Below are 273,505 nucleotides of genomic sequence, written 5' to 3' on the forward strand. Positions count from 1 at the left end.
GGTTATTTGAGAAGATATCTGGGAAAAGACTATATATTGTTGTGCAATGTACAGCTTGAGAAATGTGCAGCCCCTCAGGGGTTTTCCTGAGTCTGTCTTTATTGCTCCCTATGACTTAAACAGGGAAAATGTCCCATAGCCCATAAAGAATCCACCCGATTAGTTCGGCAGTTTCTATAATAGAGGGAATACCAGTTCATCAAAAGTGTATGATCTCATAGAACTTATCATATTCTAATTTGTTATAGATAGATAGGCAGACAGACAAATAGATATGCATATCTATATAGATATATAAATATATTTGTGTGTGACTCTCGTTCCCTAATAAGTCTTTTGAAGAAATGGACTATTTGTTATTTATTTTCATATATTCTCCAATTCCTACTTCAGGCCATTATACATAATAAGTGTTTAAAATGTGTTTATTGAATACATCAGAAGAACATAGATTTTAAGCATCTTTACTAATAGAGCTTAATATTCTTTCAGCGGTTCAAGAATAGCAGAGAAGCAGCTTCTTCTTTCTTTCTTTTTTTTTTTTGTGAGGCAATTGGGGTTAAGTAATTTGCCCAGGGTCACACAGCTAGTATGTGTCAAGTGTCTGAGGCCAGATTTGAACTCAGGTTCCCCTGAATCCAGGACCGGTGCTTTATCCACTGCACCACCTAGCTGCCCCGAAGCAGCTTCTTCTAAGAGAGCTTCAGAAGGATTCAGAAGAGGAGTGGGTAACATTGTATAAATTGTATAAGAGAGATCAGAAACAACTGTTCCAGAGACATGAGTTACCCTGGGTCTATGAATTGCCCTACTCATGTGCCCTTCTAGATAGGTTTTCCTAAGTATCTACCTGCTATCTCCACAGGAACACTATGTATATTGTTGGACAAATGTGACCCAGGTTTATGGATGACCTTTTATATTTTGCTTATGTCTGCTTTTGCCTTCTATTTAGTAAATATTATAACTTTATATATAATATACAATTTAATACAGTAACATAATATATACTATAATTTAGTAAATATTATAGTTATTTGCTTTCTCATTAAGTCAGCGTTTTATGTTTAAGGTGGGGCAGCTAGGTGGTGCAGTGGATAGAGTGCCAGCCCTGGAGTCAGGAGGGCCTGAGTTCAAATCCAGCCTCAGATACTTGACACTTACTAGATGTGTGACCCTGGGCAAATCACTTAACCCCAATTTCCTCACACACACACAAAAAGATAAAGAGTAAATGGTGCTATTGTGACTGATTTTGCATGTAGAAGAAGCACAGTGATAAGTATTAGGACTCTATCCTTACATACCAGGGTTACCCCTAGGAATCTAAGAGAGAGGGTAGTAGTAGCCATATCACCATCCCTCTATGAATACAACCACAACCCTTCAGCACAGGTGCAGGTGCAGGGTGACCAAGTCAACCGAAGCTCATAAATAGGGAAATATAGGAGAGTTAGGGTTGGTGTGCTACCTGAACTACACTATGAAGTTTGTACCATGACTAGAGTTAGCATTGCATCAGTCAGAGAAGACAGGGAGCTTGTTAAAGTGAAAGGTTCCACGTAAGCATAGTTTGTATTGAATGAGCATAAAGTAGGATGAAGAACTATGTTTCAGTGCTGTTTTAATAACAGCTTTAGAATAGGCATATGAGCAGTCAGATACACCTTGGCTGTAATGGAAGATTACCTGTAGCCCTAGTTTTAAAAACAAAAGTCATTCATACCAAACGACTAGACTATGACAACAACCAGGATGAAATTTAATAAGAACAAAGATAAGGTAGTATGCTTGGTGGCCCATATGACCAGTGTTCGGTACTATGCACTCCTTTCTGGGGGTGGAAGTTGGGCATAAATCCATCTGGTATGATTCAGATAAACTGTGCTAGACTGGGGTCAGACCTTAGCCTGCATCATCACTTACTTTTTCAGTTCTGCTGTATGCTATTTGTGGGATCTGGAGCAATACAAGCTGCAGCTCTGGAATACTGTACACACCTGTGACCAGCTATGGGCTGTGGGTGGGGATGGAGAAGTGGAGACCCAGGTCTGAACAGCACGAATGTCACAGCAGCCTGATGCCTTTAAGCCTCAACCAGTCTTTTTAAAAACTACAGTGGCTCTTCTTGAGCCAGCCACTCTAGCCTAGCTGTTCTTTGAGTATGATACTCCAGCTCCTGTCTCCCCATCTCTGGGCCTTTGCACTGTTAGCCCCCTGGCCCCCATGCCTAGAATACTTGCTCTTATTCCTCTTAGAATTCCTGGTTTCCTTCAAGATTCAGCTCAAATGCCATTTGCTGCTAGAGATCTTTCCTGCTACCTCCAGATGCTAGTCCCTACCTCTCTCAGGCTACCTTCCATCTATTCTATATGTGTCTTGCTTATATCTACTTATTAACATATTTTTCTCCCTCATTAGAATGTGAACTTTTCAGGGACATGGACTATTTTTGTCTTTTGCTGTAACATCTAGTGCTTAGCACGGTGTCTACCATATAGTAAACATATCTTATTGCTATATCTGATGGACTGGTCAGAAGTAATAGCCACTTGAGTCCAAAATACACCAGCCCTCCTTCCCTTATCTGCTTCCCATGAATATCTCCCTGACAGTACTAGTGCAATCAGCTGCCACTTGCTTCAGTTGTCTTTTGTTGCTCTGGCACAGTAGGAAGCATCCAAGAAAAGTCTCCTGGGTATATTGTGAAATGCTCTGTATGTTCTTTGTGGCCTCTCTGCACTCCCAATGGCCTTTTCTCCCTGACGTCTGAGAAAGAAAAACAGATACATAAATAAGAGATGAAAAAAAGACTAGCTCTAGCCCTGCTTGGAGTGGTCACTACTGGTAGTGAACTGGCCAGTAAGGTATGAGGCAGAGGGCATTGTCCAGATAGACAATGTGATTTCACTAATACCTCTCATTTCTTCTCCTAAAGAGGGATGTGGAGATCCTGAGGATGGGGGAACAAATCATGATTAAAGATTCAAATGGGGTGAAAATAAGATGAATCTAAAATTTAAAATTAAATTAATATAACTTATGAATCTGAACTTCACTTTAAGAAATAATAATCATTCTGGAATAAAGTTTGCCTTCAGCATATGATCAAAAGTTTTGCTCAACAGTGCATTTGCAAGAGGCAAGTTGAACCCATATTTAGAAAAAAAATTGATACAAATAACCCATTAGCCTAATTTAAAATAAGTCTTATCTGTTTATTTTGGTGGATCTTCAAGGACCTCAACTTGCTGATATTTTCTTAGCTTAGTGTCCTTGCAACTAACAAAAGTACACTTCTTTAAAAGAAAAATCAGATTCAGGCTTTTCGTTAATTCTGGGAGACTGTTCAATTCAATTTAATAAATGTTTATTAAATGCCTAACATGTGTAAGGAGTTGGGGAAGCAGAGATATAGATACTCATCTCAAGGAGTTTATAATCTAATGGGGTGGGGGAAAAGGAGCAACTATGATATGAGAGCCAGTGGGACAGGCACTAAAGAATGGTCCAGGTGAAGTTGTATGATAAAAGAAAGGGAGAGATTGCTTTTGAATGAAGATGAGAGGCAGGGAGTAATTCAAGGAAGACGGGGTCAGTGTGGAGAGGGGGGTGGGAAGTTGTTATCACCTGACTTGAGCCCTGGAGGGAGGCATCAATTAATTATATATTTTTTAAAGTGAGCATTTTTATTTAAAGTTCTGTGTCCCAAATTCTATTTCTACCTCCCTGAGGAGGTAAGCAATCAGTTATAGGTTATACACGTTCAATTATGTATAACATTACCATATTAGCCATTTTGTATAAGAAAACTTGAATAAAAGAAAAAAAACAGGAAACAGTGAAAAACAGCATGCTTCAGTCTGTGTTCAATCAATATCAGTTATTTCTTTGGAGGTGGATAGTATGATTCATCATTAGTCCTTTGGGATTGTCTTGGATCATTGTATTGTTGAGAATAGTTAAGTCATTCACAGTTCTTCATCAAACAATGTTGCTATTACTGTACACAATGTTCTCCTGGTTCTGCTCATTTCATTATATGTCAATTCATATGTCTTTCCAGGTTTTTCTGAAATCATCCTGTTTGTCATTTCTTATAGGACATTATAATCATATATGACAGATTGTTTAGTCATTCATCAATTGGTGAGCATTCCTTTGATTTCCAGTTCTTAGCCACAAAAAAAAGAGCTACTATAAATATTTTTGTATAAATAGGTCTTTTTTTCTCTTTTTTGTGGATGTCTTTGGGACATAAACCTAGCAGTGATATTGCTGGATCAAAGGGTGTGTACAGTATGCCCTTTGGGCATAGTTCCAAATTGCTCTCCAGAATGGTTGGATCAGTGTACAACTCCACCAAGTGGATTAGGGTGGAGTGAGGTATTTAAATAAAATGGTGGTAAGACAGCCATACCATGTTGGGGGATGGCATGAGAATGGGCCAAGGGAAGGAAAGGCTGATAAAAATGGAGGAGAGAACCCAATTTAATGGCTGAAAGGTAACATCCATAAGGGATACCAGAAAAGGCTGGAGAAATAGGCTGGAGGCAAATTGCAAAAGGCCTTGAAAGCTGGAATCAAGAATTTCTACTTTTTTCAGGAGATCATAAGCAGCCATTGGATTTTCTGAGTAAAGCAGGGTCATGATCAATGACCTGCATTATTAAGATTAGATGGAGGAGACTGCATGGTGGGAGCAAGTGATCATGAGACCTAAAGTCTAATTTTGTCTTGGTCATTAAGCTAGCTATGGGACCTTCAACAAGTGTTTTGTGTTGTTTTTTTTTTTTGGTGAGGCAATTGGGGTTAAGTGACTTGCCCAGGGTCACACAGCTATTAAGTGTTAAGTGTCTGAGGCCGGATTTGAACTCAGGTACTCCTGAATCCAGGGCCAGTGCTCTATCTACTGCGCTACCTAGCTGCCCCACCTTCAACAAGTCTTAATGACACAGTGTCTCAGTTTTCTCATCTGTAAAACAGGATAATAATGGCTCATTCTGCTTGCCAGACAGGGCTGTTGTAAGGATGAAATGAAATACTATATAAGAAAGTGCTTTGGAAAAGCTAAAGCTCTATACAAATGTAAAGTATTGTTATCCACAATTATAATAATTTCTACCAGCCTTCCCCATAATTAGTGCAATTTGACTGTATGATGGCTACCAATCCACGCTATGAAAATGAACTACTAGTGAAAAAGGGAGGGTTCCCTGCATGTTAGCCAGGAGAAAGCATTTATCTAGACTTTCTTTCAGAAAAAAATGATACATGTTTTGAAAGAGATGCCAATTTGTCTTTGTGTTTCCTGAATGTATGCCATGTAATTAACTTTCTGTGGTTTCAGCTTGAAGTTGGCATCATTCTTTTTAATTTTCTTTTTTTGGGGGTAGTCTTTTACTTACTCTTTCTTTCTCTTCTCCCATCCTAAATAAAACCCTTCAAACCTTACCCCACCCAAACTCCCACCCACAATTCATAATAATAAAGCCTACAAGAAGTATTATCATATACTGAGAAACCCTGAGGATAAAGCAGCATGGCACTGAGGAAAGACTGAAATCTACCTTCTATCCCCAGTGAGTCTGAGAATGCTGTACTATCTCTATCTATCTATCTATCTATCTATCTATCTATCTATCTATCTATCTATCTATCTATCTATCTATCTATCTATCTAAATATCTATCTATCCATCTATCTATCATCTCTCTATATCTATATCTATCATCTATATCTATCTATCCAGCTATCCTCTATCTATCTATCTAAATATCTATCCATCTCTCTATCATCTCTCTATCATCTATCTATATCTATATCTATTCATCTATCATCTATATCTATCCAGCTATCCTCTATCTCTATCTATCTATCTATCTATCTATCTATCTATCTATCTATCTATCTATCTATCTATCTATCTATCTATCTATCACCCATTGGTAAACACTTAGCTGAGGAATCTACTTTGTCTGAAAGGTATTCTCCTAGGAAATTCCACTTTTTTCTTTTCATCTTTGTATTCCCAAATACCTAGCATAAAGTACCTGGCATATGGCAGGCACTCAATAAATGCTTGTTGATGATTGTATAAAATAACTAATTTATAGACCAGCTCTTTTATGATACTGTGAGAGAACATTTGGTATAGCACACCATGTTATGTATGTCAGCTCTACTGTATATAGTTGTCCCATGTAGTGGAGGAAAAGGTTGATTAAGGTATAATTTCACCCCAGAGAACATCCCAAACGGTGTTATTATGAGGCTTATTATAATCATGATAAAAATTCAAATATTCATAGTATTTTTCAATTACAAATCATGAGACAATGGGAAGAAATCTGGATTCACAGGAGAACCTGGGTTTAAGTCCTATCGATGTGACCTTGTCATAAAAACCTCTCCTGGACTCAGTTTCCTCAAATGTAAAATGGAGGGATTATGCTTAGTGACTTTGATGGTCTCTTCTAACTCTCAATCTTTGGTCATATTATCATCACAAGAGATCTGTGGGATAGGTGGTACTGCTATCTCTATTTTACAGAGGAAGAAACCGAGATATCAGGGGGTTAAATGATTCACCTGAATTCACAGAGCTAACAACTATGAGCTTTTATTGCCATTAGAAATTGTGCTGGGCAGCTAGGTGGCACAGGAGAACCTGAGTTCATAGTCCAGCCTCAAACGCTTGACACTTACTAGCTGTGTGACCCTGGGCAAACCATTTAACCCCAACTGCCTAACCAAAAAAAAAAAAAAAGGAAAGAAAGAAAGAAATTGTGCTGCCCAAATACCAGTGAATGAGCTAAGCTGTCATCCCTTCATCAGGAAACATAATTTTCTAAGTGCAGAGGAAATGAAACTCTTCTCCCACCCTCCTCCTCCTCCTCCTCCTCCTTCTTCTTCATCATCATCCTCATCATAATAGATACAAGTGAATCTGTCTCCCCCAAGCTTGTTCCCAACAGATCAGGAGCTATCTCCACTCTGTTCTGTGATCCATTTAGGGGAAAAATACAAACAAAACCCAGACAAACCCATGGAGTGCCACCCTCAAAGATCCATTGCTGAAGCATAAGAAGACCCCCTTGAGCCCCTGACACATAAGCTGATTCAGGGCAGCCCATCTCTCGAAAGGCCGCCTCTCTTAAGGTTTATACCTGAAGGTTATTTAGATTGTCTACAATAGAAAGAGCCCTAGCTTTGGTGGACCTTGAGTTTGAACCCTCGCTTTGCTTCTTACTGCCCCTCTGACCTTGGGCAAATCACTTCCTCTTTCTAAACCTCAGTACAAAAGCAGGGAGTTGGACACAAAAGTTCCTTCCAGCTGAAAATCCCCTGGGACTGATAAATAACCCTTGGGCCAGAGAAGTTGGCTCATTATCAGGTCTCTGGATGATTATAAAACTATCTTTCTCACATGCTTAAAGACAACTTATTTATATATTTACTTCCTGGGTTTAGAAAACACTTTTGCTCCCTTATCTCTGGACTAGAGTTATTATTTGATGTTTTTACTTTGGAATCATGCCCTCCCTCCCTCTAATTTGCACTTCTCAGCAGATTGTTCATGTGAAGAGAACACCTATAATTAGAAATGTGACAGTGAACTGCTTCGTCAGTTTGGTGGCCCAGCTCCTTGGGAGAACAATTTTTCCTGATTCAAGAAGGAAATAACAAAGGCAGAGATAAAAAGATGTTCTTTTTAAAAATTCAGGTGTCTCTGGTCCCAGGGTTGTTTTTCATCTCCAAGGGTCAGCTAGAATTTAGAAATTCCAAAGCTGTTGTTTTTAGGGAAATCATTGTTTCCCTTTTCATTTTGAAGGTTGGTCATTTGAGTTATGCTTGTTAAATGGCAAACAGGTTTAAGAAAATGATATGAATGTGTTTTTTAAAACTGAAAAACCTAGTTGTTATTATAATACGGATGAATACTGGCCCTCAAGCCTGCCCTTTGTGAACATTGGCTCACCTCCTAGAGGGAAATGAAATTAAGACCTCCTGGAAGATTTCATGGTACATCTATGGTCAGGCCTCAGAGTAAGCTTTAGGGTGTACATCTGGTTCAGCATTAAGCTTGGGAGAAGGGGCTTTGTGCAGAGAAAACTGTACACTGGCTCATCAAGGTCATTTAGTAGAGCCATCTTATAAATGAAGCCCTTGGGGTTTATTAGGGGCTAAACCCCCTTGGATAGTTTAAGACAGACCTGTTTTTTTATTGAACTGTGCCTTCTAGAAAAGTGCCAGCTGGAAATTGAGGGGATGCCCATGAATTGGGGAATGGCTAAACAAGTTACAGTATATGATTGTTAAGGGGTATTACCATACTATAAGAAATGATGAGGGGATAGCTAGGTGGTGTAGTAGATAGAGCACCAGCCCTGGATTCAGGAGGACCTGAGTTCAAATCCGGCCTCAGACACTTAACACTTACTAGCTGTGTGACCCTGGGCAAGTCACTTAACCCCAATTGCCTCACAAAAAAAAAAAAAAAAGAATGATGAGCAGGTTGATTTTAGAAAAATATGGCAAGACTTTCATGAAATAACGAAGAATGAAATGAACAGAGCCAAGAGAATGTTGTTTGTAGTAATGGCAATATTGTTCAAAGAGTAACTGTGAATGACTAAGTTATTCTGAATATTATAAATATTCAAATCAACTACAAGGGACCTATGAAGGAAGATGCTATTCATTTCTAGAGAAAGAACTAATAAATAGAAGCATGCATGATGTGGTTTTATATATATATATATATATATATATATATATATATATATATATATATATATATATATACACACACACACACGTGTGTGTTATATGTTATATATTCAATGTGTATATTATATATCATATATCATATTATTTATATATATACACACATACATGTATGTGTTTTTGTGTTAAATGGTGGCCTTCTCTAGTATAGAGTGGGGAGGGAAGGAGGGAGACTGTTTAGAAGTTAAAATGTAGCAAAAATAAATTAATTTAATTTTAAAAAGAAAAGAAAATAGTGTCAGAGCAAGTACTTGATGCAGTACAGTAGCCCATAATAATGCTTTCTGAAGGCTGACGAATTAAAATCTTCTCTTTTTTGCCCCCAAATAGCTTTAATTTTCATTTTACTTCAGTACCATGGCTGGTATCTGCCAATCATAATGAACTTTTGTGCATCCTGATTTTTCAGTGAACTCCCCATTTCACCAGCTTCCTTTCCCTGTGACTTATCAGGGCTATGAGTTCCAGGGCATTTGGCTCCATCCTTCTTCTGCCCCTTGTTATCTTCTGGAAAGCAGAATTCAACCCATATGTGGGCCATTGATGCCTCAACATTTCAGACTCTTCCAGAGGAGTGTGGATTCTTCCTCTTCTCCCAGAGATCTGTTCACCAGCAGCAGGCCTCACTCACTACCAAGCTTAGTGCAGGAGATACAAGTGAGCAAACTCAACAGGTTGACTCTCCAACCTTTGCAGGAAAACACAAAATCCAGTGACATTAAGTATGGGCCAACACATTTCCTTATGCCCAAAGCCTACTTAACAGACTCAATAAGTTCTGTGAGGATCACAAAATCAGTAAGGAAAATGTACAATCTTTAGAGATTCCTGCCAAATTGCCACCAGTGACAAATAATCAGTTACTTAAGACTCATACTAAGAAAGAGTTTAAAAATAATTTGCATTTTTTTTTCCATTAAGTTTTTAATCTAGTTATATCAACAAACTGAGTCTGCTTTAAGAGGGATGGTCTGAGGCAGCTAGGTGGTGCAGTGGATAAAGTACCGACCCTGGATTCAGGAGGACCTGAGTTCAAATCCAGCCTCAGACACTTATACTTACTAGCTGTGTGACCTGGGCAAGTCATTTAACCCTCATTGCCCCGCAAAAGGAAAAAAGAAAAAAAAAGAGGGATGGTCTGGCTAAGCAGGCTCATCAACAGTAGGCAGGTCATTTGGTAATGAATTATCTGGGGACTAGGAGCACCTAAAACCAAAACCCAACAAAGTAAAAACCAAAACCAAAACCTTTAGTCCTGTGTAAACCACTGTCACTTCTTCAGTGACAGAGAAGAGTAGCAGTGATGGAGGTAGAGGGTGCTAAGAACTATATAGTTTTTAGACCATTTAATTTAACTCTTGGGTACCCTGACTATGAGAGCCCTTTCAAGTGACCAATGAGTGGAAACACTGGAGAAACTAAACTGTTTCAATCTTAATCAATAAAGTCTCAAAATAAATGATAACATATGAAAGAAGCAAATTGTCTCTAAAGGTTCTAGGGTTCACCTTGAGGAGGCAAACAAAGGAATTTAGCAGAATTGGGTTTATTGTGTGCTCAAAGGCAACATGAAACATCATTTCATGGGATATCTTGTCTTGTCAAATTGTAGTGCTCCTGACAAGCATTTGGAGGAAAGAAAAAAAAGGACCTCCATGAAGATAATTACAGCTTGAGCACTAATAGCTGTTGCACAGGATTAAGAAGTAGAGAAACTCGATGACCTCAATAAAATCATTCAAATTAAATCAACAAATATTTTGATACTTGGTGTCAGCAATGCAAAGGTATACATAGGTGAGAATGTCAAAAGTGAGAAAATATGGATCAGGAATAGGTTATTAGAAAGGCCAAGGACTTATAGAAGACACAGAAGCCTCATGCCTCCAAATTGTGAACACTTTCTTCTCTGAAGAAAGAACTAGTGAGTACTGAATAACATCATACACCAAAAAAGAAGTTGATTCTATTTTAACAGATAGGGAACAGATTGTTACTGATATGGGGTTATTCCTGAACCAGCTATCTGCATACCACCAACTTGTTAGAGCAAGAATCAAAATTAGCACAATGACCCATTCTTGCAGGCTGACTCAGTGGCAACAATAGGAAAAAAGCACCCCATAGTTCTTTATCCTACCCTCATCTCAGGCACTGACAAAAAACTTCATTCCTTGAAGATATCATTTAGTGAAAGGGAAAAATCTGACAGCTAACTAGTTCCCCTTCTTTTAGGGGGAAATCTTCCCTCATAGAATCATAGACTCAGAATGTCAACCAGATGTCATTTAATCTAAATCCTAATCTATTGAAATTATTAATCATCCTTCTAGCTTCTGATTGAAGACTTCCAATGATGAGGAACTGACTGTCACCTGAGCCATCCCTTCAACTTTTGTAGAACTCTAAATTATAAGGAAGTTTTCCCTTACATTCAACCCAAATCTACCACCCTGGAACTTTTACCTATTGGTTCTAGTTCTGTCCTCTAGGACCAAAAAGTGTAAGTCTGATCTCTGTTCCACAACACAATTCTTTAAATAGTTAAAGACTTTTCTCAAGGCTTCTCTTCATTTTTTTCATAGGCTAAACTTCCTCAAATCTTTAAGCCCATCCTCACATTGCATAGTTTTGAGTCCCATCACCCCCTGGTGACCCTCATCTGTTTATAAAATATAGTGTCTAAAACTGGATGGCATATTCCCAATGAGGTTTGACTGGGGTGGAGTAACAACAAAATTCCAATTCTTTTTAAAAATTAGAACTGAAAACAAATACAGGGAATAGAATTGATTTATTCTTTTTTTCCTAGGGGCTCAAATTCTGCCTTCAAAGAGGAAATTTGAGGTGCTTAAACAGCACAATGATAGTGGCCCACTTTCTAATCTTGACATAGAGTCCCTTCATGTCACAGCTTTATGTGGACTGTTTGCTACCATTCCTATTTTGATGAACTTGGGAAAGTTCCCTCCAAGACCAGGAAGATACTGCTGTTTTGAATATTCCTCTTTCCCTAAGGAACTAATTTCATCTTTAGAGTAGAAACATAGAGCCAGTGTGACCCAAAGGTTAACAAAGAAATGCTTTTTCTAATCTTGGAGTAGGGTTGAAGTTACAGACCAGTCAGTATTGTGAGAATGACACCTTACTGTCAAGGGTCTGTGCTAAGCTGTAAACATCTGTTTCCCCAAAAACATAGTCTGCAAGATAACCTCTAATAAACATTGTATATAGTACATCTCTGAAAAAAATCAAAGGATGATTGTTCATGTTTATATGATACAAGCAAAGAAAGAAATCTTACTCTGCTGCTGTCTTTTTGGGTATATCTTGAACTCTTTATAATCCACTGATCTCTTCGGATTTTCAAGAACATCACAAAAGTACATGGAAGGAACTTTTGAGCTGGTCACATATTTTAAAGAAATTAACAGACTTGCAGAGAGGATTGAGGGAAATGCAAGAGTGCAAGGTGCCATGTTACATATTTGGTGTTAGCATCTGATATTGAGTAGGAAGACCTGGGTTCAAAGCCTGCTCTCTGAGTGAACCTGAGCAATTCACTTAACTCCTCAAGGCTCACGGCCATTCTCTGAGAGAGTAGATTGCAGAGAAGGGCCTGGCTTACATTGGTAGACAAAATTCTTCATCAGGAACACTATGTACCAATGAAATCACACAGCCAGTTCCTACCCCTATCTCTAGATGTCACTTGGTGACAGTCTGACACAGTAGGTGGTAATTTAAATTCCCAAGAAAAGGATTTTTTCTCATCAGAAAACCAAGGTAAAATCTTTGTTAAGGTAAGAATAGAATTAGGAAATCTATAGGTCATTTCCATAGCATCCGTCCCCCTATGGTAATCTGAACTCCTATTTTGACTGTATAGCTGGAATCATATAGTTTTTAACTCTTTCTTACAAGGATGTCACCATTTACTTGGCTCCCCCATTCTGCTCACTGCTATTAGCACTAGAGGTGGAGTCTATGAGCACTCTGCTCCAACAAGAGTCTGTGAGCCAAGGCTCATCACAGACTAGTGACATGCCAGTGGACCACACAAGAACATCTCTCCTCCAGGACCACCCACCCCTGAGAGCAGACGGTGGAAACCCAATCTCTGGGGAATGTGGACAAAACAACCTTGTCCAGAGCCAGAGGTTACTGTCCCCTGGCCTTGGGCAGGGCAGACAAAACTCAACCCTGGTTAACTCCCAATTTTACACTTTTTCTTCACTGGAATCATATCATAAATCAAGAGGTATAATAAATATAAGAGATATTGATAGAGCACCAACCATAGTATGTCCAGGATACTGTTAATAGTTCTGTCTATTTAACTGAATTCAATAAATAATATTAAGTATCAATGATACTCAAGGTACTGTGCTAGGAACTAGACATAAAATGACAAAAAATAAACAAAAAACCCAGTCTTCAATGCGGGGGAGGGGTCAGAAAAGATGAGACTGTCGAGGAGCCAAAAGCTTATTTGGGATAGAAAACAAATTTTCTGATGCAAGATTGTATATGCTTTATGACAGATGAGTGATGTATAAAGTTAAGTGTCACCAGGGTTCAGAGGAGGACACTATGGATACAGTGATCCTAGAGAATGTTTTATGGAGGAATTGGGACTTGAACTGGGGATAATTATTCAGATTCCAATTGCTGTTATGAGGTTAGCCAAACAAACACATGGCAACAACCAGCACTGTGTGTGTTTACTTTTCATTATCCACATCTGATCTGCATTCATGAGTTTCCAATCCAAATCTACACCTGCAGGCTACATACATTTATATTTTCATACTCACATCCATAATGTTGAGAGCAGAAAACACAGTGGAGACAAAAGGGCTGCCACCACCCTGTGAGAGAGAGAGAGAGAGAGAGAGAGAGAGAGAGAGAGAGAGAGAGAGAGAGAGAGAGAGAGAGAGAGAGAGAGAGAGAGAGAGAGAGAGATGGGGTGAGGGAGGGCAGCAGGGTCACGTATTGGGAAATGGGAAGTTTTAGGAACCAAAGAAAGTGTGGGGAAGACTTAAGGCTAGGACAGGGATAGATTGGATATTTAAGCAGGTTTCACATGTGGACACAGGATTTCAGTAGTAGGTGGAGAAAAAGAACTTGTTCCTGCCCAATCCATATATGAAGGTGATTTTATCCCCAATTTGTGGTCTACCACTGTTTTTAAAAAAACACAAAATTTTATTGATATGTTTTGTTTTATATCACCTATATTTTCCATCACATTTCCCCATATTCCCTCCCAAATAATTATTCTTTATAATAAAGTATGAAGAAGGGAGCAGAGAGAAGGTGTGAGAAAATAAACCAAGAAACAAAAAAGTCCAAGGGTAGTATCCCCAAACTGATGCTTCCCTGCTTCTATAAAGGAAGGAGGAAGGGGTTGTTTTCTCATATATGTTCTTCTTTTAAATTACCAAGGCTTCAAAATGTGTGCTAAACTAATGTTACCCATAAGTATGCAGGTTACAGAGAAGGAGGAGTCAAAACTCATGTTTCTTTGATCCAATGAGATGGGTGGCCTACTGGAAACAGCTCTGGGCTGGAAGATAGGACACCTGGATCCTAAACCCAATTCTTCCGTGAGTTCTGACCCCAGGCAAGCCATTTAACTACTCTCAACTTTTGTGTTCATTGCAAGGATGAAATATAACAGCACGTATGTATAGAAAATAGCCTTGTGTTGTTTTTTTCCAAAGGGAAAAGTTTAATGTAAACTGTATTGCCTAAACCAAGGCAAGCCCCATTCTGTTTTCTCATGTCTCCACTTCTCAGTGAAGGAGGGTAATGGTACAGATTTTCTATGATGTACAGAGGGGAAATTTCAGGCATTGTGGAGAGGCAAGAAAATGGAATTGTTATGGGGGAAATGGTGTGGGGGTGGGGATGGGGGGTAGGGGTCCTTAGGAATTCCTCTTTAAAGAATTACACCCTCTTACGCACAAATCCAATTAGAATAAAATAATATTTTATTAGGGTGCTAGAGAAAGGAAACCAAGAGAGAAGTCCTTGGACTCCTTCTCATGGGGAGAAGGCATGACACAGAGACGAGGTGCTCTGAGATACCTATCTCCTTGAGTAAGAGAAAGGCAGATACTTTTATAGAGGACTGATGGTAGAGGGACTGGATGGAGTGATCATCTAACTGTGGAAAGTTCCCTTATTGGGGGTGATTACCCGAGGTTGGACCATCCCCCACTGGTGGTGGCTGAGGGAAGTTGGGCAAAAGGGGGCTCCAATCTCTCGAGCAATCTCTGTCCCCCTGACCCCACTCAGGCAGCAGCCTAATGGACTTATCTCTCTTGCTTCGAGGTGTGTCTCAAGAAGACCCCTGTCAGCTGGCTAGGTTAAACTTTAATAGTCCTAACCCTGTAACAGAATTAATGAATCCATTTTGACTCAAAGCTCAAACTATTAGGTTGAGAAGGTGTCCCAATAGATATAGCACTGGACATGGAGTCAGGAAGAACCAAGTTCACATCTGGGCAAGTCCCTTACCCCTATTTGCCTCAGTTTCCTCATCTGTAAAATGAGATGGAAAAGGAAATGGCAAATCACTCCAGTATCTTTGTTACGAAGAGTTGGACATGACTGAAAATGGACTTAACAACAAAAATTAGGCTAAGTGCAGATCTTCATATTTTAAGTATTAAGACTATTATTGAGCTACCTGGAGCCTAATGGGATAAAGAAGCAAAAATTTATGCAGATTAAGAGGATTAAGAAGTTTAATAAGAACTTTCATTTTTAAAAAAATTCCTACAACTATAGTATCTCTTCCATTCACTCCTTTCTCTCCAATCACCTTAGTTCAAGGCATCATTCATCTCACCTGAGAGAAGTATAACAGCTTCCTCATTGGTCATCCTGCCTCCAATTTCTTCACACTAAATCCTTTACCTAATTTCTAGGGTAATATTTTTTGGGGGGGTTTTGTTTGTTTGTTTGTTTTTTGTGGGGCAATGAGGATTAAGTGACTTGCCCAAAGTCACACAGCTAGTAAGTGTCAAGTGTCTGAGGTAGGATTTGAACTCAGGTGCTCCTGAATCCAGGGTCCCTGCTTTATCCACTGCACCACCTAGCTGCCCCTAGGGTAATATTTTTTATTTATTATTATTATTTTTTTTTTGCGGGGCAATGAGGGTTAAGTGACTTGCCCAGGGTCACACAGCTAGTTAAGTGTCAAGTGTCTGAGGTAGGATTTGAACTCAGGTCCTCCTGAATCCAGGGCCAGTGCTCTATCCACTGAGCCACCTAGCTGCCCCCCCTAGGGTAATATTTTTAATGCACACATTCCCACCCCTCAGAACCTTTAGTTGTTCTCATTACCTGCCAAATAATGTATAAACTCTTTATCTTGGAATCCTAAACCATCTGCTTTGTAAGCCCCATGTCATTCATCTCTTTTGAGCTCCATGCATCTAACTGAGGAGACTCTAGTTTTGTTGGGTTTTTTTGGCCAGGCAATGAGGTTTAAGTGACTTGCCCAAGGTCACACAGCTAGTAAGTGTCAAGTGTCTGAGGCTGGATTTGAACTCAGGTCCTCCTGAATCCAGGGCCGGTGCCATGCCACCTAGCTGCCCCCATTGAGGAGACTCAATGTTTGTTGAAATGAATTTCCATTATTTAGAAAGATTGTTTTGGAAGACCTGGGCTGTCTTGGGAGGCAATAGGTTGTCTCTCTTCGGAGGTCATCCAGAAAAAGTTGAGTGATGACTTTGGAGGTGTATTGTAGCAAGATCTTAGCACCCTAGGGTTATAGTTTTAGAGTTGTCAGGGACCCCAGAGGTATCTAATCCTTTATGTTACAGTTGAGGATGAATGAGATTCTTATTGAGGCATAGAATGATTTGGTTAAATGGTGTCTAGGGTCTCTTTGCCGGGAATTCTTAAATTCTGATTCTTACAGGGTTTTTTCTCTTTTTTATGTAGGAGCAATCTTTCAAATCAAACCAGAGAGGGAAATCCTGGTGACCCTCTTCTACTCCACTTTTCACTTCAAATTTCAAATCTCCTTAAAGTACAGGTGCTTGGGCTCCTCAGGCTAAGGAGTCTACATTCAGCTGTAGCTGTTCTCTCTCATGTTACCAAAGGCATCATTCCTTATTATCTGCTGTGTCCCTATAATCAGCATATCGGGGCTATTGCAAATTCTGTCGATGTGTTAAGCCAACTTTGGGAGCAATTGTCCTTTGATATGGAAAGGAGATTGTCATTTCATCCTGGAACGAACTTTGCTGTATTTTTATTTTCCCCCAACCCCACTGTAAAACGAGAGATGAAGAACCTTTGGCTCCCTGAGGGGCAGTGAGAATAGCTTTGTCTGGTAGTTGAGCGGGAAGCTCTCTGTTCTGTGCTGATGGAGGAAGTTACATCAGCCTGCATAATTAAGCAGCTTGAGAGCCTTTAGCTCGTGAGCCTCAGGAGGTGGGAGCTTCGTTTTCTCACGGTCTAACAAGTGGGCAGCCTGGGACTCTCCCCTCAGAAATGTAGCGCGAGACAGACCGCAGACTAAAGCGGACAGCTATGAGGGCAGCAGGGAAGTGTCAGATGAAATTTTTCAGGGGACCGGGGACTTCTGCACAGTGTGGGCTCTCTTGACAAAGTGGATTTTATGGAAACAGTTTTTACATTGAGATTGGAACAAAGGCAGTGCCAACATGAATCCCAGAGCCCCGGCTCCCAAGACCCGAGGGGATAACTATTTGAGCATAAAGGTATGTTGGGATTACAGAAAGTACCACAGTCGTGGGGAAGTTTCCCATCCAGATTGAGAGACAACTCTAGTTACCTTCTTCCTCTGTTAGTTCGTGGGAGGAGGAAGCGTTGACATTTTGATAACTTTTGGGGTCTGATTCTTTGACATCAAACCGGTTTAGAAAATTCAAGCCCGGCAGCTCATAAATATTTAAGAGAAAAGGAACTCAAAGCTTTGCCTTTCATGGGAGATTCAGACCCTCTGGATCTGAGTGGGATACGGGGGACAAAAGGAGCATTTAGGAACATTTTCCCTGTACTGTATTTCAGGCTTCCCAAGCCTGGGATGGTGGTGAGCCCTAGTAAGTCTTCAGCCCAAAGCATGTAAAATGAACCCCCGGGAACTGCTTCGGGCTGGAGAAGAAAAAGAATTTGTCGCCTTAAAAATACCGGCGTTGGCTTTGATGTAGGAATGTCTGTTGGCTTAAATAATGGGCATTGCTTAGTAAAACGAGGCGATCTTTCCAGCTTTGGATAAACGTGACAGAAGCTGTTTTATATTTCTTCATGTGAATTGCAAAAAATGAGTTGGACTGGTCTTTGCTTTTTTTTTCCTGTGAAAGCTAAATTAAAGACTGCTTTTCCGGTAGTTAATTACACTTCTGTTGCTCAAAAGCAGGTTAACGCACATTTAGTCGGTCGCTTCAGGTGCCTAATTAAGAATTAAAGTGTATAATTAAAAAATTAAATGAAGCATGGGTGAAACTTTGTGCATGATTTTGGGGGGGTTTGAAACATTTGCATTAAATGAGGAGAGTGTGAAAAAAGTTGTTTATAATAAATGATGACCCTGCTGGGGGGGGGGATAAGTATCCCCTACTTTAAGTAAGATTTTAGGGCATATACGAGGGAGTTGAGGTTTTGGATTGCAGTGAAATTTGCTTTAATGTAAGATACAATCATCGAATGTTGGGGCTGTTAAGGACCTTGGAGATCACCTAGTTCAATGCCATCATTTTACTCGAGGAAACAGCCCTCCCCCCCAAAAAAATAAGTGAGGGAATACAGTAGTGACTGAGCTGGAAGTAGAACCCCAAAGCTCCTCAGTCCTGATCTAGGGCTCTTTCCAAGAAACTATTTTGCCTCTCTAGGAAAACATTTTCTTCAGTGACACACTCAAAATTTTATAAGGCATTGAATAGTAAAAGATTTCCATCTATAGTGGGATTTTCCCTGCATTGGCAGCATGCTAGTCTCTTACTAAATGGTGATTAGTTTAAAAGGAACCACCAGGGTTACTAACTTCTTTTGTCTACTTAGAAAACACCAACATATAAGTTGTAGGGTAAAGTCCCAAACCCCTAAAACAGGCATTTGCTTTATATCAGGGCTTCTTAAACTTTTTCCACTTGAGACCCACCCCCATCAAGAAACTTTTCAGAGTCCTGGGGTATATAGGTATATAAAATAGGTATGCATTACTTTTTACTGTTGCCAACTTTTTCTCAACCCCCACATTCAGTTACATGACCCACAGTTTAAGAAGCTTTGCTGGGGGCAGCTAGGTGGCAAAGTGGATAAAGCATCAGCCCTGGAGTCGGGAGGACCTGAGTTCAAATCCGGCCTCAGACACTTGACACTTACTAGCTGTGTGACCCTGGGCAAGTCATTTAACCCTCACTGCTCAGGAAGGAAGAGGAGGAGGAGGAGAAAGAAGGAGAAGCTTTGTATCAGCAAATGATGGTTAGGACCTCAGCATCCTTTATGAAGTGAGAAACAGTAGAGAACAGTGACTTTAGCCTCTATCAAGGTTCTCCTGGGTAGGGTGGCATTTAGTTAGCTTAATATGCCTACCTCTACATCATTTAGCACCCCCTTTGAAAGTCATAGATAATAGATTGAGAGTGTACCTCAGAGACCATCCAGTCCTCCCTCTCAGTCTCCTTTTCCCTTCTCTTCGTCCCCCCTCCACAAAACTGAAGCCAGTAAAGTTAAGTGACTTGTCCAAGGTCACACACACACACACACACACACACACAGAGTAAATATGAAAGGTAGAATTTAAACTAGGACCTCCAACTCCAGAGCCCAAGCTCTTTCCCTTGTACAATCAAATGTTTGTAAAGTTTTTAGTACATTACCGGGCACATAGTAGGTGCTTATTAAATATTTGTTCCCTTCCCTTGTTCCCTCACAGTGGGTGGAGGAATAACTTTTGATGCTGCAGTGGTTTAAGCTCAATGTTGTTTTATGCCAAATATATTAAACTCCTAAATTTGGGACCAGCAGATTGAGTTAATACCCATTTTCTGGTATTCTCAAATGAATACTTGGTTGCTTGAATGATATCCAAAAAGTAAGACTGAGGAAATTAATTTTTCAGTCCTGAATGTAACTCCAAGCTTAATTAGGAAATGACCATAGGACAAAATAATTAAATCAAGTGTAATAATAGTTTTGAATGCTTATCTAGCCCTAAATTCATAGACCTTAGAGCATAATATGTTCATTTTCTTAGTAACCCACACATGTGTATATAAAGACAAAGTATTGTTATCCTCATTTAAGAAAAAAAGAGAATGGAGGCAGCTAGGTGGCACAGTGGATAAAGCACCAACCCTGGATTCAGGAGGACCTGAGTTCAAATCTGGCCTCAGACACTTGACATTTACTAGCTGTGTGACCCTGGGCAAGTCACTTAACCCTCACTGCCCTGCACCAAAAAAAAAAAAAAAAAAGAAAAGAAAGAAAAAAAGAAAGGAAAAGAAAAGAAAAAAGAAAATGAGCATAGAGATATGGGATGTTTCATTAAAATCATGGCAAATTATTGGTGGCACTAATTAGTGACTATGATATTGGCCCGCAAAAGATTTTGTTGCCATTTGCTAGTGTTATCAGTGATGATGTTGAGGATGACAAGGAATGATAGATCATTCAAGACTTCCATTCTTGTGCTCAGCTCCCTCAATCTACAGCCATTGCTGAAGAAAGAATAGCTCTTACCTTGGAAATAGTAGCATTTCCCCTGCCTCAGTTAGGTGCAGAGAGGAGCCACATGAAAGAAGATGAAGAGCTTACTGTGTCATGCAGGGCAGAAGATAGGCTGGCAAATAACAGTTAGAAAAAGAACATTTAGAAATATTATAATAGGGCAGCTAGGTAGTGCAGTGGATAAAGCACTGGCCCTGGATTCAGGAGGACCTGAGTTCAAATTCAGCCTCAGACACTTGACACTTACTAGCTGTGTGACCCTGGGCAAGTCACTTAACCCTCATTGCTCTGCAAAGAAAGAAAGATAGGAAGGAAGGAAGGAAGGAAGGAAGGAAGGAAGGAAGAAATACTATATAATAAAGGCTTAAATCAAGGGTCAGGAGCTTCAGGGGAGAGAGAGAAGGAAGGGTGCTTAAACACTAAGCAGAAGGGATCACAGAAGGCTCATGAAAAAGGATGATATTTGAACTTGGACTTGAAGGATGAGTAAGATTTTAACAGGTAGAAGTATAAGAAGAGGGCATCTCAAGTGTAATAGTATAAACAAAGATGTGGTGTTTTGTTGTTTTTGCAATAAAGTTTGACATAAAATATATGTAGGGACAATAGTGTAAATCATATAATACTTTTAATGATTCCAGGTTGATCTCTGAAAACCCAATCCTTTTAATACCAGTATTTTAGCTGTTGTTGTTCAGTCATTTTCAGCTGTGTCCAATTCTTTGTGACCCCATTTGGGGTTTTCTTGGCAAAGATACTGGAATAGTTTGCCATTTCCTTTCTCTAGCTTACTTTGTAGATGAGGAAACTGAGGCAAACAAGGTTAAGCGACTTGTCCAGGGTCATGGAATTAATAAGTGCCTGAGGCTAGATTTGAGCTCAGGTCTTCCTGACTCTTGGCCTGGTGTGCTATCCACTGTACCACATAGCTGCTCTAATATCCTTTCCGTACCACTATAATTTATGGGACAACAAAATCTCCAGAGTCAAAATTACAAGTGACTAAGCAAGAACAGAGATATATAGTAGCTGTAAAAATAGGCAACAGCATGTGACCAATAATGACTTTCACCTAAGAAGTAGCATAAAATACATTTTCTGAGAGATGTGTGATGAGAAAAAAGACAGGAACAGGTCATATGACAAACTCAAGGGATATTAAATGGATGGTTCAAGTATTGCAGGCATCCAGGGAATGTTAAGAGAAAAAAGTAAGACCTCCATCATATTGGGTGGTCCCCATATGGAGGATTTATAAGGTACCATGCACAAGAGTCACACAGGATGAAAAGGCGTGGATGAATTGCAACCTGGAATCTTAGAGGGAGTACCCATATGGATGACACCACATATGCAATGAAAAGTCAACTTAATGTTTGCAAAAGTTTAAAATAAGGCTAGAAAAGTAAAACAGAGATATTTGCAGAGTATTGGATTCCAGGTTGAGGAGTCTGGGATTAATGTAATAGAAAATTGGGCTCTTAAGTAGAATGACATGACTACAGCTATATTACAGGAAGATTATCCAGCAGTTGTATGAAGGATACACCAGAGAAGGGAGTGACTGACTTAGACTAGGACACTCTATTAAGGTTCCCAACTAGATAATGAAGGCTGGATGGGGGGAGGGGGAGTTCTGGGAAGACTGCTAATGCATACGCTTGAGATCCCAATGCAATGCAAGAAATGTCAGAATCTCCAGATTGGGTCTGAGTGAGATTACTGGAAAAGAAAGGCGGCATATGCACAAGGAAAAAGAGTGTAACTTGCTCACTTCCCTTAACACCCCATCCCTCACTCCATTCTTCTTAATAACCAAGACTCAAGACATTCAGATTGACCTGTATTATGAGAGGGAGGGAGGGAGGGGGAGAGAGAGAGAGAGAGAGGGAGAGGGAGAGGGAGAGAGAGAGAGAGAGAGAGAGAGAGAGAGAGAGAGAGAGAGAGAGAGAGAGAGAGAGGGAGGGGGAGGGGGAGGGAGAGAAGGAAGGAAGAAAGGAAAGAAGGAAGGAAGGAAGAAAGAAACTGGAAAATACACCCTTCCTTAGGAGGGGATAAAGGATATGGTACACAGTAATGTATAGGGAACATGAAAATATGCTATGTAAGTAGCCTCAATGGGAATTTTTCTAGTTATCTTGAGGCTGGCTGAAATGAGCATGTAGATAACTTGTGCTTAGAAAGAAAAGTATTATTTCGATGTCTTCCTGTTCTGTGAATGTGCTCATGAAACAACTGGAAGGAGGAGTTTTGTTAGATTTGTGAGCAGGAGACCTAGGCTTTATTTACTCAATTTCTGGGAGTATAGTTTGCTTTTCAAGCCTGTCTCATGCACACAGTATTGAAGAGTATCAGCTGGCATTGACAACTGAGGCCCTAGTGTTTGGGAGGACAAGAGGTCCAAACCCTAATCAGTCCATATTGATTATGGCATAATGATTATGCTTATGAAATGGAGAGAGAAACTAGCTGTAACATCTGAAGTAGGCTGTGGCTTTGCAACAATAAAGACAATTGTAAACTATTTTCTCTTAGATCTTTAGTTTGAGGTAGCTAGATGGTGCAGTGGATAGAGCACCCTGGATTCAGAAGGACCTGAGTTCAAATCTGGCCTCAGACACTTGACACTTACTAGCTGTGTGACCCTGGGCAAGTCACTTAACCCTCATTGCCCTGAAGGAAAAAAAAAAAGAAGTTGAGTTTTTTAAAAAATCTGTCATAGATCTTTAGTTTGGAGCCTAATGCTACATTAGCATCACCTGACATGTCCCAGTCTCCCAAAGGACACACTGGTCCTTTTGAATCCATTTTCCACCCCTTTTCAACTAGGATATCATTGAACAAAATTCTACCCATGTAGTAAAATTGAATGGCAATATTTAGCTTGTTATTATTCTGATATTGACTACCACCATAGAATGTGGATTGGCAATGTCAGCCCTCCAAGGGCTTCTTATTGCCTCTTTGGTGTCTTGCTTTCAATTAGATGCCTTGCCATCAGGGGAATGGGGGTGTCTCGACCTCATATTCCACAGAGCCAGACTTCTTGTTGCTCTGTTCATTTTCTTCACGTGGTTTTATCTGGCACTGAAGTTCTTTGGGTTTCAGCTGTTCTATCTAGGGACAACCTGTGCTCCTCCAGTAGATACTTGTCCTTCTCCCTTGCTCTCATCTTAAACTCCCTCATCAGGTCTGTCTCAGCAGCAGATAATGGCTTCTATGATTTGGACTCTAGATTTTCTCGTGATACTGAACATGCTCTTTCAACACTTTGGAGTTAAAAAATTAGACCAAAGAGTTGATTGGAGGAAACAAGCTCAAAGGAGGAGAGTTGAAACTCAATTAGCAAGGGTTTAAATGCTAACACAAAAATCTGGGAGTGCAAACAGCAAATGAACTGTGGGGACATAAAAATGAAGCAACTGGAAGGCTAGCTGTCCAGATCACAAGGCCATAGCTGAGGCTCCAGTGGTCATACTTGAGCTAATTGCATTTTCTTTTTTTAGTGAGGCAATTGGGGTTAAGTGACTTGCTCAGGGTCACACAGCTAGTAAGTATTAAGTGTCTGAGGTCACATTTGAACTCAGGTCCTCCTGACTCCAGGGCTGGTGCTCTATCCACTGCACCACCTAGCTGCCCCTGAGCTAATTGCATTTAAAAGTCTTGGAAGGAAATGGACTATCTTTTGAAGGCTGTCCTTGAAAAGCTAAACTTCTGAGGTGAAAGTAATGGCCAAACCATCCTGATGCTTGTCACCCTAACTGTCAAAAATCAATTTCAGCTTTTGATAGCAGGTAAAGTTTTCTCTTAAAGAGAGGTGGTATAATAGATAGAATGCTATGCCTGGGGTCAGGAGCACTCATCTTCCTGAGTTCAAAACTGTCTTCAGACACTTACTAGAGGTGTGTCATGCTGGGAAAGTCACTTAATCCTCTTTGCCTCAGTTTCCTGATTTGTAAAATGAGCTGGAGAAGGAAATGACAGGCCACTCCAGCATCTGTACCAAGAAAACCCCAAATGAGGCCATGAAGAGTTGGACACAATTGAAAATGACAACAACAACAACTAGCACATAACTTCACCTGGCATTGAGATCAGAGGATTCTAGATTTAGGTCTGGAAGGCACCTCAGAGGTTATAAATGAGGAAACTGAGGCCCCAGAGAGGTGAAATGACTCCTCCAAGGTCATACATGTAAACTTCATACATGCTTCATTTGTGCTCATTGTGTCTAGAGGTCCATAGTGATAGGTGTGGTTCAGAATCTCAATAATCATATGGAATATATGACTCCAAATTACTCCAAATGCTCCTGGACTTTTGATGATCTTCATCACCTACTGAGACTAGAAATTTCCCAGATGACCAGAGTTCAACTCTGAAACCAGCTTCCAATTCCCTAACAATGTCATCAGTCACATTTTAAGTGAAATAAAACCAAACCTGTTCTCATGCTGCTTTGCTCCATTGGTGATGATGGATGAGTCAGATAGAAGGGTAGCAGTTCTGAGGTGACTAACCAATCACACTCACTCTGATTCTCTGAACCATTGATTCATACAATGCCTAGAACATAAGTGTTTAATAAATGTTTCTTGACTGACTACTTTGTGTGGCTCTTTTCTTCGCTATTTTCCAAACTAAACATAGGCTGTTGCTGGCAGACAGGGGGCCAGCCTGGCTCACATGAGCTACAGAACCTAAGAAGAGGCTATTAAATCCTTGCTCTCAGGGCTATCTCCTTTGGGCTGAGAAGTGGTGCTTACAGCTGAGGTCCTGCTAAGCCTGGGGGGAGCCAGATTAATTTGTATGGACTGATACAGGAGCGCCTGACCAGGGAATTCAAGAGAAGCAAAGTATGAGAGATAGTGGCCAGGTAAACCAGAGTGAATTACCAAAGTTTGAGTCAATGCGATGAATGCCAAGGAGGGAAGGAGAAGGGGGTAAGAGTGAGCAGGACAGATGAGGAAGAAAACTGGGAGCTACTAGAGAATGCCTCTCTGCCAAGACAAGCTGTTGACTCCCAGAATTGAATGAATTTGGGGTTCCTTTTGATTGGAGGTGTGGTGGTGAGCAGAGCTGCTCTATAAACATTGTGGTTGCAGAATAGTTTCAGTTGTATCTGACTCTTCATGACCCCATTTGGCTTTTCTTGACACAGATACTGAAATGGTTTGCTATTCTCCTCTCCAGCCTCCTTTACAGATGAGGAACTCAAGTGATTTGCACAGGGTCACACAGATAGTGTCTGAGGCCGGATTTGAACTCATGAAGATGAGTCTTCCTTGTTTTAAGTCCAGTGCTCCACCTACCTGCCCCTCTATAACCACTACAATATATTAAAGGACCCAAAACACTTTGCACCTGTAAGTTGACACCTAACACTATGTTTAAAGTATTTAGTCTATTGTAAAACTAAGAAAAGACCACTTTCCTTTGGTTAGTTCATCCACAGGTCATCAATATGAGAAAGGGGGCAGAGATGACAAGCCTGGTCTGATAAATGTATGATTTTTAATGCTCTTATGAAGGAGGGAATTGCTTCCACCACTAAACTCTAAACTGAAGAATATGCCTATCATTTGACTTCTACAAATGAGTTTGAGAGAAAAGGCACCCAGAAATGTAACCTGGTGGGAAGGCTGAGAGAAGTGCCAAGTTAGAAGCCAGGAAAAGCGAGTGAATCATGAGCTCTGGAGGAAAGAGCCACCCTGTGCAAGGGGAAGCTCATGGAATTTGTATGATTGGAGCTATGAAAGACCACACTGATGGAACCCAGGATGTCCTTGATGCCAATTTCAACACAAAGTACAGAAACTGAGTTTCATTTCAAGTAAGGGAAGAAGCTGCCTCGAATGTGGCGATTGTAGGTGCTTCTCGTCACCATGGAACAAGTTCTTAGTTGTAGAGATACTCCTGACCTTGGAATTAGAAATGGGTTTGAGGGTTAGCTAGGTGGTGCAGTGGATAGAGCACCAACCCTGGATTCAGGAGTACCTGAGTTCAAATTCAGCCTCAGACACTTGACACTTACTAGCTGTGTGACCCTGGGCAAGTCACTTAACCCCCATTGCCTCACCAAACAAAAGAAAGAAAAAAGAAAGAAAGAAAGGAAGAAAGAAAGAAAGAAAGGAAGAAAGAAAGAAAGAAAGAAAGAAAGAAAGAAAGAAAGAAAGAAAGAAAGGAAGGAAGGAAGGAAGGAAGGAAGGAAGGAAGGAAGGAAGGAAGGAAGGAAGGAAGAAAGAAAGAAAGAAAGAAAGAAAGAAAGAAAGAAAGAAAGAAAGAAAGAAAGAAAGAAAGAAAGAAAGAAAGAAAGAAAGAAAGAAAGAGAAAGAAAGAAAGAAAAAGAAATGAATGGGTTTGGAGATCTAGAGAGTCACATACATTTAAGCTAAAGATGTGAAATCAGGAGACTATGTCATCTCAGAGGTCTCTGTCATCCCAAAATATATGATCCTGTTGTCCCTATATGTTTGTAAAACTAATGATTATGTGCTTTTGTACCTATTTGGCTCTATTTTCACTCTAAGAAAAGCTTTTTACCACAATTTTCTCTTGGTTGAATTTAGAGAAGGAAAGTTCTACAACTACAAGATTCAGGGGGCAAGCCATGTTTCAGCAGAGGTCAGGCAGTAGCTGCTAGCAATAGGCACGAAGGAAGAAACGCCCCTGGGAAAGAACTTTGGGGTTCTAGCAGAAGCTATTTCATACATCCTGGGGCCATTTAATCACAGTATCATACAACTATGCCAAGATTTTAAGATTGCAGTGAACTTCTTGGGAAGCCAAACATGTTTAGCAGTCATCAAAGCTGAGGTTTTCTACTAATCTCTCTCCTCCTTTCCCTCTCCCTCTCCCTCTTCCCCTCCCCCTCTCGCTCCCCTCTCTCTCCCTCTCCCTCTCCCTCCCCTCCATCCCTCCTCCCTCTTTCTCTCTTTCTCACTGTATCCTTGTCTCTCTGTCTCTCTGTCTCTATTTCTCTCTCTGTGTCTCTTGCTGTTTCGGTCTCTCTCTGCCTCTCTCTGTCTCTGCCTCTGTCTCGATTTCTTTTTGGTCAGCTCTCAGAACACAGTCTACCTAATATGTTCCTTCATTTCTCTTGTATCTGCCAAAGAGCAAAGATTCTCTTTCTTTTATCTCCTTTCAGCACTTTGCAGAGAACCTGGCATTTGGTGAGTGTTTAATAAATGTTTATTAGCTGACTGACCGCTTTAAAGTCCCATCACAATTCACTGAGCATGCTAATCACAATATATTTTTTGTTGGCTAATCCCACAGGCAGATCAAGGCAGCAGATCAAGAGTTAGTCTCAAAACTGGGAGGGCCTGGGTTCAAGTCCGTTCTTTCTCTCATACTGGCTGGGTTACCCTTGGCAAGGCACTTCAACTCCCAGTGTCAGTCTCTAAGAACCCAAAGTTGCACAGGAGGTGGCAATATGCTTCATAGGGCAAGTTTCCTTACCCAGGAGTTACCTATACTAATAAAATCACAATCCCTACCAGTCTTGCCTTTCATCCCAAAGGAATATGGCAAGGATCCTGCTAGCAATAAAAATTATAATTATAATTATAATGAGCATTTATACAGCATTTACTATATGCTTGGCACTTTACAATTTTATTTTATTTGATCTTCACAACAACCCTGGGACATAGGTGCTATTATTATCTCCATTTTACAGATGAGAAAGCTGAGGCAGAGAAAGGAAAAGTGACTTTCCTAGGGTTATACAGCTGGTAAATATCTAAGGCCTGATTTGAACTCAAGTCTTTCTGACTCAAGGCCCAGTACTCAAATGCACTGAACCACCTAGCTGCTTAATGGAGAGTAGGAAGATACCATGGTTTTCCTGTAGTCAGAAATCAGGAGATCAGGAAATCTAGCCCAATAATTTTACAGATGAGGAAACTGAGGCCCAGGCAGGTTAAGAAACTTGCCTAAGGTTCCACTGGTCCTAAGCATCAGAAGCAGGATATGAATTCAGGGCCCCTGACTTCAAAACCAATGTTCATCCTAACAGCAATGATGGTGGTAGCATCTTTGAATTCCTGTGGAATTTTCCAGGTTGGGTTTTGTGTTTCTACATATATCAGCATGTATTTTACAGGGTCCAGAAGCTTTACTGATTGCTATTCTAACTACAGTGGTGACTTTTAAATGAATGTCTTTTCTTCACATCTCAGCAACTTCTTTATTTTTCAATCAACAATGGATACTTATTGTTTATTGAATATATTAAATATGTTTAATAATGTGTATTGAATATAGCACTTTAGTAAAGACTTAAAAGGCTTTATGGCCAGTGGTAGAAAATTTACCATGTATAACATTTTTTTCTCTAAGATTCCTTCCACATCCGTGATGAGGGTAGAAATATCTTTTCTTTGGAACAATAATGAAATTATCTATGGGTCTATGTAGGTCCTTCAGAATGTTATAAGAAGATTAAATTTTGTAGTTTTCTCCCCAAAATTTCTCTGAGATATTGGGAATACCTTTGGAATGAAGGAAGGCATAAGGGATCTATGATGTATCTCCAAAGTGATCTTTTCTAGGTTCAGGATAATTATAAATCTCTTTAGATTTGGGGGTCACCTAAAGACCCGGCACTGTTCCATTGTGACTAGAGCGTCATTGAGAAGCAGCTGTAGAGTCTGTATCCCCCAGGTTGACAAAAAGGTCAACCCAGACTCCATCATTCCATTCTGTTTCTATAGCAAAACAGAAAACAAGATTAAATTGTTTGTATTGGCCAAAAGAGACTTCCTTCTGAAAGCATGGCCTTTAAGTCATTATTTTATGTGCCCTTTTATTTTTAACAAAATAATTTTACTGTTGAAAAAAATGATGCTATTGCTTAAGGGTTCTGATTAATTCTGATTTGTTTGTTCTCCTTAAGTGACTGCCTACAGTTTTGGAACATCTTGTAGGATTTGTATGGCATCTGCTTTGTCCTGTGCCTTTTCACAAATACCCACAACACAGAGGACTGCAATTGTCAGTGCTGGGTGAAAAGTCTGCCATTTGATAAATCACAACTTATTAATTGTTTGGTAGAATTGGGGGAATGATTTATTTCCACCCTCCCTAGATCTGCTCAGTCTCCCAGGTATTCTGAAATACTTCATGAAACTAACAGGTAGTTCTGAGAACATGTTTGTTACCAATGGGATCTTAGAATTTACATTTGTCAAATTCTGTGAATTATAACGAGCATCTTTGCTATCAAAAATGGGATAAAGGGGGCAGCTAGGTGGCGCAGTGGATAAAGTACTGGCCCAGGATTCAGGAGGACCTGAGTTCAAATCTAGCCTCAGACTCTTGACACTTACTAGTTGTGTGACCCTGGGCAAGTCACTTAACCCTCATTGCCCCACAAAAAAAAAAGAAAGAAAGAAAGAAAGAAAGAAAAAAAATGGGATAAAACTGAGATGTTTAGTGTGAGTCCAGATTACTATGGGTGGCCAGACATGAAGAAAAGTGCCTTGTGAGGTTTCGAATATGGATAATTGGGAAACTACTGGAAACAGATAGGGAGAGGGACTTGACTTGTGCTTTCACTGATAAAGGGAGCTACCTCCTGAGTGAGAAACATTCCTTTGCTAGTACAAATCTGTACCTTCTCTGTAACTTAGACTTTTGGAGTTGCATGGAGTCCTGAGAAATTCATTGACTTTCCCAGGGTCACACAGCCAGTATCTGTCAGAGGTGGGACATGAAGAAGTAAAGAGGAGGAGTAAATTTTAGGGATTAAGGGGAGAAAGGTTTGGACCAGATTGGTTTTGGATGTATGTTTAACACCTAGATTTCCTGATTAGATTATGAATTTCCAAGAGGAAACATCATCTTCATGGACTCTATCTTTCTTAAGGTTTTGCTATTCCCCTCTTGGGGCACAATGGATAGTGTGTCTGTCCTTGAGTCAGGAAGACTCATGAGTTCAAATTTGGCCTCAGATACTTCCCAGCTGTGTGACTCTGGACAAGTCACTTAACTGTATTTGCCTTACTTTCCTCATCTGTAAAATGAACTGAAGAAGGAAGTGGCAAACCACTCCATTGTCTTTGCCAAGAAAACCTCAAATGGGCATGAAGACTCAGACATGACTGAAAGACAACTGAACAACAACATTCTCACCACAGAGGAAGAAGCAGCATCCAAATTCCCAGAGGAGCCACTAAATAGGTATAGAAAGAAGCACCCTTTAGTACTGCAAAAGTTCCTTCATGACTTGCTCAGGTTTCTGATAGAGGTCAGGGCTGTGAGCTTCCAACCCCAAGCAACCAAAGCAGCCATACTCCTTCTGAAACCACCTACAGGCTGAGACCTGGAATACCCATCAGTGCTTCGAAGCCTTGTCAATGAGTAAAAGCAAGAGTTCATAGCAGAGTTCAAGTTTAACTAAGTCTAAGGGAAGGACACCCACAAAACCAAGAATGTGTTGACCTTTTATATATGTCTACTGGAAAAAAACCTGCTGTTGCTTTAATACAGGGGTTTTTATCCTGGGGTTCATATACCTTTAAAAATATATTTTCATAACTATTTCAACATGATTGGTTTCCTTTATAATTCCAAGTATTTCATTTTATGCAGCTAGAAATGGTATTCTGAAACCATAGGTTTCACCAGACTGCCGAAGGGGTCCTTGGCTAAGAACCCTTGCTGTAATGTAACAAAGTAATTTCCGTTCCAGTATTTCTCTCCATTTTCATCATCCCAGTTTGAATTGTTATCTGTTGTTTTATCTTAGAATAAAGGGATGAGGAGTTTGCCACAATTTATTTCCAAACTATCAAGCACCATTATTTATCAGGAATATGAGATTTCTGTTATTACCATACTGGCTTTTTAAAAAAGGTATTTGCAGGGGCAGCTAGATGGCACAGTGGATAGAGCACTGGCCCTGGATTCAGGAGGACCTGAGTTCAAATCCAGCCTCAGACACTTAACACTAGCTGTGTGACCCTGGGCAAGTCACTTAACCCCAATTGCCACACACACACACACACACACACACACGTATTTGCAGATTGACAGGGAGCAGGGAAGGTTTAGAAAGATGACAGTGGGCCACTAAAAACAACCTCTCCTGTTAAATATTTAAATTCTGCAGTGGGAAATGAGGACAGGGGAAATATATACATATATATGGATGTATATGTGTATATATGCATATATATACACATATACATATATATATATATACAGACATGTATATACATGTATGTGTAATTTACCTCATTATGGTCAACCTTTGTATTATTCATCTCACAGACTGAAGCAGTGCCTAGCATAACCAAGTGTTTCCTTTAAAACTAAAATCTGGATGAACTGATTCTTATCCTTGGCACCTGATTCTCATATTTCCTTCTTTGCCTTTATTCCCGGGATGACATGTTTTTTATACTTCCCTACAATTGTACACAGTTGTTTTGTGATTTGGTCTCAAACTATATCATTAAAACAAGGACAGATGAGTAGATAAAAGGAGATTCTGGTAAACCTCAAAGGAACTGGGATTTTAGCTTAGTTAATCAGAGACTATGGGGATTTACTGAAACTTGATTTCTCTTCCCCAAACTTTTCTGTGCCCTTTAGCAATGTTTTCACTTCAATCCAATTTGTTCATGTATATATCTAGAGCCCTGTATCCGCCTCTTACTACCCATGACCACATCATTTAACAGGGTGGTACATGAGAGCCAGTGTGGTGTCACACTGAGGCATTGTTGGCCTTGAAGTCAGATTCAAATCCTGCCTTAAACACTTAATGGTCATGCAACTCTGGACTAGTCATTTAATCTCACTGAGCCTCAGTTTCCTCACCTCTAAAACGAATGACCTCTAATGTCTCTCCCAGCTCTAATTGTTATCCTGTGACCCTTTGGTGTCAGAATCTTTGAAGAGGGCATATTCTTAGAACATTATGATACTATATTAGGCCTGAAGAAAAAACCTAGGGCCAATTTTGTGCCCCCAGCAATCACTTGGAGCAGAAACTGAGGCTAGTAAACTGAAACTGAGAAAGAGGGGAAAAACTGAGAAAGCTTTGAGATCCAACCCCTAAGGAAACTACTGTATAGGTAAGGGAGTCAATAAGAGAAAATTAGGGGAGGAAGACTCAAATTATCCAAGATGTTAAGAAGGAAAAGAACTCAAAGATTTTTGACCATAAGTAGATAAACCAACATGGAAGATACTAATAAACAAAAGGGAATATAGCTTCCAGATCAGGTAAAAGAGTTCAGGAATTTGTGTTCTGCTTTTTTCTTTTATAAACAAATTTAAATCTTTTTTTAAAGTGAGGCAATTGGGGTTAAGTGACTTGTCCAGGGTCACACAGCTAGTAAGTGTTAAGTGTCTGAGGCCAGATTTGAACTCAGGTACTCCTGACTCCAGGGCTGGTGCTCTATCCACTGTGCCACCTAGCTGCCCCTTTAAATCGTTTTTAAGACATAGGTCATACCCAACACCATTATTTGGTTTTGTGAAAACACTGTGTGAGAAGAAACAATCTTACAGGAGGTAGCAACGATATCATAATAATGCTTTAAATGATTGGTTAAAAAGTGTCTTACAATAGGGCGCTGGGATTTGTTTATAATGTCTACATGAACGTATTGGGGAATGGTGATGGTCAGTACAACCTTATCAGTGAAGTGTCCCAATGATGTTTGGAAATAAGGTTTGCTTTGTTTCCAAATAATTCTATGGTTCCAATATTGCCTTAGTTTATTGTACTTAACTATTTTAAAAGGGATTTAGATTTTTGTTTAAAAGAATAAAAGGGGGAGGGAGGAAAACATACTCATCTCACTTTTAAATGAAAACATATGCTTTGTCCAGTATGGCCTTCCAAACTACCACCTGGGGGACCCTGGGCTTCTAATTGGTGAGCATTCACCACATGTAGCCTGGGTCAAGATCCACCTTATTACTCCCCAAGCATCTTCATGCTGTGTCAGTAAGCATGCATACCCTCCCATCTTACCTTCACTTTCCTACTGTATTTTAACTGAGAACAGAAATCTACTGCAACAACCTTACCTGGTTAGCACTTTGCTGTATGTGTTGTCTTCCCCTATTAGCATGTAAACTTCTTGAAGGCAGATACCATCTTGCTTGCTGCCATTTGTGTTTGTAGAGCTTAGCACCATGCCTGTAGTAAGAACAATATTAACACCGGGCCATGGACCACATAATTGCTGCACCCTCACCTGCATCCCCTTGTGCCAGGTTACCCTAATTGCAGGCTAAGTACTCAAGACAAGCTGATCACCTCAAGAGTGATGGATGTCATAACTGAAATATTATAAAGTAACATCACAGTCCTTTCCTTAAAGATCTTCCAGAAAAGAAGTTTTATAGTGAGTATCACTCTATCAACAAGTTTTTGTTAAGTGCCTACTTTGAGTGAGACAATTCTAAAAACCTTTGAATCTTAGGCTCTCCGGGTTGGAATGGGGACTTGGGAACCATCTAGTCTAACCCATATCATTTTTCAAAACTCTTGTGTGAAATAAATGTTGGAGACTTAAAAGTTGAACAGTCCCAACAAGTATCTTATACTGACCCACCCTTACCACACCCTCCCCATCAAAACAAACTCATTTACCATAGGAAATTTTTTCCCTTTTGCCTCATATCTCACCTATTCATACAGTAGATAAAGAATGAAAAAGGAGAGGCCCCACTGCTCAGGATTTATAATGCAGCATTATCAGGTTACAGAAAGAAGGCAGAAAACCACAATTTCTCTTGGATTTCCGTCTTCGTCAGTGAGGACATTGATCTTCCCAATGGAACAGCTAAACAACCTAAAGGGGGACTTGCTACCCAGGATAGGTAGGTAAATAAATATTAGGAAAGCCCACGCCTGCTTTAAGTAATTTCAAATCTCCAGGCCAAAATGAGTTACACCTCAGGGCATTGAAGAGCATTGCCAACAATCTTTGAATCATGAGAAAAGAATTTCCTGCTTTCAAAAAATTAGAAGAGAGAACCAGAAATGAAAGCATGATATGCATAACAATGATCATAAAATTATAGAACAGATTGGTAAGTAGTTTTTGAGAACCATCTGCTTCTAAAGAATAAGGGTATTCTTATTAATAGAAGCCAACATAGATTCATTAAGAATATCATATCAGGGGGCAGCTAGGTGGCACAGTGGATAAAGCATTGTCTCTGGATTCAGGAGGATGTGAGTTCAAATCCAGCCTCAGACACTTGACACTTACTAGCTGTGTGACCCTGGGCAAGTCACTTAACCCTCATTGCCCCGCAAAAAAAAAAAAAAAAAGAATATCAGGTCAAACTAATAAGTTCCTTTTTTGTTATGAGGTAGCTAGACTGGCAGAAGATTGCATCAAGATTTTCCAGATTATTTGACAATCTGATATAATATGTGTATACATGTTTTGTGTGTCATCAGTGGGGAAATATTCTTGCTTCACCGTCTCATCTCATAGTATTTTTGTTCTTGACCTTTCATAAATTCTTCATTAAGAATTAAACTAATGTGTTAGGGGCCTTTCTATGGTTCTTTTAGTGTAACAAACTAACACCTGGTCTACTCAGATACTGTCTCTCATCCTTGCTACATGACCAGGCCACCTGCTTTTATGGAGATAAATGTCCTTGTTGATCTCTTATTCTATGTTTCATGCAAAACCCCATTGTTTGTAAGCTTACAGCCTATATACACCCACCATGATTATTTCCATTGCCTTTTGGGGATCTCTGAGGTCACTTTGTTCCATATTTCATAGTCATATAGCATCAATGTGAGTGTGTAGGTATCGGAGAGATGAATGTTTCCAGTGATAAGTAGCTTAGGATCATAAAAAAGCACTGTCCAGTTCCCCAAATGCAATATAGTCTGATCTTCTCTCCTAGTCAACATTTGATCATCATTCTACTTGAGTGCCTATCTAAATTCATTTTGTTTTTGTTCAATAATTCACTTGTATCCAATTCTTCATGAATCTGTGAATCATTGCTCCCCAATTGCAGTCCATGGAGTTTTCTTGGCAAATATACTGGAGTGGTTTACAATTTCCTTCTCCATTGTATTCAGACAAAAGAGGTTAAGTGACTTGCCCAGGATTATGGAACTATCAAGTGCCTGAAGCTATATTTGAACTCAGGTCTTTCTGACTCCAGGCCCAGTGCTCTATCCATTGAGCCAACTAGATGTTTCCAATCTAAATACATGCACATATACCTACACACACACACACACACACACACACACACACACACCCCAAATCGTAGAAATAAAAGTATCTTATATTCTCTAACCTCTCATTTGAATGACTGTGAGTTTATGCTATGCTATTGAAAGTCATTTACAAAAATACCTGCCTAATTTTTAAAATTATTTTTTTATTAAGAATACACTTGTCTGGGGGCAGCTAAATGGCTTGGTGGATAAAGCACCGGCCCTGGATTCAGGAGGACCTGAGTTCAAATCTGGCCTCAGACACTTGATACTAGCCGTGTGACCCTGGGCAAGTCACTCAACCCCCATTGCCCCACCAAAAAAAAAAAAAAGAATACACTTGTCTAAGCATAGACCATTATAAAGATTTGATGGGGGGCAGCTAGGTGGCGCAGTGGTGAAGCACTGGCCCTGGACTCAGGAGTACCTGAGTTCAAATCCACCCTCAGACACTTGACACTTACTAGCTGTGTGACCCTGGGCAAGTCACTTAACCCCCATTGCCCCCCCACACACACAAAAAAAAGATTTGATGGTAGGGGTTCTTAACCTTTTTTGTGTCATAGACCCTTTTGGCAGTCTAGTTGACCCTATGCATGGCTTCTCAGAATAATTCTTTTAAATTCAAAAAATAAAGTATTTATGATTATAAAGAAAACCAATTGTATTGAAACAGTTACCAAAGTATCAAATGTATCCACATACTTCAAGCTAAGAACCTCTGCTTTATAGACATGAGATACTAGATATAACTTGATATTTGTAGATTCTTCTCACCTTTATTTTTTTTATAATAACACCATCTATGACCTTTTCTATTCTTTTGAAATCTTTTTGAGATTTTGAAAACCAATCTCTGAGCACCTTTAAAACATCTTGCCCCAAATATGGATTTTTTTTCTATATTTATTTGTTTATAGCTAGGCATTCTTCCCAAAATCATCTTAAGTACCACCCCTCATTATCTCTCTGGAACCTGAATCACTAACTACCTGCTGGACAGCTCCACTGGCATATCCCATAGTCATCTCAGACTCAACAGTCTAAAACTGAACCTAACAGCTATTTCTCTAAACCCATCCGTCTTCCAAATTCCCTATTTTTATCTGGTATATTAACATTATTCCAATTTTCTAGGTTCTTAACCTAAGAGTCATTATTATAATGTTTTCTCACTCTCCCTCACCTCTGTGTTAATTCTGCCTCCACATCTCTCACAGTCATCTTCTTTCTACAAAGTCACCACCTTCATTCAGTCTCTCCTCCTAATTTGTTTCCATGCCTGTAGCTTCTTTCTTCTTCCATTTGTCCTCCACACAGAGGATGAAATGTTCTTTTAACCCAAGTTTGACCATATTATTCCCCACTCAAGAAATGTCGAGAGGTCATCGCTGTCTTTTAGATAAAATGCAAACTTGTTTATTATTATAAGATTTTCATAACCTGGCCCCCTCTTGTCTTTCCCGACTGATTACATTACTCCCCTACATGTGATATTTCATCTCCTGCTGTTAACCTTTGTACAGGCTGTCCCCATACCTAGAATGCTCTCCCTCCTCACCCCTACATCTTGGAATCAATTCAAGGTTTAGCTCAGGTAACCCACAACAAAATGCCTTTCTTGACCCTCTCAGTTATTAGAAGTTACTCCACCCACTTCTCTAAAAAATTTCATTGTACTTATTTATCTGTATGCATACTGTATCTCCCCAGTAAAATATGAACATTTTGAGAGCAGGAACTATTTCATTGTTTGTCTTTATATCTCTAGCATCTAATCTAGTACTATTATATGTGATTAATCAATGCTAGTTCAATTAAAGTGAATTGCCACTTTCTCACACAGTGCCTTGGATTTGATGATGGTAGAAGTCAGTGTGATAATTTTACTATAGTCATTGAGGAGAAGAGATCACCTTAAAAATGAAAAGGCTGTTATGCTTTTGCATCTATTTGTTATCTTGTCAATACTTTTTTTCAGGATGATATGACTTAGCTAGATCTTATATCAAAATCTCTGCAAGCTCATTTTCTTTGCAACTGTTTTGTTTTCTTATAGGACAGTAGTGTTTTTATCTTTCATCCCCCTCTATAATTTTTTGAAGAACTATTACTCTGAAAGTGTTAATTTTTTTGGATAATAACCATTTTTTAAAAAGTTTTGAGTTCCAAATTCTATCCCCTTTCCCCTCCCTCCTCCCTGATGCAGTATGGAATCAGCTATAGGTTATACATGTACAATTATGTAAAACATTACCATATTAGTAATTTTGTACAAGAAAACTAGAATAGAAGGAAAAGTGAAAGAAATAAAGTGAAAATAGCAGGCTTCAGTCTGTGTTCCAGCAATATCAGTTCTTTCTTTGGAGGTGGATAGTATGTTTCATCATTAGTCCTTTGAGATTGTCTTGGATCATTGCGTTGCTGAGAATAGGTAAGTCATTCACAGTTCTTCATCGAACAATATTGCTGTCACTGTGCACAATGTAAAACAATGTCATCTTACTCTGCCATGATTATCTGTTGAATGAGGAGACTAAGTCTTAGCTAGTAAGATTTCTGGACTCTTTCATTGTGATCACTGTTTTTCGTGAGTGAAATTTTTGTAACAAATAGGATTTAGAGTCATAAGGGGTACCAGATATCTAGTCCAACTGTTTCTTTTTTAAATGAGGGGACTGAGACCCAGAGAGGTTGCATGACTTTTCCAAAATCATGCAAGACCAGAGTCATACTTTGAACCCAGGTATTCTGATCCCAAATCCAATACTCCTTGTATTACTCCAGCGGTTATCATTTTTTTCATCCATTTTGCATTTTTCAGTCAATAGCATATTTAAACACATAACATTGGAGCTTTTGTGCTCACATGCAGTGATCCCAATTCTAAGTTGTTATTTACTTGTACCTTTGCCCTGGCATATACAGATCTGATGATATCTGATGTCATCGTCCTAATCATCACCACCAACATTTATAGCTCAGGTAACCCACAACAAAATGCCTTTCTTGACCCTCTCAGTTATTAGAAGTTACCCCACCCACTTCTCTAAAAAATTTCATTGTACTTATTTATCTGTATGCACACTGTATCTCCCCAGTAAAATATGTGCCAAGCACTTTGCTAAGCACTTTACAGTTATTATCTCATTTGATCCTCACAAAACACCCTGGAAAGTAAGGTGCTATTCTTATACCCATTTTTACAGATGAGGAAACTGAGGTAAACAGACTTTAAGCAATTTGCTCACTATCACAAAGCTATTAAGTGTCTGGGGTCAGATTTGATCTCAGATCTCACTGAATCCAGACCCAGTGATATTGCCATTCCAAAGACAAACTGATTTTCAAGCAACAGCAGTCTCTACATGTGTAACAAATAATTTTATTTCTATAAAAACAGTTAATATTTTGCGTACTATCCTCAGGTGTTCACCCTGGCAAGAAATTTCTGACTTTCTTCTTGAAAATAGGGTATCGACAGGCATGAGATTTCTGAGTAATCTATAAGGCTTCTACATCTTTCATTTCTTGATCCTAAACCTTAATTACCAACACAATTTTCTCCATCTTTTCCTGGGCCACCTGGCATTGAAGTCACCAAATGAATCAAGGTGTAATGTTAACTTCATTTGAAGGATCTTGTTAAGCTCTTCATATAGCTCCTCTCCTCCTTGATTCTTTGGAACAAATATTGGATTACAATAAACTGCAATTGTCTTCATAGTTTTCTATTTGCTTTTGCTTATCAAGAGTACTGAAAAGTGAAATTACCAAGTTCTATGATATGGTTTTTCTTGTTGTCTTTGGGACCACAATGAAACTTATTCTTCCATTCCCCTTTCTGAGGTAAGGCTATGAGTCACTCTTCTACTTGGTTACAATTTTTTTGCTTTCTAGTTTTATTTATAGTGAGAACAAAAACATGGATATGATAGAGTCACTCAATTTAACAAGCATTTATTTGGCTCCTACCAGTGTAGCTCTGCTAGGCTCTGGGGGGTACAAAGGCAAAAAATGGAATAGTTCCTGCCTTTAGGGTTCTTCTGTAATCCTGAGAGGATATAACATATACAGTGATAAAGACATACAGAGTATATACATAACAAGTAAAAGGCAATTTCAAGGATAGAGGTAAAACATAAATAACCGGTGGAAATGAAACCAATACTTACTTATAAGTGGTCTAAAATGGTTCTTAGTTAGCATGGGAATATGTTTTGCACGACTGCACATGTACAACCTATATAAAATTGATTGTCTTCTCAATGGGGGGAGAAGGGAAGGGAGGGAGGGAGAGAATTTGGAACTCAAAAGTTTTTTTAATTGTTTGAAATGTTTTTTATATGTAATAGGGGAAATGGAATAGAAAGTTTTAAAAAATGTTTGAAATGGTTTTTTATAACAAAAAAATTATTCTTACTATTGAAGACTATTTTATTGTCTATTTTATGGGACAAATGGATTGGCCAAAAAATGAATCAGCTGGTAACTATAACTGTAGTTCCAAACCTCTGCATTTAGCAAGGCTGTTCTTAAGGCAGCAGGCAATCTGCAGCTAAACCTCTACAAGAAGGTTTTCTGGATTTGTCAGATCTCTAAGAGTTTGTACCCTTCTAATCAATCTAGCCTTCACAAACTTCCAGATCGTTTTCATACTTAAATGAGGCTTCAGAGTATAACTTTGTACAGGAAGATGAAATTTAAAAGAATTCAATATAAAGCCTTAGATTTAAGTCTAAAGAATAAATTGCATTAGTTCAATTTAAGAAAACATGATTTGTCAGCAGTTTATAAAAATGATCTGGTGGTTTTAGTGGACTACAAGTTTTATAAGCCAACACTGAGCTACTAAAAAATAAAAACCAATGCCATCATATACTGTATTAAGACTATAAAATTTCATTCATAGGAAATTATATTTCCAGTGTTTATCCTATGTGTTTTTCTGATCACTTTTGAAAAATTGCATTCAATTTTTAGGCGTGATATTTTTAAGTATATAGATAAACTAAAATCTGTCTAGAAGAAGGTGTTAAGGTTAGTAGCATACTCCACATGAACATCATATGAAGTGTTCTTTCAATACCAGTTAAAGGAACTTCGTGATTTTACCTAGAAGATAGAAGGCTTAGGGGAGCTATAATAGATGTCTTCAAGTATTTGAAGAATTGTTAAGGAAGTCAGAGATTAATTTGTTTGATACTACTCCAGAGAAAGCAGGATGAAGAATGGTCGGAATTTATAGGGAGATTGATTCCAACTCAATATAAGGAAGAACTGCAATAGTTATATAGTTGTCTTACTGTGGAACAGGCTTCATTATTGAGGTATGAGCTCCCTCTCATTAGTAGATTTTAGAGAGACATTGGATGAAAATCTGTCTGGCATATTGTAGAAATGATTTCTATATTGGGTGGTAGATTGTTTAGTAAAACTTTTTGTTTGTTTGTTTGTTTTTTAGTGAGGCAATTGGGGTTAAGTGACTTGCCCAGGGTCACACAGCTAGTAAGTATTAAGTGTCTGAGGTCTACTTTGAACTCAGGTACTCCTGACTCCAGGGCCGGTACTCTATCCACTGCACCACCTAGCTGCCCCAGTAAAACTTTTAAGGTTCTTCCCAACTCTAAGATTTTGTTATTCCAGACATTCAAATACATACAGACATACCATATATGTAGCATTGTGGAATGGGAAGAGGTGCAGATTGCTACAACTTCCCATTGCCCCCATCTTCTCATCCCACCTACCTAAACACCATCCCATCTCCTCATTTTAAACCATTCATAACCTGCAGTGCTACCACCCACTATGGTCTTCCGGGATTTCTCCTTGCACTCCACAGTAGGGAGCATTATTTCTCCCTAAAATTCTGATCTCTTGATAAAGGTAAGGGTCTATCATAAGGTTACCTTCTAAAGTAGTCTATTCCAATTTTGCATATTTTCTTTGTGTTAAGCCCAAGTTTTCATCTTTGTGACTCATTCATTGGTCCTACTTCTGACCTCTGGTCAAGGTAGTATAAATCTGATCCTTCTTCCACATGGCAGTGAGAAAATTACTTAAAGAAAGCTAAAATGGCTCCTAGATCTTATCTAAGTGAAAGATCCTCAGTTCCTTCCATCTGTTTTCATTGTTCAATAGTATAGAAATTCTATGCGTAATACCATTTATCCCTCTGCATATAAAAAGATGATCATCGTCTACCTTCTCAGGCATAGAATGAAGAAGAGCTTCCCTTGACCTGCAACATATGATTTATAGACTCCAGTGCCATTGAGCCTATTCCTTCATGCATCCAAATTACATGAGCCAACTTCTGGTCAACCTGGGTGTGTAAGACGCAAAATGGAACCAGAAATATAGACCAGAGGGAATCTGAGAAAATGAACATTTTTTTCTTAAAGTTTTATCTGCTTTAATGTTTTCTTGAGTTTAGCTGTTTTCACAAAGTTATTTTTATCTACAAAAGGTGGGAACTAGAAATCCTGTGAAAACAAACGTTGAAAACTATCCTTGCATGTAACTGGAAAATAATAAAATACTTTAATTAAAAAAAAAAGGTGGGGACATTGATGGTTATACATTGGTGGGGGCTTGAGTGAAGACTCACTATCTCTAGTCTCAAGGAAGATACAGTTTGTATTTAAAACCATGAGACTGACTGTTCATTCATCAGTGCTCAATAGCAGCCCTTCAAAATTTAAGGTGTAGTTTTTTGAAAAGTCAAAACATTCTTTGAGGCAAAAACTGGGCGGGGGGGGGGGGGCGGGGAATGAGTTATGAGGAGACAGCTTTGACAGAGAGCTTAAAAGTTGAATAGAGGTATTAGGAAGTCCCACCCCAGAGAAGTCTCTCTCCCTGTGAGTGTTTCTCTACTGAATGCGACTAAGATAGAAAGGCAACTTTCCCTCTGAGTCAAGGTTCTAAAAAACAGATAAACCAGGGCAGCTAGGTGGCACAGTGGATAAAGCACTGGCTCTGGATTCAGGATTCAAATCCGGCCTTGGACACTTGACACTAACTAGCTGTGTGACCCTGGGCAAATCACTTAAACCCAATTGCCTTACAAAAAAAATTAGATAAACCAATAAGCAACATAATAACTTGTACTAGCCAGTTTATCTTTACATGTGTTTGTTCACAAAGCAACCATATCAATTTTGATTGGGTATGAACTTAATAAAACATAATTTACATCTGCATGGTCAGCCTAAAGCTCTATCCAGCCAAATATTAACTATAAGGAATGTACTACAAGCAAACTTTCAAGAGATTATCTAAATCCTCTTTTTCAACCTGTTTATCCCTTGACTCTGCAGTTTCTTTTGGAGTGATGAGTTTCATGAATTAGTACTTGTCTTATAAAGCAATAATTTGTTTATTTGTAATAAATTTACCTCATTAGTAAGTTGAGGGTTATGTATTAGCTTTTGATTTACAGGATTTGCTGGGGGGAAAACACCTGTATTTATTCTACTCCTATTCTTATATTTTTAGAGACTTCAGTTATCTCCTCTTATACTGAAGGTTTCTAACTCTTTTGGTATTACTTAGAGCATCTTTCTGCTTCCCTCTCCCATTATTCTGTCCCTTTCATCCTTTGATAATTGTAGTTGCTCTTATTTAAAGTTTCTTGAAGTACAGAACTGTAGCTGCAGATACATCATGGTTTAAAACAAGTATAATGTTTTATCTTCAGTTTTATCTTCAATCTTATACATCTGGTTTGGATTTCTCCTTCCCTAAATATAGCAACACTTCACCACATTGAAACTTCTCTGCCCTTTTTCTGCCCACATATCTAACCTCAAGAGCTTTTCCTATAATTTATACTTGTCAGTTTGGCTGGTGTATCATAATTTGGAAGAGTTTTAGCATCATCTTTAAGCTTGGAGACTTCATTATATCCTCCCCCTTCCAAAACATTTTCTAAAAATCTTAAATAAGACTAATCCCATTATTCATCCCTAGGTGACCTCATTGTATATACCTTTTTATCCAATGAGAAGTACTCAATTATCCCTACCCTCTATTTCCTGTCTCTATGCCAGTTCCTTGTCTATATAAAACAATATTTTAAAAACAGTGCATGGTATAGTGCCTTGTTAATCCTGAAAGTCTAAATAAATGACATACAAAGAGTTCCATCTTGTTCAAATATTTAGCTATAAATATAAACATTACTAATTATCACCTAAGCACCCAATACAATGGTATTTTCTCAGTTGTCATCTTTTTTCACCTGTATGAGCATTTGAGGACACTGACTGCTCTGTCCTCTCTGGGCTTTGGTGACACTGCTCTGACTTGTTTCTCTTCCTATCTGTCTGACCTCTCCTAAATCTCCTCTACGGATCATCACTTCCCTGTGGGTGTACCCCAAGTCTAGGTCCTTCCTCCTCATCACTCTCTCTATTCTCTCCCATGAGGACTTCATGTGATCACATGGGTTCAGTTATTACCTATAAAAATGACATTCAGATTTCTAACTCTAGCCTTGATTGACTTCTTGAACTCTAGTCCAGAATCATCAACTGCATATTTGATTTTTTTTGTCTCATATACATCTCCAATTCAACATTTCCCTAACAGAGCTCATCATCTTTTCTCCCCAAACATAGACTTCTTCTAAACTTTCCTATTTTTGTTCAGGGAACAACCAATCCTCTAGTCATGCAGGTTCACAACTTCATTGCCATCCTTATCTCCTCATAGTCTCTCACTGTGCATAGCCATTAAGTTGCCATCTTGTCAATTCTACCCCTACCCAGAGTATCTCTTCCATCAGCATCCATCTCTTCACTATAATGGCCCTTATCATAGAGGTCTAGTTCAGGGCTTCATAATACCTCACCAATCGTTCCTAATTTATCTCCCTGCCTCAAGTCTCTTCTTTCCAAAACTCCATCCTCACAGCTGCCAAAGTGATATTTCTAAAGCACAGATCTGATCGTGTTTCTCCCCAACATAATTACCTTCAATGGCTCCCCATTTTCTCTAGGATCAAATGCAAACTAATATATTTGACTCTTAAAGTCCCTCACGACCTGGCTCTAATCTACCTTTCCAGTCTTATTATGAGTTATTCTGATTCACTCACTCTCCAGTCTAACCAAACTGGCCTTCATGCAGTTCCTCACCCATAACATTCCTTCTCTTATCTCCAAGCCCTTTTACAACTTGGGTTAAATTGGCAATGTGCCAGTGCTCTGCTGATTAACCTTTCCTGCTAAGCTTAGATATGACAGTACATGAAATAAATCATTGTACCTTTTTGCTTGCTTATGACAACAGGCAGAGTTTGAAGTGAATTCCTCTCAAAACATTAGTCCACCCAGTGCTTAAGCTGGCTCATGAAAGCCAATTGCCAAATTTTCAGTGTGAGCATATATACCTCAGCAATGGATAATTACTAAAAATCAGGGCTTTATTTATTGTTTTGTTGGTTATCAAGGCTTTGTAAAGTGATGGAAAAAATGTTAGCAATGCAATGTTGTTAAATCACATTTCTCTGTGTAGATGCAACTTAAAAAACCCCTTACCAGTTTACACAGTTCCAACAAATCTCCCATTTATGTTCATTATAGATGCAGTATAACTTGAAATGCATTTTGTGTATCTCATAATATTGATTTTGTTATATGTCTTACTTCCTTAGCATATTGAAAATTCATTCAACAAAATGTTTTATTAAGTAACTACTGTATATAGAGCATTATGCAAGGTAATGAGGAAAATGCAAAGTTTGGACAGGACAAGGCATCTGCCCTCATGGAGTTTACACTCTAGTAGAAGTTAAGACATGAACACAGACGTCATGTAATATAACATTAAATGCATGAGAAAATTGTGAACCAAAGTACTGTGAAATGTCCATGGAGGATGTTCTTTTTCAAATTGGAGATTAGGAAAACCTTTATAGAGGGAGTGGCATTTGAATTGGGCTTTCAAGGATGGGTACAGGGCAGCTAGGTGGTGCAGTGGATAGAGCACTGACCCTGGATTCAGAAGGACCTGAGTTCAAATCCGACCTCAAACACTTGACACTAGCTGTGTGACCCTGGGCAAGTCACTTGACCCTCATTGACCCACAATAAATAAATAAATAAATAGATAAATAGATAGATAGATAAATTAAAGAAATAGATAAATAAATAAATGAAGGATGGGTACAACACACAAAGAAATGGAGAAAGGACTTCTAGGCACAAGGATCAAGGTAAATTCTGTGGGTAATGAATAGTCAGAAGGGTAGAATGCATGGAAGGGTGTAATATGAAATAGGGCTGAAAAAAGTAGGGTGGCACCATTTTATGAAAACGTTTGATTGGCAAGCAGAGGAGTTAGAAATTTACTTCCTAAACATTAGAAAAGTACCAGAGACTTCTGAGTAGAGGAGTAACATGACCAAGTCTATATAGAATCGAAATTATTCTAGTAATTCTGTGATGGTTTTCTTTTTCTTTACTTAGAAGGATGGGAGGAAAGAGAGATTAGAAACACAGTAGCCCCCAAAAAAGGAAATAAAAAGAAAAGAGGGTTATTGAAATATATTTTAATGCACAAAAGAGAACAGAAAGAAGTCCAGAAAGAATAAAAAACAAACAGGTCAGCTTTGAGAGTGAGACATTTAATTGACTATATATTTAAAAAGAAAAGCACGCTGTACATAATAGGGATTCCTTAGTTTTGTTTACAATTTTCTTTTTCTCCTCTATCATGTATATGGAAATGGTAGTTTTAGTTAATGTTAAGTTCAAATATATACCATATTGTTGTTGTAATTGTTTTGTCCTTCATTCTCGAAGAGGACCATGACATCAGGAGGTGATGTCATGACTTGCAGTGAATTAGATTTAAGTGAGGGAGGGCTGTGAAAAGTCACCAGCCTCACTCTCTCCTCCAGAGTCATCTGGGTCCAGTGGCACTATATACATCAGGGCTACTGGAGATGGCCCCAGATGTTTGAGGCAATTGGGGTTAAGTGACTTGTCCAGGGTCACACAGCTAGTAAGTGTCAAGTGTCTGTGGTTGGATCTGAACTCAGGACTTCCTGACTCCAGGTCCAGTGCTCTATCTACAGTACCACTTAGCTGCCCTGTTAGGAGGCTATTACAGTATTGAAATAAGGTTATAATGAAAGTCAGTAATAGGATGGTACAAGTAGGAATAACAATGAAATTGATACAAGAGATGTTGCAGAGCTGAAATGATAGGATGTGGTGATTTATTAGATTGGAGAAATGAAAGAAAGTGAGAATTGAAGATAACCCCCAAATTTCAAACATGAGAGAAATGGTGAAAAATAGTGTCATAGGAAGAAATAGTACAGGCAGAAGAAGTAAGATAATGAAATTAGTTTGTGATGTGTTGATCTTGAGATATAAGTGAAACATCCATATGACAATGTTGTAGATTGAATTTAAGAGCTTTTGTACCTACTTTTCCATTTGACCAATTTGGTTTTTTAAGGCATTCTTTTCCTCCTCATTGCCTTTTTGTACCTCTTTTACCATATCTGTTTTTTGTTTTTGTTTTGTTTTTATGGGGCAACGATGGTTAAGTGACTTGCCCAGAATCATATAGCTAGTAAGTATCAGGTGTCTGAGGCCAGATTTGAACTCAGGTCCTCCTGGATCCAAGGTTGATGCTTTATCCACTGTGCCACCTAGCTGTCCCCAACCATATCTGTTTTTAAGGTGTTATTTTCTTCAGTATTTTTTGTGTCTCCTTTATCAAGCCATTGAATTTTTTTCCATTATTTTCTTGCATCACTCTCATTTCTCTTTCCATTTTTTCCTCTACCTCTCTTACTTTATTTTCAAAAGTCCTGTTTGAGCACTTCTATGGTCTAAGACCAATTCATATTTTTCTTGGAAGCTTTGGATGTAGGAGCTTTGACTTTGTTATCTTCTTCTCTGGGTATATTTTGATCTTCCTTGTCATCATAGAAACTTTCTAGAGTCAGCATTTTTTTCTGTTTGCTCATTTTCCCAGTCTATCTTGACTTTAAACTCTTTGATAAAGTGGGGCATTGCTTCCAGGGTGGAGGGCTCACTATCCCAAGCTTCAGAGGGTTTGAGCAGCTATTCTCTGAGATACTTCTAGGAATTTGTAAGTCCTTAGTTGCTTTATATCTTGGGCCTCAGTTTCTTAATTGTAAAATGAAAGTTTGCACTAAATGGTCTCTTTGAACTAATCCTATGAGCTGTGTACCCTTGCCTCTCAAGGAAAAATGTCAGTGGGGGAGAACACTGGGAACCAGGACAAAAGGCTTGACTCCCTACAGAATCTAAAAACAGATGAGGGTACCTGTATCCTCATATTCATTGACAAAGAAGAACATGAAGTTTGAGCAAGTACTGCCAACTTACAAATCCAATTAGTGTCATTCTATGATAGGTGAAAAAATAAGATGAATAAATCTCAAAATCCTTTATTTCCTTACGTGAAGTTAAGGTCTCATGCTAAAATCCAATTTTTAAAGGGGATTTTAAAAATTGTGTTAGAAATAATAATTGAGAGCACTGGCCCTGGATCCAGGAGGACCTGAGTTCAAATCCAGCCTCAGACACTTGACAATTACTAGCTGTGTGACCCTGGGCAAGTCACTTAACCCCAATTGCCTCACAAAAAAAAGGAAAGAAAAAAGAAATAATAATTGACATCGAATAACAGTTTAGTTTGTAAAGTCCTTTACATTTATTTTTCTCTTTGGATAACATGTCAGATACATACATAGATAAATAGAATTATTTTTATCTCCAATTTGTAGATGTGGGAACTGAGGCTGAAAGGGAATAAGTTTGCTTGGTATCACATAGAGTCACACAGTCTAATTTGGAATTCTGGCCAAAATCCTCCTGATTCCAAGTCTAGTGCTATGTCCACTGAGTAGTGTACATAGCTCTCTGTCTTGGTCTGTCTCTCAAAGAAAAAGCTGGCATTTAAATATTATCTTAAGGTTTATAGATATTTACATATATTACCATTTAAATGTCACAACACTTGGGAGGTAGATGTTACTTTTGTCCCCATTTTTCAGATAAAGAAACTGAAGTTGGATGAGTTTAAGGGACTTGCCCAACATAACACAACTTATTAATGTCTTAACCAGAGTACTAGAACTTTACTAGGTCCAGAGGTCTAGCAATCTCACTACTGTACTCTGCAACGTTTGTTTAGATAGGAAATGAACTTTCTTTAAAGGTTTTATCTATGCCTCTTGTCTTTTATACCAACATCACTTCCGAATAACCTTGCCTTCCACTATAACTTTCTCTCATAAGACAGAAAATAGTTCAGCCAAACAAGTCAACACTGTGTACAGCCAATGGCATCAACAACAATCCAACACTTTAGTCCATTACCTTTCACCTTTGAGGAAGAAAGTGTTTCTTCTCATCAGTTTTCTGGAACCAAAGACTAATTTATTTTTCATCACTAATTAATGACTGCCACCGGACAGTTAGTATTTTTACAGATTAGCCTGGCTTCAAATTTTTGGTAGAAAATATACAACAGGAAAAAAAAATGTGGATAGGAAAAATGTAGCTACTTGAATGGAAAATTTAGTGAAAAAAAGCAAAAGACTAAAAATATGCCAAAAATCCTGCCACAATGGAGTTGTTTATAAAAATAAATTTCTATATATTACAAACCAAAGCTGACTGATTTTTTAAAATGCAATTTTGGCAGGAATAAGACCCCCTGAAACTCTCATTTTATGCAAGATTTGTTATAAATAGTAATAGGAAAAGAAAAAATTCTTTCCCTTACACAAAAATGCAGTCTGGAAAAAGTAATATATTTCAAGCATCAGGCATAATATCATATACACAGTGATATCCCTGCTTGGTTTCAGGCTCAACCTCTGCTGATAAATCATTGAGTATCCAAAACTTCTTGGAAGAAAACAACTCATAACATCAGTCATTAACTGTCTGGTTCAACCTGAAAGATTAACTTTAAATTATGTGGTTCATGGGACAGCTAGGTGATGCAGTGGCTAGAGCACTGGCCCTGGAGTCAGGAGTACCTGAGTTCAAATCCAGACTCAGATGCTTGACACTTACCAGCTGTGTGACTTTGGGCAAGTCACTTAACCCCTATTGCCTCACCAAAAAAAAAAATCTAACATGCCATCTATAGTTTCAAAAAAAGTCCCCTTTGTTTTCTATTAATTAAATGTTTCCCTTCATTATTAACATCAAATCAATGAAGGATCATTGAGTACCACCACATATAAAGCAGTGTGTGTGTGTGTGTGTGTGTGTGTGTGTGTGTGTATACATTAGGCATAATGAAAGTATGACCATCAGTAGATCTCTTCCTTGGAATGATACAATGGTATGCATATTTCTAGAAATAAGTTAAAGAACATTTTTTCCCACAGGTAATTCAAAAACATAATTAGAGTTACACTTAGCTTTTTTGTGGGTTATTCTGACAACTCTTGCCTACAGTGATAGATTCAAAATGAAAATAAAGAAAATTCATTTTTAAAGTATTATATTGAATGGTTCTGCTCTCATTTATAAATTAGAGTTATTATATAGAAAAAAATTAAAACATCCAAAAATGCCAGAAAGGAGTAATTGTTATATATTGGGCAACATCCACTGGGAAGGGAGCAACAAACCAGGTGTGTCGTTTGAAGACAGGATACCAGACAGACATTGGCAAGGTGGTTTGAGTCATACAAAAGATATTTTTGTTCATCTATAAAGACAGTTTGTTTTGGCTAGATTTAAGTGAGTGGAATTGAAGAGAGAAAGAGAACGAACAAAAACAAAATACTCTGATGGAGCAGAAGGAAACAAGGTTTGCTTCCCCACCTGCAGCTTTAGGATATTAAAAAGGATCATTTTAAATCCCCGAAGGGATACTGAAAACATATGCTTTGGGAAGATATTTCTTTCCAATACGATTGCTTTCTAGGCATCATTTTTTTTTAAATCATCTATTTGAGGGCAGCTAGATGGCGCAGTGGATAGAGCACCGGCCCTGGAGTCAGGAGTACCTGAGTTCAAATCTGGCCTAAGACACTTAACACTTACTAGCTGTGTGACCCTGGGCAAGTCACTTAACCCCAATTGCTTCACTAATAAAAAAAAAAAAATCATCCATTTGTCCACAGTTTAGTTTTATAGATGGGAAATACAGGCCCAGAGAGATCCACACCCTGTTCAAATGAACTCATTCATTGAGGTTGCCTGGAATGTCTCTTAGCTCTAGGTGCTGTGAACCTTCATGCAACTGAACTAATCCTTAAGACAGAATTTAATTTGAATAGTCAATAATTATCGTGGTTGAGTAGAAGGTTAAAAGAGTTTTGTTTCCCTGAGTGGCTCCCAGAGAAGACTGAAGAGACCCTATTTGGTTTGGGAAAATATTGACTCTAGTTCACTATACTTTAATATTTATTAACTCACAGTATAATACTCTCAAAGGGACCTCAAAGGCCACGAAGTCCAACATTTTGTAGATAAGGAAACAGAGGCCAAGAGAGGCTAAGTAACTTTCTCAGGGGTACTAATATCGGGGAAATTTGAACCTCGGTCTTCCATCCTGCTTCCTGATTGTGAAATTACTACTGTGATGAGTTATCAGTCTTTTCTATGTGGTGTCCCCAAAGTTTTAGTGCTGTTTTAAACTTTCATGAAGTCACAAGTATAAATGCCACAAACTTATTTAAAAAATCATGTAAAAGTCATTTAAATTTCTTTTACACTTATTTAGTCTTATAAATTTTGATTAACCGTTTTTTATTTATTTACTTATTTATTTTTGCACAAAGCAGTGAGGCTAGTTAAGTGACTTGCCCAGGGTCATACAGCTAGTAAGTGTCAAGCGTCTGAGGCCAGATTTGAACTCAGGTCCTCCTGAATCCAGAGCCGGTGCTTTATCTGCTGCACCACCTAGCTGCCCCTGAAGTTATTAAAAACTTAAAGCTGCACTAAAACTTTTGGGACAGGTTATATATTATAAATAACAAAAAAGTGAGGGTTTTTTGGGGGGGTTGCATTTAATGACAGAACTTCATAATCTCTGTGATTGTTCATTATTTCTTGCCCTCACAGTGTTCCGTGAGAAAGGTTAGCAGTAATTTTCTCATTTTACAAATAAGGAAACACACTACAGGAACAGAATAGTACAGTGCTTGGACAATAGTACTGGGTTGGACACTGACTATTATATTTGTGTATCCTTGGGAAGTCACTTCCGTGTTCTGAAAGCTTCCATTCCTTCATCTGTAAAATGAAAAGTTAGGAGGGGCAGCTAGGTGGTGCAGTGGTTAAAGCACCGGCTCTGGATTCAGCAGGACCTGAGTTCAAACCTGGCCTCAGACACTTGACCCTTACTAGCTGTGTGACCCTGGGCAAGTCACTTAACCCTCATTGCCCCACAAAAACAACAACAACAACAGCAACAACTAAATGAAAAGTTTGGACTGTGATCTCGAAGGATCCTTTCCAGTTCTAAATGCTAGGATCCTATGAAAGCTCAGGGCTCTTGTCTTGTTGGTGACAGAGCTCAGGCTGAGGCTATCATTTGCTTGCTCTTCCTAGGTTTTCAGTGTTTCACCTTCCAAACTACATAGACCTCTGGGTCAGATGTCGTGTGTAGTCATTGGAATGAGAACCTTCCCTTCCCCACCTTGCCTTTCTGGCAATAGCATGTCTATACCTCTTCCCACCTCTTCTTCCTGTTTGGTACCTACTCTCTGTCCCTTCTCTGGAGACCTTGCCCTCCCCCTTGCTTGTCTCTGTGCCCATTCACAAGCATACAGATAGACATCCATATACACGTGTGCATGCACGCGCACACACGTATCAGAAATCATCCACCCTGAAAGCTTCCATCTCCCATGTAATCTTTTTTTTTTTTACATGGCCCCCCGCCATGTAATCTTTTTGATTGACACCTCCCTGCCTGTGGCATCAGGGATTAGAAATAAATCAAAGGTTGCTAAGCAAGACCCCTGCATCCCTATAAAACATCTGATCCTCTTCCATATTCCTATTGTGGGGGACAGCCCAAGTGGCCTGCGCCAAAGCACTGGCGTGACCAAGAGCCTAGAACGGCTGAGATGCCAAATGGGAGTACTTCCTGCTTAGGACATTCATTGGTCCCCTTTCTCTTGCTGGACCTGAAGATCCTCACAAGACATCATCTCTGCAGCCTGGATGCCATGTATCCTCCCTTGACTTTATGAGTGACCACGACCCTGGTTCTATTCTCTGCCCACTGTCTGTCAGCTTTCCTTTTCTCATCTCTACCTCCAGACCCTCAGTTCCTAAAATTAGCCCCCTTCCTTTGTCCGAAGTCAAATCTGCCTTTAATATAAGGCCTATTGCATTTTAGAATCTTTAATGGATTTTCTCTCAAAATCTCCCCCAAAGCAGCTATAACGGACTGGGACACCTGGGTAGCTTTTTGTTCTTAAGAGGCGCCCACGCCATCACCACAAATTCTTCCCAGAAGAACAAACAACCCCTCCAACTTTTTCTTAATTAGATGTCTAATATTTATTCTAGAAAGTCAATTCATTTTAGTTAGATCAGCTTTAGGAGTGTTTAATGTTCTTTCTGAATATTTTGTAATCCATTGGGGGACCTCTATATAATCATTTAATAAGACATTTTAATTTAAGGAAGGCAGGACCAATTAAAGACCACTAAATTGGCCATCAGAAGACTGAGGTTGCCGGGGGCAGCTAGGTGGCACAGTGGATAAAGCACCAGCCCTGGATTCAGGAGGATCTGAGTTCAAAACTGACCTCAGACACTTGACACTTACTAGCTGTGTAACCCTGGGCTAGTCACTTAACCTTTATTGCCCCACCCCTACCCCCCCAAAAAGAAGAAGACTGAGGTTCTTGTCCCTGCTCTTCCATAAATTCATTGTATGATCTTGGGTAAGTCCCTTCACCTCTCAAGGCCTGTTTACGTATCTTTAAAATGAGGAGGTTGGTGTGCATGATCTCCAAGAGCCTTGTTGGCTCTATAATTCTATCACTATAATTAGGAGCATATACTTACCATCCGAGGTGATTATGGGGGCTTATAATTGTATCTTCACTTCCCTGACAGGTCTTTGACCATATCTGTGATTTATTTTGTGCTGAGCCCTTGCTTTGGAACACCACCCTCAATTATAATGGTGTTCCTATGGGAAAATCCATGCTGCATAATGCGAGTCTACTTTACACAGTGGTTTCCAGCAGTGCCCTGAGGCAAAGAGTTGAGGACTGCCTAAATTTGGTTGGAAGAACAATGTGCTTGGGAGACCAAAATGAGCAAAGAAAAGTCTTGTGAAAAAGTCACAGAATCATTCCAATGGTTGTCAGGGTTTTAAATGCTAGAGAAAGGTAAGGCAAAAATACCTTTACATTGCGTTGCCCCAAAGTTGCTTCACAATGAACATGAGAAATACATTTTAACTGAACTAAGGTCTTTTCCTGTTGTTCAGTTGTTTCAGTCTTGGCCGGCCCTTCATGACCCCATTTGGGGTTTTCTTTGCAAAGATACTGGAATGTTTTGCCATTTTCTCCAGCTCATTTTACAGATGAAGAAACTGAAGCAAACAGGGTTAAATGACTTGCCCAGGGTCACACAGCTGGTAAGTGTCTGGGGCCAGAGTGGAACTCAGGAAGATGTCTTTCTGACTCCAGTACTCTATCCACTGTGCCCACAACTAAGGTCTAAACCCCTCTAAAAACATCATTCATATCATTCTTCATATGGAAGCAAATAGCTTGGGCTGGGCTAGGCAGTGGGAGGAAGGCTCTCTTTAGCCTTCCATTTTCCAAGAGCTGCTTTGTCTAGCCAGACTCAGAGCTCTTCTTCCAGGGTGTACCAGCCGAACTGTCAAAAGTCTGTTTTGCCCATTCCAACTCATAATCAGTTCTTCAAAGGTAGCTCATTTAACATCTGCTCATACCGCTCAATTAGCCTGTGATAAAGAATATAAGCAGGAAGAACTTAAGTTAATGAAAAAAGAAATTCAACAGTGGAATGTAAGCCACCTTTCTGGAAAGTTCATGCGTCTAGGTGGATTTTGATCTAATGAAGCCTAAATCACAGAAACAATGAGTTTGGGGGAGGGAGGGAAGAAAGGCGAAAAAGGCAATACAAGCTCATTTCTAATTCCTCCCTTCATCCTTCTTATAAACTTGAGAAAGAAGTTGGCCTGGCAGTAATCCAGGGCTGAGCGGCTTCAGTTTAATTATCAAAGTGAAAAGTCTCAGCATGCTGAAATTGGCAGCTGCCCGGGAGTGAGGCTGGAACTGTTCAGATCTGTTAACGGATTTATCATTGGCATTATACCCCCAACACTCTCTAATCCACTGTAATCTAAACACTGGTTATAACGTGATTGAATGCTGGGAGTTTGAGTGCTTTGCATCTATCTGATAAGCAATGCTTACATTAAGAAAACACCCGGTAAGAGTTTAAATTGAGAATACTTTGTTTTTGTCTAACCCTCTTTCAATGAAATAATAGTGATAGCTGACAATGGTGTGGCATTTGACAAACTGCTTTACGTGCTTTAACCTTTTTAATCCTCACAATAGACGTGTGAAATAGGCAGGATAAGCATTATTATCCCCATTTTACAGATGACCCTGAGGCTCAGTGATGTGGTTGTTATTCAGTACTTTGGTGGATGGAATTAACAACCACTTGGCTGAGCCTCAGGGTCCTCATCTAAAATGAGGATAGTAAAATTTATACTGCCTGTCTCATGCGGTCATTACAAGCATCAAGTGAGATATCTCTCTCTCTCTCTCTCTCTCTCTCTCTCTCTCTCTCTCTCTCTTTCTCTCCCTCTCTTTCTCTCTCTCTCTCTCTTTGCTAGTAGTTCATATTTGTATGCTTCTTCAAGATTAACAAAGCATTTAATGGATAATAACCCTTGGAAGTTAAAAGGTCATAGCTTGTAAGCAGCAGATCAGATTATAAAATCTTAGATGTAGAACTGGAAGGACCCTTAGACATTATCAAGGCTATTTAGCAGAAGAGGAAATTGAGGCCCACTGAGTTGAGTGACTGGTCCAAGGGGTCACAGAGGTTTCTAGAAGGAAGCAGAAGCAGTTTTTTAACTCAAGTCTTAGGATTTCAAGTTCTATGCTCTTTTCACAGAAAGTGGAAAGCGATGCCTCACTAAACATGGTGTTTCTTTGAAGCGCAGGATGTCAGAGTTCTTTCATACTAATATCCTCCTAACTTGTCTCTCTGCCTTAGGATTGGTCATTGTTGCCCCCCAGCAAGGGAGGCTTTGGGAGTTATGAATAGATGTGTCACTTTGACTTAAGGTATCTTTCTTTCTTTTTGCTATGGGGCAATGGGGGTTAAGTGACTTGCCCAGGGTCACACAGCTAATAAGTGTCAAGTGTCTGAGGCCAGATTTGAACTCAGATCTTCCTGAATCCAGGGCTGGTGCTTTATCCACTGTGCCAACTAGCTGCCCCAACTTAAGGTATATTTCAAAGGTATCCTCATTCTCTTAGAGAGGAGTGAAAGTCTCCCACTGCATCTGGTGCCATCTCCAGGCATCCTGATGTATATCTTGCCACTGTACCCAGATGGTTCTGGAGGAGAGAGTGAGGCTGGTGACCTTGCACAGCCCTCCCTCACTTAAATCCAGTTCACTGCAAGTCATGACATCACCTCCCTGATATCCTGGTCCTCTTGATAACGAAGGACAAAAAACAACAAGAAGAGAAGATTAGATTTATACCCAAAGTAAAATGGACCTGATCTTCTCCATTTTGGAGCCATCTTGAGTTATACCTAGTTTTCCAGGGGCCTCCAAAAGTTTAGGGACCCCATGAAATTTCAGATCCTTATTGAAGAAGGAAAAGTCACTCCAAATGAAGTCATTCTAAACCTGCTTGGGGATATGGCCTCCTCAGAGACCTCCTAGGTATCTGCTGCAACTCAGGACAGAACCAGCATTCCCATACTGCCCCTTAAGGCTTTTGTAAATAACCCAGGCTCTGGGGAATTCCTAGCAGGGCCCCCAATGACCAGTTCAGTTCCACATATTGTTGCATAGCGTTGTGCTTCGGGGATAAAGAAGATGCAAAATCTAGATGAAATGATCCGTTTCTCTATGGAGTTTACAGTTTAGTAGACCGAAATGTTCCTAAGAACAACAATAAAAAAATGACACTCTAAACATGTCAAAATTCCATGCTCCCCATGATAATCACAGAGAAGTAACTCATTTCTGGATGGCATCATAATCTTCCCTCTGCTTCTGCTTCCTGCTTTCAAAGAGTTTACAGGGCTTTATGTGCAAACTGTAACTACTTGTGAATCATTCCAGTTACTAATTACTAATTAATCAGTAGCCAGTGATTCTTTCTTTATCTGCAAGAATCACCTATTACCCATCCTAACACAAGAAATAAGCCTAGTTGATGTGACTGGTGGAGTATGGGGATTGAACAGGGATAATTCGGGTTCACTGAAGGGTGGGTCAGGGTAGATAAACAGTGTTTGTTATACTTGTCCAAGCATAGACATGCATGCTCCCAAACACATAGGCGGTCAGAACTGGGTCCCGGTGGCTTCTGGGGGAAGGTTGCTGTTGGTGTCTCCACCTAGAGCTAGGTGAAAAGCGTACACGGTCAAGCAAACGTTAGTCAATGAAATCTCACTTTAAACTGAGGCGGGAGAGCCGAGGGGAAGCCCCTTGTAAACGAAAGATCCCTTTGTGAAGGGAGTCATCAGCACTGAGGTTCTGTGAGTATGATTTTATATTGCATATGTGTATTATGTATATACGAGGTTTGTTTAAAGCAGCCACACTATATTTAAGCTGCATAGGCAGAGCTATCCAAAGAGTAGAGGACCAAACTCCCCTATGACTGTAGAAATCTCATCCTTAGGGGAAAAGGTGGAGGTGGGGGAAGAATTCAATGGGATTCAAGGGCAGCTGCCACACAACCCTTAAGGATATCCCCAGAATCCCCTTCCAGATTCCCTGGCTTGCTAATGGAATCAGTGAGTTTCAATGTTCTTGTCACTTTGGGTACTTTTTTTTCTTCAAATTGCTTACTTGAGCCTCTTATTTATTTTTTTTTAGTAAGTTCCTTCTGAAAAACCATTTCCAAGAGGCCTGCATTCATTATCCCAATTTTGCCTGCACTCAACAACAGCCTTTTGTAATGGTCCCATTGTGTATCTGCTCTGACGTGATAACCCTGATTAAAAAGCAGAAAGGAAACTGATCCTTTCTCATTTTCCTGAATCCAAATCATTCATCAGCTTCCTGTCTGGCATTGTTATACCTGTGGATTGTCTATAGGTACTCTTAATGCCGTCTCCTTTTGTTAAGTCAACTTTAGCAACATTTCCAATCCATTTATCCATTCATTTTTTTCAGTCATTCAATAATTTTTTTTGAAGTGCCTACTTTAAGCATAGACTACTCCTTAGCTAAGTTTAGGACCAGCTAGGTGGCACCATAGTGGATAAATTGTGTCAGGCCTGGAGTCAGACTCATCTTCCCAAGTTCAAATCTGGCCTCAGATACTTATTAGTTGGGAGACCCTGGGCAAATCATTTAACCCTATTTGCCTCAGTTTCCTCATCTGTAAAATGAGCTGGAGAAGGAAATAGCAAACCCCTCCAGTATCTTTGCCAAAAAAACCCCAAATGGGGCCACAGAGTAAGTAAGACATGACTGAACAACAACTAGCTATGTTTATCCTAGTTTGCGGCTCTCTTGTTTACCTTAGGTTGTATTCTAGGATGTGAAAAAAAATTGTGGTGCATGGAGAGGCTTTTAAATCAACTCCTCCTTGGAGATGGAAGAAGAATAGCTCTTTTCCCATAGTTTCCACTTCTTAACCACTGTCAAGTCCTGTCCATTTGACAAGGTTGGTTTAGTCTCTGATACCTGCTAGTAGAGCCCAACCTAACTCTTCCTGTTACAGGCCCCAGTCTTTCATCCCCTCATCCACTTGGCCAGAACTTTGAGGAATACTTTCCTTAGAGATGGGGTGAGAAGGTCTTACCACAATGCTGAGGCATCTTGACTCCTGATTCTTAATCGAAGACAAGGATTGGATCTTATCAAGTCAATTCCTTGGGTATAAATTAGTCTTTTTCAGAAACTTATTAACTCCTTTTGAATGACAGAGAATTGGAAGGTTTCTGAAGGGGCAGCTTAGTAACTTAGAAAGTTAAGACTTTTAAAAGGGCCTCACACACGTAGTGATTTACTATCCACCTAGTAGTAGGTGTCCACCTAGCCACCCCTTTCTGGTTATTTCTTAAAGGATTCCCTGAAACCTTATTTTCTTTCTTTTTAAAAAAATTCTTTGGTGGTAACTAGGTGGTGCAGTGGATAAAGCACCCAACCCTGGATTCAGGAGGACTTTAGTTCAAATCCAGTCTCAGACACTTGACACTTACTAGCTGTGTGATCCTGGGCAAGTCACTTAATCCTCATTGCCCCCCCCACACACAAAAAATCTTTTAAAAATGTTCACTGATCTTTTGATTGAATATATCCCCTCTCCAGCAAGTCATCCTTTGTTTTTAAAAAAAGATATTATATATATATGTATATATATGTGTGTGTGTGTGTATGCATACTTGTATGTATGTGTGTATGAATGGATAGATAGATGGAAACAAAGGAAGGAAGGAAGGAAGGAAGAGAAAAAAGAAAGAAAGAAAGAAGGAAAGAAAGAATTCCAATTTCACACTCCTCATTTTTGCAAAGAAAGGAGGGAGGTGCCTTTTTCATCTCTTCCTCAAGGGAAAACTTGGTCATTATAATTACACAACATTCAGTTTTGTGGATTTTGTTGGTTGTTTTTCCATTTTCTTTGTTGTAGTCATTCATTGAGTATAGTGTCCTCCTAGTTCTGTTTTCTTGACTCAGGATCAGTTCATAAAAGTCTTCCCATGCCTCTCTGAATTCATCTTCTTCATTGTTTCTTGTACCATGATAATATTCCATAGCATACATATGCCACAATTTGTTTAGGCATTCTCCAACCCTGGGGCATTTACTTTTGCAACCATAAAAATCATGTAGCCTTATTTCTGAAATAGAAAGGGACTCTTTCTGGGTCTACGTTACACTTGCTGTCTGGGAATTAAAGTCACACAGGCTGGGATTAGAAGTAAGCACCATGCTGCTGTTGGTTTACCTTCCAAAGCAGAATAACTTCAATTACTCTCCTTGCCACCAGATCAGCTGGAGATTGCATTGGAATTTCTATATGGATTTTTAGTCATGCCAGGCAATAGGAAGGCTGCTGGTATCTGACTGATGGTTTGGAATTAGAAAACAAATTTGGTTAGTACTAGGGGGAAGAGTCAGTTCTGGGGAAGCCCCTGAGAGTGTAGAAGTTGGGGGAGGGGGGTACAGCGGTCCTAATGTTTGCTCTTGAGTCTCCTCCCCTGGAGTGGTCAAAGGTGGGGATGGGGAGGGAAGTCTTCATATGGGTTTGTGTTTATTGGTAGTGTGCCTAGTTTTGCAACTGGGGAAGCAGCGTGGCGTAATGGAAAAAAAAAATGTTGGACTTGGAATCAAGTGAACCATACATTTGAATTTTGCTTCTAGCATTTACTTGCTTTGTGTCTACCAGAAAGTAACTTTAACCTCACTCGTTTCTATAATAGGAATAATAATACCATAGAAACTATGATAGGGTTTTTGTGAGGCTCAAATGAGATAATGTATGTATATAACTCTTAGCAAATCTTCAAATGCTATATACATGCCAGTTTTTTATAATATTACGACTAAGACTACATATAGCACATACCACCACAGGGAACAAGTGGGAATCAGGCTCAGTTGAATCTTGTCTAGTCCTACCTGTCCAAATTATACTAGCTGAACTTGTCCTGGTTTCCCTCACTATGGCAAGAATTCAATAGTGTCTAGTTTCTGGTGATGCCAAGAATAATTATCTTTGTTGTAGATTGTTTGAGGTTTTCTATAGCTTTGAAAGTTTGTTTTTTAAAAAAATGTTTTTTAATGAATCAGTGGAAAAGCATTTATTTAGTACTTAAGTTTTGCCAGGTGCTGTGCAAAGCATTGGACATATAAAGACAAAAGTGAGCCCCTGCCCTGAAAGAACTTATGTTCTTTTTTTTCTTTTTTTCCTTTTTTTTTTTTTTGCAGGGCAATGAGGGTTAAATGACTTTCCCAGGGTCACACACAGCTAGTAAGTGTCAAGTGTCTGAGGCCAGATTTGAACTCAGGTCCTCCTGAATCCAGGGCTGGTGCTTTATCTGCTGTGCCACCTAGCTGCCCCCAAGAACTCACATTCTAACAGAGACAGGACAGTGCTTGTAGGAGAATAGCATCCAGAGAAAGAAGTTTTGTTCTGAAGAGTCATAGACATGGTGAGTGTAACCATTGAGCAGCTCAGGGATACAAGCTTTTTTTTAGAAGTAATGGCAGTGTTGAATTAATAAATGTGCCCATAGGAGGAGGAGAGGGAAAATGTGTATTGGGGGAAAAGGGGGCAGTTTAGTGTGTGGTAGCATGGCAGATGACAATACTGCCCTAGGTGGATGGGTAGATAGCTGAATGGGATGTGAAGCATGGTCTGGACTGGGGTCAGCTAAAGATAATAGTTTCTACTCAGATACAAATCAAGACATCTCAGCTTCAGGTCAGGAGTTCCAAAGCTTTGTGGATTAACTGATGAGGTCAGGATTTCTTTCTCTCTTTCTCTCTCTCTCTCTCTCTCTCTCTCTCTCTCTCTCTCTCTCTCTCTCATTACATATATATACACATACATATATAATTGGTTTTGGTAAGCATATATATATATATATATATATATATATACACACATTTATGTATACATATACATATATATCATTCATCTTCAATCCATGTACTCTTAAGTATCTGTCTTTAATGGTGTACCCATTTCAAGTAAACAGAAAAAAGTGAGGATGGAAGGGAAAAAGCCATTGTAAAGTCTTTCTTTACTCTTAAGTTAAAGGTTTGGGTTTTTTTTTCCTTTTAGATAATATTTGGGTTAATAATCTGTTGTCAGTGATTTTAAACTCTAACATGTTCTTTCCTATCTCAGTAGCCTTATTTATGGCTTGAGAGGAATCTTGAGATTTCTAGTGGTTGATTATTCCCAAGAAGTTGTTTGGCCACATTTTGGTCTTTTTTCCTAGAAACCACCCATCTGGCAGTAGAAACACATACATTCTTTCAGAAAGTAGCATGAATTTCAGGTTTACAAAGAGATAAGGAAAGAGCATTCAACAAGGGAAATCATGAAGAAGAGAAAAGGGGCATCATAAAAGATGGAAATATCTGCTTTCAGTAAATAAGAGATCCCATATTATGATCAATATTATTCTTGATGCCTGGTTCCAGGCATTTTCACAAGCTGTCTCTCATGCCTGGAGCTCACATCTGTTTCCTGGCTTCCTTGGCTTCTTTCAAATCTCAGCTAAAGTTCTATCTTCTGCATGAAACTCTCTCCAGTCTTCTTTTTTTTTTTTCCTGGGCAATGAGGGTCAAGTGACTTGGCTAGGGTTACAACAGCTAGTGTCAAGTGTCTGAGGCCAGATTTGAACTCAGGTCCTCCTGAATCCAGGGCTGGTGCTTTATCCATTGCACCACCTAGCTGCCCCTCCAGTCTTTCTTAATCTTCATGCCTTACTCCTGAGATTATCATCAGTTTGTCCTGTAAGTAATTTGCATATACATAGGTGTTTGCTTGTTATCTCCCACCTTAGACTGTGAGCTTCTTGAGCACAGGAACCAGGTTTGTTTGTTTGCTTTCTTTAACATCCCCAGCTTTTAGCATGGTTCCTGGCCCATAACAGGCACTTAATAGCTGCTTCATGACTTGACTTGATATGTTTTTGCAAGTTTAATGGGAACTTTTCTGATAAATTCAATAAGGAAATAGGCATTGTCTCATTTTCTCTATTTGTTTATTAAAAACAAGAATCTAACTGTATTGAAATATCACAGGATCATTCGTCTGGACCTATCTTTTCTTCAAATCTAGCATCTTTGTGAATTTAACAAAAGGGAAGATCTAGGACAACTGTTTTTGTTGTAAGGGATTTCTAAAATCTTGGCTTTTGCCATGAAATCCTTACAAAACCTGAAGAGGACTTGAGATTCTTTGTTCTCCACATTAAAGAATAGAAATTCCCTGTTGCCCTTTCTCATTTCAGTTGGGAATTTAGGAGTGAATAGAGTGCCAGGCCTGGAATCGGAAAGACCCAGCTTCATGAGTTCAAATCTGGTCACCGACACTTACTAGCTGTGTGAGTGACCCTGTTCACCTCAGTTTTCCCATCTGTAAAATGAGCTGGAGGAGGAAATGGCAAACCAATCCAGAATCTTTGCCAAGAAAACCCCAAATAGGGTCACAAAGAGTCAGACGCTACTGAAAACAGTTCAACAACAGCAAAAAGAACAACAAAAGCAAGATTTCAATCTTAGAGGAATTTATTGAGTGTCTACTGGATATGAGGCACAGAATGGGGGAAGGGAAGATAAAATGGTGAGTAATACTCTACTCCTGCCTTCCAAGACTTTCTAGTCTAATAAAGGAACTTGTGTTGTTTGTTAGGAATCTTAGGAATCATTTCCTCTGACCCTCCCATTTTACAGAGTGGGAAACAATCTTTGGGTTAAACTTTATTTGCTGTTTAGATCATGTTTTTAATAAAGACTTTTGCCCAGAAAAGTTTGAGGTCACATTATATAAGGTCTTCACAGAGTCCTTGTGAACTTTTAAACTTTAATGACTTGTGTTGTAGGTGTGACAACCACAAACTTTAAATAGCACCTTAGTGTTATTTTATTACAGTTTAGGTCAGCTCCATTAAACAATTTTTTACGGTGGATTTTCTTTTCAGATCTTGTGACAAATAACAACGGCTTCTATTTAAAGATGATTTTTATCAGCCCTGTAATGTAAGATATTGTAGTTTAGAAGTAAAAAAAAAATTAAACTGCACCAGGCTTTTGTGAATACCTTGTATTGTGTTTGGAATATAGTGTAGTAATGAAGGCACATACTTCATGTTTTATATGGAGATATAACATTTTAGAAGGATATAGGTTGACTCTAAGACTGAGCAGAAAGTGAAGCTCTGGGGTGGGGAGAGAGAGAGAGAGAGACAGACAGACAAACAGAGAGAGACAGAGAGACAGAGAGATCAGAAACAGAGACAGACAGACAAGCAGAGAGACAGATTGGGGGTGATGGTCCTAAGAAGAGATCCTATAAAATGCATCCTGTTGATCACCATGTGGATGTTTGCATTTGGGAGGGCAGAAGACAAAAAGCAAAGCACCCATTGACATCATCAGTAGAGTTACAAGATGATTTTGCTTCTACCACCGAGCAGAGCAAACAGTGGGCAGTCTACTGGAATGTGTGGATTTTTTCAAGCATGCCTATTTGGAATGTTTGGCAGACACTGAACACCTCCTGTGGGTTGTAGGAATCGGACATAATGGGTTTCATTATCAATGTTCAGCCAGCTACAATGCAAGATTATGCTCTTCTCTTGCTTGTCACTCAAGGAAGCGTTGTCAATACAGGGAAATCATGACCACCAGAAGGCTGGTCAATATTAAATTTTCATCATAGCCATTGGGTTTAGGTCAGATTAAGGGCCTCATTGGGTAATTATTCCAAAGATCCATGATTTCATTAGTGTGGGTACTCCCTCTGTTGCCATAAATTGCAGCCCTTCCACACCATAATATGAATCAGGCTTCGGACTCCATCAGTTGCTGTGGCCAAAAAGCACCACTACGACCCCCAAACAATCTCTTAATGACTAGACTTCTGGTTCTGGACTCTTAACCTAGGGGTGAACTTATTTTATTTTAATTATAAAAGTATTTTATTATTTTCCAGTTACATATAGAGATAGTTTTCAACATTTGTTTTTATAAGATTTCTAGTTTCAAATTTTTCTCCCTCCCTCTCCCCCCAAGATCTGATATAGGTTATATATGTATAATAACATTAAACATATTTCTGCTTTAGTCATGTTATAAGAGAAGAATCATAGCAAAAAGGAAAAACCTCAAAAAAGAAAACAACGGCACCAAAAACAAGAGAAATAGTATGGTTCAATCTGCATCCATATTCCACAGTTCCTTTTTTTTTCTTTCTGGATTTGGAGAGCATTTTCCATCATGAGTCCTTTGAAACTATCTTGGATCATTGTATTGCTGAAAAGAATCAAGTCTATCACTGTTGATCAACACATAATGTTGATGATACTGTGTATAATGTTCTCCTGGTCATGAACTTATTTTAAAAAAATATTTTGATAATTGTATTTCAGCAAAATTGTTTTCCTATGTAATGCTACACATTTTTATTTTATGCCTTTAAACACATCTTTCTGAGAAGAAAGCCATAAATGTCACCAGACTGCCAAAGGGCTCCATGATGCTCGTGCATGTGTGCAGACACACAGGATTGAAAGCCCCTGTACTAGCTTGAAAACTTCTTGAAAGTTTCCATTTCTTATGTGAGCTTTTAAATTCATCCCCTTCCTCACCATTCAGTGCCTATTGAGATACTCTGTGTACAGTAGGCATTTAATAAATGTTTGCTGGATTGAATTGAATTAGCTGGGCTGATCCTTGGATGCCAGACTCATGGCAAGCTACTGGACACAGAGACCAAGCTTTGTGACTTAGAGGATTTTTCTAGAGTTCTATGGGCATGACTTTGTAGACCCCAGAGTCACCTGGAGGTTCTTAATAGAACACAGGGCAGGACTATAATAATAGATCATATTTACACAGCATGTTATAGTTTATAAAGTGCTTTCCCCCACAACAGCCTTAGAAGGTAAGTTGAGTCAGTATTTTACAGATGAGAAAAAAATGAGACTTAGAAGGTGAAGAGATTTGTCTAAGGTCATACAGCTATGTTGCAGAGCAAGGTGTGAACCAGCTCCAGGTCTCTACTTCAAAAAAAACTTGATAGGTTCTTAGCTTACATCACCTGAAAGACTAAAGAGATTTTTTTATTTGTCAAATTTATTGGCAGTATAGTTTAAAACCCCAAAGCATTCAAAGAAACTTTTCAATTTAAAAAATTTTTATTGATATCTCTTGTTCTTATATCACCTTAATTTCCAAACAGACCCCTCTCTTTCACCTTCCTCTTCTTCTCCCTGCTCCCCCACCCCCACCTGCCATCCCTAGTAGCAGGTCACTCTCCAGTGACTTTCTTTTTTTTTTTTTTAATTTTATTGATGATTTTGTTTTTGGCATATCAGTCATTCTCTAATATGCCTTACCCCTGTAGAACCCTCCTTTGTAACTAAGAAAAAGAGTTCAACAAAACTAACCCACACAGTAGCGGTATATGACAGAGCATTATTCACCCATAGAGTCAGCTAGGTGGTACAGTGAATAGAATGCTGGTCCTGGAGTCAGGGAGATCTGAGTTCAAATGTGCCCTCAGACACTTACTAGCTATATGACCCTGGGCAAATCACTTTAACTCTGTGAGCCTTAGTTTCCTCAAATGTAGACTGGACACAAAGAGTGCCTACGTCACAGCCTCGTTGTGAGGATCGAATGAGGTAGCGATTAAATGAGGTAATATTTGTAAAGCACTTAGCTCAGTGTCTGGCACATAGTAAATGCTAAATGACTTCTTATCAAAATGAGGGAAGTGTGTTTCATGGCTGTCCTCTGGTATCCAGACGATCATTGCATTTTAGGTGAGTCGAGTTGCCTTTCAGAGATGTTGTTGCCAACACTGTTGTGGTCATTTGGTATATCATCCCATTTGTAGTTTCTCTTCTCTGAATCACTTCATACAAATCTTCCCATGTTTTTCTGAATTCCTTATTTTCAAAATGTTTTTAAGGACATAATAATACTCAATTCTATTTATATACCAAGATTTTTTTTCCAGTTTTTTGCTACCTAGTGGTCTTCCGAGGGCATAAAGTTCCTAAGAAAATTAGAGACAGTGATGCCTAACTCTTCTTGCCCATTGGAATAATAAGCATCTACCTGGTGAGGGAAATTATGCTGGGGTAGATACAAAGTCTAAGCAAGCCACAGTCCCTGACCCCCTTGGGCTTGGAAGAGGCTTCTTTTTGTGGGGAGGGAAGAGGGAGGAAACCTATGATTTCATTGGCATAGGGAACTTTCAGTAAGGAAATTCCACCCACCAATACAGATCAGCATCTGCTTTTAATTTACTGCTTTAAAGAGTTCCCTGAAACACTGAGATGTTAAGCACTTGCCCAGACTTATTGCCCAGTATGTGTCTGACTGTAGGTCTTCTTGAGTCTAAGACCAGCTCTCCATCTGCTCCAGCATGCTTCCTCTCTAGGAGGGGGATAGGTACTGTTACATGATAAAGGCATTAAAAGGGTTACAAAGGGCAGCTAGGTGGCACAGTGGATAAAGCACTGGCCCTGGATTCAGGGGGACCTGAGTTCAAATCCAGTCTTAGACACTTGACACTTACTAGCTGTGTGACCCTGGGCAAGTCACTTAACCCTCATTGCCCAGCAAAAAAAAACAAAACAAAACAAAACAAAAAAGGTTACAAAAATGATCTTTCCATTGTTCCAGGCTGAGACATTAGGAACAGTGGCATTTGAGTTGAGCTTTTAAAGGTGGGTAGTAATTCAATAATCAAAGAAGGGGAAGAAAGGCATTCTAGGTCTAGGAATGAAGGTTTTGGGTTTTTTCCCTGTCAGGGTCATCCAAACACTACTAGGGAGTTAAGGATGCAGGATACTGAAAACCCAGCATGATGGGATTTCTGAGGTCATGCTTCTTTCTCCCTCCCCACTCTAGGGGTCTGCATGGCTGTCAGAGAAAAAAAAAGAACTGTGGTGGGTGGCCACTGCCTCCAACAAACTGGCTAACTTGATGCAGACTCCCAGCTGCTGGGGAAATTTTGATGTTACTAGAGTCCTCACTGACTATAGCAAAAGGGGTCCCTAAGACTTCTTTCAGTGACTGGGTCAAGGTCAGCTGATCTCCAGTTCCACAATCAGAGGCTGAAACAACTAGGCTCTAAGTAAGAGTGGTTATCACTATACAGTATGTGCAAAGTCCGCCCACGTTGACAGGGCCTGACAAAAATGGGCCTCACAGATAAGCTCTGGATCTCTATGTTGTGTATGCCCTGATTTGTATCTTTTTGTTTCTTCCCTAGGCTGCCCCCCACCTCTAACTATCCTGCCAGTGCTTCTTCTTCTCTTCTGTTATGGCATAGTATAGGATTTAGGGTCAGAAAATGAATGGATGGGTGGATGGATGGATGAATGGATGGATGAATGAATGAATGAAAATTATTGTTCAGTGGGAGGTTATCATCACTTGAACGGGTTGGCAAAGCACTTTGGGCCATCTTGAGTCCTGAAATACAACCACGGTGATGGGAGCATCAATGAACTGGACCTGGGCACAGGAGAAAAAGCACCCTGACCCCACCTAGCAATTTACTGTTGTTCCAGATCTCTTGTTGTGCCAGGTCTTCTTGACAATGAAGCGATGATTACAAATTACAAATTCTGTCTCAGGCCCAGCACAAGGGAGGATTTTCTAAGGGCCAGTTAGATTGTTAAGTAACTTTTATATTCTTTTTTTCTACCATGACATTTGGGAGGAAAGGGCGGAGTATCTCAGGGGCTTAATGAATTCACACTTTTTTTTCTGGGTTATTAATCACACCAGGTTTGGTTTCAACTAAATGAGGTTAACATGTTACTGTTTAAACAGCTGTAGAACAATCAGGAGGAGTAAACCTTAAGCTTGGATATATAAACAATCATCATGGGGGGCATAAATTGCTCTTTAGCTCATTTGAGCTGGATTTCTGGTTACAGTTCAGATTTTATATTCCTATTCTGGCCTCAGGTAGAAGTGAGAAAAGAAAATTAATATTGGGAATGTGGAGTCTGATCAATAAGTCAAGGCCTGGGTCTGTACCCTTGGAAGAGGCTACCTACACTGATGAGATCTTAGAGTAATTCAAGTATTAAAACAAGAGGGTATTGATTGAGGAGTAAATCATTGACCATATAGGTTATTTTGGTGAGATTTTTGACTTGAAGGATTTTACTCAGTAATTCTAAGGCAAACCCATTAATTTTAAGTATCAATTGCACAATTCGTCCTATCATGGTTTTTTGTTGTTGTTATCGGGTTTCTCGGGCAGGTCACCAGTCCCTATAAAGGTAAAGAATGAAAACTTGAAAAGCCAGCTAAAAACCTCTCTGAGCACACATTCAGGGCTAACTACCTGAAGAACCTAATTTGCTTCCACAGTGGTAGCCAAGTGTCTAAAACACACAAAAGGCTTGCCCATGCTAAATACAAGGAACTAGTATAGACAAGTAGGCAAATAGAGCCCAGCTAGGCAGACAGGTTTCTGAACTACTTTTTTTTTAAAAGAAGAAAAGTAGATTCTGAGTTCTATGCAAACAGGATGGCAAAGATAGATATCAGTAAATGCAAGAATGCCAGTACTGTCTGCCTTGAGGGTCCTTCTGTGTCCCCCAGGAACAAATACTACTGTTTATAGCACCTGAGAGGATATAGCCTGGTTAATAGCCCTATGATAAACTTCCTGGAGAGAATGGGATTTCACACCCAACCTTTCTGAGTGCCTAGCAAAGATACTTTTAACTGAAAAGGAAACAGCCTTGGGAAAAGAATGGGAAAGGCTCTTCATATCCATTTGATTAGAGGCTCTGGAGTCTGAGGTCTCTGACCATAGCCAAAGGAACCTCTGAAAGCTCTAGAAAACCATGGCCACATCTGCTGTCATCATTGCATTCTTGATTCCGTAATACCAGGGGCCAAAGCGGGCTTCAGGTGTCTTGCTCAACTTGTCACCTTCCAGGTCTTCCAGGTTCAAATGTGTGACTGTGCCTGAGAAGGTCTCCTCTTCTATTGGACCTCTCCCCTACTGTTTTCTGTCTGAGTTATCCAAACAGGAAAAATGACAACTCTAGACCACTTAAAAATGCTTTCTCAAAGTTGTTGGACGTTTCATATCACCGTCACCTCCCAATAAGCTCCCCCTTACAATATAATCTTCCCCTTATAACAAAGTAAAGCTTGGTGGATCAAATCAATATGTTAACCCTATCTGATGGTTTCATGCGCACCTGTAGCCACCCACCTCTATAGCAAGAGGGAAGAGCTATATTTCATCTTCAGCCCTTCAAGGACAAGTGGTCATTGTTGTTTAGCCCCAGTCATGTCCAACTCTTTGTTGGGATTTTCTTGGCAGAGATAAGGGAGTGGTTTGCCATTTCCTTCTCCAGTTCATTTTGCATATGAGGAAATTGAGGTAAACAGGGTTAAGTGACTAGCCCAAAGCCAGTAAGTAAGTGTCTAGGCCTGGATTTGAACTCAGGAAGATGAGTCTTCCTGATTCCAGACCCAGCACTCTATCCACTGAACCACTGGCTAATTTAGGGATTTTTCCTTTATATTATGGTGGTCAGTGTGTTTATTATTTTCTTCTTTGGATTCCATACAAGTCATCATAAGTTTCTCTGAATAATTATTTCCTATAGTGCAATATTATTACATTATATTCATATGCCACAATTTATTTGGATATCTCCCAATGGGTTTCTTCTTATTTTTTGACCCACTAAGTAGAATTGCTAGGTCCAAAGGTAGCTATTTTCTTATTTTGGTCGAACCAATTCACAGCTCTATCAAAGGTGTATTACTCCCTTGGGGTTCTAGGTGGCGCAGTGGATAATCCACCAGCCCTGGATTCAGGAAGACCTGAGTTCCAATGTGACCTCATATACACTTATACTAGCTGTGTGACCCTGGGCAAGTCACTTAACCCTCATTGCCCTGCCCCCCCCCAAAAGGGTGTATTAGTCCCAACCTACACAGTATTTCTCTGAGTTTGTTCTTCCTCTCATCAATCTACTTTTGAAAAAAAGCTCTTTTTAAAAATAACATTCTTGTCAATTTCCAATGATTCCACTCACATAGAACCCTTCATTGTAACAAGAAAGTATGGTTTAGCAAAAGAAGTGAATGCATTGACCACAACTAGTAATGTGTGCTTCATTCTGTGTCTTCATCCCATTACCTCCATGGCATGCTCCATCCTCAGTCTCCTGAAATCATGATATGCCTTTCAGTGTTGCTTCCCTTTACATTGTCAACCAATCTCCCTTGCCAGGTGCATATCTTGACTGTCATTTATCATAGAATGACAAAGTATTCTGTCCCTTGGCATTATACCTCAGCTTAGCACTCAGACTGGGAGGATCAAGAATTCCCTTCCAAGAATCCAATTACTCCCCAGGCCTTGACATCTTACTTTAAACTAATGAATCAATAAGTATTTATTAATTACCTATAACGTGCCCAAGCACTATGCTATACCTAGGGAGACAAAGGCAAAAAATGAAAACCATTTTGTCTTTAAAGAGCTTATGTTCTATCTGGTGAGACAGCAAAATAATTAGGAGGGAATCTGGTGGGGCAGGGATTAGGGACTAGGGGAAGCATTCTGGTTGACTTAATAATGTTAAAAGTGGTAGGTAATGTCACAGTCTTTTATAAAATATGGCTGATATGATAGAAGTGACCAATGCAAACAGAAGCTTCATGTTAAGAAATGCATTGGGGGCAGCTAGGTGGCGCAGTGGATAGAGCACCGGCCCTGGAGTCAGGAGTACCTGGGTTCAAATCCGGCCTCAGACATTTGACACTTACTAGCTGTGTGACCCTGGGCAAGTCACTTAACCCCAATTGCCTCACTAAAAAAAAAAAATGCATTGAAAGAATGTGATAAGAACTAGTAGTAGAGTTGGAAATACTGGGTTTGAGTCTCTGCTTTAAATACATGACCATGGATGAGTTAATTTATTTGAGCCTTCATTTTCTCACCTGTAAAATGGATCATAATAACATACTACATACCCCATAGGCTTCTTGTAAAGAAAATATAATACAAATGTCATATATCATCATTGCATCATTCTGGCAGTGACCCCTTTCCTTTTGTTATTACTTTTATTCCTGGCACCATGCCTATTACATGGCTGTGAAAGTCTGGCAAAAAAGTAATGGCAAAAAGTGTAATGTAAAGACTTTGGAACTCTTACAATAACACAATCATAGGACTTAGAGCCAGAAGAAACCTTAAAAACCATTAGTCTAACCATTAGTCTAATTTTACAAATGAAGGAACTAAGATTCAAATACTTATCCAGGGTCGCATGGATCAGGATTCAAACTTAGGCCCTCTGACTTCATACCAGGCTCCTCTCATCCATGCTCATCCAACAGCACTTGTATAACATCATTTTAACTCTTATAAGTTCTCCATGTTTATCCATCAAGTCTCTTCACCAACTCAATGGGTGCCCTATGAGGAAGCTCTTCATTTGGCATGAGAGTCACACTGATGGATTAGCCTGTGCAAGTTTTTGATAAAAGAAAACCATTTAGAGATCTTGAGTAAGAGATCTTGAGATCATGTTAGGGAAGTTTTGACACAACACAGTATTTTTTATCTTACAATGTGGAGAAAACCCCAGTAGAATAGATTTTAGTCCTGTCTCTGTCAATAACTAGTTAAGGAACCATTTGTTAATGCTCTGGGCTCCATTGGGTCATAGAATTTATTTTATTTTACTTTTTTGGGGTGAAGCAATTGGTATTTCACTTTTAAATTCAATTCTATTTTATTTTAAGTTTCAAATAACCGTCTCCCTCCTCCCTATCCCCCACCCATTGGGAAAGTAAGAAAAACTCATTACAGATACACAAAGTCATGTAAAACATTCCTACATGAGCCATGTCCAAAAACAAAGAGAAATAAAGAAAAGAAAACATGCTTCATTATACACTCTGACTCCATCAACTTTCCATCTGGAGGTGGATTGCATCATTCATCACAAATTCTTTGGAATCTTAGTTGGTCACTCTGTTGACCAGAATTCTTAAGTCTTTGAAAACTGATGATCTTTTAAAGTATTGTCATTATGGTATAAAGTGTTCTCCTGGTTTTGCTCATTTCACTTTTTATCAGTTCATAGAAGTCTCCCCAGGTTTTTCTGAAACTATTCCCTTCAACACAGTAGTATTCAATTACATCTATATACCATAACTTGTTCAACCATTCCCCAATTGATAGGTATTCCCTCGGTTTCCAATTCTTTGCCACCACAGAAAGAACCACTATCAATATTTTTGCACCTGTGGGTCCTTTTCCTCTTATTTTAATCACTTTGAGGTATAGACCTAGTAGCAGTATCACTGGGTCAAAGAGTAGGTACAGTCTAATAAATTTTTGGGTATCGTTCCAAATTGGACCAATTTACAGCTCCACCAATAATACATTAGTGTACCTGCTTTCAAACAGCCCCTCTACCAACTTTGTCATTTTGCTTTTTTGTCGACTTACCCAATCTGATGGGTATTAAGTAGTAGGGGCATAGAATTAAAAGCTGAATGTGATCATAGTATTCTGTGAGGGCCAAAATTTAATATACAAAGCGTTATCTGGGTGACTCGCCTTAATATTGGGGTCCCGGAAATATGAGGGACCTTTTAGGTTCTCCCTCTGCTCTGAACTGTCCTTTTAGATATTTCTCCCAGGCCAATAAGAAAGGAGCCTCTAAGCTTTAGTTTACAAAAGGATCAGATTTTATTACTTGGGAATTAATTAAACAACAAAGGTGAAACTAATAAAAATCAAAGATAAGGAAATAGGAAAATAGAAATACAGATAAATATTCTTAACTCTAAGCTTAACCTATTCACTGCCCAGACCGTTCCCAATTAAGTTAGTTCAAAGGAATTTAGGGTTTTCTGTAATTAGCTCACCAAACCTGAAAGTCTACAGTTGCTCAAGCTGCCAGAACAGCTCACACGCCACCGCAAGGGGAGTCACCAGACAGAGAGCAAACATGCCACCAGCGCAAGGGCCAAGAAAGAAAAAGTCCAAGTTCCAGAAGATGCCTAGCATTCCGGAAGCATCCTGCCTCCCTTCAGGGAGCGTTCAATCTCTCCTCCTACATAGCATACATAACCTCGGGGTGGGCCAGGTGTGGCTCCTCCCAAATGAGTTAGCTAAAAACGGGAATATTAATCTTTACCACAAATAATTTTTACCACAATTCAATGGATCCAACTCCCTGGGTTTTTTCTTTTTCTTCCTTTCTTCCCTTCCTCCCTCCCTCCCTTCCTCCCTCTCTCCCTCCCCACCCTCTTTCTCTCAGATTGGGTCTCCCTGTCTTGCCTAAGCTGGAAGTACAGAGGGCTTGATCCCACTATTCATTGACACAGAAGCTTTGACCACCTCAGTTGCTGCCCTGGGCTGATTTGCCCTTCCTTAGGCAACCTAGTAGATTCCCCCTCCACCTACCCCAAATATCTCACCATGTTATGCCAAACTTGGACATCTGATTGGATTAGCCCACTGCAACCAAGAACCACAAACTAAGAGCTCTGCCAGCCTCAACCTCCCTGGTAGCAGGGATTACAAATGTGTTCTTCCAACCCCCTCATTTCACAGGTGTAGAAACTAAGGCCCAGAGAGATTAAATGATTTATCTGTTCACATACATAAATCAGTAGAAGGGCCAGGGATGCAACTCAGGACTTGGGATTTTGAATCCAATGACTTTTTTCCCCTACTGTGTTATATATACATGGTTTAACAATTTATTCAGCTACAGAATGAGGAATTTGGACTAGATCATTTATGAGATTCCTTCCTGGCCTTAAATTCTATGTGACTCTTTGATTCTTTCTCCTTATTATGTGGCTTTTTCAGGGTAGGGATTGCTCTTAGGACTCATCAAGAAGTCCACACAGGATTCCATATTATAGCAATATGCGTATCAAAAAGATGTTTTGGGTGTTTAAAGCTAAGGGGAAAAAATCCTTCTCATTTCTGTTCCACAAGACTCAGGATAAATTGTTATGATTTCCACACTCTGCACAACCATGTTCATCATGGTGTGATTGATAATGAGGTTGCAGAAATATGTTTAATGTTATTATGTGTGTGTGTGTGTATGTATATATATATATATGTATATATATATATATAAAACACCTATATCAGATTACCTGCTGTCTAGGGGAGGGAGGGGAGGGAGGGAGAAAAAATCTAAAATTGGAAAGCTTGTATAAACAAAAGTTGAGAACTATCTTTACATGTAACAGGAAAAAAATTAAATACTTTATTTATTTTTTTTTAAATGATAGGTTCAGACCAAAAAAAGAAAGAAAGAAGGGTCAAGGATGTAACTTTTTTTGTGAACCCAGGTGATAGGAAAAATGGTAGCATCTATAGAAAGAAGGAAGGTAAGAAGAAGGGTAGGATCATGGGAAAAGATAATGAATTTTCTTTCAGAGATATTGAGTTAGAACTACCCTTATCAAGACAATGATCTGAGACAATTCCAAAGGAACCATGATGAAAGATGTTATCCACCTCCAGAAAGAATTGATGAATTCAGAGTAAAATTTACTTTTTTATCTTATTTTCATTGTTTCATTTTGTGTTTTCTTTTGAAATATGGCTAATATGGAAATATGTTTTACATGACTTCACATGTATAATTGATATCATATTGCTTTGCCTTCTCAAGTTATAGGAGAAGTCTGGGAGGGTGGGAGAGAATTTGGAATTCAATTTTTTAAAATAAGTGTTATTTTTTTTTTACATCTAATTGGGAAATATTTAAAGAATAAGATAATTATAAAAAAGAAACATTGAGTTAATTGATTAAAGGAAAAAGGGATGTTTAGCATGAAGAAGACAATACTCAGGTCACATGATAGTCATATTCAAGTATCTGAAGGGCTATCACCTGGACAAAGGATTAGACTCATTCTACTTAACTCCAGAATGGGAAAAAAGAAGAATTTGTGAAGAGGCAAATTTAGGCATGAAAAGATGGAAAATAAACTTCTTTAGATTTAGAGCCATCCCGGAAGGGCAGCCTCAAGAAACAGTGAGCTCCTCTTATGGCATGGGTTGAAACCAAGACTAGATGATGCCATGTTGGGGATGTTGACGAAAGAATTCTTAATTCTTGCCCAGGGATGGGCTGACCCAGATGGTTCCCTGAGATCCCTTTGAGCTCTGAAATGATGTGATTCTATGAAGTGGCTGGATTTTTCCAGCCTAATTTTTCACTGGTGTCAGTGCTGCCCATCTGCAAAAGCTGTTATCTTTGGCATTTAGGAAGTCCCTTGCTAGTCTTAGAGAAACTAGAGGAATACCAGACAAGTCAACAATACCAACACAAGTCAACAATATTTCTTCCTCACCTCAACAGAGCCAGCCTGAGTGATGCCATAGAAGGGAGAACAGGTGTTTTCTACTTACCTCCTTGTATTTAGTGCCTTCTGTTTTACAAAGCCCTAAGCTCTGGAAGAGATTTAATGTGTCAGCTGCTTTGGGGAAGACAGGTTGGGGAGGAATATGTTAAATCAAATGGGAAATTAAATGAAGTACACATCAGGCATGGGATTAAAAAAACTCCTTTTTTCAAATTGGATTCCTGAAGGTAAGCCAAAAATCCATCCCCTGTTGGGTAGAGTGGAATGAGCATCAGATTTGGAGTCCAAAGATATGAGTTCAAAATGCATCTTTGCTTAGGCAAATTCCTCTCTGAATCAAAGATTCCTCACTGGCAAAATGAGAAGATAGAGTTGAATAACCTCTAAGGTGACTTCTAGCTAGCTCTCACATTCTGTAATCTCGGTAGATGCTTTAAAGAATTTCATTTCCAGACTTCTAGCCTTTGTTCTGTTTCCCATTTGGAAAGTGATTCAACTCAATAAATTTAATCATCAGGGATTTATTTTATGTATATGTCCAAAGTAATTGCTACACAAAATTTACACTTTCAGTGGCTGGATTCAAGGAGTATAAATGTGATAAGGAACAATAAGTCATTAAGTTAAATGTTCTTTAAACCACTTATCAGCCCATTTTTCTACCTTAGGTTGAGTAGATGACTATATTTGCAGGCAATATTAGCCATCTGGTAAATAGCAAAAAGTTCTGAATTCTTAGCCACATTTGTGTGTGTGTGTGTGTGTGTGTGTGTGTGTGTGTGTATGCAACTGAAAGAAATATCCTAAGATATATGAGGACACAGTATTCTTCGTATCAAGAAAGCCATTGACATAGTTCTTTGTGTCCTGCCATTTTTCTTCTTTGATGGGTGCTTTGACTGGTATGCTAGGAATTGGTAAATAGTGGAATTAAATCATAAATATAGCTGACATAAATTAGAAAACTTAGAAAGGGTTATCATGAGAAACATTTAATCTGTTGCTTTAAATTTATATCTTCACCGACTCTTAACCTTGAAATGTGAATGGAAATAATTAATTTTTAAAAGTTTCTTTGTCCAAAAATATTTTTAGTCCACAATTTTCACATCTTCCCCAGCTCTTAACCATTTTTGCACATAACTGGCTCCCTCCTGTGTATTTATCTCTATGTGCTCATGCAAACATACCTCCCTACTTCCTTCCCTCCTTCCTTTTTGCCACTGACTTCCATAGCCTTTTAACTAAGAGAAGCAGGCTGCAGGACAGCAGGAGAGCTGCTATTATCCCACCTATAGTTGTAGTCATGCTCCCCACTGCTTTTTATTTGAGCACCACCTGTGTACTTAGAACCATGCTCCATGGGGGAAAGGGGGGGTGGGGCAGAGGATGAATACAAAAGAAAGTCTCTAATGTCTCATCCATCCAATTTTATCAGGGAATGTTCCTTATAAGTGAATTTTCCAAACAACCAAAGGTTACTCTTTAAAGTACTAGTACTTTTTTCTTCACATCTTAAATTTTCAATGCATTTATAATAGTGCTTTAGGGTTTGCAAAGCACTTTACAGTTATTATTTGATCCTCACATCAACTTGGGAGGTAGATGAGATTATTATCCCCATTTTAAAGATAAGAAAACTGGAACAGACAGAAGTTAAATGGCTTTTCTGGGGTCTCACTGCTAGGAAATATATGAAGCCAGGATTGAACTCTGGTTTTCCTGATTTGGGGTCCAGTGCTCTATCCACTGAGCCAGCTCTTCCTTGTCTTTTTAAATATTTTTTGTTTGTTTATTTCATCCAGACCTATGATCTTATCATGGTGGGGGATTTCCAAAATGGAAACTTCTCCTGACCAATGCAGCTGGAGAACCCTTCTATATTATATAGTCTTCAAAGAGTTGCATCGGATACTGAGAGATTAAGTGATTTGCCCATAATTATAGAGTTTATTATCTGCTAAAAACAGGGCTTGAACTCAGATCTTCCTGTATCCAATCTAGCTTTCTATCCATTCATCATGCTCCCTCTCAATGAGTGTTTTTATTCCCCATGGGAATAAATAATGAGTGAGAAGTGGACCCATTTTGGTTCATCTTTCATCAAGACCTCCCTCTATGTCAAGTCCCAGACCCAAGACCTAGAAATCACACTAGAAATCCAAAATCGCTTTCCATTTACAATGTATATACCTTGTATGTACATAGTTGTTTGCATTAGAATGTGAGTTCCTTGAAGGGGTAGACCTTCTTTGTATCCCCAATGCTTAGTATAGTATATATTACATATTAAGCACTTAATAAATGCTTGTTGACTGATCACCTCTTAGACTGTTATAGGCAGACTATATATTAGCTGTCATTTCTGCTATCATTATAAGCATAGTAGGCAACATTATACAACGCAGACTACTGGCTCTGGAGTCAAAAGACCTGAGTTCAAATCCCATTTCTTATGTTTGCTGCAAGTCACATTACATTACTGGGACTCATTTTCCACATCTGTAAAGTGAGAGGATAGGTCTAGATGGCTTCTGAGGTCATTTCTAGATCTCTGCTCTTGTGATCTCTTTCTCTTCCAATTTATTCTTCTTATCGTCTATGGGCTAGTAAAACCAAAACACCAAATTTGCTCAAATTATGTACAGAACAAGAGTTTTTAAAAAATTCTGCATGCCCATCTTATAAAGTACTTGGACATTAGTGTATAGGGGTTTGATCAGGGCAGTAGAAGAAAACTAGGGTAGAATTATATTATTAGAGGACTTCAAAAGGTTAAGGAGAAGAGTTAGGACTCAATTCACTAGGCAATAGCAAACCATTACAAAATCTTGAACAAGGGAGTAATATGACATGTACTGTCTGAAAAAAGAGTAGTTGGTGGGGTGAGTCAGTGATTCTAATGGATCAGATGGGGAAGTGGAGAGGAAAATAGAGTCAGGGAGACTAGTTAGATAGTCCCAAGCCAGGTGTGAGGTTATGAGGGCTTAAATAATAAAGTAGGAACATAGAAAGGTGGAACAATATAGGGGATCAATGGTTTCCTTTGATCTTGCCTCTTCTCCCCAACTCACACACCATATGAAAAGTGCTCTTAGTTTGGAGAGATACCTCCGAGAATGTACTCCCTAAGCACAACAGGAGGAATAATAATAATGGACATTTATTTAGTCTTTTAAGATTTGCAAAGCATTTTACATATATTATTTTATTTTATTTAATCCTCACAACAGCCAACCCCAGGAGTTAGTTATTACTATTATTCTCATTTGAGAGAGGAAGAAACTGAGGCTTACAGAAGTGCTAGGGATAGAGGCAGGATTCAGACCCACATTCTGATTCCAAGTACAATGCTCTTTCAACTTCACCATGATAGTAGGAACCCCATTTCCACATGCCCACTCTCTTTATTTCTGTTAGCAAAAAACACCCTATCCTCACCCTCTTGTGGAGGGCAAAAAATCACCAGGGAGCTTTCTGCCCTTCTCCCTTCTCCAACACTCCAGAGTGACAGCATAGAGGCTTACATTCTAGAATAATCTACTGGGCTAGGATAGTAGGATTCCTTCCATGGAAACATGCCCACACAGCTGCCCAAAGAGAAAATGCATGTGACGGTGAAGGTCATGCTAGCAACAACTATTCTAATAGCTTTACAGAAATCTGTCCACCAACAAAACCTTACTATTCCAGGCAAATTGTTTCTTGTGTAATCTGCTATTCCCATGGTAGCATTGAATCAGAAGTTCCATTGCCACAGCTGTATGTAAAAGCAATGACAAAAGTCATGGGGGCAGATTCAAATGAAGGTTGTTGGGTATTCAGCATGGCGAACTTACAAATACAGGCTGTACTCCTGAAAGGGGATCTCTTTGAAGGGAAAAAAATAGATAGGTCTACACTGAAACATAAATAGAGGAACACCATTTTTAAGAGGAAATCTAATTTAGATTTCATTAGCTGTGTGACCTTGGGTTATTCAATTAATCTATCTGGGTCTAATTGCTCCTCTCTCAGATAAGGTAGCTGATATGAACTATATCTCTAGACCCTTCCAGCTCTTGAATTCTTGCCCAAAGATCATTGACAAATCCTTGCCCAAGATGAGCAAGCATTTTCTTATCTTAGCAGGCACTTTGACCTGCTAAACCTTCCAATCTATTGACAGAAACAGGCATTAAAGAGGTGCCCCTGGTCCCTCTAAACAGTACTTTGCCTCCCTCTTAGAGATTCTCCTTCTTACCCAAGCAAGAGATACTTCAAAGGTCAGCAGCAAATCTGGTCCCAGGCGAGCCACTAACGGATCATGGATTTAGAGATGCAAGGGACAGTAGATGTCTCCTAGTCTAAACCTTTTATTTGAAGAGAGTAGTATAGTTAGATGGCACTGTATTAGTGCTGGGTTAATAGTCCAGAATTACCATTAACTTGACCATCTCCCATACCATTGCCACAAGAAGTTGAGAAAGTCAGGCCTAACTGGAAGAATCCTAAGATTTAGAGTTGAAAGAGACCTTAGAAAGTATCTAATCTAGGGCAATTAATATGACCTCCTTGAGCTGGTCTTTAAAAAAAACAACCCATTAACTACATTTCAAAATAACTGGGTTTGGGGGGGCTTGTATTTTGGTCATTATTTTATGCATTAAAAAATATTATTTTGAGAAGGGGTCCATAAGTTTCTTTAGACTGCTAAAGGGGGTCCTTGATGCAAAAAATGTTGACTCCCTGATTCAAGTTCAACCCCCTCATTTTACAGATAATAAAACTAAGGCACCAAGAAATGTGATAGCCCTAAACTTAGGCAGGTGGTAATAATTGGAGAAGTGGATAGAGTGCCAAGCCTGAAATCAGGAAGACTCTTCTTGCTGAGTTCAAATCCAGCCTCAGAAATTTATTAGATGTGTGACCCTGGAAGAACCACTTAACCCTGTTACCTCAGTTGAGGCAGCTAGGTGGTATAGTGGATAGAGTGCTGAGACTGAAGTAAGGAAGACTCATTTTCCTGATTTCAAGTCTATCCTTAGACACTTGCTAGCTGTGTGACCCTGGGCAAGTCACTTCACCCTGTTTGCCTCAGTTTCCTCATCTGTCCAATGAGCTGGAGGAGGAAATAGCAAACTACTCCAGTATCTTTGCCAAGAAAACCCCAAGTGGGGTCACAGAGAGTCAGACACGACTGAAACAACTGAACAATAACAAAGTAAGAGCAGACAGGACTCAAACCCGGGTCCTCTGACTATAGATTGAATGTTTTTCCTACACCATTCTGCCTTCCTTGTTCCATGTTGCTCTCATGTTCCCTTCCAGATTCCCAAGAGGCTTGTTTCCCTCTTCTTTTGCCTTCCTCAGTCCCCCAGCCAAATCCCAGCCATCTCTCCCTGGATGGTCTGCTTGACCAGTCTTCCTTCAAAGCTGGCTGGTTCAGGCTGGGCACCAGATGTTCTGAGAAGGAAATCAAATCACGATTCTGTTTTCTACTTCATCTATGACAGACTAAATTGAGATCAAGCTTGTTTAAAAGCAATTATCCTTGTCAGAGGAACAGAATATTAATTTTCTCTAGGAGACGGCTTCAACAAACATTCCCAGAAACTTCAAGGCAAACAGAGGCATAAACAAGTCACAGCTGCTGGTGGAAGTCAACATGATACAGTCTGCCTAGCCCATTGGAAAGTTCCTCTTCCCTTCACAAAACCCACACACCCAGGAAAACCGAGTCCTAGTGGACAGTGTGGTAGGAAATCTTGACCACCTGTGCAGCAGAATATATGTGTTCAGGTCACTTGGAAAACTCAGAATGTCATGCATTCAGAAAACACTGTGTACCTGCAGAATGCAGGGGACTGTACTAGGCACCAAGAGACATGCAAAGTGTAGATTAAATTTGGTTCTTGTCATCATCTACTGACATCTATCATACTTTAATGTTTGCACAGTGATCTACACACATACCCCCATCTATAAAGCAGGCAAAATGATCTTACTAAAGCTCAGATCTGATAATGCGACCTTCCTACTGGTTTATTGACTTTAAGGTTCAGAGAGTTGATTTTTCCACTTAACACATAGCTACTAAGTATCATCGAACTTAGTATAGTAAGAGGACTTTTTGTTGTTGTTCAGCCATTTTTCAATCATGTCTGTCTCTTCATGACCCTATTTGGAGTTTTCCTGACAAAGATACTGGAATGGTTTGCCATTTCCTTATCCAGCTCATTTTAGAGATGAGGAAACTGAGGCAAACCAGGTTAAATGACTTGCACAATGTCACATAGCTACTAAGTGTTTGAGGCCAGATTTAAACTCAGTTCTTCCTGACTTCAGACCTGGCACTCTAACCACTGAGCCACCTTAGCTGCCCTGTAATAGGAGTATGAGCCAAAATAAATAAATGCTACTCTCTCTTGCCCCTAGAACAAATACAAGCTCCTCTATTTAAGTCCCTCACCACTTGGATTCAACCTCCTCTTCCAGACTTACTATTTATTACTCCACTTTATACATCCTATTATCTAACTAAACTGACTTTCTTGATGTTCTTCCTACATGCTATTCCATCTCCTGTCTCTGTCTTTGTATAAGCTGTCCCCTCTTGCCTAGAATGTCCTTCCTCCCTATTCAACTCTGCCTATTCAACTCCCTAACTTCCTCCAGAAGGCAGCTTAAGTACCACCTTCTATTTGAGGTGTTTCCTGATTACAGTAAAAACTAGTACTTTCATCGCCTCCCCCCAAAAAAGTTTCCTGGTATTTGTTTTATATTTACATATTCACATGCATATATATATATATATGTGAGTGTGGATGTGTTTATATACATATATAGGCATAGGCATAGACATAGACATCTCTAGGTATGTATGTAAAGATATTTAGATAGATAGTCTTCCCCCCAAAAAAATATAAGCTCCTCGAAGGCAGAGGTTGTTTCATTTTTGTGTTTATATCCTCATCACCTCACACAGTGCCTGGCACATAGTAGGTACTTAATAAATATCCATTGACTGATAGGTCATTTCATTTGACACGTTTCATATTTCTTGGACCATGAAGGACAACAACCATTTCATTTGATCCTCACAATGACACTGGCTCTGGAATCAGAAGATTTAGGTTCAAACCCTGCCTATGATATTTCCCATGTGAAGGAAAGTTAAAGGAAAATGAAGTGGGTCTCTCAGTTTCTTTCGCTATAAAATAAGGGGTTGGATTAGATGGTCTTGGAGGTCCCTTACACTTCTAGGTCTGTGATACTATGACCCACAAGTTATTTGTATCTCTATTTTATAGAAGAAGTGCGATGGTTCAGGGAGTTAAGTAACTTTTCCACTGGACACTAGTAAATGTCGTAGGATTTAGTGTGATGGGGCTAGGGCACAGATACAGATAATTATAATGCACAGTATCTTACAAGTGCATTAGACAATTGCAAAACAGAGCTCTCTTTATGAGGTCTGAGAGAAAGGTCCCATATAATAATGATGCTTCACATTTCTATTGGAGCTTTATGCTTTTAAAGTACTTTTGATGCCTATTATTTCACTTGATCCTTACTTACAATGACACTGTGAGGGTGGCAGGGCAGGCATTACAATAGCTGTTTAACAGAAGCAAAAGCTGAGGCCCAGATTGAGTGATTTATCTAAGTTCTAGTCACTCTGGAAGGACCATTGATACATCCTGGCATCAGCTCATCATAATAGAATGACTCTCACAGCTTCCTGCCTTTTGGGGCAAAGAAAAAGAGTTAGCAGAACTATGCAGGTATTCAGTTTTTTCTATTGCTGGGAGACAGAGGTATAAGTGGTCTTGCTTTTCACCACCAATCCATCAGCATCAGTGAAAAGAAGACTGTGTAGCTTTGTTTAAGTAAAAAAAAAAAAAAAGTCCCTTCTGTTCGAAATGTATGTAATAGATTCTCGAGGGGAAAAAAGGGAAAAGCCCTTTAACAACCCAGGTTGGGGGTGGAAACAAGACCTCAGAGGATGAAGGGAAACTATTCTCAACTGTTCTTTCAGAGAGTTCAAGGTGTCAGTGTGTCCCTTGCTCTGAGAACAGCAACCATTTAAATAAATGCTCACTTGGAGGGTTCTGGGGTGGGGTTGTTTTTGTTTTATGAGACTGAGCCTCTCTATCTCTCCCAGGCTTGAAGTTCAGGGGACACTCATGGGCTTGGTCCCACTCCAATTACCATGGGAGCTCTGACTTGCTCCCTTCCCAAACTGGACCAGTTGGCCCTTCCTTGGGCATCCTCGTGAGCCCAGATCTTGAGCACTTATCACACCGATGCTGCACTTAGTATGGCTACCTGATTGGCTAAACCCACGATAGCTCAGGACTCTCAAGTCAAAAAGTTTTACCAGATTGAGCCTCCCCAGGAGTAGGGATGACAGGTGTGCACCCCCACAACTGGCTTCATTTTATTTTTACAGGCAGAGTTAAGCCAGGCCCAGAAAAGCCACCTTCTAAGAGCCCAGACCAAGAAAGACTAAAAAACACATAGGAAGAAGTCTATAAACCAATATTAAGTTAAGCAGTGATTAATAAATACAACCCCTACCTTCTTGATAATGTGAGGCAGCTAAGTGGCACGGTGAATAGAGTGCAAGACTTGGAGTTAGGAAGACCTGAGTTCAGATTTGACCTCAGATACTTTCTATCTGTGTGACCCTAGGCAAGCCACTTAACCTTTGTTTGCCTCAGTTTCCTCACCTGTAAAATGAAGATAAGAGCATTTGCCTTATCAGGTGGTTGTAAAAATAAAATGAAATAATATATTTAAAGTACTTGGCAAACTTTAAAGCATTATATGTGTTAGATATTATTGTTTACTTAAGTATTCATTTTAAAATCCTGCTCTCAATTTTACCTTTTTCTATGTCTTCTAGATAGCAATCAACTAAATGGGTGCTCTGTACCCCATGACATAGGGAAATTAGATTTTCATGCTCATAAGTTTTTACCCTTTTTATTCCTGAGATGGTTCAACCATTTGTCCAGTTGCACACAAATTAAGGGTATGATACCTGAAAAAAACACATCCAACCTTTAGAGGATACAGCTCACAAAGCCATCCCTTTTTTTGTGAGGCAATTGGGGTTAAGTGACTTGCTTAGGGTCACACAGCTAGTAAAATGTTAAGTGTCTGAAGCCAGATTTGAACTCAGGTCCTCCTGACTCCAGGGCCAGTGCTCTATCCACTGCACCACCTAGCTGCCCCAAAAAGCTGTCCCTTTTAAGTGAAGGTAAACTTCACAGAAGCTGTGTCATCCTTCTATCTACTGACCTAGAACATGGAAGGGTCAGCTAGGTGGCACAGTAGAGAGCCTGGCCTGGAGTCAGGAAGACCTGAGTTCAAATCTGACCTCACACACTTATTACCTGTGTGACCCTGGGCAAGTCCCTTAACCCTGTTTGCCTCACTTTTCTCCTCTGTAAAGTGAGCTGGAGAAGGACATGGTAAACCACTTAATACCTTTGCCAAGAAAACCCCAAATGGGGTCACGAAGAGTCAAACATGGCTGAAATGACTAAACAACTACAAAGATCATTGAGTCTCCCTACAAGGCAGACTAACTCTAGTTGGACAGACAGAATAGTTAGTCTAGAAGTAAAATCATGACCATTTTCTAATTCATCCATGGCAGGTAAATTTGTGAAGCAATAGTCAGGAGTTCAATGGGGGTAGATCAGAATATGGTTGCGTGGAGAACTCTCCTATTCCCCTCCCTGGTTAGGAGCTTTAAATTTTCTTTACCTCATCGGTTTTCCTGCCTCTGCTCTTATCATAATAGCCTTCTCCTGTTTTCACTCTCCTTACCATTATCCTGTCCTTGCTTTCTCGAGTTAACTTGCTTCTTTCCAAACACTTTTGCCTCAACCCTGGATATTTTCTGATGAATAGAAAAGGTATGCGTTACTTTGGGACAAATAGAACTGGGCACCACTAATTCATCCATAAAGATCCCTGGCTGCTGCATATTGACTTAGTTTTAAAATATATTATCTTTGTTTTATTGTAATCTTATTCATTTTGCTATATGTTTCCTAATTACATTTTCATTTGGTCTAGCCCATACTCAGGCTACTGGGGCCACATGCATTGCAGACCACCCATTTGACATCACTTCTTAAAACAATAGATATGCTCTTAAAAGCCTTTGCTTGGATTAAATTTTAGTAGATTGAATCACTTGAATAAACTAGCACTCACTGTTGAAAGGAAACAGGAAGTCTAATGTTTTGCAAAGAAGCCCAGGCTATTGTGGAAAATGCATGATAATTCTTCATTTACATTTTTTCTAAGGCAAGAATTTCATATATTGAAACTTAGAAATCTGGCCTCACCTGAGCAGTAATGATGCCTGATTTGGAAGATATGATATTTGTGAAAAGCTAGTTAATTACCAGAGGCTTCCCCGTTCCCATTAAAGAAGGCTCTCACTCTAGATTTCACTCCGAGGGACATCATGGGTGGGACTCATTGACATATTGAAGTGCAGCTTGATGGAGTGCCAGGGGTGTGGGTCTTTTTGGTTCCAAGACACTTGGAAACATATTCATATGAATATTGGCAGGAGCATTGCCATATTGCAGAGTCTGTGTTATGGAACCGTGTTATTGGCAAAACAATGTTATAATCATATGCATGGCTGGTCGTTCCAATAATAGAGTACCTTGTTCAATATCCAGCACAGACTTGTCTGACATTGAGTCCTTGATATTCTAGAATCATGCAAAAGCAAGGCTCTACTAGAGAAAAGAGTACAAGGGCCCACAGTTTTTAGAGGAATTCTGTTTTTCTTAACCTTTTGAAAGACTGAATCCAAACCTAGTGGGGAATTACTCCTTGTCCATTTCTATGTGTAGTTATTCTAAAGGCATTTAGATTTGATGTTTTAATTTTTTTCATACCACTGTGTACTTACCCAGAAACCTTGGGGCATTTTAGATAAATTGACTATATCAATTATAGTAGCATTCCCCAAATAAAAATGATCACTCTTACCTGTCATCATCTTTGCTAGGTCAATATTCCTTCATTGCCATGCTGCTCTGGGATTTTTTCTTTCTGTCCATTTCTTTATTTCTTTTTTTTTCTTTTTTTTTTTTTAGTGAGGCAATTGGGGTTAAGGGAATTGCTCAGGGTCACACAGCTAGTAAGTGTTAAGTGTCTGAGGCCGGATTTGAACTCAGGTACTCCTGACTCCAGGGCCTGTGCTCTATCCACTGCACCATCTAGCTGCCCCCATTTCCTTATTTCTGACTCTTAATTTTAACACTAAAGTTTAACACTAAAAGTTTGAAAAATAATATTGAAGGAAACATTATAAGTGGATAGTTCTCCAGAATTCCAGTTCTTTTATGTTTATTAAATTTTTTTCAAGTTACAAACATTTGTTTTATTTCCTCCTCTCCTTCCTCCCCCATTGAAAAAGAGAGACATCTGAAGGTAGGAAACAATACAACTCATACACAAAAGAAGTGAAGGAATCACCAAAAACTTCTAAACTAATTCAAACATTATTTCTAAGATATTTGGTTCAAAGCCTTAGAAAAGTAAGTGTTTTGGTTTTCAAAATATTCTTTATTTTATGGTGAAATTATTCTCTGTAACCAATTCACAAATAAAATAGGAAATTATAAAAGGCATTTCCTCAATAAATGAAAATCTCAGCTAAAAAGGAGAAAGAAAGAACAAAAGAAAAGAAAAAGAAAGAAAACAAAACCCACATGTCAAATATGCATAGTCAAGCTAAATTAATTCTAAACAGATTGCTCAGTCTTTATAAACCTGGCATAACTGGGGTTAATGAGGGAGAGGGGAAGATCTGTTTCTGTAGGAACAGCCTACAGGCCAGATGAGCAGCTAGAATGAGTCTGCTCATGTTTTATGGAGAACAAGGGACCCTGATCTAGTATTTGAAATAGGTGTTCATCCACTTTTGAGTTTTCTGAGACTCCCTTCATCCCCTGGAATTCTGCTACATCTCTCTTCTCTCTCCACTGGTATCTGTCTGAGCCAAAAGTCCTTTCCTTATATCTGGGACTGGAAGTCAAGCTGGTCATCTAGTAAGTGGTGAATTTCTATTTCATATGTGCGTGACCCCTGTTTCCTTTCCCTAAAAAAAGTTCCTTTAGGAAAATTCAGATGGGTAACACTTGTTTTTAAATTTTGATTTCTCATTTTTGATCTTCTGGAAATTTTTTTTAACAGTGCTTTCTAGTCTAACATTTCTTTTCCAAAAAAAATATATCTTGTGGTATTTCCTCAGGAAATGTCAACTCTAAAAATAGCACTTTTTAAATCATATTATAATTTTGGGAGAGCAGCATTCCCTCATTACAGGGGGTAAAAAAAACTACTGCAACAAGTTGCTATGAGAAGGATTGTGTGACCTTAATGAACTATGCCTCCTGTCTACTTCGACAATAATGTCATTTTCGAGAGGGGAAAAATCAGTCACCACTGTGACTGATATCTATCTGCCATCCGTAAAATTATTTCCCCTGCCCTGCCTAAGAGCTAGGTTACTCTTCCTCAACAGCATTAAAAAAATGAATCCTTAAATCCTAGAATTCTCTCTCTCTGAAAGACGTTAGAGATTATCAAATCTAACCTCTTAATTTTAGAGAAGAATAAACTGAGAGAAAGATAGTAATTTATGGGTGGAGTGGTAGTAGGGCTAAAGTCAGGAAGACTCATCTTCCTGAGTTCAAATCTGGCCTCAGCTACAAGTTGTGTGACCCTGGGCAAGTCATTTAACCCTGTTTGCCTCAGTTTCCTCATCTGTGAAATGAGCTGGAGAAGGAAATAGCAAACCCCTCCAATACCCAAAAATTGGGTCACGAAGAGTAAGACATGACTGAAAAAAATGACTGGACAACAAAATATAGTAATTTGCCAGAAGTCACATGGCTTGTTAATGGCAGAACCAGGGCTAAATTCCAGCACTCCTAATTCTGATCCAAAGCCTTTCCACTATGCCACACTGCCTTCCCTAGAAGCATTATATCCTAGTGGCTAGAGAATTGACTTTGGAGTCAGGAAGACTTTTGCTGAGTCCCACCTCTGACACATGCTGACTGTGTGAACAACCTGGACAAGTCACTTAACTCCTTAGTGGCCCAGGAAACCCTCTTAAGACAGTACACTGCAGAAGCGGTACTAATATGCACCGGTAGAGGGGGGTGCTTTAGAGGGCTTTTTCTATACCAAAGCGATCACAAGTCCAGTATCTTCCATCCCTTGCCACTAAAAAAGTGGCTAAATGAGCACTGAATGAATTAATGAAATCTGTCTAAAACAAGCTTATCCCAATTTATCCACAACAGAGTAATTTGTGGAGACATAGGCAGGAGCTAGATAGTTATACAGGCAAGTATAATCACTATACGGATGCACAGACAACTTTTTGCTTTTTTATTTGGGAATTAAATAAATATTTAATGAACAAATATAAACTAACTAAATCTTCATTACAAATACGTTACAGTGGCATTGGGGCTTTGTAAAGGTTTCCATGAACATTAAACTTCACTTTCACATTTAAAATGAAGAGTCCAGCCATGATGCACTTTTGGGTGACTGATAGCTTATTATGAGTGTAAAAAAAATGGTGAATCTAGGAAGGACAAAACCATTTTAGTATTATAAAATTTGTCTACAGGGTAAAAAGCCTAACGTTGCTCAGGTAATCTGGAAGGCAGGCTCCTGCAGTAACAGCATTATCAAGGGGTTCCTTGGGTCTTGTTGAAAGTTCTATATTGTAATGTTCCTGAGTACTCTTCTTTTCTCCCCCCACAGGACTCTGAATCCCTTGACACCTACATTCAGAACACACTCTCTGCTCTGTATCCCCCCTTTGAGGCGACAGCTGCCACTGTCCTGTGGCAGCTTTTCACTATTGTTGAAAAACTGTATGGAGGAGATGGGCTGCGTTGTCTGATTGATTTCCTTGTCCCTGCCAAGAGGATCTTACAGTGCATTCAGCAAGAAACCTGCGTAAGTCTAGCTCCTTTGGCCAAAACAGAGGCTTTCTGTGTTCCTGACTGGGAGAGAAGAGATAAGGCAGAATAGAATCTCTTAACTGGAGATTTTTTGAACTAAGCAGAGTGAATTTTGGATAAGGGAAAAGTGCAAATGTTAGGCATCCCATGGTAGTGACAATGGACAATCTCTAACCTTTTAAAACTGGGCCAGAAATAAGAGTTGACACATAATGCTTAAACATTTGCTGCTTCCTAAACGTTGCTAAGGAAGACCATGGAGGATGGGAAAAAAGAGAGTGTTTCTCTAAAGAAACATCCCCAGTCAAACAGGAAGAGAATCAGTTCTCAGTTCTCAAAGTCACCCCTACATCGAGGACAGAGTCATTTCTGCTCTGGGTGGTAGCCCTGGGGCTGTTTGTTTATTGCTAGACATTTAAAACAAATTTAGAGTGTAGCACTGATGGACTGCTGAGCAATATAAGCTTAAGGCATCCCTAGCTCAGTTAAAGGTAGCTGGTCTATTTTTCTTGAGTAACTAATCCCATCCCATCTATTCAGGATTTAAATCTGGCCTAGCATTATGGGCAACTAATATGCTGCTTTAAAAGACAGTGATCTTGCCTCTGGTTCAATCACCAACCTACTTCCTTATTCCTTTTTTTTCATCACAACTGGCTCCTCTGTCAACATATCTCATTGAGTTCAAGGATCAAGTCAACATGCATTTATTAAACTTCTTGCACTTTAGACAGACTAGGCCTGACTGACAGCTCCCAGATACAGTGACATGTCACACATCAATCTCAATCTATCTGCTAGCTCTAATCACTTTCATAAACCCAGATTAATGAAGTATGTCTTATGTCCCTCTTTGACCCCCTCCCCCAATGCCATAAGGGAAATGTTTACACAAAGCTCCTGACAAGTCAATCAATCAATCAACATTTATTAAGGGCCTATGATGTGCCAGACACTATGCTAACCTCTGGGTGTCACAGTAGAAAGAACACTGCTTCTGGCATCAGAGACCCTGGGGTCAAATCCTATCTCTGCTACTTACTACTTGTATGACCTCAGTCTCTGAGCCTCTATTTCCTCAACTGTAAAATGAGAGTGTTGGACAAGGTGACCCCTGAGGTCCCTTAGATCCTGTTTACAATTCTATGGATATACTATACCTACATAGAAAGCTATAATCCCATATGATTCTCACTTGTAATAAATGGAGGGTCATTTCATTATAACATTTTTAGTAAAGTGTGGTGACATCAAAAGAGAGCACTAAGCAGAGATTAAAAAGGCCCATATAGCAGTCAGTGATCTGCTCAGTTCTGTCCTCTGAGTTCAGCATGCAATAGCATAGACACTGGAGACACTGAGGGAACAAAACTCTTCTTTTTCGTGCTTCCAGGTTTTCCAAGGTAAGCAAGGTCATACCCATTTGTGGCCATCAGTGTTGTACCCTGGGTGGGGTAAAACCTAGAGAGGTGTGCAGATGGTACATCTAAGCCAGGAGCGGCTCTGAATCACCCCAACCCCAAAGAGAAACACCTAAGGACAGGGAACCAGGAAGTGGAAGAACAGCGAGGAAGGGAATGTTCAGATAAAAAAAAGAGAGGATTCCCACAGTAGAATGAGAGTCCCCCCCAACTGACTCTCAGAACCAGAAGAGAGCTCAGGGGTTGTCTCAGCATCTCTGCTAAGCGGTCATGAAGTCTCTACTCCATTGATGGGGGAACTCACTGCCTCTCAAAGTGACCCATTTCACCTGAGGACAGTTGTAATCATTAAAGAATATTTCTTCTTCCCCTAAAGCTTAAATTTTCCTCTTTACAACTTCACCTTTTGCTCCAATTCCTGTTCTTGGAGACCTAGAACAGTCTTCAAACTGAGAGTTCCTCAAACGCTCAAAAACTGCTATCTTCTTCCTAAGTCTTTTCTTCTCCAGGCGAAGCCTCCCAGTTTCCTTCAGTGTGGAGGGGCCTCCAGCCCTTTCATTCCTCTCTAGACATAATTCAGTTTGTTAATGTCTTTTCTAATATAAAGCATCTTGGACTCAACCCAGGACTCCAGAGGGTGCAGAGCACAGTACAGGGGGAAGGCTTGTTTTGGAAACTGCTCATCCTCAGTTTTCTTTAGGGATTTTTGGGGCTGCCTTCAATCATGCAAGAAAAGCTTTGCTATGTGACAGGTCCCACTCTAAGCACTGGGGATACAAAAAAAGGTCCCTGCCTTCAAGTAATTTATGTTATAACAGGGACAACATGTATGTAAACAGGCATGTAGAAGATGTTAAATGTGTTCGTTAAGTAATTTTTCAGTCATGTCTGACTCTTTGTGACCTCACTTGGGGTTTTCTTGGCAAAGATAATGGAGTGGTTTGTCATTTCCTTCTCTAGATCATTTTACAAATGAGGAAACTGAGGCAAACAAGGTTAAGGGACTTGCCCAAGGTCACACAGCTAGTAAGTGTTTGATTGAGGTCAGGAAGATGAGTCCCTGACTCCAGGCCCAGCAGTCTATGCATCATACATAAAAACTGTCCATACATAAAAGATATATGCAGAGTAGATGGGAGGCAATGTAAGAGGAAAAGTGAATAGCCCCTGCAGGGGGTTGGTAAAGACTTCCTGCAGTATGGACTACAGATGAGACTTGAAGAACAGTCAGAAGTTCAGAGGGAGAGCATCCCAAGATGGGTAACAGCCACTGTGAAGGCATGAAGGATGGAGACGGAATGTGGTGTGGGAGGAATAACCAGTAGGGCTGTATTGTTGTACCATCGAGCTTGTGAAGGGGACTAAAGTATAAGATTGGAAAGATGGAAAGGTGATAGATCATGAAGAGCTATGGGGCCAAACAGAATAACTTACATTTTATCCTTATAGGTAAGAAGGAGTCATTGGGGTCTATCTGGGACTGTGGGATTGACTTGATCAGAATTACACCTTAGGAAAACCACTTTGGTAGCCATGTGGAAGATGGATTGGAGTGGAGAGAAACTTGAGACAGAGAGTCCAATGCAAAGGCTTTTGCAATAATTTGGGTGAGAGATAGAAGGCCTGAACTGGTATGGTGCCTATGGGAGTGGAGAGAATGGGTCATACATACATGAGAGATGATGTAGAGAAAGAAATGACAAGATTTGGCAACTGACTAGATATGGGGAGGTGAGTAACAGTGAAGAATTGAAGATAACAATCAGGTTGTGAACCTGAGTGACAGAAAATGGTGCCTTTGACAGTAATAGAGAAGTTAAGAAGAGGGAGGGTTTGGGAGGAAAAATAATGAGTTTTGTTTTAGATGTGTTGAGTTCAAGATGCCTATGGGGATATCCAATAAGCAATTCACTTCGCATGACCGTAGTTCAGGAGAGACATTGGGGCTAATGACAACGATGCAGAAATTATATTAATAAAAATGATATTTGAACCTAAGGGAGTCAGTGGTGTCATCAAGCAAGAAATGATAGAGAGAAAAGAGAAGAGGACCCAGAACAGAGGCTTGATGGAACACCACAGTTAATAGACATGATATGGATGTTAAGATTCAACAAAGAAAACTGAGAAGAAGCATTCAGAAGAGGGAAACCAAGAGAGGGCGGAGTCATGAAAACCCAAAGAGGAAGAGGAGGAGGGAGTATGCAGGAGAAGGTGTTTGACAGTGCCCAGTGATCCAGAAAAGTCAAGAAAGATGAGAATTAAGAAAAGAATATTCTATTTGGCAGTTTTAAAGCAAACATTGGTAACTTTGGTGCAATGAGTTTTAATTGAACAATTAGGATGAAAACTAGATTGCAATGGGCTTCAATGATGAGGAAAGGAGAATACCAAGTAGAAGCCCCCAGTGTAGATGACCAAATGACACTGTTGATTCTTACTGAGTCTGCTCTCCACTCACATCACCAATTCTTTTACTATTCTAGGATTTGAACTTGTTGAAGGCAGCTAGGGATGATTTCTTACTATTCCCTCATTTTATCTTGAGTTTCATATCTCTGTTAACCACCTTTATTCTTCCCTTCCCAATTCCAATTTCTATTTGGTATAGAAAACAGAAAGAAAATGGTTTGATAGTTCCACCATTCATTCATCATCCAATTCATGAATTCAAGTTGCATCTAGTTATGCTTTGATTATAGGTTATTTTTGAGACAGTGATAGCTGTTCTGGCTTTGATCTTCTTTTCTCAACACCCTCCCCTGACCGCCCTCCCACCCTGTAGCTTCAAAAGATAGTTTTTCTATCCCTAGCAACCATTGCTAGCCTCAGCTTATTCTCAGCCTTAGCATTCCTGACATCATTATTACAGAACAGATCATAAAATCTTCTCTGGACACCAAAGTAGCTACTTATTCCTATGCTGGTCATCTGTGGTCATTCTAATCAACACAGTCAAGGAAAGACATGATCACAGAAGGATAGAATGGGAGAGTGGGAAGCAACCATGGATATCATCTATCTATCAAGTGAGAAAACTGTAACCCAAAGAGGTCCATAGAAAAGTTGGGTTCACGGTCAAGAATAGTGAGGTATGGTACATTTGGAATAATTGTCTTCATTCTGCCACCTCTGTCTCCTTCCTCCCTTTTATTCTCTTTTTCTCTTTCCTGACCCAAACTTTGCTTCCAAACACTTTTCCACAGCCTCTCAAATATGTGGCTTTCTCAGTTGGGGCTGCCCTAGATAAGGGTCATAACGAACTCCATGTATGCAAAGTACGCAAAGTCCAATTCTCCTCAACTCCTTTGGTGGACTCTTATTGGGAACCAGGGAGGAAGGAAATGAATCATTCCCTGGCCTAATCATCACATAACCAGTTTATTGGAGCAAGTCCAGTGTATACAAGTCATACTTAATAGATTTCTTATGTGTTTAGTTTGCTTCTTGTAATTTTCTTTTTTTATTACAGGGTATTTTGAGGTAGAGATAAAGCAGTACAGTAGCTAAGTTATGTGTTTATTGGCATGGGGTGGTGGGAAGGTTATGCATAGTTCCTAAACAATGTTTTTATTACATATCAGCCTGTCTTGTTGCTCCATTTGTATTTAATTATGTAGTTTTATTACCATCGAGCTACTTTAACTTATTAAACTCTTTCACAATCAGTATTTAGTAAGTTAGATAGAAGGAAATCAGCTTTGACCTAGTTTTTGTCTCTTATGGAAAATCAATCATTCTACCCACAGAGATTTTCTTTATTTTTAGTTTTATTTTTATATATTTTAAGAAAATCAATCAGAGGTTAGGGAAGAGAAAGTGGAGCAATAAATATATCACATTTCCCATTAAGTTTTAAAACTATCATCTTATGAGCTTTGTTTAAAAAATACTATGCTTTTTGGATATAATTTTTCACTTTAAAATTTTTTCCAATGGAAATGATACCCCAACCAGCTTTTTTTTTCTTTTTTCAGAACATCCTTTTCTCCCTCCTATTTCAAATATCTACTTCTCTCTTAAAAGTGTTTATGAGAGTGACTCTTTTTACGAAGTCCCTGTAGACTTGGCGTTCTTAAAGTGGAGTGTGAGAACTTGGTTGTTGTTTTTTAACTGTCTTAATAACTATATTTCAATAAAAATGGTTTCCTTTATAATCCTACATATTTTATTTTGTGCATTTAATAACAGGATTCTGAAAAGGGATTCCTTTGCTTTACTTGGTTGCCACAGGGGTCCATGACACAAAAACAGTTAAGAACTCTAGTTGTAAATATATTTCAACAAACTACATTGATCTAAAGCTAACATGGGAAGTGACTCAATAAAATGAATGTTTGATGGGGTTTTTTATTCATTACCATAAAAAATAAGTTATATTCACCTGTGTGACAGAGAAAAAACATGTATGCTTTTGCCTAAAGTATATATGTACATTGGTACTTCAAAGATGTAGGACTGACTTGGTGTGCCCCCACCCCTTTCTACTGATGGGATCTTAATTCTCTCTTTTTCTTAGCAAATGGTCTTCATGACTTATGGGTAATATTAAAAGTTCACATACTTACTAACTGTTTGGCCCCAGGCAAATCAATTAAATTCTGTTTGCCTCAGATTTCTCATCTATGAAAATGAGTATAATGATAGCACTCACCTCCAGGGTTATTGTGAGCAGTAAATTAAATAATATTAGCATCATCATAATCATTATTACTATCATTGATGTTGGTATAGTTACTTTTATTAATAATTATATTTAATGTTAAACAATAAAAACAATAAATAATTGCTATTTCATTCTTGTATTAATAATAAATTATTTTTTATTAATTGTTTTATTATCTGATGACTAGGCTTCTGGTTATGAGCCATCCATACTTTGCTAAGTTGGTCCTAGGACAATAAATATATGAGGCTTTCCAACTTGGTGTAGGCTGTATCAGAGCCTCTACTCAACTTGCACGGTTTTCTGAGAATACAGTCACATCTCTGATACCATTAGAGCAGGCTTTGAATATAATGGACTATTATACATACCTAATATATACATATTTATCATTTAATAAATGATTAGTAATATGTTCATTTACCACTACCAGACACTCACCTGTGCAAAAGCATAGCAAGTACTAGAGAGGGAGAGAGTCAATAATAAACGATGTGTATGGAGTTCTCCACCCAACTTATCCCTTCTGCTGGCTCCCGCTTCCCTTCCCCATCCTTCCCTTTTTGCTAGCCCTCTCTATACAGAGTAGAAATATTTTAAATCATTTTTCTTATTCTTTCATACTCTGTTTCATCACTGAATAGGATCTGAGTATATTGGAATGGTTTGATCTAAACTTCTGCATTAAGATAGGTGCTTTAACGGAAAGAATCCTAAACTAGATTTTGGTACCACCCTAGCTGCTAGGGTAATTGTGCAGCTAGGTGGCATAGTAGATAGAGCGCCCGGCTTGGAGTCAGTAAGACTCATCTTTATAAGTTCAAATCTGGCCTCAGATACTTCCTAGCTAAGTGACCCTGGGCAAGTCTTTTAACCCTGTTTGTCTCACATTCCTCATCTGTAAATGAGCTGGAGAAGGAAATGGCAAACCATCACAGTACCTTTGCCAGGAAAACCCCAAATGAAGTCACAAAGAGATGGATATAACTGAAATTACTAAAGGACACCACCATTGCTGCTAAATGTTTGCTCATCTTCCCGTAAGTCACTTAACATTGCAAGGTCTAGTTTCTTCATCTATGAAATAAGAAGGTTGGATCGGGGGAATGCTAGGGTTCTCTTCATCTCCAAATCCATAATTTAGGTTGGAAATGAACTCTGCAATGTCTCCTTCCAGTTCCTTTTACCCATGCTTTCCTGCCTTAAGATAAATGGGGAGTGGGGGCAACTAAGTGGTGCAATGGATAGGGCGTTGGCCCTGGATTCAGGAGGACCTGAGTTCAAATCCGGCCTCAGACACTGGACACTTACTAGCTGTGTGACCTTTGGCAAGTCACTTAACCCCCCCAAAAAAAGATAAATGGGGAGGAAGCCAGTCTTAATTGGTGAAAGCTTGAATTGTAGAACATTTTAATGCCAGTTTTTAGAAATTCCAGTTGTTTTACATATCATAGCAATATCCAATAGACTGATTTTGAATAGTAACAGTAACCTGGAGCTAGTTAATGTCACATGTAATTCAAAATACAATACTGTCCTTGAGGAATAAAAGATTTAAGTCAGTTTGGAAAGATATAATTTTGTAATTGTAATTTTCACAGTTTAAGTATTCTGTATGAGAAAGCGCCCTAGATTTAGAGTCAGGAGATCTGAGTTCAAATCCCACCTTTGCTATGAATGAATTGCCATGTGACTTTGGATGAGTTATGTTCTCTGTCTCTCTGTATTACATTTCATAGTGTTTAGAGCTATAAGGAATCTTGAATATTATTTAGTCCCTACCTTTCATTTTGCAGATGAAGAAACTTAGTTCTGAGTTAGAGAAGAGTCATACCCTTGTTAGAAGAGACCATCTATTAGAAGAGACCATCTATTTGTGGAATTATAGATTTAGAGCTAAAAGCTACTATCTAGTCCAATTCCTTGATTTTAGAGATGGGCACTCTGAGTCACAGCAAAGGGAAATGAATTACTCAGGGTCACACAACTACTTAGTAGCAGGATGGAGACTAGAACCCAGGTCTTCAGACTTTTTGATTTGTTCTTATCAAAGATGGGAAATTTTTCAACAAAGGCAAAACCTGAAATTCAGGGTCATTTGACAGAACCTATAGCCTTTCTCCATCTCTCCTAACTTGCCCAAAGTTCAACTTATCATAAGCCACATGGCAAATAGCTGAATGTCTTCTGACAAAATGGGACTAGCCTGTCGTTTTTCATCTCTGAGACTCAGTCTCTCCATTTCATAGACTACATATGGTTCAGAAGGGAAATGAGACCCTCTGAGTCTGGGTTAGGGAATAACTCATCTAATAAAAGAGGTTCATTAAACCCAAGGAAGAGTTCAGGAAAGGAGGAAAAATTCATTTGTGAGATAGGGATGATTAAGGTTAGATGGGTTACTTAAGAATCATAAGATCTAGCTGGAAAAGTAGAGCTCACTTGTTCTAGAGATCTCATTTCACAGACAAGGACACTGAGGCCTAGAGTATGACTTATTCAAGATCATACAGGTGTCAAGTGAAAACAAATGGGATCAAAACCTAGGTCCTCTGATTCAAATCTGGTGGATTTTTTCATTATCGTGCTAGAAAGGTCCACTAAGGAAGAAGACTCAGAAAAAAAAAATGGCAGCCGGTAAGGGAAAGAGGCTATGGTTTGCTAAAGGCATATCTCTGGGCTGGATAAAATGAGGGGAGGCCGAGAGCACAGTGTGCTGTAGTTGAGTGAGGGCTGGACTTGGAGACCTAAAGACCTGAGTTTGAATCCAGACCTTGACATCTACTAGTTGTATGACTTGAGCAAGTCACTGAATCTCTTTGAGCCTGTTTCAATGGGGATAATAACAATACCTTTAGTACTTAATCCATAGGGTTGTTGTGAGGATCAAATGAGATCATTGAAGCAAAGCATTTGGTAAATGAAAGCACTATATCTGTGTGAGCTGTTATTGTTTTTCATTATTTCATTAGGAGGACTTGTTAAAGGAGAATAGTGCCCTAAGGGAGAGGGACTTGGGGACAGTAAGGAAAATAAGCAATTAATCAAAGGCTCTTTAATGAAGAAGGGGCTCAGGCTCAACACCAAGAATAGCTACACTTAACTACTTCAATGGTCCCTTTCAGCTCTTGAATTCTATGATTCTATGAATATTTTCTAGTTTCTTAATTCATACTAAACATTGGACATTAGACAACTACTATTGTTAATACTGAATTAACTAGGGGTGGCTAGGTGGTGCCGTGGATAAAGCACTGGCCCTGGATTCAGGAGGACCTGAGTTCAAATCTGACCTCAGACACTTGACACTTACTAGCTCTGTGACCCTGGGCAAGTCACTTAACCCCCATTGCCCCGTAAAAAAAAAAAAATGAATTAACCCATTGGTTTAATAGCCTGTTGATAAAGAAGAATTATAATATACATTGTAATGAAATAAGTGTTGCTTTGTGGACTCCTTAGGAGAACTACTTTAATAAATTTTTAAAAGATAAATAATTTTTTAATGTAAGGTAAATTTAAATTAAATTTTAAATTTAATTCTAAATTATGTTTAAAATTTTTAAAGTATATAAATAAAAGAATGATTTTAAATGAAGTATTGTGTTTGAATAGGTGCTTCCCAAGTGTCTAAAGATATTGGAGATGGAATGTGAAAGCTTTCTTCTCTTAAATATTTAAACATTGCAGCACTTCTTGCCCAGTATTCACTAATTAATTGCGCTTTCTTCACAAAAGAGCTTGCCAAACAAAGGTAAACCATGGTTGAGCCCTTAGTCAACTGATTACAAATTTTGAATTATAGAAGTTCACATTTGGGAGATTTTAATGTTTGTTCCTCAAGTACTATATTATGTAAATTAGTCCCTAGCACTGATTTACAGTTCTATTGATATTCAGGCCCAGCATAGTTCTTTTCTGTTATCCCAATTCATCTGATCCCCTCAGTGCTGACAGATAAAAATACATGAGACAGAAGAAGGTGACAGGGGGTTATCATGACCTCACAAGAGCTTGGTGAAACCAATGTTTATCTTCAACCTTGCTAAATATTATCATTAGTTTAAGGGCGACTGCTTTGCTGAGCCCGAGATACATGAAAGTACAGTATTGTTTGCTGAGTAATGTCTGGCATCTCTTCCTCCAGCCCAGGAATGTATTAATGGCTTCAACTTGAATTATCTTATTCTAAAAAGCTTTGGGCAGACAGATGACTTCTCATCCAAAATGCTCATTTGAATGACTGACTTTTTTTTCTGATTCTCAAAGATGAAATTTCTCTCATATCTATCTAGAGATGTGACTCTTCACTCACAACTCTTGGGTTCTCACTGTTTATACTATTCTGTTTTTTAAAAACCATTTAAAGCACTGGATTAATGATTGCAATGGTAAGTTCCTAAAACTCTATATGCCCTAAATTTCTCTTTAAGACCCTTATCACAGTGCTATGTGTTTGCTGTTAATCTGTCCTACACCTTTCCTGGATGGGTGGATGGATGGATGGATATGATACACCCTCTGAAGGGTCCAGAGATGCTTGACCAGTTATAGATTTTGATTGCCCTAGATATATTAATTTTTAAATGAAGGTACATGAAAACAAAATGGAATGCTAGAATATAAGGCATAATATGAATATGTTCTTTAACTGCTCTTCTGTTTTTTTTCCTCCTGTGCAAATGCACCAATTATTGAGGTGAAAATCACTGTGTGTGCACAACCTAATGGTTGATATTATTATTGCCAATTATTATTAGTTCCCAGTACAGCTAGGCTGTGGTTGTCCCTATGAAATCGACAGCTCTTATTTAAAGGTTAAATCTAAGTTCAGAAACATGTATTCTTGAGAAGCTGGAGAGGATGGCAACATTCCCTGTCTTTTCTTGGGGGTCTTCCAAGTTATGCTCCTTTTTAGAATGTTGACATAGTTGCTGTGATTAATTTATTGTCACTTAAACCAATGTTTGACAACCCTGGGGATGTTTGCATCTGTTTAGCAGTCTTTTGATATTGAAATTCCTCAACTTCTTGCTAGTCTTCCTGCTAAAGCTGGACATCACATATCAGAAGAACAGCTGAGTGATGCATTTAAACAGCAAAGTTCTTCCCAACTCTTTTGAATGACAACTTTTCTTTAAAGAGAAAGAAAGAAGAGAGAGAGAGAGAGAGAGAGAGAGAGAGAGAGAGAGAGAGAGAGAGAGAGAGAGAAGGAAAAAAACCCAACATAACCTTCTGTTAAAACCCACTGTGTAAATAAGCTTAGGATAGCATTGAAGAAAACATTCAAAGCCAAGGACAGGAAGAGAAAGAGGAAGATTTACCCACATTTGCACTCTACAAACTGGAATTTTCTCAGGACTGGAACTATTCAGAAAATGACTTGAAGATTTATAGTGGTTGCTTTTTCTAATTTAGAATCCCCCTAGGGGGTGGGGAGTAAATGAAGGAGGATAATCAAAGGATTTATTTTCAAAAAGTTTGGGATTGCTTTTCCCCTGAAACATAGAATCCTGTTGGAACTAGGAAGGCCTGTGTTTCTTGCCTGTTACTTGCATTATAGTTTTAAAAATTCTATTTGTTAGCTACAAATTGTGAATTAATAATAATACCTGATAATTATATAGTGTTTTAAGGTTTGCAAAGTACTTTACAAATATTATCTGATTTTATACTCACAGCAACCCTGGCTACTTTTATTATCCTCATTTCATAATTCAGTAAACTGAGGCAGACAAAAGTTAAGTGGCTTGCCCAGAGTCACACTGTAAGTATCTGAGGCTGAATTTGAATTCAGGTCATCCTGACTCCAATCCTGGTGCTCTATCTACTGTGCCACTTAGTTCCTTTATAATATAAGCAACAAAGATTTTAGTCAACAAGTTACTTTTCTGGTCTTTCAAAGCAAATGTTTATTGAACCCCTACTCTGTGTGTATTGTGGTGAAAATTTCTAAGCTGCAGTGTTAGACGAATAAAACACTAAAGTCTCCAAACCAAAGAAAATAGGCTTATTGAGAGAGGGATCCTTTCTCACAATAAAGCTGGTCTCAAGTCTGAGACCCAAAAGACTCTGAGCCTTAGGATCCGGGGATATTTAAGAGGGATGACTCCTCCCACAATCCAAGTGTTACAAATACAATAAGTATAATATTGAAGGGAAGAAACCATGAGGCAGATAACAGCATAGTCACTTGTCTCCCTGTATACTGGTCTTAGAATGCCCCTGTTACTAAGCAACATGGCTCATAACATAGAAAGTCATCCAGATGGGTGCATCTTTGCCTTCTAGGACAATGCCTCTCTTACATCTATTCATTTGAGTGGATTTCCACCATATTGCTTTAAATGTGACTTTCCAACTTCTCAGTAGCTCTGATTGGTCCCTTTCAGCTCAGAAGTTACTATTTTAAGAATCTGACCTTTACACTGATTGGTAGCTGCACCTAGCCACAACTGTAAGTCAAATAGATGTATTCTAACCTGCAACTGCAGGCTAGAGGTTACTTGTAGAGAAGATGAGTTGACAATAAAGCATTTGCATTTGCTCTTACCAATGATATATCATTTACTTGATTATCATTGGCTTAAGCTACTAAAAAAAAAGTACCTAAATACTTTAAGTCATGGTAAAATCTATTACCTGATTAGCACCACTGTTAAATCCCTTATATTGGTAATGGATGGGGAAAATCTCACTCACAGTATGTATATATATATATATATATATATGTATATATATATATGTATGTTCACATGTACATACATACATAAGTGTATAGGTGTGGGAGGGGTGTATCCCAAGAAAGGTACAAAGTCTCGTGATGGTTCAGAGAAGCAGGAGATCAAAGGGAGATCAGGGCTTCATTGAAGTGATGGCATTACAATTGGATTCAGAAGGATAGGAAGGATTTTGACGTGTAGAGATAAAGTAAGAGGATGTGTTGCAGGAAGAGAGAATAGCCTAAATCAAAGCAGAGAAGGGGAAAAGAATGGGTTGTGCTCAAGGGAGAAAGTTCAACTTGACTGGAATTCTGTGGAAGACCAGAAAGATTGGATAGGATCCCATCGTGGTTGGATGCCAAATTGAGCACTTTGTACATCATTCCTTAGGGAATCATTGAAGGTTTCTGAAGGATTAGAGCTCTGAATGAACCGGAGGGAGAAGAGAGTGGAGACAGGTCCCCCATTAGGAGATTTAATGTAATCATTAGAGCTCCGGGAGTCAGGGGACCTGAGTTTGAATTCTCTCCCCCTTACTATCTGCCTGATGTGAGGCAGTCAACATCACTCTGCTAGCCTCAGTTTTCTCCTCTGTAAAATAAGAGGGTAGGACTAAGTGACCTTTCAAGTTCCTTCCAACTCGAGAGCTATGAGAATTTTTGGTCTTGAACCAGAATAGTGATAGAGAAGGGACTTGTCAACCAGTTGAATATGGTAGAAAAGGGAAAGGAAGGAATAAAAAGGAAACAAAACAGATTTCAAAACCAAGTGACTGGGAGCTTAGCCATGCCACCAATAGAACTAGGGCGCTTCTGAAGAAGAGTGATTTACTATTTGGTTGCTGATTTATTTAAATTCATTCATTACAAATAAATGTTTATATTTTATACATTAATACATATTTATAATATATTATACATTAAATATTTATTAATTTTATTTAAATTAAATTAAAGAGGGAGGCAGGCACTTTTGAAAAGCAAAATTAATGCTTAGAAAATATATCTGGGGGACAGCTAGGTGGTGCAATGGATAAAGCACCAGCCCTGGATTCAGGAGGACCTGAGTTCAAATCCGGTCTTGGACACTTGACACTAGCTGTGTGACCCTGGGCAAGTCACTTAACCCTCATTGCCCCACCAAAAAAAAAAAAAATATATATATATATCCGTATAATCCTTTTGGGGATCTTCACTGCTCAATGGTGTTAAACTTTTAAGTACTCTCCTGGTTCACTTATCACCACCATAGAAAACAGTCTTATGGTGTTTGGGGATAAATAACTATTACCATGGCTGCATATTTAATAATCTTTCCTGGCAATAACAATATTAACAAATATTTTAATAGCATTAAGCTTGAGAAGCACTTTCCTCAAATTATCTCATTTGGTCTTTACAGAAATCCTGGGAGACAGGCACTATTTTTATCCCCAATTTACAAATGAGGAAACAGAGGCTGAGAGGTCAAGCAAAGGTCACACATCTGAGAACTGTGTGAGGCACAATTTATATCCCCAGGTGGTCTTTACTCCAAGTCCATCACAATATCTGACCATACTACTCTGCCTCAAATCTGTAGTGAAAAAAAACAATTTTTTTGCATTTTATTCATGTGCATTTATTATCTCTCCCTCTTACTCTCCACCCCATAGAACAATAACAAATAAAAATAAAACCCTCATAACGAATATGCATATCCAGCAAAATGAATTCCCACATTAGCCTTATTCCAACAATGCATGTCTCATTCTGCACTTTAAATCCATCATTTCCCTGGCATCAGGTAAGTAGAAAGCTTCCTCTTCAGTCCTCTGGCATTGTGATTTATCATTGTATTTATGGATCAGAGTTCTAAAGTCCTTTAAAGTTGTTTTTCTTTATAAAGCTGTTGGCACTGTATGAATTGTCCTCCTGGTTCTGCTCACTTCACTCTGTATCCCTCCATAGAGGTCTTCCCAGTTATTTCTTTTCTTTTCTTTTCTTTTTTTTTTTTTGAGGGCAATGAGGGTTAAGTGACTTACCCAGGGTCACACAGCTAGTGTCAAGTGTCTGAGGCCGGATTTGAACTCAGGTCCTCCTGAATCCAGGGCCAGTGCTTTATCCACTGCGCCACCTAGCTGCCCCTAATTTTGTATTATTTTAAATCTATTGTAGCAATGTTTTATCTTCTAAGATGACATTTTAAATGATTGAGTTCTGTTCTGTCAAGTTGTCTTCCCTGTTTTACCTTCCCTGTCCTCTCCCCAATAATGATCAGGAGAAATGAAAATTCTCATTTCTTTCCCATTTTCTGCCCATTGGCTTCAGATAAGATCCAAATTTTGTCTCTCTAAACCAATTGTTCACATGTGTGTGTAAATATACAAATGCATAAATACATACATGCATACATACATGTGCATATAGATATAGATACAGTATGTGTTAGAAGATAAAATAAATAATATATTTACCAGATATGGCTTTCACATCAATGACCTTGGCCTGGTTCTGTTCAGTACTTAAATCATCAATGACTTGACTTCAGATGCAGCTGACATTCATATCAGATTTGTGGGTCATCTTATATTAGAGAAGCCTGAGGCTGAGAGAGTCTAATACACTGAATGACAGGATCAAAATAGGAAAATATGTAAATGGGCTAGCCTGTGATTAATTTAATAGAGATAATTATAAGAGTTTGCATCTGTACACAGCTCTCATCATGGAATCAATGGTTTAGAGCTTGAAGGGACTTTAAAGTTCATCTAGTCCAAGTTTTCATTTTGCAATTAAGGAAGGTGAGGTTCAGAGAGGTTATGGCCTTCTTAAGACTGCACAGTAAATGACAGAGCCCTGCATCTAGTGTAACCAGAGATACTTTCCAAAATCACTAATGTGCTTTAAGCCTGCATTAATAGAAGTAATGCAGGGGCTCCACAACCCTCATAATAAGCAAAATGCAAATGAAAGCAACCCTGAGGTTTCACCTGACATCCTATAAATTGGCAAAAATGGCAAAAAATGGCAAAGTCAGTGTTGGAGGGGTTGTGGGAAGATAGCCACTCTTAGACATTGTTGGTGGAGCTATGAAGTAGTACAACCATTTTGGAAAACAATTTGGAATCATACAAATAAAGGGACTAAACTGTCCAAACCCTTTGAACCAGAGACTCCATTATTGGCCTTATACCCCAAGGAAGCCATCAAATTTTTTTTTTAAAGTCCCCATGTGGGGCAGCTAGGTGGCGCAGTGGATAGATAGAGCATTGGCCCTGGAGTCAGGAGGACCTGAGTTCAAATATGCCCTCAGATACTTGACACTTACTAACTGTGTGACCCTGGGCAAGTCACTTAACCCCAATTGCCTCACCCCAAAACAAAACAAATAAACAAACAAAAAGAATGAATATAATTTCTTAAAAAAAAAAAAAAAAGGAGGGGCAGTTAGATGGCGCAGTGGATAGAGCACTGGCCCTGGAGTCAGGAGGACCTGAGTTTAAATCCGGCCTCAGACACTTAACACTTACTAGCTGTGTGACCCTGGGCAAGTCACTTAACCCCAATTGCCTCACCAAAAAAAAAAAAAAAAGTCCCCATGTTCTCCAAAATATTTATAACAGCACCTTTTATGACAGCTAAGAATTGGAAACAAATTAAATGCCCATCATTTGGGGAATGGCTAAACAAATTACATGAATATAATGAAATATTACTGTGATGTAAGAAATGATGTATATTACCCTTTGATCCAACAATACCACTGCTAGGTTTATATCCTAAAGACTTCCCCCAAAAGAGAAAAAGACCTATTTGTACAAAAATATTTCTAGCAGCTCTTTTTGTGGTGGCTAAGAATTAGAAATCAAAGGAATGCCCATCCATTGGAGAATGGCTAAACAAGCTGTGGTATATGATTGTGATGGAATATTATTGTGCTATAAGAAATGACAAGCAGGATAATTGCAGAAAGGCCTAGAAAGACTTGTATGAACTGATGGCTAGTGAAGTGAGAAGAATCAAGAGAATGCTGTGCACAGGGACAGCAGTGTTGTTTGATGAGGAACTGTGAATGACTTAACTATTCTCAGCAACACAATGATTCATGACAACCCCAAAGGACTAATGATGAAGCATACTCTTCACCTACAAAGGAAGGACTAATATTGATTGAACACAGACTGAAGCATGCTATTTTTCACTTTCATTTTTTTCCTTTTTATTTGAGGCTTTCTTATATAAAATGACTAATATGGTAATGTTTTACATAATTGCACATATATAATCTATATCTGATTACTTACCACCTCAGGGAGGGAGGAGAGGGTGGAAAGGATGGGCAAAATTTGGAATTCAAAATTTTAAATAAAAATATTTATTATTTTCAAAAATTAAATAAAGTTAAGGGGGGAAATAAATGATGTATGTGATGACTAAAGAGAAATGTAGAAAGATCTATATGAACTGATACAGAGGAAAGTAAGCAGAGCCAAAAAAATTGTGTGTGTGTGTGTGTGTAATTAACTACAACAATGTAAGGGTAAAGAATTACTACACACTGAAATATCAAAAGTAAATGAACAAAATTCTAAAGATCAAGTGGAACTCAAAATGAAAAGATATGAAAAAAACACCCCCAATCTACTCCTTTGTGAAGGTGGGAGGTCCACCAGTGTTACACGTTTTCAGACATAAAATATATGCATTACAATTCCAATGAAACAAATTATATTGAAATACAGTTACAAAAATATTTAAAAATCAAATTCATGGGCACCAGATTAAGACCTCCTGCCCTAATCTGACCATTTCTGGTATACTCTTGTCTAGTTCTGGGACATGCATCTTAAAAGAGACATTGACAATTTTTAGGCGCATCCAGAGAAGAGTATCCAGGATGTTGAGAGGACTAAAAACCATTCCAAACAAAGATGGGCTGAAGATATTTAGACCAAAGAAGAGAGGACTAAAAGAAACTTGATCATTTTCAATTATTTGCATGGCCAAGGAGTTGACACATCTAACTCTGCTTAGCCCTAGACTTAGCCCTTCAGATACTTCTCCACCTCCCCACCAGTGGACTCTCCACTCTTGGGGATTCCTCCTCCTTCTCTGATTGATGAACTCCTCCCAAGAACCTCTATTTGAGGAACCACTCATGCCAGCCAAGCATGCCAACTTCTAATTTGTCTCAGCCTCTGACTCTTGGTCTCTTTTCAAGCTCCTTTTAATGTGTTGTCTTCACCCATTAGAATGTAAGTTCCTTGAGGGTAGGAACTGAACTATCTTTTTGCTTGTATTTGTATTCCAAGAGCTTAATTAGTATGGTGTCTGGCACATACTAAGCCAGCCAGATAGATTCTTTATCTAGTCACGTGGAAGAAGGTTTAGACTTGTTTTGTTTGGCACAATTAGGACTGGTGCTGAGAAAGTTATAGGGAGGCTGATTTCAACTCAATATATGAGAAAACTATTAGAACTGTCCAAAAAAGGAATGGACTGCCTCTGGAGGTAATGAGTTCTCCATCTCTGCACTTCCTCCTCAAGAGGCTTGATGACTAATTAATTGCCTGCTGTGTCAAGGATATTGTACAGAGGTTTCTTATGTCAGACTTGGTCTAAATGAAAGGGTCTCTGAAGTACCCTCCAACTTCATGGTACCAAACCATTTCAGTGCTTCAAAATTATCTAAAACATATGATGATTAAAAGTAATTTGATTTGGTTTCTTAAAACTTACTTTTATGGGTATCTATTACAGTGGCAAAAGTACTTTTTAGTTCTTTCAGTTGTTTTGCTTTTCTAATTACAATCATAAAAATGAAGAACAGGGGACACAATTGAATAATAAACAAAACCACTTAGGATGTATTTTATCCCTGCCCCCTTGAGGGCAGAAGCTGTTTCACTTTTATTTTTGTGCCTCCTTGGCATATAGTAGGTACTTTAAAGTATTTGTTGATTGATCCGATAGTACATTGTGATCAAAGCTGCTTGGATCACATCCAATATTTTATATGTCTGCTCAATAGTAGCAATGAAAGCTGTCTAGATTATTGTTGAATCCCTTCTTTGTGCAAAAAATGGATATACGAAGATATCTGAGAAATCATGGGTCCAAATCTCCTAACCTCAACCAACTTTCTCTTCCTTTCCTCCTGCCACCAGCTTTACAAAGCCTCATATGACATCAAGGTGAAGGTTTCCAAAGCATCTAGTCCATGGTTTCCCACAATTCCTCCAAAGAAATGTGACATTTGGCTGCCCCAAGAAATCACTACCTCTTTTCCCAAGAAGCTTACTTTAGAGCTCTCCAGGACATGCTCTGAAGTAAAAAGGCTGAATTCCTTTTGCCTTGAAATTCTCTTTGTCCAAGCCCTGTGCTAAATAATGAACCAAATTGTGATTTTGGATGACTTGGCTTGTCTGAGAGCTCCATTTTTAAAAATCTACAAAGATTTTTTAAAAATGAGATTGGGGACGGCTAGGTGGCGCAGTGGATTAAGCACCGGCCCTAGATTCAGGAGTACCTGAGTTCAAATCCGGCCTCAGACACTTGGCACTTACTAGCTGTGTGACCCTGAGCAGGTCACTTAACCCCCATTGCCCTGCAAAAACAAAAACAAAAACAAAAAAATGAGATTGCCCAAAGGTCTTGAAGAAAAAAAGAGCACTGTCTCTGGAGTCAGAGAACCTGGGTTCAAATCCTGCTTCTTATACTTCCTAGCTGAGTGACCTTGGGCAAGTCACCTGGACCAGAGTTTCCATATTTGTAAAATGAGGGCTTTGGACTAAACAATCTCTGAAGTCCCTTCCAGTGCTAGATATATCATCTATGGCAACTAAGCTTGGGTCTAACGATTGGCAAAGGGAACAACATTCACATCTAAAGTCTTCCTCCAAACAAGCCAACTCTGGATGATGTTCTTATTTAAAGTGTTGTGAATTCTAAAGTAAAATTGGGACTGGGGATCTGTGGTTGGAGAAAGCCTCAATGATTATATGATCACCCTGTTCCTTTCTGACCAATCTAATCATAGCCTCATTACCCAACTACCTATGATAGCTTTGGGAGGGAAGGGAGAAAGAGTCATGTAGTTGGATCCCAAATACACACAAGTATCATTGCTAAAGAGCCCAGAGGGCTCAGATAAAACCTGAGACAGGGCTTCGCAGAAGCAGTTTTTTACTTAGCAAGATGAAGTTTGCTGAGAAGTCATAAAGCTGACCAAGTTAAAGATAAGAAATGATTGTTTCCCTCTGATGCCCTCATGTCTTCTTCTCTCTGTCTGCCAACCTCTCTAAATTGTATCTATGTGGCTCCTTGAATGACTTGAAAAAACTAGTCCCCAGTTGACTTTTTAACTCGGGTTTGGTTTACTGGCTTTTTTCAGTCCTTTTCTTCTCATTCTTTGGTTCCCCAATAACTCTCTATATTGTTAGGCCTTTTTGTAAAAAAAGGGAAATCTGGAACCAAAGCCCAGAAAGTGGTTTTCCTGGGAGCTAAAAATGCCCCGTGCTTAATAGCCCATGGGGAAGAAGTACAGAAGCGAGGTAAAAATTGTTATTTTTTTTTCTCCAGCACATGATGTCAGCCGTCAGGATACAAATCACTTGTGTCTTGTAGTAAACCCATGGCAGATTTTATTTTCCTTTTCAATTTACATTAGCTTAACCAACCATACCCATTTCCTGGAAAAGGTATTTCAGAGGAGCAAATCATAGGATAAGGCCCAATGTGCGGTAAGAGAGACTAGGCCTTAAGAGTCCAGAAAAACCAAGTACAAGTAATACCTCTAATACATACTGCCTGGGTGGCTCTGGGCAAGTTCCTTGACCTCTGTAGTTGGGTAGTCAAACAATTTACATTGGTAGGGGGAGTTTTTTCTAATTGGGGCCAGAGAGTAAGTGGAAAACGGATAAATAAAGATTCACTACAACTACAAAATCATGGGTCTGGATATTGAACACCCCCCCCCAATAAAAATGCTTTCTGAAGCCAAAAGGAAACTTTGAGATTATTTGGGACCAGATTATTTTACAGATGAGGAGACCGAAGCTCAGAAAAGTTAAGACTACCTATGGTTCCATAGCTAGTACATAACAGTTGGAATTCTAATGTCTCCCACTTCCAAATTCAGAGCTATTTCCACTGTACTATATATTTAGCTTATCTGTACTTTCCATGTAATAGAATGCTTATAATAACACAGGGTCAGAGAACAAGACCGATTTATGCAGTATATACTGAGCAATTTTTTTACGGAAATCTTTCAAGATATGTGGTCTGATCCATCATATATGAAAATCTGTGGGGAAAACATCAGGGATTTGCCATATTCCTTATAAATGCTGAGACATAATTGTTGAGTACATTCATTTTTTATGTAAAGGCATGCCCATAAATTGGATGAAATGGACCATAATTTGTATAATAACATGGTAAAAGAATGTGAGGTCCTTTTGGAATGGACTGCTTAGGACGCTGTCTCCTTCCTAGCTAACAACAACCCTCAATCGTTGTAGTCAGTGAACTGTGTGGTAGAAATAGGATGTACTTTGAGAAGGGTCAATGGGAAAGGAAGAGTTGGTGTGCCTTTCTCAAGGGACAAGAATTCCTACTAATAGAGGAACACCTGGGCTTAGTCTCCTTGTTGCCTCTAGTGGATAGAAGTTTGTCATAGAAGAGAATTCAGGAAAATAAATAACCTCCTAGCAGGTTTGTACTCGAACTGAAACAAAGAAAGGCAAAAGTAAGCATGAAGAAGAAGGGAATAGGGGCAGCTAGGTGGCGTAGTGGATAAAGCACAGACCCTGGAGTCAGGAGGACCTGAGTTCAAATCCAGCCTCAGACACTTGACACTTACCAGCTGTGTGACCCTGGACAGGCCACTTAACCCCAATTGCCTCACTCCAAATAAATAAATGGATAAGTAAATAAGTAAGTAAGTGAATGAATGAATGAATAAGTAAATTAGTAAGTAAGTAAAGGAAGAAAGAAAGAAAGAAAGAGAGAGAGAGAGAGAGAGAGAGAGAGAGAGAGAAAAGAAAGAAAGAAAAATCTAGCTGAATGACTATGCTGATTTGCTAAATGTTACCTACCCCAATGTTGTTTTGTTTAGTGAGGGATTTTTTTTTTATAAGATGACAAGGAAGAAAAAGTAAGTTTTGAGAAATCTCATTATTGAGTCATTTATTTTGATGAACATTTAAATTTTGGCACCTTTTTTTTTCCCTATTGGGCAAATTGGTAAGATTACTAAGAATGGGTAGAGTCGATGAGTAACTTAAGTAAATATAACATATTGAAAAGGCAACATGATATCTGCAAGGATAGACCCAGGTGTAAAGTATACAGAAGGAACAGCTAGTTGGCACAGTAGATAGAATGCCTGGCCTAGAGTAAGGAAGACTCATCTTTCTGAGTTCAAATCTGGCCTCATACATTTACTAGCTGTGTGATCCTGGATAAGTCACTTATCCCTGTTTGCCTCAGTTTCCTTATCTGTAAAATGAGCTGGAGGTAGCATTTATATGGCACTTTAAGGTTTGCAAGTGTACAGTATAAATATAATAACAATAACATAAATATCTCTTATTTCATTTAATCCTTACGATAACTTTATAGGTACTATTATTATACCTATTCTTGATACTAGCAATTTGATTTTGCCTTTATTTCTTTTTTTAATCAGACTAACTAATGATTTGTCTATTTTATTGAGAACCAAGCCATATTAAGATGAAGGTAGATGAAATGTTTAGCCTGCAAGTGAGGGACATGATAGCAATCTTCAAACCAATGAAGGCTATCATACAAAGGAGAGATCCTATTGGTTTTACTTGGCCCCTAAGGTGAGTAGTAGGAGGAAATTACAGAAAGGCAAATTTTGGCTCCCATAAAGAAAGCCCTTCTATCAACTAGAGTGTGCCCACAGTGGAATGAGATCCTTATAAGGCAGTAAGTTTTGCATCACTGGAGGTCTCTGAATAGTCACTTATTGGGCAATTATAAACGATATTCCTATTAAGGTAAATTTTGGACATTGTGACTATTCTAGATCCCCTGTAATTTTTACCACTGGTTTTTCTACCTAGAAGAACTTTGTACCTTTTTGTTGTTGTTATTTTTTTAAACAACCTTAGTGAATCTTTTATTTGTCAATATGGAGTATGTAGCAAAGTAAACATTTCTGCATTGAAACAGTTTTCCTCCCCAGCCTTTTCCTTTTGTGAAATCCATAGGGACAGTATACATCTTTGGGGTCCTGGCTTAGGGCCGGTGGCCCAGCCTCAACATACCAGCCATTGATTTCACCATGACCTACATTGTAATCGAATTGAAAAAAATGGATACTTCTCTAGGTAGAAAAAATGCAAATGGTGAGATCCTTAAGAGAGCATTAAATGAAAATGAAGTCCCAACAAATTAATAAGAAATAAAGGAAATTATTAGCAACTGTTTTGACCAAATATATGCAAACAAAATTGACGATTTAAATAAAATGGATAAATATCTACAAAAATATAAAACACTCAGATAAACAGAATAAGAAATTAAAATTTTAATAACTCAATCAAATAATGCTTGATTTTTGAGTGTCCTCTTTAGCTTTATGTCCTTCCTTTAGACATGCTTTTCAATTTCCTTTTTGAAATGTGGCTCTTAAATAGAAAGGATAACATTTCTCTCAACTGAAAACAGCATTCCAAATATGTTCCAAACTAGGACAATGTATAGCTGAGCTCAATATACCTTCTCCTTACTTTGGTCATTGATTTAACCTAAATTGACTTTAGCTCTTTTAGCAACTCTATCACATTGCTGACTTGCTGAAATCCACTAAAAATTCCCATGAGATCAAATCATAGGATTCAGAACTAGAAGAATCCTTGAAGCTCTTTTCTTTCTCATTCTATCCCTAGGCAATAAAATTTTCTTTTCTTTTCTTTTCTTTTCTTTCTTTCTTTCTTTTTTTTGGGGGTGGGGCAATGAGGGTTAAGTGCCCAGAGTCACACAGCTAGTAAATGTTAAATGTCTGAAGCCAAATTTGAACTCTGATCCTCCTGAATCCAGGGCCAGTGATTTATTCACTGTGCCACCTAGCTGCCCTGCAATAAAATGTTCAAACCCTCATAGAAGCATTTAAATTTATTCTCCAAAAGTCCTCATTTTAGATTCAGCCCAGCATTCTAGCCTATTGATATTTTGGATTCTGGTTGCTACATTTAATGTAGTAATGATGCCTTTTCCCTGTCGTTATCATTTACAAGAGGCAGCTGGATTAGGGTTTAGAGCACTGGCCTTGAAATCAAGAAGACCTGAGTACAAATTCTGACTTATTTTTTATCCCTTGACAAATCACATCCTCTCTGAGCCTCAGTTTCCTCATCTGTAAAGTAGGGAAAATAATAGCCCCTACCTCAGGAGTATTTGTAAAGATCAAATGAGATTTATATAAATATATATATATATAGACACACACACACAAATATATATGGGGGTATATGTGTATACATATGTGTGTACATACATACACACATACACATACACACACACATTGCTTTGGAAACTTAAAAGTTTGGTAGCTTCTCCAAGTTATTGATAAAAACAGAACAGGGTAAAATATGGATCCTAAGGGCACTCCACTAGAAACCTCCCTTGAGGTTCACATTGATCCATTAAAAATCCAGTCATTTCATCAATTCAGCAATACCGAGAGGCAGGCACTATAGCTATTATTATCCCCATTTTACAGATGATCAAACTGAGATACAAGACTGGATCTATAAGATCATAGGATTTACTGCTGGAAGAAACTTTACAGGTCATTTAATCCTTTTCAGTTAAATTCCTTATTTTATAGATGAGACAACTAAGAAGAGGCAAAAAGATTTGACCAAAGTCACATAAGTAGTAAGGTAATGGAAGCAGGTTTTGTTTGTTTGTTTTTAGGGCAATGAGGGTTAAGTGACTTGCCCAGGGTCACACAGTTAATAAGTGTCAAGTGTCTGAGGCTGGATTTGAACTCGGGTCCCCCTGAATCCACTATGCCACCTAGCTGCCCCATGGAAGCAGGTTTTGAACTCAGGATCTCTACCTCCAAATCACTTGCTTTTTTCTCCTCATGACCTAAATAATTTCTTAGAACAACTGAGTGTAAAGATAACTCGTACACTATAATAGGGAATACAAGACAGAAAGTATTTAGTTCCTGGCAGGTAGACCTAGCATTCTAATCAAATTCCTGGCTCTTTCAGAAGGTGTAAGGTAATGCACGTCAGACAAACAGATCTTTGTACCCTCTTTCCTTCACGACTCTCTTTTCAGACAAAGCTACCAATGACATTGTCTTCCTAGGCACTTCACCTCTGTATCTGTTAACTTATTCCAAAACCCATTTGACAATGTAGGGAATTCAAAACAAATAGACTCTGATCACAAAGGAATTTGACACTGAAAGGAAAGGCAGCTAAGTAATAGGAACTAAGAACACACACAACAGTCACATGTAAGGTGTCAAGTACGTGAAAGGAAATCAGAGGAAGTGAGAAATGTTATCCTCTCCATTTAAGAAAAAAATCCCAACTCCTTTTTTTATTTTTTGCTCCTTCTTTTCAATCTACCATTCCTTGTCCCTCCTGTGATTCTCCCTACCCTTGCTATAGTTTGCTGCAGGGTGACTTTGGAGTAAATCTTCCTAGAAAGCAAAAACTTTCAATGGCAGTGAATGAAAACATGTAATTTTTGAAGTTTGTGTTGTTTCCCTAATTGACTGCAATTCTCAGTAAATTATTGGGTTTGATTCATCCCCCCTGCATTAGGACAGAACAAATTCATATAGGTAGTGAGTTTATGCTGAGAAGGAGGAGGAAAGAAAATACCATCCTGCCACAGTATACAACCAGAGCCATATCTAGCAATATTAGCTCCTGGGGTAGTGGAAGGGTGGGAAAATACTAAAAGTCCATTTCTAGGAAAACCACTGGTGAGAGGGACAGGAAGAGCTATATAGCAGAGGAGATCACCTGGTATGTACCTGCCAGCAAGATCAAGAAGGAAATAGAACCCTATATCATAGAGGGTTTGGGGGGTTGGGTTTTTTTGTTTTTGGTTTTTTTTTTTTGCTTTATCCTTATTTGGTTTGAGTATTAGGACCACATTTCTCTCATAAAAGGAGTTTGGCAGAATGCTTTATTTCTCAATTTTTGTGAAAAAAAAATGTATGTGACATAAATATTAACTGTTCTATAAACATTTTGCAGGATTTCTGACATTTTAAATCCTAGTGAAGTTGCTGCTGAAAGGTTTCACAATCTCTTCATTTTGGCACCTTTTTGCCACAACCTAGTTGTATTTATACATGTGGCCATTTGCCCCAAATTCTTTCAGGGTCTTGTGTGGTTACAGAAAATTTGTAGCTAAGAAGTTCTGCATTCCACTTCAAAACCCAATGTTGCATTTCTATTAGAAGAGAATTAGTGCTACGGTGGTTCCCGCTGATTCTCCAGAATACTATGTAAAAGCTTTGAATTGCATATTTTCCATCCACATCTAGGAAAGTACATATCATTCATATTCTGGATAGAAAACAATGATAATGGTAATGATGCTGCTGCTGTATTTTTACTTCTCGAGCAAGCCTGCAGAATATTATGACGACACAGTCATTAATGTCAAGGTTACAGATAGAGGTTTTTTCCAGATAGAACTTTTTAAGAATTTACCAAAATCCAATATGACTCCTAATTGCTACCCTTTTACTTACTTTTCTCCTTAAAATCATTAGAACAGCTTCTTTGTGACCAGTACTCTCCTTAATTCTAAAGAGAACATTGTATCCCTAAAGCAGTTAAATTGGTACTAGGATTCATATTTTACATAGATTACATTTTTTTAAAAAGTGATATTTTCTCATGATGTAATATTTAAAATAAATTACAAATCCTATAAAATGTTTATAAAACAGTTAACACTTATGCTATATATTTTTTCACAAAAATTGAGAAAGAAAAAATTCTACCAAACACATTTTATGAGACAAATATAGTCCTAATACTCAAACCAGAGGACAATTTTTAAAACCTGTACATCGGCATCACTAATGAATCCTTATTCACAAAGTTTAAACAAAATTACTTGCCAACAAAATGCTACAGCAATATATGCAAAAAATTATTCACTATGAACAAAATGGATTTATGTTGGAATGTGAGGATGATTCAGTGTCAGGAAAACAATGGACATAATTAATATTATTTAAAAAACAAAGAATCCAGTATCACATTCTTTCAATAAATGCAGACATCTTTGACAGAATATAATAAACATTTATGCTAAAACCCCTAGTAAATATATGAATATAAAAGACATTTTAATATAATAAAAAGTATACCTCTAAACCCAAAGCTAGCATTATTTGCAATGGGGAAACGCTAAGAGCTTTCTGAATTTTAAAAATAGGAGCAAAACATGATTTCCCCTTTTTTCTATTTTTTACATAGTTATAAAAATATTACAGATAATAATAAGAGAAAAGAAAGAAATTCAAAGGCAAAGAGGAGACAAAACTATCTACTATTTATGGATGACAGTGGCTAACAGAAAATCTCAGAATCATCGATGAAGAAAACTGAGAAAATTAATAGTTTAGCAGAATAACAAAAAATACATAAAAATCATCAATAGCTCTATATGCCACTAGGCAATACTAGAAAGAGCAATCTACAGATGTAGTGCCATATCAATCAAACTTCCAGGGATGTACTTTGTAGAATAGATAAAATAATAGCAAAATTCAGTGGAGGAACAAAAGGCCTAGAATCTCAAGGGTGGGAAAAGTTAGGTGCAAAAAAATAATAGCACTTGTAGTTAGTTCTCAGATTATATTATAAAATAGTGCTCATGAAAACTATTTGGAAAAATAGAAGAATAGATTGGTAAAATCATCCAGATAAAGAAGAATCACATCTGAATTCAATACCTCAGTGTCTGTAAACCCCAAAACAATTACTTGGGATATGTAGGTGAGTGGAATGCTCCATCTTACAAGAGCTCCTCGGAAATCAGTTCGGCAGAAATTAGGTTCACATTAGCATTTTACATCACTATAATCATCCTCATCATACCTGGCATAAATATAGCACTATGAGATTTACAAAATATATATGATATTTCATTTGATCCTTACAATTATTACTTCCATTTTACAGATAAAAATACTGAAGCTGAGTGATTTTAAGTGACTTTAAGCTACTAAATGTCTAAGACAAGATTTGGACTCATGTCTTCCTGCTTTCAAGTCCAGCACTGCTACTTTTCTGCCTCTCCATATGTACAACAATAATCTCAAAATGGACATGCAAAAGTTTAATATCTAAAACATGCAGGCAATGAACACAAATATGTAAAACCAAGAGCCCTTTCCAATGGATAAGTGGTCAAAGAATATGAACAAACTTCTCAAAAGAAGAATCACAACCTATTAACAACCATGTGAAAAAATGTTCCAAGTTACTTATAATAAGAGTAATGCAGATCAAAACAATTTTGCACATATAGAAGGTTGACAAAGATGACAAAAGATGAAAAGCTACAAGAAGGCACATTCACTAATACCCTGTTGGCAAAAATGTGAATTGGTCCAAGCATTCTGGAAGGCATTTTGGAATCATTCTGATGAAAAGAGAGTAACTATTCAAACATTTTTACTCAGAGATTCCCCCAAATTGGTCAAAAGTAGAAATAAAGATCTTATGTACTTCCCCCCTCCCCCACTGCTCATAGAAGTACTTTTGTGGTAGCAAAGAAGTAAAAGCAAAGTTGTTACCCATCCATTCAGGAATGGCAAACTAAACTGTATCATAGGAATGTGTTAATTCTAGCAGCTTCTTGGTTTGTCTTTCATAACTTGCCTTATCTACAGGTATATCCATGCCAGATAAGAATAAAATTGGGGCAGTAATACCACTATGCCATTAAGAGATTAACTTCAGAGAAGCATAGAAAGACTTAGATGAAATGATGCAGAGTGAAGTATGCAGAATTAATCAGTCAGCAAGTGTTAAGCACTTACTATATGTCTGGCACTGTACCACATGCTAAGAATACAAGTACAGAGAATAAAACAATTCCTATTGTCATTTACCTTATATTTTAATGGAGAAAACACATACATATAAAAATATATAACATAAATATAAAGTGAATAAATTCAAAAATATATAAAGTAGGTAAGTACAAAATAGTTTGGGTGGAAGCCTAGGAGTTGGAGAGAATCAGGGAAGACTTCATGAGGACAGTGCCTCTTGAAGGAAGTGAGGGAGTTTTTGAGGCAGAGGTAAGAAAAAACTTAATTCCAGGCAAGGCAGACAGCCAAGGCAAAGACATGGAGATGAGAGATGGGCTGCCATGGGGGAAGAACAAAGAAAAGACTAGTTTGACTTGATCACAGAGTACAAGGAGTAAAGTCCGTGGAGATTAGAATGATTGGTTTTCAGGCCAAGTTGTATAGCATTTTAAAAACTAAATTGAGGAGTTTATGTTTTTTCTTAGAGCCAATAGGAAGTGCCTAGAGTTGATTAAGTAGGAGAGTCACCTGGTGAGATCTATGCTTAAGGAAAATTACTTTGGTAGCATTATGTAGGAAGGGCTGGAGTGGTAAGAGACTTAAAGCAGGAAGACCAAATTAAGAAGTTGTAATAGTACAGGTGAGGAATATGGAGGAACTAAACTAAGATGGTAACTGTATAAGTAGACAGAAAGGATTAAGAGGTAATCATTATTGTGAAGGAAGAAATGATAAGCTTTGGCATTTGATTGGATATCCAAATTATAGGTTGAATGAAGAATTAAGGATAATGCCAAGATTATTGACTTAAGATACTAGAAGGATAGTGCTGCCCTTGACAGAAATCAGGGAATTTGAAAGAAAATGTTTGGAGATAAAAATAATGAGTTCACTTTTAGACTTACTGAGTTTAAGGTGTCTTAGGGACATATAGTTTGAAATGTCCAATAGGTATTTAGTTATGAGATTAAACTCAGGAGAGAGGAAAATTTTATATATATATATATATATATAAAATGTAGACAATAACAATGTAAATTAAAAGAAAAATCTGCAACTGAGTTCTGTATAATGATAATGACCAAGTTTGTCCTAAGAAAATAGCGGAGAAAATACATGTGCTTTCCCTCTTTGGAGAGCTGGAGTGGACTACCTCATAGACTGTCAGATACTCTTGATGTGTTGGTTAGTTTTGCTAATGCTTTTACCACCCATTTTTATTCTTTGTCATAAAGGATGGATTGATGATTAGGGGAGAAGGAATATATTGAGAAATGAAGGTGTTATAAAAACAAAAACTATCAATAAGAAAGTTACAAATTTTAAAAATAATTAGTGCATGAAGGTAGACATACAGCCAGATACAGAGGCGGCAAATGTTGATGCTTTGGAGATTTGGCTACATTTTTTGCTTGCTTCAGTGTATCTTGACACATTACTTAAATCCATAGCTTGTCAGCCACTGCTTGCCTTTGTATTATATTCTTCCTGACAACAGTGTTAACTTGCATGGATTTAGACGGTTTCCTGACTTCTGCCTTGCTTCTGGAATTGGTTTTCACAGTGTACTTTGGCTTTTGGCTCGACTTCACCTGATATTCATTCTCATTCTTTCTCTCTCTCTCTTTCTCTCTCTCTCTCTCTCTCTCTCTCTCTCTCTCTCTCTCTCTCCCTCTCTCTCTCTCCCTCTCCCTCTCCCTCTCCCTCTCCCTCTCCCTCTCCCTCTCCCTCTCCCTCTCCCTCTCCCTCTCCCTCTCCCTCTCCCTCTCCCTCTCCCTCTCCCTCTCCCTCTCTCCCTCTCCCTCTCTCCCTCTCCCTCTCCCTCTCCCTCTCCCTCTCCCTCTCTCCCTCTCCCTCTCCCTCTCCCTCTCCCTCTCCCTCTCCCTCTCTCCCTCTCCCTCTCTCCCTCTCCCTCTCCCTCTCTCCCTCTCCCTCTCCCTCTCCCTCCCCCCCCCCCCGAACTGGACCCAGAGGACTCAGGAGGAGAGGATGAGGACCTAGGACATTAAAGCTATCAAGAGAGGATTTCTCAACTCAATGAAACAATTTTGGGAAAGGGTACCATTTTCTTATGGTGCTCATGTGATTTTTTCCTGTTACTTTACTACTTTAATCAATAATACCAAGATCTCATTTTTCCAGAACTTAAAATTAACTCAATGGATTTGTGTTTCACTGATTTTGAATGTAAATGCCTCAAAATTCAAGAGGCAAGATACACTCAAGATATCTGGTTGGATTTACTAAACTTTACCCTGTGGTAAACAGCTACTGAGTTAAAAGTAGGGACTCAGGGGCAGCTAGGTGGCACAGTGGATAAAGCACCAGCCCTGGATTCAGGAGGACCTGAGTTCAAATTTGGCCTCAGACACTTGACACTTATTAGCTGTGTAACCCTGGGCAAGTTACTTAACCCCAATTGCCTCACCAAAAAAAAAAAAAAAAAAAAAAAATATATATATATATATATATATATATATATACATATATATATATATATATATATATATAAATAAATAAAATAAAAGTAGGGAATCAATAAACGCTCTCTTAACTCATCTAAATTTAGTAAAGGACAAACTATATGGCACAGTAGAGTGTCAAGCCTGGCGACAGGAAGGTTCGATTTCCTGAGTTCAAATCTAACCTCAGACACCTACCAGGTCTGTGACCCTGGGTAAGTCATAATTGTTTACCTCAGTTTCTTCATCTGTTAAGTGAGCTGGAGAAGGAAATGGCAAGTCACTTTAGTATCTTTGCCAAGATAACCTCAAGTTGAGTCACAAAGAGTAGAACACAACTGAGCAACAATGACAAGTTTAGTAAACTCATTTTAAAACCCTGTTTTCCTGTGCAATATGACAGCATATAGAGTTGGCATTGGAATCAGGAAGACTGGGTTCAAGTATTGCTGCTCATACTTAGGACCATAGATTTAGGGCTCAAAGGGACTTTAGAAGCCAGTGACTTCATCCTCCTCATTTTACTTACAGATGAGGATACTGAAGCATAAAGAGATTAAGTGACTTGCCCAGCATAACACAGCTAGTTAGTATCTGAGGTAGGATTTGAGTTCTAGTCTTCCTACCTTCAAGGCCAGCATACTATTCACTTTGCCACATGGTGACTATGTGACTCTGGAAAGGTCATTTAAGCAGCTCTCTGAGACTATAAATAGAAAACAGCTGCTAGTCTTTAGCGTTAGAAGGAATTTCCTTCCTAGGAATTCCCAATACCCAGGAAATCACAGATCCGAGCAAAAACCTAAACATGCCAGTTTTGCAAGTGTTTTTCATTGTCCTCTCGGGTGCATGTGCTCACTAGTTAATGTCACTGTCCCTTGAAGGGAAGTAGAGTTGCATGAAGAGCCCTGCTGACCTCACCGGACAAGAGACAGGGCTTCCTGTCTGGATGGGCGCCTTGGTCTTCACTGACGTTTCTCTCTCTCTTCTTGGCTTCCAGGCGAGGTACACGGGCCTCATTTTCTACCATGAAGGCTGGCCCCTGTGCATCCATGAAAAGGTGGTGGTACAGCTAGCGTCCCTCCATAAAGTGAGGCTCAAACCAGGAGATTTCTATCTGCAAGTAGTCGCAGGGGGGAAACAGTCTGCCAAACTGGTTCTGAAATGCCTCGCCCAACATGGACAAGGAATGGAAGAAGTCACCGTACCTGAAGCCATGTATGGATGCATCTTCACGGCAGAGTTCTTAGAAAATGTGAACTGTGAGAGGACCAGCTTCCCCTTGCAAAGCTGCTTGCTGACCACAGGCACGGTGGTCTATCGCACTCCATGGAGCAATATTATGAACCCCATCTTTGTCCCTACGTCTGAAACCATCCTCCATAATTATTCTGGCAGCCCAGGGCTGAACCCACTGAGTCGCCACAATCTAGATTCCCGGTCACCCACGCAAACCATGGAGAGCGACCGTTCTCGGGGCAGCTCTACTTCCAATGACACTGGCTGCACGGTCCTGGAGGCCTCGCTGTCCTGCAGCCGCGGAAGCTCAGGGAGTGACCTGTCCAGCCCCCTCCATTCCCCCGAATGTAGAACTGAATTAGAAAGCCCCAGAACCCCCACTGGAGATTGTGAAGGAGAATATGTAAACCTGGCTGTGTTTGCTCATGAGTGTCCTGGCTTAGAGAGGGGCCTTTCAGAAGCCCCTGAGATGTGTGAGGAGACAGACAGAGTACTTCATGTTGAGGAGTTATCTGACACAGTGGAGGAGAAGAAGACCGGCCTAAGAAATATTACTTTCAGCACAGACTTGAGCAGTCCCTGTGCTCGCCGTCGGCAGCTAAGGGATTCCACCTATTTTGAGACCAGACGTCTATTTCGAAAATCATACATGGAAGCCTTACAAAACCCCATGCACCTTGGCTCCAGCTCAGAGGAATCAATAACGGAGGAGGTCTCGGACCAAATCATTCATTCCCCTAAAGTGAATGATGAGCGAACAGCGGATGTCAGGGCAGCTGCTAAACCAGCTCAGAGGGAAAGTTATCTTTCCGAGAGACTTCTCCCTAAGGAAGAACTAAGGGGAAACATGAGTCCTAAGCCATGCTCCCAGCCATCGGAAAAGCAGCTTGGACCTGCTGGATCTTCTTTAGTATCTGGAAAAAGAGTTGTTCCCAGAAGGTCTCAGTCCTTGGATCGATCCCACAAAAATTCCCAGGATAAAGGCCATGACCCCCGTAGGGCCTCAGATGATTCATCAAATGTAAATTCTAAAAAACTCTTAAATGGACAAGCATCAAGCCCTGAAAAACTGGACCCCAACAACCACTTCTGCGTCACTGTTAAAAGTCACAAATGCACCAAAGAGGATGAAGGTAATGAATAGAGAAAGAGATGGAGAAAAAGGGAGGGAGGCAAGGAGGAAGAGGGAGGGTGGGAGGGAGAGAGGGGGGGGAAGGAGAGGCAGAGAGAGGGAAAGACAGAGAGAGAGAGAGGGAGGGAGGGAGAGAGAATGGAGTGGAGATTATTTTACAGATAAATTTTTCTAAATCAAGGTTCCATACACAAATTTTGACTCATTCACTTTACTTTTAGCCAATGTATTCAACTTTCTGAGTAGGCCTTTGAGATGTAAATGTTGTTTGTATAATCACTCCTTTCACAGACCACAAATCAGTTTGACAGTTCTCTTTACAATCAGGTAAATTATTGCTTTGGCTCTTCCCTTATACACATCAAACACATACATACACTCACAGACATAGGCACAACACATGTGTTGTGTAGGCTATCCAAGAAAAGAAAAAAATCTTAGTGGGATAAATGTTTTCTTAGCCTCATCCAGAAACCTAGGAATTGCTTGTCTTTTTTACCAAACAGCTCTCTAAAGTATAATATGTGAAACTGATGGAATTTTCAGGGCAGGAAACAAAGATAAGACATGGTAATATGTTGAATTAACTCCAACATTTCCCTTTAAATAAAAGGTCAGTAATGCTTTGGAAATGAGCTCAGTAAAGATTTCATAAAGATCATTGTTATTGCTTGGTGAGCAACCTTCTGATGACTTAGCTAGCCAGGTGCTCAAATGATAGTCACACAGTATACTGAAGTGACTTTGGCCCTTCTAGGTCATAGAATTGTACACATTTAAAAACAATCAATCGATAAACATTTTTAAGTACCTACTATGGACATGCCAATCTCTATGCTCAGGAGCTGGAATCAATTTTAGCACATATGCTAGGAGTTGTGATTAAAGTTTTTCATTACTGAATTCTTCATTTCCATTGATAACTCTAAATGTGATGCTTAAGAGCATTATAATAAAAAGTCCAAATGAGGCAGCTGCCTCTAGGATCTTAAATTACATTTTTCAACTTGTTGCTGACCTGTGTTTTTTTTCCTTATGGCACAACAAAAAATGAATACCTGGATTAGAAAATTCATTGATTAGAATTCTGTTTATACTTCTATTACTAATGGGAAACAGTTGTCAGCTTAAGATCCTATGCCTTCATTGCAAATGTTAATATGAAAAAAAATACTTTCTGAACCTTATAAAATGTCTTTAAAATGAAATTCAAATGTATTACCATTCACTAACAGTGAAAAAAGCACTGGATCTGGAATCAGAAGGCCTGGGTTCAAATCCTGCCTCTGATACTTAGAATCAGTGTGATCTTGGATAGGCCACTTTAAAAAGCTCCCTGTGCCTCAGTTTCCTCATCTGTAAAATTGGTTTTGACCTGTGATCTCATAGAAAAATAAGATAGATATCACCTCTCTGGGCATCAGTTTCTCCATTTGTTAAATGAGAGGATTGGACGGGATGATCTCTAGGGTCCCACCCAGATTTTTGCAAGCCTGTGGGTCTAGTAAAGAGAGAAGAAATAAATGATCAGCGTTTCTAAAAGAAATGCAAATAAAATCTTTTTTAAGTAAAGAATTTACTCATTGGAATCTTTGCACTGTCCATTGGCTTGATATGGGTCTCTACATTAGTTGAGCCCAAAGGAATGAGAGGCCCTCAAGTAATGTTGTGAAATTTGCCAGTAGTCACAGGCAAATAATTTTCTCAAAAAACCTGTTATCATGGGCAATGTTAGAATTAGAGGAATTCTGCTTTATTTTTTTTCACCTTCTCAAGTAACTGTAAAATATACATTTATTGCTAGGATACTCAAGCTAATTCAGGAAATAGACAATGGATTTAGTCCATAGCGCCTCCACATAATCACTCACGTCCCTGTTTCCTGCCCTCAAGGGTTTTTGGAACTTTGGATGCCTAGGGCTTAAATCCCTTAGCATCCAAGTCCGGCCAGTCACTTTATTCCAATATTAGGTGGAATCTACTTCTGAAGCAAAGGCTCTCTTTATAAGGCTTTCTTGCTCTTGTTTGTTATGTTAGCAAGAAGGGCCACCCTGATTGCTGAATATCAGAGATTCTTATCCTTTTTTTTTGTCTGACCCCTTGGAAATTTGAGGGAACCTATGGACACCTTCTTTAAATGCATAAAATAAAGTACTTAGGATTGCAATTATATCTAAATACGGTTATTGGGAAAAAAATTTTAAATAAGTTTATAGACTCCAGGTTAAGAATCCCTGCAATTGGGGCAGCTAGGTGGCCCAGTGGATTCAGGAGGACCTGAGTTCAAATCCAGCCTCAGACACTTGACAGTTACTAGCTGTGTGACCCTGGGCAAGTCACTTAACCCTAATTACCTCACTGAGAAAAAAAAAAAGAATCCCTGCAATATACTTTTTCAAAAATCCCTATCATTCCACCGTGGACATATCAAGATAATTTAATTCCATTGAAAATGATCAGACACACACACACACAGAGAAAGAAAGAAAATTATTACAGAAGAGCTCTGAGAAGAGAATTTCCAACTCTGCATGATTTTACTATCTGCCAGGCTAGCAATATTCTCCTTTGCCATTATCATTAAGGCAGTGGTAGGAAAGGATAACCATTATAAATGAGGACTACATGTACAAGCCTGTTAGAACCTGTGAAGAGGTAGCTTTTGAGAAATGGAATTATTGATTTGACTTGATTGCCTTGGGTGTGTAAGGGTTGAGCTAAACCATTGACTATGCCAATAAATCCATTACTTAAGGGTTTAATCTTTTTACCTCAGGCTGCTGTTCACCTTCAGGAAGTTTATTTGCAAGCCTTAGAACTGAAAGGGACATCTGATCTCATTTAACCCATCTAATTTTATTATCTTTATCTTATTTTACACCTGAACCAATAGACCATAGAGATAAAGTGACTTGCTCAGAGCCATAGACCTCATTAATGGCCATTAATACTAGAATCTAGGTCTCCTGGACCCCACTCCCCAGATCTTTCAGTTAAACAACAGGCTGTAATATGGATCGAGACCAGGACAACTCTACTGGGAATAGTTCCAGCCCCCTTCTGGTTACCCTGACATTGAATACCAGCCCTTGGTGGTGCCATGACGTTGGATGCCTTCATTCCTATGTCTTTGTTCTTCCATTAAAGAAGGAAAAATAAACAGCGGGGATATTCCGGTGCTCCTAAATTGGGTGAGGCAGGCAACTTTTTAGTTATTTTTCCATTCAGGATGAGCTAAACGGGGCTGCTTAGACAGATGTGGAGCTGCTATTTTTTCAGCTTCCTTTGATATAACCATGAGCTCATCAATGAGAACATTTCCTCTACTGGTAGAGATCACAGCTCATCCCTAACTTCTCTTCTGGCTCAGTTATTTCCCATGTCTTCCTTTGTATCTTCCATCATAGAACTACCCAGTGTGCCCCAAACTCTTTCTTTTGGCCTTTGAGCTTTTCATTTACTAGGGCCACCCATCTGTTAACCCTGACTCTCTGAATACAACCAGCCCATCTCTTGTTCTGCTCATGCCTTTCCTTCATGATGGCTTTTGTGTCTCTTCTTGCATGTGAACCATCCTGGGTAATATTCTGCAACCTATTTACACCCATCATACAGATCTCCATTGTCCTTTGGGTTACTTACAATGTTGATCCTTAGTATTTTGGGGGTTCATAACTACTTAGCATCAGTAGGGCACTGATAGGGGTAAGGGATAGTGAGCAGGTCTTGAAATCAGGAAGGCCTGGGTTCAAATCTCACCCCTAACATCTACTAGAGGTGTGATTTTGACCAAGACACTTGACTTCTCTAAGGGGCAGTTAGGTGGCTCAGTGGATAGAGTGACAGGACTGAACTTAAGAAGACCCATCTTCTGGGGCAGCTAGGTGGCACAGTGGATAGAGCACCAGCCCTGGAGTCAGGAGGACCTGAGTTCAAATCCGGCCTCAAACACTTAATACTTACTAGCTGTGTGGCCCTGGGCAAGTCACTTAACCCCAATTGCCTCACCAAAAAAAAAAAAAAAAAGAAGACCCATCTTCATGAGTTCAAATCCAGCCTTAGATACTAGCTATGGGCATTAGTTTCCTTATCTGTAAAATGAACTGGAGAGGAGCAGCTAGGTGGCGCAGTGGATAGAGCACCGGCCCTGGAGTCAGGAGTACCTGAGTTCAAATTCGGCCTCAGACACTTAACACTTATTAGCTGTGTGACCCTGGGCAACTCACTTAACCCCAATTGCCTCACTAAAAAAAAAAAAAAATGAACTGGAGAAAAAAATGGCAAACCACTCTAGTATCTTTGCTAAGAAAGCCTCACAAAGATTCAGACATGACTGAAAAATGATTAAATGTTCTAAGACTGTAAATTCAGAGAAGGTAACAGTCTGAATTAGCAAAGGAAGTTCCTCTCTGGGAGCTGACAATGGTGATGCAATCACAGGCCCAGTACAAGAAGGACAAAAAGCATCACTGGGAAAATGTTTTAAAATTCTCTTTTAGGGGTAGCTAGGTGGCGCAGTGGATAGAGTACTGGCCCTGGAGTCAGGAGGTCCTGAGTTCAAATTCAGCCTCAAACACTTGACACTTATTAGCTGTGTAACCCTGGGCAAGTTACTTAACCCCAGTTGCCTCACCAAAAAAAAAAAATGCTCTTTTGTTTTTGTTGTTAAGTTGTTAAGGCATTAAAAAGATGGGGCAGGGTTAGGATTTAGCTTGGGGTTGCTGAAAGAGATGTATAATGTCATAAAAGGAATTCTGAGTTTCTTACTTCTCTTCTTCAGTTCTGGACCTACTTCATTGTCCCTTCCATTGTCAAAAATAAATGGAACTCATTGATCTAAACCAGTGGCTGCCTATCCAACTACAGGCCAAAATCTTGGCAACATACTTTCTGCATCCACTTGACTTTTCATGGGTCTGTATTGTTAGACCAATTTCTTTAGAGGTTAAGGGGTTTGCTCAAGACCGCACAGTTAATGATAGTAGTCAAGCTTGAATTAGAAGCCAGCTCTACTTATTCCAAGGCCCATGCCCTCTCCACTTTATCTTGCTACCTCTTCAACTAGTCCACACTTTTAATTTGGAATATTCTATCATCAGGATTATATGTATCCCATTGATTCTTTAGCAGAAATACAGAATAGTGTCACAGAAAGAGCATAGGTCTTATAAGAACTGCTTTGTGTGTGTGTGTGTGTGAGGCAATTGGGGTTAAGTGACTTGCCTAGGGTCACACAGCTAGTAAGTGTTAAATGTCTGAATCCAGATTTGAACTCAGGTTCTCCTGACTCCAGGGCTAGTGCTCTATCCACTGCGCCACCTAGCTGCCCCATAAGAACTGCTTTGATTCCTGCCCATGTCATTGACTCTTCATCCAGATTTGGACCAGTACCATCACTCCCTTGAACCCTAGTTTCCTCATCTGTAAAACAGGGTTAAAGATAATATTTGCAATACCTACCTCACTATTTTAAAAAAATGAAAAATGAATTTAAAGAATTTTATAAACTATGTGTATATATATATATGTGAGTATATATATATATATATACAAACATACATATACACATATACATATATATGGATATATACATGCATGTGTATGATAGTGAACAGGTCTTGAAATTAGAAAGATCAGGGCACCAATCTCATCTCCAACTAGAGGTGTGATTTTTGTCAAGACACTTGACTTCTCATTGTCCCCAGGCAATGTTTTAAGAATATAGGTTGCAGAGAAGGTAGTAGTCTGCATTGCTAAAGGAAGTTCCTCACTGGGAATTCACCATGGTAATATAGTCACAAGCTCAGTACAAAAAAAAAAGGAGGGGGCAGCTAGATGGCACAGTAGATAAAGCACCAGCCCTGGATTCAGGAGTACCTGAGTTCAAATCTGGCCTCAGACACTTAACACTTACTAGCTGTGTGACCCTGGGCAAGTCACTTAACCCCAATTGCCTCACCAAAAAAAAGAAAAGAAAGAAAAGAAAAAAAAAATCACCAGAAAAATTATTACTATTACTGTGGTTATTATTTGTGGTGACCAGTTGCAATTAGCTAGCCATACTCTTTTGCTTCATTCCCTTTAACCAATAATAACACTATTAGTTGCTTGCCTGGTGCTACATGTGAAGTCTATGACTAAAGATAGAGTTTGGTTTTGGATTGGGACATTATACAGATATCCTTTTCCTTCATTTATACCTACATGAACTATTTCTTGAAATTATTTCTTCAGACCTGCTGGTGATGTAAGTTAGTAGATCCAGTAGCCAAGCCACTGAGTGATTACCAATGTCACCAGAACATGCAGTGGTATGGCTGGAAGTCTTGGCCATTTCAAAAGCTTAATCAATTGGCCACATTCAGAGTTTGATCCATGCTGGCTTGGAATGGTTGTATTGGGTAATACCAGTGGCACAAGAAAAAAACACAAAGCTCAAACAACTCGTAGTTGCCTCAACATTTCAAATCCTCTATAGCTCTATTAGTAAAGCTGTCTATTGCTTCATGCATATCATGATGCCAAGAAAACTTAATTAACTAAGTAATATATTTTTTATCTGGGTCAGCACACAACACTGACTATTATCAGTAGTTGACACACTACAATTGGCAATCCTGTTTTGGTAATCCTGATTTTAAACCTGATCCTTTTTTTTTCACCCATGGGAAATGTTTAATTGTTTTATGATGGGACTCCATTCTACTCTACCTCTTGTCCTCACTTTCTTTATGGGAAGCAATGTGGTATAATGTGAAGGATGCTGGTGCTGAACTCAAAGCTTGTTGCTCCCATATTCATAGGCCCATCTCAGGCACTCACTAGCTGTATGATCTTGGGAAACTCATTTGACCTCTGTAGTTTTCCTCACCTGCAAAATGGGGCTGACAGCTGAACATCTTAACTCATAGGGTTGTTGTGGAAATCAAACATGGTAATGTAAGCTGTAATTATTGTTCAGTTGTTTCAGTCATATCCAACTCTTTGTAACCTCATTTGGGGTTTTCTTGACAGAAGTACTAGAGTGATTTGCCATTTCCTTCTCCAGCTCATTTTATAGATGATAGAGGCAAAGAAGATTAAATGAATTGCCCAGGGTCACAGAGCTATTAAGTGTCTGAGATAAGATTTGAATTCAAGAAGATGAGTCTTCCTGACTCCATGCCTGGCACCATTCCACTGCACAATCTAGCTATCTCTAGTTTATATGTAAACTATAAAGTACTGTACAAATGTAAGCTGCTATCATCATTTTCTCTATCAAAGTTCTACTCTGGAACCCTATCATGGTGTGGAAGTAATCCTGGGTTCTCAAAGACTATACCAGCAGAGGGCAAACTCTTACCTTCCAAAACCCTTCTAAGCTAGAATATAGGCCAAAGTAGCCTATATACATATAAATATATCTATCTGTTATCTGATACTGGTCTAACCAGATTCAAAGAGACTTGTTGCCAGAGATTTGGCCCCCAGGGAGAACATTTTCAGCCATAGCAGCTCATGAAACCCATGAGATTTGACCATAAGAAAATTTATCACCTTTGAAGAATATTTCAGTCTCAGACAAATAGCAACTCATAAAACCCATGGGGTGGGGGAGAGGAGACGAATGAATATGGGGGGATATGTATATGTGTGTGTGTGTTTTGGAAAGAGGTTGATAATTACAATGTGCAAAAAGTAGAAAGAAGACCAATATTCATATAATTGTGGATCTTCAATATATTATTTGTAGACCATAGATAAATGAGATCTTTGTTCCCTTTTCCTCCCTTTCTAATCTGAAATGCAAAATATTGTGCATTAATGTGAATTAATTATCAATTAATTAATTGTTGTGAGTTTTAAAAGAATATTATGAATCAGAAAATGCCCTTTTCCTCTTCACTTGCAAGTATGCAGTTGTGTAGAAGGCTAGTAACAGTGATCCCTAATGCTGCATTTCCTTGTAGCATCAAAGCAATCAAAAGTCTGGGGGGAAAATGTGACTTTCTGAAAAACTCAGGTCCTAATATGTAAACCATCTTATGCTTAGGTGGTCAGGCTGTTAACCAGTGGACTTTTATGGTAGGACGTTATCCCAAAGCTGCATGACCAGGTCAAGAATGCCATTTGGCCTCTAATTCCAGCAATGTTACCAAGGCATACTCAGATCCAATTCATTCATTCAAAAAACAAGGATCAAATGACTTCTATATGGAAGGCACAATTGGACTCTGGCTCTGGCTGCTTGTCATTTCAAAAGCTCACATCAGTGTTTTCTTAAGAGAAGATTCGTTCCAATCTGCCACTATCTATCCCTGTGATTGCTATCATCTTTTTTCATTGCTGTGAAAACATAAATATGTTAGCACAGTGCCTGGACACTAGTAAGTATTTAAGAAATGCTTGTAGACTGGGCAAATTAAGGAATGTTTGGGTTGTTAAACCTAAAAAAATTGTTTTAAAAATCTGGATTCAGGAGGACCAGAATTCAAATCCGGCCTCAGACACTTGACACTTACTAGCTGTGTGACCCTGGGCAAGTCACTCAACCCCCACTGCCCCGCAAAAAAGAAATAAAGAAGTAAAGAAATAGATAAATAAATGAATGAATGAGTAAATCAATAAATCATGTTTATCAGTGGATAGAGCACTGACCCTGGAGTCAAGAGGACCTGAGTTCAAATCTGGCCTCAGACACTTGACACTATCTGTGTGACCCTGAATAAGTCACGTAACCCCAATTGCCTCACCAAAAACAAACATGTTTATAAAAGACCAAGTTTCAAATCCTACCACTGATTCTTAGTTCCTGTGTGACCTTCAGCAAATCATTTCACTTCTGTGGGCCTCAATATCCTTGTCTGTAAAATGAAGGGACTGGCTCCTCCTTAGCTCTAGGTCTGTAATCCTGTGCCCCCTGGTATCACTCTAAAGTGGGGGGGGTGGAGTTGGTTCTTTAATAAACATATCACAACTTATTCAGTGAAACCACTGTTGAACCCTTCAAAGGAGTCACCCTGAAAAATGTCACACTTGATCCAACAATATAGAAATTGCTCAAAATATATTTTTAAACTCTTCATTTAAAATAACCTTAACAGCCTGTGGTATATTCTTTGGAATGTGCTTATGGTGGCAAATCTTCATTTAAAAAAAATTATTTAATTTTATTTTTTAAATTATGAAAGTATTTTGTTATTTTCCAGTTACATATAGAGATAGTTTTCAACATTTGTTTTTTATAAGATTTCTAGTTTCAAATTTTTCCCCTCCCTCTCCTCCCTCCCCCCTCAAGACAGCAGGTAATCTGATATAGGTTATATATGTACAATAATATTAAAAATATTTCTGCATTAGTCATGTTATAAGAGAAGAATCAGAGCAAAAAGGAAAAACCTCAAAAAAGAAAAACAGCACCAAAAACAAAAGAAATAATATGGTTCAATCTGCATCCATATTCCACAGTTCTTTTTTTCTGGATTTGGAGAGCCTTTTCTATCATGAGTCCTTTGGAACTATCTTGTATACCATTCTGTTGCTGAGAAGAATCAAGTCTTTCACAGTTGATCAACACATAATGTTGTTCATACTTTGTACAATGTTCTCCTGGTTCTGCTCATCTCACTTAGCATCAGTTCATGCAAGTCCTTCCAGGTTTCTCTGAAATCCGCCTGCTCATCATTTCTTACAGCACAATCAAATTCTATTATATTCATAAAATCTTCATTTTTTAGCATTGGATTTTATTAATCTAGTTTATTATTCAGAATTAATTTGGTGCATAGGGTCCAACACTTAATAGCAGTGTGACCCTGGGCAAAACGTTAATTTCTGCCTCCTTAAGAGATCTCTGTTGCCTCATCTATAACAGAGGGACAATACCATTCACACTGCACAGGGTTTTTGACTCTAAGTTAGAAAAGACCCTCATGGTCCTCTAGCCTAATCCCTGATTAGAGGTTCTTAACCTGTGGTCCATGAACTTTTTTTTAATATTTTGATAACTCTATTTCAAAATGATTGTTTTCCTCTGTAATCCCATGTGTTTTATTTGATGCTTTTAAAAACATTATTTTGAGAAGAAATTCATAGACTTCATCAAACTACCAAAGCGGTCCATGATACATAAAAGGTTAAGAATCCTTTCCCAAAGTGTGTAAGATTAGCTTCTTCTACAGAACCAATCATTGATCCCTCAGTTACTGCTCCATGATGTACAGTAAAGGGGAACCCTCTGCTTTCCAAGGCAGCCTGTTATACTTTTGGACAGCTTTAATTATTGGGAAATTAACCTTATGTTTAGCCTAAATGTACTTCTCTATAGCTTTTTCACATTGCTCCCATTTCTGCCTTCTGGGGCCAAGTAGAATGTCTAATCTTTGCTCTTCACAATCCTTCAAATATTGAAGAAAACAATGTTTCCCCTAAGTCCTCTCCCATTTTGTCCATTTAGTCCTCAGATGGCATGCCCTTCCATTTTCTCAGTATCCTGGTTGCCATCTTCCAGATGAACTTTGTCTTGTCTGTGTTTTGCCCATAACAGTGCCTAGAACTGTATATGGTACCCCAGAAGTGGTTTGATCAGAGCAAAATGTTGTGGAACCATTCCCCCCCTCATTCCAGACACTTTGCTTCTCAGCATATTAATAATAAAGCTCTTTACATATGTTATCTCATTTGAATCTCACAATAACCCTGTGAGGTAGTAAAATAATGCAATTTATCATCCCCCCTTTACAGGTGATGACTGTCATGATCACACAGTAAGTCTCAGATACAGGATTTGAACCTAGGTGTTCCTATTTCCGGTATAGTGCTATATCCATTATACCCTACTTGCCTTTAGCTCTTTTAACTATCAGATCATGCAGCTGACTAATTGAGCTTGTGGTCTACTAAAAACCCCAGATCTTTCACCAGAATTGTTGCCTAGCCGTGGACTCCATCCACTCACCCAATCTTGTGCTTGGGAAGGTGATTTTTTAATTCACCTGTTGAATTTTACATTTATCCCTGTTGAATTTCCTTTTATTTTATTATGCCCATAGCTCTAGACCATCAAGATCTTTTGGGAATCCTGATTCTATACCTTCTAGCTTTTATTTTTTTTTTTTGCGGGGGCGATGGGGGTTAAGTGACTTGCCCAGGGTCACACAGCCAGTAAGTGTCAAGTGTCTGAGACCGGATTTGAACTCAGCAACTCCTGAATCCAGGGCCAGTGCTTTATCCACTGCGCCACCTCACCGCCCCCACCTTCTAGCTTTTTATCACCTGGAAGTTTGGCAACCATTTATTTGACAAATGTGATAATGCATGTGAAAGTATTTTTTTAAAACCACTACCTAAATGAAAGGCATTGTTGATCAAAATGGGCAATAATGCCATTAATGGTCAAAAATGAAGAGTGCCTAGACAGAAATGAGATTTTCTTGTATGGTTCAAACTGGTTTTAAAAGTAATTGCAAAAGAATCTTTCTTAGCATGTAAGTATGCTACAAATGATGTGTATCTGGTTAAAATCCCTCTTAAACAGAATTTGAGCATAATTTGAAGTGGAAACTGATTTGAAATCCTGTAATGCATTAATGGGTATTAAACAGATTCAGGTATTGTTAATCATAACAAATGGGGGGGAGGGTTGTTTGTTTTTTAGTTGCAGAATGATCTATTTTTAAACCATTTCCTTTTATGTGTGAGTACCAAGTACCAATACACTATAAGATTCACACCTCATCCTTTTCTCTTCATACCAGTCACCTTACTTGTGATGAATTGCTTCCTAATGAGCTCAGTAAATTCACAATTCCAATGAGGGAAATAAGTAACTGAATGAAATTTATACACCTAAGTCAATTTGATTATGTGTGAAAAGGTGTATCTGTTCAGGCTCTCAACTCCAGGTCATGGCTATTTGCCAAGCAGGACAGGTCAAGACCTGGAGTCTAGACTTGTACCCACAGGATCAAGGCCAGGAAGTCAGTAAGCAGCAGAGAAGTGTGCCAGTACTAAGAGTGCTATTGAAGAGGATGTGCCCAATGTCCAAGGATACCAGCAGCAGGAAAGGAAGAGAGACAGTAAGCAGAGCCTGAGGAACCAGGCCAAGGTCAATGTCATGGACTCCAAACCAAAGTACTGCTCAAACAAGGAACCAGAGTCTGACCTAGGTAGCAGGCAGATTCAGGACAGGCAAAAAGAAGTAGATAAGCAGAGAGCAGTGTCCCCTATAAACAAGGAAATCCACAATGATGTTATTATCAGTGTTCCAAGGGCAGAGGCTAGCTGTCCTCTGTCTTGTACCTATACTTCCTGCTAGGCATTGGTGGATAAGCATTATAAGAGCAGGTGTGCACAGGAGTCTAGAGAGAAGCAGACCCCCAGATGGTCAGAGCAGACAAACAAAAATGCTTAATGCATGGAGGCTGAAGGCCATGGGGGAGTGATCGAGCTGGTTGAGGTCAGCCTCCCTTGTTAAAGACTCTGAACCGAGGCCTGAGGAATGCCTGCACTCTCCTGCTGTGGGCATGGACTCTCAAAAAGCCCCCACAAACACAAAATCTCAACCTGTCCTCCTGGAATCCTTCTGCAAGGCCAGGGATGAGGTCAGAAAACTCCAGACTGAAAACAGTCTGTGGTTCTCAGGAGTGCTTCTTGGGCAAACACAGGCAGGGCCACGCAGCTGGTTTCCTGGGTTGAAAAGCTTTGTTTTCAGATCAAGTTGAGTCAGTTGTTCCTTTGTGGTCTGACTCACAGACAGCTTTTGAGCTCTTTTGATCCTTAAACCAATAATACGTTGCTTTGTTTTGGTGTTTGGTTTGGTATGAAGAATGCTGTGTGTTTGGTGTCCTCTTGGCACCTTCACGAAAACAAGATGTCATGAGACTATCCCAGGGAGTCTCTTTTTTTATTAGTGTAAATAAGGCATTAACTGATGGCTCTGGCCCCTGGAACTATCTCTCAGAACCACCATAGTGGAGTTCTTCATGGTAAAGGACCACGAAGATGAAAAGTCTTACCTGAGTACCCACAGGCACCAGTTATAGGGCATAGGTAGGCATCAGTGATCTAAAGCTGGATTGCAGCTCCCATTTTCTGAGATGCCAGCCAGTCATCCAGCGCTCGTTCCATTTATAGAATCATTGTCAGGGTCTGGGAGGAAGCAGGACTGAACAAAGCAGAGAAGACAGGGCTAGGCATTGGTCTAACCAAAAGAATTTGGCAGATGGTATAAGTGGAAAAGCCACGTTTCAGGGCCAGAAAATCAATTAGCAAAGGGAAGGGTACTGAAGCCCAGGAGGTAGAGCCAAGTCCCAGCTCTAGGGAAACCATATCAGCAAAAACGAATAGCACATCCTAAAGTCAACACATCTGGACAAAATTCATTCTCTCTCTCTCTCTCTCTCTCTCTCTTTCTCTCTCTCCCTCTCCCTTTCCCTCTCCCTCTCCCTCTCCCTCTCCCTCTCCCTCTCCCCCCCCCTCTCTCACACACACACACACACACACACACCTCCCCCTCTCCTGAATTTCCCTATTATATGGAACCACCATCCATTAACTCCAGTTTCCCATCTTGAAGTCATTCCTCCAATCTTCCCTCTCCCCACTTCACATAGTCAATCATTTGCCAAACCTTATCAAGCCTACTTCTACAATATGCCTGTCGCCTCTTCTCCTCTCACTTGGCTACCTACCACCTCAGTCAAATCCCTCACCTCAATGATTATTAAGAGCCTCCTAACTGGTCTCTATGCTTCAACTCCCTAGCTTGTCCAATCCAACCTTGGCACAGCTGCCAAAATGATATTCCTGTATCTGGTAAAACTTTGAAGTATTGACGTCAAATGTTTTAATTCTATCCTTTATCCTTACTTCAACATATAATGGGTGCTATTCCCAGGAGGAATGAGTTCTAACAGGTGGATATGTTGCCCCATTATCTAGTTATTTGTCAAACTTTATCAGACCTACCACCACAGTATTTCCTACCTCCAGCCCCTTCTCCCCCTTATCACTTCTCATCTACACTGTTACAACTTTCCCTTACTTGGACCCTTTGCATCCAGCATCTGAGACTCCTCTCCATTCCCTCCTACACACAGCTGCCAGATGGATACTCCCAAAGCCTAAGCCTGAGTATATATCACTACCTTGTTTGGGAAATTCCAGTGGTTCACTCCAGCTTCTAAGATCACACACAAACTCCTTCGTTTATCTTTTTAAATCCTTGAAAGACTAGCTCCAGTCTCTCTTTTCTCTCCAGATATGCTCTTCTAGCCTGACCAGATTGGCCCATTTGTTGTTTCCTTAGGTGACATTCTACCTTCCATCTCTCATCTCCCATCTCCTTGCCTTTGCACAGACCGTCCCCTATTCCTGGAATGCACTCACTCCTTGCCACCACTGTATAGAATTCCTAGCCTCCTTCAGTGCTAAGCTCAAGTGTCACCTCCAGCAAGATTTCCCCATTGCTAGTACACTCTCTCTTAAAATGACTTTGTATATAATTTCCATTTGATTGTCTGTGCATCTGTTACCACCCCCCCTCCCCCATTAGAATGTAAATTCCTGGGGCAGCTAGGTGGCGCAGTGGATAAAGCACCAGCCCTGGAGTCAGGAGTACCTGACTTCAAATCCGGCCTCGGACACTTAACACTTACTAGCTGTGTGACCCTGGGCAAGTCACTTAACCCCAATTGCCTCACTAAAAAAAAAAAAAAAAGAATGTAAGTTCCTGAAGGGCAGGGACGATTTCATTTTTTTTTCCTTTATTTTGTATCCCAAGAACCTTGAATAGCTCCTGACACATAGTAGACACTTAATAAATGCTGGTTGAATGTTGGATGAATGATGTCTGCTCCACTGTAAAGGACATGGTTCTGTTAAACCCTTAAGTTTAAATCCTCAAAGTAAGTTCTGTGTTTCAGTCATCCGTTATAATGAGAATCATGCTAACGCTGGAGTTTTGAGATGATAAGCCAGATTGTCCTCTTTGTAGAAGTCCTTCATAGTAGATAATACTGGGCTAGATCATATGGCTCTGGAGCTGCAAAGGACCTCAGAGGCCATGTAGGCCCCCCTCATTTTATGGATGACCTTTTCTCAATCCTCCTTCTCCTTCATCTCTCTATAGCCTTTGACACTGTTGACTTTCTCCTCCTTGATTACTCTGTTCTCTCTAGGTTTTCAGGACACTCCATTCTCCTGGTTTTCCTTCTACCTCTCTGACTGCTCCTTCTCTGTATCCTTTGCTGGACCCTCCTCCCGATCATGCCCTCTAAGCATAGGTGTGCCTCCTGACTCTGTCCTGGAGCCTTCTTCTCTTCTCCTTCTATACTACTTCATTGGTGATCTCAGCTCCCAGGGATGTAATTTCCATGTCTATTCTGTTGATTGTCATATCTATCTACCGTGCTCTAACCTCTCTGCTTATCTCCAACTTCTTTTCAGGCATCTTGGGCTAAACGTCCAGTAGACATCTTAAATTCAACAAGTCCAAAATCAAACTCTTTATCTTTCCTCCTAACCACCCTCCCCCATCATCTTCCCACTTACATCAGAGGGCAACAGCATCCTTCTAGTCACTCAGACTCACCCCCAGGGAGTCATCCTATATTCCTCACTATCTCTCACCCCCCATATACAAGCTGTTGCCAAGGTCTGCCTATTTCATTTTTGAAACATCTGTCAAATATGCCCCCTTCTCTCCTCTGACACTCCCACCAATCTGGTTCAGGAGCTCATTACCTCGTGCCTGGATTACTGCAATAGGCTGCTGGTGGGTCTCCCTGCCTCAATTCTCTCCCTACTCTAATCCAGCCTCCATTCAGCCACCAAAGCTATTTTTCTTAAAGCACAGGTCCAACCATGTCACTCCCCCTACTCAATAAACTTCAGTAGCTCCCTATTACCTCCAGGATAAAATACAAAATACTCTGTTTGGCATTCAAAGCTATTAGTAATCTAGCCCCTTCTACTTTTCCAGGGTTCTTATACTTTATACCCTTCCACATATTCTTCAATCTCATGAATAAGATGCTCCATCTCCTGGCTCCTGGCTTTTTCTCTGGCTGTCCCCCTTGCCTGGGATACTTTCCCTCCTCCACTCAGGAGGATGACTGACCTCCCTGGCTTCCTTTAAGTCCCAACTAAAATCCCACTTTCTACAGGAAGCTTTCCCTAAGCCCTCTTAATTATACTGCCTTCCCTCTCTTATTTACTTCCTACTAATCCTGTATAGAACTTGATTCTACATGTTTATTTGCTTTTTAAGTTGTGAACTCCTTAAGGGCAGGGACTGTCTATTGCCACTTTTTGTATCCCTAGAGTTTAGCATAGTGCCTGTCACATAGTAGGTGCTTAATAAATATTTATTGACTGACTACAGATGAGGAAATGAAAAACAGGGGGGTTTATGTGACTTGCCCAAGGTCTAAAAGTCAGAGGTAAGATTTAAACCCAGATCCTCTGCCTCCAAAACTATTCCTATGAGGTTCCTTCCAACTCTAGATCTATTATCCTTAGAATTAAGAAACAACAAATAAAACCAAAAAAATATTTATTCTGTGTCACTTCTCCCATCCATCTAAATAAGTTTCAGTTCTGTAACTCTTTTCCTAAACTTAACTCACTCATTTATATTCTTGGTCACACAGCCAGTTTGTACTAAAGGTGAGACTTGACCCTACCCAAGACCTCCTGACTCCAAGGCCAGCTTTCTGTGTCTACTATGCAACAGTGACTGTAATTGTTATATTAAAAAATAGTGGTTAGAGAATGACTAAAGAAAACATAGTAGGGTTATATCATGGCATGTTATATTTTTTGTAAAAAATGACTGAGAGGTTAGAAGGCCTGCCTTGGAGTCAGATAATATTTGTAAAGCAGTTAGCACAGTGCCTGACACATAGTAGGTACTTAACAAATACTTGTTCCCTTCACTTTCCTCCTCTTTCCTTTCCCTACTTTCCTTACAACTACTCTTTAGGGAAGATTACAAGTATTTGCAGATCATGACTTCCCTACTGCATCTATTCCAAGTCCATTATTTTACAGATAAAGAAACTGAAACCCAGAGAAGTTAAATGACTTGTCCCAGGTCATCAAGTGGATTTAAACTTAGATCTTCTAACTATAGATTCATTGTTGTTTCCATTATACTATACTGCCCTTCTTCTCACATCAAATCCTTTTTCTGACACACACTAACTACATGACCTTGGACAAGTCATATAACCTCTCAATACCCCAGACACCTCTCTAAAATAATAAGTGCTGAATACTATCTGCATCACTGGAAAGATTTTCCACTTCAGGATTACCCCAACATTAATGAAATCACAGGTATGAAGCAGATAGATAGACAGACGGATGACAGATAGATACATAGGTAGATAGATAGGTAATAGAGATAGAGGCAAAGATGATATAGATACAGACATAGGCATGGACATAGACATAGATCTATATTTATACATATACAGATATGTGCATAGACTTTCAGTTGATGTACACACATATATATACACACTCACACACACAATTCTGGCTCTGGTCCACTTCCATCACTTTATGTAGATCTTTCCATATCTCTTTGTATAGTTCACATCCTCTTTTATGATAGTGTATTTTATAATATTACCATATCTGATTCTTCAATAACTGGAAATATAACAAAGATAATATTTCAGGATGATAAATTAAGTTCTTAAAAGTATTAAAGACAGGTCCTAAGCAATATTTTACTTTGTCATCTAACATATAATTTAGTCCAGACCTGCTGTTATCCTCAGACTTTGGTTAGAATTATCCTTTTTAATTCACCCTAAATGTATACCACTTGGACCTTGCCAGTATCTGGGAGTTTCACCTGTTTGCTTCCTTCTGTTATCTAAAAGTTATGTGATTATAGGGGATGTAGTCACTGTGCTTTAGGCTCTTTGTTGTTGTTTAGTCATGTCCAACTCTTCATGACTCCACAGGACTTACTGTCCATGGGGTTTCTGTAAGTCTTTTGTCATTTTCTTTGATAGTGGATTAAGGCAAACAGAGGTTGTGACTTACTTATATGATTAGTAAGTGTCAGAATCTGGACTTGAACTCAGGTCTTCTTTACTCCAGGTCTAGTGCTCTATCCATTGAGCCCCCTAGTTGCCTCTTTTAGGCTATTAGGTCCAATTAAAGAGATCCCTTGGCACAGCAGAAGCAAAAAGGAACCACACAAGTAAAAATATAAACAACCTCAAAACAGATCCTCTCCAATCAGAAGAAAATCTTTCCATTTTACTTTTAAAGAGTTTAACATTCCATCCTTATGCTATTTTTTTAACCTGGAGCTAAATTATAATCATCATCATCATCATTATTATAACAACATCAATAACTCACTTTATTTAGAAGTTTGAAAAGCATTCAAATGTCCAAATGAGATAATATTTGTAAAGCAGTTAGCACAGTGCCTGACACATAGTAGGTACTTAACAAATACTTGTTCCCTTCACTTTCCTCCTCTTTCCTTTCCCTACTTTCCTTACAACTACTCTTTAGGGAAGATATTACAAGTATTTGCAGATCATGACTTCCCTACTGCATCTATTCCAAGTCCATTATTTTACAGATAAAGAAACTGAAACCCAGAGAAGTTAAATGACTTGTCCCAGGTCATCAAGTGGATTTAAACTTAGATCTTCTAACTATAGATTCATTATTGTTTCCATTATACTATACTGCCCTTCTTCTCACATTATCCATAATTCCTCACATTCATACTTTCTTGTGGCAGAATAACATACCATTAATTAATAAACCATAATTTGTTCAGCCATTGTTCAATGGATGGGCACCATGTCCAGTTTTTTTGAAACAACAAAAAAGTTCTGCTATGGATATTTTAGTATATATAGGATCTCTCTTCCTGTCATTGACTTCCTTAGGGCATACACCAATCCATAAGCTATATTCCAAAAGAAAAAACAGTTAACTTTTGAGGGTTCCCCCTACTAATTTAGAGCTAGCTAATTTAGAGATGGCACAGTTGATAAAGTGCCAAGCCTGGAATCATAAAGACCTGAGTTCAAATCCAGCATCAGACATTTAAGTGTGTGACCCTAGACAAGTCACCCTGTTTTCCTCAGTTTCCTCATCTGTAAAATAAGCTGAAGAAAGGAATGCAAACCACCCCAGTATCTTTGCCAGAAAACCCCAAATGGAGTCAGACAGGATGAAAGTACAGAATAACAACAACATATTATCTTATTAATCCATTCTGGGAATCTATTATTTACTTATCTCTGACCCAAAGACTTCAATTACCTCAAGCAGAATAATGCTGATATATATGTGACTCACTGAAGTGAAATGCCATTTTTTGGTATCTTGCAGTCTACTTAACATTAAGCGTGTGTGTGTGTGTGTGTGTGTGTGTGTGTGTGTGTGTGTGTGTGTGTGTAAAGAATAACATTCTTCTTGGGAGTGTTATAAGGTGTAACGATTGGAGTGACGCCACCTGCTGGAGACTTACTGTAGAAAAGTTCCACCATGAGGTGAAGGTCTCTGAGGGCAAGACCATGAGTCTTTTCTTTGGCGTCAGGAAGTGACGTTTGCTTGTGGGAGGAAGAAGGGGGAGGCTGGCACTCTGATTCAGGCTCTTTCCTGTGGACTCTGGCAGAGAGCGGAGCTAGAAATGCGCTCTCCCTTTAATAGATAGATGAATGTAGGCCTTTCTCTCTTTACCAAATTCTTATTCTCCTTAATAAATGCTTAAAAGTCTAACTCTTGCTAAAGCTTATAATTTATTGGCAACCACTCATTAGATATTTTAGACAGACTAGCTAGAATTTTAGCCTTAACAAAGGACTCAATTAAATTGTGAACTTTCTCGCCCCCTAGGTTGGGGACCTTTTGATAAGTCAGTCTACTCTTTCTAAACTGTCTAAATGTCTAAAGCATGTGATGCTATAGGTGTACAGAACAATATCTGTTAACAAGCTTCTGCCCCACACACTGAAGCTCTGCTTCCCCTGCCTTTACCCCTGCCAGTGTGTACTTCTTGAAGGGATGGACCAAAAAGTGATCACACAAAGAGACTGGAGTTAGATGGGGAGAGACCCAGATGAAGATTAATTACTTGCCTTCCACTTTGAGCTCTTATGAATGGGAAAATACGTGAGCATTGTATTCACTTGCCCATGAGCCAGGTCTAAAATAACTCAGAGGCCAAGGATAACTTTTAACAAAAGCAGAAAAACTGACCCACATGACTAGGGCTGCCCTTGTCAGTCTACTAAAAGAAGCTTGCTGCTACCATGTAGTGCTTCCTCCCAAGGACACCAGTGATGGGAGGCAGGCTCTTGAGCTATGCTCTGTTGCATGTTGGCATGGTTACCTTTGATCTTTTTTCACTCCTTGGTGGAGACTGGTTCCCTACTAGAGTTGGCTTTAGTTGAAAAGTGTTATAATCAGAAGAACTACAGGATGTAGAGCCAGTAGGATCTCACAGATCAGATAGGCTAATTCCCCCATTGTACAGATGAGGGAAATGAGGTCTAGAGAAGTAAATGGACTTGCCCAAGACCACACAGGTGGTCAGTAGCAGACTTTGCATTTGGACACGTCCTTTCATTCCAAATCCATTGCTCTTTGTACCATTGCAACCCACATCATTCTTCATGTGATGATTTATGTCTCTCCTTGCATCATTAGTGACTCAGTTAAGCCAGTCAGTTTTTGGTTTATTTGTTTGTTTTTTGGTGAGGCAATTGGGGTTAAGTAATTTGCCCAGGGTCACACAGCTAGTCAAGTGTCTGACGCTGGATTTGAACTCTGGTCCTCCTGAATCCAGGGCTGGTGCTTTATCCACTGTGCCACCTAGCTGCCCTTAAGCCAGTCATTTTTATGGCACTTCAGAAAAGGAAAAAATGAAGGAAAATTGTAAAAAATAGGCACTTAGCAAATTTTATTGTTGGCTCTAGAATCAGAAGTTGTTGTTCTTTGGTTGTTTTTCAGTCATGTCTGACTCTTCATGACCCGGTTTGGGGTTTTTTTGGCAGAGATACTGTAATGGTTTGCCGTTTCCTTCTCTACCTCATTTTACAGATGAGGAACTTAGGCAAATGGGGTTAAGTCAGAAGACCTGGGTTCAAATTCTTCCTCTGAGTGCTTATTAGCAGTGTGACCTTGGCCAAGTCTTTTAACCTCCTTTGGCTTCACACATCTGTAAGATGGGGGGAGGGGCGGGAAGGGGAGGGGTTTGATTAGATGCCTCTGAGATCACTTCTAGCTCTAGGTCTATGATCATATAATAACAAAGTCTGTATACAACTTTCTCTGTTACATAGGATATAGTTTGTCATAGTTTGGACATAGTTCCATTTCTAGTTAATTTATTCTAATTTTGCATAAGTGTATTTTAATATATTTTCCTGATATGTTACTCTTCTGTCCCTTCCTACAACCATCACCCTAACACAGTCCTTTATTGTCTAGATCTTTCCAACTCCAGTTTCAGGTTCACTATTCTCCTCCCAACCCCTAGTTAATAACTATACAACATTGCCAGACTGATTTTTCTGCACAGATCTGATAAAGTCCCTTCTCTCCTCAAAACCCTTTAACTGCTTCTTTTTTTTCTTTTTTCTTTTTCTTTTTCTTTTTTTTTTTTTTGCAGGGCAATGAGGGTTAAGTGACTCGCCCAGGGTCACACAGCTAGAACGTGTCAAATGTCTGAGGCCATATTTGAACTCAGGTCCTCCTGAATTCAGGGCTGGTGTTCTATCTACTCTGCCATCTAGCTGCCCCCCCCCCTTAACTGCTTCTTGAAGAATGTCCATTTCCTTATTCCTGGAATGCAAGGCCATCTACAGTCTGGCACCAGCATTATCTTATATACCTCCTTCCAACCCCATTTTCTCTCCTCTCAGACTCTACTATCCATTATGCCTCAAACATGCCCTACATTTCCCTAGCTCCCTGGCTTCACACATGAATTTACCTATACCTGAAACACCCTTTCCCCACCATATATAGTTCTAACTGTTGGAATTATACCCATTCTTCCCTAATCAAATCAAAGACCATCTTCTCCCTATGGTGTTCAGTGATCCTCCAAGCAGACCTTACTCAGACCCTACAAAACATAAAAGGTCAAAAATGAAATCATCATTGCCCCCTTGGTTTATAATCTACTTGGAGACTTGACACATATATAGATAAGTATAATGTAAATTAGAGAATGAAGAAGGACAAGGGAAAAATCAATGTGTTGTGGAAATGTGCATGTGTTCATTGGTTGAATGTGTTATGTGCTGGTTATGTTCATTGTGTCACAAACATTTGTTTAAAGGTTTTATCTCCCTTAAAAAATCCTAAGTAATAAAATACTTTTATAATTTAAAAAAAATCCTAAGTAATTTAAGAGGAGGGACCATATCTTAATTCATCCTTGTATCGCTGCCAGTATCTAGGAGAGTGTTCCACACTTATCATTTATTGAATTTAAATAAAATTTTAATTTAAGAAAACATTCACTCAAATGTGATAATATTTTGTAAACTGCAAAGTGCTATATGTTGCTAAATGTCAGTTATATAAAAATCCAAAAATAGATTAGAGGGTGATTATTCATATTAAAAATAGTCTTCATTTTACAGAATGTTTTACTGAAGGGCTTTTTTTAAGCAACGAATTTCCTGATACATTTAAAATAATCTATGCTTTTAAATTTTCATTTATGCCCAACTTTTTAGGAACATCTAATTAAGCAAACTTGATTTGGACCATATAGTCATAATGAATAAAAAAAATTAGGCATTTACTACATGCCACAAACTGTGCTGAGCACTAGAGATACAAATATATAAAACAAGAAAGCATTCTCTGCCCTCAGTGGGTTTGTGTTCTAATAGGGGAAGGCAACACATTTAGTGGAGTGGTGGCAAACGAAGGATATTTTGATTTGGAAAATGAGATAGTGAGTAAAGTCATAGGACCATTGTCTGCCATTCTTTTCAGGATGGCAAAATTGGTTTGATTACTGTTCCCAGAACTGGAAGTGGAGCCAGGGCAGGTAGCTGCAGTGACGAGGCATGAAGGCGCTAGAGGGTAGCATGGTGTGTCAGAGTCAGGTCAGGTAACATGAATTCTCAGCAGTCAGAGACAGGATCTGGACCTGCCCTTTGGGAGGTGGCACGTGCAGTGCATCAGCATGGTATGAAGCTGGCCAGAGAGCCATCTGTAAATCTCTACTTTCTTGGGCATGTCTTTGAACCTGTGCTCATTGTAAATGTCTTTAACCAAAAAGGGAAAAAAAAAACCTTCCCTTTTAACCAAGTCTCTCTCATTTGGCCAGATGTTCTCCAGAGTACAACCATAACAGATGCAAATAACAGCTTCCAAAGTCATGAGTCCAACACATTTTCAAAGGTGTCCCCTGAATCACCACCCTGTGAGAGCGAACTGTTGTCTGCAAACACTGGAGACTTTTATCACAAGCTGCCCAACCAGTTACTTGAAATAAACCAAGAATTACTTCAGTCTGGAATCATTTCCATCCCTGGTAAGTTACATCCAAATCCCTGTCCACACAAGGGCCTTCTAAAGCATGCCAGTCTCTTCGGCTCAAGCCAAACCACACACATTAGATGTTATCGGAGCTATTTTACAAACACTTGTATTTACATTCCAACCGATTAACTCCCTGCTGTTGTTGTTCACCACATCTCATGCAAAGCCAAGAATGGTATCCAGGCCAGAATAACATTGTGTCTCTCCATTTCCTTGTCATCTGGTACACAGGTTTCTCAAAGGTGGTTCTTTGTTTTTACAGGGACCAGAGACCGTAATGGGAGGGCAGTGGTGCAGGTGTGCACCAGAAGTGCATTCTGGTCAAAGGAACAGTCCTCAAGCAGTGAGCTCACCCACCTTTTGATGTACTTCTACAGCATCCCCAGGTCAGGCCTCACCTCAGAGCCAGTTTGCTCTTCTGCTTTCAGATTAAGTTGGGATGGCACAGTCTGAGAAAGCCTTTTCTTTATGAAGTTTTCCTTCCTTTCTAGGCACAATAAAATGCAAATTTCATTCAAAATCATGATCAGTAGTTGAGTTGGTTCAGTTTTTTTAGTCTTATCTTCTAATAAAGTCTGTGTAATTCCCTGGTTTAAATATAGAGATGCTACAGTACAGACTCATGTATCTTGATCCATTTGGACCAGGCACAATAGAAAAGGAAGTTACTGTTGGCACCAGCTGTCTGATTTTCAAGACCTACCATAATCTAGCCCCAACCTTATTTCCTGCTACCCTCTGGCACAAACTAGCTGGGGAGACAAATCTAACACATGAAACAATTTAATATGTAATTGGGGGAAAAATAAAATATATTGCATTTTTTAAAAGAAGAATCTGGTCCAATAAATGTGCTGCTTTGGAAGAAGGAGGAGGAGAAGGAGAAGAAGGTGAAGGAGAAGAAGAAGGAAGAAGAATATAAAAAAATATTAACTAGCTTGCTTACCTAATCTGTAAATTTTATAACTGTATTAGCATCTAAAAAATTATATCTATAGCTGAAAAATTATAACTGGTCCATAAGTCCTGTTGTGGTCACCATTCATGTAAAAATTATATTAACTGGTGGTCCTAATCTGTGAAATCCTGGCTGGGTATCTGCCTGCTTTTAATTTAATATAGGAAGAGCCAATTAGGAGGCTCTCCCTCCCCCACTGCCTCCCAGACTGATAAGGAAAAAGATTAAACAGCCTCCCTTTCAATTAAAGCAAATACCAGGATTTATTTATGAGAACCAATTTAGACATAAGAATAGAAGTAGGATAATACAACCTGACTGCGTTTTAACTTTCTCCCTGGACAGAATTTTTCCTCTCTCGTCTCTTGCCTGTGACTACTTGCCACTGCAGCCACTGCAGCCACGCCTCCCTCCTCTAGTAGCTCCCTTTCACTGTCAGCCACCCCTGCTCTCCATAGCCTCTTCTTAATCCTCTTTCTCAGTCCGCTCCTTTCACTGCTCCGATCCTCTGCTTCTTCTCACTACTGACTGACCTCCCAGCATCTCTACCCAACCCCACCCCCAGCTATATAACCCTTCTTCCCCTCAAACCTCTGGCTGGGGTTGCCCACACACACCAAGCTAATTCACTGGTGACACTCAGGGCAGGTGTCCAAAGCTGGCAGGCGTACCGGTTTTCCTGCGAACTGCCCCCACACACACCCAGCTGGGCAGAGGGACCTGGGCAGGGTGTGAGGTTTTTCCCTACTTATCCTCGATGAGTGGGGAGTGGGCTGGGCGTGGTGCACAAGGTCCCGTGCACAGGGCAGTTTCAGGGGACTAGTAGCGCTGGGGGAGGGGCAGCCCGTTCGGGGCGCCCAAGGCCAATTTTAGCCACCCACAAGAAGAAGGAAGAAGAATCATCACCCTAGACAGTAATAAGCCACTATGACATGCCATACCACAGATTTACTCACTTTTCTTCTCACTTCTCCCCTCTTTTGTCTTTCTAAATTCTTTCTATCCTTCAAGGCTCTACTCCAATGTCATCTCTTCTAAGAAGCCTGTCTTGACTATTTCTGTTCTCCATGACCTCTTTTATCTGAACTCTTAATGTATTTATTGTCACATAATTTTAAATTTAATATTTTTAATTTCAAAATTTTTATTATGAACTTAGACCTTAACATAAGCATTTCTGTATGTAAAGAAAGAAATTAGTATTATTTATAAATCTGTGAATGTGGGCAACCTTTTTTCCCATTTCATGTGTTAGTTTTGCCTCCCCAACTGGTTTATAAGTTCCTTCAGATAAGGAATGATACGTCACACTTCTGTGTACCTCACAGTGCTCCCAGCAGTGCCAAGCCACTGGCTGATGTTGAGTCAGTAATTTTTTTCTCAGTTGACACATCTGGGACCTTCCCACTCATGAAAGAAGGACTAGAGAGGCCAATCATAGTGGGAATGTGTCTCATTGTGTACCTGACCCATATGATGCCCTGTTAGTCTCTTTAAAATGGATTCTACCTGCATAATTGAAACAAAATTTCAGACCCTCTCTGATGGCCCACTTGTTTTAGACAATGTCTGGTGTAAGGGGTCTCAGTATAATAAAGAGATTTGAAGTTTGTTGTAGAGACTTTAGATTTGTAGTACTGATTAAGAAAAATGAGGTGGCTATCAAAATATAAAAATAATAATTGCCAACTATATAGCATGGCCTTAAGGTTTGCAAAGTGCTTTTTGTGTTCTCATTTGATCCTCATAACAACTCTATGAGGTAGATTCTCTCATTCCTCATTGGACAGATGAGGTTAAGTGGCTTGTCCTGGATCACATAGTGATTGTCTGAGACAGGATTGAATCCTGACCCTTCTTGACCCCAAATCCAGCACTAAATCCATTATGCCACTGAGAAGAATAGGTACCAACACTCCTATACGTGATTTCAGCCCTGGAATAATGCCCCATGATGAAGAACATTATGAAGGACTGGACAGGGTACTAGATGTGGAAGCAAAAGGAAAGCAGTCAAAGCTTGGCCCTTTCACTCACTAGCTGTAGAATATTAGACAAGTTCCTCTGTCTGGGCTTCAGTTTTCTGTAAAATGAAAGGATTAGACAGATGATCAAAGTTCCCTCTGAGCTCTAAGATTCCATGGTTATAACATCTAACTGTCTAGAAAATAAAACTTTAAGGCTTACATTCTATTGTTTTTCAGTTCTGACTCTTTGTGACCCCAGTTGGAGTTTTCTTGGCAAAGATTCTGGAATGGTTTGCCATTTTTTTGAGAGTTCATTTTATAAATGAGGAAACTGAGGTAAATAGGGTTAAGTGACTTGCCCAGGGTCACTCAGCTAGTAAGTGTCTGAGGCCAGATTTGAACTCAGGAAGATGAATCTTCTAGACTCTAGACCCGGTATTCTATCTGTCCTGAATTTCTCCCCACCCCTACCCCAAATCAAAGCCCTTGAGTCTGATGCTGCTGAGAATAAAAGCTATGTTTGTAAGGCACCCAGAGAACTTTGCATTGTTGGAAGATCCATGCTAGCAAGAACCTTATCCCACATTTCTACAGATGGCAATAATATGTTTTTCATTTTGGAATTATTTTGTTCAGTTAATAAAGCACTGAGTAGGGGGCAGCTAGGTGGTGCAGTGGATAAAGCACCGGCCCTGGATTCAGGAGTACCTGAGTTCAAATCCGGCCTCAGACACTTGATACTTACTAGCTGTGTGACCCTGGGCAGGTCACTTAACCCCCATTGCCCCGCAAAAAAATAAATAAATAAATAAAGCACTGAGTAATGACATGGTATAGAAGATGGCAGATTGGTCTTAGAAGACCTGGGTTCAAGTCTTACCTCTGACAGATACTCTGTGGTTTTTGCTATCTCAAGAATTTCATTAATTTGTTACATTGGTTACATTGGTGTAAGTAGCTTCCACATCTGGAATTCTTAACACTGATAAAGTCACAGGTGTGGACAACAGTAACAGTATTAATAATGATAACATGCATAACAATAATGATAACGACAATGGTTATATTAGTAATAATAATGTTGATTATGATGGCAATAATAATATGCTTTGTGTGCAGTAATAAAAACTAGCTTATTAATCTGTGAATGCAGTCAAGTCTCCTGGGAACAAAGAGTATAAAAGAGGGCTTCCTCTACTCATACTTCCTGCCACCTAAACCTCAAGAATGGTATTGAACCAGAATTTCTGAAGGCTCATCACTTGAAGACCTAGAATGTCCCAGTCCTGCTATTAAAAGAGCCACCATTGGGGGCAGCTAGATGGCACAGTGGATAGAGTACTGGCCCTGGATTCAGGAGGAACTGAGTTCAAATCCGACCTCAGACACTTGACACTTACTAGCTGTGTGACCTTGGGCGAATCACTTAATCCTCATTGCCCCACACACACACAGACAAAAAAAAAGAGTTACCATTACATTCCTAATTCCCTGTTCCCATTTCCATCTTTGCCCAGAGATTCTTCTGGTTACCTTAAGAAATATTCTGAAATTATTTTTTAAATTCTAAACAAAATTAATTTTAATTCACTATAATTTCAAATATTGAGAGTATTTCATATCACTTTTTGAATAGTGAGACCTAGTCAGAAAAATTTTTAAATAAGCACAGTAAGTCATAACTCCAAAAAAAGTTGGAAATTACAGGCTTTATGAGTATCTACCAACTTCCTTCAATTCACCCAACCTCTTCATTTCAGTTTGCCCAAGGTTTTAATGTCCTCAGTGGCATACCAGTAGATGCCAAGTGAGACTTGAACTTAGGTCTTCCTGCCCTAAGGCCCACTCTCTATCCACTTTGCCAAGCTGCATCAATATTTTTTTCACTATAGATGGATAGAATAGACCAATAGGAGCTTTTATTTACCCCTTGAATACCTCAGCTTTGGGTCCGATGACTTTCAAAACAAATCTTGTTGCTCTTTGGCCAAAACCCAAAATTATTATTATTAATGATTCTTATCCAAGTAATATATACATGGCTGACATGTTTATATATGTGTATACATTATAATATATACATATGTATACATTCATGAAGGTCAGACATACACATTCCCCTAGGTAAAGGATCTTTGGTTTCTTTCCATTCATATTTCTTTAGTACTTGTTTTTGTGGGCAGAATCCTAACATACTTTCTATTTTCCCAACTCACTGGTAGACCATCCAATTTTTGGCTGACTTTCAAGTCCTTTCCATCTTGGTTTGGATGGAAGCCAAATAGTCATAAGTCTTTTCTGTCTTGTTCTTTTAAAATAATATGTAGACTTGATGTGAGTTAAGATATCATTTTGTCACTCTTTCAAGAGTATTATGAACCGGGTCAAGGTACATTCCTTCTTCTTAGGATGATAGGATTTAGAACTAGAAAGAATATTAGATGAGAGCATTGTTGAAGTATAAAATGGATAATTTTGATTATTTTAAATTTAAAAATTCTTGTATAAATAAAACCAATGTAGCCAAGAATAGAAGGAATGCAGAAAACTGGGGGGAAACTTTCATAGACAATTCTCAGATAAGTTGTTATTGTGCTGTAATACTACTATAATGTAGGAAATGACAAGCTGGTTGATTTATAAAAACATGGAAAGCTTTAGACATGTGAAGGAAGATACTAACCACTTTCTAAGAAAGAGATGACAAGTGGAAATATACATAGTTTGGTCTTACATTTATGTAATGACTGTATATTTATGAATATGTATGACTATATTTGTGTACACATGGATATATATATAAATATTTAGATATGTGTATATGTATTTATATACACATTATATATATTTCATATATTATTTCATATATACATGCACATATTTAATTGTAGCCTTCTTTAGGGTGGATGAGGTGGGAAAGGGAAGGGGAAAAATTAAAAGTGCACAGGAGAGAACAAAATAAAACCTAGAATGAAGGAAAGAAAAACTAGGCAGCTTTGAAAACAATGTGTAGCATTTATTATATAGGCTATCTTGAAATGGAAATTTATTGTTTTACATTGAATCCTCTCTTGTATTTTCCTGTGTACATGGAAATGTTCTTTTTTTTTCCTTTTCTTGTTTTGTATTTAAGTTTTAAAATGGAGGGGGAAAGGCAGTGAGCTCTCGAACTCATGACACGATCGTTCCAAAAAACATCCAAATAATGCCATAGGACAATTCCTGGAGCAGCAAAACCCACAGAAGAATGTGCTGAAATCATCTTCTAACCAAGGACAGCTTGGAAGGTTGGAAGGAGGGAGCTGCTGTGCTGAGACAGGAGTGGAGCCCAACCCCACAGTCACCTTGACCCAAATCCAATCCCAGGAAGGCTGAGCCAGAGAAAGACACCCCCCCCCAGAAGAGGAAAAAATGAATAGAACATTTACATAAAAGGAAAGAACATTAGAAAGTTCAACTCCCTCATTTTACAGATAAAGGAAACCGAGGCTAAGAAGTTGGGTGATTTGCTCAGAATGACACAAAGAATAAAGATCAAAGCCAGGTCCTTTGACTCTAAATTCCATGCTCAATTTGTTCTAAATCCTTTCCATCTAGATTGTTTTACTCTTAAATCCCCAGGACCTAGAACAGTGCCTAGGATGTATTAGATGCCTAATAAATGCTTGTTGATTAATTGATTTCCTGTAACCACACTATGTGATGGATTGATATTTCAAAATGACTTCCCCCTTTTGTCTGGGATCCCTTTTGTCTGCCTACTTTTTACTAAGTCTTCTAGTCTTTGTGCCAGATTGCTCCATAGACTCTAGGGCATTCTTCCAAATACCATCTTTTCTAAGATGCCAAGTTTGGGTTTTTATTTCTTCTCTCTCTCTCTCTCTCTCTCTCTCTCTCTCTCTCTCTCTCGTCCTCTTCAGAACACTTTAAATTTATTTTCTTGGGAGCATAAAAAAGTCTTCTTATAGTTAAAACCATGATCTCTCTGTCAAACATTTGATCTATAGTTTGGTTAAAAGCTTTTCTTAAGTAAAAGGGGAATAAAATAGTGTTACATGGCCATGGGAGAATCTAACCTGCTAGTATACTGAGAAACACAAAAGAAGATTTCTAGATGTGTGCTGTTTCTAAGTTGGCCTTAGCAAATGATCTCAAAGATTGCCCAGGTATATAAACTACAAGTGCATGTACTTAAAGTTTTTAAAGTTAGGAGGAATCTTAATTTTCATTTAGTGTTACCTCATAGTGATGAAAAACTGACTGTCTGACAGTCAGTGTGATATTGTGGATAGAGAGATGGCCTCATTATCAGAAAGACCTGGGTTCAAGGCCCGTCTCTGACAAATATGGCTTTGTAACCCTGGCCAAGTCACTTAACTTCTTGGTGTCCCCAGATCAATTTCTAATAATGAAAGTCTCAGAGTGCATGACTATCTGTACCAGCAGGGGAAATTCTTCATCAGGAACTCAGTATAGAAATGAAATAACAAGTCTGGACAAAAACAGAAACAAAAAAAAAACAGGCAACTTAAAGATTGTTCTGTCAGCAGCTCCATCCACATAATAAACTGGTCTATATGCCCTCCCTTTTCTACCCATTCCAAGGTCCTTATTCCAGGAACAGTGATTTACATACAATGAATTGATTTACACAGAATAACTTTAATATCTCCATCAAAAGTCAACTCTTGGGGCAGCTAGGTGGCACAGTGGATAGAGCACCGGCCCTGGAGTCAGGAGGACCTGAGTTCAAATCAGGCCTCAGACACTTAACACTTACTAGCTGTGTGACCCTGGGCAGGTCACTTAACCCCAATTGCCTCACTAAAAAAAAAAAAAAAAAGTCAACTCTTAAAATAGTCAAAAAGAGCTTCCTGTCTTCCCAAAGACTTCTCTTCTCTAGAAGTGAAAACTTCTGTCTAGTTTCTTCAAGCAGTCCTCATATGACATGGTTTCCTGATGTTTTACCATCCTACGCATCTTCCTCTAGGAGCATTGCAATATTTTCAGGTAATATCTGAGTTGGAAGAGACTTCAGAAGCAATCAAGTACAACCCATACCTGAAAAAGGATCCCCTCTACAAAATATCAAGTAATTGATTGCGCTGGAAGATTTCCACTGGGATGAAACCCACTCTCTTCTGAGGGAGGCCCTTCCACTTTGGGACAGCTCCACCTCATAGCTATGAATATCAGTTACTATGATGTGTTTATAGGTACAGATATAAACATATAGATATAGACATGGGGCTAAGGAGGTATTGACTACAGCAGTGGCTTTGATGCTTTAGGCTCAGCTGCCTCTTTCTTTCAAAATTGGAATGAAGTGAGTGACCTCCAGAACAATACAACATGGCTGCATTTCTGCAAAATTAATTAGTGAATCAGAGACTGAAACACTTAGTTCATAACTCGGAAAATCCACCCTTATATAATTGATACTTTTATTGAATTCACTGTTCTTATTACTAAAATGACATTCAACAAATCTTTTCATTACTCAGAACAGGTCATCAAAACACTAAATTTATCTAAAGCAAATAAAATAAATTGTTTATTCCCCAGCTAGAAAGATGCTCATTAGATAATTGGTGTCTCTACTATGAGAAGCTATAATCTGAAGACAAATTCCATTTTTCCTTTTAAATAGAGCAATGTTCTGATACATTTTCTTTCAAATATCCTGGATGTCTTTAAAATGTTGCTTGCTTGGGGGCAGCTAGGTGGCTCAGTGGATAAAGCACCAGCCCTGGATTCAGGAGGACCCAAGTTCAAATCTAGTCTCAGACACTTGACACTTACTAGCTGTGTGACCCTGGGCAAGTCACTTAGTCCCCATTGCCCTGCCCCCCCCAAAAAAAGTTACTTGCTGGTTTGTTGATATACCATTAAATCAGAGAAGTGGACCCAATTTTTCATCCAAATCATGAATCCTTTTGCAAGATCACAAAAGTATGGCCATCAAGTCATTGTTCACAGACTTCAAGTAAAGGAGAGTGTGCTCACTGTGCCTATTCTATTATTGGAGAACTCTAATTGTTAAAAGGAGACTTAGTAGAAAGAGCACTGGGCCTGAAGTCAGGAAGACCGGAATTCAAATCCAGACTCAAACACTTAATAGCTGCATAACCCTAGGCAAGTCACTTAACCTCTTAATCCACTGGAGAAGGAAATGGTAAATCACTCCAGTATCTTTCCCAAGAAAACTCCATGGACAGTATGGGCATGCTATAGTCCATGGGGTCATATGGAGTCATGAAGAATTGGACATGACTGCACAACTGAACAACAACAAATGTTAAAAAGTTTTTGTACTTGTAATTTCTACCCATTAGTCCTAGCTCTGCCCTCCAGAACATCATAGAAAACATGCTTTCGATAGGCTCTTAAGAAATAATTGTTGAGCGACATTGTCTTTACAGCCAGTGTTTCACATCTTTTAAAACAATGGTCAATTTGAACACAGTTCTTGAACACAGTCTTGTCTAATTCAGTTCATTTCCACACATACTTGTAAGGTGCCTACTATTTTCCAGACATTATGTTAGGTGCTAGAGATACAAAGACAAAAACCAAATTCTCCCAGCCTACAAGGAGCTCACCATGTGCTATACAGCCTCAAATCTTTCTACTATTTATCCTAATGAGAATGAAGACCAGTTTGCCCAAGGATGTTGATTAGGGAAATCTTTGAATAAGATTCCTCTGCTCTAGAACTTGTCAATATTTTACTCCATAAATATTTTTTAAATGTTATATTTTTATGCCAGATTTTCCCTAGTAGTTATGAAGTCATAAAGTTTTATTTGAACCTGGAAGAAAGGATATTCAGGAGATCATTCAAGGTATAGTGACAGCAATAAAAAGAGAAAAATAGAACAGGGCTAGACATCCTGTCCTCTCTCTCCCCCAGAAACTTGTTGGAGAGATATCTGTTGATTGAGAGTTGATCCCTTTTGTCCCCAAGGTCTTTACAAATATATCTCAGGGCATTATTTTCTATTATCTTCCATGCCTCCAGAAAAATCAGTGAGTAAAGCTTAGATCTTGCTAAGATCTTTCTCAGCCCCACCAGGACAAACTTTTCTATCCATTGATAAATAATAATTCATGGCACATACTAAGCTCTTAATAAATGCTTTTTGATTAATGCTGATAATAATACCTAACATTAATGTATTAACGTTTTCAAAATGCTTTTAAAATATTACCTCAGTTGATATATTGTTTTGAAAAACCTAAAGACAAGTCTTTGCTTTTTTGTTTCATAATTTAATTTATTTGATAGTGCTAAGTATGTTTGTAGTGATGGATAAAAAATGTTTAAGAATAACCAAAGCAATGTTGTTAATCATCAATGTAATAAAAGGCCTCAGCTTGCCCTAGAATCAGTGACTTGACAGAATTTAGCGATCAAACCTGAATAATAATTGTTTCTAACGAGCATAATTTTATTTCTTGGGAAAGAAAAAGGAAAGAGAAGGCCTTGAGTATCCAGAAATCAGTAGAATCACTAAATTTTAGAGCCACGAATGATCAAAGAGATCATCTTAGTCTTGTTGAAATGTTAGCAATAAAATTTCTTGCTAAGAAATTTTAAATACACCCAACCTGCTTTTCTTTTTACAGGAAGGAAGTACGAGATTTGGGACTAGTCATCTTAGTGGACGCACGGAAATACCAACCTGTTCCTGCTCTCTTCAGAGCTTTCACAACATTACAGGTATGTTCGTTGCCCTCATCCTTTGTTGTTCTTTGTTGTTGTTTTAAAAGCCTTTGTTTTGCCTTCAGAATTAATGAGACTCCGCAGTTTAGCTGGTAAAGCTTATGCTGTGCTCTAAGGAAAATAGTATTAAAGGAATTCTAGAGGAGGCAGGTAGAGAGGATATCACTGATATTTTGACTGGAGTGAAATGTAAAGAATTGGAATGAGAGACCAAAAAGATATTGTATTTGTTCCAAATCAAGTTTTTTTTTTAAATAATAAAATAGAGCCAAAGAATTTTCCTCTTGGTATCATGCCAACTTTGTCCACTAGTTGCTGGAAAGAGAGAAAGAGTTCCAGAAATTATTGCAAAGATTTCATGGCATTTGATTTCATCAGTGGTCACTAGGATAACCTTTGTTTTTAGTAGTGACTGAAAGAAAAACAAACAGCTGCTCAGAAAGTTCTGTGGTGGTGAAAAACATGAGGTCTAGTTGGAGCGTCAAAAATGCTGTTCATTTGCTCTGAGAAACTGAAAGTTCCATCAGGGTGAGGTTGATGCAAAAACTAAAAAATCTGGGACTTATTTATTTTAAAACTCTGATACTTCAAGGCAACTCACAAAAGAGGGTTTTTTGCTCCTTCCTTGGAATATTGAACGGCTCAAATGGCTGATCAAATTTAGCCTTGGTTGACTGTCATCTTGAAAGGAAGTCTCCACCAGAGTGCATAGATCTGTTCTTGGCCCTGTGCTGTTTAACATTTTTATTATCAATTGATTAAAGACATAGATAGCATCTTTATCATACTTGCAAATGACACAAAGCTGGACAGGATAGCTATGACCCTGGGTGACAGTCAAGATCCAAAAAGATCTTGAGAGGTTATTTGGTCTAATCTAATAAGGTACAGCCTAATTGGGATAAAAGAAAAGTTTTATATGGGTAAAAAAAAATCTAACATTAAAAGCACCAGGTGAGAGAAGTGTGACTAAGCAATAATTCATTTTAAAATTATGCAGAGAGGGACAGCTAGGTGGCATAGTGGATAGAGCACCAGCCCTGGAGTCAGGAAGACCTGAGTTCAAATCTGGCCTCAGACACTTCATACTTACTAGCTATGTGACCCTAGGCAAGTCACTTAACCCCAATTGCATCACCAAAAAAAAAAAAAATTATTCCGAGAACATGTATAACCCTTATAGAATGGCTTGCCTTCTCAATGAGGGGAGTACAAAAGGAGAACGAGAAAATTCGGAACCAAAAATTATAAGAATCAAGGGTTAAAAATTGTTTTACAGGGCAGCTAGGTAACATAGTGGATAAAGCACTGGCCATGGATTCAAGAAGACCTGGGTTCAAATCTGGCCTCAGACACTTGACACTTACTAGCTGTGTGACCCTGGGCAAGTCACTTAACCCTCATTGCCCCACTTTAAAAAAATTGTTTTACATGTAATTGGAAACAATAAAATATTACAGTAAAAAAATCAAAGATGGAAAAAGACGCAGAGAGAGTTTAGTGGAATATATTTGAGGCAACGGAATGCAATTTTACCCTCCACGTAATTGGAAACAATAAAATATTACAGTAAAAAAATCAAAGGTGGAAAAAGACGCAGAGAGAGTTTAGTGGAATATATTTGAGGCAACAGAATGCAATTTTACCCTCCATTAAGAGAGGAATGGTACAAGGACCATGGAGTTGTACCCTGGTCAGGCCACTGTGCTCCATTCTGAGTTTTGCATTTTAAGAAGGACATTGATAAATGAGAAAGTATCCAGAGGTGAGCAACCAGGATAATGAAAGGTTTGGAATTAATGCCATATAAGAATCTTTGGAAGTAACTGGAGCTGTTTTGTCTAGAGAAGAGCCTTAAAGGATATAGGGTTGCTGTTTGAGTCCTTGAAAGGCTACCATGGGGATGGAGAATTTAATAGTTTTGCTTTGCCCAGTAGAGCAAAGCTATGATCAAAGGTTGGAAGTTATAAAGAAATAATTTGGGACTTGATGTAAGGAAAACCTGGCTTAGAACTAGAGCCATTCCAAAGGGCTGTCTCCAGAGAGAGCAGGGTCTCCCCACTTGAAATTTTAAAGCAAAGGCAAGTCTTGCTTGTTATAAAAGGGACCCTTTTTCAGGTATAATTTGGACCATGTGACCATTGAGGTCCCTTCCATTGTTGAGATTTTATGATTCCATCTGTTGGTGGTGGTGGCGGTTTCTTCATAGTTCTTTCTTACTTCATCAGTCATTTTCACATTTGTTATCATTTCATCAGTACAACCACCTAGTAAATTAGATGAGTCGGGATGATATTAAAAAACAGAAACCATTAGTAAAGAACCTAAGAGGTCATGTAGTCCAAACTCCTCATTTTATAGGTGAGGAAAGTGAGGCCAAGTGAAAGGGTAAGTGACTTTCCCAAGGTCACACAGCTCAGTGAATGGGACGAGATGAAATTATAACCTTAGTCTCTAGACTCCCAACCCTATGTGACCCCATCCCTCATTCTTGAACTAGTTTCAGCCTAAGGGAAATTTTTGCCAGTCAACAAGTCTTACCACAAAACGTTCTTAGGTCTTGAAACTTATGAATTTTTTTTTTAAACTGACTCCTTCCTTTCTTAGCATCCTGATCTTTGAACTGTTGGCTGGCTCCCTCTCCCCAGTTCCTGATTCCTCCTACCAAAGTCTCCCCAGGACTACAATGCTAAGACTTGAGGGCTGAACATACCATGGTGGCGAATTTAGACATTTTACTGATTTTCAGTGTTTTGGGAGATAGGAAACATTACCCTGGACTGTTCTGTTTCTGGGGCACTTGAGCAGAGCTGCTCTACTCAGTGATTTGTTTCCAAGGTTACCAGTGGAATACAGGCCAAGTGTTATTGTTCACATTCAATAGAAAAACTCCAAGGCTGGTTTCTGAGTCACAATAAATAAACTGGAGAAGAATGGGGGAAATAAACAGTGGGAAAAGTATGGGGGGTAGAAAATCACATTTTGATCTTTAAAATTACATCCAGTTCTATACAGATATTTAAGAGCTTACTTTATCACAGTATCTTACAGTTTCAGATTCTGAAGGGATTTCACAGGCCATCTATTCTAACCTCCACCTGCCTAAGAATCTCCTTTATTATATCTCTGACAAATAGTCATCCAACTTCCATTTGAAAATCACCAGTAATGGGGAAATGACTACTCCCTGAGGCAGTCTGTTATACTTCTTGACAGCTATAAATATTGGGCAGCTTTTCTTTACATTGAAATGAAATTAGTACTTCTACTTTATGTTGGAACCAAGCAAGACAATTCTAGCATGATAACTCCCCAGATACATAAAGACCACTAACTAATCACATTCACCCTTAATTCTGTTTTCCTTCAAATTCCTTGCCTTAAAAATACCTGAGTTCGAATTCTGCCTCAAACACTCACTGTTTGACCCTGGACAAGTCAATTGCTATCTCTCAGCCTCAGTTTCCTCATGTGTAAAATGGGGATAATCATAGCAATAATAAAAATAAAAACTATTTCACAGGCATTGTTGTGAGGATAAAATGAAGCAACATATTTAAAGCACTTTGTAAACCTTAAAACATTATATGTTTTGTTATTGTTCTATCTGTCCAACTCTTGACAAAGATACTGGAGTGGTTTGCCATTTCCTTCTCCAGATCATTTTGTTTTTGTTTTTTTGCTTTTGTTTGGTTGGTTTTTGGGGGTGATGGTGGGGGGGGGGTTTGGTTGTTTTGGTTTTTTTTTGCGGGGCAAAGAGGGTTAAGTGACTTGCCCAGGGTCACACAGCTAGTAAGTGTCAAGTATCTGAGGCTGGATTTGAACTCGGGTCCTCCTGAATCCAGGGCCGGTACTTTATCCACTGTGCCACCTAGCTGCCCCTCCAGATCATTTTACAGATGAGGAAACTGAGGCAAACACAGTTAAGTGAATTGCCCAGGATCATATAGTGTGTAAGTCTGAGGCCATATTTGAACTCAGGAAAAATGAGTGTTCCTGATTCCAGGCCCAGCACTCTTATCTACCATGCCACTTAGCTCCCCAAAGTATTATATAGATGCTTGCTGTTGTTGTTGTTATTATTATCTGTATGGCATGATCTCCATTCCTTTCACTGGTGGTAGCCCTCCTCTGGACACACTCCAACTTATGGCATTTTATGGATGCCAATGGAGCAAATCCACAGACCATTGATTATCTGTCTTTCTTGTTCTGTTATGTGCCCACATCCTTCTCCATTCACCAATCTCTGCCTATATCATGAGGTCTCAACTCAAAATCTTCAAATGCATCTGTGACCTCATTAATGTGAATATTCTCCATCCACTGGTGAAAATAAAGACCTATTCATACCTTGGGAATTCACCACAGGAACTTTTTACCAACCACCCCATCAGGATTCATTATGCTAAAAGATAGAGTATGGGGAACAAAGTATGTTTGGACTTTTCACTTGATAAACCTATGGGGGTTTTGGATATCACTTGATTCACTTCCCTTAGCAAATTCTCCTGCTTGTGGACATTCTCTTTATGTATTCCTCAAGGGGACCCAACTTCCTTTTTGCTACTTTATTAGCCATTATTAGTCCTGGACCAGCGTTATAGTCAGTCATAGGTATGAAGCGTTTCAACTCCAGACACAAAGAACTTGGGATGGAAGAAAATAAGGGAAATTGATGTAGATTTTAATAAAAATACTGGTCTTACTGAATTTATAAGAATATCTATGAAGATAAATATAGTATAATTAGATGGCTCACTATTCCAGGAAACCTTGTGTGACTCTCAAAAGACAAATTATTTAAAGAGTCTCTTATTCATATTTTATTCATTTATTATGAACGTAATCCCAGAGAGAAAAGAAACAAAAAGAAAAGGACATAAAAGTGAACCAGAACAGCCCTTGGGAGAAGTCATTGGTCTTGTATTTTTCTTTTGTGGCTTAAAAAAAAGACACAAACATCTGTGATTCTGCTTTGTTTTATTAGAATGATACCCCTTCCTTCTCCCACCCCCACCCCCCCAAGGCCTCTTAAAACAACAATAAAACAAACAAATAAAAAACAATTCTAGTTTATTGAAATATTTCATCTCCAAAGAACTCTCAAAATATGGGGAAAATGTGATTTGTGGTCATCATCATTACATTGTAATTTATTGCTGAAAAACATAGAGAAGGCCATTTTGCACATTATATTGTGGATGAAGGGAAATACTTTACCAGCTCCATAAAGTATAGTACCTTAGGTCCTGATATGTATACCAATAATAGTGTCCTTGAATTATGAGAAGATAAAGTTCCTGTGACTTGTCCTCTGGCTATGTGTAGGTTTCTAGAAAGAAAAACTCTTTTACATGTGAGTGTTTGAGAATGTATATATGCTTGTATGCTCCTGCTAAAGAGCTAACATTTGCTAATATTCACAGAAAGGAATAACAATAAAAAATTTCATGAATCAAGGTCATGTTTAGACTTCTGTTAGAGAGCAATACAGAGTTTCCCAAAAATCCTAATGTAGTCTTAAGCTATTAAATTTTAAAATCATCCTCCTAAGTACATGGTCTGGGAAGTGTGAAAACAATTCATTTTTAAAAGATGGAGGAAAGAATTAGTGGAATATATTATGAGGCAACAGAATGTAATCTTACCTTACATTAAGAAAATAATAGTTCTAGGACTAAGGAATTCTGTCCAAATATCTTAGTGTGGTTTTAAGGTTAAAACCACACTAAAACTTTTGGGATGTTGGGGCCAAATTTGATATAGGGAGAGTTAATTAAGTGGCTTGCCATAATATTGGGGTCCTGGAAATAATGAGGGACCTCTAAGCCCAAAGCTCCCTCCCCTCTGAACTGCCTTTTTAGATATTTCTCCCAGGCCAATAAGAAAGGAGCCTAACAACCTCTTTTCCACAAATGAATGAGGTTTTATTAATGGGAACAAAATAAACAGCAAAGGTGAAATTAATAAAATCAAAGACAAGGGAATAGGGAAAAAGAAAAATGGATAATCCCCCTAACTCTAACCTAAGTCTATACAATCCCCAAACTCACTTCCAGTTCAGCAAATTCAAAAGAACAGGGCTTGTATGTTAACTCACCACCCGGGGTCTGTAGCTTCAATGGGAAACAGCTTTGTAGTTGGGGCCCACAGGACAAAGTGCCAGGAAAAAAACCTATTTCCGCCAGCTCCTGCAGCTCACACCACCAAAAAGAAAGTGACTCTGGAAAAGCGACTGAGCTCCCCTCAGTGAGCATTTACTCTCCCTCCCCCAAAAGGGGAGGTCCTTCAAACTGCCTGTGGAGAGTGGTTTCTCCTGCTGACATCAGCAGCATATGTCACTCAGGACACGACAGGTGTGGCCCATCCCAATCAGTCTGCCAAATTCCACTATTTTTACCACATTGACACACTGTTAACTTCAGTAGTCTAGGTGGCTCAGTGCATAAAGCACCAGCCCTGGATTCAGGAGAACCTGAGTTCAAATCTGACCTCAGACACTTAATACTTACTAGCTGTGTGACCCTGGGCAAGTCACTTAACCCCAATTGCCTCACTAAAGAAAAAAAGCAGGGAGATGGGGATGGAGAAATAGTGGGAGAGGAATGGATGCCAGCTTAGGTCTCTTCTAGGCATAAATTCATCTTACATTAAAATGATTATCTTATTCCAAAAAGCTGCAGCCTGAATTTCATCCTCAGCCATACCACATGTACAGAAACACTCTGTATCAACACATATGCACCGCTTCTTTGCTATAAACTATAATTTTGTGACAGTGAATTAAGGGAGCAATACTAGGTTGATTTGTATTGATTAGGATGGCAGTTAGAGTCTAGCCAGTGTCAGACATGAGAAAATGATGGGGTTTTTAGGTTTCTCTGCACCAAGTCATTCCTCTACCTTGCAGGATTTCTTTCTTTCCCTTTACCTTAAGTTCTTCTTCCATTTCTTTGGGACTCTTTGAGGCAGGTAGGTAGAACAGGGAAAAGAGTTCTGGACCTGGAGTCAGGAAGACCTGAATTAAAATCTAGCCTCAGATACTTAGCAGCTTTGTGATCCTGGGAAAGTCATTCAACCACTTCCATCCTCAATTTCCTCATCTCTAAAATGAGGATAATAACCTACTTCCTAGAGTTGTTATGAGAACAAAATGAGCTATTTGGAAATTGCTTTGCACACCTTAAAGTGCTATATAAGTGCTAGTTGTTGTTGTTACTATCTATTATTATTATTTACCCTGAAGTACAGAGTTCCTATACAAGTAATGACTGCTGGTCCTGGAGTAAAAAAAGATATAAATTCAATTCCAGCCTCAGACACTTACTAGCTGTGTGAACAGGTCTCTGTTAATTTCTTTATCTATAAAATGGAGATAATAACACCTGCTTTCCAGGATTATTGAGAGGATCAAATGAGAAAATATTTGTAAAGTGCTTAGTATAATTCTTGGTACATAGTAGGTGCTTAATAAGTCATTGTGCTATACACACACACACACACACACACACACACACACACACACACATCTTCCACAAAGGATCTACTCATAAATCCTCTACAGTGGGGTCCACTCATTCTGCAACCCCTCCTCAAGACCCCTTGACATTGTATGGATAATGCCAATAACGTCCATTGACTATCCATTGGTTATCCCTCTTGTTACACTGTTGACCCACCTCCTTTTCCATTCATATGTGTCTTGCTCTATCAGGAGGGCTTAACTCAAAATATTCAGGTGGATCTGTGATCTCAGTAGAGTTGAATGTTCCCTCCCTCTGCTGAGGCAAATGAAACCCCATTCATACCTTCCCAACCTGTGCACCTCTTGTCATACCCTCCCATAAGTTTGCAGGAGGGAACCATGGTAACCTTTGCTTGAAGTTGATATCCCTACCAAGTTGTCCCTAGAAAAGTTGATGTCTCTCCGCTCTGGTCTATCCTCCACTTAGCTATCAAGGTCATTTTCCTAAAGTGCAGCTATAACTATGTCACTCCCCTATTCAGTAAACCTCAATGGCTCCCTGTTACCTCCAGGATCAAATGTAAAAGCCTTTGTTTGCCTTTTAAAGCTTTTCATAACTTGGCTTTCTTTCTACCTTTCCAGTCATCTTACTTCCATCTTAACTCCTTCCCACCCCCCATATACTCTGTGTTCTAATAACTGGCCAACAGACAAGTTGAGAACATGAGGACTGAGAAAAGGCCATCAGTTTGACCATTAGGAGATGACTGTGGGGTTTTTTGTGGGGTCCCATGACCAACAAGATTGAAAATTAGATATCTTCTCCAATTCTCATGGCCTCTTGAATCTCTCTAAAAGAGGAGTTAAGGGTCACAGATAAAGCAATCTCATCCATCTCCATGATCTGGGACACAAAAAAATGCAAACAAGGTAAAAATGATGAAATAACAACAGAGGCCAATAAGCCCTTAAACCCCTAATGCATGTTTGCTCAGTACGACCTACCTCTTCTCCCACAAACCTCCACTAGAACCCAGTGCCACAGAGATCCAAACAATAGAGATTTACTAAGGCTGCAATTTCATGATGGAACTTTGTACTGCTGGGCCAGAAAACTGAGGATAAAGGGACACGTGAACTTAGAAACAGAGGGAACAAGTATGGGACACATATGTATGACAGTGTGCTGCTCTCCTTAGCCTGAGGAAAAGTGCCTAGCATCCAGTTGTGACTAGTTCTGTCCCCTCCCCACCCCAGAAGTCACATAGGACAGAGAATAAATCTGCTTTGCCTATCATGGGAGGAAGCAGAGACTCTTTGACATACAGCCCCTAGCAAAACCTCTATCAAAGGAGAGGGAGTCAGAGAATGAGCAATAAAGGAAAGCAAAGGGTGAGAGAAGAGCATCCAGACAGAGAAGGATAACAAGGATGGTGAAGGGCTTCAGGTTTGGGTCATACAGGGATGGATTGAAGAAAATGGATGCATTTATTCTATTGAAGAAAGGAATATGATAGGTGTCTTCCAGTGTCTGAAAGGCTATCAACTGGAAGAAGGATAAGAAATTGATTTGTTTGACCGTAAGAGAGCAGAACTAGAATCATTGGGTAGAAGTTAAAAAGAGGCAAGCTTAATCTTGCTATTAAGAGTACTTCCTAGCAATTGGAATTATCCACAACTGGAACAGGCTACCTCAAGAACTAGCAGGTTTTCCTTAATTGAAGGGCTTCAACCAAACACCATGTGAATACTTATTAGGTATGTAGCAGATCAGATCCTGTTTCAGGTATGGGTTGAACTAAATGGCTAATGAGTTCTCTTCCAACTCTGAAATACTATAATTCTGTGACCAAGCTTGTCATAGAATTTCTTGACTTCTTAATCTGCTGCAACAGATGTCATCATAATAAGATACAAGTATCTTCATGGTGGTCTATCGCATGTGCTTTATTCCTTGCACTAAGATGGCCAGATGCCTCATAAAAGGACATTTCTGGGTCAGCTAGGTGGCGCAGGGGATAGAGCACCGGCCCTGGAGTCAGGAGACCCGAGTTCAAATACGGCTTCAGACACTTAACACTTACTAGCTGTGTCACCATGGACAAGTCACTTAACCCCAATTGCCTCACTAAAAATAAAAAATAAAAAATAAAAGGACATTTCTTGTATCTCTGGGGCACATGAAGATGAAACCAATTCAGCCAGTTCCTTCATTCATATTCCCCTCCTAAAAGGAGGGAATCTTTCAATTAGCAGCTACTCCTTCATTTATTTCAATTCAATAAGAATTTATTAAACATCTTCTTTGTTCAAAGCATATTGCTAGGCACCAGGGTTACAAAAACACAAGAGAAACAAATTCTGTTCTTTGTGAATTTGCAAGCAGAATAGACTAAAATAGAGCTGATACTGTCCTGACTGCTTAAGAATTCAAACAGACCTGTTATCTCCTCAATTGGTATGTTTTTTGTTTTTTGTTTTTTGTTTTTTTGTTTTTTACGGGGCAATGAGGGTTAAGTGACTTGCCCAGGGTCACACAGCTAGTACGTGTTAAGTGTCCGAGGCCAGATTTGAACTCAGGTCCTCCTGAATCCAGGGGCCGGTGCTTTATCCACTGCGCCACCTAGCTGCCCCCAATTGGTATGTTTTTTAATGGAATGTAGATCTCAACTTAACCATACCTACCCATCTGGTGGGACTCTTGTTCACATACAACCATAGGTTAGCTACTCATCATGGTAGAGCCCTTCCTTAGTGCTCTTATTAAATGCCAAATATTTATTATTAGAATTCTTGTCCAACCATTCTAGAAAGCAATGTGGAGCTATATACAAAAATTCCAAAACTGTGCATATCATTTGACCATGTGGGACCACTGCCTATAACAGAAAGGTCAAAGATTGAGGCAAAGGATCTATTCGTACAAAATTATTTATAGGAGGTCTTTTTGTTGTATCAAAGAACTATAAACAAAGTGGCTGCCCATCAAATAGACAGGCCTGAACAAATCCAGTATAGGTATTTAGTGGAGCATTACATTCATTAGAAATAATAAATGACTAATTTAGCGAAACTGGCCTAGGAATACTTTTGTGATCTGATGCCAAGTTAAATGAGCAAAACCAAGAGAATAATTTACACAATGACCAAAATAATAATATAAGGAAAAACAACTTTGAAAGTCTTCAAAACTTTGATCACTGCAGTGATAAATTATAACTACAGTAGATTGATGATGAAATGTGCCTCCCACCTATTATCAGGGAGCCGATACAGAATGAGGTGCATATTTCCAAAAATAGCAAGTGTGTTTATTTGTTTTTTTAATTGAATCTATTTATTACAAGGGGAGCTTCTAATTGGTGGAGAGGGGTAGATTTTTTTTTAAAGCAAAGAACTTCAATGAAATATTTTAAAATACACAAAAGAAGGAAACTCACAGAGGACAGAAAATTAGGGGTTTTTGTGACTTCCTGATTAAATGCAATATATACTGGAAAAAAACTAAGAAGCAAAAGTTCACATTTTCATATATAATCCTTTTTCTGTTTTTTGCATCTTAAAATGTTTACATTTGTTAATAAACAAGTGTTTATGAACTACTTATTGTGTTCTAGGCACTGTGCTAAATGCTGAGGGTAACAGATGTAAGCAAAAGTAAAAAAGCCCCTGCCCTCAAAAAGCTTATATTCTAATTGTGGAAGATAACACATTAAAGGGAGCTGAAAAGCAGGAAATGAATAAAGTATTTGATGAAGGGCCATGGTGTTGAAGTCTGGAAAGTCAGGAACAGAAGCAGGAAGGGAATGAAGGCTGGCCAGCCTGGACCTCTTGTCAAAATGGAGGCCCCAGGAATAACTCACAAATAAGAGATAGGGACCTGCTTGTTGGAGGGGTATTCCAGGATGTGGAGGCCCTCAGACACTAACGGTAATACCAGGGTGAGACTATAGCTGAAGCATCATGTTGAAGTCCAGAAAGTCAAGAACGGATCTGGGAAAACAAGAAAAAAATTCAAATAGCATTCTCTAATCTAGCATTACAAACCCAGACAGATTTTAGTCAACTGGCATATAGCCCCAATTGCTAGTCTGTGTGCTTTGCAGATAGGGCTAACTTGACACAATACCATTTGCCTTATCACTTATTGTTTTTCATTTGAGTAGCCAACTGCCTCCAAACTACTGCTTTTGCTTAATATCCATTCTGAGTCATGTAAAGCTAATTTCCCCCAGCTGGCGACAGTCGCCATATGTGGTCCTTGGATACAGATAGCCTCCCTTCCTGCGTGCACAGCTGGTGCCCTGAGACAAGCATTTTTCAGAAAAGCTAAACTATTGGGGGGGGGGAGGGAGGGGAGGAGTGATGGAAGTCCACTCACTTCTCAAGTAGTCTGTCTTAACTGGATATTCTAAGAGACTTTGTAATCACTCATAAAAGGACATCCAAATACTATCAAGTTGATGTTGATATAATTGGGGGGCTTTTTCGTTTGTTTTTTTTTAATCTGACTTTCAAGCTGCATTCAGTTGGATATTTTCAGGTTGTCAAAGGTATAGGTATTAAGAAAAAACACATCATAGTCTCATACCAAAAAAACTCCTAAAAGCATCAGAATGGATTTTGGCAAAGTGTCCAATGAGATATTTGTTTCCAATGAAGGAAGTGAAGATAAGGGAGTTAGGGAGACATGATAGTGTTGTAGTCAGATTAAATTTGAAGGTCTGGATATGTTTTCACTCTCAATTCCATTTCTGACTGATTTCCAATTCCCATTCAGCATGCATCCCACACATTTTCCTGACAAGGAAGAGAAGGCAGTTTTTAAAGTTAAATTTGAAACTAAAAAGCCACTGGAGTTTGAAAATCATTACCATATTGAGTAGCAATGTTTATAAATTTTGAGGAGGATTCTGGAAGAATTGGGATAATAAAACATAAAACTTTTTTAAAATTACTGTGTTTTATCTACTCATCATATAGAGTGACTGCCATATACTCTAAAGGATTTGTTTTATCTGTACCTAACCTGGCTTCTACTATGAATTTTGAATGCAACAGGAACAGTCAATCAAGAGCATTTATTAAACACCTACTATGTGTCAGGAATGATGTCAGATATTGGGGATACAAAGACAAAAACGAAATAGTTCCCCTCCTCAAGGAGCTTGCATTCTGTCAATAAATCTTTGTGGTAAAAATTCACCCACAAAGGACTTTGAAAGCACTTTCTAAAAAATCTTTCAATAGTTGCTCACAGTTTGGTATATGTGATAAGATCTCAAAATGTTCATTGAATTGGGTTGTAGGACTGGAATCAAGTTTTAAGAAGCCAAAAATGCTTGGTTCACTCTCAAGATGCTGTTGAACAGAATTATGAACTGTAGAAAGAACTTTGTAAGAATGAAAGGCCATCCTGTAATTATGCGACTCTTCCAAAATATTCCCCTGATAAAAGAGAGTGAAGAAGCAACAAAAAGAAAAACCAGTGAAACTATTTTTTAAAAATATAAGCAAGTGGGTAATATAGAAATAAAGTTTAGTCCTTATGAGATTTCAGTCAGCTTTTATATGAGCAGTGAACCCTCTGCCTTGTCAATCTCTACTGGAATGGAATCAGCACCAGGCACTCTGCCACAGGAGAGGAGCCTAATGGCATTCGAAACCTCTTCTTCAGTTGGAAGTTTGGCAAGAGAGGTATTGACTTCAACCTGAGGCATATGGTCAATGGCTTCAACATTGGTTGATGACAGTCTGTTGAGAAGACTTTGGAAGTGTTCAGCCCATCCCTCCAGGATCCTGTCCTTATCACTGATCAGTGTGGCTCCATCAGTGCTGAAAATTGAATCAATTCCATCTGAATTATCTTAGGAAAATTCTGAAGATCACATAGCAAGATAAGGTACCTGCATTGAGGTCCTTTCACAAGCTGAATTGCCAAGCATTAAAACTCTACTGCAGGGGCAGCTAGGTGGCGCAGTGGATAAAGCACCGGCCCTGGAGTCAGGAGGACCTGAGTTCAAATCCGGCCTCAGATACTTAACGCTTACTGGCTGTGTGACCTTGGGCAAGTCACTTAACCCCAGTTGCCTCACTAAAAACAAAAACAAAACAAAACAAAAAAACCTCTACTGCAGAGAGTACAACTCTGATGGGCTGGCCACATTATTCAAATGCCAAATGTATGTTTGCCTGAGAGACTATTTATAGAGAACTCACACAAGGCAAGCACTCACACAGAGGTCAGAAGAAACTCTACAAGAATACTCTCAAGGTCTCTCTGAAGAACTTTGGAATAGATTGTGAAACAGGACCACCCAACATGGTGTACCCACATCAAAGAAGGTTCTGTGCTCTACAAGCAAAGCAGAATTACAGTAGCTCAAAAGAAAATCTTCCTCCCAAATGGTCACACTGACTATTTGTGTCTGGCCTGTGGTGGAGCCTTCCAAGCTAGTATTGTTCTGATCAGCCATGGTTGGACACACTGTACATTGACCATGACATCATGATGTCATCTTGGTCCTCTTCAAGCACAAAGGACAACAACAAATGAGTCCTTAGGGGCAAATATTGATTGAATCAGGGCAAATTTAACTATCACCAAAATAAATGTTTGTTGAATGAGGAAACTGTAAATTATAGAATCACAGAAAGTTGAAAACTCGAAGGGATTTTGGAGATCATCTTCTAACCTCTTAATTTATAGGAAAGTGAGGTCTCAAAAGGTCAACTGACCTACTCAAGGTCATACAACTAGTGATAAGCAAAGTTAGGATTAGAATATCCAACAGGCTTGGATTTGGGGGAGTCTTGACTCTGAGGCCAGCATTCATTCCATTTTATAACCCTACCACCTCTCCTTCAACTTGGCATGGGCAAATACATACCTTTTGTAGATAGTGCCAATCAACTGCAACTGAATTTAACTTATTTTTCAGTTTTTAAAAACTTATAAAATGTTATGACTTCAGAAGTATTGATGATGATGAAGTATTCCTCCTGCTTTTTACCAGAGAAGTAATGGGATAGAGGGGCAGAATGAGACATACATTTTCAAGCATGGTTAATATGTTGATTTGAAGTACTTGACTATACTTATTATCATGAGAGGTTCTATTGGTGAGGGTCAGGGCTGAGTTAATAGAAATGGTAGCCAAATCTAAGGATGGGGGGAGGGAAGAAAAAAGGAAAAAAGAAAAAAAAAAGAATTTTACATGATAACTTTATTATATATGTCAGAGGAATAGCAAATTGTACATAATAGATTTTTTGTTTCATTTTTAATAATATTATGTTATGGAAATGCTTATTTTATTCCATAAATTAAAAATAAAATAAAATTTAAAAATAAAAAAGAAAGATTAATAAAACAAAAATACACAGGAAAAATCAAAGGGGTTCAGAAAAGGACACAATTAGGGGAATTTTTATTACATGTTAAATTTAATATATGCTTTAAATAAATATATACATATATATAAAGTACATATATAAAGCTCAAAATTTTAAATTCTCTTTTTATTATCTATATATTGGAAATTTTGTATTGCTGATTATTGATAATAAAAAGAAAACTTTAAATGAAGTTTCAAAATGATACTAACATCACTTTTCTCATTCCAGAATTCTGCACCTCAATCTATTCATAGCATTCTGCTTCTGGTGGATAAAGAATCAGCATTCAGGCCTGAAAAGGACATGACACTGCAGGTAAAATTAAAAAGTGTTTTTAGAAGGGGGCAGCTAGGTGGCACAGTGGATAAAGCACTGGCTCTGGATTCAGGAGGACCTGAGTTCAAATCTAGCCTCAGACACTTGGCACTTACTAGCTGTGTGACTGTGGGCAAGTCACTTAACCCTCATTACCCTGCCCCCCCAAAAAATTTTTTTTTAAATTTTATCACTGTGCATAAACTCAAAATAATATGTAGTTTTTAGATGTTTGTATGAGCTGAGGAAAATAAGGAATATAGTAAAAAAAAAAGATTCTGAAAACTTTCTTTGTTTCTTGGAAAGAAACCCCTCATAATTCTAATGCTTTCCTTCTTTCAGTTTTTTTTTCCTATTTATCCTGTATATGGCTGTTCGTACATATTTGTTTGCTTATTGTCTTCCCTATTGGATTGTAAACTTCTTGAAAGCAGGGACTATCGTTTGCCACTTTTCCTATCAGCACATAGCAAAGTACCTAGGATATGGTAGATGCTTAATAAATGTTTATTGACTGATAAATGGACCCAACTCTGCCCCAGAATAATTATTTATCTTCTGTCTTTTGTGTATAATCTATTTCCATTAAGATAAGTTTGAAGTTATTTTCCAGTTGTGATGATGAAAAGTAGGAACTGATATTCGTTTAATCTTCACTTTGATATTGGATGCAATCTGGGGGACAAAAACACACCTTATATTAAAATACAGATAGGTTGTTTAAGCTTGAGCAGAGTAAATGAGAAACAGACATAGCAACAAAGATTTGTCCCACTTGATTTAATAAACTCAAATTTCTTCTTGCCCTTCTTGAATTAAAATCCAAGTCAAGTTAGAAAGAAAATTGTAAAATCATTTATATCATACAAATCACTGAGTGAAAAGAATCCTACTGTTTCTTGTTCAAATTATTGATCATTAATATAGGAAGGAACAAAATCTTCAAATAATAGTTTATATGTATTTGGAGCAGAAGGAGTTAAGAGGGAAAAAAGGAGTCAAGAGTATGGGAACTTTTGTTCTATTGTACCTTTTATTTGCTTGTATTGATTTCATTGAATTATTAAAATAATAGAGCCTGATTATAATAATTTTACAAGTGCTGGAAATTAGTCTAAGGAGCTATGTGCATGTGATACCAAATAAACTATTTGAAAAGTGGAAATGTAGGGAGCAACTAGGTGGCACAGTGGACAAAGCACCAGCCCTGGATTCAGAAGGACCCAAGTTCGAATCCAGCCTCAGATACTTGACACTTACTAGCTGTGTGACTCTGGTCAAGTCACTTAACCCCCATTGCCCCACCAAAAAGAAAAACAAAGTGGAAATGTCTATCAATCAATAGGTGGCTTTGTCTTACTCATGCCATCGCCTGTGTAATTCACAGGCCCTATGTCCTTATAGATTTGGCAACGATGCCCATTTAACATCCACCTAGAAACTTAGTTCTACTCTAGACTCAGAACCAAGCCTTGCCCCAGGCAGGGACAATATAAGGAAGTCTTTGTAAGAAGTTCATACCATATGAGATTGAATTTAGAATACCACATGTTAGTCTTGTTGCTCATCATTATCTAGCCCTTAGCATCCAAGTTCCCCATTGGCTGGATTTCCTGTCATATCCCGGGTTGTATCTTCATCATCTGTTTTTGTTTCCTCCTTACCAACTGCACGCAGCCTCCTTAGACTTCTAACAATGTCCTCTAAGTGGAGGCTTTCATTGATCACCTTCCTTACCTTAGACAGACAGCTTATATCTTACATTCTGTTTAGACCTTGGTCAATAATACTCATAGATCACCTGTCTTCTTCATCAGCCTGATAATCCCTTTTCTGTTATACTTTTTGGACTCATTTCTCCTCATGCCCTTCTCTAGAATAATAGACTTTGTCTAGGCTCCCTAGTTTTACCCACTTTTTAGGCATACCTAGACTTCTGGTGCTGGCCTTCCCCAATCTAGCCAATGATACTCAAGTCCCAGTTATGGCAGTCATTTGAGTGATTTTTTTTCACCAAATTGAATCGAATGATTGTTTTTGCCATCATGCAGATATGGTAAAGTTAGGTCTTATGTAGTACAGACAAAACTGAGAAGTAGAATTGACTCCAAGTTGAATGGTAGCACATCTTCCCTATCCTTACACTTGCCTTTCCCATTGGGTGTGATGGAATATGTTAGAGCCTGACAAAACAGTAGCTTCATACCCAGTTGTTGATAATAGCAACAGCTGCTCAACAGTCAGAGGCAGTGCTCAGTTTAGCTATGAAAGACTGATGCTGCTAAGAGGGGCTCAGTGGTCTGTACTACTTTTTAGCCACAGTTCCCCCATCCCCAGAAGGAATAATGGGCCATATTGGTGTATCAGTTGAATAGTATGTTCCCATATTGACACTTCTGTAGTATTTGGGAAGGAGGGACAGGCATCTTAATGTAAAGATATCGCTGAAATTACTGTCTCCCTGACATTGTGATGGAGTTAGAAGGCTGAGGGTAGTGGTCCATGATGGACCAAAGCCACAAAATCCTGTCCTTCAAAGTTCTTCTTAGTTCCCATCTCACCTCGTCTCTTCCTGGGCCACACTAGGCCTCTACACCTTCTCTTCACACCATCTTTCTCTCCTTTCTTGATTTCTGCCACTGAATTGGGGAGGAGACGTCACCAAAGTTTTCCAGATGTCACATCAACAGAGATATTGAGGAGCAGCAGGACACTGGCCCCATCCTCTTCTGTATTCTTTGTTTTCTTTCTCTTTTTTCTTTTCTCACTTCTCTTTCCCCTTTTATTCTTTTCTCTTTCTTTCCCTCTTATCTTTAATTCTCTCTCCCTACCCCTCCTTTTTTCCTCTATCCTTTTCTTCTCTTCCTTTCCTTAACATTTCATACTTGTCTGATCCACTCCTGTCTCATATCTTTTCTGTTCTAGAGTATCACTTGCCTCCTCTACCCCACCAGCCATTTTCTTTTTTCTTTTCCTTTCTCTTTTCTTGCCACTTCCTCTGTCCCTTTGCTTTCTTTCTAATTCTATTCTCCCTTCTTTTCTCTCCCTCTTTTTCTTCCTTTCTTCTTTCACTCTCTTCTTTTTCATCTCCTTCACTTCTATGTTCCTTTTCTTCATTCTTCCTCCATGTATTTCTCCTCCTTTCTGTCTTCATTGTTGTAGTCAAAAATGCAGTATTCAAAGGTTTGCTCTAACTCTACCACTAGGAAACCCAAACCTCAGCCAATTATTTTCAGGCTTCCAACCCTCAGTCTCTAAGCATTCTATGACACAGGAAATTCAGAATTCCAAAGGCACTCTGCAGAATTCACATATCAGAAAGCAGTGCATTAGGGTGACATGCTCCACTCATTCTTGAATCCCTCAAAGCAAATCCAGGGAAGGCATTTGGTCACTCTTGGGCCCAACAGGAGCATGGAATGATTAATGCCACACAATAAAGCAATACAGAACTGAAAACTGTGCCTGGATCTTCTCAAACCCAGGGCCTCTGAGTGGCCATGTGCCTCTTGGGTATAACTCTCTGGAGTGTTTGAGAGAGCAAGAAAAAGCCTATTTCTCACAGGATTCCCTTCTCTCCAACAGCTGTATTCATGGAAATAACAAAAATCTTTAAACTCCTCTTCCCTAGCAGTGTGAGGTTCTGACCTCCCTGAAGGCCCTGCATAAGCTCATTGACAGCACTCAGCTGACAGCAGAGTTTGATGGGACCTTTCCCTACAACCACAGTGACTGGATCCGTTTCCGAAGGGTAAGTGAGGCATGATGGCTCGGTGCTCTCTTTCCTGGTTTCCCCTTTTCTGAGTGTACATAACTCTATTGTTCTGCCCATTATTTTATAATTATTCATTCATTCATGCATGTCTACTGTGTCTTGGGGAGGAAAGAAGAAAGAGAGGGTGGGAGAAAAATTGAAACTAAAAATCCTATGAAAACAAATGTTGAAAACGATCCTAACATGTAACTGGAAAACAATTAAATGCTTTTGTAAAAAAAAAAATGTCTACTGTGTGCCAAACAACAGGTTAGGTACTAGAGCTACAAAGACCATCAAGGCACTTACGTTGTGAGGAAAATGTTTTGCAACCTTTAGAGCTCTATGTAAATGTGAACTGCTCTTCTTGTTGTCGTGCATTCAAATAAGTATACTACAAAGTGGAATGGAGGTAGCATGCCACAATGTAAAGAGAGGTAGTCTTAGAACAAGCAAGACGTGTTTAAGTCAAGTTCTGACACATACACTGGCCCTAGGTAAGTCTTCTAGTATTTGCAGGACCATCACATAGAAAGATCACTGCTTTGTTGCAGCAAAGGGGCTTGTGTAGCTCAATAAAACTATGAGTTATGCTTTGCAGGGTTATCTAAGATGGATAGGGCATGGTGGAGAGTTCTGACAAAACTAAAGAAGGAAATGGCAAACCAGTCCAGTACTTTGCCAAGAAAACCTCATGGACTATATTAAAATGTTAAAAGAGATGACATTGTGGGGCAACTAGGCAGCACAGTAGATAAAGCACTGGCCCTGGATTCAAGAAGACCTGAGTTCAAGTCCAGCCTCAGACACTTGACACTTACTAGCTGTGTGACCCTGGGCAAGTCACTTAACCCTCAATGCCCCACAAAAAAATTAAATTAAATTAAAAAGAGATGACATTGGATGATGAGTCCTCTCAGGTCAGAAGAGGGCCTGGCATGCTATGGTCCACTGGGTCACAAAGAGTTAGAAATAACTGAACAACACATAGAAATAGGGATTCAAACTGTGGCCAATATAAAATACCTGGGAGTCTAAAACACAGCAACTATATGACCAAAACTACAAAACACTTTTCACACAAATAAAGTCAGAACTAAATAATTGGAAAAATATTAATTGCTCATGGGTAAGCCAAGCCAATATAATGAAAACAACAATCCTACCTAAGTTAATTTATTTATTTAGTGCTATGCCAATCAAAGTATTAAAAATATTTTATAGATCTAGAAAAAAAATAATAACAAAATTCATCCAGAAAAACAAAAGCTCAAGGATATCATGGGAATCAATGAAAAAATACAAAAGGTAGTCTAGCAGTACCAGATCTCAAACTGTATAATAAAATGATAATTATCAGAACAATCTGGTACTGGCTAATAAATAGAGAGGTGGATCAGTGGAATAGAATAGGTACAAATTACACTATAGTAAATGATTATAGTAATTTAGTATATGATAAACCCAAAGATCCAAGCTTTTGGAACAAAAACTCATTATTTGACAAAAACTGCTGGGGAAACTGGAAAACAGTATGGCAGAAACTAGGTATAGATCAACATCTCACACCATATACTAAAACAAGGTCAAAATGAGTGCATGATTTACAAATAAAGGATGATACCATAAGCAAATAAAAGAAAAGAAAAGAAATAGGGATTCAATTTGTTCCATTTGCTCCCAGAGCTCAAAACCAAGACCAACAAGTAAAAGTTAAAGAGAAATAGGTTTGGACTTGATGTAAAGAAAATCTTCCTAATAACATTCAGAGAAGGAATGGGCTACCTTAGGAGAAAGTAAGTTACCCATCATGGGATTTATTGTTCATAAGTTGAATGAGCACTTAGAGATGATGTGGAGGGAATTCTTCATCACATTTATGTTAGATTATCTATGAAGTCCTGAGATTCTGGGGTGGTTTTTTTTTGGCCTTGAGGTCTCAAGAAGACTTGGTTCAAGCTTTACCTCAAGCTGTATGACCCTGGCCAAATCATTTAACCTCTCAGTACTTCACCTAACTCTAAAACCATAAGTTACTGGGAGTCTGCTAACCTATAATGGTAGGGGGAGTTCCCCATTAGGAACATCATATGCTGACTAAATCAGAGGTCCACTAAAAAGAGGAAAAAACTATGTGGCCTATCTCTTTCCCATTCTATAAGCTCCATAAAGTTTGTCATGGTGCCTTACCTAGCTATGCTCCATGAATGTGTCTTGAACTTTGTATCTCTCTCAATGCTTAGCACAATGTCCTTGTAGACAGTTTGTCAAATTGATTTGATTTGATCTGAATTTTATAAACAATAATGATGGGGCAGATAGGTGGTGTAGTAGATAGAGCACCGACCCTGGAGTCAGGAGGACCTGAGTTCAAATCCGGCCTCAGACCCTTAACACTTACTAGCTGTGTGATTCTGGGCAAGTCACAACCCCAATTTAAAAAAAAACAAAACCACATAATAATGACACTTTGACCCCACAAACAAAGCCCATACTGTTCATCTGAAGTCTCATCTCTTACCTTCCATCTCTTTTTCCTCACAAAACATGGCAGAAACTGGAACCATTTGCTACAAACTGCAAAGAAGCCATTACTTTTCTGCAGAATTCTGTCTGTTCCTTGAACACAAACAGGACTCTAAGTACAGTACAAGTAAGTAGTCATTTATTTTATTTACAAAGATGATAACCTTTCGGTCCTAAAAGCATTCATTAAAGTAGAAGTTCTTGGGTAATGGGCTAGTGTTGAAAACCAATGTTGATCAGAAATGGGATGTCCAACTTGTTTACCTGTGGTAATTGTCCTCAAACATTTGTTTGGTTTGTGAACATTTCACATGGTACGACAATTTCCACAAGAAGCTTGCTCATTTGATTCTACCACTTGGTATACCTGTATCAACTCACTACCCCCATGAAAGTAGACCTTCCCAAAAAGAAGGCACTATTTCTGATGATATGTCAAGAAAACGCATCATTTCTGAGGAGACAGAATCCATATTGACCTTGTCTCTTATCCTACCATTTGTAATAGGACCAGGAATTTCCCCTCCTTATCTGCTTGCTGATGAAAATAGATACTCCCCCAACTCCAAGGCACTGGTTGGAACTTTTAACACATGAGTCTGGCCTCTTTTATCTTTTTAAATGTAGCTGTAGTAGGGCTTTTTCCATTTACAAAATCCCATATACATTCTAAATATAGGTAATTTTCCCATTTACAAAATCATCAATATTTTCAAACAAAATATGGATCTCAGGAAAATCGAGTAATTTGAAGTTAAACCTCACTATCTTCTTGCCTTTCCTTTAATGTTCCACTTAATGTAAATACTGGGCAGCTAGGTGGTGCAATGAATAGAGTGCCAGCCTGGAGTCAGGAAGACTTGTCTTCTTGAATTCAAATCTAGCCTCAGACACTTACTAGCTGTGTGACCCTGGGCAAGTAACTTAACACTGTTGGTCTCAGTTTCCTCGTCAGTAAAAAGAGCTGGAGAAGGAAATGACGAACGACTCGAATATCTTTGACAAGAAAATCCCAATGGGGTCATGAAGAGTTAGACACGACTGAACAAAAATTTATATATTGGTTTATGTCTTTATGCTATAAATGAACCTGACTTTCACTATAGATGTATTCCAGAAAAGTTTCATGTAAAATGATTTTTAACAATAAAATCACAACTGGCTTCCCAAAAGGAAAGCTCTTGTTTTCCCAATGAGAAGCTTTTGATTTCCTTGTAATCTTAGATTAGTCACTTGGCATGAGATCATATAGGAGATGCCAAAAGTGCAAGGTCACTATGTGGGAGGGGCTAGGGAAAGGGGAACAGAGGATTTTGAAAAATGGAACAAACTGGAGAATAGACCAATAAGTCCTTAGAACAATGCTCAACATAGTGTCTTTCATGTAGGGACTGCCTAGTAGTTACCCAGTCTCTGAACTAGGAAAGCACGCTGGATTAGGGTCAGAAAACCTAGGTTCTAATCAATTTCCCTGGCACTACTCCTAAATAGATAGATGACCTTGGATAAGTCACTTTTCTAGACTTCCGTTTCCTTGTCTGTAAAATGGGGGAAAGGATTGAACTAATTCCATCTCTCTGACCCCTTCTAAGTCTAAAGATCTCTGATTCTGTGTCCAGCAAGGCAAGGATGGAGGGAATTGGAAGCAGATGTGGGCTTGAGGGAGGATGAAGGAACTTGAGGCCCTAGTGGGAAGGGACCCACTCATCTCATTCTCCTGAACCCACAGAATTATTCTGCCTATCTCTCCTTCTACTGGTACTACCTATCACTTCTGAGAAAGGTTTCTCTCTGAGGAAAAATCTTCCTTGTGGAAAGTTTTATAAGGGTTTCTTGTGATTTTTCACCCCCCCCCCAAAAGAAAATCTTATTAACAAAGAAGAGAATAAAAAAGTCTCCTTCCTTTTTTCCCCCTTCTCTTTGATACTGAAAAAAAAGATGCAGTTAAATGTAGGCTAAAAATGGAATGGCAAACGATGGAGTAAATAAAGATTCATCCATATTTCAGTGGAATTCTACACTCAAGCCATCACAGGCACTGTTCCCAACAAGGGTTGATAAGAGCGATGTTGGGGTTGGGAGAGTCTATGGTAAAGTGAGAAGTGAGTAAGGAGAGTTCAGCCCCTGGTAACAGTTAATGGCAGAGGAAAAGGCAAGGAGCAGAAGAAACAAAAGGAGACTTCCTGTGGTGACTCCTCTGCCCTAAGTTAATGACTGAACTTATCTTGTCAACCCTATACAAAGATGCAAATGAAATATTAATCTATGTACATAGCAGTTTGATATTTTTTTGATTTTATTTTTAGCTTTCAATTGTATAAAATTATGTTTCTCACAGCTCTTTCATATGGAAAGAACATTGGATTTGGAGCAAGGAAGACCTGAGTTCAAATCCTGCCTCAGACACTAGCTGCATGACCCAGCCAGTCCCCAGCACTCTGCTTCTGTTTCCACATTTGTAAAATGTTCTAATAATAGCACTTATCTTCCAGGCTTGTTGTGAGGATCAAACAAGATAATACGTATAAAGTTCTTTACAAACCTTCGAATACTAAATACATATTACCAATTTATTTATTATTTTGTCCATGTATCAGTTTTGTTCTGCCTTCCTCTTTTTTTTGGGGGGGGGGGGCAGGGCAATGGGGGGCTAAGTGACTTGCCCAGGGTCACACAGCTAGTAAGTGTCAATTGTCTGAAGCCATATTTGAACTCAGGTACTCCTGAATCCAGGGCTGGTACTTTATCCACTGTGCAACCTAGCTGCCTCTGTTCTGCCTTCCTAAAAGGATTATTTGTCCTTTTCCCAGATGAGGCATAAAACAATTTATTGACAAGCCTAATATCAGTGATAGAACCAGAAGGGATTGAAATATTAAATTTTTTACATTTTTTAAAAACTAATTTTAAGGGTTTTTTGCAAAAAAGAAAATTTGTATAAAGGGAAATTTTAAGTTCAGATATGTTAAGATAACTCTCTGGGACTATAAGTTGCAAGTCTGCATTAGTAGAGTCTTCTCTCTGGAAGTTATACACAAAAGAAATAAAAGATTCACTTTTTAAAAAAAAAACTAAATTTTATTATTGTAGGATAGAGATTAGAACTTATCTTTTTATAAGATTAGGCATAGTAATAGGGACTACACCTATGATTTCACTGGTGTAGAAAATGCACAAGTGAAGAAACTGCTTTTACCAATGTCAGTTGGAACCTTCTTTGCAATTTTTTTATTTAGTTGCCTAGAGCTCTGAAAGGTTAAGTAATTGCCCAAGGTCTCACAGCCATTATGAGTCAGAGGTAGGACTGGAACCTGGGTTTTCTAGTTTCAGAGTCGGCCTTCTATCCACTCTGCCTCTCCTTTTTATGCTATCAGAGAGGATATGTTCATTTAAACTCTATGGGCTTATTTGCTCCCTCAGTAAATGCAGGAGGATGGACCAGATTTTTTTAGGTCAGTTCCAGCTCTAAAAGCAATGATTCAGCAGCTAGTTATGCATTAGTTATAGAAACAAAACCTCAGACATTGTCATTACCAACAAAAATACTACAAGAAACCAAAGATGAAGCACACTCGGTGACTGGAGACCAAGAATTATATCGCCGTTTAATAGCTTGATTAGCCAATCCACAACTCCCTCTATTCTTTTCTTTGTTTTTCTTTTCAATATCCATAAAGACTTTTAAAATTTTATTTTTATTTGTGAACTTAACATTCATCAACTCCCTTTATTATTCATAAGCCTCAATTGCCTTTTTTTTCAGGGCAATGAGGGTTAAGTGACTTGCCCAGGGTCACACAGCTAGTAAGTTTAAGTGTCTGAGGCTGGATTTGGACTCAGGTCCTCCTGAATCCAGGGTCAGTGCTTTTTCCACTGTGCCACCTAGCTGCCCCCCATAAGCCTCAATTTCAAACCAACTCTTCCTGTGGAATGATACTGGGATTTCTTTACCTACACAGCCTCTGCTACAACTAAAATCAATCAAAAACATTAATTAAGGATTTACAACATTCTGGGTACTATGCTAAGGGCTGGGTATACAAAAAGAGATGAAAGAAAGTCCCTACCATCAAGAAACTTACAATCGAATGGGGAAAACAAAATTCAAATAAATATATCCAAATATGATATAAATAGGAAATAGTTAACAGAGGGGTGGGGTTAGCCTCCTCCCATGGTATAATTGCTGTGGGGTGGTGTATGTCGCTCAACTTTTTAGACAGGAAGCACCTGAGTCTTAAATATTGGTCCATGTTTCAAAGCACTGTCCACCAACACGCCATGCAAGCTTTCTAAAAACATTTCCCCTCCCCCATAGGAGGTTGTAGAACTAATCAACAAACATAAGACAATGATGAAGCTTGTTCTGGAAGACGTCCTTCTGGTAACTCTCCGCTTAGAAGGTGGCACAGTCTTGGCCAGGCTCCGGAAGGAAGACTTCTGTGTGACTGAAGATTACAGGTAAGTGTATGCTTTCAAAGCAGCATTGAAGAGCAGCCAAAATTTCATGTTAATCAAGAATGAGAATTTGCAAGAATTTGCACTGAAGCACATATGGTTGAGTTCCTTAGAGCCTATTCTCCCCAAAAGAGCAATTGTGAGAAATGCAAGCCAATTCTCTCCTCCCCTTGAAGCCATAGTCCCCGCAGATTGCCAAAGACCAGTCCTCATCTGCATCTGTCTATGTAAAACTAAAACGGGCTAATTTTATTTAAATATTCAAGTGGAAGAAAAATGAAAACTCATCACACTTGCCAAACAGAGTCAGAGGCCCTGTTTGGTCATGAATGAATTCTCCTTTGTTATCCAATATTCTAACTTGATTTCATCTTGGGAAACTCCATTCTGCCTACATAAATTCCTCTTGCCATTTCAATTAGACATGGAATTCAGCTTTGCTCCATGCTTCTCAAGAGTCATTGTTTCTCCCCCAAGAAGACTGAATTTCAGGATGGGTGATTTTTCTTCATACACATGCACATATAGATGAGAGTGAAAGGCTCATTGTTTGGGCATGGCTTTGTCTGGAGGCAACATGTACTGGCTTTCAAGCATGACTTGGTTTACAAAATTTAGGACTTGTCTTACTCTGAGTCATCATTGCACTGGCATATTCTAATACCCTTCTCAGAAACATTCAAAGAAGCTGTTTCTCTTTGTGACAGGCCTATCTGAATAGTGCTATACATTGACTGCTATTGTTTTCTCTTCATCAGAGATGCCATGGAAGCTATCACCAGACTATATAATCAAGTAGATGAAGAGGTCCACAGACTAGTCCTGTCATCTAATAAGTGCCTTCAGCAGCTGGAGAACCTGCAGGAATTAAGAAAGCTTGAGGAGGGGTGTAACCAGGTCAGTGCTCTTTTTGAGAGAGAACAAATAAGCGGCCTCCAGCTTTCAATCTAGCCATCTACATCCTTGTTGACCAACTACAATTGGAAAGAAAAAATGAAAGGATAGTTGATACGCTAATGTTCGTTTTTAAAACATTTTATTTTGGCTGATTTCTTGCCCCTAGACTTCTAGCCCTGATCACCGAGGGAATCATCCATGAGATTATTCTCTTCCCTTATCTCTGAGGGTCTAAAATAGCTTTAAGTTTCCCTTAAACCTTTATGTTTTCCATTATAATACCATTGTCTCTGAGCATCCGGTAAGCTACTACCCCTCTTTCTTGAAGGTGGCTAATTTTCTGAAGCTTGCAAAGATTACCTTGTTATTTCTCATAACAGATTAAGTAAAGTTGGTCCAAAAGGTTTGCTTCTAAAATTTAAAAAAAAACACTCACACAACTTTAGATTTTAATTGCAGATGTATCATATGCACCAGATGGAAGGGGAGACAAGGTGGCTGAGTCTGTTAAACCCAGAACAGGCTGGGTGTTTGTCATCCCTCTTAAATGAAGTTCATTTCTATCTTTCACGGAGAACATTAAAGGCTACAGTTATTGAGCACCTTAATGAATGTTCCCAAAGCATGAATGACATCTCTTATCATTTTGGACTAGATCTATGACTTCCTTAGTGTAGGAGAATTTCTAACCTGCTTAGAGAATAGATGAGGATGCTAAGATATCAAGTGACTTGCCCATGTTCAAACATTTAGTAAGCATCAGACACAAGACCTGAACCCAAGGCTTGCTGAGTCTAATATGATACCAAATTTCTATCCCTTATGTCATGCTGTTTCTCATGACATCCAAACATTGCAAACCTGAAAGTTTTGAAACCATTTAATTTGTTACTCCAAGATCCCCTTTCTAAGCAATGGAACCTGTTATAAATTTGAACCAAAGACAATTGCTTATGCTCTGAGTACTTGTGTAAATCAGACTGAAGAACACTAGCTCATTAGTGCATATTTAGTTTATTCAGTAACTTTTGTCTCTCAGTTAACCCTGTTAGAAAACATATAGAATTCATTTTTCAAAAGAACTGGTCTAATTCTTCATGCAGTTTGGTTTCAATTGCTGCTTATCTAGTCAAGACAACAGAAACTAAAAATACCCATTTGCCTATAAATAATGATCTGATTCCACTGTGAAACAAGTAAGACTATTTCCTAAGAATGAAAGACTGACTCACCTGTATGTGGTCATTACATTCTTCTGAAGCATCATAATATATGACCTCTTCCAAGGTATAAAATAGGCCCCATTTTATCACACTCTGCTGCGTTCTTTGCGTGAAGGTTCTACATGCACTTTTTGTTTGTTTTTTGTTTGTTTGTTTGTTTGCAGGGCAATGAAGGTTAAGTGACTTACCCAGGGTCATACAGCTGGTGTCAAGTGTCTGAGGCTGGATGTGAACTCAGGTACTCCTGAATCCAGGGCTGGTGCTTTATCCACTGCGCCACCCAGCTGCCCCTCTACATGCACTTTTTAAAATGTTTTAATCTTCTTTTTCTATTTAGATTAAATTATGGTTTGAAAATGAACGAGAAAAATATCTTGGCCCTTTGGAGTTGCTTTCTCTGGAGAACGTGAAGAAAAAGCAAGAAGAATTTCGGATCTTTAGTGACATGGTGATGGTAGGTGTCATGGAATGGGTCACTTCCATTGTGGTCTTCATAAGTGCTCTTTTCTACCATTATCATCCTTCTGTTATGTTTATCTCCACATGCCTATTTAAATAGAAAGCTGAATTTACTTTGTACCGCTAATCAGTAATTTAATCTTGATTTTTCCTGGAAGACACTAATGCACTTTTCTCTATTATTAGTACCACAATATCTATTAGATACATATGTGGATAAAATGGTATAAGGATATTTAAGTGGCGTCAGTTTATATTCATCAAAATTATCTATTATAGTAACTAAATGCCTTAGGCACAGAGTCTCTTCTATTTCTTATAGACAAGGGGAAAAATAGGAATCAGGAGTATGAATATAAATTGTCATAAACAGTATCTCTCTGATTCAGTCAATCAACATTAAATGCCCACTGAGTGCTAAGCCCTATTATAAAGATATGCTAAACAATGTTGCCTTCAAAGAAGTGTCCACATATAAATATGTGCAAAATATATCTGAATAAATAAATACAAGGTAATTCAGGGAAGCCATTATAAACTGGGGGGGGGGTCGGAATCAGGAAAGGCCTCTTTCCTAGAGGTGAGTTTACACTGAGCTTTGACAGAAGCCAGGAAGTAGTGAGGAAGGACCACATTCCAGGCATAAGGGCAACCTGAGCAAAGGCAGAGAGATGAGAGATAAAATACCATGTGTGGGCAGCTAGGTGGCGCAGTGGATAGAGCACCGGCCCTGGAATCAGGAGTACCTGAGTTCAAATCCGGCCTCAGACACTTAACACTTACTAGCTGTGTGACCCTGGGCAAGTCACTTAACCCCAATTGCCTCACTAAAAAAACCCAAAAAAAACAAAATACCATGTGTGAGGAATAGCAAGAAAGGTCAGTTTCTAGCAAAGGTCTTTTGTATAGATTGAATGGATGAGAAAGGTCAAGGATGATGAGGATTGAAAAAGAGGTCACTGGATTTGGCAAGAAGTCATTGTTTACCTTTGGGATAAGTAGTAGAATGTCCCAAAAACAGAGTTGGAGAAAATGTACTACAGTGTCTAAGGCCACAAGAATTCCATTTATTTATCCTGTTGTTGAAAATAAAAGTAATAAATTCCATGATCTGGCATTAGCTGACATGTGGGGGTTTTTTTTGTTGTTTTTTTTTAGTGAGGCAATTGGGGTTAAGTGACTTGCCCGGGGTCACACAGCTAGTAAGTGTTAAGTGTCTGAGGCCAGATTTGAACTCAGGTACTCCTGACTCCAGGGCTGGTGCTCTATCCACTGAGCCACCTAGATGCCCCTGACATGTGGTTTTTAATGATGGTTAGGAGGCTATTGAAAAAAGGTTATTTTGGGGCAGTTAGGTGGCTCAGTAGATAGAGCATTGGCCCTGGATTCAGGAGGACCTGAGTTCAAATCCAGCCTCATTTACATTGTACTTCTGATCACTTTCGGAGAATTTTGAGCTGGAAGGAATCTCATAGTTCCTAAAATCCAGCCCCTTCATTTTATAGATGAGGAAATTGAGGTCCAAAGAAATTAAGTGACTTCCCCAAGTTAACACAGAAAGTAAGGTACAGAGCTGAGATTTGAATCCAATGTGTACGATGCTAAATGTAGTATTGTTCCTGCTCTATGACACTGCTTCTCTACTTCATTAGGGGATACTGACTGTAGTGTAGTGGGTAGAAAGCTGTCTTCAATATAAGGGATTATCTGGACTTAAGTCCTGCCTTTGACACATACGGACTGTGTGACCTTAGTTCATTTAAACTCCCAGCACCCCTGGCAACTTTTTAAGACTACAATTTGTGCAACAGGTGCCATTTTGAATTGGTCAAGGAAGTCTCTTTCAATTAGTAGAGGATTTCTCTAAACTAATGAAATCATAGATCCACTTTTGTTTTGTTTTTAAAGAGCTAGCAATAGAGGCTTTAATGAAAGTGGTGGTAGAAAAGGAAGGAAACAAGTGTAAAAGGCATTGTAGAGGTAGATTCGTGCACTGGGCCACACAATTGAAATTGGAAGGTAAGGGGCAGCTAGGTGGTGCAATGGATAGAGCACCAGCCCTGGATTCAGGAGGACCTGAGTTCAAATCCAGCCTCAGATACTTGACACTTACTAGCTGTGTGACCCTGGGCAAGTCACTTAACCCCAACTGCCTCACCAAAAAAAAAAAATGAAATTGGAGGGTAACAGAGGGGGGAAAGTCAAACACCAAGATTTTAAAAGTAATAGAGTGGGGGGCAACTAGGTGGCACAGTGGATAAAGCACCGGCCATGGATTCAGGAGTACCTGAGTTCAAAATCTGGCCTCAGACACTTGACACTTACTAGCTATGTGACCTTGGGCGAGTCACTTAACCCTCATTGGCCCGCGCAAAAAAAAAAAGTAATAGAGTGATGGATTCTGGTGGAAAGATCCATTAGGTGGTGGGAAAATGTGGCAATGGAGTCCAGGAGGAAGGTTAGGACTGGAGATATAGATGTAGAAACCAGATCCATAAATGAAATAGTTAAAGATGTGAGAATAAATAAAATTGCCTGGGAAGAGATAAGGTCTAAGGAAAGACTCTTAAGGATATATACCCTCGCCCTTAAAGAACTAGGAAGATAAAGAAGATCCAGGGAAGGAGATTGAAAGAAAGGGTTAGATAAATAGGAAGAAGATCAGTCGAGTATATAGTCATAGAAGCCAATATATCCAGAAGGAGTGGATTGTTGGTTGTTTTAAGTTTTAAAGAGTTTCAACACCTTCCAAGAAGTCAAGGCATAACAAGGACTAAAAAGAGGGTATTAGATCTAACAAGAAGCCATTGATGATCTGGGAGACAAGTAGTATCTGTCTAGTATGGAGTTGGAGGAAATGCACTGTGACTTCTTAGGTCACAAAAATACTTTTCTTTTTTAGCCTATTGAGAATAAAAAGAATAAATAAATTTCATAGTATGGCTTTAGCTGATGTTTTGTTCTTGATGCTACAGCAATATTGTAGGAAAGGACTACAACTGATGAAAGATAATAACTCACCAAACATAGAAGAAAAAATTCAGAACTTCAAAAGATACCTGAATGACATCATCAGTCAAACAGAAAGAAGGAAAGGGGAGCTGGAGAAGTTGGCCAATCTCTATGAATTTTATGAGACGGTAAGAGAGTCAGTAGTCTCTGAAAAAAAAAAAGTGATGGAAATGACATTTTTGGTGGCATTTTTTATTAATTTGATAAAATATAGCTTCTCCCAAAATCCTACTCTAGGACTCATCCTGGTGTGGTACTAACCCTGTACCCTTGAAAGTTATGCCCACAGAGCCCAATCTCTGGCTGGCTATACAAAGTTAGAAAAGCTTCACATACAATCCCATAAGGGCTGATTATGCTGTCCAGGGTCTAGCTAAATGGAGAGGCATGACAACCAGTATTTCAATCCGTGTTTAATGAATTGATTACAGCAATCCATGACAAAAAAGAAAAAAAAAACAAAATCAACCTCAGTCCTGTGCAGTCTCCCTCCATTTCCACAAGTTTGAAACCATCTATAAACACTAATTTAATCGTGTTTCATCTAATGTCCAATGACCAAGTCTGTATATTGCTGAAGGAACTAAACCTCACCGCTATTGCCTAGAGGAACACATCTTGCATGTTTGATAAATGTCTCTGTGGGGGGTTTACAAAAGAATATAGACAAGAATTACTCAAGATGAGAAGGCATAGGGGCCGCTAGGTGGTGCAGTGGATAAAGTACCAGCCCTGAATTCAGGAGGACCTGAGTTCAAATTTGGCCTCAGACATTTGACACTTACTAGCTGTGTGACCCTGGGCAAGTCACTTAACCCCAATTGCCTCACCCAAAAAAAAAAAATGAGAAGGCATCTTGGATGGATTATTATAAATAATAAAGGAGGGAATATCCACATTAGCAAGATTTTTTAAAGTATTTAAATATTGATTTAGAGTAAATATATAACCAGTCTCCTAACTTAAAAGAGATACTAATTTAACCACAGGTAGAGATGATTTCTTCTTGGTTTCATGTTGTTAACTTTAGGAAGCATATTGAGCTTTATGCCAAGTTATCTTGAATTAACAAATCTTTTCTTTCTGTTAATGATTAAAGTCCTACAGTTTCATTTATTATCCCAAATCCCTTTGGGTAGACTTAACAACCGATTCAATATATGGCTGCCAACACATCCATCATTCTTCTCCTCCCTGGACTGTTAATGCCAAAGTTTGCCAGCAGTACCTCAAAAAGAGCTTCCCTTTAAGTGGCAGAAGCAGTGAGGAGGAGGAGGAAGAAAATCTTGACTTATGAGTCAGGTTTCAGCCTTGACTCTGATACCAAACCATAACCATAAGTGAGTCACTTTACCTTTCTTGATCTTTGTTTTCTCATTTATGTAATAAAGGGTTTCGATTAAATGACTTCTAAAGTCCCTTTCAGCTATCAAGTTCTACAATAGTGAAACCATCCCCTAATTTTCATACTATTCAACCAGTGCTCTCCATTCCTAGGAGCTGTTGGCCAACAGGGGATGAGCTAGTAAGTTCTCCATTGGCTATGCAATAGCAAAGACCAGTTCACTGAGCACTTTCTCAAATGGCTTATGTGGAAGTTATTGCTGAGGACAATATATCCAGAAGGAGGGGATGGTTGGTTGTTTTAAGTTTTAAAGAATTTCAACACCTTCCAAGAAGTCAAGGCATAACAAGGACTAAAAAGAGGGTATTAGATCTAACAAGAAGCCATTGATGATCTGGGAGACAAGTAGCATCTGTTTAGTATGGAGTTGGAGGAAATGCACTGTGACTTCTTAGGTCACAAAAATACTTTTCTTTTTTAGCCTATTGAGAATAAAAATAATAAATAAATTTCATAGTATGGCTTTAGCTGATGTTTTGTTCTTGATGCTACAGCAATATTGTAGGAAAGGACTACAATTGGTGAAAGAGGGCAAGTCTGTTTATACTTTTTGCATTATACAAGTTCCTCATTTGCCTGCCTTTGCAATCTCAGTAATGCATAGAAGTAGTATTAGCCTACTGGCCCATTTCACTTTGAAGCATCTCAGAAAATAGGAACATTTCTTAATTGCATGGAATTTAATAGAAGCTCTGATTAATCCATACTTTCTTTTCTGGTGATGCAGGCAAACGGATGGATGCTCCATTGCAATGAGTACCTTGAACATCTCTCTCTGGAGACTAATTATTCTCCATCAGTGATAGAGTATTTAAAAAGCTACCATCAAGAAGCTACTAAAGTATCTGCTGAAAACTTCCACAAAGTGAATGAGATGGTGCTGGGCCTTGGTAGCAAGAAGGAACAGAAACAGTGGAATATTTTGTGGCTGAAGTGTCAGCAGACCAAGCATCGTTTAGAAGAGGTCCTCTCTGAAGCCATTAGAGGCTCTGGCAGACAGTCTTTCAGCCAGGGTCCCCTGGAGGTTAGTCCAAAAGTGGACCACGAGTTTGTCATTGAGGGTCTGCAGAAACATGTCCAGTCTCCCGGACTTCCTCTTACTAACCTTGATAGTAGCCTTTGGGACAAGAATAGGCTGCTGTTCCCCCAGCGAGCTAGCTTCTCTGGAACACAGGCTCTTTTAGAGCAAGAGGGGCAAAGTTCAGGTATGTTTACTCCTCTTAGCACATCGCCCTCACCAAGTCTTACTCCACAGTTGGAGGGGCTCCCCAGGACTCCTCTCTTGGAGGAGATGGACAACATCTCTACGTGCTACTCTGAACCCATTCAGTCCCCAACCACCCGCCACAGGAAACACCCCTTCAAGAAGATCATGAAGAAGACCCAAAGTTTTGAACTCCCTCAGCTCGACAGCAGTCCTACTGAGTCACACCGGCACGGATACACTGGAGTTTACATAAAAGGACTGGAGGTAGCTAGCAGTGTGGCCACTGAGAAAAAACATGGGCAAAAGCCAAATGTCAAGAGTCCTCTAGTCAGTAGGAACCGAAGCTTGTCATCTCCTTCCAGGATCCATCATACTGAGGAGGAAAGAAAGAGAATAGGAAGGTGAGAAATGACCACCACTCAATCCTCTGAATCTAGGGAGGAGGATTTTAAAAATCTATAAATGCATCCTTGCTTTTCTGCACAGTAGACACTGAGATACTTAACTCCAAGACCCAAAAACATCCTAGCCAGGCTAAAAAAGACATGAGTTTGGTTTGAAACAACTGAGTATGTTCAGAAATATTTTCCTGATTTTTTAAAGATGGAGATCAGTGAAAATATTTCCTTTTTATTTCCTTTTTCTCGTGTGGTGTAGAGACCCACAAATGCTGGCACTGATTGATGGTCAAGCTGGTAATTGTACAGACATTGGACCAGATTTGTTTTTTCTGGTCTAGATGGAGAAAATACAGTAAGCAAAACAACACCATGATTTGAAAATGAATTACGTTTAAAAAAAAACAATTTATTTTTCTTTACTTCTAAAAAATGCCAAGAGGTAAGAATTTTATGTACTATTTCTCTGTTGCATCATGTCTCTTGAAAGAATGAATCGTGAGTTGTCAAATTTTAAGGTGTTTGTAAAGAAATTGACTTACTGAAAATAAGGATAAAGATAATTCACCAGTGGCTAAGAAATGTAGACCATAACTTCATATTCAACTTGAATTTCAGCTTTTACATCAGAGTGTTTTCTTGTTTGAACCTCTTTATCAGCAGTTTGCATGTGGTTTGGGGTTTTGTTGGTTTTAAGTTCCAAAGGAAAGTATTTTTCAGTAGTGCTTAAAGTGGCACCTTAATCCAAAATGAGGATGATGAGGTCAGAGCAATAATTATAGCAACAGGCTAATATTTTAGGACATCTAAATGGCAAAACACAAAACAACCACACACACACACACACACACACACACACACACACACACACACACACACACATACACACACACCACCTAAGATTGTTAAATTTATATATATTTTTAAAAAATAACAATAAACCAGTTAACTCACAAGTATTTATTAAATACTTACTATGTGCCAAGCACTATAGTAGGTACTTGGGATGGAGGCAAAGATACAACAATTCTTTCCCTCAGGGAGCTTACATTTTATAGGGGAAAGAAATTTAAACATAGAAGAATATAAAAAATTAATTCAAGGTAGTTTTGTGAGGAGGCATTATAGTGAGTTAAAGTATACAAAGTATGTTCAGTTCAATATGCAGAGCCTTTATTGACTACCTCCCACCTGCCAGGCACTGTCCTTTCCTCCTAACAACCCTCTGAAGAAGGTACTGTAAGTCTTTTTTTTTTTTTTTTTTTTGGTGAGGCAATTGGGGTTAAGTGATTTGCCCAGGGTCACACAGCTAGTAAGTGTCAAGTGTCTGAGGCCGGATTTGAACTCAGATACTCCTGAAACCAGGGCCGGTGCTCTATCCACTGTGCCACCTAGCTGCCCTGGTACTGTAAGTCTTATGCCATCATCATCCCCATCCTCTCTAATCTTCAATCTCTCCCTAACTGATAATTTCTTCTCCGCTTCTCTTCACAAACATGCCCTAGGCTACCTATTCTTTAAAAAGTATGACTGCCTCCCAATGCCAACTATCATCCTTCATCCCTCCTCTCCTGCTCAGCTAAACTCATTGAAAAGGCTGCATACATTCAGTGTTTCTATATCCTCTCATAAACTCTTTCTACATTCTAGCTTCTGACTTCATCATTCAACCAAAATTGTCCCCTCCAAAGTTACCACTGGTGTCTTAATTGTCCTAATAGCCTTTCCTTGGTCTTCATCCTTCATTATTTATCCTGCCATATTAAATGTCTATCTTTACATAGAACATAAAAGCAGGGGCAGCTAGGTGGTGCAGTGGATAAAGCACTAGCCCTGGATTCAGGAGGACCTGAGTTCAAATCCAGCCTCAGACACTTGACACTTACTAGCTGTGTGACCCTGGGCAAGTCACTTAACCCTCATTGCCCCACAAAAAGAAAAGAACATAAAAGCAAAAAGATTCAAGATGTCTTTCTCTATGAAGTTATTAATATAAATATAACTGTTTCCTTGGCCGTCTCATAGCCCTGGCAACCTCTAATCTATTCTGAGTTATCCTTGGTAATGAGAATAACTCAGATAATCAGGATCCACAAATAATCCGAAAACTCCATTCTAGTCAATATTTGGTGCCTTCTGTTCTCCCCCCACAAAAGAAAAAGACATTGATACAGACACAGGCACACATGCACACACACACACACACACACACACCCCTTCGTGTGCACATACCCCAAAAATTCTATCTGAGGAAGTAGCCACACATACTGTTTTTTAATCTTCATTTCTCCTCCCTCATTCTTTACCAGAGGTTCCAAGGAGTAATGAAATTGTCAAGAGAGAGGTGGACAAATAGGAGAATCCAAAAGCCTGGTTCATCATGAATTTGATATTTGGCCCCTGAATCAATTAATTAACTGCACTTAACTTTTTAGGGGGTGGAGGCAGGGAGGGAAGGCTTGAATTTAGGGTGCCATGGACATGAGCTCTGTGTATGGACACAACATATTTGATTACCATGATTTACTCAGGTGCATCTTTGGATTAGTCTGAACTCTTTGAGAAGGGGATTATTTCTGATGTGAATTTGCCCTACAGAGAATAAATAGGCTACCTTAAAAGAGACATTGTCCTTTTTTTGGCTTTATGCAAAGCACAAATTTGGGGGGATAGGTTCAGGAATTTTGCATTGAGTAGAAAAATATGGATTGTAATAGGAATTGTGGAAGGAAGTCACACTTGTGGGGAAACACCTGTACTCAGAGGAAATTCAGTCCTTCCCCAAAATCAGACTTAGGGGAATACTTTTCATTTCAAGAATCAAAAAGAAAAAAATAGAAATATTGCTTTCAGACACTGGTATGCAGACAGTTGTCTAAACTAAAGTGTTCTTATCCAAAAGCCCTGTGCTTTTTTTAAAAGAAGGCATTTTGCTCAAGTCTTCCTTACAACAATTTATCCTAACAAGCCTGGCACCCAGATGACAATGATGGAATTGTTTAAGCAGGGAATGACTTATTTCATTTTAGTGTTTCATTAACATCTTTATGGTAATTCAAACTTCCTAAAATTGGGAATTATTTACAGTGGAACTCGGGGGAAACAAGCTGAGAAATGGTCAGGAATACAATCATTACAAACTCCCTTTCATTCCTGACTTTTATTCTTTAATCTAATTAAATTATTATTTTGAGCTAAATCACCAGACCAACCATGATGAAAAAACAAAAGGCATCAACATAACATTAAATAACATAACGTTAAAACAAATTAAAATTAATCCCCAAACCACTGCCCCCTCAAAAAAAAAAAGATTATTGGGGGGGGGGGCAGCTAGGTGATGCAGTAGATAAAGTACTGGCCCTGGATTCAGGAGGACCTGAGTTCAAATTCGGCCTCAGACACTTGACACTTACTAGCTGTGTGACCTTGGGCAAGTCACTTAACCCTCATTGCCCCTGCGAAAGAAAGAAAGAAAGAAAGAAAGAAAGAAAGAAAGAAAGAAAGAAAGAAAGAAAGAAAGAAAGAAAGAAAGAAAGAAAGAAAGAAAGAAGGAAAGAAAAGAAAGAAGGAAAGAAAAAGATTACTATTTCAGCAATCTAGATAAAATTAGGATTGAATTGTAACAAACAAAAGACAGAAAAAGGGATTTGTTCTCAATATTCCACTCTACTTCCTCTTCCCCTTTATTGCTCCCATAGCAATCCATTTTAATTTAGGATCAAAAATCAGTAATTCTATGCAAGTGTTTGCTTTCCCCCCTACCAGGAGTAGTAGTAGCTTAGTACTTCTAAAACTGGTCATAAAACCTAAGTCTTGTTCGGCAGAGGAAATCCTCACTGCTAACTCAGCAGTTTCCTTCTTTGTTGGCCTGCTGGATAGTTTAATTTGGTAGCACAGATACTGCCAGATATGTGTTTCAGCTCTCCTGGCCAGCTCCTCATAACCCAGCGGTGCTATTAATAATCTATCATATCAGACAATTTAAACAATTCTTATCTTTAAAAAGTTATCTTTATTTAAAAACAACAACAACCCACTGTCCAGTTAAGTGAGCAAGCCAAACCAGCTATCCAGCTATGCTGTAAATCAATTATCATCAGACTTTGTTATTGTGGATGTCATTTCTGTTATTAGGTAATTGATACTTACTTTCTCATATTTGTATAAATAAGTCAAAATCTATCCCCAGCACTGCTTACCAATCTACTCCCCTACTGAATTATTACAGATATTCCTGCAGATTTCAGAGGGCTTTTAATTTAACAGTATCCCAGAAAAGGGTCAGGATAAGTACTTAGTTGTGTGTTATTTTATTTTATTTTATTTTAATTTTTTTGGTGAGGCAATTGGGGTTAAGTGACTTGCCTAGGGTCACACAGCTAGTAAGTATAAAGTGTCTGAGGTCAAATTTGAACTCAGGTCCTCATGACTCCAGAGCCAGTGCTTTAGTTGCATGTTATTTTAAAGGATTGCACATGACTATGAAAGAAGCTGTCATTTTTTTTGTACATGGTAGTTAACTACATTTAGGTCTCCTCTCAAGAGTATGGTTGAATGTTGATTTACACCAAAGGGCACAAAAGCCAAATGTTAGGGGCATGATTTTAAAGTAATCACACTCTGATTTCTCCACACAACTGCAACACTGAATCTCATACCCCATAGACTTGGCCTCTTAGTTACTGTCCCTTCCATTTGTGTTGCAGGATTTCCTGCTAAGTTTTATGGTTTGAAGACCCATTTTATCAATTCATGCAGGTGTTTCTTCAAGGAAACGTACCGTTTCTTGAGGAAACAAAGCGGGGAACTGTAACAATTGGAATAACGCCACCTGCTGGAGACTTACTGTAGAAGAGTTCCGCCCATGAAGCGAAGGTCTTTGAGGGCAAGACCAGGAGTCTTTTCTTTGGCATCAGGAAGTGACGCGGGCTAGTGGGAGGAGGAAGGAAGAGACTGGCGCTCGGGCTCACTCTCTTTCCTGAGGACACTGGTGGAGCGGGGAGCTAGAAATGTGCTCTCCCTTTAATAGATAGGAATCTAGGCCTTTCTCTCTCTTTACCAAATTCTTATTCTCCTTAATAAATGCTTAAAAGTCTAACTCTTGCTAAAGCTTATAATTTATTGGCGACCACTCATTAGATATTTTAGACAGTTTAGCTAGAATTTTAGCCCTTAACACAGGGGTCTGGTGAAGTGAGTCACACAACGTACAAGATTGATTTATAAACCAGAAGGCAAATTTGTCAGTTCAGAGAACTATAATTGGACAATGTAGTCCCTTACCAGTAAGGACACCTACTTGGGAAATGAAATAAACATAAGGAGATGATTTCCTGGATACAGAGGCACAGAAAAGGAAGTTAACGGGGTCATGGATTTAGAATTAGAAGAGATTAATTTAGAGATTTAGCATTAGAATATATTCAGAGCTGGAAGAGATCTCAGAGGCCATAGAGTCCAGCTTTCTTATTTTACAAATTAGGAAAATGAAATACAAAGGGGTTTAGTGAATCGCTCAAGTTACATTGAGTAGCAAATGGGAGAGCTGAGATTGGGTGCTCTACCTCCAAATCCAGAACCCTTTCATCACAGCACATTTGAATGGCAGTAAGTGCTGTTATCAGGCAATGGGAGATAGTCACACCTTAAATCAAAAAAAAAGAGATATTCATTTTAGCTCCTCAGGCCCCCACTTTCTCAGTCTGGAGACATCATGACAAATTCTTACAATCCATTTGTCTTTTTTATATATATTCCATCATGACCAGGAGCCTTTTTCATCCCATTTCTTCATTTCTCAGCCTTTCAAAACATGTCATAATTTCTAGTGACTCAGCCCATTTTACGTTGATCACATTTTAAGGCAGTTGCTTCCTGAGAGGAAATACACTTATCTTAGTAGTAAGTTATCTCCTAATCCTGTTTTAGGATGGATTATTTCAGGGACAGTTTCCTGTGGACATTTATCCTGGCCATGATAGCTATATTCTTTTTTTTTTTTTATTTTATTGTGTGAGGCAGTTGGGGTTAAGTGACTTGCCCAGGGTCACACAGCTAGTAAGTGTCAAGTGTCTGAGGCCGGATTTGAAACTCAGGTCCTCCTGAATCCAGGGCCGGTGCTCTATCACTGTGCCACCTAGCTGCCCCGATAGCTATATTCTTGCTTGGTCCATCACTCCTTCTACTTGACCTTGGTGTCTTGAACTCTTCTTTGACTACTTCCTGACCACTCATCTCAAGCATTTCTTTCCCTATGTGTTTGGAGTACATTTATTTTTTGATACCTATTGCCTTCTATCCACAGTTTATATATATATATATATATATATATATATATATATATATATATATATATATATATATATATATATACATGCATATATACATGCATATATATGCACATATACATACATATATATACATGTGTGTACATGTGTATATATGTATAAAAATGTGTGTATACACATATATGTTTTGTTTTTTAATTTTTGCAGGGCAATGAGGGTTAAGTGACTTGCCCAGGATCACACAGCTAATAAGTGTCAAGTGTCTGAAGCTATATTTGAACTCAAGTCCTCCTGAATCCAGGGCCGGTGTTTTATCCACTGTGCCGCTTAGCTGCCCCACACAGTTTATATTTTTAATTTTTTATTTGATTGAGTTTGTAGCTACAAGACAAAATTAATTTTTCAGAGGATTTTGTGTTTGGGTAGTTACCTTATGAATCAGAAACCAGTTTTCTCCAATTTACTTCTTTAGATCCATCTCATTTTTTGTCTTATTTTGCTGAATGTTTTCAATTCTTCATTAATTTCACGTGTTTGAGGTTCCACGGATTGAATCTATTTCTGAAATAAAAGTCACTTTGACTCAGAATATATGCAACATTTTTATTAATGCCTTGGATAATGGCATAGATATCATGCATATCCAATATGAAGATGGAATAATTAATGTGTTGGAAAATAGCATTAGGATTCAAATAGATTTTGGTAGGTTAGAACATTGAGTTAAATCAAATAAGATAAAATGTAATGGAAATAAAAGTAAAATCAGATGAGGAAAGCATGTCTAGACAGCATCATTTGAAAAATATCTGAGAGTTTTAATGAATTGTAAGCTCAAAAAAAGTCAACAGTGTGACTTGGAAACCAGAACAGCTAAAACGATCTTAGGTCACATTGAAGTATATCAGATCCAGGAAAAATGAAGTGATAACTCCATTATCTGCTCTTGTGAGACCACATATGGAGTTTGGGGTGCCATGTTTTAGGCAAGGTACTGATAAACTGAGGAGTGGGTAGAGAAGGGTGAGCAGGACAGAGAAACTCTGAGTTCATGTGTTAAGAGGACAGGTTAGAAGAACTTGAGGTATTTAACATGGAGAAGACAGGACTTAAAGGGACACATGATAGCTATTTTAACATATTTGAAGGGCTGACATCTTATAGAGAGATTATCTCAGAGGCCAGAACTAGGAGGAGTGGATGGAAACTGCAAAGAGGCAAGTTCCTTCTTGAAAAGCTTCAAGAGGGCAGCTAGGTGGCGCAATGGATACAGCACCGGCCCTGGAGTCAGGAGTACCTGAGTTCAAATCCAGCCTCAGACACTTAACACTTACTAGCTGTGTGACCCTGGGCAAGTCACTTAACCCCAATTGCCTCACTAAAAAAAAAAAAAAAAGTATTGAAAAGCTTCAAGAAAATTAGTCATCCAAAAGTATGATTGGGCTACCTTTCCAGGTAGTAAGTTTCCCTTCATTGAGGTCTTTATGCAAAGGCTGAGTGACAATTTGTCAGGAATATCATTTAGATAGGATCCTATTTCCAGGAGAGTTTGGGATAGGTGATTCCTGTAATCCCTTCCAGATCTAAAATTCAGTGATGTATGGAGGGGAATTCAGCCATATTATACATTGTCCTCTTAATTTCCAGCAGGTCTTTTACAGTTGGGTGGGGAAAAGCCAATACTACCTTTTATAAGTAATATGGAAAACTTTCCTGCCACAGAAAGATCTTTCCAAATCCAAATAAGGCTTTTTCACTTTCTACCATTTCTTGTTTCCCTACCTCAAAAAAACAACTGTAGGGGGTGCAGCTAGGTGGTGGGTACAGTGGATAAAGCACCAGCCCTGGAATCAGGAGGACCTGAGTTCAAATCTGGTCTTAGACGCTTGATGCTTACTAGCCACGTGACCCTGAGCAAATCACTTAACCCTCATTGCCCCACAAACAAACAAAAAACAAACAAAACAAATAAACAAAAAGCAACTCCAAGAACTAGGCAAGATGCACTAAGGAATACTTTTTTATAAATGCACATATTTTTAATGCCATTATCCATGGGATATGGGGATTTATGTCATGATGACTTATTCTGAGTAGCATAGAGGAATTTAATTTTTCAAGTGGGGGGAGAAGTAGACAAAGAGGTAAGGCTAATTTCATCCTTGCTTAGAGTACCCACAAACCCTATCCTGGTTCTATTCTGAGGTATCTTGGGGGAAGGGAGGGAAACCAAGGTCATCTACTAAGACTCTGAATATTTTACTGCTTAGAATTATTCATTCTTTGAAAACTGGAAGAACTGAATGGAAAGAGTATCTTTCTGACCATGTGACCAATCCATAACCCAGCTTACCTCCACACTTCTGTTCTGATTGCTTTTTTTTTTAACACTAGGGTTTTTAAGCCTGTTTTTTGTTCTTTTGTATGACATATATAACGTTAAATAAAATTTCTTTTCTAAAACCCAAAGCCAAGCCACTGTTGACTGCAGCCAAGTACCCCCTCGCCATGCTTGAGTGCTGAGTAGACATTGTCATGACCTGTCCATGTTCAAAACAGCTGCTGTTCTGTGTCTTCCAGCAATAAAGTGCAACATATAATGGATGAAATGATCACCACTGAAAGGGAATATGTTAGATCCTTAGGATATATCATCGACAACTATTTTCCAGAAATGGAAAGAATGGACCTGCCCCAGGACTTGCGAGGGAAGCGCAACATAATCTTTGGGAACCTGGAGAAGCTCTATGATTTCCACTGTCAGTATTTTCTAAAAGAGCTGGAACACTGCAGAGACTACCCCTTGCCTGTCAGCCACTGTTTTCTGAGACATGTAAGTTCCCCTTCCTAGGAAGGGTTGGTCCTCCCAAGAGTCCAGGTGTCTGCAGCTAGCTGGTTGTTATGATTACCAAGGGAATTGCTGTATTCCTTACCTGTCCTGAGTTTCACTAAGGACATACCTCTAGCTAATGAATGTCCTAGGAGACCTTCCCAGTGTTAAAAATTCCTCTTGGACATTGGATATTCCTGTATGCCCACAGCAGTGAATTTGAATTTTTCAGATGCTTGGGATAGAAACACTGCACTGTCAGGAAACATATACAGGAGGCAAACACTGTTGTCAAACCAAAAAGTCTGACACCAAAACTAAGTTTTTGTTCTTCCAAAAGGCTTGTTCAGGATCTAGTACCACACTCTTTGGGGAAAGCTAAAATGTTATTTAGCTTGGTCATCTAAAATCAAGAAGGAGGGGAGGGTTCCAATGGAAGGAAATAATGCTTCTCAGTGTTTTCCTTCATCATCAGAGAGTTAACATTCCACACAAAGTCTTTGGTAACCTGGAAAAAAAGTGTATACTGGGGCAGCTAGGTGGTGCAGTGGATAAAGCACCGGCTCTGGATTCAGGAGTACCTGAGTTCAAATCCGGCCTCAGACACGTAACACTAGCTGTGTGACCCTGGGCAGGTCACTTAACCCCCATTGCCCCGCAAAAAAAAAAAAAAAAGTATATACTGACTACATTTGTAAATGAAACCAATTGTACAGTTCATCTCCCAACACTTAAACAAAGAGTCTCTGGTCATAAAGTCCCCCAAACTCAGCATCTGAGGGATGAAGGAGGCATGCAGTCTCTTGGATTTCCCTGCTGCTGGCCTCCTAGTGCCTTGTCCACAAAAATAAGAAAAATGCTGTAGATTTGTATAGGACTTTATGGTTTTCAAAATGCTTTCATAGTCATCTCATTTGTGAGCTAGCCCACTTGCTGACACAACTGCTTCTCCCAATCCAGAATTGTACTCTATGGTCTCTGCACATTAACATGGCAGCTAAAGTCTTGAAAAGCTCAGGTTAATGATAGAGGAATGGTTGCCTTCAATTCAGTTCACCTTCTGGTTAAGTCACTTAATTTCCCCAGGTCTCTGTTTTCTCATTGCTAAGCAGTAGATTAGACTAGCTGGCTTCCTGACCTTTGAGGTTCCTTCCAGCTATAAATCTATGAGCCTACCTATGATTCTTCAAATTGGAAAGGGGCTTCATTTTCTATCCTAGGACCATTAGAATTTTTTTTTGTCTCTTTTGTCCTTTCATCATAATGTTCCTGTTAAAAGTTTGTTTTTAGAAAGCCTAGTATTAGGTACAAACAGAGCAAGTTAATTAAGTTTCACAGAATTTTTCAAGAAACAATATTTGAGGGGCAGCTGGATGGCGCAGTGGATAGAGCCCTGGAGTCAGGAGTGCCTGGGTTCAAGTCCAGCCTCAGACACTTAACACTTACTGGCTGTGTGACCCTGGGCAAGTCATTTGACCCCAGTTGCCTCACTAAAAAAAAAAAAAAGAAGAAGAAGAAGTAATATTTGATTTGCATAAGAGGATGCATGTCATCCTGCTCTAAGTTTTGAAGACTAGTCTTCAAAATTTTAATATAATTCCATACTTTTGATCTTTCATTCAAACAAGCTAAGGACTCCTCACCCTATTCTACCATAGTAATACTCAATATTTATGGATCATTTTATTAAAATAATCCCAATATTCCTCTTGCCATTAACTTACTCTATTACCTTTTGTTGAAACAGATCAAGACAAAAGAATTTGGGCCTCAAAAACTAAAAAGCCAAAAGGGAGATCCAAAAAGATGTTGACAGGCTGAAATAGTGGGCCATATCTAATAAGTTGAAATTTCATAGGGATAAATCTATGGTCTACACCTGTCTGCACCAACACAATGTGGCCAAGGAAAGAATAGAGTCCTACTCTATCTCTTCATAATACCTTCTCCTCTCCTATCAGATTTCTAAAAGAAATTAACTATGTGAGTACAGGATAGGGGAGAGATAATCAAAGAGCAGCCCAAATGAAAATGAATTGAGGGATTTACAGGTCTACAAACTCGATACTAGTCAAACAATTGATGACATAACCAAAACAAATAAAACCAAAAATTAGTGGTGTGATTTTAGGCTACCAAAGAGGTGATCATCTCATTCTGCTCTTCCCTGTTCAGACCATATCTGGAGTGTGGTGCTCAGCTCTTGGCACCACATTTGAGGGGGGACTCAAAACTATGACATACAAGCATAGATGGGAAGAACTATTCACTTTTATCTGGCAGAAGAGAAGATTTACATGGGGATGAGGGATCTACCTTCCAGTATCTAATTCAATACAAAAAAATATGTATTATGTTATCTTGTGGCAGCTGCTGTGTTAGGTACTGGAGATACAAAAATAAAAGATTATAAAATTCACACACACACACACACACACACACACACACACACACACACACCCCAATGAGCTTATACTATAATGTGGAAGAGGGTTAGGCTAAATTTACTTAGTCCCAGAAAGCTGAAGTAAAACAACTGGTTAACATTGTAGAGAGACAGAACTTTGCTAAAATATAAGGGAAAATTCCTAACAATCAAATCCTATTCAAAAGTGGAATGGGGCGCCTCTGGAGGTCTTCAAGCAGAGCTTGTGTGAGCCTTTGTCAGCGACATTGCAGAGGGGATTCATTCGGGTAAAAGTTGTACTACATGGTTTATGACATTCCTTCGCGTTCTAAGATTGTCTGATTCTTAAACTCCATCCATTTCATGACTTCTCTACAGTCGTATTTCTTATTCCTCCCTCCCACTCCACCCCGCCCCCCGACACACACATACACACACACACACACAACTCATCCACTTCATCCCTAAGTTCTAATGCTATTTCCTGCTCTTACTGTTGGTATCTGGGTAAGACAGAGTAGAAACAAATGGATACACTCAGTTCTCCCATCCCCATAGAGGATAATAAGGAGGATAATAAGATTAATGAGCTTATGCTTATTAATGTCCCTCTCTAATATCTTGAGTAATATAGAATGTGTCAAGAACTACACACCTCCCTTCAATTCCCCTCCAATGATTGTCAAAGAAAACCACAGCCATTTTTTGAAGCTCATAGAGGTCAGTAAGTAAGGCCACTGTGAGTGATGGCTAGAGCCATGCATTGGCATTCGGGCGCCCATTCTATTGAGATGTAGGAGAATAATGACATGCACTGTTTGGAACTATTGTTTTTTTGCTCTTTGAACGGTAAAACATAGAGAAAGTGCTCGAGAAGCAATGCCAACACCATGCTGAGCTTGGGAATGTGAAAACAGACTTTGAGAGATGGCAGTCCCCTGACTGCCCTCCACCCCCTAGCAAAAGCCTAATGAGAATGCCAAGAACCAAGGAAAGAGAAAGGGAAAATGACTAGGGGTGTTTTTGTCAGCTCCTTAGTGGTATGTTAGAGACCAGGGTCTGCTAAGCAAGAAGAAAACAGCACAAGTCCCATTAATAAATGAAGTATAGCAGGTGGCCCAGGTAACATTACTAATATAAGAAAAGCTTCTAGGTTGTCAGGCACCAAATGCATACAATGTCAAAATGGAAGCTTTTCTGAGGAAACCAAAATCTAATATCTCTTCTTCTCCCTTCCCCTCCCCAGGAATCACATGTGTCCTACAAACAACTGCTGCTTCAGATGTTAACATCTTTCTATTTAAAAAAATAGAAATTCTAGTACTAAGTCATGGGCTCTGAAAACATTTTCTTGATTAGTAATAAGGGGGTGGTTAAGTGGCCGAGTACATATAGTGCTAGGCCTAGAGTCAGGAAGACCTGACTTCAAATATGGCCTCAGACACTTATTAGCTATGTGACCTGTGTGACCTTTAGGCTGAAGGGAAGGCTCCAACTTACATTTTAGGGGGGATTTTTCCTACCAGGATGGGCCCTATATGAGTGAAATCACAGGTCCATTGCCTATACTTAAAAAAAAAAAAATAACAGGAGCAGCTAGATGGCGCAGTGGATAAAGCACTGACCCTGGATTCAGAAAGTCCTGAGTTCAAACCCGGCTTCAGACACTTGACACTTACTAGCTGTGTGACTGTGGTCAAGTCACTTAATCTCCATTGCCCTGCAAAACAAAAACAAAAAAACCACAAATCTACTTTTGCTTATTTGCAACCATGTTTCCCACTTTTCTTCCTTTAAAAAAAAAAAATTATGGGGGCGGCTAGGTGGCACAGTGGATAAAGCACCAGCCCTGGATTCAGGAGTACCTGAGTTCAAATCTGGCCTCAGACACTTGACACTTACCAGCTGTGTGACCCTGGGCAAGTCACTTAACCCCCATTGCCCCGCAAAAAAAATTTAAAAATTAAAAAAAATTAAAAATTAATAAAAAATTTAATAGTTTCCATTTTTCTTGCCCTCAGGACTTTTTTCTTTTTTATTCCCTCTTTTCTAAGGGTGGAGGAAAAGGGGCCCCAAACACCCTATTCACTAGCTGTTTCTGTTGGAGAATATTACGTTATTACAGGGTATCCCTAGAAATCTTTTCTTTTTTTTTTTTTTTTTGAGGCAATTGGGGTTAAGTGACTTGCCTAGGGTCACACAGATAGTAAGTGTTAAGTGTCTGAAGCCCGATTTGAACTCAGGTACTCCTGACTCCAGGGCTGGTACTCTATCCACTGTGCCACCTAGATGCCCCTTTAATTTTTAAAGATCTGAATTTTAGGATGGGTTAAGTGACTTGCCCAGGGTCACACAGCTAGTGTCAAGTGTCTGAGATTGGATTTGAACTCAGGTCCTTCTAAATCCAGGGCCAGTGCTTTATCCACTGTGCCATCTAGCTGCCCCCCTAGAAATCTTCTAATGTTGATCATGACAATTACTGTGGTTTCTGGATTCCGGAGTTTCAGCCTCAGAGCTTGTCTGTGAGACTTTGGTTCAGATAATAATGATAGCTTATGTTTATGTCACCCTTTAAGATTTGGGAAGCCCATTATTATACATTTTCTCTTGTGATCCTCACAACAACCATGTGATATTCTGCAGATGAGGAAACCGGAGCTCAGATCTGTTAGACAGCTTGCTTGCCTAGGAAAACATAGCTAGTGACTTTCTGAAGTGGAATTCGAAGTGAGGTCATTCCTGATTCCAAGGCCAGTTCTCTGCTATCCTTTATACCACACTCCCTTCACACTGTCTCTAAGGTAGCTGGAGATGATAAAGTAAGAGACTTCAGGAGAGTCTTCCAGGCCTCCCTGAAGGTTAGAGGGAAATAATTGGGTAGAAAGTCTTTCCTAAAATAATTGCCTTTCCCAATGTTTTATGGAGCCTTTGCCATGTAGTAGCCATGATTAGGATTACATGAGCGTAAGTATATGTAGAAGGGGGATAGCTAGGTGGCTCAGTGGATAAAGCACTGGCCCTGAATTCAGGAGGACCTGAGTTCAAATCCAGCCTCAGACACTTGACACTAGTTGTGTGACCCTGGGCAAGTCAATTAACCCTCATTGCCCTGAAAAAAAAAAAAAGATACTAAGTATATGTAGAAGGGAATTTGAACGAGGATGGTTTGGGACAGAGGTTTCAGTTCCGCACATCTGAGGACTGTCTTTAGGTGGGTTAGGAGAAGTCCACCCCTTGGTCTCATTGTTCTCTTCTTCAACAAGACCTCTCCAAAGCCTCAAAAATAATATCACCCAGCTCTGTGATTACCAACTAGTACTTCCCTTTGCCATTTATAAAATTCAGCTCATGTACTTTGACAAAATAGTTTCCATTTTCCAACCCTTCCATTCCCAAGGGCCTCTGGTAAAACAGTGAGTAGACTCTTGAACTTGGAATCAGGAAACCTGAGTTCTTAGACATTTACTGTGTGATCCTGGGCAAGTCCCTTAATCTCTGTTTGTCCCAGTTTCCTAATCAGGAAAATAGGGATAATAGTAGCACCTACCTCACAAGATTATTGTGAAAATCAAATTAAATCATCTAAGAAAAGTGCTTTGCAAACTTTAAAGAATTAAACGTTGTTGTCATTTAGGTGTTTTTTTCAGTCACATCTGACTCTTTGTGACCCCATTTGGGGTTTGGTTTTTTTTGACAAAGATACTGGAGTGTTTTTCCGTTTCCTTCTCTGGCTCATTTGATAGATGAGGAAGTTGAGGCAAACAGGGCAAAGTGACTTGCCCAGGGTCACACAGCTGGTAAGTGTCTGAGGCTAGATCTGAACTCATGAAGATGAGGTCCAACACTCTTTGCACTATGCTCCACCTAGCAGTCCCAAAAGAACTAAATAAATGCTAGTTATTATTATCAATGTGGATTGCTAGGATAACTATATGTGACACTTCTTTCTGAAACTCCTCTCTGCCCCACTGAAGTATGTTTTTTAACCTGTATCATCTACCCTTCCCTCAACACCTCTAGTCCATCACCACTGCTAGACAAAAGAAGCCCTTGCTTCTCCACCTCATCTTAGCTAAAATGTCATAATCTCTTAAAGGTTCCTCTTCCATGGTTCTCTGAACCTCTCTTCTGAAAACCATCATTGTATTTGTTATCATTCTTTATCCTATCCTAGGCCCCATTTGGTAGCTAGACCTTTGTATGACACAGTTGTGTTCCTGGGCAGTCTGGCTAATTTAAGGAAGCCCAATATCCTTTCACTTCCCCAAAGAGTTTTGTTCTATAACATGATTAGAGTTAAGAAGTGTTTAGGATTCAGGACTCACATAAAATTATTAATCGATCAATCAATCAACAAGCATCTATTAAGCACTGACTATGGGCCAGATACTGTCCTAGGTGCTAGAGACAAAAAGACAAAAACAAAATTGTCCCTCTCTTCAATGAGTTTATGTTCCATTAAGAGGAATATACATATATACATATATAAGAAGTATAAGTACATGTATAAGTATATGAATGAAAAGGCATTTAGTGAACATTAATTGTGTGCCATAAAGTGTGGTAAGGGCTAGGGATAAAAAGGCAAAAAACAAAAAAGAAAAACAAACAAAAAACAATCCCTGCCCTTAATAATATGGTAATTTTTGTATGGGACATAGTCCCCTCCCAGATTGTAAACTCCATGACAAAATAATCTGTCAAGATTTTGTGTGTATTCTAGTACTTAGCACAGTGTTCTATATACCACAGGTGCCTAATAAATGTCAGCTGAAGTGGATAGAAAAGATAGATCTTTCTCAAGAAGTGTTCTTCATCTGTATCTGTCCAAATCTCACATTTCTTCCATGGACCTTAATGTGGTATGAACACAGAAGTTCAGGATCCACCATAGCTGTCCTCTCCCAGAGCCCCATCAGTTACAAGTATTTATTTAGTTCTCACTGTGTACCAGGCCAAGTCAAACAAAGGCAAAAACAGTCCCTGCCTTCAAAGAGTTTACAATCTAATGGGGATATGTGTGTATACATACATACACACGTACATACATACATATACATATAAAGTTGTACATATAAGATATGTGCCATGTAAATAGTATATAATCAAAGTAATCTTAGAAGGAAGGCAGTGAGGTACTGGTTGGAAGATGGGGATATGGTCTAGGTGAAGGGGGTGGACATCAGGCAGAAAGTGATATTTGAACTGAGCATTGAAGGAAACCAAGTAAGCCAGGAGGCATAGTGACCACCATATGACTCACCCTAATCTAATATCCATAAACTCCTCCACTTGTGCCCTCTACCCAACCACTATCCTCAGGAAATTGCACTGATTTTCAACCAGCTTATTTTCCCTTTTCTCCCCTCTGTTCTCTTCAATAGTCCTAACAGAATTTCTATACTGGTGATTTTTCACAAATGCTAATAAATGACTTCTATCTGTATATGTAGCAACCAACACAACTGAGTGGCATTATTTGTACTGAACTGCTTTGACAAAAGACCCAACAAAGCCCAGCAAGGGCCAAGAAGAGTTGTTGGCTCACTTAGCCATACAACTGGGGGCAGGTTCCACCTTCTACCTGAGAATCACTAATGAAAATTTGTCAGAGTGGTGGCAGTGACAATCTCCATGCCTTATTACTCTTTCTCCAAGAAATTGAATATGTATGTAGTGAGCCAAACCTCAGAAATACATGCCCTCCACCTCACTCCAATCACCCAGGCAGATTTCACATTTCCTGAATTAGCGAAGTAATTAAGAAAACAGTGTAATATTTGAATGAGAATTGGTCGTGATACATGCTCAGTTCTCGACTTCATTATGCTGTGTAAACCCAGCCACACACTCATATAAAATGAGAATCAGATGTGACCAAGAAGACTTAAACCCCTGCCCTTGAGGGCTGATGAATAAGACACTTAGTTATAAAAATAGATATAGTGCTGCTAGAGCAGCTCCCTTTGTTTCCTAGATGAATATAGGCTTCCTCCCAAGGGCAGGATTTAGACTGTTTAATGTGGAATTTAGAATTCATTTCCCTACTACCAGGTGTAAGTGATTTTAGAGGCAGGCCCTAAGTAGTCTTGGCATTTACTGGGAATCATATCAAATCAATAAATGTCTATTGAGAATCTGCTCTGTGCAAAGTACAACTGAGAACCACTGTTAGCATTAACCAAGCTGTATTTCTAAGCGCGTGGGGAGTGGGAATCACAAAGGGACAGAGGTAAGAACACTGAATTTAGAATCAGATGACCCTAATTCAAATAATAGCTATGCTACATAATGACTATGTCACCATTCGGAAAACATTTATTATGCACCTACTGTGTGCCAAACACTTCGCTAAGCACTGGGGATAGAAAGAAAGGCCAAAGATAGTCACGGCTTTCAAGATGCTGACAATCTAATGGGGGAAATGATATGCAAACAGCTATGTAAAAACAAGTTCTTTGCAAGATAAATTGGAAATAATCAATAGAGGGAAGGTACTAGCATTAAGGAGGATTGGGAGAGGCTTCCTGTAGAAGGTGGGATTTTTGTTGGGATTTGGAGGAAACCAGGAAGGAGGACAGTCTGGGCATGAGGGCCAGCAAGGGAAAGTGCCCAGTTGTGAGGAACATCTTGGTGGAGGGACAGTGAGGTGGTGAGAGAGTATGCGTGGGGGCAGCTAGATGGCGCAGTGGATACAGCACTGGTCCTGGATTCAAGAGGACCTGAGTTTAAATCTGGCCTCAGACACTTGACACTAGCTGTGTGACCTTGGGCAAGTCACTTAACCTTCATTGCCTTGACAAAAAAAAAAAAGAGAGAGAGAGAGAGTATGAGACTGGAAGGGGGGAGGGCAGGCCTGGAATGCCACAGGATTTTATGTTTGATCCTGGAGGTGCTAGAGAGCCACTGGACTTAATGGAATTGGGAGGTGACATAGTTAAACCTACATTTTAGGAAGATCACTTTGACAGCTGAGTGGAGCATGAACTGGAATGAGGAGAGACTTGTGGCAGGGAGACCAGCTAACAGCAGCCTACTGCAAACGTCCAGGTCATGAGGGCCTACACCTGTGTGACATTAGGCAAATTTTTTCTACTTCTTTAGACCTCAGTTTCCTCATCTGTAAAATGTGTGTTGGGTCATTTCAGTCATGGACATCTCTCCAGGACTCCCTTTGGGGTTTTCTTGGTAAAGATACTGGAGTGGTAGGGGTAGCTAGGTGGCACAGTGGATAGAGCACCAGCCCTGGATTCAGGAGGACCTGAGTTCAAATCCAGCATCAGACACTTAACACTTACTAACTGTGTGACCCTGGGCAAATCACTTAACCCCAATTGCCTCACCAAAAAAAAAAAAAAAAGATACTGGAGTGGTTTGCCATTTCCTTCTCCAGCTCATATTTTACAGATAGGGAAACTGAGGCAAAGAGGGTTAAGTTACTTTCCCAGGGCTTGAGTTTAGAGGTTGAATCCAATCTTGTAATTTTGTAGATAAGGAAACCAAGGCACAGAGCAGTTAAGTGATTTGCCCAGGGTTGCACAGCTAGTAGGTGTCTGAGGCTGAATTTGAACTCAGGTCCTCCTGATTCCAGGCCCAGTGCTCTATCTACCATGCCACCTAGCTTTAAAATGAAAAGAGTAAATTGGTAGCCTCTGGAATCCCATCTACCTCTAAATCAATGACTCTTGTTACTTTAGCTATAAATTGTGGTCTAATGCATAGAGTATTGAACTTGGAGTAAGAAAGACTTGGGAGTGAATCTTGCTTCAGACACTTATTAGCTGTGGTACTCTAGATAAATCATTCAACCCCTCTGTGCCTTGGTTTCCTTATCTGTAAAATTACAAGGTTGGATTCAACCTCTAAACTCAAGCCCTAACTCCATAATCCTATGGTTATATTCCTATTTGGAATCAGACCTCCTCCCCAAAACCAAAAATAATTTGAATGAGTTTTTTAAAATTAAATAAATAAAAGACAAATCTATTTACCCACAATGTAATTTATTCTTCCCTAGACAATAAACCATTTTTTAAGTGCACAAAAACTATCCTTGGAAATGACTCACTTTTATTTGTGACTCTATGATATAAACTAATGATGGAAAAAAATAATAAACTAATGATGGAATTTAGATCTATGATTTGGGAGCTCTGGCAAAATTTAAGATGTGTTCTAGCCAAAAACGAAAGACTCGCATCTCATAGGGGAAAAAACAATAAGCACACTTGTTCATTAAGAATTGGCTTGTAATTATCAAAGTTAATCATTTTAGTGGGCAGATTGAATGACTTCTTTCATCAAGTCACAGAGCAGGGGGGAACCTCTCTAAGGCTTTCTCATTTCACAGGCCAAGAAAAGTTAAATGACTTGTCTAAGGTCACACCATTACTTAGTGGAGGGGTCACAATTATAAGCCAGCTATCTCTAGCTGGTTTTAAACAAGATAGCTCACTTACGAATCATTCATACCTTTGAGTAAATGAAAATATTTTTGAATTCCCCATCTTTTATTTTGCCACAGAACTCCAGGCTCAGCTACTTATGAGTGGCTGACCTACATAAGCTCTTACAAATGATCATCTTTCAGAATAAATATAAACAGAACACCAGATCTGGAATTTAATAATGAATATTTTTTTATTATTCTGCCTTTACAAATATGTATTTTTTAGCCTCTACAAATAGATACAAGCTGCTGAGATATTTCTCCCTGAAAACTTATGGGGAGGGGAATAGGAATGGTTTTCAGAGCCAGTTTTGAAGGCCCACAAGAAAGTCAGCCTCTTAATTTTAGATCCATGATGTGTTTGTGTTTTGTTTTTAAACCAAACACAGCACTAGTGAGCTTGATCATTTACCTTAATCAGCAGCTTATAGGACCATAGATCTGTTGTCAGAAGACTATATATGGATATAGAGACAGAAACAGAGATAGAGATAGAGAGATATAATCCAACCCCAAGGTCCAGGGAGGTTGTGATCTGCTCAAGCTTACACACAAGTAACAGGCATCAGTGGCAGGATTTGCACACAGGTCCTCTAAATCCAGAGCCATTTAACTCTGTAAAGTGCCAGGCTGATTTGATCGCATGTAATTTGGGGCTGTTTCCAAAAATCAAATCCCTTTCTTACATGTTATATATTTGCCACCACGGAGGGTATTGCAAAGAAGGTGGCACAGGCTCTGAAGACAATTGCAAAAGACTAAGTCCCGGAGATATTTTTAACAATAGCATCATCAGATGAAAAGGTAGATGTTTCCCCAAGGACAACGTTTCCTAAGCACTTTACAAATATCTCACCTGAAGCAAGGTATGTCACTTCATAATCATCGCTCACACACTACGTACCATACTCAAGTATGGCCCTCTTGGACATACCATGAAATTGGGTTACAAGAGGGTGTGGGGGGGCGGAGTGTTAAGATTTTACAATGTGACTTCTTGGATCCATTTTCCAAAATGCAAAGGTTTGTGTTGAATAGAGCAATGATTTCCCCTGAAGACGACTCTCAAGATACCGGCTCCCCATTGCTCTTCATCTGCAGCTACTGCTCTGAATCCAATTTTTGTTGTTGTTCGGTCATTTCCGTCATGTCTGACTCTTCATGACCCCATTTGGGGTTTTCTTGGCAAAAAAAAAGTCATTTCCTTCTCTAATTCATTTTACAGATGAGGAAACTAAGGCCAACAGGGTGAAGTGACTTGCCCAGGGTCACATAGCTAGTAAGTGTCTGAGACCAGATTTGAACTCAGGAAGATGAGTCTCCCTAATTCCAGGCCCAGCACTATATCCACTGTACCACTTAGCTGCCCCAAATCAAATGTAGTACTATGCCTAAGAAGAGACCTTTTCCAAATCCAGGAAGGGTCCAGAGTCACAATAAGAATGAATGAATCTTATTCCCCACTGAGAGAGAAACAATAGAAGTCCTAGGACTCTTCCCTAATAAGAGGATGGAGCTCAAATGTTTTCTTGTATGGGCTTAAGCCTCACTTATTTTATTGGGGGTTTTTGGTTGGTTGGGTTTTTTTGGTTTTTTGCAGGGCAATGAGGGTTAAGTTACTTGCCCAGGGTCACACAGCTAGTAAGTGTCAAGTGTCTGAAGCTGGATTTGAACTCAGGGTCACACAGCTAGTAAGTGTCAAGTGTCTGAAGCTGGATTTGAACTCAGGTCCTTCTGAATCCAGGGCAGGTGCTTTATCCACTGTGCCACCTAGCTGCCCCTGACCCTCATTTATTTTAACCCTTTGAAAATCAGGATCATTTTCGTCTGAGAACAAAAAAGCTCCAAGGAATATACCCTGTTCTCTAAACAGACTCATCCTGTCCTGATATAGGGGCTAGAGTGAACTACATTGAATGAACTTGCTTTGAATCTGCTTTTTAGCACCTCAGAATGGGGAAAATTACTTAATTAACTAACTGGTATGTACTAAGTGCCTCTTCTAGCATAACACCACCTGTGGGTCCCCCAATATGAGGTTGCACCACCATCATTTTGTAATAACAGCATTAATGTGTTATGGCAAAACCCTACTGCAGGGGCAACTAGGTGTCACAGTGGATAAAAGCACTGGCCCTGGATTCAGAAAGATCTGAGTTCAAATCCGGCCTCAGACTTTTGACACTTACTAGCTGTGTGACCTTGGGCAAGTCACTTAACCCACATTGCCCCCCCCCAAAAAAAAACCTTACTGCAAAGTCACAAAACTTCCTGTAATATCATTCAACTGCTATCCCATTTATAGCATTGTGGGTGTGGACTCAGTTTGCCCCACTTAATGTTTTTTGCCCAACATCATGTTTTTCACCAAACTGATTAATATAGCTTTTCAACATATGTCTGTAGTAGGTACTATTTGTGATTCAGTCATTTTTCAGTCCTATATGACTCTTTGTGACCTCGTTTAGGGTTTTCTTGGTAAAGATAATTTGGTGGTTTGCCATTTCCATCTCTAGCTCATTTTACAGATGATGAAACTGAGGCAAATAGGATTAAGTGACTTGCCTGGGGTCACACAGCTAGCAAGTGTCTGTCTGAGATTTGAACTCAGGAAGATGAGTCTTCTTGACTACAGGGTGGCACTCTATCCACTGTGCCACCTAGCTGCTCCACTAGGTTCTATAGAAAGATACAAAAGAAAAAAGCATTCTTGGGAGGAAAAAATAGTAATGATCTCATGGGAACATCTATGCTGATAATGGTTTAGGTAGATAAACTCTTGGCTCATCATATATTAACCAAGATATACTATTATCATACACATAAATCCACTAATAATAAGTGTTAGAAAGATCAGTAAGATCCCCTTTGAAAAATCCTTTCAGGTCATCAAAAAATACCATTATTGTCCACAAACTGCAATTTCTGTATTGCATAATAATCACAAATAACAATGTGAATTTTTGTTTTTAGAGGACTTTGTATCTAAGCCATCAGTCAGAGTTTTCACCATAAACCACTAGTGTCTCTTCCCTGACTTCCCCACTGAGTCACAAGTACTGCATTTTTCCTGTTTTTCCCACATCATGTTGTTTAAGAAGAATACTAGAGTTCTTGGAATTGTGTATGCAATACTAAGTGGATGGTTTCCAAAGCTCTCCTGCTAGATTTGGGATGCCTGGGGCATTTTTAAATGAAACGTTAAGTTGAATCACTGAGAACAAAAACTTTGCAAAGGGCTTGAAGTTCCACTCTCAAGTGCATCTAAGCCAAGAGTACCACCTAGAGGATTTCATGGGACAATGATGACAGTCACGGAAAAAAACCTAGTCCATTTCCAGTTTGGAAGCCGATTATGTTTTGTATGATTGTAAATGTTTATTGACTTCACCTAAAAATTGTATTTCCTCTTCTTTTTCAGGAAGAACAATTTGGGATGTATGCACTATACAGCAAAAACAAACCACAGTCCGATGCTTTGCTTATCAGCCACGGGAATGCCTTCTTTAAAGTAATTATCATTTCATTACTCCATCCAGGGAAGCCTACACCCAATGTCAGGAGGTGATCGATGTTTTGATGGCCCTGAATTGGCAACCACGGAACTAACCTGTCTTCGCTCTTTTGACATTCTCTTAGAACAAGCAGCAAGACCTCGGCGATAAGATGGACCTAGCCTCCTACCTGCTTAAACCAATCCAGAGGATGAGCAAGTATGCCCTGCTGCTAAAGGACATGATCAAAGAATGCACTAAGACTCAGGAGCAGGAGCTTAGTGACCTGCGAGCTGCCGAGGAGATGGTCAAATTCCAGCTTCGCCATGGGAACGACTTGCTGGCCATGGATGCCATCCGGGGCTGTGACGTAAGCGTTCTTCCTCTCTTTGCTTCCTACTGACAACCTTTGTGTACCATGCGGTAAGTCAGTGGGAAGTCTCTCTCTTCTGCCCTTGGTAAAGGGAGTGACCAAAGAAGTACCATCTGGCTGAGTATTTGTCCCTTTCCGGGCCTTGCAGGGCTGTGGGAAAGTGAGGAAGGAAATTGCATCCACGTGTCTCCAACCTTCATCATCTGCTCCAATCTGCCACTTTGGGTTTTGAAGAGAAAGAAAGATCAGGGGAGTGGGGGAGATGGTCCAGAACTGAAGATTCTTTTGGGGTATTGATTGGATGGGACGGCTACTGAGGTCCCTTTCGACATTCAAATTCTGAAGTTCTGGCAGCTGATGATAGCTGCTCTGTAAGGGGAGCAGAGAATTAAAGCAAACCAAAAACTGGGAACACTCTTCTTCCTTGTTCCTCCCTAGAAGTCACCCCCTCTGCTACAAAGGACCCACGATGTCATTGATGTAGGCACTACCGTCTTCCACTGATGGAGATTTAAAACCATCCACCCCTCCTCATTCTGTATGATTATTGTCCCTCTCCTTCCATGGATCCTCCAGTGCCCTGCAGGCATTTGTGCAGTAAACATTTAACTGACTTAGGGATGGGCATTGCAGAGAGTGAATATTGTATCTTTTGGTCATTCAAACTCCAAAATCCAGTCACACTGAAATTTGTTACTCTGGAAAAAAAAACAAACAAATGAACTAGCTAAGTTCAGTTCATTTGAGTGTTTTAAAGTGTCCCTTCACAGTTGCAGTCACACAGGAATAAGAATAATTATAATACTAATACTTTAATTGCACAGTACTATAAAGTTTGCAGAGCTGCGATCCTACAAGGTAAGCAGTGTAAATGTCCCCAGTTCACAGAGGAGAAAACTAAGGCTCACTGAAATCAAATGACCAGTGGCAGACAGCATACATCAACCAACCAATCGAACAGCTTTTCTTAAAATACCTACTGTGTGACAGGCACTGTGCCAAGCTCTGAGGATAAAAGAAAAGTGAAGGACATTCCCTGTTTTCAAGGAGCTCACAAATTCAAGTCTCCTGCTTTATACTCTAAGCCCTTTTTTCCTTAATGGTAGAGCTGGAAAGGGTATCAAATCAACAGTTTTTCCACAGGATTCTGGCATACCTTATCTCCCCAGGCCTCAGTTTCCTCATCTGTAAAATAAAAGGATTGGACTAAATGTTCTTTCAGGTTCCTTCCAGATCAGACAATCTGCGACTGATGTAGCCGAACTTTTGTTTGCAGGAACTTGTGCCAGGTTTTGGAACTGTTAAAAGAGCATTAATACATTTCTAGTCACTAATCTCATTGACCTGATATGAAGGAGGCCACAATTTGGTAATGTCACTATTATGATGAAAGGTGACTTGTCAAATGTCTCCCTCAGAGTATTATACAAATTACTTTTTTGGTCTTTGCAGAATCGTTGGGCTTTTAAATTTTTCCAAGAAACTCTCCTGTTCCAACTGATGCTGGACCAACATCAAAACCTCTATGACTCTCTAGGGTAGCCCCTAAAATTAGTCATCAGCCCATTCTCTATTATACAGAGCTACTACAAAAAAAAGAGGTAGCAAGGTTCAGTGAAAAGCAAAACAGACTTGGCCTCACCTAGATTCAGATTGTGTGGGCTTCTGTCAATTACTGGGTTACCTCAGGCAGCTATGTGGTGAATGAATAAAGTGCCAGACCTGGAGTCAGGAAGACCTGAGTTCAAATTTGACCTCAGACACTTACTAGCTATGTGACCTTGAGCAAGTCACTTAACCTCTAACTTGGTTTCCCCAAGTATAAAATGAGAAGAATAATAGCACCTACTTTGCAGGATTGTTTTGAGGATTAAAATGAGAATATTTGTAAAGCACTTAGTATAGTGTCTGACACATGTTAATATTATTTGCCTGACATTCAAGGCCCTTCTCAATCTGGCTCCAACAAACCTTACAATCATATTTCCCCTTCTCACATCCTGTGTTCAGCCCAATTGGACCATTAACTGTTTCTGAACCTCGTCATACCCTCTACCTATCTCTGAGTATTCATGTAGGCTATGTTCCTACCTGAAAAGCCCTGCATCCCTAGCTAACTGTTCAAACTAATCTCTTTTTCATCAAGGGCTAACTCAGCTGAACCTTCTCCCCATGAAGCTTTTCTTGATCCCTTTTCCCCAGCCCTCAGTCCTGCAACTTTCCTTCCTCAAATTTCTTTTTTTTAATTGATTTTTATTTTATTTTTGTGATTACATATAAACAAAATTAACATTTTTAAAAATTAAGTTTCATATTCTTTCTTTGCCCCTCCCCACCCCCATCCTGTCCCCTCTCCTTGAGAAAGCAAATAATTTTATATATTCCTTGAATTTCTTTTTTTTTCTTTTTTTTTTTTTTAGTGAGGCAATTGGGGTTAAGTGACTTGCCCAGGGTCACACAGCTAGTAAGTGTTAAGTGTCTGAGGCCGGATTTGAACTCAGGTCCTCCTGACTCCAGGGCTGGTGCTCTATCCACTGTGCCACCTAGCTGCCCCTATTTCTTAAAATACTTTAGAATTCTTTTCATTTAATCTGTGTCATGCATATTTATACACACATCCTATTCTCCCTATTAGATAATAAACTAATAACAATAATAGCTGGCATTTATATAGCAACAACTATGTGCCAAGCATTGTGTTAAATGTTTTACAAATATAACCTCATTTGGTCCTTACAATAAGGCTGAGAGGTAGCTGCTATTATTATCCCCCACCTTACAGTTGAGAAAGCAATTGAAGAAAAAAAAAGAGAGAAAGCAATTGAGGGCAGGGATTATCATTTTTCATGTTTGTATCCTCAGTAACTAGCACCATTCTTGGCACATAATCAGTGCTTAAAAATGTATTGTTGAATTTTAAAAACACTGTCGAGATAAATTTTCTATTCACAAAGCTAGAAACTTGTACCTGCTCCAACGCCCTTGAATTTTGCTCAGCTAATGGGAAGTTTAAAAGTGAAGAATGACACCAATGTAAAAATACCCTCAACCTCCTTCAGATCAAACAAGATCTTCATTATCTCTTTGAAATGTTTCTCTTTCTCTCTCTAGGTGAATTTGAAAGAACAAGGGCAGCTGAGATGTCAGGATGAATTTATTGTTTGTTGTGGAAGGAAAAAATATCTGAGACATGTCTTCCTTTTTGAGGATCTTATCTTGTTTAGCAAGACCAAGAAGATTGATGGGGGATATGATATTTACATGTACAAACAGTCATTCAAGGTAAAAACAAACCACCCAATCCGAGGCATAGGCATAGTGCATGGTTTTTTTGCATAGAATAGACCCTTTTTTGGATGGAGTTGGTTGGTAATTATTTCTGGATTAAAGGGAGCTCACAGCTTTCTTGGTTTTCTAATGCCATAATTTACATGTAATATAAGTGAGGAAAGGAAAGAGCACAAAAACTCAACTTCATGGAATGAAGTGGAGAGCAACATGATAGTATTTTTACATCTCACTGAGTAATTCCTTTATGCCCATTACCTGATTTTTCCAAAAACTCCAAACCATTGGGAACTCAGCTTTATTCCCCAGAGGTGTTAGTCATCCCTGTACCACTTGTATTTATTTATATGGCACATTGAGCTGTCTTGCTGAATGGGATTCACTGGAAGCCAGATGTTTCCTGAGAAAATAATTCTATTTTGCATTTCTATTATGATGACAAGGGCTCATTGGGCAGTCAGCAGCTGTCTGAACCACGCCCCTCGACACACTTGGCAGCACAGAAGCTCCTGCTAGTTGGGCCAGACTGACTGTGAACTTCCAGTCCCCTTTCATTGGGAGCTTCTGACCACCTGCCTTCAATTACTAACACATGCGAGGACTCAGGAAGCAGCATGGTGCACTAGATAGAGAGAGAGTCTTGGAATCAGGAAGACCTTAGTTCAACCTGACACATGCTGGTTGTGTGACCCTGCACAAGTCACTTGACCTCTTAGCACTCTAGACAATTCTCTAAGACTATAAGTTGTAGAGAAAGTGTGGAACATGGCTAAATTTTTTTTTTATACTGGATTATTTTTTTTTTTTTGGTGAGGCAATTGGGGTTAAGTGACTTGCCCAGGGTCACACAGCTAGTAAGTGGTAAGTGTCTGAGTCGGGATTTGAACTCAGGTACTCCCGAATCCAGGGCAAGTGCTCTATCCACTGAGCCATCTAGCTGCCCCGTGGCTAAATTTTTAAAAATAAGAACATGAACATATCCATCTATACAGCATCTGTTATCCAAGCTGTAATGCATTTATAACAGTTCAGTGCTTCAGAGGCAATGGCAAAGCCTCTTCTTTCAGTTTGCAAGATATGCTGGGTTTCAGGGTTTTTCCTTCAGAGGATAAGGTAGTCTGGGGCAGGGGCAGCACTGTAATGGGACCAGCACTCCTAGGATCAGAGTATACCCAAGTGTGTGTGACCCTGGGAAAGTACCTCACAGAAGCTGAATTCAAATCATAGCACTAGCTAGGAATGTTGTTGTTGTTGTTGAGTCGTTTCAGTCACATCTTACTCTCTATGACCCTGTTTTGAGGTTTTCTTGGAAAAGATACTGGAGTGGTTTGCCATTTCCTTCTCCAGCTCATTTTACAGATGAGGAAACTGAGGCAAACAGGGTCTGATGTCCGTCCAAGGTTGAATTTTAATTCGGGTCTTTCCAACTCCGGTCCTGGCACTCTATCCACTACACCACCTAGGAATTTGCCATCTAGTACATAACTAAGTAGTCAGAGTCCTGACTGATCTGAAATGGAAGGGAGAAGAGGAAAGATTGGTCAATAACCCAACAAGTATTTAATAAGAGCCAACTCATGTGCCAAGCACTGGACTGGGGTGATTTCATCCCAACATCATGATCCCCTAGGTCTGGATTTCTGTTTTTTCACCCTTTGCTCCAACTTTGCCCTTAACTGATTTTTGGCAGGGCATGTTAATCCTTCAGAAAAGATTTATTAAGTGCTTACCATATGCCAAGCACTGTGCCAAACACTGAGGATATAATGAAAAACAAAAACATGATCTCTGCCCTCAAGAAGGTCACATGCAAAAAAAATTGTACATGAAAGATATAAACAATATAAATGGAAGGTAATCTCTTGGCAGTTATGTGGCCCAGTGGATAGAGCACCAGCCCTGGAGTCAGGAGGATCTGAGTTCAAATACAGCCTCACACACTTACTAGCTGTGTGACCCTGGGCAAGTCACTTAACCCTCTTTGCTTTGGTTTCTTCATCTGTAAAATAAGATGGAGACAGGAACGGCAATCCAGTCCAGTATCTCTGGCAAAAAAAAATCTCAAATGGAATCACAAAGAGTTGGACACGACTAAAAGGACCAAGCAACAACAACAAAAATCTCATAGGGAAGATTCTAGCAGTGGAGTGCTGGGGATAGGGGTGGAGTAGAGACTGGGAAATACCTTTAACAGAAATTAAGATTTGAGCTGTGCCTTCAAAGAAGCCACAAGGCAGAGGTGAAGATGAGAGTATTCCAGGCATCAGGAACAGCCAGTGAAAGTGCATGGAGTCAGGGAAGCTAGGTGGTGCAGTGGATAAAGCATCAGCCCTGGATTCAGGAGGACCTGAGTTAAAATCCAGCCTTAGACACTTGATACTTACTAGCTGCGTGACCCTGGGCAAGTCACTTAACCCTCATTGCCTTGCAGAAAAAAAGAAAAGAAAAGAAAATGCGTGGAGTCAGGAGATGGACTATCTTCAGTGAGAAACCTCATGGAAACCAGTGTCACTTGAGGCTAGGTTTGATAGTATTCTCAAGGGAGTAAAGTGTGAGAAGACTGGAAAGGTATTAAGGGCCAGGTTGTAAAGAACTTTAAATGCCATGTAGGATTTTACACTTGCTCCTGAAGAAAAAGGGAACCATTGAAGTTGTTTTGTGTCTCCCCTAAAGCTAAGAACTAAACTTTAGGAAAATCAACCTAGTTATAATTTTAGTTGTCCTATATAAAAAGGGGCGAGGGTACAGAGAATAATCTCTCCCCTCTCCCTTAACCAGCATGGATTAATGAACATGAATGAGGTTGACTGGGGAGATGACATTGGCATATACAAGTCATTTGAAAAAAATAACATTTCATTAATATGTGAAGTGGTTGCAGCTCTCAGAAGCCGCATGAGAAAAATCAAGATTTACTTTGTACAGTAAATTGATTCCCATGTTGAATGATTTGGACCTTCAGATTCTTAGCAGTGAAAAAAATTTTACATTGCTGTGAAAAATGCTCAGATGAAATTGAACACGCTGATTTTTCTGGATATGGATATGATTTCAGACTGCTGAAATTGGAATGACAGAGAATGTTGGAGACAGTGGTCTGAGGTTTGAGATCTGGTTCCGAAGAAGGCGGAAATCCCAGGATACATACATCCTTCAAGCAAGTTCAGCAGAAGTGAAAATTGCTTGGACAAATATCATAGGGAAAATCCTATGGAGACAAGCTCTGAGGAACAGAGGTATAGAATTATGAGGAAGTTACAAGGCCATAGCAGTATCTCATGCTGGAAGGGGCTAATTCAAATTTCATTTTACAGGATAGTTTAATATGATAGAGATGCAAGACAGGTCATATTCCATCTTGAGCATAAAGAATCCAGCCAAGTGAGTCAGAGCAGCTATTCTCTGGAGCTATAGAGAATAACCTACCTGAAAGCTAGAAATACTTTATACCTAGAAGGGAGGGGGTTTTTTATAGGTGGTAGGGAGGAAGTCCACTTTAATGAAACTGGCCTCTCTATACCTGCCCCCTACTTTTGCCTGTTCAGAAGGCCTTTTGTCAGAATTCATTTCCATTTGATTTTCGGGATCTGCCAGGCCAGAAGCTATTGCTTTCTCTACCCCATGGTTTTCGCATCAGCTGGGTGACACCATTTATGTGCTCCCCTGCTTCCAGGACCCCAGAGAGCCACAATGGAATGAGTTCCTACAGCCACAAAAGCTGAGCCAAAAACAGAGAGCTACCTCACTTATCAACATCCTTCTTGGTGCTGCAGGACTGTTTTCTTTTCTCCTTGGCTCCTACAAATCTTTCAGTTCATGACAATAGTTTGGTTTTTTGGGGTTTTTTTTGACAGCCTGCCTTATTCAACTTTGTATTTTAGTCCTCCACCCTCCTATTTGTCTGTTTAGTCTCTTTAGATGCCCTGAAACAATAGATATTTGCTAATAAATTGTCAGTTAAGCACCACTTAAATAATGATGGAAATATCTTTACATGTAATTGAGCAAAGTTAAAAATTAAAATTAAAAAAAAGAAAAGTGAAAAATTAAAAAATTAAAATAAATGTCTTTTCATTTAAAAAAAAGGAATGTCGGATTTGGAGTCAAAGAACCTGGCATCAAATCTTGGTTCTGTTGTTTGTAATCTGTGCATCATTGGGCAAGTCACATGACCTTTCTAGGCACAATGTCCTTTGAGAAAAGAGGGAATGAACAAGATGACTCCTGACATTCCTTCCAGTTGAAAATCTACAATTCTGTGAGGTTTTCTCTCTCAAGTGTTGCACATTTTTCTATTTTAGAACTCAGAATGCAAGAAATGGTATCTATGGGAATAGGCAACAAACCATTCATGGATATCAAACCCAGCGATGCAGCAATAAGTGACCGGGCAATAGATTATATCATGAAGGGAACAGGTACCACTTGTTACTTTGCTCCTCATTCTCTTCTGCTGGAGAAACTTGACTTTAAAAATAGAACACCAGACTTGGGAGTATTAGTTTTGGTGGCCATGGGTCAAGAATTCTATGTATAATAATCATAGCCTCATGTCCAGTACAGTCTCATGACCAATGAATGATCTCCTCCCTGAAAATGTAGGAGAAGCAAAATCATTAATTTTCTAATATGTGGTAGCTGTATTTCCAGATTAATACAATACAAAGTTTGCATCCCACTTTAGCACTCTATTATTTAGGCAGCAGTAGGGAACTATTAAAAATTTACCGAAAGATTTTGACATGATATAAGGAATAACTTCCTAATTGTTGCAGCTATCTCAAAGTGAACAGTAAGCTGCCTTGGGTGGAAACAAGCTTCCTCTCACTTACAGTGTTCATATCCAAGTTGATAACCACTCATTGGTTATGTCATAGAGGAGTTTCCTAATCAATATCAAGTTATACTTTGGTCTCTGAGCCTCTTCCAGCTTTGAGATTCTGGTTTTGAGCAAGAGAGTAATATGAGTAGAGCTGTGCCTTATGAGGGTCAGCCTGAGGCTGGCCATAATGGTGCAGGGATGTAATCGCTGCTGCCAGGGAACTCAGGTTCTCTGAGTTGTAGCACTTGATCAGGTGTCTACCCTAAGCCGAGAACTAATATGATGAGCCCCCTAGAGTGTGAGGCCATCAGGCCAACAAAGGGGGCTGAACTGGCCCAGATTGGAAACAAAGCAGGTCAAAGTTTTTTGTCAATCAATAATGGGAGTAGCCCCTTACTTCTAGCCTAGGACAAGATAGAACAAGATAGAAGACCTAATCTAAAAAAGAAAAGGGAAGGGAAGGCAAAGCAAGGCAGGACAGAGGCAAGAAAAGGGAAGAGGTGAAATAAGATTAATCTGTCAGCAGCTTGGATAATAACAGGGAAGAGGCAAGACTGACCTTTTATTCTTTTATTTCTAGAGTCAAGATCTAGAGCATCTATAGCTGTATCTTCATTTGATCACTCAACACCCTTCAAAAGGCCCCACTCTACCATCTCCAACAGCAGCACCTCTTCTTCAAGCAGCCAGTCCTCATCTTCAATTTTGGGGTCACTAAACCTGCATGTTTATTCTAGTCCATCTTATTCAGGTTTGCTAAGCCCTCCCTTCTATCACTGGACTTATGACATTAAAACTTGTATCGAGGAAGATGAGCTAGAACAGGAAACAGGAAGTCAGCCATCAATGAGTAAGTAGATCTGTACATGGTACTAAAAAAGATTAAAATCATGGTGTTGGGGTGGGGCATACAATATTGGGGGAGGTTTACTGATAAGGCCAGTTTAAATGCTCAGATTCATCAAATAAGAGGGAGATATCTCAACTGGCTAGACTAGTGAGTTTGGATATGTCTTGAGTTGTTTCTGATTACTGCAAGTGCTGTTATGAAATTCTCAAAGTAAACTCACTTTAGTTTTAAAATATAATTATATACCATAGAATATTTATAAGAGGGGAAAGGATCATGTTGAAAAGTCAATGAAAAGATAGCCCAACTCTTCCTTTTGTAAGTGATTTTTAAAGTATTTATCAAACATAAATGTCCAAGGAAAACAAAAAGTTGGCAGTTATTGCAATAACTCCAAGTAAAAGTTAGTAATTATTACAGTATCTCCTAGTCATCAGCAGGGACTACATGAATTGATTATGATGAAAGGGAATTAAATGGCAGAGAATGTTAAAATTTAGGCTTTCCAATATCAAAAGAAATTAGACTTGAAACACAAGAGGTTGGGGCACTTATTGTTCTGTAAATTAGTAAACTGATTAATGTTTGATTAAACTACATTATTATTATTCCTCCCTGTCTGTAGTCACCGAGAGTTCTGAGTCATCGCAGTGTACCTCTGGTGAGAGCATCAGTGGCTTTAGCAGCTCGGCCCACCCTGGGTTGTCTCAGCTTCTTCCAGACACATTTTCAGATGAAAGTGCTTCAAATCCTGGTTCCAAACCTCCCTCCCAGTGCACATCTCCAGCTCTCCCTGGGAAGAATTCTAGGTTGAAGCATGATAGTAATCAGTATATTACAACAGTAAGTATGTGTTTTTAATAAATTCATACTATAGCCATGTTATCTATTGACTTTGAATTCAATTCAGTTCAATTCAGCAAGCACTTAATAAAAACATACTATGTATGAGCGACTATGATAGGTGCTGGGAATTCAAAGACAAAAGTGAAAAGCAGTCCTTCCATTCTCCCTTCCCGCAAGAGACTTTCATTCTATTGAGGGATATAACATGTAAATTCAAAATAATTTGGAGAGAGAGAGAGACAGAGAGAGGAGAGGAAGAGGAAGAGAGAAGAGGAGGAGGAAGAAGAAGAGGAAGAGGAATAAACCAAAAAGACTTTCCATAGAACTAAATCTTGATAGAACCTAGAAATGCTAAAAAGTGAAGATGAGGTAGTTCTGCAGTACAGGCACAGGGGTCAAGCTGTACAACTGCAAAGAGGCAATTAGGGAAACAAAAAGTTGATAAAATGCAGAGTGCATGAAGGGGAGTTCAGAACCAGCCTAATCCATGTGGCCTCTTTCAATGGCAAAGCTTACTCATGAGTTTATATTCCACTGGTGTAATGTACTTCCAGCATTGAAATTGGGTGAGGCAGAGTTCTCTTTTGGATATTTGTGTTGCCTTGTTAACAAAGCAGATCCCATCCCTAACAATATCCGTGTAGAGCACCAGGGAGGTAGATAGGAAATGTAAGTTTTATGGGATACTTTTAATTCTCCTAAAACCAACTCTCGATGGTTTCTATAACAAAACCTTCCATTGAACGTCCATTCACTTAATTAACAATTTTTAAATACTTACTAGGCTCTGGGAGAGTTACAAAGATAAATAGGTCTTAGACCCTTATACTTCAGGAATTAGTGGGCATTGTAATCTCACTAGTCTTTGTGGGCTGTTTTAGAAGAGGAATGCCCATTCCACTTTTGGACAATTTTACTAAGGAGGAAATTGGCTAGCAGAGCAGTGTAGTTCATTGAACCCCACTGTGTACAAGTCTCTTTGCTTTTCTTATAAAGTTTGCACCAGCAGGAGAGCAATGGGAGTTCTTGGTGATTGGGAAATGACGCTGGCTGGCCCTTTGCCTGTCAATCAACAGAAGCTGAAGTGCCTGTCTACTTAGCATAACATTCATGGGCAGCACCATGTTAGAGAGCCCAAAGTAACACCTATTGGTCCTGACAGAAGAGCTATAAACAAAGTACAATTTCAAACTGGACGTAAAACCGATATTAAAACTTGGATCTATGCCTTGCAGGCGATGATGAAATTGTGGTTTGTGAGGCAGCTTGAAAACCAGACCCATTAGAGGATCCCATGGGATCCCGTGGTATTTACAGCCCATGTTACTAGTGCCATTTTTTTAGTTGTCCTTCCCAATTCAGAAAGTCCAGGTAGATAAGAAGGCCCTACCATTACCTTTTTGAGCAAAAGAAGACATTGTGCAAGATTTCTGCTTAGCCAGATTCTCTTCAACAACTCAATTTCACTGAGATGCTCCTAAGTCTATGACTGTCCATCTAGCTATCCCAAAGAAAGTTCTAGTTATTAGCATAAGTAATCATTAGAAGATTAATATAAATACACATTCAGGAAAATCATTTCAACTCAAGCCAATAAGCATTATCGAGTACTGATTAAATACTGTGTATTAGGCACTGTTCTAGGCCCTGAGAGTATACAAATGAAAATAAAGAATTCTTGTTCTCAAGAATTTTCCCAGGGGGAAACATGCACATAGCTAAGTCCATACAAAGTAATATCAGAAGAAATTTCATGAAGGGCTTTCCAGATCAATAATTCAGCCTGGTGATTGTCATTCACAACCTCTCCACGGAGTACTAAGGGGAATACAAGAGAAAAAAAATAGGACCTTTCTTTCTCCTGTCCTCAAGACTCATAGATAGAACTTAAGGATACTTTAGACATCATTTGGCCCCACCCCCTTATTTTACAAATGAAGAAAGTGAGTCCCAGGACAGTTAAATTACTAGTCAAAGATCACCTTGTAAATGTAGAGCAGGGACTAGAATTTAGGTCTCTTAGATCCCAATACATAACTCTTACCTTTATAACACCTTCCCTCCTTGTTAAGGGTGATAACAGTGGTTTGGGAAAGGACATTTGGTCTCATTTCATCTTGGAGGATTTAGAAAGATAGGATGAATTTTGGGCTAGCCAGGGCAACTAGACTTAGATGAAACAATATCACAATGCCAAGAATTAAGAATTTAAATTGATCATGGAAAAAAGGATCCAAGAATATGAAATTGAAAAGTCAAGGCAATGAACTAAAGACAAATGCAATGCATCACCTTTTTTTTTTTTTAAGGAAAGCTAATCTTATACACATGGCACAAAAATTTGTACTGTCTTTAAACACAAGGTTCCAGAATATTGTCAAACCTCCCTAATGTTAATTTGAAAATTAAAAGATTAAAAAAAATTAAAGATTAAAATAAATAAATAAATAAATAACTTTTAAAAATTAAAAGATTTAAAAAATCTATTTATTACCTTCTGAGGGTGGTGAAAGTAGCTTCTGCAGTTCTGACAAATGGGAGATCAAGAGATAGGCTACATGGACTAGCATTGTTGGTCCTTTAGCCAACTATATACTTCATACTGCAATGAATCTATGATCTCTCCAGAGGGGGCAGTCCCTCCACTGATACAGATCACAACCCTTCCACTCTTTCTCATTTAATACTTGTTTTTCCCTAAATCCCCTGGTAGCAGATCTCCCTAGTGTATTGAGAACCACTAACATAGTTAAGTAGTTAGGCAGTGAAGAATTGGGGGTATTAAAACTAAGCTCAACACCTTAGATGACAACTGGATGCTCATAGAAAAGATAATTAGCAAATAAACAATCCATTCATTCATCAAGATTTTGTTAATTACCCTTTCTAGGTAGTAGTTGCTGTGAGGAATATAAAAGAAGTAACAGATTTGGCCCTTCAAGTGGAACTTATGCTGTAATTAGGCTAAAAAAAAAAAGCATTAGCAATCACAACAGGACATAAAGACTTTAATATAGGACAAACAATGTACAAGGACTTAGAAAAGCAAAGTAAGACATTGATCAGAACATCAGTCAATTAATAAACAATCATGGCCAACCATGGTCCAGTCGCTTTGTTAGGCACTGGGGATGAAAACAAAACAAAACAAAAATAAAACAGCAATTTAAAAAACCTATTCTCCAGGAATTTACCCTCTATGGGAAAGAAAATATGCAAATTGAGAGAGAATAAGTGTAAAATAAGTACAAAATAGTTAAATATAAAGTAGTTTAGGAAGGAGGACCCTGGCGGTTGAATCAAGTACAAAATAGTTTGAAGTATAGAAAGAAAGAAGACATCCTACAAGGAAGGGAAAACAAAAATGGAAGCAGAGATGGATAAAAACACAAAGATGGCAGCAAAGAAAGCGTGGCTGGAGACATGGGGCTACAATGAGAGCTAATGAGAGGAGAAGATGAGTAAACATGGTGAGGCAGGGAGAAAAAAAAAATTTGGTGCCTTTGAAGGCTAATTCAGGTTTAGCACCTTTTTTAGAATGTCACCAAAGATGCTGGTTCAGTCCCCATCCTCTTTACCTCATACCTCTTTTTCCATAGTCATGTCCATTCCAAGATGTAGTAAGAAGGTAGCAGGGGGGATGAACAAGTCAGTCAATTAGCCAACAAGCATTAATTAAGCACTTACTATGTGCCAGGCATCAGAACCCATTTTAATGGTCCTCTGAGTCAAGAGGACAGGTTATAGGTCTTGAACAGTCAGTTGGTTCAGGGGAATTTGAATGCCCCAAATTGTCTAGGATGAGCAACGACATTGGTTCTAATTAGTTGATTTCCCTCCCTTTTTTGTCAGAACAAAACTTCTCATGTATTAGGCTTCTCAACAGTGGTTTGACTGGCAGGCAAACATTCAGTAAGTAACTAGTTTTTTCAGCTCAACACTGAAATAATCAAGTTAAATTGTGTAAGGGGTGGCGGGGAGAGGGATGCTCTGAATTGCCACATCTGCATAAAAGTTAACAATCAATTAAATTGGAGCATGCAGACATTTCTCCAGGCTGATTTGCATGTCTAACCTTATTAAAAGAGCACTGGAGGCTTAATTGCATTGCCCGATATTAACAATGCTTCCTCCCTAAGGGGGGTTCTGCCAGAAAGGTAATATAACCCTGCTCTCTGCTGCTTCTCCTTCACTGAATTTTCCCCTCTATGTGTCATGTGTTCAGCCACTTCTTGTCTTGGGGGATGGATTGCACTGGAACAGAAAGGTGACTTTTATAGCAGTCAAACTCTACCCACTAGGAGTGTGGACAATATTTTCACTTACAAAATGCAATAAAATATGGCAGTTCTAATCCCATCCCATTTATCATCAACTTTACAAGCTGCCTAAGACCAGGATGGATGACCAGAGAACCTGGCATAAGTTAACCCAACACCAGAAGTTTAAAAATAAAAACAAACAAACAAAAAACCACCAAGCCCAATGACTTATTTTGAGAACAAGTCAATAGCATGCCTAGACAAGCTTCCTTTCACCTCTGTCTGCCAATACTTGTTAAACAAAAGGGACTGAGGGAAAGAAATGATTATTAAGTAACTTGCCTGGGACCAACAGATTACTAGGAACTAAAGAATAAGGCAATTGTCTGTTCTATTCACCTACCTACTGCTTTCTTTTCCCCTTTCTGTTTTACCTTTTCCTCCCAGTACTCTCTTCCCTTCCCCTATCCACCTACTTGGACCACCCAGCCTTTTCAAGTGATGACTTCTCCACAGCTGTTAAAGAACACAGTTTTCACAACAGATGCTCCAATACTAGATGGAGAAGGCTGTGAAGCAGCGGGAGAGTCCAGTCTACATGCTCCCATTCAGGGATTCCCCTCAGAAAATCCTACATCCTGCTTCCTCTAGTCATCTGATCCCAGAAAGCGGGAAGAGTTCCACTTAGGAAGGTTTGTAGCAGACGGTGCTGCCCAATAAGTTAATCAAAGTAGCTCCAGCTGAAAGCTTACTCCTAACTCCACTCCCTGAGACATTCTTATGCATCTTCATCCATAAGGAATCTCTAAACTTTGCTGGTTGTTACAGCCTTCATCTTGAGCTAGGAAATACCTTTGTTTTAAAAAACATTTTCAGGGGGCAGCTAGGTGATACAATCAATGGATAGAGCACCAGTCCTGGAATCAGGAGCATCTGAGTTCAAATCCATCCTCAGATCCTTACTAGCTGTGTGACCCCGGGCAAGTCATTTAACCCTAATTGCCTCCAAAAAAGGGGGAGAAAACAATTTTCAGGACATATCTGTAAGCTAAGAGGCAGCATGACCTAGTAACTAGAGAGCTGGAAATCAGGAAGATCTGAGTTGACATCCCTCTGGTACCTACTGACTATGTGACCTGGCTTGACCTCCAGCAACCTTTCAAGGCTATAAATTACAAAACAGGTACTCATCTGTATTAGGAGAGAGACTTTCCTCACAGTTAATTCTTTTGTTTGTTTTTTTGTTTTGTTTTTTGTGAGGCAATTGGGGTTAAGTGACTTGCCCAGGGTCACACAGCTAATAAGTTTCAAGTGTCTGAGGCCGAATTTGAACTCAGGTCCTCCTGACTCCAGGGCCAGTGCTCTATCCGATACGCCACCTAGCTGCCCCTACAGTTAATTCTTTATACCAATAAGAATACAGATCTGTCCTCCCCAGAAAATTTTTTGTGGTACAACAGACTGATAGCCCACCTTGCTCTGGGCTGGAGTGTGTTCCCACTTAGAGAAAAGAGGATCCTCTGCCAAAGGTCTCTGACAGTCAAATCCCTGACTGGCTTTTCTTTATGCTTTTGTGACATAATACTCCCAAAGCCCCATCAGCAGTTGACCTGATACCTGGCACACATTGGGATCATCATAGTATCTTTTTAAATTAATTTCTTCCAACATAAAAAATATACTTCCTATATTTCCACTTCCAACCATGTGAAAGGGCTAGCTTGGCCTGCCAGTGTCCACCTAGCTGGATGCTGGGGATATAGAAAGTCTAGATGGAATACAGGCCCTGCTTTTGGGAAGTGTATACTTTAGTCACAGGATATAACACACAAACAACATAATACCTGAGAATTGGAGGTGAGGAGTGGAAGTCAGATGTGATATATGAAGGAGAAAGTATCTTTTTTTTCTTTTTTTTGCAGGGCAATGAGGGTTAAGTGACTTGCCCAGGGTCACACAGCTAGTAAGTGTCAAGTGTCTGAGGTCAGATTTGAACTCAGGTCCTCCTGAATCCAAAGCCAGTGCTTTATCCACTGTGACACCTAGCTGCCCCCAGGAGAAAGTATCATTACCAAAAAATTACGCTCCTAGAAAGAAAAGGGAGATTTGTAAGATTTAGAGCTGAAAGACACTATTGGTGATCATCTCCAAATGTCTCATTTTGATGGGGATACTGAGACCCAGAAAGGTGACATGATGTCTCACAGGTTATAACTAGCAAGCCCTCTTGATTCTGCATCCCTGACTTTTTTCCTAATATGCCATGCTTATCACACCTCCCTTTTCTCCTCATTAGGAAAGGGGGCCCACTACCCTCCCAAAAGAGTAGAATACAGGTAAGCCCCAATTAGTACAGATAATAGATCTCATGAATGGTCACATTATTTGAATTTGGACTACCTATTTCCATCAAGCTAGAACAATTACCATATTTTACATATAACTCAACTATAAATAGTGTGAATTCAAGTAATGCTACCACTTCATTCCATGTGTTATTCATTGTTCTCACTAATCCCGACCTGGGTATATCTGCAGGGATTGCCAGCCAGAGTGGCTTGCTTGGCTTAGTCAGTCTTCACCAGTGTTATGTTATGTAACGAAAGAAAATTCATGAGAAGTTGGTGTGCTTAAACTGTTCTGATGTGGACCAGTCAGTGACAATAAACTTATTGTGTAAAAAAAAATAATAATAAAATCAGGTTGAACCAACACCAATTCAAACAACATTTTATATTAAACAAAGACTAACTTCCCACTAATTTTACTTTTAAATGAGCAGAGGTTTGTCATTGATACTTTCCCAGAATTAATTAAGGATTTTATTCACCCACATTTTTAGAAAGAAAAAATAAATAAATAAACCCAAGCCCAGTGAATTGAAACACTATAAAACTGAATGGTTTCAGGGCAGTTAGGTGGCGCAGTGGATGGAGCACCGGCCCTGGAGTCAGGAGGACCTGAGTTCAAATCCGGCCTCAGACACTTGACCCTTATTAGCTGTGTGACCCTGTGTGACCCCAATTGCCTCACCAAAAAAAAAAAAAAAAACAACCCAAAAAAGTGAATGGTTTCATCCATGCTATTGCTTTGGTTCATTCCACCTCTGACACTTAATATGTGTCTGACCTTGGGCCAAGTGACTTAATTCCTCTGGACCTCGGTTCCCTCTTTTGTAAACCAAGGGATTTGGATTACATGGTCTCTAACATCCCTCCACACTCTGACTCTAGGCTCATCAGAACAATGTGATCTCACCTCATGCCAGGTGAAGCCAGATGAGGCCGTCACTGCTGCCCCTGCTGCTGCCTCAAGGTTACTCCAGGCTGATCTGTGACAATGTCCCCCAGAGAAGTACTTCCTGCAAACGTGCTTATTAATAGTTATTCTGTCATTCTAGGATCAGCATCACAAACCTAGAGGCACATCTTATGCAATTACTATTTTGCCCACAGAAAGTCCCCTTTGATGTTGGCATGTCACTTTATGCCTGTGGCCCTGAGGCATGCAGACTTCACCAAGAGCCAGCGAGGATGTTATTATACCTGGTGAAGGGGGGAAAAACACCAAAAACATAAAAACTCAAGAGTTCAAGGAAGGGACCTCAGAAGTCAGTTAATCTAGACAGGACCTGAAGAAGGAATTCCTTCTTCTACAAGTAGCCATCCAACCAATTCTTTAAGGAGCTTCAATGATGGGGAAATTACTACCTCCTGAGGCTATCCATTGCAATTCTAAGCAGCTCTCTTAAGAGACTTTTCTTACATTGAGCCAAGCTGAACAAGTTGGATTCATCTTCCACATCTAGACTTCCAAATATTTGAAGATTATTTGAAGAGTGGAGTGGAAATGACCTCTATCTCTCTAGTCAAAGGACCTGGGTTCAAATCTGTCACTTTCTACTTATAAAACCTTGGGAAGGGACTTCACTGGGCCTCAATTTCCTCATCTGTAAAGTGAGGGAGTTGGGACTAGGTGATTTCTAAAGTCATTTGCAGCTCTAGAGCTTTGATACCATGATCATGTTCTCCATGAGTTTTCCCAAGGCTATTTCCCATATCTACAACTGATCCTTGTGTGGTATGTAGTTGTCCTTCCATTGTGCTGGTTGTCCTCCTCCAGATGTCCTCCAGCTGATCAGTATCCTTTCCAAAATGGGGCCCCTTTAAATGAAAACATCGTTCCAGGTGTGTGGTTGACTAGACTGTAGGATAATTTGTTGTTGTTCAGTTGTTTCAGCCATATCCAACTCTTTGTGACCCCATTTGGGGTTTTCTTGGCCAAGTTACTGGAATGGTTTGCCATTTCCTTCTCCACCTCATTTTACAGATGAGGAAACTGAGGCAAAGAGGGTTAAGTGATTTGCAGTATCTGAGGCCAGGTTTGAACTCAGGAAGATGAGTCTTCCTGACTCCAGGCCCAGCACTCTGTCCACTGTGCCACCTTAGGCTTTCTAACAGCCTAGGGCCCCCATAAGTCAATGCACTGTGTTTTCTTAGCTAACGTTTCTATAATGCTTTTCAATTTGCAAATTTCTTTATATATATATATATATACACATATATATATATGTGATCCACACCCCTCCCCCAACAACTGTAAGAAAAATTCCATTACTATTTCTATTTTATAAATGAAAAACTGAGACTGACAGAGGTTAAGTGACTTGGTCAGGGCCACATAACATGGCCACATAACATGGACAATGTCTGAGAAAGAATTTGAACTCAGGTCTTCCTGACTCTAAATCCAGCATTCTATTCACTATACCACCTAACTTGTTTATCTATCATGAATTCAAAATGGCACAATCACTGCCTTCCAAACATTCCCATCTGGGCATCCGTTCTTTACTCATGGCTTAGAATCGGGTCCAGAATAACATCTGCCTTCAACGTTTCTTATTAACAAGGCAAGGGGGTAGGAGGAACGGAATGTAGCAACTAAGCCCCTTAACTGATGTTAGGGCCTTATAATGATAAAGGAAGAGTTGATGAAAAGCATCCAGGCCTTCCTAACTCCAAGGCTGGCATTCTTTCTACTGTGGCAAGCTAGGTTCTGCAAGGAGTTTCCCCTTTGCTTCATGTGGAATCTAGAGATGACTAAGTACCAGGGCAGTAGATGAGGTACAAGCATTGAATATTGCTCTGTTTATAAGATCAGAGGATTCCAGAGCTGGAAGGGACCTTAATGAGGGTATCTTTGCCATATTTCAGAATACTGGGTATAAATACCAATCCTTTTTTAGTAGATGCTGTGTTGCCAAGCCATTCGTGCATTCCCTTCACTCACTGGCCAACATTAAGGAAAATCATCTATTCATTAAGCACACAGACCTTTGCCTGTGCCATATGACCAGCTTCCCCACATCTTCACACTTTCCCCAACTCTGTCCCCACTGAGTTTCTTCTACTTTTTATTCTGGGCCTCCCTTCTCATCCCTAAGCACCTTTTCCCTGTGCCCCTGCCCTACTCTATGACCATGGTTGGGGGAAGAAATTGGTAGGGAAAGGAAGAACAGGAGTGGTGTATGGTCCTATAAATAGTGACCTTGGGGAAAATTCACTCTGACTTCCAGGAAGAGGCTGCTGCAAGCTTGGAAGCCATGGGTAAGGCATGTTTGCACTGCATGGTTGGGTGGCCATTTTTCTTTGTCAGCATCATAATGTGATGTAAAGACACTGCTCTTTTCTTGGGGCTTTCTTGCTGAGTGGCTTTGGATCCTTCTGTCAAAATGATTCAATGCTCTGTCTATCATCTAAAGGGAACAGGGAAGGGAGGGGAGAGGGTGGAGGGTGTGATCAGTCACCGGTGGTTTTCTGCAATATCGAAGTCTCCAAAAGAGCAAGTAGCCATTATATTAACAGCAATCACTGTTTTTACAGCTGTGATTAATCTGAACTTGGTGACATTTGCCACACAAAAACCATCTCTACTCTTTGGATCTGGACACAGGAATGTACATTTCAAGAAGAAAACTAGGAGTACATGTCTGCTACAACACAATGTCAGGAGGAAAAGGATCAAGGGAGGGCCACATCTGATGGACCAACAGTCCCTACATTACAAGGACCAGTAGAGCTGCTCATTCCCTAGAAGTCACCTCTTCTTTGATGATCTCTCCAACTTACTCCTGTGCTTAAACACTCACTTCACCCCAGCTTGACTCCCTTTCTACTCCCTGACTTTGCTCCCATGTGTCAGGGAGAAGATTAAAGAGCCTTTAGACTCAACCCCACCTCAGACTGACTGAATGTGGGCTTGCCACCCAAAGAAAGACAACCAGCCCTTCAGGATGGAGGTAAAGGAACCCGAGTAGCACTGATAAGTCACCAGGGAGACAGAAACGTTGCTTTAACAAAAAGACCCAGCCTCCTCCTTTATTTTGAAGGGCACATAAAGTCAGCCTTCAGGATTGTGTGGAACAAAGATATTTTAAACACAAAGATCAGGACTCGGTCCCAGCTGGTGATGCTGTTGTTCCTGCACCATCCATTTACTCACCCTTCTGCATCTTTCAAATAATGATGGGTTTGGGTTTTGGTAAAGGGCTTTTAAATTTCATGTTTTAAATGTTTTGTTAGTAGTACACCTAACCTGCAGAGCCAAAACATGGGCTAAATTCTGGCTGAAAGAATGGGTACCTGAGGTGTGGTTGCCATCGAGTTAAGGGAGCAGAGATTGGCCCTAAAAATGTGTTTGTGCACATACCTGTGTGCCTGTCTGTGTGAATGTTAAGAACTTTAAGTCTTTTCTTTCTTTTCTAACAAACTGTATGTAAATAACTTAGGGGGTATATTGGAAGTTACAGTCAACTCCCGATTATCCGCACCTTGGGAAGGAAGCCACAAAATCAGGCCAATGTTATAATTTCCCTTGGCCAGTTTTCCTACTAAGCCAAAATAACAGTGTCATGCTCCCAACAATCCATGCTTGGAGAATCTCAAGTTGACTGTACTTGGTACTTTGCAATCCTGTCAAGATAGGCAACCCTAAGGAGTGAGCTAACTTCTGAACAAAAGCAAAAAAGGTGCAAACAGCTGGAAGCTTTTGTAAATAGTGCTTTGGGGCCTCACTTTTAAAATTCCCATAACTAGGACATGGTCTTACCTTTTAAACGTAGTAGTATCTTCTACAAAGGTCCATAGAGACGATGTGTATAGATAGAAATGTACGGACCATTTTAGAAAAGGATAATGATTTTAGTAATGGTTTTTAAAAAGAATTTTCAACCACTTTTTCAGAGATCAAATATAAAAACGTTTCGTTATCTGTCAGCTGTTGATAACAGTTTACTTTTGTTACTTTGTTTCAATACAGGCTTGTTTAATACTTTAAAAAAATAAATAAATGGAACATTTTTCTACCATATCACATTTCTTCACTGGTACAAATGGAAATGGTTTTCATTGGGCACCTAGGTTCTAGTTTCATTTCTACTCATGAATTTATTGAACCTGACTTGTATTTTTTTCCACAGAAAGAAGTTTAGCAAAATGAATCCGTGAACTTGAAAATAAACCAAAGGGGGCAGCTAGTGGCTAAAGCACCAGCCCTAGATTCAGGAGGACCTGAGTTCAAATCTAGCCTTGGACAATTGACACTTACTAGTTGTGAGATCCTAGACAAGTCAACTAACCCTCATTGCCCCGCAAAAAAAAGGAAGGAAGAGAGAGAGAGAGAGAGAGAGAGAGAGAGAGAGAGAGAGAGAGAGAGAGAAGGAAGGAAAAGAAAGAAATAAAACTAAGGCATAAAGCCCAAGCATTAGGCCAACTAAAGGCTGACTTCCATTGAGCCATTCCCTCTTCACATTCTCTGACTCTGGTTTAGATAATCTACATATCATATGTTGGGGGGGGGGGTGGGGCACAATGTCAGGACCAGCTTCACATGGTGGGATAAATAAAAACATCCCTATATGAAAAAAAAATCTTGTCTACCACAAGCGATGGGCTCCTTCCTTTGTCGTGCAGGTTTTTATTCCTTGTTATGATACAAATGCTCCTAGAAGAAATAAGGCATTAAGTCTTATGAGTCGTTTATACTTTAATGTGAAGTTTATCAGCCTGAGAATGGGTTTTTATAAGTGGGAATGTAGAAGAGAACACGAACATATTAAGTATTTGAGGTAGTGCAGGAACTCCACAGAGCAGGGGAAAGGGCTCAGAAAGTAGAGCAGTAAGGAGAATCTCCCTTTCCATTTTAGAGTCTTGCCTAGAGTTGGCCATGTCTCAGGTTATTGTTAATGGTATTCTTTCACTCCCTGTCATGAGCATTTTTTTCTTTGCTTTCTCTGTTTTCTCTCTCCTTCCCTTCTATTCTCTTTCTTTTTTCTTCCTCATTTTCTCCACAGAGGAGGAGGAAGCTAGGTGGCTCAGTGAATAGAGTGCTGAGCCTAGAGTCAAGAAGACCTGAGTTCAAATCCAGCCTCAGATACTGTGTGACCCAGGGTGAGTCATTTAACTTCTGTTTGCCTTAATCCACTGGAGAAGGAAATGGCAGACCACTCCAGTATCTTTGCCAAGAAAACCCAATGGACAGAATGGTCCAACAGGTCATGAAGTCAGATGTGACTAAATGATTGAGCAGCAACAACTAGTTTATTTAGGATTTACACCTACCTCCCTACTAACCAGGGCAGCTAGGAGGTGCCATAGTACATAGAGTGCTGGGCCTGGAGCCAGGAAGACTCATCTTCCTAAGTTCAGATCTGGCCTCAGATACTTACTAGCTATGCCACCCTGGGGAAGTCACTTAAACTCTGTTTGCCTCCGTTTCCTCGTCTGTAAAATGAGCTAGAGAAGGAATGACAAACCACTCCAGTATTTTGGCCAAGAAAACCCCAAATGGGGTCACAGAGTCAGATATGACTGAAACGACTAAACAACAGTAACACTTGTGAGAAGGATATAAAACTGTTGACATTAATGGTAGATGCAACTTGGTATAGTAGAAAGAAAGCCTGATTAAATCCCACTTCTGGGGCAAGTCTCAAGGCATCAAGCCTGTAAGATCCAGCAAATGTGATGCATCTTCAGAAGGAACTTCCTCATCTCAGAGTTCTTTGGTTTATACTAAGGAAATTCAAAGTCTATTCCCTATCCCCATCCTACAAAGTTAAACTAGATTTCAAGGAAAACAATTAAAGATGAAAGACATTCATTATATCTGTTGGTGGTTCTGCTGAGCTCTTTTTTCCTCTTTCTTGTTTAATCTTTGTTACAAAGGAAACCTTGTTGGGAGGAAAAGTGAGAGAAATGTAGAGATTCAAGTGATTTTACAACAAAGGGCATCGATCAATAAAGCACAGTTGGATTCAACCTATGAGCAGAAAGATATTAAAAAACATATAAAAAATAAAAAAGAAAGATATTAGCAAGCTGTCATTGATGCCCAAAGCTAAATCTACATCAGCCGATTTTGACACAAAATAGAGCAACCAGATATCATCCCCATTCATATCCCCACAGTTTCAAGCCTATGTCACTGTGTTCTTTCTATCCTTCTCTTCTTACCCTCTCTCCTCTGGTATATTTATCCACTCCTGTGACTTCAAGTGTCATCTCTATGCAAAGGATTCCTGAATCTTAGTGCAGGGGATATGTGGCAGAAAGGACTAACATTTCCCCCTCCCCTTCCAGTGATTCTAGCGCCTTCTTGATCTCTTGGGGCTTTGTCACAATGTGCATGGCCCTGTGTTCAATAGGGTGGTCTTGGGGTGGGAGGAAGAGAAAAAATCCTCAGAAAAACTCATATTTTGGGCGAGAGAGGGTCTAGGCTTTAGGGCCAATTGATCAAGATTTGGTAGGGAGGAAGTCTTAAACCTTTCCCCATCAGCAAGGCAAAATGAAAGATTTTACCCATTTATGATTGGGGACTGAGAACTTCCTTTTGCTTAATGTTTCTTAGCTATTTTATCCCAATTATATACTTGGCTATTTGATTTATTGTTCTTGGCTGAATAGTCATATAGTGTAAACTTAAACCTTTTATTAAATTTATCTTTTTTTTTTTTTGCAAGGCAATCAGGGTTAAGCAACTTTCCCAGGGTAACACAGCTAGTAAGTGTCACATGTCTGAGGTCAGATTTGAACTCGGGTCTTCCTGACTCCAGGGCCTGTGCTCTATCGACTGTGCCACCTAGCTTCTCCTTAAATTTATACTGAACTCAGTAACCCATGGGAATTCCAGAGTGGAATACATTGTATACATTCATACATACAATACATGTATGCATATGTGTATATACACATATTGATTGAATTGATAATCAACTTATGAACTTATGAAATGAGAGCAGGCATGCCCGGTTCTTTGGGTACTCACCAGGAAAGACTACAATTGCCAAGAGGAAACAGGGTAGCAAACCCACTTTAATAAATCACAAAGGGTACAGAGACAAGCAGAGGATATAATGGCAAATGGCATGGGGACAAAGGATGGGGTGGTGAAAGGAGGCAGGCAGAATTGTGTAAGAGAATGGGGAGCAGGGGGCAATTAGGTGGCGCAGTGGATAGAGCACCAGTCCTGAATTCAGGAGGACCTGAGTTCAAAACTGACCTCAGACACTTGACACTTGCTAGCTGTGTGACCCTGGGCAAGTCACTTAACCCTCATTGCCCCACCAAAAAAAAAAGAGAATGGGGAGTGGGAGAAGCAGAGAACATCACTCTGGTAACCATGGATTAGAGTTGAGAGCACTGGGCAGTATAGACACCAAGGAGAATGAAGAGGACTGGGGGGGACAGGAGTTTAAGGTCTCATTTTTATAGGGTTTTTTTGGGGTAGGGGGAAGCAGACCAATTTCTATCTATACCACCTTGGGGTTAGTTCATTGACATCTATATCATCTCAAAGTTGTCAGTAAAACTTCAAAGTCCTCATCCCAAAGTTATAAGCACCTTTTTGATGTTCTGTTTATCTGGATTGGTGGAGTTCTGGATTTTGTCTGGAATTTGCCTATCTCAAGACCCGAACTTTGACAAACAGCACCTCATTGGTTTCCCCTGATTCAGCACATATTACAAGGATGTAGATTTTAGTTAATATATGATACAATTTGTAAATTATGCTCCTTTGATCTTTGGGATAGTTTGTATGTGAATTCCAGATTTCCCTTTGTAATCTTATTTCATATTCTTGTTACTTATAATTTTATTTGTTATACTGACTGCAAGGGGAGGGAGTGGTGAGGGGGACCACAAGAAGATGGAATTTTAACACTGTGTGTGTGTGTGTGCATGTGTGTGTACTCACACACATGCACATATACATACAAACATATATGCATAGTCCCTTCCTCATAACCCTTCTAGCTTATTAGGGTTTGAAAAACCACTACATGATGACAGATCATAGTGAAATTTATTTCAGGATTGTTATTATTATAGATGTGTATTTAATAGAACTGTTATGGAGAATACTCTTCTATCCTAGACCTGGGGGTATAGTGCTGTCTCCTAATCCTAACATGAATTGTTGCTAAGATAAGGAAGATGAAGATGCTATTTTCCTCAAGCCCATTCCCTTCAATTCCCATATTGACCAAAGCAAAGTTCCTTTAAAAGTCCAATGTCTAGGGCAGCTAGGTGGCACAACAGATAGAGCACTGGCTCTAGATTCAGGAGGACCTGAGTTCAAATCTGGCTTCAGACACTTGATACTTACTAGCTGTGTGACCCTGGGCAAGTCACTTAATCCCAATTGCCTCACCAAAAAAAAAAAAAAAAGTCCTATGTCTCCCATCACCTCTAAAGACCACTGCGAATAAAAGCACCACCCAGACTACCTACTCTGCTTCCATCCTGGCCCATTCAGCCATAATAAGGTGAGAAATCCTTGTGGAAAAGGGGCACTCCATCCTGACTAACACTGACTGCTGGCCAAATGCACAGCAGCCTAGCTGAAGCAGTCTGGGCACTCTGAGGAGGAAGAGACAGAAGATGACATATGCCAAGTGGGTTAAACCATCCCAACCACCACCTCCCGATAAGCCCTCAGGGGAGAGAGCCCAGGCCCCTGAGCCCAAGAGCCCCAGGAATAGCCTAGACCACCAGTCCTGCTTCCAGCTTGAACCCTGCAGCCATCACCAAGGTAAGCAACCCTTATAGAGAAAGGTTCTTCTGTCACCCTCCCCAATACCAATTTCTGGCTATCCAACTTAATCTTGGGAACAGCAGCACCCACAGACCACTGGCCTTGATTTCAGCTTGGCCTCCAAGTCATAGTCAACCCTTGTGAAGATGTGGCCAGGTAACTACCTTCTCCGGTGCTGTAGCCTCAAACTCCTGAGCAGCCACAGAGTCTGAAGACCCAAAAAAGAAGTTTCTCACCACCAAAGTCCTTGGCACTGTCAAATGGTATTTATCCCTGGATGATTTCTCAGTTTCTCCAACTTGGACACTTCACTGACCAGGCCTCTCTACTCATTCCTCCAGCCTCATATCCCAGCAGTGAATTCACTTCTGCTCATTTGATTTGCCCCCCTTCAGTTAAAAGTCACAGCCCCAGGGGCGGCTAGGTGGCGCAGTGGATAAAGCACCGGCCTTGGATTCAGGAGTACCTGAGTTCAAATCTGGCCTCAGACACTTGACTTACTAGCTGTGTGACCTTGGGCAAGTCACTTAACCCCCATTGCCCAGCCAAAAAAAAAAAATTTGTTGTGAGGATCATATATAATGCTAAATAAAAAATTAAAAAAAAAAGTCACAGCCCCTATCTTCCCTCATCCAGGCCGTGAACCTTGGCCTTGCCTTGCTTATTACCCTTGGATTAAATTCCCCTGTCTTATAACTCCAGCTCACCTGACCACTGACTGATCCAAGTCTTGCATTAACTCATCAGTTCTAACCCCAGGTTCTAGCCTTAACCCAGTATCGCGGTCAGTCGATCCTCCCGGCCCACACTTGGGCCTGTCAGGCTAGTCCTGGAGCTCATCTGCAGATTAGCCCAATTCCATCCCGTCCAAAGCCTTGGTTTTTCCAGGACTCAGCATGAAGAGTTTTATTTCCCAATGTGCAAAGTTTGACACTGGCTCCCTCGTGTGGTAGGCGCCAAGATCGTCTACTTTCTATTCCACATGCTAAAAAACGTATTTATGGATGGTGGGGAGAGTTTAGACTTGATTCCACACAAAGACCAGCCTGTCCGTATTAGACATATGTGTCAATAGGTAAGAACATGTTTTCCCACTCAACCAATTGCAGCCTCTTCTGAGTGAGTTTCAACCAACAGCAGGCACTTGACCCTCTTACCTGACATGACCTCCTTCCATTCATATGCCTCTCAGGCTCTATCCTTGTGCAGACACTTTCCTTGCCTGGTTGTATTCTACAGATTCCTAAATACTAATAATCTACCTTTCTTTTTTAAGATAAGGTCCCTTTCAGATCTAAATCTTTTTTAATTATTTATTTTCTTTCCCCCCAATTGCTTGTAAAAACAAGGTTAACATTCTCTTTTTTTAAATTTTGAGTTCCAGATTCTCTCCTTCCTACCTCCCCCTCTCTCCTCCTTACAAAGGCAAGGAATTTGATATAGGTTATACATGTGAAATCATGCAAAACATTTCCATATTTGTCATGTTGTGAAAGAAAACACAAATAACAAATAAAGAAAAGGCTTTAAAAAATGTATGCTTCAATCTGCATTCAGACTCCATCAGTTCTTTCTCTGGGGATGGACCTTAGTTTGTCCTTTAAAACTGTCTTGGTTCATTATTTTACTGAGAACTACTAAGTCGTTCACTATTGATCACTGTATAACAGTGATGTTAATAATGCGCAATGTTCTCTTGGTTCTGCTCATTTTACTTTGCATCACTTTATGTAAGTCCAGATTTTTCAGATCTAAACCTAATGGCGTTGTGTCCTTTCACAGGAATGAATTGGAGCATTCCTTCTACAGGATGGTTTCAGGGAACATTTTTCCTAATGTTATTCCTTGTTGAATCCCTTTATCTTCCTTCGAGGCCCAGCTTAGGTGACCTTGCCTCTGTAAAGTTCCAAGGAATGCCTTAATACCACAGCCCCACAAATGGTTGCCAGGCAGCCTCTGCTTAAAGGCCTTTAAACCCCCAAAGTAAACTAACCTTGTTTTCTTATTGCAATGGCCTGCCTGAATACAACAGTAAACCAAAAGTAAAGAGATACTTCAGACAAACAAATCCAAGTACTTAGCCTGGGCAGAATCTGAAGCTGGGACCAAAATAGAACTCAGATGGCAACATGTGATTGCTCACTCACCCCTGTCCCAAAGATCCAGCACCGTCAGGACCCAGTAGCAGCTGCTACTAAAAATAGAAGGGAAGGAGAAGCTGCCCCACAGTCTGAGCAGCACCACGGAGCGATCCCCTCCATACTGGTCAGCACCCAGAGGCATCATGAAGTCTCTGAGGTTTGCGAGTGCAGAAGCCCTGGTGTCTAATGCCCAAGTGACCAGGGAGAGTCTGCAAAATGTGGCATATAACCTCTACCCCCTCCTATTTAAAGCCAGCTATTTGCTGGAACAAGGAGAAGTGATTCACGACCTGTTGGAAAACTGGCCGCTAGAAGAATTCAACCTCGGGAACCTGTTGGGGCCAACAGCTGACTACCCAGAAGACCTCAGCACTCGGGCCTGCAAGATCTGTCTGGAAGCCTGTCTGATGGGGCTCAAAGACTATGTACTGAACGACTCCCCGACTTACACCAAAAGGCTGAGAACGGCCAATCTCACGGGCATCCAAGATGTGGAAGTTCAGCTGTGCAAATGCCAGACGTCTCTGGGGAGGTGGGGCCGGACGAGCCTCCTGGCCAGACTCTGCTTTGATGTACTGGTGGAGCTGCAGAGGCGACCGTTCAACCCAAGCATCTTGGACATTGGCATCGATGTCTTCATCAACTTCTTTGTCACGGAGGGCAATTATGAGTGTGCGCTGCAGGCCCTGATGGTGAGATGCCACTCCCCGCTCAAGGTGCGCTGTGTGGCCTTCCGGGCAGACAGCCTAGGCCTGAAGAAGCTCTTCTACATGCTGCGCCTGGTGGAGCCCGACTCTCTGGAGAAACTGGAGATTGTGCATAACGTGCACATAGAGATGGAGCATCTACAGGTGTTACTCAACCACCTGGACTTTCCCCAGCTGGTCTCGCTCACCTTGCCCGCAAGAGCTTTCAATGTGCGCCGGCTCCAGGGAGAAGATGAGTCCATCCTCACCAGCATTGGGGAGAAGCTGAGCCGGATGTCCCAGCTCAGGGAGCTGAGCCTGGCTTTTTCCATACTGACAGGGAGAACTCGGAAGCTGCTCAGGTGAGATACTGATCCTGGCAGGTTCTATAACCTGGGGTGGTCAGGTTCTGGAAAAAGGATTATAAATCCACAGTTGAAAAGGGAAGGGGAGGGGGCAGCTAGGTGGCGCAGTGGATAAAGCACCGGCCCCGGATTCAGGAGTACCTCAGTTCAAATCCGGTCTCAGACACTTGACATTTACTAGCTGTGTGACCCTGGGCAAGTCACTTAACCCCCACTGCCCTGCAAAAAAAAAAAAAAAAAAAAAAGGGAAGAGGAGAGACCACTAATCAAAACGAGTATTTCCTAGTCAAGCAACATGATTCAAGTATCAGAATCTCCCATGCAGAATCAGAAGAGTCCTGGGCAGGGGACATGGGGTAGAAATAAAGGGTTCTTTTGGTATTGTGGGTATATTTTAGCTCAAAGGCAGCTCCGTGTATCTCAGCATAAAGAAAATCATCTAGTCCTAGAGAACAGGAGCTTTCGTTTCTATTAGGAAACCATCCAGATAACAGTACTGGATATTGGCATTAAGGCTTAAAAGGTTTCTTCCTGGCATTTACATCTCTTTTTTTTAATATCTTCAAGTTTTGGGGCCAAGTTCAGAATTCCACAGTTCTGAGTCAGATACATCCCAACCACATGACTCAGTATAAATTTAAGCAAAAACTGTTTCTTGGTGATGAAGGCAGAGGCAGAAGCAGCTGAAGCAAGAGGTCAGAGCAACAAGCTCTCTCCCTCCCTCTGAGAGAAAGGATGGCAGAAGTGCTCAAAGGGTCACCAAGGGTAAATAGAGGCCATGGTGGAGATGCAGTGATTTCTTTTGGAATCTTTGACCAAGTGACATCACTGGACATTCCTTGGTCTGCTGTTCAGGAAGTTATACTCATTGCCTCTCAGATCCTGAGCAAGTAAAAGATGGCCCATTTTTTCTGCCTGGAGGAAAATAGGCTGAGGAAAGCATGGTGGTAGGCTGGTAAATCTAGGGTGAGCTTGTAAATGAACAATTCTGAGCTACTTCCACCCCCAAGATAGAGAGAGAATTAGGCAGTACCCAAAGCAGGGGAGTTCGATAACTAGTTGTAACCTGCTGCTCTAATTCATTATATGATAGTGTTTGAGGTGCATTCTTTGCTAGGTATTGCAAATCCTTGTCTCAATCAGTGAATCAATTAATACACATTTATTAAGTACAGTTAATAATTCAACATTCATTTGCACTTGTGTGATTTTATGAGTAACCTCATTTTCACTCTCAGAAACCTGTGTATATTCATGGTTATGCTCAGGAGAGAAAAAAAATGAGAGGCCAATAAACACAAGTTTGTGGAGCAGCTGGTGACAAACTGGGAGCTTCACTGGTCTGATTCACCCTACCATTGTAAAGAGCTTCTCAGGCATTCATTGCATATTATTATTGTTTGCCTTAAAAACTTATATGCCCCTGAAAGCCTAGTGCAGGTTCTTTGGGCTCTAAGCCCAAGTATACAAAATCAGGTTTAGTGAGAAAATAAAGGTGTTAGATAAACTTTGTGCTGGAATGTCTGTGGCCCTTGTTTGCTGCAAGTCTGGTGTTAATAAACCAACAACTTTTATGGTACAACACCCTCACATTGCCATCTGATATGGTAGAAGGTAAGATTCAGGTTTTAAAATGTTATAGTTTTATGAATTTCATTTGCTGTAAGGAATAGTACCATAGATTTCTCGTGTTAAGAAAAGTGAATATTGTCTGAAATTAATGTTTGTTTTTTTAATTGAGATGTTAGCACAAAAGGTCACAGAATTCTAAGGAATTAGTAGTGAGAAAAATGTTTTGTATGTTACCAATTTTATTTTGTATAAAAGTGTTTTTAAAATTGGAGGATCAGGAGAACTAGGTGGCACAGTGGATAAAGCAGTGGCACTGGATTCAGGAGGACCTGAGTTCAAATCCAGCCTCAGACACTTGACACTTACTAGCTGTGTGACCCTGGGCAAGTCACTTAACCCTCACTGCCCAGCCAAAAAAAAAAATATTGGAGGATCTAATAGTGTTAAAGTTGTGTATTGCTTTTTGTGGATTGTTTCATGGTTACTTTGTTAAGAAAAGTACATATTATCAGACTTAATGACTTGCTATAAAGAATGTATATAGGAAAGTGTATTTTCAGTAATTTCTAGCAAAAGATTACAGTTTTTGGTGGTTGAGGGAAAATAACACCCTATTTTCCATTGATTCAATGTCTCAATATTTGTTTTTTACTTTTGCATCATTTTCTAGGAATGCTCCCCCTGTGAGAGTTGAGAATTGACTACATGCACTATGTACCACTCACTTTGTTAGGCACTAGGTATACAAATACAATGAATGAAACAAAATAAGTTAAATACAAGATGGCATTGGAAGGACTGTACTAGCAGTTGGGAGGGTCAGGAAAGACCATACAATAGATGATTGTCTGGACTGCATCTTAAAACCAGAGAGGGATTCTGTGAGGTCCAGGTAAAGACCATGTGTGTTCCAGGCCTGGAAGAGAACCAGTCCTAAGGCATGAAGTCAGAGACAAGAAGTTATATGTAAGTAACAAAGAGAAGACTGTTTTGGCTGGGTTGAGGAGTGAGGGGGAATGAGCACTGTCCAATGAAATGAAGACAGGCTGGAGCTTTAAAACATAAAAAAGAGAAGCTTCTGTTTTATCCTTGAGTCAGCAGGGAGCCAATGGAGTTTACTGAGTAGAAGAGAATGGGGGGCAGCTAGGTGGCACAGTGGATAAAGCACCGGCCCTGGATTCAGGAGGACTTGAGTTCAAATTTGGCCTCAGACACTTGACACTAGCTGTGTGACCTGGGCAAGTAACTTAACCCCAATTGCCTCACAAAAACAAAACAAAACAAAACAAAAAGAGTAGAAGAGAAAGACATGGTCAGACATGAACTTTAGGAAAATCATTTTCACCAAGATGGAGAAGGAAATGGCAAACCACTCCAACATCTCTGCCAACAAAACCCCAAATGGGGTCACAAAGAGTCAGACACAACTGAAAATGCAGAACGACAACAAAAGCAGTATGTAGAAGGGACTGGAGTAACGAGATACTTAAAAGGAGTAATGAGGCCCTGAACTAAATTTGTGGGCACATGAGTAGAAAGAAACAGCAAAATTTAGCAATTGATTGAATATGGGGAGCAAGATAGGGTTAAGATTTGAGGATAATGCTGAGGTTTTGAACCTGGGAGAATGAAAGGTGTCACCTTCAACACAAATCGAAAGTTTGGAAGAAAGAAGGGTGTGGACATGTTCATGTTGAGATGTCTCCAGGACACCCCCAGATTCTGTTATCAGTTGAAAAATGGTTTCGGATATTCAATAGCAATGGCTGAACAGTCTAGAACCTGAGGATTATGTACACTGGATGTTTAGATATTAACATGAGATGGATAATAAGCATATGAATTATTGTTGTTCAGTCATATCTGACTCTTTGTGACCCTGTGAAACATAGCAAACCAATACTGTCCATTGGGTTTTCTTGGCAAAGATACTGGAGTGGCTTGTCATTTCCTTCTGTAGTGGATTAAGAAAAACAGAGATTCAGTGACTTGCCCAGGATCACACAGCTAGTAAATGTCTGAGGCCAGATTTGAACGCAGGTCTTTCTGATTCCAGACCCAGTGCTCTATCAACTGCACCACCTAGCTGCCTCTAAACATATGAATAAAAGATGATTAATTTTTTTAAATTACCAAAGTCAACAAGAATTAGCACATAGAGCAAATTTACAAAAACATTGAAAAACAGAAAGAACACTGAACTTGGAATCAGGACTGGGTTTGACAATTGGTTCTCCTACTTATTACAAATGAGACACTGGAAAAATCACTTCTCCTCCCTTGACTTCAGTTTCTTTTTATGTAAAATTAGAGTTTGATTAGACAATCCACACACACCATCCCCTCCAAGATCCCTTTTAGTTCCAACATGCTGTGTTTCTATGAATTAAACTCTATTTTCAATGTCTGAAGCTAATGAGCTTGAAGATATATTTTCTTTTCCTTATTTCTTTATTAAATTTCTTTAAAAATAAATTCATAAATCAAATTTATTAAATAAATACATATCTGTTTGTTTTGTTTTGTTAAATATTTTCCAATTACACATAAACAAATTTTAACATTCATTTTTAAAAAAAATTTTAGTTAGAAATTCTCTTCTATCCTCTCACCCCTTTCCCCTCATTAAGAAGGCAAGCAATTTTATATCAATTATACTTGAGAAATCATGCAAAACATATATCCATATTAGCGATGTTACAAAAGAAAACAAAGAAAAACAAAAAAAATTTTAAGTTTAAAAAGTATGCTTCAATCTGCATTCAAATTTCATCAGGTCTCTGGAGTTAAATAGCATTTTTCATCATAAGAATTTGGAATTGTCTTGGTTCACTTCATTGATCAGAGTAGCTAAGTCTTTCACAGTTGATCATCCTTACAATATTGCTGTTACTATGTACAATGTTCTCCCAGTTCTACTCACTTTACTTTATATCTGTTCATGTAAGTCTTCCCAGGTGAAGATGTATATTCCTAAAGATGTATTCAACCCGATTGAGTCATTGGTAGTCATGTCATGATTCTCCAACACAAATTCTATTATCCTTCTGACAGATTTCACAGTGTTAGCAATGCTCACAAACACCATTAAAATAAATAATAATAATAACCATGGTAAGACCTGCTAGTTGACTAGATGTTCTTGTTCTGATCAGATCAGCCTATTAGACAGTTATCCTCATTACTCCCTTTCCTTGACAAGCTCCCGTCTCTATTAGACTCCCTTTCATCATGTATCTTCATACCGTAAACTGATACCTTTTCAATGACTATGCACATATTTCTTCTTCTTCTTCTTCTTCTTCTTCTTCTTCTTCTTCTTCTTCTTCTTCTTCTTCTTCTTCTTCTTCTTCTTCTTCTTCTTCTTCTTCTTCTTCTTCTTTTGGTGAGGCAATTGGGGTTAAGTGACAGCTAGTAAGTGTTGTGTCTGAGGCCGGATTTGAACTCAGGTACTCCTGAATCCAGGGCTGGTGCTCTATCCACTGTGCCACCCAGCTGCCCCCAATGCCATATCATCTTAGCACATTTCTGGTGGGTTGTGTAGTGAAAAGAAAGTAAATATACCTCTCCACCTTTTAGCATTATGATTTTTTTTCTTTCCTTTTCCTTTTGGGGCAAAACTTGGAATCACTAGAATATGTGACTCCCATAGGGAGTTGCCTCTGCGTGAGAAACCAGACACTTCTCTGACCCCTCTGTCAATGCCATGGATTTCTCTCATTTAACATGTGTTGGGTTTTAAATGACGTGTCATTCTGACACAGTAAGTCAAAGGCTAAGGGCTCAAATGTTCCATTTCAGAATTGCTTCAAAAGTTGTCCTCCTCACCCATGCATGTAGATAAATCCTGATTGCCAAAGGCATGGTCTAAAATTAACCAACAAAGAGATATATTGAGTATTGTGTACATTCTTGGTCTTTGTACTCATTTCAAACTAGCCCCCCCCCCCCCCCCCGCTTAGAGTTAACATTACTAGACATTATTTTCGTTTTTCAAAGTGTTCTCTACTCAGGTCATAACCCAGTACTCTATTGTCATATGAAGGTAATTCTGGGTTTTCAAAGGCTAACACAAGCTATTACAGGTCCTACCCAGCTAAAAAGGGCTTCAAGTTTAGGTATTGGGACAGAACATGTGGCTGTTGTGTGCCCATTAGCCTAGCTCATGAGGAACAAAAACTTCTCACCAGAAAATTGGCCTCTGGATGATGAATATTTGGCCATAATTCATAAAACCGCCTCCTGAGACATGAAAGGGCTGCTGTAAGAAGCTCCCACACTGATGAAATCCCAAATCAAAGTAATGAAAACAAAACAAACTTTTAAAACAACAACTGCAACTTAGTTTTGGAATTAAATGCCAGCCTAGGATATCAGTTACATCTAAATTCAGCTTACAGACAAAGAGAGAACAAGACATGAGTGCTGCCCCAGGTCAAGTTTAACTTGTTTATTAATGTCCACTGAAGGCTCTGAGAATTCCTAGTCGTGCATTCAATTTAAATAATCATAAATAAATTTATAGCCTTTTCCCACCCCCAGCCCCCAATCTTTAGTTAGAATATAAGCTCATTCTGAGGAGGAATCATTTCATTCTTTGTATCAGTATCCCCATCACCTAGCCCAATGTCTGGCCCATAGCAGATGGTGCTTGATAAATAGTTGTTGTTTGGGGGACCCTCTGGCTCTTCTATCCAAAAGCTACAACAGTATCCAGTTTAATAATGTTAGAATGCATCAATATATTACCATAGTGCCGATGGGCTAGTTGAAATCCATGAAAAATATTCTTTAGCTTCTATCTCCAAACTGACTGCCCCAGCTTAGGTGGCCAGATCTAGCCATGCTCATTGTTACCTGTCAGGTGTATAACTCACCACGGTTCAGAGCTAAGGAAAGGAGTAAGGGAGTAAGCAGCAAATCTATACCTAAAAATGCATCAAATCAAAACACTGAGAAAGTAACATCCATGAGGTAAGAGGTAAGAATGTTTTCTGGAGGCCATGAGAGCTCACAGTCCTTGTTTCTATTGGAATAGAAAGATTCACAACTGACAGCAATCATTGTCACATGGTAGGGAAGGAGAAACTCTAGACTTCTACATGCTCTCTTTTTAAGTATTAACCTTCCACTGTCTCTTTGCTCTTTCCTCTTGGCCTTGCCAGTCAATAGACATTTATTAAACATCTATGTGCCAGGCACTGTGCTAAGTACTGAACCTTGATGCCTGTTGTCATTTGTAATGACCCTACTTCCTGTGAGAGAGTCTCTAAATTCCTCACAGGCATACTCTAACAATGATAGTTGAGCTCAAATTCTATATTTCAAAGCAAATATTTCCTCAATCACTATTGGGAGTTTCAGGTACCATATTCTGCCCTTGTATTTTCCCCACCTCCCTTTCTAGTAAAGTACAATACTTTTTTTTTTTTAATCACATGGAACCACAGAGTGGCAGAGCAGGAAGGGACCTCTGGTCATCCAGTCCAACCTCTGCCTCAAACATGAATCCCTTCTACAACATTCCCAACCAGGGTTCACCTAGCCTCCAAGATCTCCAGTGACAGGGAAATCACTGTCCATTTGGATCATGTCTGGGGGTCAGTCAGGATACTATAGCCTGTGAACCAGACCCTACCTGACTTCTATTTTTTGTACTGCCTAAAAGAATTGTTTTTAAAATTTTTAAATACCATACATTTCATTTAATAACACATAATATAAATAAACACCATACATTTAAATACCCAAAAAATTTATTCTGAAATTTAAAAAAAACCAACATTCTAAGCTCACATAAAATTAGGAAACATAACAGATTTGGCCCATGGGCTATAGTTTGCTAACCCCTCTAATCTATTTTTAAAATTTTTATTTATTTATTTATTTTTGCGGGGCAATGGAGGTTAAGTGACTTGCCCAGGGTCACACAGCTGGTAAGTGTCAAGTGTCTGAGGCTGGATTTGAATTCAGGTACTCCTGAATCCAGGGCCGGTGCTCTATCCACTGCGCCACCTAGCTGCCCCCTCTAATCTATTTTTAATAGCTCTGATTTTCAGGAAGTTTTTCTGAATAATGAACTAAAAACTGCTTTTCCATAACTCTCTCTCATTGGTCCTAGTTCTTGCCTCTGGAGTCAAACAAATTTAGTCTTTCTGGCAAGAAAGCATCCTTTGCTTTCCGAATCCATTTCTATTTTCTTCTTCATGGTTGCCAAGATCAGGAAAATGTGTTAGGTGTAGTATATCTGGATTTTGGCTAGGCTTTTTACAAAGCCTCTCCCGATATCCTTGTGGATAGAATGAAAAGATAAGGACCTATTGATAAGGATATACTTCAGCTAAGTAGATTTGCAATGAGTTGAGTGAACAGATAAAAAGAGTAATGATTCATGGATCAACGCCAGCCTCGGGGAAAGAGTGAGGTCACAAAGCTGTCCTGAGCCCTACCCTTTTTAGCATTTTCATCAATGACTTGGATGAAGGCAGAGAAATCATTGCTTATCAAATTCGTAGATGAAACAAAATTAGGAGGGATAGCTAATACACTAGATGACAAAATCGCCATCTAAAAAGATGACAGGTTAGGGTGTTAGTGCTGAAAAGAATAAGATTAAATGTAATGGGAATAAATGCAAAGTCCTGTCTTTGGGTTCAAAAAACCAAACAAACAACTGTACCAACATCAGAGGGGGGAAACAAACGTCCACATGAATAAAAGCTCTGAGGCTTTAGCTTATTGGAATTAACCAAATGGTCTGGATGTTCAAAAGACAAGTATGATCTTTGGATGTATCAGAAGAAGAAAGATGTGCCTAGAATGAGGGAGGTTATAGCCCTGTTGGTCCTCTGCTCTAGTTAGAACACATCAGGAATACTGAATTCTGATCTAGGCACCACATTTTAGGAAGGATATTGGTAAACAGCAGTGTATCCAGAAAGTAACCAGGAGAGGGAGGGAAAATGAAACTATGCCAGATGAGAAATGTTTAGCCTAAAGAAGGCTTAAGGACATTACTGATGTCTTCAAATATTTAAAGAGCTGTCACATAGAAGAGAAATTAATCTTGTTTTTCTTGCTTCTAGAGGATAGTGCTAGAAATGAGGAAAAACTTCAGAGAGATAAATTATAGCATGACATTGGGAAGAATTTACATCCAATTAGAACAACCCCAAAACAAAACGACTCCCCTGGGAATTAGTGGGATCCCATCACTGGAGGTCTTCTAGGAAAAGTTAGATGACCAAGCTGGGGCAGCTAGGTGGTGCAGTGGATAAAGCACTGGCACTGGATTCAGGAGGACCTGAGTTCCAATCAAGCCTCAGACACTTACTAGTTGTGTGACCCTGGGCAAGTCACTCAACCCCAACTGCTTCAAAAAAAAGGAAAAAAAAAAAAAGACTAGGAAGACCAGAAGTTAAAATTCTGCCTCTGGAGTTAAAATCCTGCCTCCGATACACATTGACCTCAGAGTAGTCATGGAATCTCTCAGTGAAGCATATACCCCACAACACTCCCAAATGCAGCCCAAACAAGATTAAAATGTAAGCCCTATTCAATTTTAATGTGTTGATGTAGTAATAAAAAAAGAAACATAAACATTTGTGATTTCCTGAGTCCAGATGCGGCTCACAAGGATTTTTGTGTGTAGTTTAGTGGTCCCTGTTTCTATCTGAGAATGAAACCACTGTTCTGGGCAACTCTCTGAGATTTTAAATTGCAGAGAAGGGGCTGACTTGCCTTAGTAGGGGGAGTGTCTGGCCCTTCTCAGGATTCTTTCACTCCCCTTTCATGATGCATGGATTTTGTGTTTTATTCAACAGAGGTGTTTAATAATGAACTTATACAATTCTATTCCTCTTACAAAGACAAAGGCCTTTTCAAATACCAGCCCCTCCTAATGCTTCCCTTCTCCCACCTCTGTCTCTCTCTCTCTCTCTCTTTTTGCGGGTCAATTCAGGTTAAGTGACTTGTCCAGGGCCACACAGCTAGTAAGTGTCAAGTGTCTGAGGCTGGATTTGAACTCAGGTACTCCTGAATTCAGGGCCAGTGCTTTATTCACTGCGCTACCTAGCCGCCCTCCCACCTCTCTCTTACTGGGTTTGGAACTCAACTGCTTTCATGCCCAGAATTGTAGCACTCAGTAAGATAAATTCAAACTCCCAATACACATATTATGAACTATAATGTGCCTCTGTGTTCTTTCCCTCATATCCCTCCAAATCAACCCAAGAGTTGGAATATGGTAGACAACGCAGAGAGGCCTTGAGAATTCCCTGCTCCAGCCTCTCCAGACAAGGTAGAGAGACCCCGAGAACAGCCATCTCCAACTTCTCGGGACCTAGACTGCTTTGGCTTTTATTCCAAAGGGAAGAGCTTTCCTTCTCCCCAGCTGAACTTGTCTTCCAACAGAGATGTTACACGATAACAACTATAGCATTCGGAAGGTTCCTCATATAGGAAGAAGGGCCTCCATTGGTAGGAATCATTGCAAGTAGAGGTCATCAGTTAAGTTTCACCCTCAAGTTTTTAGAAGTCGATTCCTAATTTTGTTTATTTCTCTCAACCATTTTCCTTTGCATTTTTCACTGCAGCCCCTTAAAAACTCCCCTGAGAACTCTGGACCTGTCTAACTGCTCCCTGAACTATGCAGATATGGCCTACTTAGCAAATTGTCTCCATGCTCCCCATCTGGAGGTGCTTGACCTCAGTGGACACAATGTGGTTAACCTCTACCCATCCACCTTCTTCAAACTGCTCAGCCAAGCCTCCTGTACCCTGAAGGTCTTGATCTTGGAAGAATGCAACATTGAGGACAGAAACCTTAACATGATGATTGTGGGCTTGACCCCCTGCCAGAAACTACAAGTCTTCAAATTTCTTGGGAACCCACTTTCCTCACAAGCATTGAAATGCCTGTTCAATGTCTTTTGTCAACTCCCCAAGATGAAATCCATTGAGTTCCCAGTGCCAAGAGATTGCTATCCAGATGGTGTCAACTACCCATTGGATGATGCCACCCTCCCCAAATTTGATCACCAGAAATATGAGAAGATTACAGAAGAACTTCATACGATCCTACTTCAGGCAAATCGGGAAGACATCAAGGCTTCTACACCCCTCTTTGGAAGCTATGACCCCGACATTCAAGAAACAAGCAATGAGCTTGGAGCCTTCTTGCTTCAGTCTTTCAGAGATGCCCTAGAAAACTTTACCACAGCACTAAAAAAAATGAATTAAGGGCCTTAAGAAAAGTCCATGGAACTACGTCACACCGAGATGCTCTTGTATCAACTTTCCTTGTCCTTCCAGAGATCAGTCCTGGGTTGCAGATGGAGCCAAGATGAAGCATCATTATCATTTTCATGAACACCAGCATCACCATCACCACCACCACCATCATCAAGCATTCATTAAATGCCTGCTTATGCATGGCACTGGGCTAGGCACTGTAGAGAGCAGAATACCTAATACTGTTCCTACTCCCTGGGAGTTTATACTCAAAATACACCTGAATGCTATTGTTTTACTCTTCACAGTCAGTTCTGAGAGTCTGGGTTGAAGGTAACAGGAAGAAGGGAAAATATCCCTGAGGTCTTCGAGAAGTTGCATTGCAGTCCAGCACATTTGGAAGAAAAGATGTTATAGTCGGGCGACCTGCTCTGGAGGACTGCTACAGACAAAGCAAACTTCCTTGGTGTTGGATGTGGAAAAAGACCACACCATAGCAATGGGAAAAGGCAGTAGGTGATTGGAGGAGGGTGGCAATCGTAGCAGATACCAAGCCAACAGGGGTGTAATGAGATAGGGTGAAAAGGAAATCAGTGATGAAAAATTAGAGAGGCAGAGATACAAGAAAATACAAGGAGTAAGTGAGTTGGTCACTAAGCTAATGATCTGAACTAAGGAATAGAAAGAAGGAAGATGAGAAAAGCAAACCAGGCTTTCATTCTAATGAACAAATTCTCTATAGAACTGGGTTTCAAGATACGATCTGTAAATGGTTTGCAATTCCTCCAAATGGTCCACAAGTATGTTTTTTGCAGTACTTGTGCAGTACAATATGACAGTGTTTATACTTTTATTTCTGACCTGAATTAATAATCTACTAATGCTGTCCCTCATTGTTCTCTTAAGATACAGTGATGATTTGTTTGTTTGTTTGTTTTGGTTTTGCAGTGATTAGAAGCAGGAATGGAGTCAATAACTATAACAAATAATAACAAAGAGAAGCCATGATAAAGTAGAATTCAACTCAGTTTAAGGAAAAACTGCTCTACAATTAGAATCATCTAATACTGGAATACGCTGCCTTGTTTGGGTGGGGAGGGGGGGATAGGGAGATAGGTTTCTGTTCATGGAAAGGATAGATGACCATTTCTCAGGGATTTTATAGAGGGGATTCATTGTCAAAAAGAGGTTAGACTAGATGGCCTCTGACATCCCTGAGTGATTCTGACTGGTACTTCTATGTTCCAACACTTGTCATTAGCCAAGGGATCCACTACCAATGTTTGAGAACCACATCCTAAAGTTTGAGACCTTCCCTGAGTTTCAGAGCTTCAGAAAATCCCTTTCATCTGAATATTTCTAAGATGCATTTGAGAAGCCCTAAACTCTATAGTAATTTGTTCCCAATCAACAGACCACATCAGTTTCAAGTAGACCTAATCCATTTACCGCTACCATGTACCATCACCACCACCACCACCACTTCCTAGTCCAATTATTTGTTAAAGGTGCTTAGATTTTTTAGTGTCTTCTGCATATAAGAAGAGTTGGCTGAGGTCAAGTAAAGTGTGTCCATCATATATTATTTAGATCATGTAAACTTAATAGGAGGGGCAGCGAGTTGGCTCAGTGGATAGAGTATGGGCTCTGGAGTCAGGAGAACCTGAGTTCAAATCCAGCCTCAGACACTTGACACTTACTAGCTGTGTGACCCTGGGCAAGTCACTTAACCCTCATTGCCTCACCAAAAAAAAAAAAATCAAAACAACTTAATAACAGTGAAGATATATGGTCATCACATGTAACAAAATTCCCATGAACTCATACCACAGGTATTCATTCACAAACTTTTATCAGAAGGATTCAGTTTGTATCAAGGTCTGATAGATAAAAATAACCTGCCTGGAAATAAACTACGAGTGTGCTTTGATATTGTGTCCTTTTTTTGTTTTGTTATTTTAGCATAATTCAGAATGAAAGACATCTGAGTTCCCAAATATTTGTTTGTGTATTTATTTTTGTATAACCAGAAAGGCCAAGTAAGGGTTAAGCCAGATCATCTGTAAGGTCTTATCCAACTCTGAGATTTGCTATAGCAATTGCCAATTGTCTCAATGAATTCCCAGAGTCCTAAGTATCAATTTAGGGACCCTGTGCAAGAAAAGAGCTGAAGCAACTCAAAATGGGTTCTCAAATCAACCTTGTAATTCATGATATGAGACTAGAAAAAGAAGTAATTAAGACAGATTCAGTTGAGTGGGACGGGAAATTAGTTACTATTAGTGTGTCATAAATGGGTCTTATTAACAATGATAGCTTCCTATTTTTAACAAACATTCTTGTTAAGCATATGCATTAAATTGTCACCCTCTAAATTACAGTCTTCTGAGGCAGAGACCTGGTAAGTCACTTTGTTCTAACTTTTCAGATTCATATTACTTCAGTTCTATTTTTTTTAAACACTTTCACTCCAATATAATGTTTGCTTTCCAAATATGTTGATGCTATTATCCTTTCTGGCCAAAGCTGCAAAAAGTCTTCCTTGTGAAAGCTGTTGAAGACAAGAGCAGACAATTGAAGAAGATTATGGAATCTTCTCTCTTCCTCACTCCCCACATCCAATCAGTTTCAAGACTTCCAACTTTACCTCAGAAATATCGCTTGCAAATGTTCCCTTCTTTCCAGTATAGTGGCTATCTCTACTGGAATCACTTTAATTCACTAATATTCACTTTAGCAGTGGGTAGATAGCAATCCATCAGGAAAAGATTTAGGAATTGATTGGCCTGAAAGCTCAATATGAATACCAGTCAATAGTTGTTGCAAAAAAAAAAAAATCAAATGTGATCTTAGAAGGCATTAAGAAAGGAATATTGTTGTTCAGTTATATCCAACTCTTCTTGAGATTATTTGGGGTTTTCTTGGCCAACATACTGGAGTGGTTAGCCATTTCCTTCTCCAGCTCATTTTACAGATGAGGAAACTAAGGCAAACAGGGTTAAGTGATTTGTCCAGGGTCACACAGCTAGTAAGTAAGGCCAGATTTGAACTTAGGAAGATTAGTCTTCCCAACTTCAGGCCAGGCAGTCTATTCACTGTACCACCTACCTGCCCATGAAAATAATAATGTAAAATAAAAATAATAATATATAGGAATAGGGAAATGTGCTTCCACTGTACTTTGCCCTAGTAAGACCACATGTGTGAAATATCATATTCAGTTCTGAATGCCACATCTTAAGAGGGATAGTGATAAGCTGAAGAGTATCTAGAGGAGCTTAATCAGGATGTAAAGGCAGATAGATGGTGCAGTGGATAGAGGACCAGGCCTGGAGTCAAGAAGAAATGAGTTCATATCAGGTTCCATTGAGTTCACTCCAGGGCACCTCTGAAGTAGGGAATCCTTTTTATGAGAAAAATCTCCTAATATTCCAGTTTTTCATCCTGTCCCTGAATCTCTATCTCACTGATCACATTTTCTTAAGGTCGGATCTACCTATACGTGGACTATGAAAATATAATATTTTAAAAAGTTATTTTCAAATTTTAGCTGCTTCAGAATGCCTTGGAATGGAAGGCAAAAAGACCATGGAAGATCATTTGATTATTAGAAAAGAAGAAAATTTTAAGTTAGGGATGGGAAGAAAGGAGCAATAATTTTATAGACCTTTTGCTCCTAAAGATTAATATATCAATTAATAAACATTTATTAAGCAACTTCTATGTTCCAGGCATCGCACTAAGCTGATTATTATTTAAGGCAGTAGAATAAGTAAATATATGAATATTTGATTCATGTTGGTATGTATGTTACATGTTACAGTAAACTTTTATTTGGGTTGCTAATGATAGTCATGGCATGACAAATCCAGAAGAACAGATATAACTTAATAGGCATTCATATTTAGCTTTGGACTTAAGGATGAATAGGCAGGTAAGCACACATGCATGCATGCATACGTACCAAAATTAGATTCTTAATCATGGTTTACCTCAGTGCTTCAAAAGACCTGTAATTTCATAATCAGCCCTCCACTGCATACATTACAAACTCCTACATGCTTCAGAGCAGTTTTAATGGTCATAAATATTCATCACCTGGTGGCCAACTCTCTGACAAAGACTCTATTTACACTTAGTTAGACTGATGACAGTTGACAGACACAAAGTCCATTGCCCAGATCATACCTGAAGCCTTGCCACCCTATAAGTTATATGATCATACATTTAGAGTTGCCTGGGATCCTGAGAGGTCCTTGAGTCTACCCACTTCAATTTATAGATGAAAGTGAAGCCAAGAGAGGTTAAGTGACTTGCTTAGGGTCAAACAGCTAATAAGTATCTGAGGTACAATTTAAAATAGGATCCTCCTCACCCCAATCCCAGCGCTCTGCATGCTATACACTATTCTGACTCTCAAACCTTGCAGTGCATTAGCAGCCACATGAGAACCCAAGATTACCTCCATGTGGTGTCAGAGGAGGATTTTAGTGGAATTATGTTTTATTTAAGTTAATCTAAAATTTGGTTGTCATTCCCTGAGTATGAACCAGCTAAGCAAGAGGGAAATGCTTCCAAGCACACTTAGTAGTGAGATAAAGTTGGCCAGAGGTTAATTTCATCCTGAATTTTATTTTTATATGTATACACACACACACACACACACACACACACACACACGGAGTAAAGAATTAATTGTGTTTCCTTGATGAAACAACACACACTATATAATCCACGGAATGATTGATTGGAGTTGACTATCCTGTATTTTGGATGTGTCTGAACTTTTTGATTTGTTATTTGTTTCTGGGCAAATTTATAAATTAAAGAATAAAACATGTTTGAGATGACTGAACTTCATGACCATTTAAGTTTATACTCAGGAGTCGTATTGAAGCTGGGTTGTTATGGTACTTAGCATACCAGCAAACCTGACTTAATAATGGCATTTCTTTTTGAAAATATTTTTGTTGACATTCTTTGATTATACATCACCAGAATTTCTCTCAGTATCCCCCTCCCAGAGAGTTATCCTAGATAACAAATATTTTTAAAAGACAAAAAAATGAAAAAGAGGAAGAGAAAAGAAATCAGCAAAACCAGTCAGTACACCAAAAAAGTCTGAAGATACAGTCAATGTTCCACAACTGTGAACTTCCCACCAAAGGAGTGAGGAGGGGATGCCTTTTTATATCTTTTCTTTGGAGCCATACTTATTTTTTGTAATTTTGTATCATTCACATTTGTGATTGTTTTTTATATTTACATTGTTGTAGTCATTGTTGATGTTATTTTCTTGACTCTGCTTCACTCTGCATCCGATTACGTAAGTCTCTTCCATGCTTCTCTATAATCATGTTATTTCTTACAGCATAATATTACATTACACTCACATACCACAATTCCTTTAGTCATTTCCCAGTTGATGAGCATCTAATCTGCTTCCAATTCTTAGCTAACACAAAAAGTGCTGACTAGAAATATTTTGGTGTATATGTTGAGGTTTGTTTTTGTTTTGTTTTTTAGATCAATCACCTCCTTGGAATATACTCCAAACAAATGGAATCTCTTAGTCTAAGCCTCTGTCAGTTTGTTTACATAATTTCAAACTATTTTCCAAAATAGTTGTACAATAATGATATTTCATTATAGATTTCAAGGGTTCTTCCAAATTTAAACCTTTAGTAGTATAGAACCAGAAAAGTTGAGCAATGTCAACTGTTAGAAAATTTCCTTTTCTAAATGAGCAAATACACATCAAGAAAAGGCAAACTAATTCTGATCTAAAATTGAGAAAAGAAATGATCAACATATTTCAATTTTTACATATGTAAAATTGCCAGTGAAATCCTGTGAATCCTGTGAAATTTTTCTGTGAAAACCTGTCAACTAGAAAAATAATTATTTTGACCACTAGGTGGCAATCAGAACCAAATAATTAGTCTGCAACCCTACGCTCCAAACGTTGGGACCCCAAGAACCATTTAATTCACCTCTTTTATTTTTACAGATGAGAAACTGAGTCTCAGGGAGGATAAGTGATGCCCTCAGGGCCTACGGGGCATAGGATTTGAACCTAAATCCTCTGACACCAAAGTCAGTGCTCTCTCCATTGCACCACATTCTACCAAATTAGCAATGATGAAAATGCAGGAATTGTTTAGCACTTAGAATTTTTTTTTCTTTTGGTCAACCTTCTTGGTTTTTCTTGAAATAAGTTAAAGGAATTGGACAGCATTAGGGCTAGAAGATACCTTGGAGGGGCAGCTAGATGGCGCAGTGGATAGAGCACCAGCCCTGGAGTCAGGAGTACCTGAGTTCAAATCCGGCCTCTGACATTTGACACTTACTAGCTGTGTGACCTTGGGCAAGTCACTTAACCCCAATTGCCTCACTAAAAAAAAAAGAAGAAGAAGATACCTTGGAGATCTCCCTAAACCAACTTCTTCAGTCAGTGTGGTACAGGAGGAAAAAGCACTGAAGATTTGGGCTCAAACCTCAACTCTGATTTAATATGGGACATTGAGCAGGACATTTAATTCTTTGGCCTTCTGCATCCTCACCTGTACACTGAGGGAGGTTGACTAGATGATTTCTAAGTTCTCTTCTGGTGCTATATGCTTGGAGGTTTGGGGCAGGGGCTTGGGGGTGGGGGTGGGAAGGTTAAGGCAATTAAGGCTAAGTGATATGCCCAGGGCCACACAGCTACTAAATGTCTGAGGTCACATTCGAACTCAGGGCCTATTGACTCCAGGGCCTGTACTCCGTACCACCTAGATGCTCCACACTGTTTTGATCCTTTTATAAATGAGGAAACCAAGGCCCAGAAAGATGAAGAGATTTTCCCAAGGTCAGATGAGTATTGCATGGCTGATCCCCAACAGTGAGGGAAAAGAATAAGTCACAGAGCCCTTGAGACGGTACAGAAGATTGCTTTGGAATGGATCCTGATGATCTTTCCACGGACAGTGAGGCTAACGTAGAGCTCTGTAGCAAATATGTGACAGTTCCCACCCTACATGAAAGCTCCATACCTGTTTTGGAGGGACAATTCTCTTCCTTACTGTGAAATGACCAGTTTTAAAGGCAAATGGAAAAAGGAAGATTTTCTTTTGATATAAAGAAAGATAAATGTTTTAATAGAAGGAAAAATGTTCTAATAAGCTGTCCAACAATTAAATGGGCTGCTTTGTGAAGTAGTTAAAATCTTCAGAACTGGAATTATTCAAGCAGAGGATGAGTCACCATTTGTCGGGGCAGTTACACTGGGGACTCCTGCCCAATGAAGGAATGCAGGCTTAGTTCAGCCTACTTTCTACTTTAAAACTCTGTGATCATCAATAGTGGATAATCAAACTGTCTGAAAATGAAAGCTTAATGGAAGATGTAGTCATCTACCTTTGACATTTATGTGCCCACTTTGCATTTTGTAACTTTTAATAATTCTGTTTTGTAGTCATTTGAGACTTTTGCTATAAATGAAGTTAACATAATCTAGCTGGGAAGTTTTTCATTGTTTCCATTTGAGGTGCATGGATATGGATAATGGAACAGTGAATGTGATCTGCAACCGGTCAAGTCAATGAGCATGAATTAAGTGCCTACTGTATGCCAGGTATTGTGCTAATCACTAGGAATACAAAGTAAAAGAGTTTCTGCTCTCAAGGATCTCTCAGTCTAATGGGGGGGGGGGGAGAGGAACAACGTACAAAAACAACAATGTATAAACCAGATATATACAGGACAAATTGAAGATAATCAACAGAGGGAAAGCACTAACATAAAAGGGGATGGGGAAAGACTTTCTGTAGAAGGTGTGGTTTTTGCTGTGACTTGAAAGAGGCCAGAAAAGCAACAAGGCAGAAATGAGGAGGTGAGGCATGAGGGACGACCAGTGAAAATGCCCAGAGTCTGGAGATGAGACAAGTGAGGAAAATTTCTCTGCAAATTAGTCTTAGAAAGTTGCCTAGGAGAGCATTGAGAGGGTTAGATTACTTGCTAGGGCCACTGAGGCAGTATGCGTGGGAGGCAGGTCTTAAACCCCAGGATTCCTGCTTCTCTATATTCACTATATTCACATAGATAGATGATAGATAAATGGATGGATGGATGGATGGATGGATGGATGGATGGATGGATGGATGGATGGATGGATGGATGGATAGATTGATTTTTTTTTTTAGTGAGGCAATTGGGGTTAAGTGACTTGCCCAGGGTCACACAGCTAGTTTCAAGTGTCTGAGGCTGGATTTGAACTCAGGTACTCCTGACTCCAGGGCCGGTGCTCTATCTGATAGATTGATTTTTTCACATATATTCACATATATATCCACACACATATGCAGATCTTAACCTAAACTGTTGTTGTTGTTGAATTGTTTTTCAGTCATGTCCAACTCTTTGTGACCCTCTTTGGAGTTTTCTTGGCAAAGGTACTGCGATGGTTTGTCATTTCCTTCTCCAGCTCATTTACACATGAGGAAACTGAGGAAAACAGTTAAATGACTTGCCTAGGGTCTACAGCTAGTAAATGTCTGAGGCCAGATTTGAACCCAGGAAGAGGAGTCTTCCTGACTCCAGGCCCAGCGCTCTGTGCACTATGGCGCCTTCTAGCTGACCCTAACTTAAATTGCATCTATCCAAATCATTACCAACATGCAGCAGCTGGAACAGAAGCACCAGACTGGGCTAGAATTTATCCACTTGCCCCACCCCCACCCCACCCCCCCCTTCTTTGCCATTTCCTGGCACTAAGTAAAGTACCACAAGGGAAAGGAATCTGGAGTAATCTGGACAGAATACCAAAGAATAGAAATGTAAGAATCACAGAATCCCTGAATTCACATGAACCCCTACAGTTATGAGCATGAAGTTCTTCAGTGATAGCAAAAGCACCCTCTCCTGAGGGGCTCATCAGCTTTTGAACAGCTCAAGTTGTGAGTGAGCTTTCCCTTTTAAATTTTTTTTTTTTTTAGTGAGGCAATTGGGGTTAAGTGACTTGCCCAGGGTCACACAGCTAGTAAGTGTTAAGTGTCTGAGGCCGGATTTGAACTCAGGTACTCCTGACTCCAGGGCTGGAGCTCTATCCACTGCTCCACCTAGCTGCCCCCGAGCTTTCCCTTTTAACAGATGAGATCTGCATCCTAATCATGTCCTCTGGGCCAAGCAAAACAAGTCTAAAGAAACAAGCTTCTGGATGAAAGAACTTCAGACAATCACAGGTCCCTACTATTTCTCCTCTTCTACAAGCCAAACATCCCCATTTCCTTCAAACTAATTCTTTTTTTTTTTTTTTGAGCAGGGCAATGAGGGTTAAGTGATTTGCCTAAGGTCACACAGCTAGTAAGTGTCAAGTCTCTGAGGCTGGATTTGAACTCAGATCCTCCTGACTCCGGGGCCAGTGCTCTATCCGATACGCCACCTAGCTGCCCCTCAAACTAATTCTTACAAGCCAGGGCCTCCAGCCTCCACCTTGGGTTGCCCTTCTCTGGGTGCGATACTCCAGATGTGATCTGGCCAAAGAAGAGTAGGACAGGATCATCTCTTCCAAGGCTCCTTCTGGATATTATACTTCTATTAATGCAGCCTATGATCTTATTGGCTCACATCACCAATTCACACTGAGTTTGCAGCCCACTAAAACTAGAAAGTTGGAGGAGGAAGAGGCTGAGCTTGAATGCCAGTTGCACCACTTACTACCTGTGTAACCTTGGGTAAACCACTCTGATCCTCAGTTTCCACATCTGTAAAATGAGGAGGTTGGATGAGATGATCTCTAGGATCCTTTCTTAGCTCTTGTCATCTGGCCATACCCCAGCTGTACTTGTTTATCCCTAATATTTTATTTTATTCCTATTATCATCTCTCATTTCCCTATTGTTTTCCCTATTAAATTCCACGCTGAGATGCAGGATGGCTTGCTTAGTGGATAAAGAACTGGTCTTGGAATTATGAAAAGTCCTACTTCTGAGCTACACTTATGCCCGTGAGCAAGTCCTCTAACCTCTCAGTACCAAGGGCAACTCTAATTAACAGATGATGCTGGTCTGCATCAGTAGAGGGAGTTTCTATACATTCCCCATACTGTTTAAATCACAGGTTTAGACCCCTGTCCTCCTTTCCCCAAGAAAAACCCCAAAATATATTCCCTAGGGTCCCAGTCCCTGTCCGTGTCTAAGGACCATACTAAATAGATTCATTAGATAGATTAAGTTAAATTAAATTAAATAGATTAGATTAAATAGAGAGGTTCATTAATAGTAGGTGATGAATTCTTAGGCCACAGCATTCTATGAAAGAAAGAAAATCCAAAATGGTTTTCATTCCTGGGTGACATCCCTTCAGCCTACAATGACAAAAGTAGAAGGCCAGAATAAAGTGAAAAGGGTGCTAAAAATCAGTTTTTAGACTGTGTTTTTATATTACATTTATTAATTTCATCATTGGTACTTTAATTATGAGAACTTTGTGGGCTGACTGAACTAAACTACTGAGCCAAACCAGATCAATATTAGTATTCTTCCTATAAAGGAAATCAGAAGATTTAAGGAATTTACAGTTTAATAGAAGGATGACTCATAATCTCCCCTTGGAGAGATAAATAGAAGAATCAGGGAAGCTAGTTTCTAAATTTGCATCTAGAACAGAAACACACACAGAGTAAATATGAGGCTGGAGGAGAATCTATTATGCTTCAGCTAAGGTTTAAAAAAAAAAGTAAGGGTAGCAGTCATGATTTCAGATGAAGAAAAATCAAAAACAGATCTAATTAAAAGAGAAGACATAGACAATGAAGTAATATCGATATTAAGTATCTATACATCAAACGGTATAGCATCCAGATTTTTTTTTCAAGGCAATGAGGGTTAAGTGACTTGCCCAAGGTCACACAGCTAGTAAGTGTCAAATGTCAGAGGCCGGATTTGAACTCAGGTCCTCCTGAATCCAGGGCCATTGCTCTATCCACTGCGCCACCTAGTTAAATAAGTTATAGGGGGAAATAGTAAAACTATACTAAAGGGGGATATCAACTTTCCCCTCTCAGAACTAGATAAAGCTAACAACAAAATAAACAAGAAAGAAGTTAAGGAGGTGAATAGAATTTTAGAAAAGTTAGATATGACAGACCTCTGGAGAAAACTGAATGGGAATAGAAAGGTATATATACCTTTTTTCAGTAGATACATGGCACATACACAAAAACTAACCATGTATTAGGGCATAAAATGTCACAACCAAATGCAGAAAAGCAGAAATATTAAATGCATCCTTTTTAACTTACAGTGCAATAAAAATTATATTCAATAAAAGACCATGGAATCATAAATTAAAATTTAATTGGAAACTAAATAACCTAATCCTAAAGAATGATTGGATCAAAGAACAAATCATTGAAACAATCCTTAAAGAGAATGATAAAAATGAGGCAATATACCAAAATTTATGGGATGCAGCCTAAGCAGTACTTAAAGGAAAATTTATATCTCTAAATGCTTACATCAGTAAAATAGAGAAGAAACTCAATGAATAAAGCATACAACTAAAAAAACTAGAAAAGGAGCAAATTTAAAATCCCCAATAAACACCAAATTGAAAATCATGAAAATCAAAGGAAAGATTGACAAAATTAAACTAAGAAAACCACTGAACTAATAAATAAAGCTAGGAGCTGGTTTTATGGGGGGAAAATAGATAAGCCATTGGTTAATTTGATTAAAAAGAAAGAAGAAAACAAAGTTACCAGTATCAAAAATGAAAAGAATGAGGGGCAGCTAGGTGCCACAGTGGATAGAGCACCAGCCCTGGATTCAGGAGTTCCTGAGTTCAAATCTGGCCTCAGACACTTGACACTTACTAGCTGTGTGACCCTGGGCAAATCACTTAACCCCATTGCCCCGTTAAAAAAAACAATTAAAACAAAAACAAAACAACAGCAAAAAAACCCACTAGAGAGCATAGGAATAAATAATGCTTTCTTTAAAATGATAAGTAATATCTATCTAAAACAAACAGCAAGCATTATCTGTGATGGGGATAAGCTAGAAGCCTTCCCAATAACATCAGGAATGAAGCAAGGATACCCATTATTAACACTATTATTTAATATCGTACTAAAAATTCTAGCTATAGCAATAAAAGAAGAAAAAGAAATTGAAGTAATAAGAATAGCAATGATGAAACAAAACTATTGCTCTTTGCAAATGATATGATGATATACTTGGAGAATCCTGGAAAATCAACAACAAAAACCTAGTGGAAATAATTAACAGCTTTAGCAAAGTTACAGGATACAAAATAAACCCACATGAATCAGTAGCAATTCTATATCAGCAATACCAACAAAGTCTAGTAACAAGAGATAGTAAGAGAAATTCCATTTAAAATAATTGTAGACGATATAAAATACTTGGGAGGCTACCTGCCAATCAAACCCAAGAACTACATGAACACAATTATAAAATATTTTTCACACAAATAAAGTCAGATCTCAATGACTGGGGAAAAATTAACTGTTCATGGGTAGGCCAAGCCAATATAATAAAAATAACAAATTAATTTGCTTATTCAGTTGCATAGCAATCAAACTAAAATAAAAAGTATTTTATGGAGCTAGAAAAAATAACAACAAAATTCATCTGGAAGAACAAAACGTCAAGAATGTTAAGGGAATTAATGGAAAAAAATGTGAAGGAATGTGACCTAGCCTTACCAGATCTCAAACTGTATTACAAAGAGGTAATCATCAAAATGATCTGGTACTGCCTAATAGAAAAAGTAGTGGATCAGTAGAATAGATTGGTTACATAATACACAGTAAGTAACCTTTAAAATAGATAAATGCAAAGATCCCAGCTTTGGAGACAAGAACTCACTAGTTGACCAAAAGTGGTGGGAAAACTGGAAAGCAGTTTAGCAGAAACTAGGTATAGACCATCATATCACACCAAGTTGTGGTCAAAATGGGTACATGATTTTAGAAAATTCTTTGTATTTTTAATGGAGCTACTTGATTATGCCTTTAAATCGAATTCATTCTGTCTTACGTTGAATAGCCGATTATATAGTCCCAGCCCAAGCCTCAGTGGTTCTTTGTTTAGGTTTTGATGGCTTAGAATGAGTGTTAATAGCAATTGTTTTCTGCTCTAGCCAGAAACTTTTAAGGTCCTCCCATCATCTTTTTGATGGTAAATTAGGCCATCTTTTGTCTCAATTCTTATTTAGTCCTTAGTAATTGAATGGGCATAGCCTCAGACAAACTGAAACCTGGAAAAGATCTTGTGTTAGAAAAGCAGAGGTTATCCATTGTATCCTGGGCCAGTTATCTTGACCTTTATCACCAGTTATCTTGACCTTTGTCTTGCAATTGGACTCAGATGACTCTGGAGGAGAGAGCAAGATGACAATTTTGCATAGCTCTACTTCACTCAAATCCAATTCCTGTGCAAGTCAAGACATAACCCTAGTGATGTCATTTATCCTCTTCAAGAATGAAGGATGAACAACAACAGTAACACTATGACCAGGAGGGATTTATAAATACCAGGAATACAGGACTGTTTCAATATTAGGAAAACCATCAGCATAATTGGCCATATCAATTATAAAACCAACAAAAATAATACAATTATCTCAATAGATGCAGAAAAAGCTTTTGATAAATGCAATACCCATTCATATTAAAAACACTAGAAAGCATAGGAATAGAGTTTTCTTTAAAATGATAAGTAGTATCTATCTAAAACCACAAGCAAGCATTATTTATAATGGGGATAAGCCTTCCCAATAAGATCAGGGAGGAAGAAAATTTGGAACTCAAATTTTTTTTTTAATGAATGTTAAAAATTGTCATTACACAACTACCCAGCAAAACTGAGCGTTCTCTTTCAGAGGAAAATATGGACACTCAATTAAATAGGGGAATTCCAAGGCTTCCTGAGAAAAAGACCAGAACTGAACAGAAAACTTGATCTCCAAATACAAAACTCAAGAGAAATATAAAGAGGTAAACAAGGGGGGCAAAAAGGTTGTTCAATGATGTTAAACTGCTTGCATCCCTATGAGAGAGGATAATACTTTTAACTCTTGGGATCTGTATCTCTCTTAAGGTATTATTATTAAATTGACTTTGATGTGATGATATAAAGAAACTTAGGGGGGAGAATAAAAGAAGACTAGGGGGAGAAGAGAAATGGGGGAGGTGGAATGGGGTTAATGACATCATATGAAGAGGCACAAAAATAACCCATTACAATAAAGGGAAATAAGGGAGGGGTGAGCATTGTTTCAACCTTATTCTCATCAGATTTGGTTCAGGGAGGGAATAAAATACACTCCCATTTGTATAAAGGAACTTAACTTACTCTCTAAGGAAACAAAAGGGGAAGGGGAAAAGAGTGGTATTGATAGAAGGAAGGGCAGAAGGGGGAGGCAGTGGTCAGAAGTCCTAGATTGGAAAATCCTTAAGGTTGGAACTTTCGCTTTTTAAAAAAAAATTGTTAATATCCCTAGAACTTAGCACAGGGCCTAGGACATAGTAGGCACTTGTTCAGTCATGTCCAACTCTTCATGACCCCATTTGGGGTTTTCTTGGCAAAGATACTGGAGTGGTTTTGCCACTTCCTTCTCCAGTTCATTTTACAGATGAGAAAACTGAGGCAAACAGGGTTAAGTGACTTGCCCAGGGTCACATACAGGCCAAATTTGAACTCAAAAAGAGGAGTCTCCCTGATTTCAAGCCTGACACTCTATTCACTGTACCACCTAGCTGCCCCTAGTAGACATTTAACAAATATTTATTGACCGACTTTAGGGTAGGATTGTTTATTTTTATCTTTATATTGCTAGCTCCTAGCATAGTATTCAGGTACATGGTGGGTACTTAATAGATGCTTCTTAAATTGTAGGCCAAAAGAACCCCAAAACTTGCATAAACAACAAGTATTTGATCTCCATGCCAAGTGAAGACATATCGTGGCCAAGAACAACCCCAGATTAGAATATAAACTCATAATATTATAGAAGAGAATGGGGGCAGCTAGGTGGTGCAGTGGATAAAGCACTGGCCCTGGATTCAGGAGGCCCTGAGTTCAAATCCAGATTCAGACACTTGATACTTACTAGCTGTGTGACTCTGGGCAAGTCACTTAACCCTCATTTCCCCCTTCCCTACCCACACCCCAAAAAAAAAGAGAATGGAAGATTACGAGCAGCCTTGCCTCACCAAACCAAACCATACAAAAAACAGAGGGGAAAACAAGTCTATAGAAAACTGGGGAATGAGACCCAAATAAGCCATATTATCACAATGGCATTTAATAGATGAAACTGTAGTACAAGCGGCTGGAAAAAAAAGGAACAAAAGTTCTAATATTTGTAAAGTGTGCAAAGGTGGTTCAGTATCAGCAAAGAGCACTGGACTTAGAAAAAGAAGACTTATCCATGTTCCATTTCCAGCTCTCCTACTTGCTACCTATGTGACCTTAGTCAAGTCACTTCAAATATTGGGTTCTGTTTTCTTATCTGAAAAAGGAGTTGGAAAAGATGACCTCTAAAGCACCCTCCAGCTTTAAATCTAAGGGCCTATTACCTACTATCATTACTGATGAAAGTAGAGACACCATGTTACGGCTCAGAAACCTCAGTCCTCAATGTGATTTGAAGTCAAAATGTCACTTAAGAAAATGAAGTTGGAAAGAGAAGCTGGACCAGACCCACTGCAGGTGAAATTCACGCCAGAGGCAATACAATGTTCAGACTATTGAGCGTTTTTTATACGCTCGTTTTTTTTTTTTAACTTTTTTTTTGGTCTTCCTTTACAAGTTTTCTCTCTCCCTGCAGACCCTCCCCTACCCATTTGAGAAAGCAAGTAATTTGATACCAAATTTACATGTGAAGCCATGCAAACCATATTTCCATCTTAGCCATGGTGTGTGTGTGTGTGTGTGTGTGTGTGTGTGTGTGTGTGTGTTTTAAAAGGGCAAGTAAAATAAAGTGAAAAAAAAAGCTTTAATTTGCACTCAAGAGTTCATTGGTTTTCTCTCTGGAGGTGAACAACAAGCACCATGGAAGGTTTTAATGTCGTAAAATCGACTATGATTCAACAAGGTGACATCGACAGTCAAGAAAGTTAATGTTATCCTAGGCTTCACTAAGAGAATCATGATGTCCTGAGCAAGGGAAGTACTATTTTTCTGTGCCTTACCCTGGGGTCAGACCACATCTTTAGTACTGTTTTCAGTTCTGGAAGTCAATTTATCATCTGTTCAGGTGTTTGTTTGATCAGATAACTGCAAGGGTTTGTGTGATTTCAGGAATTCTATGATTCTTAATGTTACTAATCTTTGTAATTCTGTGTGACACCAGATTCCTGTCCTTTGTGGTACCTTACTTTAGTGCCAAGAAATGGTGATGGGGAGGGGAGAGTGGATAACTTTTAGCTACTTATAAAATATATATAAGATTGCCTAATAAGACAGAAAAGGAAAAGGACAAATGTTGGAGGGGATGTAGGAAAACTGAGACACTAAAGCACTGCTGGTAGAGTTGTGAACTGATTCAACAATTCTAGGGAGAAATTTGGATCTATGTTAACTGATTATTTGTGTGTGTGTGTGTGTGAGGAAATTGGGGTTAAGTGACTTGCCCAGGGTCACACAGCTAGTAAGTGTTAAGTGTCTGAGGCTGGATTTGAACTCAGGTACTCCTGAATCCAGGGCTGGTGCTCTATTCACTGTGGCACCTAGCTGCCTGTTAATGGATTCTTTAAACAAAACTTTTTGTTATATAATGGTTAGCATGCTTTGGGTAAGAACTAATATAAACCCATAGGGCTGGGCAGTCAAGAGATCTCTCCAGGTTTCTAATTATGGATTAAGCAAAGAAAAAGTGGCATTCCCCAAAGCAACCCGGGCCTTTCATGCCATAGGTAGGAAACAAAAGTTATGCCAGGAATTTAATAAAAGACCCTAGTAAAATGCTATCAAGATTAGCAATGCTTCTTTCTCTTACAGCAACAACAACAACAA

The 273,505-nt window shown here is 39.3% G+C and overlaps 2 protein-coding genes across 2 annotated transcripts; both read left to right on the top strand.

The window, feature by feature from the left end:
* The first annotated feature begins 17,261 nt into the window (after positions 1-17,261).
* Positions 17,262-237,728, top strand: PLEKHG4B (pleckstrin homology and RhoGEF domain containing G4B). The gene is made up of 24 exons (XM_043979602.1): positions 17,262-17,534; positions 89,876-90,073; positions 122,400-123,771; positions 147,094-147,300; positions 147,571-147,694; positions 157,863-157,956; positions 173,054-173,140; positions 176,772-176,891; positions 179,449-179,547; positions 183,739-183,881; positions 184,637-184,775; positions 186,336-186,452; positions 189,433-189,597; positions 191,602-192,482; positions 201,350-201,602; positions 215,877-215,966; positions 216,095-216,319; positions 219,434-219,604; positions 222,666-222,846; positions 223,912-224,028; positions 225,013-225,282; positions 225,908-226,125; positions 230,838-231,082; positions 236,276-237,728. The coding sequence occupies exons 1-23, from the start codon at positions 17,478-17,480 to the stop codon at positions 231,039-231,041; spliced, it is 5,532 nt and encodes a 1,843-aa protein (XP_043835537.1). The 5' UTR covers positions 17,262-17,477; the 3' UTR covers positions 231,042-231,082; positions 236,276-237,728.
* Positions 237,729-244,764: 7,036 nt separating this feature from the next.
* Positions 244,765-257,570, top strand: LRRC14B (leucine rich repeat containing 14B). The gene is made up of 2 exons (XM_043975921.1): positions 244,765-245,675; positions 255,845-257,570. Exons 1-2 carry the CDS (start codon positions 244,771-244,773, stop codon positions 256,488-256,490), a joined length of 1,551 nt encoding a protein of 516 aa, XP_043831856.1. The 5' UTR covers positions 244,765-244,770; the 3' UTR covers positions 256,491-257,570.
* The last annotated feature ends 15,935 nt before the right edge of the window (positions 257,571-273,505 follow it).

This window comes from Dromiciops gliroides, chromosome 1, assembly GCF_019393635.1.
Source record: "Dromiciops gliroides isolate mDroGli1 chromosome 1, mDroGli1.pri, whole genome shotgun sequence".
NCBI lineage: Eukaryota > Metazoa > Chordata > Mammalia > Microbiotheria > Microbiotheriidae > Dromiciops > Dromiciops gliroides.

Bases quoted from the DNA above. Each gene is read 5' to 3' on its own strand.
- PLEKHG4B (XM_043979602.1), top strand. From the start codon at position 17,478: ATGAATCCCAGAGCCCCGGCTCCCAAGACCCGAGGGGATAACTATTTG. The intron at 147,695-157,862 runs GTCAGGCCTCAC...TTCTTTTTACAG, and splicing joins TACTTCTACAGCATCCCCAG to GAAGGAAGTACGAGATTTGG. The intron at 157,957-173,053 runs GTATGTTCGTTG...TTCTCATTCCAG, and splicing joins GAGCTTTCACAACATTACAG to AATTCTGCACCTCAATCTAT.
- LRRC14B (XM_043975921.1), top strand. From the start codon at position 244,771: ATGAAGTCTCTGAGGTTTGCGAGTGCAGAAGCCCTGGTGTCTAATGCC. The intron at 245,676-255,844 runs GTGAGATACTGA...TTTTCACTGCAG, and splicing joins AGAACTCGGAAGCTGCTCAG to CCCCTTAAAAACTCCCCTGA.